Here is a 277234-nt window from a genome sequence, read left to right as displayed (position 1 = left end):
TTTTTTTTGTCACATTTCGAATTCATGTGCTGTGAGACACGTTAATAACCTGGGGAATTTGCAATAACTTTTAAAGTTTTCAAGCAATTTTTGTGTTTTATATCTTTCCGAAATGCTTACTCTCTGCACATTCCTTTACAATAAAAATTTATTACTAAATGGCCAAATTTGAGCAAAAGCTGAAAAAAAATCGATATTTTCCCCTTGTAAATGCACTTGAAAACTTCAGAGCCGTTGCGGTATCTGTTAACGTTATCTAATCAGCCTAATTTTTTGTATGACATAGTTTTACAACCCATAGAACAATTCTAGAGGGGGGGGGGGCCTGTCAAACAAAATTTTTGTTCCTTCATACAAGCTTGAATCACTCTAATGTACATATGTATATATATATGCCTTTGGCTTTGTGTTATTATTGCTAAAGTAATGTTAGAGTCATGAAAAAAATCAAACGTATGTATGTATAATTAAAATCATTCCATATTAAATATCTTGTAATTTCACCGTTCCAGTAAATATTTTATTTTAATTTTTCAAAACTTATATTCTACCCGATCTTAGTCATTACTGCAATAAAATTTTATGCGATTGGTGATATATTATATTTCAGTTCATTACAATAAAAAGATGTATGTATGTAAAATTTTAAAAAATTTTAAAGTTTTTCAAAAAAACGATAAATTGTTTAATATTTTTGATCTAACGCAAAAATTTATGATACTCCTATCGAAACGCCTCTCAAAGACCTTTCACATGATATCAATATTTCATAATATTCCTTTGCGTGAACTGTGAAAAACATAGGATAAACTGTAAAAAGGACCTTTTTATTCTTTGACATAGCTCACGAAATATTGGCCCCAAGACAAACAAATTGAGAAATGTTATATTAGAATGAATCAAGCTCACATGATATCAATATTTCATAATATTCCTTTGCGTGAAATATAAAAAATGGGAAAACCTTAAAAAGGACCTTTTTATCCTTGGACATAGCTCACCAAATTTTGACCATAGGACAAAGAAAATTAAAAATGGTATCTTAGAATGAATCAAGCTTACACTTTCGGTGGGAACTTCAGTACCTTACTTTTTTGAATACAAACGGGCCTACCCTAATGTACTTTTGCACTTTAAAGTGCTCAAAGCTTGTATGAAAAAAATGACAGACAGGCGGCCCTTCTAGAATTATTCCTTGGGTTGTAAAGCCAGGTCATGCCAAAAATTTGACTGAAGTTTTGATGTACATTCATTTGGGGAAAATCGATTTTTGCAAAAAAATTTAGCATTTTATTGAAAAAATAAAGTTTATCCATCTAATTGTACTTGAATCACATAATATTTATGTATGTGCATATTGAAATAAGCCAGACCTGATTTAAAGGAATGCTGAGAGTGTGAGAGAATAAGAAATTTTGAATTTAAAGTATTCCATTTATATGAAAGATTAACAATGAAATCTTAAGCGCTGTTATTCACAGCTTGAAACCAATTATTTGTTATATTTTGATTTTGATGAAAACATAGAATGATTGCGATCTCCACATATGCACAGAGTTAAGCTATGCGAGTGTAAAAAGAGAAAAAATAACAAAGTTTTATTACAAGTAAAAGTTCAATCAATCTTAAATCATTAATATTTATTCTCTTATTTTTCTTTACGTCTGTTATTGCTCTGGATAAAATTTGTTTTACAATTTACTTAGGTATTTATTTTATTGTGTGGCACACAATTTAGGGGATGTAAATAACTCAATATTCTTATAATTCACAACTTTGGTATAAAAGAACAATATTTAAAACAATGCAACTATGGGAAAATATACACATAGAGAAAGGAAACAAAAAAGGAAAAAACAATAAAAAAGAATAACAACACAGCTTGATGATTTTACAAGTTAAGAGCATTCTATTGGACATTTCAAAGTCACTTAACGAAACCTCGCCTTTTTTCGGAGCCAACAATACTCACTAAAAAAACTTCAACTTATAGTCATTCATTCATTGTACTTTTGATTATTTTTTGTGAATGTACAGAAATAAGAAATTTATACTTGTTTTTGTGCTCCGTTCAACAATATCGGTTGTTTAAGTACAAGTACATAATAGCAGGAAAAATAAAAGTCAATGTAGGAATGCAAATCCGCCAGTGGTAAGTTCTCCAAAGGAGGTCTGAATCAACTATGAACAGAATAAAAAATCACAATAACAGTGTGATCATGAACATATACTTACATTACATTACAAACATTCTGATATATTTTTTTACAGTGTTTGTTTTGACGATTTAGAAGTTTTTGAGTCTTTTACAGAATTTCGGTAATTTAATAATACATTAAAAGGCATCTTTTGGCAAAAAAAAAATTATTTTTATTTTTCGGGAAATAGTGACTTGTTTCTGCATTTTCGCTGTAGCTTTAAAACGGAAAGCGAATACTAAAACCAAAAATAATCCAATTTACTAAAAAAATAACATTTTTGCACTTTTGTCACTTTTTTAAAATTCCTTGAATTTGAGCCTGATTGGCCAAATTGATACAACTTTGAGTTAAAAAACCATAAATTTATAAATAGAATTTGAAATTACACAAATTAATAATTTACATGACTTTTAATATACATAAAAGTAACGAATATAAGTGTATATGTATACTGCATAATTAACTTGAAAGTAGATTTTAGCTACTATTGTAAACATTGAACAAATGACCACAGCAAAACAAAAAAAAAAAAAAACACAAATGTTTTTATTGTATTCTCAAGTTGAAATCTCATACTATTTGAAGATCGTTGTTTCGAAATTCAACTGTAACTAACTTAGAAGTTTTGGTCCATCAAACCTAAAACTAGGTCTGTTTTGGACTTATTTTAAAAAAAATTGTTAAAATTAGTTCTACTAAATAATTTTTATACATTTAAATATTTGAATTTAAATATTCCAAACTAAAAGTATGATTTATTTAATGTTTAATTTTAAAAAGATGCACTCCATTTTTATTAAATGTAAATTTTTACTACTTTATATAAAAATATAAATATGTATGTATCTCACTACGGAGACACTACGGATATTTGAAATTTCACATTCTGATGTAGAATTTTATCTAGTTTTAGTAGATAGGAAATACTAGTATAAAAATCTAATTCTAAAATTCAATTAAGCGTCAGTTTTGACCCGTTTCAACGCAATGTGCACTGGTTTAAACTTGGTATTGGTACGTTTTGGAAGTCATCCTAATTGTTGAATAACTTTCGTAGAAATTATTGTTAAATTAACAATAAATTGGAAGTTGTAGATATTAAAATATTGCAACAGTGACTAATGGTGACTGTAACTGAATCCTGATATAATACACATTTTGTACTATATACAAATTACTTATATACTTTCTTCAATAAAACCACTTTTTTAAACAAAATAAAAGTTAAATTAAAATATAATCAAATATTGTTTTACATAAAATCAATAGGTTAAAAAAATCCTTTTCATATTATTATTTTTTATTGTAAATCAAATGCTTTAAAAGCTTATTGTAATTAAAGGATCAGAAAGTAGAATCTAAAATATTTAAAAGTTTATATAAAAACAGTAACAAAAACTGAACAAAAACTTAAAAAATTTTAAGAATTGTTTTCTTTTCTTCTTTCTGAATTCGGGCATAAGTCTTTAGATGACTAAATCAATCACAAGATAGATATCAATTTCTATATGAAATATAAATTACGAATTGTCCAACATTTAAAAGAATTCCGTAATCTTAGATTATTGCTTTGTTAAAGAATTTATATTAAATGATTATATCTTTTCAAACAATAATTTTGCCAGTTTATTTAAAAAAAAAGTATGGACTATATGAAAATTTTTTCTATACAATATTAGTTATGTATGCAAAGTAAATTTGGCCTTTATACGAAAATGGCCTACAGGCGAAATGGACTTAAGAAAAATAATTTGCATGAAATTCGAAAAAAAACTGCAAGTGAATAGGATTGTTTTGTCTTACATCCGTGTTTGGCCTTTAAACGGATTTTAATGCTAAAGTGTGTTTTAACTATTGTGTGCATTAAAAACAAAATAAGATTTTTTTATAAATACAAGCGTAAGTGTTTTTATTTTCCCGGACTATTTAATTTCCGGGGAAGTATGGATTCATTTTGAAATTTACCGGAGTCCCGGGAAGTCCCGCCTGGAATAAATTATTGAATTTTCAGAATATAGTCGCATTTTAAATACAATTTCGTATTATTTTTAAGATATTTAAATAAAACGTGGTTTAGGGACACGACTTTTAATGTTTAGGGACACGACTTTTAATTTTATAAAATTAATCTTTTTTAAACACACTATGGTGAAGGGTATATAAGAATCGGCAAAGGCGAATATATACTTGTTACTTGTTTATTTAGGAATATTACTATTAAAAAAAAAAATACCTGCTCCGGAACTTACTTCCTATATATTTAACAAATGATCCCTGTATTAAAAACGCTATTGGATTATTCATTAAAACTCAACAACAAATGTATACAATAATGTCATGTTTATTTATTTCTTGTAGGTAGATATAGATTTTCATCAATTATGGATATACAAAAGCAAAATGCAATTTTGAAACTTCGTGCTTAAAAATTGACTCCGTGTTAGCAGATTACATAAAGGGCCAATTTTGTAAACATATATTCCAAAATATGAAGCAAATGGATAATAGCGCTGTTAAAGTATCGAGTATTTGAACTAGTTTTTGTGTACTTAATACTAAAAAGTAGTTACTCAATACTTTCAGACTTGTATTTTGATTTAATTTGTTTAAATTTAACTGCTATCTATAAGATCATTTGAAATGCAAATCTTAGCAAAATCAAATCAAAGTAAAAAATAATTTAAAAGCTGTAATAATAAAGATACAATCTTAAAAAATATTATCAAAATAGAGTGATGCCTGGTCTTACTTTACTGACAAAAAAGAAAAATTCCTCGTTTTTGATTTAAAATAAACCCTTAAATGTGTCGAGTAGTATTGAGTACTCAAACGAAAAGTATTGCGTAATATATTTTAATCAAAAGTAGTAGAATATATAACACTAAAGGATAACATAAGTGAAAGTGAGTGTTTAAATAGTTTATTCATAAATAATGTTAGGAAATTGTATTTGTATTTAAATTAAAAGGGTTTTAACGGACAGTTCTAGAAATTTCGTATCGACTAACATTTGGTTGGCAATACTAAAACGTATAGTCGATCATTATTGAGGTGTGTGTCTCCACTAAATGAACCAGAAGATGTATGCCAGAAATATCCGGAAGGTGCCGCTAGAATATCCGAGAAATATTTAGAAGATGATGAATTAATATAAAAAGAATATGCAAAAAACTAAATGGGTCAGTCTATGGTAAAACGGTTTGGAGTAAAGATATTAAAGTTAAGTGCAGTGTTGTCAGAAAAATTTTGACTCATGCCACCAATCTTAGGCTGGAAGTCCCCAAAAATCCCCATAATTTTCCCCAAAAAACGTCATCATGTCTCAGCGAGACATGTCTCACAAACTGCTTCATCTGGTAGTCAGTGTAAAATTAAATCAATAAAAAGTGTCTTTGATAAGTATATATTTAATTTTTGTCATGAATCATAGATGGCGCAATATAACATATTGCTTATTTGCTGCAATTTTATTCAATATGTAGTACAATTTACCATATAATTTTGTAGCCTGTGCAAGTTTTGTGGTGTTCAACACACAAACACGTACATTCCTTAAGGAAGATTTTTGGTCACGGACCCCCCCCCCCCCTCTAACTTATTGAAAAACTTCATATAAAAAAGTGAATTTTTGTTTCAGTTTGTTGAAATGGTAGAGATGTATTTTTTGAAAGATGGTATGAATAAACAAGTTAGAGTGCTATATTCGGCTGAGTCGAATCTTGAATAACCTTCACCAGCTTTTATATTTCTAATTGATCAAATATTTGTAGAAATAAGTTTTCTCATACCTATTAAGAAAACAAACTTTTTTCACTTTTGGCAAACTTTTTTTCAGAGTTGCAAAAAGGTACTTTTTTTGCATGCGCGTGTTAAAACTACATAAAAAATGTAAACAACAGAAAACAAACCATAACAAAAGCCAATGTTGGAAAAAATTTAAAAAAACAAATTGTGCAACAAAATGGACAATAGTGATATATTCCGTGAATCGATTAAGCAACCGATCGCTATATTGATTTTTTTCCTGGGTATTTTCCATTGGATGCAGTGACGCAACAAACTTTGATAAATCTAACGAAAAAGAGGAAAAAGTTGTTATACTACAAAATTTTAATTGTATTTTGTGTGCACCAAAACAGCAAACAGTGATCGATAAGGAATCGAGTAAGGAATCGATACCTATATTGATTTTTTTCCTTGGTGCTTAAATAATATTTAAAAATTTTTAAACAAAGTTTTTTTAAATATGCAAATTATTTAATGTTTGTTACTTCTCAGCATCCGTTAGCAAGTACCCAGAAATGAAAACAAAATGGGAATCGATTCCTTTATCGATACCTTATCGAACAGTATTGACCATTTTTGTGGACACAGAATATTTAATTTTTATACCCACCATCAAAAAAGATGGGGGTATATTGTTTTTGTCATTCCGTTTGTAACACATCGAAATATTCATCTAAGACCCATAAAAGTATATATATTCTGGATCCTTATTAAATTCTAAGACGATCTAGCCATGTCCGTCCGTCTGTCCGTCTGTTGAAAACACGATAGAGTCCAAATGGAAGTAGCTAGCGGGCTGAAATTTTGCACAAACGTTTTGTATTGATGCAGTTTGTTTGGTATTGAAAATGGGCAATATCGGTCCACGATTTCTTATTACTTTAACGCTCATAACTGACTAAAAGAAGCAGCTATAGTGATGAAATTCGACATAAACATATTTTTTAGGAACCTTAATATCTTAATACCTACCTACCTACCTAATATCTTTGTAAAATTTTATAAGGATCGGTCATAATAGACCTTAGCCCTCATATAAGATCTCCTTCAGAAAGTGACTTTAGCGCTCATAACAGTCTATTAGAAGCATCTATATGAAATTCGACATGAACATATTTTATAAAAACCTTAATATCATTGTAAAATTTTATAAGGATCGGTCCATAATTGACCCTATCCCCCATATAAGGTCCCCTTCAGAAAATGGCTTTAATGCTCATTACTAGCCTAAACTAAAATCGTTTTAGAAAATTTGACGAGGATCGGTCCATAATTGACCAAACCTTCCCCCCAAATAAGGTCCCTCTAAGAAAATGACTTTAACGCTTTTTACTACCTTAAAAATACAAGTACAGCGATAAAATTCGACAAAAATTTCTCTACCAAATTTTAGGAGGATCAGTCTATAATTGATCCTATCGATATACATATATGATGGTAAAATTGTACATAGATGTAATAAATGAGAAAATTGTTTTGATAATAACAAAAGCATCGATTCTTAAATACCAAAGTTTATTTATAAGGAAGCATTCCTTTTCGGCAATGATTTGATGGTGGGTATACAAGATTCGGCACAGCTAAATATAACACTCTTACTTTTTTTTTTTCATATAAAAACTTTTTCCTTAAATTTGTGATTTTTATAAAATTTACACATACACAGAAAAAAAGGAATTTTGTGATCGATTCTTCATCGATCACTATTGGCTGATTTGGTGCACACAAAATATTTCAAAATTTTTTCAGTATAAAAACTTTTTTTTAACTTTGTGAATTTGTCAAGGTTTGTTACGTCATAGCAAGTATCCCGGAAAAAAATTAATATGGGGATCAATTCGTCCATTGATTCTCTATCGATCACTATTGACTCTTTTGTTGCACACAGGATATTTTAAAATTATTTTGTATTAAAACTTTTTCGCCTTTTTAGTTAGATTTGCGATTTGTCAAAGTTTGCTACGTCACAACATTCGATAGAAAGTACCCCGGAAAAAACCGACTATTTAAAATTTTTTTGTGTAAATACTTTTTCACTTTTTGTCAGATTTGTGAATGTGCCGAAGTTTTTTGCGCCACAGCATCCGATAGAAAGTACACCGCAAAAAATCAATATTGGGATAGATTCCTTAATCGATTCCCTATCGATCACTATTGGCTGTTTTGGTGCACACGGAATATTTTAAAATTTTTTATATAAAAACATTTTCCTTAACTTTATAAAATTGTCAACGTTACGTCACAGCATCCGATAGAAAGCACCCCGAAAAAAATCAATATAGGGAACGATTGCTTATTCGATTCCATATCGATCACTATGGGCAGTTTTGGTGCACCCGGAATACTTTAGAATTTTTTTGTATAAAGACTTTTTTAACTTTTTCGTTAGATTTATAAAGTTGTCAATGTTTGTTGCGTCACAGCATCCAATACAAAGTACCCCACAAAAAAATTTATATAGAGATCGTTTCCTTAATCGATTCCCTATCGATCACTATTGGCCGCTTTGGTGCACACGGAATATTTAAAAATTTTTTAGTATAAAAACTTTTTCTTCTTTTTCGTTAGATTTGTAAAGTTGTCAAAGTTTGTTGCGTCACAGCGTCCAATAGAAAGTACTCCAGAAAAAAACAAGTAAGAAATTATAGTCGGGCGTGGCCGACCATATGATACCCTACACCAATTGCGAATATTAAATGTGATTAATTTCAATAATGAAGCATTCCTGTTAATCTTATATAGGTTCCAAATAATGTCTGTTCATGTACGGTTGTATGCTGACTAGGAGAAATAAAAGACCGAATTCAATCATTTTCAACAGCCTTCGTCATTGGGTCCAGAGAATAGTATGTGACCCGCTTTAACAAATTATATTTAAAATTGTGATCTGTTGCGTACACACAAGGATTACACGGTCACAAAGACGCACATAGCTTAATAAGGACAAATATTTTTGAGTGTTACAAACATCACCACATTGTACCGACTTTTGGATAGACAGTAGTATATTAGAAGTAGTTAAAAGATAAAAGGCCGTAATCGGAAGGTGCCTTATAAAATGTATTATTGGGAATTATCTATATGCATATATAAAAATGAATGTGTGTTTGTTTGTATGTTTATATGTTTGTGTGTTTATACGTTTTCTACAAATTTTCACAGCGTATTCCTCTATATCTGGCAATAGGCAATAGGGAAGATAGTTGTATATTTGTCGTACTTATGAGATAAAAGGCCCAAATCGGTAGATCCGGTTGTATGGGGGCTAGGGCAAAAATTGGTCCGATCCTTATAAAATTTAATGTCGACATTTATGTTTATATAAAATCTATTTGGCAAATTTCATCGTGATACTAGTGTTTATAAGTGAATTGTGGACATTCAAGTCATTTTCTGAGGGGGACTTTGTATTGGGGCTAGGGTCAAATAATGTCCGATCTTTACGAAAATCACTAGAATTATTAAGACATATATAAAACTAAATTTTTCCAATTTTTTTAGAGATAGTAGATCATTTAACATAATTATGAGGTCAAAAGCCCTATTCGGGGGGTCCGGTTGTATGGGGGCTAGGTGAAATAATGGACCGATTTCAACCATTTTCAATAGCGTTCGTCCTTGGACCAAGCGAAGTGCAAGTTCCAAATTTCATCAAATTATCTCAAAAATTGCGACCTGTAGAGTGCGCACAAGGTTTACATGGACACACAGACAGACGGACGGACGGACGGACATAGCTTAATCGACACAGGAAGTGATTCTGAACCGATTGGTATACTTTAAGGTGGGTGTAGGACCAATATTTTTGGGTGTTACAAACATCAGCACAAACGCATAATACCCTCCCCACTATAGTGGTGTAGGGTATAATTAGTATAGGGATCGATTCCTTAATCGATTCTCTATCGATCACTATTGGCTGTTTTGGTGCACACGGAATATTTAAAAATTTTTTTTGGATAAAAACTTTTTTCTCTTTTTTGTCAGATTTTGTGAAGTTACCGAAGTTTGTTGCGTCACAGCGTCCAATAGAAAGTACTCCGGAAAAAATTAATATAGTGATCAATTTCTTAATAGATTCTCCATTGATCACTGTGAACTGTTTTGGTGCACACGGAATATTTTAAAATTTTTTGTATAAAAACTTTTTTCTCTTTTTTGTTAGATATTGTGAAGTTGCCGAAGTTTGTTGCGTCTTAGCGTCCAATAGAAAGTACTCCGGAAAAAAATTAATATAGGGATCGATTCTTTAATCGATCACTATTGGTTGTTTTGGTGCACACAAAATATTATCTATTTTTTTATACCCTTCACCTTCGTGAGAAGGGTATATATAAGTTTGTCATTCCGTTTGTAAATTCTATAATATAATTTTCTGACCCTATAAAGTATATATATTCTGGATCCTTATAGATAGCGGAGTCGATTAAGCCATGTCCGTCTGTCTGTCTGTCTGTTGAAATCAGTTTTTAGAGGACCCCAGATATCGGCGAGATCCGAATCTTCAATAATTCTGTTAGACATGCTTTCGAGAAGATCGCTATTTAAAATCAGCAAAATCAGTCCATAAATGACGGAGATATAAGTAAAAATCCGAGACAACCTCTGAAAATTTCATTAAAAAAGACAATTTTTTCATGCTTTGATTAATAAGCAACAACAACAACACTGCTTATTCATTGAGTATTTCGTTTCACATGTTTGGATGGCTGTGTGTTTCATTGGCATGTGTATATTGTTTTTGTTTCTTGGTGTATTCAGTTTTGTATGTTTGGATGGCTGTGTGTTTCATTGCCTTGTGTATATTGTTTTTGTTTGTTGGTGTACAGTTTCATTTGTTGGTTTTACTGCCTTGTGTATTTTGTTTTTTGAGTGTTTATTTCGTTTAGCGTTGTTGTTGTTCATTTTGTTTTGCTATTGCTATAATAATGATATAATCGGGAAAATTAAATAGGTACATAAATTTAAATTTTATAAAATTTATATTTTTTAAATACACTATGGTGAAGGGTATATACGATTCGGCGCAGCCGAATATAGCACTCTTACTTGTTAAGTATAAAAACTTTTTAATCTGTTACTCAAAGTTTGTTGCATCACAACAGCCGATATCAAGTACGAAGAAAAATAATCAATACAGAGGTCGATTCATTTTTCGATTTTCTATCGATTAAATATTTCTGTTTTATTGCACAAAGCATATTTAATTTTTTTTAACAAAAAACTTTTTGTTTGTTTGCTGCTTCATAACATATAATAGCAAGTACCCATAAATGTAAGAAATACTGGAATCCATTCATTTTCCGATTCCCTATCGATCGGTATAGTTTATTTTGGTGAACAGTCAATATATTTCATCTTATATCAATAATTCAATATTTTAGAAATAAATCAGTTAGTTTGTTATTGTTTGTTTTCTCTTTGTTTACGTTTTTTACGTATTTTTTGCTTTGTTAACATTTTTATGTACTTTTCCACGTGTATACACAAAAAAGTACCTTTTTATGCAACTCTGAAAATAGTTTGCCAAAAATCCCCCTGTTTGTTTTCTTCTTGTAGGTAGTTTTCTCATGTCTTAAATAGAAAAATCCCAAGATTTAAACAGCTTAAATCTATTACAATTCCAAGATTTATGGAACATTACAAACGCCATTTTCTTCCATATTTTTATAGCGCCCTAAGATATGATATGATATATATATATATATATATATATATATATATATATATATATATATATATATATATATATATATATATATATATATAATTTGTTCTACACAAATTGATAATGCAACTAGTTAAATGCGGTTAAAGCGGTTTTAGAGGCAGGACCTAGTATTGGAGATATGACCAATTATAGACCGATCGTAAAAATTCTTTAAGCAAAATTTCTGTACATAAAAGCTATATTTTAGTCAAATTTTGTATCTATATCGTAATTTAGGAATAAATAATGTGTGTTTAAGTGATTTTTTGAAGGGAACCTTGTATGGGACCGACCGTACCCATGTTATGAACCGATCGTGAAAAAATCTTGAAATATAATTTTTGTATACAAAACTAATATTTGTGCCAAATTTTGTATCAATAGCTTTATTTGGTAATGAGTAATGTGCGTTTAAGAGAATTTCGTAAAAGGACCGTGTATGGGAGCTATGACCAATTATGTATATAAAGACAAAATTTCAAAATTTTGTATCTATATCATTATTAGGTAATGAATATTAGGCATTTAAGTGATTTTCTGGAGGGGACGTAGTATGAGAGCTATGACCAAATATGGACCGATCGTAAAACAATTTTATAGTGTAATTTATGTATATAAGAGCAATATTTGTGCTAAATGTATGGATATCAATATTTTGTAATGAGTTATGTGCGTTGAAGTGATTTTCGGGACGGAACCTTGTATGGGAGCTAAGACCAAGGATGGACCGATCGTGAAAAAATTTTGAAATAACATTTCTGTGTACAAAAATGGTATTTATGCCAAATATTTTATGGGTATCACTATTTGTTAATGAGTTATGTGCCTTTAAGTGTTTTTCTGAAAGGGAACTTGTATGGAAGCTATGATCAATTATGAACCGATAGGAAAAAAATTTCACAGTAATATTTCTCTGTATGTGAGCAATACTTGTACCAAATTTTATATAGATACCTTCATTTACTAATGAGTTATGTGGTTTTAAGTGATTTTCGGGAGGGAATATCTTAATTTAGTAATGAGTTATGCGCGTTTAAATGATTTTCGGGAGGGGACCTTGAATGGGAGCTATGACAAATTATGGACCGATCCGAAAAAAAATTTCATAGTAATATTTTTGTGCATATAAGCAATACTTGTATATAAGAGCAATACATGTACCAAATTTTATATGGATATATTAATTTAGTAATGAGTTATGTGCGTTCAAGTGATTTTCGTCAGGGGACTTTGCATGGGAGCTATGACCAATTATGGATCGATCCGAAAAACCTTTCATAGTAATATTTCTTGCATATGAGTAATACTTGTACCAAATTTTATATGGATATCTTAAGTTAGTAATGAGTTATGCGTGTTTAAGAGATTTTCGGGAGGGGACTTTGTATGGGAGCTATGACCAATTATGGACCGATCAAAAAAAACTTTTACAGTAATATTTCTATGCATATGAGCAATACTTATATTTTATATGGATATCTTAATTTAGTAATGAGTTATGACCAATTATGGACCGATCTGAAAAAAAATTTCAAAGTAATATTTCTGTATGCGAGAGCAATATTTGTACCAAATTTTATATGGATATCTTAATTTAATAACGAATTATATGCGTTTAATTGATTTTCGGGAGGGGACCTTGTATGGGAGCTATGTCCAATTATGGACCGACCAAAAAAATTTTTCTCAGAATGAATTCTATTGACATTAGATTTTAAATTTTGTGAAGATATCGACATTCTGACGGTAGTTATTAACAAAACACCCATTTTCCGGGAATATGTACTTTTGTATGGGAGGTACATGAAATTGTGAACCGATTCTGGCAATTTTTAGCAGGAATCAAACTCTTATGTAGAAACGAAAGTATGGTGATTTTCATGGAATTATCTTGCATAGTTTTCGAGAAAATTACATCAGAATGTGTAAAAAATGCTTATTTTTTGAGGTTGAATTAAATTTTGATTAACAACATTTCCCGTTGTGAACTGATTTTGCTCATTTTCAATAACAAACAACTTAGGAAAATGAAGAACCCACCATCAAAAAAGATGGGGGTATATTGATTTTGTCATTCCATGTGTAACACATCGAAATACTGTTCACAGACCCCATAAAGTATATATATATTCTGGAACCTCGTAAGATTCTAAAACGATCTATCTATGTCCGTCCGTCTGTCTGTTGTTGGCACGATAGCGTCCACAAAAAAAGAGATATTGAGATGAAATTTTCCCAAAATATTTCTTATTGATCAGAAATGTTTGGTATTGAAAATGGGCAAAAATTTTTATGTGGATCGGTTCATAATTGACCTACCCCCATATAAGGTCCCCTTCAGAAAATGAGCGTTAACATTATTGGCGTAAAAATACGAGTATAGCAAAGAAATTTGGCATAAGTTAGTATCTTAGAAGTCAAAACCTTTTCTCCTTATTTTATGTGAATCGGTCCATAATTAACACTCATTACTGGATTAAAAATACGATTATGGCGGTGAAATTTAATAGAAGTAAGTTTTATATGAGCCAAAATCTCTCTACCAAATTTTATGTGGATCGACCCTACCCCCCATATAGGGTCCCCTTCAGAAAATTACTTTAACGCTCATTATTGGCGTAAAAATACGAGTATAGCGAAGAAATATGACATAAGTAAGTATCTTAAGAGCCAAAATCTCTCCACCAAATTTTATGTGGATCGTTCCATAATTGACCCTACCCCCATATAAGGTCCCCTCCATAAAATTACTTTAACGCTCATTACTGGCTTAAAAATTCGAGTACAGCGATAAGTTGTACAGATGTAAGTTTTATACGAGCCAAAAAAAAGTTACTTTAAGGCCCATTACTGACTTAAAAATACGAGTATAGCAATGAAATTCGACTCAAGTAAATTCCTAGCGAGCCAAAATATGGCAGTGATTTTATGGTGGGTATATAAGATTCGGCATAGCCGGATATAACACTCTTACTTGTTTTAAATTGACATTTGTCAGAGTAAGTTGTAAAATAAGAATGAAACGAAAAATTTAAAAAATTAATCAATCAAAAAAATTATATATTTTTGAAGAATTATGTTTAATATCGCATATTTTCTAAACTACTAACCTAACCTAACCTACACCGTGATACAATTTTAGATTTTTTGTTGGAATTGAAGGAGACCATATACATATGATAGTAGAGGTCATTTAAAGTGAAACTGCTCAGTTTTTATTTTCTGATCTTTTCTCCTTCAAAGTTTTAAGGACATACAAATTTATTAAAATATATTTACTGAATAGTTTTAGTCAATATGGGTATCAAATGAAAGAGGACAATCTTTGGAAATCAAATACATTTTTTGTATTTTTTAGGACGAACAATTTTAAATAATATCCTTTGAAAATGTCATCCTTTCATATCCTTGGGAATTCCCATTATATTTTTCTTAAATAAATATAGGTTAAAATTTGTTTCTATAGCTTTATTATTTTAGCCGTAAAAAATTATATTATTAGCAGGGTTTAATATTTAGTTTTTAGTTTTATTTTTTTAAATGTCGACTGAACTGAAGAAAGTTCAAGTATTTATTTTTCCCTCACAAACTAACTGAAGTCGGTCAACTGTGTCAACGCACTGCTGCAATAACTTGCAAGTGGATTTGTTTTTCTTCAGCAGCCACACACACAAGCAGCGGCCATGTTAAGTTTTTCAACTCAGCCGAACTGAACACAACGACTGAACAGTAAAAACAGATTTGCGTGTGCTGCTTACGTATTGCTTAGTTCTTGGTTTCGTTTTCTTACTAAGGGACGTAAAAACACTGATAGTTTGACTGGTTAGTACAAATCAAGCCGACTGAACAATAAAACTTGATGGGTTGTTTGTTCAGTAAGACTTTGTTATTGTATGCAATTTGTTTTAGTATATTGTATGTTTTTGTGTTTGAATTTGACAAAAGTAAATAAAGTAATTGATAATTATTGCTAATAGAAATTGTTAATTAATTTACAATTTATAAAATTATAAATTACTATACTTACAAATTTAGATATTTTCTTTAATTAAAAATTGATTTAAATTTAAGCATTTTGATGATTTTTTAGTGAGATTTTGTTATTGTATGTATGTATGTATATTAGGGTGGGTCGAAAATAGGCTTTTCGCTCGGATCAACATCTAATAGTGAAATTATGTTGTATTTTAACGTCAAATGGAAGACTGTAAAATATTATTCAAATATTTTGAGGTATTAAGAGGTATTAAGCTCATTCTTTCTGTGTTTAATTCTTATATATATCCTTTATAATATCCAGTATAGAAAACTTTAATTTTTAATAATCCATTTAACAAAATTTTTTAATGTTTGAAAATGGAGTTTTGGAGATGCTGTTAAAATAATGGCTCTTTTTTGACCACAGACTAAACCGAGTAAGCGTTATCCAATTTGAACAAAAATTCGTACTAGCACATTTATGAACCTTATAAAGATAAACATAATATTTTTTTAAAAATTTTTCAAAACTAACAAAAATTTCCTCATATTTACTTTTACATGTCTTCAGAATAACAAAATTCTCGTTGGAAATTTTAATAACTCAAAATTTTTTAACCAATTTTGAGTTTTTCCATCTTTTTGGAAAGACAATTTTGTAGACATTACGATTTTGCTATAAAATGGTGCAATAATTAATACTTCAAGCCTCATTTTGTGAAAAAACTCCAAAAAGTGCCATTTTTCTTTCCCATGTAAACGCATTTACAAACTTTGGCGGCGATGCGCGGGCTTTTACCCTCAAAATAATTGAATAAAATTTTACAGTCTTCCATTTGACGTTAAAATACAACATAATTTCACTATTAGATGTTGATCCGAGCGAAAAGCCTATTTTCGACCCACCCTAATATACATACATACAATAACAAAATCTCACTAAAAAATCATCAAAATGCTTAAATTTAAATAAATTTTTATTTAAAGAAAATATCTAAATTTATAAGTATAGTAACTTATAATTTTATAAATTTTAAATTAATTAACAATTTCTATTAGCAATAATTATCAATTACTTTGTTTACTTTTGTCAAATTTAAACACAAAAACATACAATATACTAAAGCAAATTGCATGCAATAACATAGTCTTACGCTTGTATTTATAAAAAAATCTTATTTTGCTTTTAATGCACTCAATAGTTAAAGCACACTTTAGCCTTAAAAACCATTAATAAAATTGTGATATTCATAAACAAATAATAAACGTATATTAACTATTGTGCTGATTTATGTTTAAGTTGGCAGCACTGTACAATATGGCTGTCATTTTATGTGTTAGTGTTGCGTACAATTAGGATAAAATATTCGTTGATTCGGTTTTCTTAATTTCATATTTTTGTTTATAATAGATTTTTGACAATAAAAACAAACTTTTAAGAAAAATAAATATATATATGGCTTTAATAAATGTCTATTTAGTTCAGATGTATAAATATAACATATAATTTCTAATTATTATTAAAAGTATCCGAATAACGGATATTTTGCGACAAAATATACATCACTATGACACATTTTCTTATTTTTACTTATTTTCCTTGTAATTTTTGATAAATTTTTGCAAATATTGATAAATTTCTTTGATATTTGACTAATTTTAATGCCGGCGAATATATTTTGCATTAGTATAACACTAATCAATATAATTTACATGGTTAATTACTTTATGGCATTATATTTAACCAACAAACTTTGAAAAAGCCAAATCAAATGATTTTGTCCATCATTTGGTTGACAGACGGGCATTTCCAAATTGCCTAAAAATAGTGCTGGACAATTGGAATATTGTCAAATATTCATGCATTAATCCAATAATGCCTAGATTTGAGTTTTTTCCTCAAAATATAATCGTTTAAAAATTTTCTGGGATTTTATTTACAAATTTGTAAACGTTAAAATTAGAATTTTTAGATTTTATTTTAAAAGAAACCATAATTAGTTTTCGCAATCAACCTAAAATTACCGGAAAAATCTTTATCTGAGAAAAAAATTGTTAAAAATCAACTTATTGTTGGCTTAAAGAAGGGTCGAGCCTACAATAAAATTCTTCTAATTGTCAATGGTTTATTGATGGTGTTTTAAGCTATTTCACGTTTATAAATACGATTTTCCTGAATTTTGCCTAAAATTGTTTAATAAACCTAAAATAAGTTTTTATAAATACAGCCGTTAATGAACAAACAACCCATCAAGTTTTATTGTTCAGTCGGCTTGATTTGTACTAACCAGTCAAACTATCAGTTTTTTTTACGTCCCTTAGTAAGAAATCGAAACCAAGAACTAAGCAATACGTAAGCAGCACACGCAAAACTGTTTTTACTGTTCAGTCGTTGTGTTCAGTTCGGCTGAGTTGAAAAACTTAACATGGCCGATGCTTGTGTGTGTGGCTGCTGAAGAAAAACAAAACCACTTGGAAGTTATTGCAGCAATGTGTTGACACAATTGACTGACTTCAGTTAGCTTGTAAGGGGAAATTTTAACGAGTTACTATTTTTTAAGCATGGTACTAAATTTAGTCAAATATTTAGTAATTTGCGACTGCAATTAGCAGTTTTTTGAGACCCTGCTTGAAATATACTAAGAAAAATATCCAGTTTTTTAATAAAACAATTTTTCATTAATAAAAAAAATAATTTAAAAAAATAAATAAATAAAAAAAATAATAATTAAAAATTACATAGTTGTGTTTTGTTGCTAATAAATTTAAAATTTATACACGTTAGGAGTTAACGTGTAAAATTATACAAGTTCATTTTAACTTCGATAAAAGTGCTGCCAATTCAAAAATAAAAACACAAATATGAATGTGTGGATATCAAATAATTAAATTACAAAAAATTAACAAACGAACAAATATTTTCAAGATATTGTAAATAATTTCAAGATTTTGCTGATTTTTTCTGTGAGGGGATGCCAAGTCAGGTAATGTTCGTTTTGTTGCTAACTTTGAGCGTTAACATTCAATAATAGCAACAAAACACAGCAAATGGTAAAAATTGTATGTGTAACAGTATAGACACATAACGCATAAAATTTATTCATACATTTTCTTATCACTATGCGGTAAAAAAATGATGTTGCCGTCGCAAAATCTAAATAAAAATGAAATTTATGCTTCTTCTTCCACAATGATTGCTAGAATAAATTACTAACACATAAACAACCTTTAGTGTACTGTACCGTACATCTTTGAACAAGTACTTTATACACATATGTCTGTGGACATGTACACGGTACATTATATTTGTTCATGATGTGCATAAACATTAAAAATAAGGTACAGTACACTTTCCATGTGCGCTAAGTTTAAGGCATTTTTAGTGCACTTTTTATTGAAATATGACAATGAAATATAAGTTAGAAAATTTAATTGATTTTTTAAGCATTTTGGACCTTTTCTAAATCTGTTTGGATGTATTTTTTTGTAATATTTTATAAAATGCATTTTTTGCATCGATGTAGAAAAGATTATAATAAGAATATAAAATAATATGAGGGAAATGTGATTTTTATTATTACAAAGTCACAGGTATCAAGAACTATTTTTAAAAAATGTATATGCCATTGAATCGTAAGCGAAGTTTTTATTAGGACCATAAAAATTCATTGCAGTTTTTTTCAACGGGAAACAGGTGGGTAAAATATATGTTTATACGTCCGAAATTTTAGACAATCAGTTGTATTCATAAAAAATGCTTATTTTACATTTAAATCACACAATAGTTAAAGTACACTTTAGACTTAAAAGCCATTAATAAAATTGTGGTATTCATAAACAAATAATAAACCTACATTAACTATTGTGCTGTTTATTGTTTAACTTGGCAGCACTGTACAATTTGGCTGTCATTTTCTGTGTTAGTGTTGCGAACAATTAGGATAAAATATGCGTTAAGTCGGTTTTCTTAATTTTATATTTTTGGTTATAACACATTTTTGAAAATAAGAACGAACTTTTAAGAAAAATAAATGTATACATGGCTACAATAAACATATATTTAGTTCAGATGAATGAATATAACATATATATTTTTAATTATAATTAAAAGTATTCGAATAACGAATATTTTGTGACAAAATAAACATCACTATGCACATTTTGTTATTTTTACTTATTTTTATAGCAATTTTTAATAAATTTTTGCAAATACTGATAAATTTCTTTGATAAAAGACTACATTTTATCGCCGGAGAAGATATTTTGCATTGATAGAACACTAATCAATATAATTTACACTCTTAATTACTTCATGGCTTTATATTTAGCGAATAAACTATGAAAAAGACAAATAAAATGATTGTGGCCATGATTTGATTGACAGGCGGGCATTTCCAAATTGCCAAAAATAGTATTAACCAACTGGAATACTGTCAAATATTCATCTATTAATCCAATAATGCCTAGATTTTAGTTTTTTCACCAAAATAGAAACTTTTAAAATTTGTCTGGAATTTTATTTACAAATTTGTAAACGTTAAAATTACAATTTTTAGATTTCATTTCAGAATAAAACATGATTAGTTTTCGTCTTCAACCTAAAATTAATGAAAAAAGCTTAATCAGAGACAAAATTTGTAAGAATTCAACTTATTGTTGGCTTAAAGTAGGATCGAGCGTACAATAAATTTTGTATATTTGTCATTGGTTTATTGAAGGTATTTTAAGCTATTTGACGTTTATGAATACCATTTTCGTGGATTTTGCTTAATAATGTTTAATAAACCTAAATTATGAATACAACCGAATGTCTTTAATGTTAGCAAAAGACAAATAGTACTTAATTGACATCCGATCGAATAAGAAATAAAATGCCGCGTCCAAAAATATTTTTTTGCATATATTGTTTGAAATAGTGTTGGTGAAATAGTATGTAATAATGGGAGTTGTGATAACAAAATTCTACGTGAACATTCATTAAATCTAGAAAGACATTTGAAACTAGTGCATCCCGATTTGTATTCAGATTATGTGAAAAAAGTGTGATAACATAAATAAACCATCAAATTTAAAAACGAAAATTGTTGTGAATGATTTAAATCGAGCAAACGTTGAGTTACCAATTCTCGAACTGTTTACAAAAAATGAACGCCCACATGGTAGAGGATCGAGCTTATAAAATATTGGTGCAACCTGTTTTGGAAGCTTTGAACATAACCCTCAATGAGCATAATGCTGGTGAAAGGATAATAGCTTTCTCACAAAACCTAAAAACTGAAATTAGTAAGGATTTAAAATTATAAATGAATAACGTTATAAATTAATAACGGAAGGTATGTATGTATGTATGTATGTATGTATGTATGTATGTATGTATGTATGTATGTATGTATGTATGTATGTATGTATGTATGTATGTATGTATGTATGTATGTATGTATGTATGTATGTATGTATGTATGTATGTATGTATGTATGTATGTATGTATGTATGTATGTATGTATGTATGTATGTATGTATGTATGTATGTATGTATGTATGTATGTATGTATGTATGTATGTATGTATGTATGTATGTATGTATGGTATGTATGTATGTATGTATGTATGTATGTATGTATGTATGTATGTATGTATGTATGTATGTATGTATGTATGTATGTATGTATGGTCAGCTAATTGGAAACGCTCTCTTTATATTACAGCTTGACATGATTTGTATAATATTATGAAAATATTATGTTAGATTTTCAGTTCGAAACTCATGTATTTTATAAATTGATGTTGTTATAATGAAATGAAATGCATTTTGTTGTGGAACATTTCTTAATTCCTTTTCAATTTTGAATTTGGTGAAAATCGCCCAAAGATACATCAAAGAAATTGCGACAACTAATTGGAAACGACCATTTTTTATTAAAATTTTTTTAAGTTAAATCTAATTTTGATAAAAAATTTAATTGTACTTTGGTAAATATTATTATTAATTTAATTTATAAGAAATTTTACATCATTATTTTTAGGACTAATAATGAAAATAGAACAAAGAAATATTCCTTCCCTGGGTAGATCCATTTTTGAACTTCATAAAGCTTGTAAATCGTAAAAAGATATAGGAGAACGGCCCTTTTGTTCAAAAACATATATTTTTGATCGTTTATAGCATTTTAAGAAATATGACACTGATACTAACGCTCTACGTCAAAAATTTTCCAGAAAAACATCAGCCCACCCCCAAACCGGATGATAATACGAATCTCTAAAGCTGGCCCAAAGGAATCATCCACGGGCATCCAGCGGTAAATTTGAGAAAAATTAGATATAACGTTATCTTAGCCAACTATTTCACGATGTTTGGTGGAATCGGGGCATATTGGAAGAGAATCGCGAAGGAAACCTTTAGCAGCTAAAGTTTAAAGAATTTGCCATATCTCATTCGAAAATCTGCCACACCTTTTACCATTTATTGTACCTTATATATTGAGGTATAATACGATTGATCTCTGTTTCAAAGCTCCGAAGTAAATAATTCCACTGATTAACCGTCTAATTTTGATAAGATCAGGTCAATTCAACACGATATTTCATATACAAGAGATATTGCAAATTCTTTGAATTTTAGTTGGAAAAGGTTTCTTCCGCCCTTTCTCAAGATGCCCCGATTCCGTCAAAAATCGCGAAATAGTTGGCTTAGATAACGTTATATCTAATTTTTCTCAAATTTACCGCTGGATGCCCGTGGATGATTCCTTTGGGCCAGCTTTAGAGATTTGTCTTATTATCCGGTTTGGGATGGGCTGATATTTTTTCGGAAAATTTTTCACGTGGAGCGTTAGTATCAGTGTCATATTTCTTAAAATGCTATAAACGATTAAAAATATATTTTTTTGAACAATAGGGCTCTTCTCCTATATCCTTTTAAGATTTACAAGCTTTATGATGTTCAAAAATAGATCTACCCAAGGAAAGAGAATTTCTTTGGCCTATTTTCATTCTTAGCCTAAAAATAATGATGTAAAATTTCTTATAAATTAGAAACAATATATACCCAAATGCAATTACATTTTTTATCAAAATTAGATTTAACTTAAAAAAAAATTTAATAAAATATGGCCGTTTCCAATTAGTTGTCGCAATTTCTTTGATTTAGCTTTGGGCGATTTTCACCAAATTTAAAATTGAAAAGTAAATAAGAAATGTTCCACAACAAAATGCATTCCATTTTATTATAACAACATCAATTTATAAAATACATGTGTTTCGAACAAAAAATCTAACGTAATATTTTCATAATTTTATACAAATCACGTCAAGCAGTAATATAACGAGAGCGTTTCCAATTAGCTGACCACAGCTGTATGTATGTATGTATGTATGTATGTATGTATGTATGTATGTATGTATGTATGTATGTATGTATGTATGTATGTATGTATGTATGTATGTATGTATGTATGTATGTATGTATGTATGTATGTATGTATGTATGTATGTATGTATGTATGTATGTATGTATAATTATAAATAATTATATGTCTAATACATCTTTCTATAAAAAGTATTCATACATTCATTTGTAGTGGCTTTTGAAAATATTTCTGTGTTTCATTTCATAAACAGTGCAACTAAATTAAATTGTTTTTGTTTTGTACATAGTTTGTTTTGTTGCAGAGAATATTTGTATTGCGTGTGTATAAGTGAGAATAACACAATGCCCGCAGGGGCATGTTTGGCCACCATTGATTTAAAAGGAAAATTGTTATCATTAAAAATCGATGCAGCAACCAAACAGGAAACTTGGCTGTAAAAGAACTGAAGGCAAGTCACACTAGTGAATATTTAAAATGTGTGATACTCGATGTCCTAAAGGAGTATGACATTGATTTTAACAATAATAACCGATAATGGAGCGAATATGATTAAAACAGTGAAAGATTTAAATGCAGAACTACAATATTCCCAGGAGGAAGATGATTTTGATCATGTTAATGAAGAACACTGTGATACAATGGAATTAATTCAAACGCATTTTTCATCCTTCAATATAACTTGTATTCGCTGCGTAGCACATACACTCCAACTTTGTGTGCAAGATGTCTTAAAAACTGGAAACCTGCAGATCTGTAATAAAAAGATTGAGAAGTCCAACGTATGCCAATATTTTAAAAAATATGAACAGCACAAAACCAATAATAGACTGCATAACGAGATGGAATTCAACATTTGGTATGATTAAAATTCTGTTGGAAATTAAAGATGTCATAGATCCACTAAGCATTGAAAATTTGAGTATACATATGAGTCCTGATGAATGGAATTTTGCGAAAGAATTTACACAAGTGTTTCAACCCATTTATAATGCTACAATTAAACTACAAACTGTGCAGTTATATTTCAGCGAATCATACATTATTATAGTGGATATATTATTCGATCTTGAAAATTTAAAAATCGGGTCAAATGCCGGAATCACTTTTAAATTCTATAAATAAAAGAAGAAGTAAACTGTTTGACGTCGACCTATTTAATGCAGCTATATATTTGGATCCCCGAATTAAAATTTGCTTGGATTCAGAGCGCAAAGAAAATACAAAGAGATACATATATAACCAGTTTATATAAAAGAATAAATTCAATTAAAGGTAAATAATTATTATGTATGGATAAATGCACAATCAAACTTAATTAATTTGATGAAAATATATTAATTACTGTTTATTTTTTCTATATTTTTTATAGAAATTGCGTCTGAAGTTGTTAACCAGTGTGTGATAGATGAAGAATCGCAATCAACAAGTACCAAAGCGAAATCTTTGACAGAGTTTATAAAGAACTGGATCGAGATATATACCTCTGAAACCAACTTGCCTTTATTAACGGAATTAGAAGTCAGTTTTATGGCGTATGAACGAGAACAAAGGTTACCCCTGAATGGCAATATTCTAGATTATTGGTGTACTAAAAAAGTCCATTAACAACTTTAGCCGAAATAATATTGGGAGTTCCATCTACGCAGTGTAGAACGACTTTTTTCTGCTTTAAAATTCATATTATCAGATCAGCGTAATCGATTGACACATCATTTAATGTAAAAAACATTTTGATGGTAAAAGTAAATGGTGTATTTAATTATGAAAAAGTAAATTAATTTACCGTCATACATAGTTTATAATATTTTTATAATGTGAAATGAATTTATGTATATTGTATCTTAAGAAAGTATTTTAATAATTTTAAATAAAAAAAATTGTATTACTGTTATTTTAAAACTATTGTAGAAAGAAATATTCTATATAGTATAAGGTTACATTACAGGCAAAAAACTTTATTATTATTCTATAGTAAATGGCAAACAAACCGTTAATTTTGAAAGTGGTATAAGTCCTATTTCTAAAAAAAATTGTCGAGGATGGGATCGTTTTATATACAAAATAATAATTTTAAAATTCGCTAAAATTTACAAATTCTGTAAAATATGATTTTCCTATACTATAAATTAGTATATTTACATAGAAACATAAATGTTTGGTAACTAACTATTAAATATTATAATATTAAAATGAGTTTATTTTGAATAAAAATAATAAATTAGAAAATAAAATTGTAAAATATTTGCTTTTGAAGATAGTATGAGGCCATTCAACTAAGAAAATGACGTGCATTTTCGCAATATGCATATTGAATTTTTTTCATATTTTACATAAATATGTAAAGTACCTTTATCAGTGCCATAAGGTACTCTTAAGCTTCGATAACTAAATATTGCACAATTTCCAAAAAAAATCCAAAGATGCGCGAAATAGTTATTTAACATTTACACATATTTTTCTCGGAAGATAAAAATATTTTAAATATGATTATAAACATCATTATTTCCATTCAAGTTGGACATTTCCTACCTGTATTCTTTATGAATTAGTTTTCTTAAAAAATCCAAAAAACTGGTTAATTAAAATTTTCCAATTGAAAATTTGCAGTGTGTAATAATGTTTAATAAGAAATAATAAAAATATTAATTATTTCCATGAATTTATAATTTTTATAAAAGAACATGTGTTACATTTTTTGAATGTAATATGTAAGTTACTGTTCTGATTATTTTGTTCTAAATATTAAGTAGATAATCCAGATTTAGACATGTGATAGTTTTATTAGCAGTATTCCTAGCTTTATTCCCTTCCCAGAAGGAAGATGTTTCCGTAATACAATTTATATCAATAAATAAATTCAAGAAACGGCATATTTCATAAAAATTAAATATTTAAAAATTGTTTAAAATAAATTTAAATATAATATTTTATAACTTATATTGAATAAAAAGTTAATATCTTTTTTAATAAAATCAAATATTATAAAAATAAATATATGTATAAATATTAATCAAAACAAATAAAGGAACATGTACATACAGTGTCTCTCTTAAGTATTCGAATTTAATGGTTTATGAAAACAGACATCATTTTATAATAGATTTTGTGGAAAAAATAAATAAATAAATTTATTATGTAGTCCAGACAGTCTTAAATTTTATACTACATTTTAAAAAATGTAAAAAAATAGTTTACTTAAACTAATTTATTTTTTTTTTTTTGTGCAAAAAATTACTTCACAAAAGTATTCGAACTTTTTGTATACATCATATTTAGATTAGCATTATGAAGTAAAAATAAATGATTAAAATGAAATTAATATTTTGTATAGTAGCCTTTGTTTTTAAAAACAACTTCCAAGCGACGTGGGACCGTTTCAACCAATTTATGGAATAGTTCTGGCGTTACTATGTCCCATTCTTCAAGACAATCGATTCAAAATTTCTCATAGCCCCAATACAAAGGTACATATTCTCGGAAATAGATTTATCGTTAATAACTTCGGCAAAAATATCGGTATAACCACTAAATACGCACATACTATGTATATAATAAGAACAGAAATCATATTACCAACGTAGATCTGTATAGGTCGATTATTGGTCACAGCTCCCATATATGGTCCACTTTTGAAAAATACTTACATACAAATAACTAATTAAGAAATAAAGATATTGGAATAATATTCAACATAAATATGTTTTGTGTATACATATATCACTTTGCAAAATATTTTTCGGATTGGTCCATAATTGGGCATAGCTCCCATATAAGGCCCATTTCCGATAACCACGTAATCGGACATATAATTCATCATGAATGTGTTTAAAGTAGATATAAAACACCCAGCGAAATTTTTTCCGGCTCGGCCCATAATTGGTCACAGCTGCTATGTAAGGTCGACTTCAGAAAATTACTTAAATGCACATAACTAATTTAGAAATAAATATATTGAAATAATATTCAACAGAAATAATATTCAATATAAATATATCACTCTGCAAAATGTATTTTTGATAGGTCCATAATTGGGCATAGATCCCATATAAGGCCCATTTCCGATAACCACGTAAACACACATATTTCATAACTGAATGAAGATATCGGTATAATATTAGTCATGAATGTGTTTATAGTAGATATGAAACACCCTGCGGAATGTTTTCCGAATTGTACCTTACCTTAGATATACTTAAGCGGTTTATTGTTGAATAAAATTGTGGACATTTAAATCAAATTTTGAAGGAGGTTTTGTATAGGGGCTATAGTCAAATGAGACCCTATGAATGACTCTCGTGAATTATAAAATTCATGAGAGTCATCGAGCCTAGTATAGAACTTGGCTTTGCAGCTTTTTGTCGAGATACGAGTATATTAAACATAATTATGAACTTAAAAGCCCTACTCGTCGGGTTCAGTTTTAAGGGGGCTAGGTGAAATAATGAACCAATGTTAATAATTTTCAATAGGCTTCGTCTCCGTTACCATAGAAGATGATGTGCCAAATTTCATTGAATTATCTTCAAAATTAAGACCTGAAGTTTGATTACAAGCTTTACAAGCCATATTCAGGGGTTCAGTTGTATGGGGGCTAGGTGAAATAATGGACCGATCTTAACCATTTTCAATAAGCTTCGTCTCAGGTACCATAGAAGAATTTCATTGAATTATCTTCAAAATTGAGACCTGAAGTTTGATTATAAGTTTTGCAAGCCTTATTCAGGGGTTCAGTTGTATGGGGGCTAGGTTAAATAATGGAAACAATAGAAAGATCATGTACCAAATTTCATTGAATTATCTTCAAAATTGCGACCTATAGTTTGGTTACAAGGTTTACACGGACGGACGGACATAGCCAAATCGACTCAGAAAATGATTCTAAGCCGATTGGTATACTTTAAAGTGGTGTATAATTAGGCTATAAAAATAAGTTTTTTACGGATCGGTCCATAATTGTTCATATCTGCCACTTCAGAAAATCGCACATTTCATTGATAAATAAAGATATCGGAATAAGAATATTTTGTGTATATAAGAAGTCTTTTTTTAAAATTAGGATCAATGCATAAATGGTCTTAGTTCTCATATAAGGTCCATTTCCATAAGTCACTTTTTCCAATATATTTCATTCAATTATAAATATAAACGGATAAAATCCGACACAGTGAGTTTTTTATCGAAAATCATTCTGTTAAATTTTGTTCGGATTGGCCATATCTCCATAAAAAGTAAATATAATTTCTAAATGTTAGCACCCTTATCACGGAAGCACAATTTACACTTCCACAATTTATTATATACGTGTTTAGTAATATTTATAAGGGTTTTCATAAAAAGTAACTTACAGGTGGAGGGTATTTAAGATTCGGCATAGCCGAATATAGCACTCTGACTTGTTTAATTTGAATTGATCAACTCTTTTTCTTTGAACATTTTAAGCGCTTACACAGGAAGGATTTAGAACATAATTATGCAATTTTCCAAAAAAAAATATAATGTTAGATATTCCATATAACCACTACCTGCATAATGGGTTAATTAATGGGCAATAAAACACGTGTTTAAGGATTCTAAAAAGAGTTCTTAGAAAAAATTCGAATATTTTTGTGCAGTACCTGAAATGGCCCTTTTTGGGTTTTTTCCATTTTCTTGGAAACCATTGGAAACCAAGAATTGATAAAATTTCATTAAAAAATTTTAAATACTATTATTATTTTTAAAGTTGTATCATAAAATAACACAGTAATTCATAAAAAATAATAAATTCAAATATTTATGTGAGACGCTGTATGTACATATTTCTAAACATGCAAATAAAACTAAATCAGTTTGTATGAGTACACTATAAATGTACAAAACAAATAAAATACTTCACACATTTCCCACATAATAACGCACATGATCGCTAAAAATGTCCTCTACGTGTGCGGTAAAAGAGTATACACTACGTGAACGGTAAAAGAGTGTACACTTTGTGTACGGTAAAAGAGCACTAAAATGTACGCTAAAATCCTCTAAAACCTCCGCTAAAAGTTACAAGCACAAAAGCGTAGGATGCCTTGAAGCGTAGAATGCTTAATGTAGATCTACTTTCTACTTTTATAAGTGTCATAAGCGGCGCACGAATATGTCAGCTGATTTTGACAATTTATATTCTGTTTTTAATGTGTATTTATCAATTTTAATAACTAAAACAAGTAAGAAATTATAGTCGGGCGAGGCCGACCATATAATACCCTACACCTTTGACAAAAATATAATGTGATTTAGTTGCCATAATAAAGCATTTAAGTTAAATTGTACCTTGCCTTAGATATACATACTTAAGCCGTTTATTGTTGAATAAAATTGTGGATATTTAAGTGAAATTTTGATGGGGGCTTTTCATAGGGGCTAGGGTCATATGAGAACCTATTATTATGGAATTCGTGCGGGTCATCAAGTCTTGTATACAACTTGGTTTTTGCAGCTTTTTGTCGAGATATAAGTATATTAAATATAATTATGAACTTAAAAGCCCTATTCGGCGGGTTCAGTTGTATGGGGGCTAGGTGAAATAATGGACCGATGTATACTATTTTCAACAGGCTTCATCTACGGTACCATAAAAGATCATGTGCCAAATTTCATTGAATTATCTTCAAAATTGCGACCTGTAATTTGATTAAAAGTTTTAAAAGCCCTATTCGGGGGTTCAGTTGTATGGGGGCCAGGTGAAATAATGGACCGATGGTAACCATTTTCAATAGGCTTCGTCTACGGTACCATAAAAGATCATGTGCCAAATTTCATTGTATTATCTTCAAAATTGCGACCTGTAGTTTGATTACAATTTTTAAAAGCCCTATTCGGGGGTTCAGTTGTATGGGGGCTAGGTGAAATAATGGACCGATCTTAACCATTTTCAATAGGCTTAGTCTACGATACCATAAAAGATCATGTGCCAAATTTCATTGAATTATCTCCAAAATTGCGACCTGTAGTTTGATTACAAGTTTTAAAAGCCCTATTCGAGGGATTCATTTGTATGGGGGCTAGGTGAAATAATGGACCGATGTAAACCATTTTCAACAGGCTTCATCTTCGGTACCATAAAAGATCATGTGCTAAATTTTATTGAATTATCTCCAAAATTGCGACCTGTAGTTTAATTACAAGTTTTAAAAGCCCTATTCGAGGGGTTCAGTTGTATGGGGGCTAGGTGAAATAATGGACCAATGTTAACCATTTTCAATAGGCTTTGTCCCTGGGACAATAGAAGATCATGTACCAAATTTCATTGAATTATCTTCAAAATTGCGACCTGTAGTTTGATTACAAGGATTACAAGCCCTATTGGGGGGTTCAGTTGTATGGGGGCTAGGTGAAATAATGGACCGATCTTAACCATTATCAATAGGCTTCGTCTCTGGGACAATAGAAGATCATGTACCAAATTTCATTGAATTATCTTCAAAATTGCGACCTGTAGTTTGATTACAAGGTTTACATGGACGGACGGACGGACGGACGGACATAGCTAAACCGACTCAGAAAATGATTCTGAGCCGATTGGTATACTTTAAGGTGGGTATAGGACCAATATTATTGTGCGTTACAAACATCAGCACAAACCCAATATACCCTCCCCACTAAAGTGGTGTAGGGTATAACGAGTTAAATGGTGAAAATATAAACAAAAAACTTAAAAAAACGCGAAGTTCTTTGCAAATAAAGCAAACATTTGACGCTTAAGAAGCGTAACATGTAACTTGATGCGTAGGATGCAAAGAATGTATGATAAGCACGAAATGCTTTGGCGCGAAGGCGCGTAGTGTGGACCTCCAGCTTAATGCGACTTGCTTGTTTTTTGAATAATTTAAAAAAATCGGCAGAGTCATACGACTGTAAAATTTTAAATCCGTATTTTCTCTCAATGGGTGATGGTTTTATTACATATTGCGTTTAGTTGTTCTACGTTGTTCTACGTAATAAATATCACTTATAAGGTTTTCGGGGATGCTTGTTAGGATTTTGCATTTCATTTATAATACATACAGTTTTTAATATAATTTTTTTTAATTTTTGTATTAAATAGATCGAGAAACACTTTTATAAACCTTTGTAATTTTGTCATTTCCAATTTAGAACATTTTTGTCAACTTTTTGTCAAAGACAGATTCCTAAAAGAAATATCCACAAAATATGTATCATCGAACTGAGAATCGCTGAGGATATATTTGGCGCAACCCCAACATCAAAAAATATACAAAAAACTACCAAAATTATTATAATGTCAATAAAAACAAGTTATTTTATTAATGCAATTGTAATGAGTAATAAATTGGCAAAAGAAAACGGTAAATTTTTTCTAGTAAAATTATTAAAAAATACAAAATTACATGAACCAATATACATTTTAGATATTCGTTTTTATACCCTCCACCACCATCAGTGGTGATAGAGGGTATATATAACTTTGTCATTCCGTGTGTAACACCAAGAAATATTCATCGGAGACCCAACAAAATATATATATATATATATATATATATATATATATATATATATATATATATATATATATATATATATATTCTTGATCCTTATGAAATTCTGAGTCGATTTAAGTATGTCCGTCTGTCTGTGTAAAACACGCTCACGTTAAAATGAAGCAATAGAAATTCACGAAATTCACCCAAGACATTCTCTATTATCCGGTAGAGTTTGGTATTGAAAATCAGAAAACTAAATCGAAAAAACACATTATTTTTTGTGCCAGGGATCAAGTGTATTCAAACTCTTTACAATTGATCCAATATTTCCCATAGCCCCCATTTAAAGATGTATATTCCAGGAATTAGTTTATCGTTAATAACTCCCTCAAATATATCGGTATCAGCACAAAATTCTGTACATACAAATATAAAATGAATAGAAATCATACTACCAACGCACGATGGGGTAAATCTCGCAAAAGTGGCGATTAATTGGTTTTTGAAAAATGATTTTTTTGTATAAAATTGGGTACCGAATAAAACTAGACAAAATTATGTATCACTAACATTAAAAATATTTTTTTTTAAACTTTACTGATTTTTTGTACTGCGCTTTCGAAGTTGAACATTTTTTTTTAATTTTTTAAAAAACCAAAAAAATTAAATTTAAGAATTTTTCAGATTTAATTTGAACAAGAAAAAAATTCAAAAATAAATATTTCAAAATGGAACCATCAACTTCAGGTACTTGGGAATATATTTTGATAGATTTTATTAAACTCTTAGTTTTCTTAATATTTTTTGCATTTTTTTTTAAATAGTCTGAAATTAACCTGTTTTTTATTGTTATTGTTTTAAATGTAGCCATAAAATATTTACATTAACATTAGTTTTCTTAGTTTTTTATTTATTTATTTATTTTATTATTATTATTATTAAAATTGTTGTTTTTTAAATTTTAAAAAATATTTAATGGGGTGCAATTTGTTGTACTAAAAAAAATTGAGAATTTCAGAAACTACGCGAATAATACAGCTAGATATTATGTTGAGAAGTATCCATGGTATTACATGTCCCCCACTCTGTATACATTTTTTATTCATGGCCCTGAAATAATTGATCATGCTCTTTTGCCAATTGGCCAACTTTCTGAATAAGCTCAAAGGCAAGAAACAAGGATTTCAAAAACTACAGAGAACATTTTTCACGAAGATGTAGTAGAGAAAAAACTAATAAAGACATATTTAATATACTTTTGTTATGCTCCGATCCTATAGTTTCAAGTATGGCAAAAAATAGGAAAAGAAAAAAACTGTTCTACCAAAAGCGGCATTGGATCTCCTTATTCTTTCAAATGACTCGAATAATAAGAATCACTCTGCAGAATGTAGTGATGATAGTTTCGATGATGATAGTGAGAATGAAAATTTCATTGAATAAGAAAATAACAGAAATAATTTACTACCCATTTTCAATTAATAAAAAATAAATTTTAGTTAAAATAATCTAAATTAATATAAAAATTGCTTAAGATATTTTATTTCTTTTGTTAAATATTGGTATATTTTTTAAGTTATTAATGTTGTGGGTCTATTTCGGTTGTAATTTCTATGTGAACTAGGAGAAATAATGGACCAATTCAAACTAAACAATGCGCGACAGATACTTTATATGGGAACTATGATTAAATATGGACATACCACTTAATTCATTATTAAATGTTTATATTCAGATAAAACTCGACGTGTTTGTGTATAGATAAATCATTATATTAAAACGTTTGAAACTGGTCTATTAATATAAAATTTTATGAACCTAACCAAAATTAGTTCCACATATGCATAAATGTTAGTACCCTCACTACGGAAACAAAAATTTTGTCAAGTTATCTAAAAATTAGATAGTTAAATGGGTTTTAATAAAAAGTAGCTTGCTGGTGAAGGATATTTAAGATTCGGCATAGCCGAATATAACTTGTTTAACTTTAAAGAGGTACCTATGAAAATTGAAATAAAATTTTCACGAAACCTGCTTCAAAGTGTGTTCAACATATTGGTGTGAATGGTTTATGCGAATTTTCTAAAGCAACTTTTGGCCAAAAATCATTTTCTCTGGCCCTGTGTGCGTATCACTCGACTCTTATTATCTTTTTTAAAATACGGATGCAATATCATTTTATTTTCTATAAGTAAAGTCGTACGTAATAACTCATAGTCTAAACCCACTTTTTATAAACTAAGTTTTTATGAATACAGCTCCAATTTTTTTATTATGTTCATGTTATTCAAAATGATTGATACCTTTTATTTGAATATTAAAAATAAAGAAGTTTTAATCAGTAAAGTGGTTTTAATGGTGAAATGTTATTCGTCTTTTATTTTCAGTTTGAACTTCTTTATTAAATATTTATAAAAAACTCAAATATGAACGAGTGACTAAAACATAGCAAGTCATGTACTATCAATAAAATGTGCAAAAGTATGCATTGGTAGAAATTATTTTTGATCTGAAATACAAACGAACTGGCCCTATGTATTTTTAATTCACAGAACGATTTTAAATTTAGAATTTTGAGTGGCAACATTGAAGATAAATCTGATTTTTTATTAACAGAAAGTAACATTGTGTCATTGAGCTGTGCAAAATTTCTCTTAAGAGTCGATTAAGAAACTTAATGTGTTGTGCTTATACATATATTATAAATATACCTATATAGTATAATAACAAAGAATAAACAAAATAATCGTTTATAAAAATAATTTTTATCTCAATTGAAATCTTAAAGAGATAATTCAGCGCTTGGAAATTTTTCAAGATTCATTTGTTTACTGTAAGCAATATAATATATATGTATGGAGTGTATGTGAATTAATATTATACAAATAATATTAATAAAATAAAAATAATAATAAAGTGTATAGATAGACTGGCTTTTAATATTCTTCTTAGTTTCTTGAGTTTGCATGATTAATGTAAGCATGCCAATTTAAATACATACATACATACATATGTACATAGTACACAAAGCTCATTTACTACAAGACTAGCATAATCCAAAATTTGGGTTTTTAATATCAGTACTATTTTGAAAAATGTCTATTATTTTCGGTGTGCGAGTGATTTTTTGTTATAAATGTCAAAACTAAAGCCATAGTTTTCACCTATTTTATATTTATACCAGTCTTGTAGTAAATGTTCCCAGAAAAGAACTACTTGACTTACCTTAACAATTACCAATGCTCTATTACAATTACTTTAAATTAAAAAATAATGCCTGAAATGTGGAACTAAATATTTTATATTAATTTTAAATGAAAATTTATTTCATTTAGTACATTCGAAAACCTAGAAATTTTAATTAAATTAACATTTCAATTAAAGTAAAATTTCAATTAATATTAAAAAATTTTAAATTTCTTTTATTAAATTAAAACTAAAACTTATTAATTAAATTAAAATTTTGAATTTTTGTATATATCGTACATTTTTTAATTTCTTTTTTTTTCACCACTGATTAATTATTATAATTTTGTTGTTTTATGTACATTTTGGTGCCGGAAATCAATTGAAAAGTATAATATTGGGTAAATAATAGGACTTTTTCTGATTTCTTCAAAAATTGTGTCATTAAAATTATATGTATTATCTTAACATTTCGACCAAATCTTATCTTTTAGAGAAAATTATCTTTCAAACAAGGTATAAACTATAAGTATCAAGCTACAAATGAAAAAGTTATACGCAAAAACTTCTAATTAATCAGTATTTTACTCGATTTTTTGGGTAGACATTTTTGTTTACATCACTTCTGCATGGAAAACAAGTAAGAATGTATAGTCGGACATGGGCGACCATATGATACCCGGCGTCATGAAATAACTCCCCAAGAAATAATGGAAATGAAATGGAACTACAAATATGTACATTTGGGAATTTAATTCGTTTTTGGGGCATTATTTCACATTTAAAATGGGGAGTTATTTTATTATGAAATAATTCCTCAAAATTCAAAAATGAAATAAATCCCTAAAAATATTTTTGGGGAGTTATTTCATTATATTACTTTTGTCACACGAAATAAAAAATATATGTCTGATAGCCAGCCTTCGGCCGGCGCAAGGGTTTTATCCTTTGGGTACATTGGACAACGGCTTCGCTAAGAATACACCCTCCTTGTATCAGGAGTGTTCGGCCTTAGGCCGGCTATTTAGGAAATCTTAACTAAGCGAAGCCGGTGTTGCTCATATTATAGAGTGGTAAATCCTTGCGTCCGACCGTAGGCTTGCTATTTAGGAAATATTTACTAAGCGAAGCCTTTGTTGGACATACCATAGAGTAGAAAGTCCTTGCGCCCGGCCGCAGGCCGGCTATTAAGGGAATCTTTATTAAGCGATTAAACTGAAATGTATTAAACTTTGAAGCCCCACTCGAAAGTATGAGCGACCTACTTTTTTAGAAATGTCACTAAAACCGACTTGTTCCATAATTTGTTATTTTTAAATGGGAACTTATTTCATTCATTTTAATTTAGGAAGTTATTTCATTTCGTTGGGGCTCACCTCTCACCTTCGTGAGAAGGGTATATAAAAGTTTGTCATTCCGTTTGTAATTTCTATAATATAATTTTCCGACCCCATAAAGTATATATATTCTGGATCCCTATAGGTAGCGGAGTTGATTAAGCTGTGTCCGTCTGTCTGTGTGTCTGTCTGTCCGTCTGTCCGTCTGTGTGTTTGTTGAAATAAGTTTTTAGAGGACCCCAGATATCGGCGAGATCCGAATCATCAATAATTCTGTTAGACATGCTTTCGAAGATCAGCAAAATCGGTCCATAAATACCGGAGATATGGGCAAAAATCCGAGACAACCTCTGAAAATTTCATAAAAAAGACAATTTTTTAATGCTTTGATATACGCAACAACAACAACACTGCTTATTCATTTAGTATTTCGTTTCATGTGTTTGGATGGCTGTGTGTTTAATTACCTTGTTATACCCACCATCAAAAAAGATGGGGGGTATATTGATTTTGTCATTCCGTTTGTAACACATCGAAATATTGGTCATAGACCCATAAAAGTATATATATTCCGGGTCCTTATTAAATTCTAAGACGATCTAGCCATGTCCGTCCGTCCGTCTGTCTGTTGAAATCACGATAGGGACCACACGAGAGGAGCTAGACAGTTGAAATTTTGCATAAGTATTTTCTATTGCTAAGGTTTGTTTGGTATTGAAAATGGGTAATATCGGTCCACTTTTTCGGATAGCCCCCATACAAATGGACCTCCAAAAAACAGCTTTAACGGGCATAACTGTTTTATAAGTAGGAGTATAGCGATGAAATTCAGTATAAGTAAGTTTCTTGCGAACCAAAACCTTTTAACCAATTTTTTTTAGGATCGGCCCATAAATGACCCTACCCCCCATATAAGGTCCCCTTTAGAAAATTACTTTAACACTTATTACTGGTCCAAAAATGCGAGTATAGCGATGAAATTCGACATAAATAAGTTTCATGTGAGCCAAAATTTTTCTACCAAATTTTTTGAGGATCGGTCCATAATTAAGCCTACCCCCCATATAAGGTCCCCTTTAGAAAATTACTTTAACACTCATTACTGGTCCAAAAATGCGAGTATAGCGATGAAATTCGGTATAAGTAAGTTTCTTACGAAACAAAATCGCTCTACGAATTTTTTTTAAGATCGGCCCATAAATGACCCTATCCCCCATATAAGGTCCCCTTCTGAAAATTACTTTAACGCTCATTACTGGTTAAAAAATATGAATATAGTAATAAAATTTTACACAATTAAGTTCCTCGTGAGCCAAAATCTTTTTAATAACTTTTATGTGGATAGGTCCATAATTGGCCCTACTCCCCCTATTGGGTACACTTCAGGAAATAGCTTAAACGCTCATTACACTCTTAAAAATACGAGTAAAGCGATGAAATGCTACACACGTAAGTTTCTTACGAGCCAAAACCTCTGTACCATTTTTTTTGGATCGGCCCATAAATGACCCTTCCCCCATATAAGGCAAATAACTACAATGCTCATTACTGGCTTAAAAATATGAGTGTGACGAAAATTGACGCACATAAGTTTAATGCGTGCCAAAATCTCTCCACCAAATTAAGGGAGGATCGGTCCATAATTTACCCTACCGCCCATATAAGGTCCCCTTCAGAAAATTACTTAAACGATCATTACTGGCTTAAAAATATGAGTTATGAAATACGGTTATGAAATTCGCTCCGAATTTCATGGGGAATGTGTTGCTAATACACAAAAGGTTCCCTTCAGGAAAGAGTTTTTGTTAATAACTACGAGTGTTCCTTATTTAAAATACGAGTATAGCGCTGAAATTTGTACAAATTTTTTGAGTATCGGTTCATAATCGACGCTCACGGTTTAAGAATTGAAATAAAATATTTGTTTTTTTTAAATTAATATTTTGTTAGTTCAAAAGAGCTTGGGCCATAATTTACTTAAGCCATATTCCAAATATCACGCTGATGTTTATAGGGGAGCATTCCTTTTACGGCATACTGTTTGATGGTGGGTATATGAGATTCGGCACAGCCGAATATAACACTCTTACTTGTGTATATTATTTTTGTTTCTTGGTGCATTCAGTTTCGTATGTTTGGATGTCTGTTGGTTTCATTCCGTTGTGTATTTTGTTTTTGCTTTTTTGTTTTGGAGTATTTCGTTTCGTATGTTTCATTGCCTTATGTAAGTTAAGCAAGACGATATTCGTGCTTTAAAAAAATAACGGTTGGGCCACCCATGGGGCCCAACTCACCTTTTAAAATAATACACAATTAAAATTTTATATTTTTTAATTTATTTCCGTTAAACTATCCCGATGTCAGCCTAGAATTGAACTGATATTAATTGTCAGTTCAATTAAAAATGAAACTTAATTCTAGTTTACAAAAGTGCTAAATATAATTAATAAAAATGCTTGTATATTGTTTTTGTTTTTTGGTGTATTCAGTTTCGTATGTTTGGATGTCTGTTGGTTTCATTGCGTTGTCTATTTTGTTTTTGTTTTTTGTGTATTTCGTTTCGTATGTTTGGATGTCAGTTGGTTTTACTGCCTTGTGTATTTTGTTTTTTTGTGTGTTTATTTCGTAATAATGATATAAACGGTAAAATTAAATAAATTAAAATTTTATAGAATTTATATTTTTAAATACACTGTGGTGAAGGGTATATAAGATTCGGCACAGTCGAATATAGCACTCTTACTTGTTTTTTGAGTATTTCGTTTTGTATGTTTGGATGGCTGTGTGTTTCATTGCCTTCTGTATATTGTTTTTGTTTCTTGGTGCATTCAGTTTCGTATGTTTGGATGTGAGTTGGTTTCATTGCCTTGTGTATTTTGTTTTTGTTTGTTTTTATACCCTACACCACTTTAGTGGGGAGGGTATATTGGATTTGTGCTGATGTTTGTAACATACAAAAATATTCGTCCTAGACCCACCTTAAAGTATACCAATCGGCTTAGAATCGTTTTCTGAGTCAATTAAGCTATGTCCGTCCGTCCGTCTGGCTGGCTGGCTGTCCATGTAAACCTTGTGCGCAAGGTACAGGTCGCAATTTTCAAGGTAATTGGATGAAATTTGGCACGCACGTTTTATTTGACCCAAGGACGAAGCCTTGAAAATGGTTACAATCGGTCCATTATTTCACCTAGCCCCCATAGAACAGAACCCCCCGAAAAGGGCTTCTGAGCTCATAATTATGTTAAATATACAGATATATCGATAAAATACGGCACAACTAAGTTTTATAGAAGTCTGGATGACCCTGCCTAATTTCATAAAGATCGGGCCCCATTTGACCCTAGCTCCCATACAAAGTCCCCTTCAGAAAATTACTTGAATGTCCCAAATTAACTTATAAACACAAATATCGCGATGAAATTCAGCACAATAAAATATTATGTAAATATAAATATATTCACAAAATTTTATCGGGCTTGGTCCATATTTGCCCCTAGCCCCCATATAAAGCCTCTTTCAGAAAATTAGTTTTTCATCCATAAATTGCTTAAATGTATCGGAACAAGGGAATATTGAAGATAAATGCTTCATTATGAAAAATAAATCACATTTAATATTCATAACTGGTGTAGGGTATCATATGGTCGGCCACGCCCGACTATACTTTCTTACTTGTTTAATATTTCGTTTTGTATGTTTGGATGGCTTAGTGTATTCAGTTTCGTATGTTTGGATGTCTGTTGGTTTCATTGCATTGTGTATTTTGTTTTTGTTATACCCTACACCACTATAGTGGGGAGGGTATTATACGTTTGTGCTGATTTTTGTAACACACAAAAATATTGGTCCTACACCTTTAAGTATACCGATCGACTCAGAATCACATTTTGAGTCGATTAAGACATGTCCGTCCGTCTGTCCGGCTGGCTGGCTGTCCATGTAAACCTTGTGCGCAAGGTACAGGCCGCAATTTTCAAGATAATTTGATGAAATTTGGACCAAGCATGTTTTTTTGGCACAAGGCCTATTGAAAATGGTTGAAATCGGTCCATTATTTCACCTAGCCCCCATACAACCGTACCTCCCGATTTGGGCTTTTTATGCCATAATTACGTCAAATATGCTATTATCTCTCTACCCTAGCCCCCATACAAACCCCCCTTCAAAAAATGTCTTAAACGTCTAAAATTGACTTGTAAACCTTGTGCGCAAGGTACAGGTCGCAATTTTCAAGGTAATTGGATGAAATTTGGCACGCACGTTTTATTTGACCCAAGGACGAAGCCTTGAAAATGGTTACAATCGGTCCATTATTTCACCTAGCCCCCATAGAACAGAACCCCCCGAAAAGGGCTTCTGAGCTCATAATTATGTTAAATATACAGATATATCGATAAAATACGGCACAACTAAGTTTTATAGAAGTCTGGATGACCCTGCCTAATTTCATAAAGATCGGGCCCCATTTGACCCTAGCTCCCATACAAAGTCCCCTTCAGAAAATTACTTGAATGTCCCAAATTAACTTATAAACACAAATATCGCGATGAAATTCAGCACAATAAAATATTATGTAAATATAAATATATTCACAAAATTTTATCGGGCTTGGTCCATATTTGCCCCTAGCCCCCATATAAAGCCTCTTTCAGAAAATTAGTTTTTCATCCATAAATTGCTTAAATGTATCGGAACAAGGGAATATTGAAGATAAATGCTTCATTATGAAAAATAAATCACATTTAATATTCATAACTGGTGTAGGGTATCATATGGTCGGCCACGCCCGACTATACTTTCTTACTTGTTTAATATTTCGTTTTGTATGTTTGGATGGCTTAGTGTATTCAGTTTCGTATGTTTGGATGTCTGTTGGTTTCATTGCATTGTGTATTTTGTTTTTGTTATACCCTACACCACTATAGTGGGGAGGGTATTATACGTTTGTGCTGATTTTTGTAACACACAAAAATATTGGTCCTACACCTTTAAGTATACCGATCGACTCAGAATCACATTTTGAGTCGATTAAGACATGTCCGTCCGTCTGTCCGGCTGGCTGGCTGTCCATGTAAACCTTGTGCGCAAGGTACAGGCCGCAATTTTTAAGATAATTTGATGAAATTTGGACCAAGCATGTTTTTTGGCACAAGGCCTATTGAAAATGGTTGAAATCGGTCCATTATTTCACCTAGCCCCCATACAACCGTACCTCCCGATTTGGGCTTTTTATGCCATAATTACGTCAAATATGCTATTATCTCTCTACCCTAGCCCCCATACAAACCCCCCTTCAAAAAATGTCTTAAACGTCTAAAATTGACTTGTAAACCTTGTGCGCAAGGTACAGGTCGCAATTTTCAAGGTAATTGGATGAAATTTGGCACGCACGTTTTATTTGACCCAAGGACGAAGCCTTGAAAATGGTTACAATCGGTCCATTATTTCACCTAGCCCCCATAGAACAGAACCCCCCGAAAAGGGCTTCTGAGCTCATAATTATGTTAAATATACAGATATATCGATAAAATACGGCACAACTAAGTTTTATAGAAGTCTGGATGACCCTGCCTAGTTTCATAAAGATCGGGCCCCATTTGACCCTAGCTCCCATACAAAGTCCCCTTCAGAAAATTACTTGAATGTCCCAAATTAACTTATAAACACAAATATCGCGATGAAATTCAGCACAATAAAATATTATGTAAATATAAATATATTCACAAAATTTTATCGGGCTTGGTCCATATTTGCCCCTAGCCCCCATATAAAGCCTCTTTCAGAAAATTAGTTTTTCATCCATAAATTGCTTAAATGTATCGGAACAAGGGAATATTGAAGATAAATGCTTTATTATGAAAAATAAATCACATTTAATATTCATAACTGGTGTAGGGTATCATATGGTCGGCCACGCCCGACTATACTTTCTTACTTGTTTAATATTTCGTTTTGTATGTTTGGATGGCTTAGTGTATTCAGTTTCGTATGTTTGGATGTCTGTTGGTTTCACTGCATTGTGTATTTTGTTTTTGTTATACCCTACACCACTAAAGTGGGGAGGGTATTATACGTTTGTGCTGATTTTTGTAACACACAAAAATATTGGTCCTACACCTTTAAGTATACCGATCGACTCAGAATCACATTTTGAGTCGATTAAGACATGTCCGTCCGTCTGTCCGGCTGGCTGGCTGTCCATGTAAACCTTGTGCGCAAGGTACAGGCCGCAATTTTCAAGATAATTTGATGAAATTTGGACCAAGCATGTTTTTTGGCACAAGGCCTATTGAAAATGGTTGAAATCGGTCCATTATTTCACCTAGCCCCCATACAACCGTACCTCCCGATTTGGGCTTTTTATGCCATAATTACGTCAAATATGCTATTATCTCTCTACCCTAGCCCCCATACAAACCCCCCTTCAAAAAATGTCTTAAACGTCTAAAATTGACTTGTAACCATTTGTATCGCAATGAAACTCAACATAATTAACTATTATTTAACAATATATCCTTTTCCCAAATTTAATGGCCCATGTTTGACCTGTACTCCTATATAAAGCCTCATTTAGAAAATTTGTTTTTTATCAATAAATTGCTTAAATACTTTGGAATTAAGGTAAAATTCAACATAAAAATTTCTTTGTGAAAAATTAAAATTTTTAAAATATACTCATGGTGTAGGGTATTATATGGTCGGCCATGCCCGACTATACTTTCCTACTTGTTTTTTTATGTACTTCGTTTCTTATGTTTGGATGCTGTTGGTTTTACTGCCTTTTATTTCGTTTAGCGTTGTTGTTGTTCGTTTTGCTATAATAATGATATAGTCGGGAAAATGAAATACATTTAAATTTTATGAAATTGATATTTATTAAATACACTATGGTGAAGGGTATATAAGATTCGGCAAAGCCGAATATAGCACTCTTACTTGTTTCATTTTTAAATTGGGGAATTATTTCATAATGAAATAAGTCTCCAAATTTAAGGACTTATTTCATTTTTGTTTTGGGGAGGTATTTCATGACGCCGTCGACATAAGTTCTCAAGATCTTAAAAATGAAGATCTTTAAAATGAAGGAATGAGAGTATAATTTAAAAATTTAAATAAAAGAAATGGAACTACAAATATGTAAAAAGAAGTGGGAAAAAATAAATTTGAATCACCCCTATGGTCATTCATAGTAGTTCATTTTGTATGCAAAATTCCATCAATAAATTTCACAACAGGGAATTTTTTTCACCACCAAAAAATTTAGTGAACGAAATTGGCGATAGGTGTAATATCTTAATTGATTAAAATATTTAATTCTTATATTTTGTTCTGTTGATCTTATTAATTTGATTTTTTTGTCAAAACATTTACATATTTTTCTGTTGGATTAAATTTAATAACAAAAATAGAAAAAATCGTTTAATTCTAGGAACATAAGTTAAATTTAATGTTGTCTCTAATCTTTCCCCCACATTGGTTATTTGTGTTTCTGTTCCCGTATCTATTTCAGGTATTCCCGTGTCCAATGGCGTTTGTTGTATGTCTTCGTAATTGGGCTCTTTAAAATGCATGCAAATATTGTGTAGAGCTGCACGTACATTAGAGAAATGTGCAATGTGCGGCACTATAACGACTTCGCTTGTCTCGACATTAGACTTTCAAGCAGGTCTTCAAAATTCCAATTGTCTTTTCGGCAATACACCTTTCTTTGGAATGAATATCGTTAAACTTCGTTTCTATTGAATTTTCTTGGGGATTTCTGTAGGGTGTCAACAATTAAGGTTCAAATGGATATCTCGAATCACCTACATATAAATAATATTTATGTGACATACATATTGAAATACACAAAATTTATCCAAAAATATACCTATACCAATTAGCTCAGAATCGATTTAGCAATGTCTGGCTGTCATTTCTGTTGTGTGTCCATATGGGTCTATCTATAAGTCGATAGGGTTTGACAGGATTGACAAATTTATGGTCAGAACTGCAATAGCTTTCCTGGAAAAGGCTCGTTCTCTAGGGAACAGTCTGGTGCAGGAATGTTTTGCACGGGCGGTAGATATTGAGATGATTCGATCGTCTCGATATATGTCCCCAGTTGATCTCCTGTCCTTGAGAGAGGCCAGACTACTCTATGAGGGTGCGAACCTTATGTTTTACCACAGGAGGATTAATACTTTGGATATCGATGACACAGTATATAATACTGCGCAATAGGCTATAAGCCTAATATTTTGTAAATATATACATATATTCCTTTCTCCTTATCGTTTGTAAATAATTTCCCTATCTTTGTACATATTTTCTATTTTAGTTTTAAGAGATTATTTAATATTTAGTTAATAAGTTATCTATCTCCTTTTTCTTCCCTTTTTTCGGAGAATATTTTATTTAATGACATATTTGAAATGTAATTAATTTTTGAATGATGGATTTTGTGGTGAGACTACAAATACTTTTATTTATTTAGTTGACAAGTCCCACTAAAATACTTAGTATGTAGGAAAAAATATATAATATAAAATAGTTTTAAGCGAACATGTAAAGAATGATACTTTGAAAATAAACTTGAACTTCAAGATAATTTGATGAAAGTGGTTGAAATTGGTCCATTATTTCGGAATTAAGATAAAAATCAAATTAAATGTTTTTATTTAACATACTCACTGGTGTTGGGTATCATATGGTCGGCCGTGCCCGACTTTACATTCATATTTGTTATTTTTTTAAATTACTTACATAAGAGCAGTGTTGCCACTTTGGTTATTATTAACCAAAAATTGGTTATTTTTATTTTGCATGTGTACATGTGAATTACTTTTTCGTTTTGGTTATTTTTTGCAAAGAATTGAACTAAATGCTGTTTGCTTTTATTCTAAAAATAAAATTAAAAAAAACTTCTTTTATCTCTAGTTTTAAATCAACTATGTAAATATACATATCGTCCTGTTTTGAATTTTGGTAATATGTGGAATTTTTTTTTTTTTACTATTCGCAATTTTTTATTACTGCAATTCGTACATCTACTGGTTATACTTATGTGCATAAGGGTATTTTTCGAACAATAATCGCGATATATGCAAAGATTTGATACTCATGATATTTGACTTCTACCAAATTTTGGTCAATTTGTCGAATAATTTGGATAGATTATGTTTACAAATATTGCTGAAGTTATGAATGTAATGCTAACATCTGCTACATGGTATTATAATTTGGTCAAATATACCCCTTAAACCCAAATTTCGAACGAAATCTCCAAATCTGTAGATAAAATGGGAAGAATTTTATAATTTAAAATTGTTTTCCAAAAAGTCATATGTGGAGTATTTTTGAATTGCGCTAAAACGCGTTAAAAACTCAGTTGTTTTTTAAAATAAATATTAATTACATTTGTTAACGAATCCGCGAAGAGACATATATTTATTGTTGAAAACACGATAGAGTCGAAAAGAAACAAGATAGAAAACTGAAATATTTTGCCAAAATATTTTTAATTGACCCAGTTTGATTGGTATTGAAAATGCGAAATATCGGTCAACGATTTCCTATTCAGAAAATTACTATATTGCTTAAAAAAGCATCTATAGCGATGAAATTCAATATAAAAAAGTTTTATTGGAAATGTATTTGTCAAAGTTTATGAGGATCGGTACATAATTGACTCTATCCCTCATAAAAAGTCTCCTCAGAAAATGACTTTAAAGCTCATAATGTACTGCAACATAGCAACAAAATTCGAAATAATCAAGTTTTAAAGGAACTAAAATATCTCTGTCAGATTTTATGAGAATTGGTCCATAATTGACCATACGTCTCATATAAGATTCCGTACAGAAAATTACATTAACGCTCATAACTGTCTTCATAATACCAGTTTAGCGACGAAATTTAACATAGTTACAAGTTCCACTTCAGAAAATGAATTTGTTATTTTAATGTCCAAATGTAAACATGAAACAAATAAAAATGATTTTGTTTACTTTTTTCTTAATTTGGTTATTTTTTATTCGAATTTTGGTTAGAAAAAAATTTTGTTGTGGCAACACTGCATAAGAGCCAAAAAATTCTTAAATTATTATTATATTCTTGTGCGAGATGTATTCTTTTTTCTAGAAATATTTAGGTTACAAACATACACAGTAGCGTTATTAATGTCTACTATTAGTACTATTGGATAGTAGGCCAGACAGCTCGATCGGTCAAGAACTGCGGGAATTAGAGGGAGTCAAAGTTGGACATTTTGGTCATACAGGGTTTTATTAAAATGAGTGTAACTTTCCTAGCAAAAATTGTCCAAAGGAGTTCAGATAGCTCAAAAATGAGCGTCAAAAATGAGTGACTTATTCTGTTTTATTATTATAATGCAGAACATAAAAGCGATTAGTAAAAGTAAAATCCTTAAATATTAAATAATAATGAAAGAGAATTTTAATTGGAAAAATTAAAATTTTTCTGATTTAATGTGAAAAACTCCAAAATTTTCGAGCCAAAAGTGAGTATAATTTTTCAAGGAATATAATTTTTTAAATTTTTATACATTTTTTATCACACTTAATACATAATATTATAAATTTCACCGACATATCCGGGAATTTTCGAGAATGTTTCGAGAATGTTTTTTTATTGCTTCTAACGTTCCATTCTCTGATCTGGCGGTTAAAATAATGACTTATATTAATGCTAGAATTAAGATGTGACGGTTGTTGCTGCTATTGAACTGACTAGGTCATCAATATTCCAGATTTCGCTTCCAAAACAGCAAAGAACTCATGCGGTCATTGACATATTATAAAGTCTAATGTCCTAAAATGTCCAATTTTGACACAATTTCTTGAAAACACTTTACACCAACGTCTTACTCAATTTTTGTATGAATAAATTTTAAAAATCTAAACCCTATAAAAAAGTTGCAAATCATACAAAATCCTCAACTACACTTGACGATATTTAGAACGGTTTGTTTTGTCGGTTACTTAGCCATTTAAGTTCTCAAGATCTTAAAAATGAAGATCTTTAAAATGAAGGAATGAGAGTATAATTTAAAAATTTAAGTAAAAGAAATGGAACTACAAATATGTAAAAAGAAGTGGGAAAAAATAAATTTTAATCACCCCTATGGTCATTCATAGTAGTTCATTTTGTATGCAAAATTCCATCAATAAATTTCACAACAGGGAATTTTTTTCACCACCAAAAAATTTAGTGAACGAAATTGGCGATAGGTGTAATATCTTAATTGATTAAAATATTTAATTCTTATATTTTGTTCTGTTGATCTTATTAATTTGATTTTTTTGTCAAAACATTTACATATTTTTCTGTTGGATTAAATTTAATAACAAAAATAGAAAAAATCGTTTAATTCTAGGAACATAAGTTAAATTTAATGTTGTCTCTAATCTTTCCCCCACATTGGTTATTTGTGTTTCTGTTCCCGTATCTATTTCAGGTATTCCCGTGTCCAATGGCGTTTGTTGTATGTCTTCGTAATTGGGCTCTTTAAAATGCATGCAAATATTGTGTAGAGCTGCACGTACATTAGAGAAATGTGCAATGTGCGGCACTATAACGACATCGCTTGTCTCGACATTAGACTTTCAAGCAGGTCTTCAAAATTCCAATTGTCTTTTCGGCAATACACCTTTCTTTGGAATGAATATCGTTAAACTTCGTTTCTATTGAATTTTCTTGGGGATTTCTGTAGGGTGTTAACAACCAAGGTTCAAATGGATATCTCGAATCACCTACATATAAATAATATTTATGTGACATACATATTGAAATACACAAAATTTATCCAAAAATATACCTATACCAATTAGCTCAGAATCGATTTAGCAATGTCTGGCTGTCATTTCTGTTGTGTGTCCATATGGGTCTATCTATAAGTCGATAGGGTTTGACAGGATTGACAAATTTATGGTCAGAACTGCAATAGCTTTCCTGGAAAAGGCTCGTTCTCTAGGGAACAGTCTGGTGCAGGAATGTTTTGCACGGGCGGTAGATATTGAGATGATTCGATCGTCTCGATATATGTCCCCAGTTGATCTCCTGTCCTTGAGAGAGGCCAGACTACTCTATGAGGGTGCGAACCTTATGTTTTACCACAGGAGGATTAATACTTTGGATATCGATGACACAGTATATAATACTGCGCAATAGGCTATAAGCCTAATATTTTGTAAATATATACATATATTCCTTTCTCCTTATCGTTTGTAAATAATTTCCCTATCTTTGTACATATTTTCTATTTTAGTTTTAAGAGATTATTTAATATTTAGTTAATAAGTTATCTATCTCCTTTTTCTTCCCTTTTTTCGGAGAATATTTTATTTAATGACATATTTGAAATGTAATTAATTTTTGAATGATGGATTTTGTGGTGAGACTACAAATACTTTTATTTATTTAGTTGACAAGTCCCACTAAAATACTTAGTATGTAGGAAAAAATATATAATATAAAATAGTTTTAAGCGAACATGTAAAGAATGATACTTTGAAAATAAACTTGAACTTCAAGATAATTTGATGAAAGTGGTTGAAATTGGACCATTATTTCGGAATTAAGATAAAAATCAAATTAAATGTTTTTATTTAACATACTCACTTGTGTTGGGTATCATATGGTCGGCCGTGCCCGACTTTACATTCATATTTGTTATTTTTTTAAATTACTTACATAAGAGCAGTGTTGCCACTTTGGTTATTATTAACCAAAAATTGGTTATTTTTATTTTGCATGTGTACATGTGAATTACTTTTTCGTTTTGGTTATTTTTTGCAAAGAATTGAACTAAATGCTGTTTGCTTTTATTCTAAAAATAAAATTAAAAAAAACTTCTTTTATCTCTAGTTTTAAATCAACTATGTAAATATACATATCGTCCTGTTTTGAATTTTGGTAATATGTGGAATTTTTTTTTTTTACTATTCGAAATTTTTTATTACTGCAATTCGTACATCTACTGGTTATACTTATGTGCATAAGGGTATTTTTCGAACAATAATCGCGATATATGCAAAGATTTGATACTCATGATATTTGACTTCTACCAAATTTTGGTCAATTTGTCGAATAATTTGGATAGATTATGTTTACAAATATTGCTGAAGTTATGAATGTAATGCTAACATCTGCTACATGGTATTATAATTTGGTCAAATATACCCCTTAAACCCAAATTTCGAACGAAATCTCCAAATCTGTAGATAAAATGGGAAGAATTTTATAATTTAAAATTGTTTTCCAAAAAGTCATATGTGGAGTATTTTTGAATTGCGCTAAAACGCGTTAAAAACTCAGTTGTTTTTTTAAATAAATATTAATTACATTTGTTAACGAATCCGCGAAGAGACATATATTTATTGTTGAAAACACGATAGAGTCGAAAAGAAACAAGATAGAAAACTGAAATATTTTGCCAAAATATTTTTAATTGACCCAGTTTGATTGGTATTGAAAATGCGAAATATCGGTCAACGATTTCCTATTCAGAAAATTACTATATTGCTTAAAAAAGCATCTATAGCGATGAAATTCAATATAAAAAAGTTTTATTGGAAATGTATTTGTCAAAGTTTATGAGGATCGGTACATAATTGACTCTATCCCTCATAAAAAGTCTCCTCAGAAAATGACTTTAAAGCTCATAATGTACTGCAACATAGCAACAAAATTCGAAATAATCAAGTTTTAAAGGAACTAAAATATCTCTGTCAGATTTTATGAGAATTGGTCCATAATTGACCATACGTCTCATATAAGATTCCGTACAGAAAATTACATTAACGCTCATAACTGTCTTCATAATACCAGTTTAGCGACGAAATTTAACATAGTTACAAGTTCCACTTCAGAAAATGAATTTGTTATTTTAATGTCCAAATGTAAACATGAAACAAATAAAAATGATTTTGTTTACTTTTTTCTTAATTTGGTTATTTTTTATTCGAATTTTGGTTAGAAAAAAATTTTGTTGTGGCAACACTGCATAAGAGCCAAAAAATTCTTAAATTATTATTATATTCTTGTGCGAGATGTATTCTTTTTTCTAGAAATATTTAGGTTACAAACATACACAGTAGCGTTATTAATGTCTACTATTAGTACTATTGGATAGTAGGCCAGACAGCTCGATCGGTCAAGAACTGCGGGAATTAGAGGGAGTCAAAGTTGGACATTTTGGTCATACAGGGTTTTATTAAAATGAGTGTAACTTTCCTAGCAAAAATTGTCCAAAGGAGTTCAGATAGCTCAAAAATGAGCGTCAAAAATGAGTGACTTATTCTGTTTTATTATTATAATGCAGAACATAAAAGCGATTAGTAAAAGTAAAATCCTTAAATATTAAATAATAATGAAAGAGAATTTTAATTGGAAAAATTAAAATTTTTCTGATTTAAAGTGAAAAACTCCAAAATTTTCGAGCCAAAAGTGAGTATAATTTTTCAAGGAATATAATTTTTTAAATTTTTATACATTTTTTATCACACTTAATACATAATATTATAAATTTCACCGACATATCCGGGAATTTTCGAGAATGTTTCGAGAATGTTTTTTTATTGCTTCTAACGTTCCATTCTCTGATCTGGCGGTTAAAATAATGACTTATATTAATGCTAGAATTAAGATGTGACGGTTGTTGCTGCTATTGAACTGACTAGGTCATCAATATTCCAGATTTCGCTTCCAAAACAGCAAAGAACTCATGCGGTCATTGACATATTATAAAGTCTAATGTCCTAAAATGTCCAATTTTGACACAATTTCTTGAAAACACTTTACACCAACGTCTTACTCAATTTTTGTATGAATAAATTTTAAAAATCTAAACCCTATTAAAAAGTTGCAAATCATACAAAATCCTCAACTATACTTGACGATATTTAGAACGGTTTGTTTTGTCGGTTACTTAGCCATTTTTTTCGAAAAAATTTAATTAATGAATCATCATATGCAATATGAGAGCAACGAATTTTTAAGGTTTTTGTCATTACGTCATTTTAGTGAAAATTGTTTAAAATTGTTAACTGCATCGTTATTTTTAAAATTTCCGGGGTAGTCGGTGAAATTTATGATATTTTTTATTAAATGTGATAAAAAAATTATAAAAATCTAAAAAAATGATATTCCATGAAAAAATTGGTGACATTCGCCATTTGTAACAAAAATTAATGAGCCTGTATTCTCACTTTCGGGTCGAAAATTTTGGAGTTTTTCACTTCAAATAGGAAAAAATAAAATATTTCCAATTAAAATGAAAATAATCTCTTTCATTATTAATTAATATTTAATGATTTTACTTTTACAAATTTTATCCACAAATCGCATTTATATTCTGCATTATAATAATAAAACAAAATATACTCACTTTTGACGTTCAGTGTATTTCTGCATTGTCTCCAAAAAAAATTTTATACCCTGTACAACCATCAGTGGTGATAGAAGTTTGTAAGACTACCTCAAAAAAAATTTAATTTTTTTGTAATTCTTAAGCAGTTTTCTCAGCCACTACAAAAGATAATCCGAATAATTTTGTCACACGTAATTTTTTTATCCAGGGATCAATTATGTTCAAAATCATAACAATCGATCAAAAATTTCACATAGCCCCCATACAAAGGTACATATTTCCGGAAATGGATTTATCGTTAATAACTTCCTCAAATATATCGGTATCAACTCAAAAAAATAAATATATAATATGAACAGAAATCATACCACTAACGAAGATTCTTATCGGTTCACAATTGGTCATGGCTCTCATATAAGGCCCAATTCAGGAACATAACTTAAACAAGCATATATCATTGATAAAAAAGCTATCGAGATAAAATTTGATATAAAAATGTTTTGGGTATGTATAAATCACTCTACCAATTTTTTTTCCGCATCTGTCCATAATTGGTCATAGCTCCCATATAAGATCCACTTCCGAAAATCACTTAATCGTTCATATTTCACTAACTAATAAAGCTAACGGGCTAAAATTCGACACGAATATGTTTTGTGTATATATAAATCATTCAGTGATTTTTTTCACTCTACCCACATATTTCATTAACTAATAAATATATATAAATGATTATGCGAAATTTTTCCCGAATCGCTCGATATTTAATCACAATTCCCATATAAGGATCATTTCCGAAAATAACTTAAATGCACAATATCATTGAGAATAAAAGTTATCGGAATAAAATTCAACTTGAATATGTTTATGAATATGTATACGGAATTTTTTTCAGATCGGTCCATAATTAGTCATAGCTCCCATATTATGTTCACTTCTGAAAATCACTTAATACCACATAATTCATTATTAAATGATTATATCCGGAAAAAATCAACATGAGCATGTTCTGTGTATAGATAAATCATTTTGCTAAAATGATTTCTAATGGATCCATTATAAGTCGTAGCCCATAATAAGTCATACCACCCGTAAAAAGTCCATATCCAAAAATCACTTAATATACATTTTTCGACCTAATCAAAATAAGTTCTATAAAGAAATTACTATATTACGAAAACAAAACCTAGGAATAGTTATCTAAAAACTAAATACATTGTTAAATGGGTTTTAATAAAAAGTAGGGTTTTAATAAGATTCGGCATAGCCGAATATAGCACTCTAACTTGTTTTAATTTTATAAAAATTTGAAAAATATTAAAAAAATTAGAAAACAAAATTTAAATTAAAAAAATTTTTGTGGAAACAATGTAACTCCTTTGGATAATTTTTGTTAGGACCAATAGGTGAAAAGTTACACTCATTTGAATAAAACCTGTATGACCAAAATGTCCAACTTTGACCCCTTCTAACTAAGGCATTCTTGACCGATCGAGTTGTCTGGCCTACTATCCAATAGTACTAACCTTGGTGCAAATTTCATCCAAATCGTAAGATATCGATTTTAAAAGTTGGGTCACTTGACACGAAATTGCCCGTATAAAAATGAAATGCTTTTGAAATTACACGATTTTTGATAAACATATTATTTAAGGCGTTATTAAATAGCTGACACAAGATCGGGGTGAAAACGGGTTTGGAAAACAAAAAAATAAATCTGTGAAACAGACTGTTTGTTTGTTTGTTTGTTACGCTTTCACGGCAAAACTACTCAACCGATTTACATGACATTTGGACCGTAAATAGGTATAACCCCAAAAGGAACAATAGGCTATATAAGATCTTGATAGGATACCACGCCCCTTTTTACACCCACTTTTTGTAAAACTATTATTAGACCAATTTTGCAATCACAATATGCAAAAACTACTAAACCGATTAACCTGAAATTTTGCACACCGATAGGTATAAGCTTGGAAAGAACTATAGGTTATATATAAGAACTTGATCCAATGCCACGCCCCTTTCTACGCCCACTTTTTATAAAACTATCATAACCTATATCTTATCCTATAATTATATGAAAGAAAAAGTCTGTTTGTTACGCTTTCACGGACAAACTACTGAACCGAATTACATGAAATGTAGAACTCTAATAGTTCTATTCTAAAGTGGAGTAAGAGGCTATATAAAATCTTGATTTGACGTCACAATTCTACTTATGCTCACTTTTTTCTATATAATTGTTATACAAAATTTTCATTCGAGACTTACAGAAAACTACTGAACCGATTTACATGAAATTTGGTATACCGATAGTTCTGATCTCAGGATCAGTATCGGACGCCACGCCCCTTTTTACAGCAACTTTTTGTAAAACAATTATTAAACCAAATTTACGTTCATGCACACAAAAAACTACTGATCCGATTTTCATGAAATCTGTTATAATGAATGTTGTGGAATAAACAGTACGACACATTACATGATCAAAACCTATAATATATAATAATAAATATATATGAGACTCTTTTTTTACTCTTTTACTACATAACTAATAAACTTATTTACATAAAATTTGGCATTTAATAGGTCTAACCTCAGAAGCTAAAAAAACTCTACATGATATTGATTGGATGCTACGCACATTCTCATGTTCACTTTTTGAATAACAGCTATAACACCAAATTTCTAGGCTAAATATAAAAAACATAAACCGATTTTCAAGAAATTTGGCAGCATACAGAGTATTTTTGGAATCAACTTTTTGATCTGGATTTTCTGCTTCATGAAATTTTGCATGATAATAGTTCTATCCTGGAAGGTTAGGTTAGTTTGGGGAAGAGAATGTTTAATACACCAAATCCGAATAAATACACCTATAGCACTGATTTCGGGCCTGTTGTGATCTTAATGAAATGCAATAACCTTTTTCCGTCCACTTTTTGTTACATTAATAATGCTAAAGATCATGATATATAATTCTCATAGTATATGAGAATTATTATATAGTTAAATTTTTAATCAAAAATTAATTTTCATATGAAAACTCTAAAATGTTTGTAGATCCTTAACTAACTTTACGATTAGGTAAAATTAAAATCAGTATTCAATTTAATTTATTATCAAAAATCGATTTTCATCTAAAGTGTTTTCCACCAGAAAACTGTTTTTATTTCGAAACCTGTAATCTGCAGTATATTCTCAGAAAATAACTATTTTAAAACAGAATCTTTATTAGATCTTGAATGAATGTCTACAATGCCACATTTGTATGCAAAATAGAAACTACTGAACAAAAACCGCTAAAAGAGGGAAAATAATATATTCATATCACATTTTCACTAAAAGTCGAATTCTAAATCGGCTGTGGTTCCTTTTATAACACCTAAATCTATCATTCATATCTCCCCTTAAAATTTCTATTTATATAACTCTTTAAAAATTTACTTTATATAACTCTCAATTTGAGAAAACAATAAAGATCCGTAATCGCTCATATTTTCCATACAAATCGAGTTTTATATCAAAAATATAAAATTTAAATTTAAAATCTATGATCAGGTAAATATGCCATCAAAAAATTATCTTGATATAAATTTGGTTTCCATTTTTTAAATGCAGCCCAAATCTAAACCATGAAGATATGAATTTGACTACTCATTAGAGTGTTCCGAAAGACAGCACTTTTGCAAATCTTATATAGGTAGACCTCTCAAACGATGCATAGAAAGCATTGTTCATATAAAATTTGGATAAATTGATCTTTCGATATCTTTTTATACTTTTAGAAAATTATCCACCAAAAATTCTGCACAACTTTTTCCGTATGTAGCGCCGTATTTATTCCAAGCTTTTCAAATTAAATAATGATTTTGAATAACTCCAGCACATATTTTCCAATTACAAATTCCGAAATTAAAGCCTTTTGCCTCTATACACCAGGGCCACTACAATTCAAAGTACACTGTGACCGAATTTAAACTGAACAGTTCTTTAAATCTACTGCACATGGGAAAAATAAAACAACTAATTTGAAAGTGTCCTTAGTTCCCTACCAGTGATTGAGAATGATGATTTCAGTTTAATTTCTCAAAAAAAGTTTCCTAAATGTTTCTAAAAATTAGTCAAAATCTCCTAATTAAGGTTTATTTTCAATTTGTAAATTTTTAAGGGACATTTTGGTCCAGAAAATGACTTTAAGTATTAAACAAAATGCAGAAAAATATAATAACTATTTTATCGTTATAAGCTAAATTTTGACATCTATTACAAAAGGTGTAGTCATTACAGATAGAAAAATATTCTCTTTACTTTTAGAAGAAACCCGGGCAACGGCGGGTACGCGCAGCTAGTTTATTATATAACAATTTCAATTAAAAATTTTCGCATATAATTGATATAACAATGAAATATCTTTTCAAGACCTTTAATATGAAACCAAAATTTGCGTATATCTTCTTATCTTTATTTGATCTAGTTCACCAAATATTTCTTCGGATATGATGTAAATACATCCTCCTTTCACACTAACAAAGTATTTATAGTCGAGGCGTGGTCGACCAAAGATATCCTACCATAGTTATAAATACATACTAAATCTGATTTATTTTTCATAATAAAGCAATTTTACCTTGGTTTCGAGTAAGGGCCAGGGGGATTTGCAATAACTTTTGAATTATTCAAGCAATGATTGTGGAATTAACTGAAAAAAATCGATCTCGCACCAAAAATAATAGACATATTTCAAATTTTATGAAACTATATAAAAGACTTTAGTATGACGCATGATTTGTACTAAAAAAAACGCGAATTTCGTATTATGCCAGTTTTGCAGTAAATGAGCGATAACATAAATTTGTAAATAAATTTGTGATAAACGAAGTTTATTTTTAAAATAGTTTTTCAATAATTATTTTATATTTCTAGATTTATAACATCATCCAAATAATAATAATAAGATCCAAATAAATCCATGGAACCAAGAAAAAGGGTTTATTTTCTAAAATTATTTATCAAATCAAGAAGTGCCCATAATGTTTCAAGCAAATATTCTCTTGGGTCAATCTTACTCATATTTACTATAATTTTGAATGTGATATCAACAACAACAGTAGAGGAATTATTTAGTAATGATGAAAGCAATTTTCAATTAGAAGAAGGCTTAAGTAATCGCATCAAGGATTACACTTCAAAAATATTCAACATAACTACATCCGCAACCTATGATTTTCCAAAAAATGAACGAAAAGTGTATTTATCAAATAATTTATTTTCATCGTCATTTATATTTTACACCGATGAAAGCAGTTCAAATTTAATCAATCATGACGATATACTGCAAAAGCACCATATTTTTAAAATCGCTCGCAATACAAACGTCACTAGGGCTCAAATAAATCATGCCAAACATAAACATCTCTACAACTTAGACGACGAAACATCTGCATTTGATGAGGATTATGTTTTTGAATACGATGACGATAATTCCACATTGAAATCGGCGAATAACTCCACAAAATTTACAAGAGATCCTGGTTGCTCTTCGTGCCAACACCATGAAAATACTAAAAAAGAAACATTGGAATCGATAAAGAAAAATATCTTGATGCGTTTGCAAATAACACAACCACCCAATATAACAGATCCACCACTAGTAGTGCCTCAAAAAATACTGGATAATTTCTACAAAAATTTTAATTATTCAAGGATATCGACCCAATCATCCGTCTACAAACATCCACATTATAACAATAAAATTCATAAACCAAAAACTAAAGCGAGCGCGAAAAATGTCCAGGACGAGTTAGTAGACGAGGAGGATGATGCTGATGATTCAAGCAGAACTCTAAAAAGAACACATAATGATGACATTATGTTAAGTGACAATAGATATGAATTTTTCGATGAGGAATTTTCAACATTTGCCTCACAAGCAGACGAATTCTATTCGCGTCTTCATAGCATTTATGTGTTTCCAACAAGTAAGTAAAGGATTTTCCATTAGGGACTTTAAAAATTTCTCGTTAAATAAAAGGCAGAATATATTTTTTAACATATAAGACAGAAATGAAGGGTTCCCAGATCTAAAAATTAGGTTCTTGAATTAAATATGTACATATAAGAGAATGGAAGACTTTGGCGCTCACCGCCAAAGTTCGTAAATGCGTTTATATGGAAAAAATTTAACATTTTCGAGTATACAAAATTGTTCTTGTAGACAAATTTTAAATCGGTTAAAAAAATGTTTGAAGTATTACAATTTATTATTAAAATGTTTTTAAAAGTAAATATAAGATTTTTTTAGTTTTGAAAAATTTTTTAAAGGAGTATATTGTTTAACTTTATTAGTTTTATAACGAATTTTTCATTCTTACGAATGGGTCTGACATATATAATTATTATATAATTGTTCAATTCACAATCAAGTTGTATATTGTACCTACTAAAGTGTAGTAACAGTGATTGTGAACAGATCTTTGCAGCAAGTCATAAGTTTATGTTTTCAATGAAAAAAAAAAAAAAAAAACAATCAAAACAAATATACATAACAATGTCAAAAGATAAAAAAATCAAAAAAATATTAAATTAATTAAACATGCGAAATAAACCAAATTAATTTCTTTGAATTTTCAATGCTTTTATATTCTTTATTCCACATTTTAAACTAATAAATAAACAGTTTTTAATAAAATTTTAGTTTTTTTGTTTTGGTAAACAGCTGTTTGTTTTTGATTTCAGTGTTACCACTTTATCGTTTTTTATGCTAAAATCGTTTGAATTTTTTGTTTATATGTCGAAATAAACAATTGGCAACACTAAACTTTCTTACAACATTCGAAAAACATATGAAAAATTTTAGTAGGAGTTGTATAGTGCTTTTGCATAGAAAATACCAACAACATTGTTATGACTATTGTAGCAGCTGCTGACATACAACGCATACAACGCTACAACATCGATTGTGAATTGAACAAATGTATTATGAATACATTTTGACTGATCATCGCTTGCTCACACACTTTTTCTATTGTTGTTGATCAACTTCTTTTTTCTTCTCAATTCTACTTTCTTCTCTTTACTTGATGCCGTTGAAGTTGGCTGCAGTTTGTTATACCATTGATGGGCGATGATAGAACATTTGGGTCAGAATTGGGCAAGTCTGGTATCTTTTGTTCACCGCGTGAACAGTTGTAAAAAATTTTTATTAAGCGATTAAACTGAAATGTATTAAACTTTGGGGCCCCACTCGGAAGTATGCGCTACCAACTTCTTTTATATATTATAAATCTCTTTGTAAGTCTGTTCGTTTGTTTGTTTGTTCGTCAACCACGCCTCAACGGCTGGACCGATTTGCTTCAAATTTGGAACACAGTTAGATCTATACTTGGAGAGTGTTATAGGCTATATTTTTTTCAGAACTTGGACTAGGAGGGGGTAAAATGGTTGAAAAACGGGCAAAATTAGTACTTTAGTAGTAAATACTGATTTTGTCTACCCTTAAAGCATTTTCGATTAAACTATTTAATTTGTTAGAAATATATATTAGCAAAGTGCCGTTGCGAAAATTGGACCGGAAGGGGACAAAAATTAGGCCAAATGGCGAAAATCTGACAAAATTAGAACTTAGGGGAAACAAGTAAGAGTGCTATATTCGGCTGTGCCGAATCTTCTATACCCTTCACCATAGGGTATTTAATAAATATCAATTTCATAAAATTTAAATTTATTTAATTTTCCCGACTATATCATTATTATAGCAATAGCAAAACAAAATGAACAACAACGCTAGATGAAATAACCACACAAAAAAACAAAATACATAAGCATAGCTGCCAGATTTGATGATTTATCGTCATTTTGACGATTCTTTGTTTCAAAAATAGCAAAGTGACGATTTTTTCTTTGAAACTGACGATTTTTTAAAAATTAAAAAAATTAAAGATTATTTTATTTTACAGTGAAAAAAGGAAATTAATATTAAAGTTGGTATTCAGTGAAAATATAATATATATTATAATAAAAACTAGAAATTAAATTCTAGAAGAGCTATTATAAAACATTGTAAGTCAAAAGGGTGTTTTGAGTTTTAAGCTCTCAAAGCTTAAACATATTTTAAATCTAAATGTGTATGCTATGTACATTATTTCTTATAACTTTTGAATTATATTATAAATTTTTTAATATATTTCATCTTACAATATTTTTAATTTTTTATAAAAATTTTAAGCTTTCATATTCTCCGATTTTTTTTGACGATTTCTTAAAACCAAAATGACGATCATTTAAAAATTTATCGTGAAATTGACGATTTTTTCAAAAATTCATCTGGCAGCCCTGTACATAAGGCAGTAAAACCAACAGCATCCAAATATACGAAAAGAAATACTCAAAAAAAAAAGAAAACAAAATACACAACGTAATGAATCCAACAGACATCCAAACATACGAAACTGAATGCACCAAGAATCAAAAACAATATACAGAAGGCAATGAAACACACAGGCATCCAAACATACGAAACGAAATACTCAATGAATAAGCAGTGTTGATGTTGTTGCTTACACTGTTGCCAACTTTTTTCCAAAAATATCGCTAAAGTCGACTGAAAAATAGCTAGAAAATAGCTAAATTCAAGACATTTTGAAAAATTTAGCGATAAATCGTCAAAATAATATTTATTATATGATTCTAAAAAGAAATAGCTAAAAAAAACTAGCTAAATTTTTCAGATTTTTTATATTATTCTTAAAAGTCAGCGATTTATCACTAAAATCTATATACATACGTAGGAATGGGATAGTGATACAAACACATCTTATAACAAACACATAAAAGAATCTTTTTTTATGTTAAATATTTTCACTTTGGGTTAGGAAAAATGTTGAGGTTAATTTCGATATGCGACCAGAGATACAAGCCGAGACGGCTCAAATCGGCGGCGGCTGGCCGCCGGTAATATTTTGCAAGCCGCGCCGCCGCCGACTTCTTTCGGCTCAAAAGCTAAGCCGGCTTAAACGTAGCCGCTGATAAAGATTAGAATCACACATGTATTTCAGAACATAATTTCACCAGATTGAACGGAGTTGCCACTATTTTAAATTCTTATGGAAAATTGAAAAGAGTTGCCACACAATATTGTGCTAATATTAAAATAGTGAAAACTACTATAAATGTCCATTTTCTGCAGAAAAAAACTTATATAGAGACAGGTTTCTATGTAACAGACTATTATACAAAGATTTTTCAATATAATAAACCTTATAAGGTCAATTTCTAAAGAAAAAGTTAAATTGAGCCGACAATTTAGCCGCCGCCGATATTTTCTGTAATAAGCCGCCGCCGCCGATCAAAAATGGTTGCGCCGCCGCCGCCGATCATTCCCCATCGGCTTGTATCTCTGTATGCGACCCTATACAGATTGCTTTAGAAATGTTGTAAAGATAAATTGAATTTCGAAATGCTGGCCTTTATGGATCGATCCTTTATTTTCGGCATAAGAGTATTATTTATTTTTCCATTACAATACAATTACAAATTATATTCTAACCTAATTTAGCGAGCAGGGTGACGATAACCATACGACCGTTGTAGTGCAGCAGACCAGGATCTCTGCTGGGAATCGAACCCACAACCCCCAGACTGACAGGCTAGCACACTACCAACTAGCCTACCGGGGCACCCAAGATTATTATTATACACTCCTTTGGTGGGAAGTTTATCTGCAATATTGATATGCGGCCCAATACGCTTTAGAAATGTTGTAAATTTTTAGGACTTTATGGATCGATCCTTTCGTCACTTATTTCCAATGTTCACTAATTTTTAGAATTATGGTAAATTTTATTATCATATCACTCATTTACTAAAAGACTAGAATAATTAAATATTCGTTTTTTAATTGAGTACAACAAAATATACCCCTTTTAAAGTTTTTCGTATAACTTTACCTGTACGCACAAATATTTGCTCCTAATTATGTTCTTCAGAACATTCAAAATAAGTATAATACACACAGCTAAAACTCAAATAATTTACATTGAATGCATATTTTTATATACATACATATATGTAAATATCGTCATTCGTAGCAACTTTTAAGCGATATTATCAAAATATAAATGAATAAAAAATGCCTTAAATTCTAAAGAAAAATCGCTAGATTTCCCGCTAATAGCTAAATCATATTTTTCCCCGCAAAATGGGCTTAAAAATCGCTAGATTTGACGAGAAAATAGCTAAATTGGCAACAGTGGTTGCTTATATCAAAGCATGAAAAAAAATTCCCAGCAAAAAAGTGCGGAAAAAGATGTAGAATTTTCATCACAGGTGAAAAACCTATGAATTTTACATTAGCGTGTCATTGGAGGGATGTCGTTCATTTTTGACAACTTTGAACTACATCTAATTCTATCTTTAGAAGCTGTAAAAATCCGATATTTGTATGTCAAAAATAAACCACATTCTTTTAATGAAGCACTTGTGTAAATTTCATTGGTTTTTCATCAAAATTTTAAGTACTTCGAATATGTTGTTTGTAGTGATTTTTCTACATCTCTTTCCCCATTTTTAACTGTGTTTTCATTTGTAAGGATATGTTTGGTTTATAAAAGCGAAAAGTATGCAATCGCATTTTTAGATTTGATTAACATGTCGTTTGTAACGTATGACATCAATTATTTTTTGCTGGGCTGTCTTTTTTATGAAATTTTTATTTGTATGTTTGGTTTATAAAAGCGAAAAGTATACAATCGCATTTTTGGATGTGATTAACATGTCGTTTGTAAAGTATGACATCAATTATTTTTTGTTGGGTTGTCTTTTTTATGAAATTTTCAGAGGTTGCCTCGGATTTTTGCTCATATCTCCGGTATTTATGGACCAATTTTGCTGATTTTAAATAGCGAAAGCATGTCTAACAGAATTATTGAAGATTCGGATCTCGCCGATATCTGGGATCCTCTAAATACTGATTTCAACAAACACACAGACGGACATAGCTTAATCAACTCCGCTACCTATAAGGATCCAGAATATATATACTTTATGGGGTCGGAAAATTATATTATAGAAATTACAAACGGAATAACAAACTTATATATACCCTTCTAACGAAGGTGAAGATACTCAATAAATGCATATTTTCATACAGGAACATTTAACATATTTATGCATCTTTTGTTACAGGAGCATTTAACATATTTATGACCTCAAAAGCCATATTCAGGGGTGCGATTGTATAGGGGCTGTGCGAAATAATGGTCAATAGGATTCGTCCTTGCAAGAGTATGTGCCAAATTTCATTAAATTATCTTGCAAATTGCGACCTGTTGCGTGCGCATAATGTTTTTAATTACACTTTAACGGCTGCAACGATTTTCGTTAAATTTGAAACATAGTTAGACACAGTGAATCAATTAAGTAATTTGCCTACGTAAAATTTTATAAATTTTAAGAAAAAACTTTATATGAACGATTATTTTTAGCAAAATTAAGCATTTTATTTGTTGTATTTTTTAAAGAATATCTAATATTTTAATTTTCTACCATAAAAAGTAAAATCGTGATATTAATTAACGAGATTTTTGATAAAATGTGAACGTATTGTTAATTTTTTAGGTCAATAAAGTATTTTGCTTTTTTTGGGTTTTTATTAATTTTTTAGTATTGCTGTATTATTTAATAAAATTTTATATTTTTATTACTCTATAGATTAAAATAACAATTCTTAGATATATTACTAGTGGTACGACTAAAATTCGACATATCTTTACGGATATATACCTATAAGAATTTGGCGTCATGAAATAACTCCCCACGAAATAACTCCCCAAAACAAAAATGAAATAACTTCCTAAAAATTTGTTCATAAAGCAACAACAACGAAATTTGGGGATTTAATTCGCTTTTTGGGGCATTATTTCACATTTAAAATGGGGAGTTATTTCATTATGAAATAATTCCTCAAAATTCCAAAATGAAATAAATCCCTAAAAATATTTTTGGGGAGTTATTTCATTACATTACTTTATCACACGAAATAAAAAAATATAGTATGTTTGATAGCCGGCCTTCGGCCGGGCGCAAGTGTTTTATCCTCTGGGTCATATTGGACACCGGCTTCGCTAAGAACACACTCTCCCTGTATTAAGAGCGTTCGGCCTAAGGCCGGCTATTTAGGAAATGTTTATTAAGCGAAGCCGTTGCTGGACATACCATAGAATAGAAAGTCCTTACGCCCGGCCACAGGCCGGCTATTTAGGATATCTTTATTAAGCGATTAAATTGAAATGTATTAAACTTTGAAACCCCTACTCGAAAGTATGAGCAACCTACTTTTTTTTAGAAATGTCACTAAAACCGACTTGTTCCATAATTTGTTATTTTTATCTTCAGATGTCGAATTTTTAAATGGGAACTTATTTCATTTTAAAATTAGGGATTTGTTTCATATGAAATAAATCCCCAAAAATGGGGTGTTATTTCATTTTAATTTAGGGAGTTATTTCATTTCGTTGGGGCTTTTTTTCATTTTTAAATTGAGGAATTATTTCATAATGAAATAAGTCCCCAAATTTGAGGAGTTATTTCATTTTTGTTTTGGGGAGTTATTTCGTGGGGAGTTATTTCATGACGCCTAAGAATTTATCAATATTTGACTTAACATAAAATCTATCGTTTCGTTGATTTTATTTCGAAAATGGCGCTGCGAATTATGGCCCCAGGTAAAATGGCCCCAAAATATAAAACGAAATATGACCCCAACAAAGATACAGGAAACAAAAACACGAAATTTTTGTTTTTTTTTGTATTTTTTTTTTTTTTTTGGGTATTTCAACATTTTTACATTTGGGGTAATACTGCATTTTGCAAAAAAATAAAAATGACCCAAATGTTGTGAAAGGAAGGAATACCCCAAAACAAAACTTTTTCCTTTGGGGCTAATTTTCATTCTTAAATTTTGTAAAATACGTAAATATTAAAAAATTAAAAAGGGACCTAAAAAACCATATAATAATTAGGGGTGATCTTTCATTATTACTATTTACTAATATTATATAAAAATTCAGAACATTATCGCGCAATATTTTATACATAAAATACAACAAATAATATTACATAAAATATTTTATGTAATATTTGTTGTATTTTCATACAATGTTTGTTAATTTTGAATATTCTTGAATAATTGTTTGTAAAATAGCGCGATTTTACAAAAAATATTTCAAGAATGTTCAAAATTAACAGACATTTTATGAAAATACAACAAATATCATTAAATATGAAATATTATTAATATATTAGCATATATTTGAGGTGGGGTGTCATAATGTCCATTGACGTTATGACACACCAAAAAGTTTTATAGTGTCCATGGACGTTATGACAATTTTTAAAAGTGTTATAATGTCCATTGACATTTTATCACTTTTAAAACAGAACTGTATTTGGAAATTTGTAAAGAATTTAGAAAGGGACACTCTCACCCCCAAAAGAATTTATCCTAAATTTGGTGTATGTTGCATTTTGGATTCTTTTTAAAAAGTGTTCTGGATAGCCGGCCTAAGGCCGGGCGCAGGGGTATTAACTCTGGGGTATTTCGAAAACCGGCTTCGCTAAATTAAGCCTTCTTTTGATAAATGGACTCTTTGAAATCCATGGACTTTATATTACATTGCTCATATGCATTGTGACACTTTTGAAATTGTTATAACGTCCATGGACACTTTGGGGGTGATTTTTCATCAAAAATGTAAGGGTTATACTTCATAATGAATTTTAACCCCAACATTGGGGAAATTTTTCGTTTTATATTTTGGGGCCATTTTACCTGGGATCATAATTCGCAGCGCCTTCGAAAATAATAAGTAATTTTGAATTGGATACATGATATACTAGAAAATCTATGGATTTGGACCTAGAAAAAATGTTTAGTGGGGTATAAAACTACATATTATAACAAAATAATCTGGGTTTTTGGTCATTTTGTATTGATAAACAACAACTACATTACGGAACCCCCATCTATTTGGGGAGTACTGTCTGAATTTTATTTAGAATTGTATAACATTCTTATTCAATAAAGCTAACACTAAGTACCATCCTAGCCACGCTAAGTATGGGGATATCACCGTATACCACATGCTAAATTCTTGATTTTCTACCTCATATTTTAAATGCTTTATTTTATGAATAAAATACCGCGTGTTTGGATCTGGATGGTTTTTCTTGATTTGGGTTCTAAATAAATATAAGTGTATGTATTAGCTAAAAAATATTGCTTTTGTGGACCTTAGGTGATGATAACCACCTCTATTTGTAAATATATAAATTAAGTATTTTTCCTGAACTACACGACAGTTCACTTTATATTGGTTCCAAGCAACTTAATGTCTGTTTAGAGGTCTAAATTTAAACATAGTGTTCTTCCAAGTTCGTATATGGACTTTGGAGAAGATAAATGAAGAGTTAAATGGTTTTCCTTGGATACAAGCCGCTCCCATTTGGCAGTCAAAGATTTTGAAAGACCATTCAGTAAGTTTTGTTGGGTCATTTCATCAATTGCTCTATTTCATATTTGTTAATGATATTGGTTAAACATCTCACAATTGCATTTCATTGATTTACGGAGTAAATACTAATTATTGTCTATACTCAAGCAAAACATTTCTGATTAAGCTTTTCGGGATTTGAAAGTACCGGGATTTTAAAAAATGAAATCCCGGGAAATTTCGGGATTTTAAAATCCCGAATTTTTAAGTATTTTTCCGCTATTTTATACATTATAAAGTACTAAATAAGAGAATTTTAACAATTTTTGGACTTAAGATGACTCTACTAACTTACAAGCTGAAATATAAAAAAAAAACAAGTAAGAGTGCTATATTATATGACGAATCTAATATACCCACCATCAAACCGTATGCTTTCCTATAAACATCAGGGTGATATTACTCATCAAATTTACTGATAGGACCTTATATGAGAGATAGGGTGAATTATTGACCGATTTTATAAATAATTTTTAGACCAATTTTGGTTCATATAAAACATGTTTACATCGAATATCAGTTCCCGACACTTTCCGGTAGGAAGATTTATACGTTCCTATTAAAGTTTCTTAGCTTTTGGCGAGTAAGAAACTTACTTATGTTAAATTTCATCGCTATACTCGTATTTTTAAGCCAGTAATGAGCGTTAAAGTCATTTTTTGAACGGGACCTTATATGGGGTAGGGTCAATTATGAACCGATCCACATAAAATTTGGTAGAAAGGTTTTGGCTCGCCAGGGATTTACTTATATCAAATTTCATTTCTATACTAAATAGGCATAGATACTATCGGATATATAAAAATAACAAGTACGAAATTATAAATTATAGGCGGGCAAGGCCGACCATATAACCCCATACACTAGTTATGAGAGTAAAATGTAATTTAGTTTTCATAATAAATTTATACCTCGCCTCCGATATATTTTAGCAGTTTATTGTTAAAAAACGTTTTTTTCACTTCTCTTTATAAGCGAATTGTGGACAATAAATTTTTTTTTAAAGCTGTTCTTTGTATAGGGGCTCGGATCAAAAGCCCGATCATTTCAAATTTCATCTGGGTATTTAAGGACAGTATAAAACAAAAGCACTACTGCGGAGAAACCCAATATACCATCCCCACTAAGGGTATAAAAAGGGCAATAAATAGGCATTGATACTATCGGATATCTAATGGGTGTATTATAATCTATAATAGAAGTCAACCTGTCAAGAGAAGATAATTCCCTTCTTTGGGTTAGGGAACACGGGATATAAGGTGTAGGAGATATAGGTGCAGTACAGGTGCTCTATATAACCTCGTATGGATCCCCATTACACATACTATTTAAATATTAGGTTTCATCAAATTGTAAATTTGGAAACCATTGTAAATTTGGATATCATGGGTATTATTTTATATTTATAAGATACTAGCTATACCCAGTGTGCTTTGCTACCCTAAAAGCAATATAAATAAAAAATCTTCTTATTAATTTTGAAGATTCTAACTGTAATGTTTTCCCGAGATACATTTTTTCCGAACGTTAATTAAGATTTTAATGTAATCGATTAGAAATTAAAAAAAATCTAATATTTTCCCAGATATACGAAATTTTGTATTTAATTCATATAGGCAGTGCCAAGACACCATTGAAAGTCCGCCCGTTATTCTCTAAATGTTCACATTAATGTCAAAGATCTTCATGTAGAGTTTGAAGATTCTAGCTCTAATAGTTTCTCAGATATACGAATTTTTCTATTTAATTCATATGGGAACTCACAGCCCCCAGATGAAAGTCCGCCCTTTTTTCTCCAAAATGTTCATATGTATAATAAAGTTCTTCTTGCAATATTTGAAGAATCTTGTTCTATTAGTTTCCCAGATAAGCGAAATTTTGTATTTAATTCATATGTCAGGTGCCAAGCCCCCCATTGAAAGTCCGCACGTTATTCTCTGACTGTTCACATGAATGTCAAAGTTCATCAATTAAAATTTGAAGATTCTAGCTCTAATAGTTTCTCAGATATAATAATTTTCCTATTTAATTTATATGGGGGCTCCAAGCCCTCCACAGTGGGGCAGAATGGAAATTTTTTGGAAATAAATCTGGCATTTCTAAACGGCTGATCCGATCGGGATAAAATTTGGCGTGAGCGTAGCCAAGGAGTTTAAGTTTTGAAGATGAACCCTGCAGATGCCCCAGGGACGGCGCTGTGGCGGCTCAAAGTAGGGTACCTACGACATGTAAAATTTTTAAACTCTTGCCATTTTTTTGTTTTTCACCCAAATACAAAGATTTTTATATTTTGTGAAAGCGCTCGACGAGATCTTGAAAAAACATGCTTGGACATACTACTTATCTCTTATAATATCCGAGTTATAGGCATTTAAAAATTTAGTGATACAAAATTTACCATACCTTGGTCCGCCTTTTTTTTGAATACCGGGCGTAATTTTGGACCAAATGGACTCAACAAAATTTCCAATAATATACAAAAAAATTCAGATCAATATCGTTTACAGATCCAAAAATATACGTTTTTTAATTTAAAAATTCAAAAAATTTTAGATTTTTGGCGTTTTTTTGCCAAAAATGTGTCTTAACTCTTTTATTAATAAAATAAAATTTTTATTAAGAACATATAACAATTTTATAGTTTTCTAAAAGGTATCTTTACGCAGAACGCTTTGGCGTAAAAAACTTGTCCTATTTTTTGAAAATGTTGCCACTGCGTCCTTCCGAATATGACCTATTTTTTATCAAAACTTCAACTTTGGGCGACATGTTCTAAAATCCCAAAGCTGGGATCAGAAAACTGAAAGCAGTTTTGGAAACCTCAATATGTTTTCTATTTACTCCAAAAGTATTTTCCCAGCCCTGAAAGAAATGTGGACCCTATAGGCAAAAAAGTAAAAAATCCCATTTTTGGGATTTTTATTCCTATTTTTGGGAATTGCGGGATGCCCTTTGACCTTTTCAATTTTTTTTTTGCATATTCTTATTTGAAATGACAAATTTAACAAGCGTTGAAAATTTCATTGAGTTTTGTTCATAAATAAAGATTTTGTCATATATTACATATTTGTTTAATTTCTAAAACTATGATTTATATCAAAATTTTAATAGGATCGCAGATAGCTACAACAATTTAGTCCATATTTATCCCTTAATATCATTTTTTAGTTAGATATGGAAATTCTCGACCCTTTACAAAAAATTTCAAGCCAATATCTCAATTACATTCAAAAATATGTTCATTTAAACCTGTGTCCTTTAATTTCATCTTTTTCATATTTTAGTATTAAGTATGACAGAACATACATTTGGTGTTGAATAAAATATTTGGACAATTTTTAAAAATTATTTAGTTAATTATTTTATTATAATATTGTATATAAAATAAAAAAAATTATAATTTTATTATGAGCCACGCACAACAACACCTAAATCACCCCACACAAATTACCTTTCCCGCCCACCGAAATATAAAACACAATTTAATACAATATCATCAGTTAGTATAATAGCTTTTTTTATTTGAACTGTTTATCTTAAACATAATACAATTAATTCTTACAACCTACTTATATAGTTAATTCCTAACACTACTTATTTTCTATAAAATAATCTGTCATATCGGTATACATATCCAGAAGGTAATATAAGTCCTTTAAATCTTCCTTGTTTTGAGATGATAGAGTTTCATAACAAATCCATCTTTTTCGCATAGTTGAAAGAACAGGATCAGAAGATAGAAGTAAACTATTAAAAATATCTTCATTCTGTGATTGCCTGGAGCATTTTCTTGAGCTGAATAGTTGAACATGCTTAAAATCTCGATTCCTCGCTTCCTGGGCTTCTTCTGTTAACTCTCCAAGTGGAAGAATATTCGATTCAATTATTATTTGACCATGACACAATACTTTGTGTACTGTTGGTGTTAGTTCCCTCCATGGATACAGAGATACAAGTAATTTAGAAATTTCAGACGTGTATTCCCCAAATCGATTTTCATTAATTTTATGTTTACTATTCAGTGCCATTAAAATAGTGTTAACTCTTCGAAGCAACTCCTTGTCGATTCCAGTTATTTTTGAAGTAATTTCAAAATCACGAAAAAACCTTCTCGACGTATTACCGTCATTTGTACTACCGCAACTTGAAAGTGGTTTGTCGATGTTTAATCGCATCTGAACTTTAAATTCTTCTTGGATTCTGCTTTTTTCCGCAGCTCTCAGTTCTTTCAATTCTTCATTATTTTTTGTTGATTTAGTAGGATAGTTTGTTTTTTTTTCCTGGATCGCCTTGTATGATGGTAATATATTGTGTCCTTTTTCATGCAGAGCTTTCCTTAATATTTGGTACTTATTTCGACTGAGACCCAGTTCCAACATAAGCGCTATTGCTTCCTCTTCAGTAAAATTTGATTATGATGTTGGAGTTGGTATACTTTCCACAATTCGCTTAAGTCGTTTTGGTGATGCATTAGGAAGAATAGTTGCAATATGTACGACATCCATATGTTGGTTTTCCTTTTTCAGCATTTCGTTAAATGTATCAGCAATTTCCTCATTTGAGATTGAAAAAAGTTTTTGTGTGACCCTCTTTTTTTTTACCTTGAACATAAGTCTTCGTATGACTTGCAAGGCGCTCCTGTTGATGTGTTGTAAGTTGAGATTTCCGTAGTAGTTTCCATCCAACTACAAAATTTTAATCGAAATTTCTTTTGATTTCCATCCACAGACTTACTTTTTACATCAAAAAGTTTTAAAAAGTTTTCAATTTTTGATATGCCTGTTTTGTCTACTTTTCTACTATATGTAGTTTTTATATAATTTGAAATGTCTTCAATTCTTTCTGGCCCTTTTGAAGATATACTCCATAAAACGGAACACAACTCTTCGTACTTTAATGTAATCTTCATTGTAGATTTATTAAATATGGTACTTAAAATCTGAGAAGTTTACTTATATACCAATTCTTGTCATTTCCGATACAGGTATTCCAAAGTAAAAAATTACGAATTGTCTACCTATTAACATTTAGGACTATATTACTATAACCTGTAATTCAGTCATTGATATTTCTTATTAGTGAATGAATCGAAATTATCATTACCTGTATATTTTTACCTACATGATCATAAACGAAACAGAACGAAATGATCTGTCGAAAAAATTTAGGTAAAAAATAGTTATAAATTTTTGAAAATTTAAGCATAATAGGACCTTTCAATTATAAGGATAAGCAAACAAATAGAAAATAGGTAAATATAAGATTTAAATATGTGCTGTCATACTTAATACTAAAATATGAAAAAGATGAAATTAAAGGACACAGGTTTAAATGAACATATTTTTGAATGTAATTGAGATATTGGCTTGAAATTTTTTGTAAAGGGTCGAGAATTTCCATATCTAACTAAAAAATGATATTAAGGGATAAATATGGACTAAATTGTTGTAGCTATCTGCGATCCTATTAAAATTTTGATATAAATCATAGTTTTAGAAATTAAACAAATATGTAATATATGACAAAATCTTTATTTATGAACAAAACTCAATGAAATTTTCAACGCTTGTTAAATTTGTCATTTCAAATAAGAATATGCAAAAAAAAATTGAAAAGGTCAAAGGGCATCCCGCAATTCCCAAAAATAGGAATAAAAATCCCAAAAATGGGATTTTTTACTTTTTTGCCTATAGGGTCCACATTTCTTTCAGGGCTGGGAAAATACTTTTGGAGTAAATAGAAAACATATTGAGGTTTCCAAAACTGCTTTCAGTTTTCTGATCCCAGCTTTGGGATTTTAGAACATGTCGCCCAAAGTTGAAGTTTTGATAAAAAATAGGTCATATTCGGAAGGACGCAGTGGCAACATTTTCAAAAAATAGGACAAGTTTTTTACGCCAAAGCGTTCTGCGTAAAGATACCTTTTAGAAAACTATAAAATTGTTATATGTTCTTAATAAAAATTTTATTTTATTAATAAAAGAGTTAAGACACATTTTTGGCAAAAAAACGCCAAAAATCTAAAATTTTTTGAATTTTTAAATTAAAAAACGTATATTTTTGGATCTGTAAACGATATTGATCTGAATTTGTATATTATTGGAAATTTTGTTGTGTAACTAACAAGAAAAAATTGAGTCCATTTGGTCCAAAATTACGCCCGGTATTCAAAAAAAGGCGGACCAAGGTATGGTAAATTTTGTATCACTAAATTTTTAAATGCCTATAACTCGGATATTATAAGAGATAAGTAGTATGTCCAAGCATGTTTTTTCAAGATCTCGTCGAGCTCTTTCACAAAATATAAAAATCTTTGTATTTGGGTGAAAAACAAAAAAATGGCAAGAGTTAAAAAATTTTACATGTCGTAGGTACCCTACTTTGAGCCGCCACAGCGCCGTCCCTGGGGCATCTGCAGGGTTCATCTTCAAAACTTAAACTCGAATACTCCTTGGCTACGCTCACGCCAAATTTTATCCCGATCGGATCAGCCGTTTAGAAATGCCAGATTTATTTCCAAAAAAATTCCATTCTGCCCCACTGTGCCCTCCCTGACGAAAGTCCGCTCTTTTTTCTCCAAAATGTTCAGATGAATATTTAAGTTCTTAGTGCAAAATTTGAAGAATTTAGTTCTATTAGTTTCCCAGATAAACCAATTTTTGTATTTTATTAATTTAGGAGGTGCTGCTCCCCTCATGGGTAGTCCGCCAATTTATTTCCCAAAATGTTTACATGGATATTAAAGTTACTCGTGCAAATTTTTAATATTCTAACTGTAATAGTTTCCAAGATAAACGAATTTTTGTATTTAATTTATATGGGAGGTGCCACGCCCCCTAATGCTAATCCGCCTACTTTATGCCTTAAATAATTATATTGATACTAAAGTGGCTCCGACAAAATTTGAAGACTCTAACTATTATATTATCTCAGATATACTAATTTAATATTTTCTTAATATGGGCGTGGCACGTCGCCCACATGAAATTTCAACATAAAAATTAGCCTACAGTACCTTCCAGACATACAGGAAGAAACTGTGAAAATTTCAGGAAAATCGGTCCAGCCGTTTAGCAGTCTATAAAGCACAAACAAACATACATACAAACACACATTCATTTTTATATATATAGATTCATATGGGAGGTGCCTCGCCCCCTATTGCTAGTCCGCCTATTTTTTGTCCTAAATATTCATGTTGTTAATAAAGTAGCTCCCAAAAATTTGAGAACTCTAACTGTTATATTTTCTCAGATATACTAATTTAAGATTTTATTATATGGGAGGTGTCACGCACACTATACGAACATTTTTCCACATATGTTCGTATGGATGTCAAAGTTGTCCATACAAAATCTGAGGACTCTAGCTGTTGCAGTTTCTGAGATATGCAACTTTTAATTATTATTTGGGATGTAGGCGTGGCACCTCGCCCACTTAAAATTTCTAAACAAAAAGTTGCCTATAGTTTCTTCCAGACATACAGGAAGGCACTGTGAAAATTTCAAGAAAATCGGTCCAGCAGTTTAGCCGTCTATAGACTTCAAACAAACAAACAAACAAACCCACAAACAAATAAACACACATTCATTTTTATATATATAGATAAGAAGCTTTTTCTCAGAAGTAGGTTTTTATTCTACTATTCAGTACCTGTGATGCAAAGATTTTTATTCTAAGTATGTACTTTGAATTAATTTGTTTTTCTTCTCACAAAATGCTAAGAGTATTCATATTGCAATATGAAATAGAAAATTTTATTTTTGTCGGTAAATTATTAAGATTAAGAATCCCGAGATCCCGATATCGGGATTTCGGGATTTATTTAAAAATCCCGAATACCGGGATTTCTAAAAATGCGTATTCTAAAGTCCACCCCTATAGGGAAAAATAAGCTAATTGTGTGTTCCTTTGCTACATTTTTTGTACTTTTATGAAATTTGAATTTTTTTTATTTATATTTTTTATTCATATTTTTCCGTAATCGGTCAAAAAATGTGTTTTTCAAAAATGTTTTTGCAAAACATCATTAAAGAGGGAAAGGTTCCTCTCTGACGTGATTTTCTTAATAAATGTTTTATCCTCTGGGGTACATTGGATACCGGCTTCGCTAAGAATACACTCTCCTGGCTTTAGGCCGGCTATTTAGGAAATATTTACTAAGCGAAGCCGGTGTTGGTCATATTATAGAGATGAAACAGAATTGTTTTAAACTTTGAAGACCCACTCGATAGAAAGAATGAGCGACTTACTTTTTTAGAAATGTCACTAAAACCGACTTGTTCCATAATTTGTTATTTTTAAATGGAAACTTATTTCATTTTAAAATTGGGGATTTGTTTCATATGAAATAAATCCCCAAAAGTAGGGTGTTATTTCATTTTAATTTATGAAGTTATTTCATTTCGTTGGGTTTTTTTTATACCCACCATCAAAAAAGATGGGGGGTATATTGTTTTTGTCATTCCGTTTGTAACACATTGAAATATTCGTCTAAGACCCATAAAAGTATATATATTCTGGGTCCTTATTAGATTCTAAGACGATCTAGCCATGTCCGTCCGTCTGTCCGTCTGTCTGTCTGTTGAAAACACGATAGAGTCCAAATGGAAGTAGCTAGCGAGCTGAAATTTTGCACAGATACTTTTAGTTGATGCAGTTTGTTTGGTATTGAAAATGGGCAATATCGGTCCACAATTTCGACTAGCCCCCATATAAGGCCCCCTTCAGAAAATGACTTTATCGCTCATAACTTGCTAAGGGAAGAACCAATAGCAGTGAAATTTGGCACAAACATGTTTCATGGGAATCTAAATATCTTTGTTATATTTTATAAGGATCGGTCCATAATTGACCCTACCCCCCATATAAAGTCCCCTTCAGAAAATGACTTTATCGCCCATAACTGCCTAAGAAAAGCATCAATAGCGGTGAAATTCGGCACAAACATGTTTTATGGGAACCTAAATCTCTCTGTAAAATTTTATAAGGATCGGTCCATAATTGACCCTACCCCCCATATAAAGTCCCCTTCAGAAAATGACTTTATCGCCCATAACTGCCTAAGAGAAGCCTCAATAGCGGTGAAATTCGGCACAAACATGTTTTATGGGAGCTTAAATCTCTCTGTAAAATTTTATAAGGATCGGTCCATAATTGACCCTACCCCCCATATAAAGTCCCCTTCAGAAAATGACTTTATCGCCCATAACTGCCTAAGAGAAGCCTCAATAGCGATGAAATTCGGCACAAACATGTTTTATGGGAACTTAAATCTCTTTGTAAAATTTTATAAGGATCGGTCCATAATTGACCCTACCCCCCATATAAAATCCCCTTCAAAAAATGACTTTATCGCCCATAACTGGCTAAGAGAAGCATCAATAGCGGTGAAATTCGGCACAAACATGTTCTATGGGAACTAAAATCTCACTGTACAATTTTATAAGGATCGGTCCATAATTGACCCTACCCCCATATAAAGTCCCCTTCAGAAAATGACTTTATCGCCCATAACTGCCTAAGAGAAGCATCAATAGCTGTGAAATTCGGCACAGACATGTTTTATGGGAACATAAATCTCTTCGTAGAATTTTATAAGGATCGGTCCATAATTGACCCTACCTCCTATAAGGTCCCCTTCAGAAAAGGACTTTAATGCTCATATCTACCTTAAGAAGCATATGCATAACAATAAAATTCGACATAAAAAAGTTTTATAGGAACTAAAATCATTTTCTTAAATTTTATGAGGATGTGTCCATAATTGACCCTAACCCCCTAATAAGGTCTCCTTTATACAATGACTTTAACGCTCATTACTGACTCAAAAATGTGAGTACAGCGGTAAAATTATACATAAACAAATTTCGTGCGAGCCAAAACCTCTCTATCAAATTTTATAAGGATCGGTCCTTATTTAAATCGGTCTATAATTGATTCGCTCCAGAAAATCACTTAAACGCTCATGTGTGACTCAAAAGTTCTTCCAAATTACGGTAGTTTTATAGGAACTGAAATTTTTCAACTGAATTTGATGAAGATCGGTCGATAACTATCAAACCCCCATTTTCGGCTTTCTTCAGAAAATTACTTTAAACCTCATGACTGAATTAAAAATACGAGTACAGCGACATTAGATACAAACAATTATTGTATAAACCGACAAGGAAAGGTCCATAATTGACTCTACCCTCCATATAACCACTTTTACAAAAAAACAGTTTTTGGTTATAAATATTGGGTCAAAGAAAATTAATATTTTTAATTCGGAATAGCACGGTCCACGCTTAAGCCCTTGGCCCTCTTCCAAATATGTCCCTGATGTTCATATTAATATCAACATATGATTCAAACTAGATCGATAATATCAAAATTTATTAATAAGGATGATTTGATGGTGGGTATATAAGATTCGGCATGGCCGAATATAACACTCTTACTTGTTCATTTTTAAATTAGGGAATTATTTCATAATGAAATAAGTCCCCAAATTTGAGGTCTTATTTCATTTTTGTTTTGGGAAGTTATTTCGTGGGGAGTTATTTATTGACGCCCAAACTTTTAGAGAGTTATTTCATTTTTTCTTTGGGAAGTTATTTCACGCCGACAATGTCAACTCAATCTTTTGGCAATTTGAAACTGCAACAGTTACGCTACTATGGCGTTATTTCCACTTTGGTTATTAAACGATTATGGTGATTTCTCATTCCATTGAGAAATAAGACCATATGGCTTTATTGCCTATGGCTTTATGACACTGAACCCAACACCTCAGATGTTCACGTAAAGCACTTCGACATTAATTTTTTAAGAATGAAAATGTACCCAAAGTTCCCCTTTTATATGTTTTCCGGCCTTTACGCGCTTAATTTTTAAAGATTCAATTTTCCACAGAAGCTAAATAAATGTACTTAGTGCTACTTTTAAAGTGGTGATATATGCAATTCTTTTGGAAGTACTTCATTTATTTTTTGCTGGGATCTTCGTTCTTAAAAATAACGAACGAAATTGGCTTTACGTTTTTGTAACGATAAATAAAAAATAAATTTTCATGTGATTGACAACGAAAGAGCTTTATTTTTCCATACATTTTTATACCCTCCACCACCATCAGTGGTGATAGAGGGTATATATAACTTTGTCATTCCGTGTGTAACACCAAGAAATATTCATCTGAGACCCAACAAAGTATATATATTCTGGGTCCTTATCAAATTCTGAGTCGATTTAGCTATGTCCGTCTGTCCGTCTGTCTGTGTAAAACACGCTCACGATAAAACGAAGCAATAGAGCTTAACCAAATTCACCCAAAATGTTCTTCATTTTCCTAAGTTGTTTGGTATTGCAAATGGGCAAAATCGGTTCACACCGGGAAAAGTTATGAATCAAAATTTAAAACAACCTCGGAAAAAAATAAGCATTTTTTACACATTCTGATGTAATTTTCTCGAAAACTGTGCAAGATAATAACATGGAAATCACCACACATTCGTTTCTGCACAAGATCTTGATCCCTGCTGAAAATTTTCTGAATCGGTCCACAATTTCATATACCTCCCATACAAAAGTACATATTCCCGGAAAATGGGTTTTTTGTTAATAACATCCGCCACAATGTCGATATCTTCACAAAATTTTACAAATTAAAATCTTATGTTAATAGAATTCTTTCAGAGGAAAAATTTTATGGATCGGTCCATAATTGGACATAGCTCCCATACAAGGTCCCCTCCCGAAAATCACTTAAACGCGCATAACTCATTACTAAATTCAGATATCCATATAAAATTTGGTACAAGTATTGCCCATATGCATAGAAATATTACTGTGAAATTTTTTTCCGATCGGTCCATAATTGGTCATAGCTCCCATACAAGGTCCCCTCCCGAAAATCACTTAAACGCGCATAACTCAGTACTAAATTAAGATATCCATATAAAATTTGGTATAAGTATTGTTCATATGCATAGAAATATTACTGTGAAATTTTTTTCCGATCGGTCCATAATTGGTCATAGCTCCCATACAAGGTCCCCTCCCGAAAATCACTTAAACGCGCATAACTCATTACTAAATTAAGATATCCAAATAAAATTTGGTATAAGTATTGCCCATATGCATAGAAATATTATTGTGAAAGTTTTTTCCGATCGGTCCATAATTGGTCATAGCTCCCATACAAGGTCCCCTCCCGAAAATCACTTAAACGCGCATAACTCAGTACTAAATTAAGATATCCATATAAAATTTGGTATAAGTATTGCCCATATGCATGGAAATATTACTGTGAAATTTTTTTCCGATCGGTCCATAATTGGTCATAGCTCCCATACAAGGTCCCCTCCCGAAAATCACTTAAACGCGCTTAACTCATAACTAAATTAAGATATCCATATAAAATTTGGTACAAATATTACTCATATGCACAGAAATATTGTTGTGAAATTTTTTTCCGATCGGTCCATAATTGATCATAGCTCCCATACAAGGTCCCCTCCCGAAAATCACTTAAATGCGCATAACTCATTACTAAATTCAGATATCCATATAAAATTTGGTACAAGTATTGCCCATATGCATAGAAATATTACTGTGAAATTTTTTTCCGATCGGTCCATAATTGGTCATAGCTCCCATACAAGGTCCCCTCTCGAAAATCACTTAAACGCGATCGGTCCATAATTGGTCATAGCTCCCATACAAGGTCCCCTCCCGAAAATCACTTAAACGCGCATAACTCATTACTTAATTAAGATACCCATATGGTACAAATATTACTCATATGCACAGAAATATTACAGATAATTTTTTTTCCGATCGGTCCATAACTGGTCATAGCTCCCATACAAGGTCCCCTCCCGAAAATCACTTAAACGCACATAACTCACTACTAAATTAAGATATCCATATAAAGTTTGGCAGAAATATTGCTCATATACAGAGAAATATTACTGTGAAATTGTTTTCCTATCGATCAATAATTGATCATAGCTCCCATACAAGGTCCCTTTCAGAAAAACACTTAAAGGCACATAACTCATTACCAAATAATGATATAAATAAATACTATTTTTGTTCATAAATACTATTTTGTAATGCAAAAAGCACTTAACGCTATTTCAAAAATTTTTCACGATCGGTCTATATTTGGTCATATCTCTCCTACTAGGTCCTGCCCCTAAAAGCGCTTTAACCGTATTTAACTATTTGCATTATCAATTTGTGTAGAACAAAATTATATATATGTATGTATTTTTAAAATCCTTAAATCTTTCACACACATGCATACATGCAAATACGAGATATCGCTAAAGCATATCTTAGGGCGCTATAAAAATTTAAATGAAAGTGGCGTTTCTAATGTTCAATAAATCTTGGAATTGTAGTAGATTTAAGCCGTTTAAATCTTGGGATTTTTCTATTTAAGACATGAGAAAACTTATTTCTACAAATATTTTATTAATTAGAAATGTATTAATACAAAAGTTGCTGGTGGAGGGTATTTAAGATTCGGCTCAGCCGAATATAGCACTCTAACTTGTTTGTAAATTATTTTATGTTTGTTTATTTTTTAGGGTTAACACCAAACACCTTATTACATTTTTATTTTTTTATACCCACCATCAAAAAAGTTGGGGGTATATTGATTTTGTCATTCCGTTTGTAACACATCGAAATATTGGTCATTAGACTTTAGGAAGCTAAAAAGGGAAGTAACTGCATCTGTATTCGCTTACTATTAAGCCTTACTGAGAAGCAGGAAATAAGGGAATACCAATAATAGGAGTAATTTTATAATGTAAGCTGAAAAAAATTAAAAGCTTACTACTATCCCTTACAGAGAAGCAGATTGTAAGTGAAATATTTAAATAATATTTAAGCTTACTAGTGGGAATGCTTCCAAGTGGGAATTCGCTATATAAAAATCATGCCTTATCGAAGCAGGTTTGTAAGGGAGAAAATAACTTCGTTCCCTTACAAACCTGCTTGCATGTAAGCTCCAATTTTTACTGGGAATCTAGCCATGTATGTCCGTCTGTCTGTCTGTCTGTTGAAAGCACGATAGAGTCCCAATGGTAAGAGCTAGAGGGTTGAAATTTCACATAAATATTTCTTATAGGTAAGGTTTGTTTGTTATTGAAAATGGACATTATCGGTCCACGTTTTCGGATAGCCCCCGTACAAGTGGCCCCTAGAAAAGCAGCTTTAACAGCCATATCTTGTTTAAAAAAACGAATATAGCGATGAAATTCGACATAAGTAAGTTTCATACAAGTCAAAATCTATCTAAAAAATTTTATGAGGATCGGTCCATGATTGACCCTACCCCCCATATAAGGTCCCCTTCAGAAAATGACTGCAACGCTCATAATGGCTTAAAAATACGAGTGTAGCGATGAAATTCGCTCATTAATGGCTTAAAAATACTAGTATATAGATGAAATTCGACATAAGTAAGATTCATTCGAGTCAAACAAGGTTTGATGGTGGGTATATAAAATTCGGCATGGCCGAATATAACACTCTTTCTTGTTTTATTTTTTAATTTTATTACGACTGAGTTTTATTATATACATATGTACTCATCTAGTAATTTAATTATCAAGATAAACAAAACTCTACATTAATTGTTAGTTCAAAGTTTTGAGATAACCCATTAGTTATTTCTAAGAGACATCCTTGTATTGGTCATCAAATCATGGCAACGTTCTTCTAAGTCTTCTATATTCTATTGGGTTGTGGATAATGTCCTGTAGTTCTTCGTTACAGTGTAAATGCAACCTGGCGTGGTGTTTAGCTGCATACATGGCAATAGCTTGTTCAACTGTTGGAAGTTTTAAGTCTCTGTGTATGTCTTCATTTCTAACATACCAAGGACTATTAGTTATACATCTAATAGCTTTATTCTGGAAAGTTTGTAATTTTTTTAGGTGACATTTTTTCGTGCATCCCGAAATTTGAATGCCATACGTCCAGACAGGTTTTATTATTTGACGATAAAGTAATAATTTATTTGCCAGTGTAACTGCTGATCGAGGACTAAATAACCAGTACATCTTTTTAAACTTCAAGTTTAATTCAGTTATTTTCTTTTTCACATGTTCTTTCCATTTTAATTTAGCGTCAAGAGTAAAACCTAAGTATTTAGCTGTGTTGGAGTATGGGACTATATTGTTATTCATATAAATTGGTAGATTCTGTGACCGTTTTAGGGTAAAATTAATATGAGTAGATTTAGTTTCATTTAGTTTTATTCTCCATTTCTTGGTCCATCTTATAATTTCGTTAGTTGCAAACTGTAGTTTTTTTGTAGCTTCCGTTATTTGTTTATGAGTAACTAGGATTACCGTATCATCCGCAAATGTTGCGATTTTGGTTTGTTGTGGTATTTTCAGGTCTCTGGTGTAGAGAATATATAAGATTGGACCCAGTACACTACCCTGAGGCACTCCTGCTTTAATATTTTTTAGCATTGAATATTCACCTTCATGTTTAATTCTAAAGCATCTTCCAGTAATATAGGAGTTTAGAATAGAACTATATTCATCTGGCAGATCGCGTTTTAGTTTATAAATTAAGCCTTTGTGTCAAACCTTGTCGAAGGCCTCAGCAACATCTATGAAGAGTCCAGCAGAAATTTGGTTTGTGTTGAATGCATTTTCTATTGTGTTAGTAACTCTATGTACTTGTTCAATTGTTAAATGACTGCTTCGAAAAGCAAACTGGTGATGTGGTATCAATGAACGCTCCACTAGAATTGGTAGCAACCTTTTAAGTAGAAGCTTTTCAAAAACCTTTGCCATTGATGTTAATAAGGAAATTGGCCTGTATGAGCTAACAAAGTTCGGATTTTTTCCAGGTTTAGGTATCATTAGAACTTCTGCGACTTTCCATTGGTTAAGTACAAATTTCAATCGAAATGAAGAATTTATTATATACAAAAGAACACGTAGACATTTATCTGGTAGTTCCTGCAAAATTTTTTCCGTTATAAGTTCATATCCTGGTGATTTTCGTGGTTTCAACATGTTTATAACTGATTTAAGCTCTCTAATTGTAACTTTCTTTATAGTTTTATGATCGTTTCGTTATTACTACATGAAAAAATATTTAAAATTTCAGAAATGAAATACGTAGGCAATAATGTTATGTTACGGTAGAAAATGCTCATTTCATTTTAGATATTTTTAAACGAAAACTTTCAAATGTTTTATAAAAATCTAATTTTAAACTTGATCGTAATAAAATGAAATGTTCGTGTGAGAACTAAATTGTTTTAGAAAAACCGGCTGTTAGTGTTTTAATATTGTTTGAACATCAACTCAGGGACATGTAAAATAAATTATAATATAACTTGCCGACATTAGGCTTTGGACCGGTCCTTATAAAACTTAGTAGCCTTTAGACATAGGAGTATTAAGCCCAATACAGTTTAAAAATTATTGGGATATGTTTTCGAAAAAAATAAAATAACTTTAAATTTATAAAATTTTTTTGTTATTAATTTAAAATTACAAATTTTCCATTCAATAGAATCGCGCATTCATCATAATCGTAAACCCGAGATTTTTAATTTTAAATTCAATAGTGATCCATCTCGCATATCGAGCACTATATTACACATATATATCAAAGGGCTAAATTGGATTTATGAATATCAACCAGATTTGATGGAGAAAAAGAATATGGAAATTTCAATTAAAAAGAAACCGGAGATAACCATTTTTATATATAGAGTACTTAGACGACCTAATTCGATGAATTATACACATACAGTAAAGTTACTTGAAAGTCGGCAGAAAATACCGCCGGGTAAAGGACAGTGGGTGGAGATTGAAATTAAGGAATTATCCACATATTGGACTAAAACACCAAATTCTACTCAAAGCATTGTTATACGTGGTATGGAATCTTGGATGCGTACTTTTATAGTAACTGAGGATGAAAGCAATGATAAATCATTAGTAAGTAAAATATTTATTATCCTATAATTATCTATCTATCTTCTATCTATTTTCTATATACATCCTAATATATATTATAAATTTCTTTGTAAGTTTGTTTATTAGTTTGTGCGTCAATCACGCCTAAACGGATGAACCGATTTTCTTCAAATTTGGAACATAGAAAGATATATTACTATATTACTTTCCGAAAATTGGACTAGAAGGGAGTAAAAAAATGGGTAAAAACGACAAAAATCGGGCAAAATTGATACTTTTGTGCATAAAATTTTTTTTGTCTATTTTAATGCGAAAATATTTTCGATTTAGCATTCTAAAGTGTCAGAAATATGTATTAGAAAAGTTGCGTTGCGAAAGTTGGAACAAAACGGGTACCAATAATTGGAAAAAGGGCGAAAAACTGAGAAAATCGGTACTTTTGTGCTTGAAAACTGATTTTTGTATATTCTGACGCGAAGTTATTTATCGATTTAGCTATCTAAAGTGTAAGAAATTTTTATTAGCAAAGAACCGTTGCGAAAGTTTGACCAAAACTGGTAAAAAATGCGGGAAATGATGAAAAACTGGCAAAATTACTATTATGTCCTTTAAAAGTGATTTTTGTCTGTTCTAAAGCTAAATACTTTCGATTTAGATATTAAAGTTCCAGAAATATATATTATGAAAGATTTGTTGTGTAGTTTAGGTACTTTTTCGGAAATATGCAAATACTTGAGAAGTATTTTGCTGTAATCAGTCAAAAGGTATATTTTAGAAAAATTAAATTAAATTGGGTAAAAAGTGTTTTTCATAAGGTCCACACCTAAATGGCTGAGCCGACTTTAAGAAATTTTAAACAGTGTTTCAATTGGTTATATCTTTATTCCATAAAATCTGAAAGGGACAAAATACGGAACGCGGTAAAATTATTATTTTTTTTTAATGAAGAAACAGAAGTAATTTCTACTTATATATTTACCCCCTTATTCACAAACAAAATTTTTATTTTATAGACGGTTTATAAATTAGATTTTATATGAAAATTTTGTTTTATAAACCTTTTATAAAATAAAAATTTTGTGAATAAGGGGGTTAAAATTTTAAATATTAATATTTTAATAAACTAAAAATTTACAGATAAAAGGATCGAATTTTGTTTTGTAATTTTAAAATGATATGAAGTTTTTGAATTTGTGGAAAGTTATATTCAATATTTGAAATTTATAAATATCAATATTCTTTGACAAATTGAACTGCAAAGGAAATATTTTAATTTTTGCTACTTTTTGTAATGCAGTTACATCATATTATGACAACGACTGAACCGAATTTAAAGAAATTTGAACCACACACTTCAAGATTATTTTGGGAAGAAAAAATGCCTATTAACATTTTTCGAAACATGAATCAGAAAGGGGAAAAATTAGTATGTACTAATTTTTTCTAAGTCAATGAATATTATTTATTCTAAAGCCCCTTCACACGAGCACACAAGTAATATGAACTGTCAAAATTTTGTTTAGAAGGATACGGATGGGATGGGATCGTCTAAACACAATATGTAATGAAACATTCACACATTTAAAGAAAATACATTCGTATGGCTTTCTTCGTCGCATTAGATCAGGGATGTGTTTTTATGTAAACTCAAAAGTTAAACAGCTGTTTTCATCTTACTTTGTTATTGTTTTATACCAATTGTGCAAACACAAAAAGTATAAATCATACGACTTTTATTCTCTTTTCTTAAATACGGATGAAATTTCATCTTACGTGTACGCACGTAATGTGTGAAATATATTTTGGTTTTAGCTTTCTCAATTTTTAGTAAAGTAGCTTTTCAAATGCTTTGAAGAGTTTAAATCATGCTTTAAAAGAGCTAATGATTAGAAATCCGAAATTTTAAGTATTAATATTTTTATAGCTTTATGAAATTAAAAATTTTAAAGATAATTTTTTACCATTCAAGCCTAAAGAATTGAAAAGAAGGAAAATGTGTGTTTTTGGTAAATTTTGTGAAAGTTGTTCTGAATTATATATTTTGAATGTATATTTTAATTTCGCCATATTAATTTCAGGGGTAAAAAGCAAAGTCAATGTTAATTTGCATACATTGATCTATAGACTTAATATTATAAATCACTTAAAATCCCGGGCAACGCCGGGTACAAAACGTTTGAATATAAAAATCAATGTATGTGTGTTTATTTCTTTCTACCTTATAGGAGGCTAAACCACTAAAGCGATCTTCTTGAAATTTTCAGTGTATGTTCCCCTTTATCTGGAAGGGACTATAAGCTAATTTTTATTTTGAAATTGCAAGTGGGAAGGGTGCCACGCCCACTTCTTTAAAAGTCGAATATCTTGGAACATTGACCAATTTGAGGACCAGAGTCCTCAAATTTTTTTATGGGCAATTTTGACATCCATATGATTATTTGGTGGAAAAAGTGGTGGACTAGCAATAGGGGCGTGGTACCCCCCATATGAATTAAATACAAACATTTTTATATCTATATCTATATCTACATATATGAAACGCTTCAAGCTAAAATCCTCAAATTTTGCACAAACAAATATGTTATTCATGTGAATATTTGGGTAATAAATTGGCGGATTAAAAATAGGGGTGTTGCACATCGCATGTGAATAAAATAATAAATTTCGTATAACTGGAAATGTTTTAGAGCTAAAATTCCAAAAGTTTGTATGGGTTATTGAAATATTGAAATCAATATAAACAATTTGAAGGAAAAATGGGAGGACTAGAAATAGGGGGTGTGGCACTTCTCATACAATTTAATAACATAAATTCGTATATCTAGGAAAGTATTGAAGCTAGAATTCTTATACGAGCATTTGGAAAAATAGTTGAACTAGCAATAACGAGCGTTGCACATATATTAAATACTAAATTAAATGTTACTAAAATACTAAAATTAAAAAAAAAAATTTCCCACATAAAATTTAAATTTTACATCCTTATAAATATTTTTAAAAATGAATGGACGAACCTTAAATAATGCTCATGATACCTTTCATACAAAGTGAAAAATGTGTATAATGATAGTTTTTTTTTATACAATCCACCACCATCTGTGGTGATAGTTTGTCATTATATGTGTAACACCAAGAAATATTCATCTGAGACCCAACAAAGTATATATTCAGGGTCCTTATGAAATTCTGAGTCGACTTAGCTATGTGCGTCTGTCTGTCTGGTTAAAACACGCTCAAGTTAAAACTAAGCAAAAAAATAAACCAAATTCACTGAAAATATTCATTGTTGTTCCAAGCAGTTTGGTGTTGAAAATCAGCAAAATCGGTTCACGATATAAAAAGTTATGAGTTAAAGTTTCAGACTATCTCGATCCACAATTTTCCATAGCCCCCATTCGACATGAATATGTTTTGTGTATGTATTAATCACTTTACGAAATGTTTTCCGAATTGGTCCATAATAGGCCATAGTTCCAATATAAGGTATACTTCCGAAAATCACTTAAACTCTCATATTTCATTAACTAATAGAACTATCGGGGTAAAATTCGACATGAATATGTTTTGTATATGCTAATCCTAATATACATATATTATAAATCTCTTTGTTTGTCTGTTGGTCAATCACTCCTAAACGGCTGGACCGATTTCTTCAAATTTCGAAGGTACTATAGTAGAAGGCAAAGGGCGCAAAATTGGTAATTTTGTGCTTTAAGACTGATTATTTCTGTTCTAAAGCCAAAATATTATAGACTATGATATTTATAGTCTCAGAAATATGTATATTTTGAAGACCCACCCTTAGGGGGGAACCGGGTAAACAATTTTAAATAGTTATACTTTTTAATGGAACAAAGGAAAAAAGGACTGAAATGAAGGTAGGACCTACCTACCTACCTACCTATTAAACAACATCAATTAGGGAAAATCAATGGAGAAGGAGACCTTCAGAGAAAATGTAACATTTTTCGAAACATTAAACAGAAAAGGAAAAAAACCTTTCATACAAAGTGAAAAATGTTTATAATGATAGTTTTTTCTCTCATGAAATGTAAATATGAAAGCAAGAGAAATTTTTACTTATATTAGGGGCTTTTTTTAATCACTGGATTTATTTTATTTCAAGAAAAAAACCATCTTTGGGGGCTGAAATTTAGTTTTGGTCATCATTATCTGAAAATACACTGTAGGGTAGAAGGGAGATCATATGCCATAGGGGCACATCTGCCAATAGCGAATAACTTGAAAACTGAGTAATCGATTTTATCGCATTATCAAATTTTGTTTTCGTTTATCGATTATCTATCATCCCTGAAAATTTGAAACATTAACTTTACATATGATGGGAGGCAGACATGATTAATTGTTTTTCAAAGGGCTGTGAACTTTGTGAACTTTTTGTGCTAACTTTTTTAGTTTTTGTGATAGAAAAAATATATTCGTCAGTATTAGAACGTCAATAATAGTGAACAATAAGACATAATAATATTTTCGATAATATAATTTGAAGCCCGAAAAAAATTGAAACTAAACCCCAGAACTGCCCGTGGGGCACATGCGCCAAATATATGTAATGCAACAAAATTTGGTTAAAATATAGAAAAAATCAGTAATGTAATAAATAATTTAATTTTTTTGTTAAGTTTTGTGAAATAAACAATAAATATCTGGTTTATTATACTTTGTTTAATGAATTAAAATAAAACAGCAAAATAAGTTTTTATTTTTGTAATTTTTTCTTTTATTTTACTAATGACAAATCTGCCCCATCCCCTTGGTGAATTTACCCCATGGATGGGGCGGTATCGCCGTTTTTGGTCAGTGCGGAAAAGTTAAAAAAATATGTACATGAGGATGATTTAGGAAAGATTGAAAGGAATAAAACTAAAGCCAACATATCTAAGTATCCGAACCAAGAAAAAATTAAGAATATGTATTGTGGTTTTAATTTGAGGCCGCCTCAAAAAAAAGTGGCGTATGGTCCCCCTTCTACCCTATATGCTAATAGAAGGTCAAAAAATTAATTTTAGTGTAAAAATGGCGGTTATTCAGCTAAAAGAAGTAAATCCAAATTGGATTTATTAAATCCAAAAAAATAGTTGGATTTAGCAAATTTCAATATGGCAATGCTTTGTACATAGAACAAAACCAAAATATTTTTATAATAAATTAATTTGTTTTATTTTGCTATTCACTAATAGATGGCAAAAATTTTTTAAAATGTGTAAAAATAGGAAAATAAACAAAATTCATGTAACTAAAATATTTCACACATGATATTTCAGTGCAAATACCAGTTTTTGCAACAAATTGTTACAAATTTTATGGAAAATTTACAATTTTAATATAAAATTTTGAAATAACTCCATCTGTCGGCCGCTGCTGACATTATGATTTGAAATTTGTTTAGCCTCGGTTAAAACCTTTTGCCTTATCCACCTGGTGTGCAAGAACTAAAATTTGGTTTTAATAAATCCAATTGTTTAAAAAATGCTGCTATTGATATTAGGGTATCAAAGTATTATAGTAGCTAGTGTATTATAAGTCTCTTTGTAAGTCTGTTCGTTTGTTTGTTTGTTCATCAATCACGCCTAAACGGCTGAACCGATTCTTTTCAAATTTAGAATAAAGATCTATACTTGCAGGGTGTTATAGGCAATTTTTTCAAAACTTGGACTAGGGGGGGGGGGATGTCAAATAGCAAAGACATTTTTGATTAAGCTTTTAAATTTGTCAGAAATATGTACTAGCAAAGTGTCGTTGAGAATGTTTGATCAGAAGGGGACAAAAAATAGGCCAAATGGCGAAAAACTATCAAAATTATTACTTTTCTGCTTTAAGACCGATAAATCCAAAATATTATAGACTATGATTTTTATAATCTCAGAAATATGTATATTAAGGGAAAACGGTAAAAAGAGAAATCTGTATTTGCTGCGTAAAAGAACTCAAAAAATGCATATCTTCAGACAACTCGAACTACCCCAGCAAAAATTTTCATTACCTAGTAATCTAGAAAGTAATATTGGAATCACGTGGAAACTAATTACTTTTGGGGTGAATAACTAATTATTTTTGTTCGACGAGGTTCAAATAATATGTACCTACCTTAAACAAATTAATAAATGGTTACTAATTTGATTGCAAAAACTTTGCGAAATAACTAGTTACAAATAAACCTACAAATATGTTATGTGATAGCTAGTTATTTTGGACCGACTTTGTATGTATGTTTTCTATGTTTCTCACTCCAGCCGCTTACTCGATGCTCCATTAACATGTTGCTTTTTGTAATTTTGAGAACGGCATTTTACAAAAATATATAAATGAATGTCATTTTGAAAAAAAATAAACAGTATCCAGCGGGGCTCGAACCACGAACCCCCTGTTTGTTAAATAAACGACCTAGACAATTGACCCATAACAAATCCAAATTGTTTTGTTGTTTACCAGTAATTACCTATTCAGCTAAATGAAATAATGTGGATGATAATGAACATTCATTACCAAGTAATGTATGAAATAACTACTGGCTATTACCAAAAATTTCAGATTTTTTGCTGGGACATCAATGAATAAATAAATAATCCGGTTAATTATGTATTCTTTTTAGCTTTTTTTGTACTTTTAAAACAATGCTATCTTTTTTTAAACGGCTGGAACTATTTCTTTAAATTTGGAACATAGTTATATCAAATTGGATAGTGTATAGGCTATATATTCAAAACTTGGATTAGAAGGGGACGAGATGTGGTATATGGATGAAAAATGGACAAAATTAGTACTTTTGAGCGTAATTGATTATTGTCTATACTTAAGCAAAAACATTTTCAATTAAAACGAGTTCCTATGGTAGATTTATTTGTACTTTTATGAAATATGAGAAATATGTATATATTTTTTCTTTCTTTTCAATGAAGTAGTATTTTTGGTACTTTGTTGGAATCTTTTAAATCCAATGAAATTTCATTTGTAGCTTTATAAGATCGCAAAAAAATGTATAAGAAATTTCTTCATAAGGAGAATTTCAGGGGAAAATGTGATTTTTTTAAACATGAAGAAAGGGAAAAATTATCACTTTATGCTCTAAGTCAACGAATATTCTTTATCCTAATTAAATACATATATGGGAAAAAAGTGCTATTGGATAGTAGGTCAGACACAAATTTTCAGCTCAAAGTTGGACATTTTGGTCATACATGGTTTAATTCAAATGAGTGCAACTTTTCACCTATTGGTCCTAGCAAAAATTGTCCAAAGGAGTTCAGATAGGTATTTCTCCATTCTTTCCAAAAAAGAAATTTTTTTTATTTTTTTTTTAATTTTTATTCAAAATGGGCCCTTTTTTTATTATACCCTCCACTTAATTATTGAAATTTGGCCAGAATATTGCATATTGTCCTAGACAGTTTGGTATTGAAAATGAGCAAAATCGGTGCACATCGGGAAAAGTTATGAATCAAAATTTAAAACAACTCCGAAAAAAAATAAGCATTTTTCACACATTCTGATGTAATTTAAACCAAAACTGTGCAATGAAAATCATCATACATTTGTTTTACACGAGAACTTTATTCCTGTTGAAAATTGGCGGAATTGGCCCACAATTGGACATAGCTCCCAAACAAGGTCCCCTCCCAAAAATCACTTAAACGCACATAACTCATAACTAAATTAAAATATCCATATAAAATTTGGTACAAGTATTGATTGCTCTTATATACAGAAATGTTACTGTGAAATTTTTTTCCGATCGGTCCTTAATTGTCCATAGCTCCCATTCAAGATCCCCTGTAGAAAATAACTTAAACACACATAACACATTACTAAATTAAGATAACACAAGACCAAATTAAGATACATGTGTTGCTCTTATACTTTACTTTGAAATTTTTTTCCGATCGGTCCTTAATTGGTCATAGCTCCCATACAAGGTCCACTTCAGAAAAACCCTTAAAAGCACACAACTCATTACCAAAGAGTGATATTCATAAAAAATTTTGTCATAAATACTAATTTTATATACACAAATGTTATTTCAAAATGTTTTCATGATCGTTTCATATTTGGTCAAAGCTCCCATACAAGGTTCCCTTCCGAAAATCACTTAAACGGACATAACTCATTACTACCCAGCAAAATCTTTACTTACCGGTAAGTAATATTGGATCAAATTGTAAGTACTTTCTTTTTGGGTGAAGAACTACTTATTTTGGTTTGACGATGACATTTAGCACAAATATTGCTCTTATATACATACATAAATCACACTATAAAATTTTTTCACGATCGGTCCATATTTGGTTATAGCTCCCATACAATGTCACCTCCAGAAAATCACTTGAATGCACAATATTCATTACCAAATAATGATATAGATACAGATATTAGCCAAAATTTTGTCATTATATACATTAATGCTACTGTGGAATTTTTTACGACCGGACCATAATTAGTCATAGCTCCCATACAAGGTCCTCGTACTAAAATCTCTTAAAAGAAAGCCTATACAATTTCCTTAAAGGGCTTTATAGTCCCATAATGGGATGCGAGTGGGATATGCATCAAAAAAATTATTTTTTAACTCAAGAATAATTTTTTTTTCAATATTTGGCACTTAATTTTCACCTATTTTTTCATATTGGACGTTTTTGTTGTATTTTTTTGCTCAAAGTTAGCATTGTTTGATCAGTAGAAGTATTTTAAAGTTTTTTTTAAATGCTCTTTTTATTAAAACCTTAAATTCCTTTAAAAAGGACACAAGATCGCGAAATGAAAAACAAAAAATGCAGTTTTTCTCCATTAAATTTATAGGTTTGTTTTTTATACCCTAGACCACTTTATTGGGGACGGTATATTGGGTTTGTGATTAAAGTCGTTTCCGGCTTAGAATCATTTTCTGAGTCGATTAAGCTATGTCCGTCCTTCCGACTGGCTGGCTGTCCATGTAAACCTTGTGCGCAAGGTACAGGTCGAGCATTTTTTTTGGCACAAAGACGAAGTCTAAAGGTCCATCGGTCCATTATTTTACCTAGCCCCCATGCAAAAGAACACACTCCGAAAAAGGCTTCTGAGCTCATAATTATGTTAAATGTTTATAAAACTATCCACACCTATATCTTATCCCATAATTATATGAAAGAGAATGTCTGTTTGTTACGCTTTCACGGACAATATATATATAAATATATATAATATATACAATATAATAATAAATATATATGAGACTGTTTTTTTATTCTTTCACTACATAACTACTAAACTTATTTACATAAAATTTGGCATATTAATAGGTCTAACCACAGAAGTTAAAAAAAACTCTACATGATATTGATTGGATGCTATGCACATTTTTATGTTCACCTTTAGAATAACAGTTATAACACCAAATTTCTAGGCTAAATATAAAAAACATGAAACGATTTTCAAGAAATTTGTCAATACACAGTGTATGTTTTGGTCTCTATGAAATTTTGCATGACAATTGTTCTATCGTGGAAGGTTAAGTTAGTTTGAAGTTTAGTTAATGAAATGCAATGACCTTTTTCCGTCTACTTTTTGTTACATTTATAATGCTAAAGATCAAGATAGTATTATTATTTAAATACATTTTCAATCAAACATTTGTTTTTATTTTAAAATTCTAAAATCTTTGTAGATCCTTAACTAACTTTACGTTTAGGTAACATAAAAATCTGTAATCAATTTAATTTATTTTCAAAAATCTACTTTTATTTAAAATCGGTTGTAGATCCGTATATAATACACCCATCACTTATATTTAATCGGCTGTATATACTCAAAAAATAACTATTTTAAAACAGAATCGGGTGTAGTTTACTACGTTCGAGAAAATAGCATATGGACATTTTTTATCGAAATTATATTATTGTAGATCCGTATATACATAATACTCCCATCACTTATATTTTCCACCGGAAAACTATTTTTATTTCAAAACCTGTAATCGGCTGTATATCCTTTAGAAAATAACTGTTTTAAAGCACAATCGGATGTAGTTTTCTACGATCGAGAAAACTATATATAAGCTATATTAGATCTTGAATGAATGTCTACGATGCCACATTTGTATTCAGAATAAAAACTACTGAACAAAAACCGCTCCTAAAATATTACATTTTTAACAAAAATTGGAATTTTAAATCGGCTGTGGTTCCTTATATAACACTTAAATCTACGAATACATATATCTAGAAAATCATTCATATCTCCACTTAAAATTTCTATTTATATAACCATTTAAAAATTGACTTTAAATACCTCTCAATTCGAGAAAACAATAAAAATTTATCCACCAAAAATTTTGCACAACTTATTCTGTATGTAGCGCCGTATTTATTCCAAGCTTTTTAAATTAAATATTCCATTTACCATTAACAAATTCCGAATTTTTTTTAGGAAGATGTGGATATTTTAAAAGTAAAATTATTTGGGTATTATTTGTGTATATCTAACGATATTTGACCTTTAAACCTTTATTTCTTCGGATTTAATAAGTGGTGACTAAATCCAGCCAAAACTTTAGTGTGGATGCATAAAAGCTAATAAATAAAAATTATATTTTTAAACATACTTTTATATAAATGGAGAAACAATGACGAGACACATTAAAAATTAGTATTAAAAGTTACATATCTCAGAAACTGCAAGAGTTGGAGTCCTCAAATTTTGTATGGGCAACTTTGACATCCATAAGAATAGTTTTGGACAAAATGGGCGGAATGCCTATAGTGGGCGTGGCACCTTCCATATGAAGAAAATATTAAATCAGTATATCTGAGAAAATATAATATTGCTCCTCCCATATGAATATAATATACAAAAATTCGTTTAACTGGGAACGATTTAACGATGTCCGTCCGTCCGTGTAAACGCTGTTATCAATGTACAGGTCGCAATTTTCAAGATAATTTGATGAAATTCGGAATACACATTTGTTTTGGCCCAAGGACGAAGTCTATTGAAAATAGGCTTCGTATATGTATAATATAAATGAGTCTCAATATAAATGTATATAAATGTATCTCATTGAAAGTTCGCCGAATTTCGAAATTATCGGCCTTGCCGAATTTCGAAATTATCGGACTTCATTTGACCCTAGTCCCCATATAAAGCCCCCTTCAGAAAGTTACTTGAGTATCCGCAATTCATTTATTAACACTGTTATTGCAATGAAATTTAGCACAGACAAATATTATATAAATACAAATCTATCCAGTCTATCGGTCCCCCATATAAGTCCTCTTTTATAAAATAAGTTTTTCGTCAATAAATTGCTTAAATAAATCGTAATAAATGTAATATTCAAGATAAATGCTTTGTTATGAAAAATAAATCACATTTTATATTCATAACTGGTGTTGGGTAGCATATGGTCGGCCAAGCCCGACTATACTTTCTTACTTGTTTTATTTATATTGCTTTTAGGGTAGCAAAGCACACTGGGTATAGCTAGTATTATATAAATATATTCACAAAATTTTATCGGGCTTGGTCTATATTTGCCCCTAGCACCCACATAAAGCTCTTTCAGAAAATTACTTTTTCATCCATAAACAGCTAAAATGTATCGGAACAAGGTAATATTATAGACAAATGCTTTATTATGAAAAATAAATCATTTAATATTCATAACTGGTGTAGGGTATCATATGGTCATTATATTCAGGAAAGATTATTTTTTCTGTAATCTCATAAAGTTTGTTGTTTTAACTCATCTTAAATGAATTCAGTCTTCCAAATTGTAAATATTTCTTATTTAAATTTGACTATTTTTTAATTAAATTAAAAAACACTTTCTTATTTTAAAATTCACATAACAAAATTTTTCGCGAGAACTGTTTTAAACAACTTATTAAAGTTAACTAACATAAAAATAAAATAACTTAAAAATTGATGAAGTAGTATAACTGTTCATTGTCTTTGCACTCATCCCCCCGGGGGCAATCCCGGGGTATAAAGAGGTGGCCAATACCTCCAGTCTGACCGGGACTGAAAAATTGGTTACAGTCTACTGCCTGGCTTAGTCCTTGCATAGATTGCCAGAGGTCAGACCAGAGCACCGCATAATCTGGTACTACGGGTGGCCAGTTGCCCGCAGGACTATGTCTTGGCTGGTCAGTTGGCTGTGGTTTAAACCCAAATTCGCGGGGAGAGTAAGTTGCGGTTAAAAGACTGATGCATGATAATAGTCAATATTTCGGGATAAGTTCGGTGCTATTGCCGACAACAACAGATACCCCACAGAGGAGTGACTGTGGGACTAAGCGTTGGAAATGGGTTGGTGTCAATTGTATATGATACGGGATGAATGTAGAGGTATGCTGGCCTCGTCCACCCGTATATCTAAATGAGTGTGTCGTATGTTTTGCTCTTATGAATGTGTCGGATAAATGAGAAGTGTGCTGGGTTGAATGATGATGGATGAAAGGTATCATATACAAGTGATACCATTAAATTTTTTTTTTGTTGTCGAAGATGTTGTAAATTTTCGTATGGTATATTTAAAAAAAAATATTGTTTCAATATTGCAGATTAAAAAGCAAACAGACGTTTTTCTAAAATAATTTTATAGATAAATAATGTTGCAAAATATTTTGAGAAATCCTCTAGAACATACATTTCATTGTAATATTTTTATACCCTCCACCACTATCAGTGGTGATAGAAGGTATATATAACTTTGTCATTCCATGTGTAACACTAAGAAATTTTCATCTTAGACTAAAGTATATATGTTCTTGGTCCTTATGAAATTCTGAGTCCATTTAGCTATTCATCCAAAACATTCTTTATTATCCGGTACAGTTTGGTATTGAAAATCAGCAAAATCAGTTCACGAAGTAAAAAGTTATGAGTAAAAAATTCAGACTACCTCGAAAAAAATTACGTTTTTTTCCCAATTCTTAAGTAGTTTTTTTCAGAAATTACCAAAGATATTTCGATGAATTTTGTCACACATTATTTTTTTCTGCCATGGATCAAGTATGTTCAAACTCATAACAATTGATACAATATTTTCCATAGCCCCCATACAAAGGTGTATATTCCCGGAAATTAGTTTATCGTTAATAACTCCCTCAAATATATCGGTATCAACACAAAATTTTGTACATCCAAATATAATATGAACAGAAATCAGGTCGGTCCATAATTGGTCGTAGCTCCCATATAAGGCCCACTTCCGAAAATCACCTAAATTCACATATTTCATTGATAAATAAAGCTATTGTGATAAAATTCGAGGTGAATATGTTTTGTGTACATACAAATTATTCTATAAAATTTTTTTCGGATCGGTCCATTATTGGTCATAGCTCCCACATAAGGCCCACATATTTAATTGTCAAAAAAAATTTCACGAAAATATGTTTAGTCTACATGTGGATCACTCTACTAAATTTTTTCCGGATAGGATTATAATTGGTCATAGCTCCCATAAAAGGTTTACTTTCGAAAATCACTTAAACGCATATATTTCATTGAATTCTTAAGCTATCGGTATAAAATGCAGCTTGAATATGTTTTGTGAACATATAAATCATTCTACCATTTTTTTCATTAGTCATAGCTCCACTTCCGAAAATCATTTAAACTCACATATTTCATTGTCAAATAAAGCTATCTTGATAAAATTCGACACAAATATGTTTTGTCTATATATGAATCACTCTACTCACATATATTTCTTTGAATAATAAAGGTATCGGGATAAAGTACGACTTGAATATGTTTTCTGTGCATATAAATCATTTTACCAATTTTTTTCCGGATCGGTCTATAATTGGTAATAGCTCCCATATAAGGTCAACTTCAAAAAATCACTTAAACGCACAAACATATTTCATTATTAAATAAAGCTATCTTGATAAAATTGGACACAAATATGTTTTGTGTACATACATATGAATTACTCTACGAAAATTTTCCGGAGAGTCCCGTAATTGGTCATAGCTCTTATATAAAGTCCACTTCCGAAAATCACTTAAACCCACATATTTCATTATACCCTACACCACTTTAGTGGGGAGAGTATATTGGGTTTGTGCTGATGTTTGTAACGCACAATAATATTGGTCTTATACCCACATTAAAGTATACCAATCGGCTCAAAATCATTTTCTGAGTCGATTCAATGAAATTTGGTACATGATCTTCTATTGTCGCAGACACGAAGCCTATTGAAAATGGTTAAGATCGGTCCATTATTTCACCTAGCCCCCATACAACTGAACCCGCCGAATAGGGCTTTTAAGTTCATAATTATGTTCAATATACTCATATCTCGACAAAAAGCTGCAAAAACCAAGTTGTATACAAGAGTTGATGACCCTCACGAATTCCATAATAATGGGTTCTCATATGACCCTAGCTCCTATGAAAAGCCCCCATCAAAATTTCACTTAAATGTCCACAATTTTATTCAACAATAAACGTCTAAGTATGTATATCTAATGCAAGGTACAATTCAACTTAAATGCTTTATTATGGCAACTAAATCACATTATATTTTTGTCAAAGGTGTAGGGTATTATATGGTCGGCCTCGTCCGACTATAATTTCTTACTTGTTAATTAATAAATCTATTGCAGTAAAATTCGACATGACTTTTTTTTGCATATAAATCGTTATATGCCATTTTTTCGTGATCGGTCCATAATTGGTAACAACTTCTATATAAGGACCATTTCCGAAAATTACTTAAACGCATATTGACAATCAAAGTTATCGGTTCATAAAATTTTTTTACTTCAACGATAGTTTAATTTTATAAAATGAGAGGGTTAGAGTTAGGTACCGACTGACAGTACTCTTAGGTACTATTTGACAGCGTTTCACTTCTTATTTATTATTTGTTTTCCAACAAAAAAGGAAAAATAAATTCTGAAACTGGGGTTGAACTTGGTGTCTATCGATTTGTAGTTAGAAGCTCTCACCACTGTGCTACTTGTTCTTACAAAGCTCTAATTATACCCACCATCAAAAAAGATGGGGGGTATATTGATTTTGTCATTCCATTTGTAACACATCGAAATATAGACCCACAAAAGTATATATATTCTGGGTCCTCATTAAATTCTAAGACGATCTAGCCATGTCTGTCCGTCCGTCTGTCTGTTGAAAGCACGATAGAGTCCGAATGGAAAGAGCTAGAGGGTTGAAATTTCACATAAATATTTCTTATAGGTAAAGTTTGTTTGGTATTGAAAATGGGCAATATCCGTCCACGTTTTCGGATAGCCCCCATACAAGTGGCCCCTCGAAAGGCAGATTTAACAGCCATAACTTTATAACGATGAAATTAGACATAAGTATGTTTCTTATGATCCAAAATCACTATGCACAATTTTATGAGGATCGGTCCATAATTGACCCTACCATCCATATAAGGTCCCCTTCAGAAAATAACTTTAACGCTCATTACTGACTTCAAAATAGTAGTATATAAATGAAATTCGACATAAGTAAGTTTCATACGAGTCAAAATCTATCTACAAAATTTTATGAGGATCGGTCCATGATTGACCTACCCCCCATATAATGTCCCCTTCAGAAAATGACTGCAACGCTCATTAATGGTTTAAAAATACGAGTGTAGCGATGAAATTCGACACAAATAAATTTAATACGAACCAAATTCTGTCTATCAAATTTTATGAGGATCGACCCATAATTGACCCTACTGAAAGTAGGGTCAATTATGAAAGTGTCCGTTTGCATTTAATGGAGCAGAAAATACAAAAATTACATGCTATTCATAACAACAACAAGTAAGAGTGTTATATTTGACAATGCCGAATCTTATATACCCACCATCAAACCGTATGCCGTAAGTGGAATGCTCCTACATATATAAACATTGATATTTTAAATAGGGCTTAAGTCAATTATACACATCCCTTTCGTATTTAGATAGACTTTGGCTTGTAAGAAACTTACTTCTGTATATCGAATTTCATAGCTATACTGTCATTTTCAGGCCAGTAAGCGTTAAAAGTCATTTTCTGAATGAGGGGGGTGGGGTCAATTATGGACCGATTCTTATAAAATTCGGTAGAGAGATTTGTGTCTTAATATATATACTCGTATTTTCAAGGCAGTAGTGAGCATAAAAGTAATTTTCTAAGGGGAACCTTATATAGGGGGTAGAGTAAATTATAGACCGATCCTCATAAAATTCGGTAGAAAGATTTTTGCTCGTAAGAAACTTACTTATATCGAACTTCAGTTCTGGACTCGTATTTTTAAGCCAGTAATGGGCGTTAATAAAATAAATAAAATAAATAAAATTTGGTATAGAGAATTTAGCTCATATAAAACTTATTTATGTCGAATTTCATCGCTATACTCGCATTTTTATAATAGTTATGACTGGTAAAGCAGTTTTTCGGGGGCCACTTGTATGGGGGCTATGCGAAAACGTGGACCGATATTGCCCATTTTCAATACCAAACAAACCAAAACAAATTTCAACTCTTTAGATCTTTCCGTTCGGATTCTATCGTGCTTTCAACAGACGGAATGACAAACAGACAGACATGGCTAGATCGGCTTAGAATTTAATAAGGACACAGAATTTGTAAGCAGTAAAGATATATCTATCTTAACCGCTTTCTGCAATTTTTGCTAGGACCTATACGTGAAAAGTTACACTCATTAAAAAAAATTCTGTGTGACCAAAATGTCCAACTTTGACCCCATATAACTCATGCAGTACTTGGCGGTATCTCTGTCATCAAGAACCTATATATGTATATGTTGTCAAAAACTAAAGTTCTAAATATCTATACAAATTTACTCAAATATGATAAAAGAAAAATTAGTGATAATAAATAAATTTCATAAGGAAATAGTATTTTTGGTGCATATTTTCCCATTTTATAGTGCATGTTATAAGCGCATATTTTTAATTTTTTAGTGCATGGGAATCCTTGCCTTGCTCATAACATCCCACTAAACAATTTTTGCCGAATTCGTACCGACAGTCTGCACAAGTTGCCGATTTCGTATCCGAATTCCGTCAGAATTCGTTACGAAAATCGTATCAAAGGTTGCTCGGAATTCGGAACTCTTTGTCTGAGGAAATTCGGAAAAATGTGCAGAGTTGTCGGTCAGAATTCGGTACGAAATCTGATGTAACTTCCTGGGGAAATTCTGTAGGAATTTTCGACAAATCTTATTGAAGTCGGACAAATGTCTGATACCATGTCTGACATTCTTTCGACATCTCGTACGAAAGTCTAATCAAATATAAGAAAGTCTGATAGATGTCTGATAAAATTTCCGACAGTTCGTACAAAAGTCTGATCAAGTATAAGAAAGTCTGATAGATGTCGGATGATGAAATGTCCGACAGTTCGTACAAAAGTCTGATCAAGTATAAGAAAATGGGCTGACTATTCTGATCAACGTCTGATGAAAACTATTTGCATATATATAATTTATTATGGTTTAATTTTATTAATTTTAATAATAATTTATAAGCTTCCATTATTCATGATTTCTTAAGGGTACATAAAAAGATAATAGAAACTTATAGATTAATTTTAAAATTAATAAAATAGTATGGTTTACTATTTACATATTATATACGAAAATAGAGTTCATTACATACATCTATTTGAAATTATAAAATGAAAACATAAAAAATTATGTAATTTTTTGCTAATTTTTGTATATTAACAAAGTTTAATGAAATTTAAACAATAATTATCACATATGCAGATGTTGTTTACTTGATTTACAAAGACCAACTGAGAAAATAAAAGAAAAGAAACATAAATTCCCTTTTAAAGTACAGATGACGAATTTCAAAATATAAACAAGTTTGTGCATGATTTTTATTAAAAACAAAACAAAATTTCCTTCAGATAAATTGCAGAGTTGTCGCAAAGTTTTCTTACAAAAGCACTGAAAATGGGAACAAAATGACCGAGCTAAAAATATCAGAAAATGTGCAGACTATTCTGTTAAATATCTAAAGGAAATGTATATTATTCGCTTAATTGTCTGACGAAGTTACAAAAACAATTCTCTTCAGATTATGTGCAGATTTATCAGATATAATTCTTAAGCCATTTTATATTTTACTTCAGAAAATGTACAGACTATTCTCCTTTATGTCTAAAAAATAATATAGGAATAAAAATACAAATTGTCCTCCGCCAATGTGCAGATTAGTCTCATAATTGTCGTAACACTGAAATTCCCTTTCGACAATATGCAGACAAGTCTGATGTTAATCGTTTAATACTTCAGAAAATGTGCAGAAAAGTCTAAGGCGCAATTTACATGAAGACTTTTCAGACGTCTGTTTTTTCCAATTCTCTTTTGAGAATCTTCCAAAAAATCATGAACATATATACGGTGATTTTTTACATGCAACTATGCATGTCTTTTTTTGATGTTTAATTGTATAATACTTTTTAATTACTTATTAGTAATAAAAATAAAATGAAATTTTTAACATAAAAACCATTTAATTTGATTTCAAAAAATTTAATTACACGCTTTTTTTAATGCAAATTTTAAGGTTTTCATGTAAAAAAAAGACATAATTATTTTTTTACATGAGCATAATATCAAGAGTACGAATGAATTTAAAGAGGAATGTCAAAAACAATCATGAAAATCCCAAATCATGTTTGTTTTCTTACCCCCCATTCTTCTCTACCCCGCTCACCACAAATCATCGACAAACATGAAAACAGACGTCTGGGCAAACATGAAAAAAAATCATCGTGTAAATTGGGTGTAACAAACAGTTTGCCGATTATTCTGTAAAATGTCTAAAAGAAAATTTAGAAATTCGTTAAAAATTCTGATAAAGTATAAGAATTATTTCAGAAAATTTCTGACATCAGACATGACTGAAAAAATTGTTTACTGGGATTGTAGAACAAATTTAGATTTCGATACAAAGAATAAACAAAAAGTGAATCGCTGTCATTTTTTACAACAATAACATTACGCTCTTCTCACAGACGAGTGCTGAGTAAATCCAACACATATGTAAAAATTTTATGCTCTCCCCAAACTTCAAAACTTTTTCGCGAAAATTTTAGGATAATAGCACTTTGAAATATTTTTTATCACTTAACATTATATTTTATAATTTTTTTGCACAATTTAAACACATTTAATAGCCCGAAAATAATATATTTTTTACAAACGAAAAAAAATATTTTTAATTTTTTGACATTGAATTTTTGTTGGTTGAAATTAAAACTAAAAAAACAATGTTGTAAATTTTCGTATGGTAAACGAAAAAGATATTTCAAATAAATAATTTATTTTTTCAATATTATAGATTAAAAAACAAATAGACGTGTTTATAAAATGTTTGTAGATAAAATATGTGGAAAATATCTTAGGAAACCTTTCAAAGTATAAATTGAAATGTAATAATTTTTTTTCAATATTTTTCAATACGATTTTTTGCAAATATGTTGACTTGAGAATTCTACTAATACATTCTTAGAGTTAGGTACCGGATGACAGTAGACTTAGGTACTTTTGACAACAGTTTCATTTCTTATTTATTCTTTGTTTCGATATTTCACAAAGTTATTAAAAGAACAACCAAGAAACTGATGAACAAAAGCTGATATGTGATTTTGACGCTTAACATTGTAAACAAATCTTACAATCATATTAACAGTACCAGGGTGCACTTATAAGGTGAAGTCAATTCTACAAAAACAACAAAAGTAGATACTTCTGTCAAAAAATGTACATGTTGCCAACGTGTTTTTTAATTTACCTTACAAAAAGACAATCCAAAAAGACATGCCCAAAAATCTCTTCACGTAAAGTAAATATGTATTATAAGATAAAATTTTTTAAAAATTATACATGAATTGAAAAATAAGGGTAAGCCCCCTTATTCACAAACAAAATTTTTATTTTATAAACGGTATTTTGTATGGAAATTTTGTTTTATAAACCTTTAATAAAATAAAAATGTTGTTTGTGAATAAGGGGGTTAGAATATTATTTATTATTTACTTAATAAAAAAGTAAATAAATTATCAATTAAAATAACAAAAAATTAGTATTAGATTACAAAATTGTAAGTATGTAGTAGCAAAAATACAAATTATATACATATTATTTTTTATCAGTCAATATTGGAAACTTGTAATACCGTGTATTACATGATCCAAATGTGACCAAACCACTACCATGGAAAGTTGTTAAAAATTACGCTATCTATGATAAAATCAAGTTTTAATAATTTTATTTACAATTGTGGGATGTTTGTACTCTCAATTGATTAGTAAAAAGTTCCCGATAATTGATAAAATAGATGCATATTTAAGACAAATAGTTTGTGCAATTTTTGAGTATTTCGCATAAATTTACTACGGATTAAAATTTATTAATTTTTTGTCCTAAAAATATAATGAATCCCTAGATAGATGTACATATTTTTTCGAATTGTGGCAACTCTAAATGGTGTACTTTGACAGTTGTATCTACCTCAAATAAAAAAAAATGAGTGATCAGCTGTTGAATTGACTTCACCTTATGAGTGCACCCTGAACAGTACGTTTCAATTTAGCAAACACATTCACACATTCACAGACACACCAGAAATAACCTCAAGGCCAGGATGCACTTATAAGGTGATGTCAATTCTACAAAAACAACAAAAGTAGATACTTCTGTCAAAAAATTGACATGTTGCCACCGTGCTTTTTTTAATTTGCCTTACAAAAAGACAATCCCACATGCCCAAAAATCTCTTCAAGTAAAGTAAATATGTATTATAAGATAAAATTTATTAAAAATTATACATGAATTGAAAAATTATTCACAAACAAAATTTTTATTTTATAAACGGTATTTTGTATGGAAACCTTTTATAAAATACAAATGTTGTTTGTGAATAAGGGGGTAGAATATTATTTACTTATTAAAAAGTAAATAAATTATCAATTAAAATAACAAAAAATTAGTATTAGATTACAAAATTGTAAGTAGTAGCAAAAATACAAATTACATACATATTATTTTTTATCAGTCAATATTGGGAACTTATAATACCGTGTAGGTCTCTACTATTGTCGTATAAGAAATATATAATGATCTTTATAGAAATGTGACCAAACCACTACCATGGAAAGTTGTTAAAAATTAAGATATCTATGATAAAATCGAGTTTTAATAATGTTATTTACAATTTGTACTCTCAATTGAATAGTAAAAAGTTCCCTATAATTGATAAAATAGATGCATATTTAAGACAAATAGTTTGTGCAATTTTTGAGTATTTCGCATAAATTTACTACGGATTAAAATGAATATAAAATTTATTTATTCATTTTTTGTCCTAAAAATATAATGCATCCCCAGATAGATGTACATATTTTTTCGGATTGTGACAACTCTAAATGGTGTACTTTGACAGTTGTATCTACCTCAAATAAAAAAAATTTGTGATCAGCTGTTGAATTGACTTCACCTTATAAGTGCACCCTGTTCAAGGCAATAAATAACCTGAGGCATCAGAAGAACACGAGCAAGTGTTAATCTAACATGAAACGGTAAGTAAATATTAGTAGAAAATATTCTTCGAAGAATACCACATACTTTTCCAGATATACAGTCAACATGATTACCAAAAGACAGGTTATTGTCAAGAATCACACCCAAACACCTAATCATACTAACATTATCAATCAACACATTACCAAGATAAAAGTTCACATCAGATAAAGATTCAATACCAAACATTATGGCCTTAGTTTTAGCGGTATTAATGAGAAGTGAATTATTAACAAATGACTCCAAATTAGTGCAATCACCTTTGAACAATAGGAAAACATCATACAAACAAACAGCATACAAAAATGTCTCACAGGACAATGAATTAGAATACAAAGAAAGGTCATTAACATATATAATAAATAACAAAGGTCCTAACACAGAGCCCTGTGGAACACCAGAATGAAGATAACATAGGTTAGAGTAAACACCATTTAAATCAACATATTGCGACCTACCAAACAAATATGACACAATAAGTTTGCAGGCAGATAAAGAAAAATTTAACTGACATTTAAGTTTACTAATCAACGTAGAATAACACACAGAGTTAAAAGCTTTAGATAAATCTAGAGATGCTAAAACACTAAATTTTTATACCCTCCACCACCATCAGTGGTGATAGAGGGTATATATAAGTTTGTCGTTCCGTGTGTAACACCAAGAAATATTCATCTAAGACCCAACAAAGTATATATATTCTGGGTCCTTATCAAATTCTGAGTCGATTTAGCTATGTCCGTCTGTCCGTCTGTCCGTCTGTCTGTCTGTGTAAAACACGCTCACGTTAAAACTAAGCAAAGGAAATAAACCAAATTCACCCAAAATATTTATTATTATCCTAAGCAGTTTGGTATTGAAAATCAGCAAAATCGGTTCACAACGTAAAAAGTTATGAGTAAAAATTTCAGACTACCTCGAAAAAAATTACGTTTTTTTCCTAATTCTTTTGAAGTTTTCTCAGAAACTACCAAAGATATTTCGATGAATTTTGTCGTACGTTATTTTTTCAGAGCAGTGATCAATTATATTCAAAATCTTTACAATCGATCCAATATTTCCCATAGCCCCCATACAAAGGTATATATTCCCGGAAATTAGTTTATCGTTAATAACCCTCTCAAATATATAGGTATCAACACGAAATTTTGTACATGTAAATATAATATGAACAGAAATCATACTCTCAACGTAGATCTCAGTCGGTCCACAATTGGTCATAGCTCCCATATAAGGTCCTATTCCGAAAATCACCTAAACGCACATATTTCATTGATGAATAAAGCTATTGTGATAAAATTCGAGATGGATATGTTTTGTGTACATACAAATCATTCTACAAAATTTTTTACGGATCGGTCCATAATTGGTCATAGATCCCATATAGGGCCCACTTCCGAAAATCACTTAAAAGCACATATTTCAATGCCAAGTAGAGCTATATTGATAAAATTCGACACAAATATGTTTTACCTAAACATGAATCATTTTACGAATTTTTTTCCGGATAGGTACATAATTGGTCATAGCTCCCATATAAGGTCCACTTCCCCAAATCACTTAAACGCATATATTTCATTGAATTCTAAAGATATCGGGATAAAATTTGACAGAAATATGTTTTGTGTGCATTCAAATCATTTCACTATTTTTTTTACGGATCGGTCCCTTCTTGGTCATAGCTCCCATATAAGGCCCTCTTGCGAAAATAACTTAAAAGCACATATTTCACTGTAAGGTAGAGCTATCTTGACAAAATTCGACACAAATATGTTTTGCCTAAACATAAATAACTCTACGAAATTTTTTCCGGATAGGCCTATAATTGGTCATAGCTCCCATATAAGGTCCACTTCCGAAAATCACTTAAACGCATATATTTCATTGAATTCTAAAGCTATTGGGATAATATTCGACTTGAATATGTTTTGTGTACGTACAAATCATTTTATAAATTTTTTACCTGTCGGTCCATTATTGGTCATAACTCCCATATAAGGTCCACTTACGAAAATCACTTAAAAGCACATATTTCATTATCAAATAAAGCCATCTTGATAAAATTCGACACAAACATGTTTTGTCCAAATATGAATCACTCTGCGAAATGTTTCCCGAATAGGCCCATAATTGGTCATAGTTCCCATATAAGGTCCACTTCCGAAAATCAGTTACACGCATATATTTCATTGAATTCTAAAGCTATAGGGGTAAAATTCGACTTGAATAAGTTTTGTGTACATATGGGCAGTGTCACACGTTCAATATATATCGTGATATTTGCTGTATTGTGATATGTATTGAACGTGTAGCATGTAATATTGATGGATCGTATTCCATATCACAGAAAACCCCAATTTTGTGAAATCCATAATTATTATCAATATTTATAATGGATCACGTGATAAATATTGAAGGTGTAGCATGTTTTGTGATATCAATCACAATACTTTTGTAAAATTTGGAAAAATAAATAAAATAAAACAAATAACAATGAAATATTGTTTTAAAAGTTGTTAAAAAATATAACAGAAAATTACTTTTTTCTCATGATACAACCATTTGTGTTAATTCCGGATTTTCGAGGCATTCGTTTAATCATCTGCTGACCCGTATACCATAAAATATTGCAAATACTGACGTAAAAAATATTGAACGTGTAGCATACCCGAGGTATTCATCAATCCATTAAAATGGGTCGTGATCCAAATTGATCAATATATATTGAACGTGTGCCAGTGCCCTATGAATCATTCTACCACTTTTTTCTCGGATCGGGCCATTATTGGTCATAGCTTCTATATAAGGTCACTTTCATTGTCAAATAAAGTTAGTTTGAGAAAATTCGACACATATATGTTTTGTCTTTACATAAATCACTCTACGAAATTTTTTGCGGATAGGTATATAAAACATTGTACCAAATTTTTTCTGGATCGGTCCATATTTGGTAATAGGTCCACTTCAAAAAATCGCTTAAATGCACATATAGTTATCTAAAAATTAAATAGCTAGATGGGTTTCAATAAAAAGTAGTTTGCTGGTGGAGGGTATTTAAGATTCGGCATAGCCGAATATAGCACTCTAACTTGTTTATTATTAATATTATTTCTAATTGAATCAGTAAGAAAAAGTAACAATATAGTTATACTAAAACCACGAAGGAAAGCAAATTGAGATTCATCGATCTTGTAGAACATAGTATATGATCATTAACCAGATGTTCAACAACTTTAGATAAGAGGGCAAAATAGAGATAGGTCTTAGGTCATCAACGTTATTCATAGTTTTCGATTTAGGAATGGGTACAACACGCGCAGTCTTCCAAGAGACCGGGAATTCAGACGTTATAAAAATATGATTAATAATATTCAGTAAAAGGCTAGAAACATGTGGAAAAATTAGTTTTAGACATCTTATCGGAATGAAGTCAGGACCTATAGAACCAGAGTTAACTTTCATTAGGGCCTCAGTAATGTCAATTTCATCCATACAGCGAAAAGAAAAAGTACCCGCCAAGTCATTAAAGTCCTCAAATACACATTGGTTAACATAATTCTGATCACCGGAAAAAAATTGATTGAACTCATTAGTATCAACATCATGACCCCCAAACAACATCATGACCCTCACCACCACATACAGAATTTCTTAAAACTTTCCATAAACCAGCTACATATATCTAAACTACTAAGAGGTTTGAATAATATTTTCTTTTTCCTCTCCTAATTACATTTTTAGCCTTATTACGAAGCTTGCAGTAAATCGTCCAATTTTTAATAGTACGTACTGAACGATAATTCATATAAGCCATATCTCTTAAAGATATAGCAAAAATTATGTCACTAGACTTCATCCAAGGATCACCGTCAGTAAAAATCACCTTCTTAACTATTACAACATACGAATAAAGATTAGAAAAGTTATCACACTTAGTGTTAATACAAGACGTATTAAGAATTAGTCCAACATTAAAATCATTAAGACACGAAAATAATCCATACCAATCAATATTATTGTAGTCCCTAAATTCAATATATGTATTTTTTTACCAAGGTAGTACTAAAGTTAAAACAAGAAAAAACAAGTAAGAAAGTATAGTCGGGCGTGGCCGACCATATGATACCATACACCAGTTATGAATATTAAATGTGATTTATTTTTCATAATAAAGCATTTATCTTCAATATTCCCTTGTTCCGATACATTTAAGCAATTTATGGATGAAAAACTAATTTTCTGAAAGAGGCTTTATATGGGGGCTAGGGGCAAATATGGACCAAGTCCGATAAAATTTTGTGAATATATTTATATTTACATAATATTTTATTGTGCTGAATTTCATTGTGTTTATAAGTTAATTTGGGACATTCAAGTAATTTTCTGAAGGGGACTTTGTATGGGAGCTAGGGTCAAATGGGGCCCGATCATTATGAAATTTGGCAGGGTCATCAAGACTTCTATAAAACTTAGTTGTGCCGTATTTTATCGATATATCTGTATATTTAACATAATTATGAGCTCAGAAGCCCTTTTCGGGGGGTTCTGTTCTATGGGGGCTAGGTGAAATAATGGACCGATTTTAACCATTTTCAATAGGCTTCGTCCTTGAGTCAAATAAAACGTGCGTGCCAAATTTCATCCAATTATCTTGAAAATTGCGACCTGTACCTTGCGCACAAGGTTTACATGGACAGCCAGCCAGCCAGCCGGCCAGACGGACGGACGGACATAGCTTAATCGACTCAGAAAACGATTCTAAGCCGATTGGTATACTTTAAGGTGGGTCTAGGACGAATATTTTTGTATGTTACAAACATCAGCACAAATCCAATACACCCTCCCCACTAAAGTGGTGTAGGGTATAATTAAAGCATGATCTGTTAATGACGGACATTGAACTCCGAATAGATATAACTAGAAGCATTACTAAACAAGAAATAGTCTTACAAAGAAGTGGTGTTATTGGCTAAATCATAATGAGTAGGTCTAAAATTAAGTAAAATTGATAAACTGGATCGAACACAAAATGACCCAGGAAAAACTTACATTGAAAAGTAAAGAGTTTAAAAGCTAATAAAAGTAAAAGCTAAGTAAAAGGCAAGTACTTCCACGCTCGCATACAAATAGGGTGTTAAAGAAGTACTTTCAATTTCTCTTACAAAGAATAATAATAATAAGAGCCAGCTAGAACACGAACCAGGGACTTCGGTTTGTTAGTCAACTGTTCTACTCACTGCACCACTATTTAGCTATTCTATTGCGCGTCAAATAATGGTTTTCACATACAAATTTTATTTTGTTTTCTTTTTTGTAAAACACAATTCAATTAAATAAAATGTGAAAACAAACTGATAAAGCCAAAAATAAAGTACTTCTAAATCAGATTATAAGAAAGTCATTACTAGAGTACTTCTGAGTAATGCAGACGATAAGTTTTAGTTATTGAAGAGTAAGTGGTTATGGAAGTACAACCCATTACCGAGTTTTTGCTGGGGATCTCATCACATTAGCTGTTGGAAAGTTGAATAAATTACAATTGAAATCACCTGCCACAATAATATTTGAATATATGGAAAAGAGATAGTGATGACAATCATCAAAAACATTAATATCCCCACCTGGTAAATAAACAACCCCAAATAATATGTTAATATTACCAACAAATAATTCTATAAGAAGTTATTTACAATTCTCAGAAACAAAACCTTTAAAAACATTTTTGAATTTTAATAGATTATATATTTGTATATATAACACGATCATTCCTACAGAAAGTATAACCCGGAAAAGTAACAGCTCAATTAGACACACTTTCATTAAGTCACGTCTCAGAAACTGCAAATAGATCAAACGAATTACCTAACTCATGAAACTTAATGGAGTTAGAAAGGTCTCATACTCCTACAGTTCAAATGAGCAATTTTAAGTTTGTTACGGTAGTCTTGGACGATATTATATAGATAAGTATTACAGCTTACAACAGAACCAATATTTTCATTAAGAGACATCAAAAATAAAGATAAGTGTCATAGCGGGGAACCAAAATATATAGAATGAATGTACAAAAATATGTATATTACCAAAAAACTTAATAATATAAATATAAAAAATATACGTTCAGCTGATATTAAGAAAATGAGATCAAAAAAAGGAAAATAAAAGTATATAATAAAAGTATTTTCATATTTTATAGAATTTTTTAATTAAATTATATATTGATTTGAATTTTATTACATACTTATATGAATTGTTATACTTTTTTATACTTTACTAGCTTCTAAAATAAAGAGTATTCTTTCTCTTATTCTGTCTGTAATGACTATACTTTTTTTAATAGATGTCAAAATTTAGGTTATAACGATAAAATAGTTATTATATTTTTCTGCATTTTGTTTAATACTTAAAGTCAGTTTCTGGACAAAAATGTCCCTTAAAAATGTACAAATTGAAAATGAGCTTTAATTAGGAAATTTTGACCAATTTGTAGAAACATTTATACTGAAATCAGCATTCTCAATCACTGGTAGGGAACTAAGGACACTTTCAAATTAGTTGTTTTATTTTTTTCCATGTGCAATTGATTTAAAGAACTGTTCATTTTAAATTCGGTCATACTGCACTTTGAATTGTAGTGCCCCTGGTGTATAGAGACAAAAGGCTTCGGGGCATTTTATTAACTACAAAAATACGTACCATTAACCGTACAAAATTTCAACCGATTTTCTTTCTATTTGAAAAATTACAAGCAATTGAAGAAACTGAAGCGATTAAGAAATATTCTACACAAAATTATGAAAAATTTGGAAGATTACAAATTCCTTTAAAAATAACAAAATTAATTTTTTTTCTGTTCTAAAAAATATGAAGAATCCTTGAATCTTGACAGAGACAACAAAACAACTTTTAATTTGACAAACAATTTTGAATAGTTCATTAAAGAGTAAAACCACCGTTTTTGTCTCATCATTGTTTCTCAAAAATACATCCATTTATACAAAAGTATGTTTAAACATATTATTTTTATTCGTCAGCTTTTATACATCCACACTAAAGTTTTGTCTGAATTTAGACACCACTTATTAAATCCCAAGAAATAAAGGTCAAATATCGTTAGATGTACAAAGCAGATACCCAAATAATTTAACTTATTAAAATATCCACGTCTTCCTCTAATTAAAAAAAATTTCGGAATTTGTAAATGGTAAATGGAAAATGTGTGCTGGAGTTATTCAAAATTGTTATTTAATTTGAAAAGCTTAGAATAAATACGGCGCTACATACAGAAAAAGTTGTGCAGAATTTTTGGTGGATAATTTTCTAAAAGTATAAAAAGATATCGAAAGATCAATTTATCAAAATTTTATTGAGAAGTCTACCTATATAAGATTTGCAAATGTGCTGTCTTTCGGGACACTCTAATGAGTAGTCAAATACATATCTTCATGGTTTTTTAGATTTGAGCTGCATTTGAAAAATGGAAACCGAATTTATATCAAGATAATTTTTTGATGGCATATTTACCTGATCATAGATTTTTATTGTTATCTCGATTAACAATAAATTTAATTTTTTATTTTTGATATAAAAATCGATTTGTATAGAAAATATGAGTGAGTTATATAAATAAAAATTTTAAGGGGAGAATTTTCTAGCCGATTTAAAATTCGAATTTAAGTGAAAATGTAATATGAATATATTATTTTCCTTATTTTAGAAGCGGTTTTTGTTCAGTAGTTTTTATTCTGCATACAAATGTGGCATCGTAGACATTCATTCGAGATCTAATAAAGATTGTGTTTTAAAATAGTTATTTTCTGAGAATATACAGCAGATTACAGGTTTTTAAATAAAAACTGTTTTCCGGTGGAAAACGCTTTAGATGAAAATCGATTTTTGATAATAAATTAAATTGAATACAAATTTTTGTTTACCTAATCGTAAAGTTAGTTAAGGATCTACAAACATTTTAGAGTTTTCATATAAAAATAAATGTTTGATTAAAAATTTAACTAAATAATAATTCTCATATACTATGAGGTATATATAACTTTGTCATTCCGTGTGTAACACCAAGATATATTCATCTGAGACCCAACAAAGTGTATATATTCTTGATCCTTATGAAATTCTGAGTCAATTTAGCTATGTATGTCCTTCTGTCCGTCCGTCTGTCTGTGTAAAACACGCTCACGTTAAAACGAAGCAATAAAAATTCACGAAATTCACCCAAAACATTCCTTATTATCTGGTCCAGTTTGGTATTACAAACCGGTTCACGACGTAAAAAGTTATGATTAAAAATTTCAGACTACCTCGAAAAAAATAAAGCTTTTTTCCCAATTCTTAAGTAGTTTTCTCAGAAACTACCAAAGATATTTTGATGAATTTTGTCAGACATAATTTTTTTGTGCCAGAGATCAAGTGTGTTCAAACTCATAACAATTGATCCAGTATTTCCCATAGCCTCCATAGGTTAGGTTAGCAGGCTGTCCCTTTCTGTTCGCATTAGGGGCACACTTGGTTCCATGTTGTGATACCTGAAAAGAGAAAGAAAACGGTCGGCGTATTATTACACTTCGACCCATCTACTCTGGTTTCCTATCCAAACCATTTTGTCGCACGAATAAAGGAGTCTATCTTTCGGATGTCAGCCTCAGATAGATCCGTTAAGTCGTGCATGACATTGGCTCCTAGCAGATAGCAGATAGCCCCCATACAAAGGTGTATATTCCCGGATATAAGTTTATCGTTAATAACTCCCTTAAATATATCGGTATCAACACAAAATTTTTTACGTACAAATATAAATAGAAATCATACTACCAACGTAGATCTCAGTCGGTCCGCAATTGGTCATAGCTCCCATGTACGGTCCACTTCCAAAAATCACTTAAACGCACATATTTATTGTCAAATAAAGGTATATTGATAAAATTTGACGCAAATATGTTTCGTCTGTATATGAATCACTCTACGAAATTTTTTTCGGATAAGACCATAATTGGTCATAGCTCCCATATGGGGTCCACTTCCAAAAATCATTGAAGCGCATATGTTTCATTTATAAATAAAGCTATTAGTATAAAATTCAACTTGAATATGTTTTGTATACGTATAAATCATTCTTACAATTTTTCCCCGGATCGGTCCATTATTGGTCATTGCTCCCATATAAGGCTCTCTTCCGAAATCATTTAAACTCACATATTTCATTGTTAAATAAAGCTATCTTGATAAAATTCGACACAAAATGTTTTGTGTACATACATATGAATCACTCTATGAAATTTTTCTGGAGAGTCCCGTAATTGGTCGTAGCTCCTATATAGGCTTGCCAGACGTACTGTTTTCAGCAGTACGCGTACTTCTTTTTAGTAATTGTACTTTTAACTGCATAACGCCTAAAGAAGTACGCAAATGTACTTCTTTTTAGTATTTGTACTTCTTTTTGTACTTCTTTTTTGAATTTTACCATAATTTTATAGATGTAATCATGACCATATACAAATATTCTATAGAATCGCTATTTAAGGACTTCAGAGATACATAGTTTGAAAGTGGATTTACTAAGCTCAGAAAGGCAAATTCAAATATAAGAGGTTTCGATGCATTTGTCATGCATAAATGGAATTTTACACTTTTTAAAGAAAATATATAAATTAATAGCACACTAATATTAAAAAAATGATTTGTAATTGGATTAATTTTATTGTCATAAATTAGTTTTATATAAGTTTTTTTGTGAAAAATCATAGCAACCAATGTCAATATAGCGTTTTTAGAACAATTAAATTAAATTTTTTTTGAAAATAAACAATTGTACTTTTTTTATTCAATTGCACTGCTTTTTTAACTACGATGTACGTTTTTTGTTGATTTCAAATCTGGCAAGCCTGCTCCTTTATGAAGTCAAGTTATCTAAAAATTAGATGTTAAATGGATTTAAATAAAAAGTAGCTTGCTGGTGGAGGATATTTAAGATTCGTCATAGCCGAATATAGCACTCTAACTTGTTAACTTCTGAGGTTAGACCTATTAAACGCCAAATTTTATGTAAATAAATTTATTAGTTATGTAGTGAAAGAATAAAAAAAAGAGTTTCATATATATTTATTATTATATATTATAGGTTTTGAAGATGTGATGTGTCGTACTGTTCATTCCACAACATTAATTATAACAGATTTCATGAAAATCGGATCAGTAGTTTTTTGTATGCCTGAACGTAAATTTGGTTTAATTATTGTTTTACAAAAAGTTGGTGTAAAAATGGGCGTGGCGTCCGATCCTGAAATCAGACCTATCGGTTCAGTAGTTTTCTGTAAGTCTCGAATTAAAATTTTGTATAACAATTACATACTGACGTCAAATCATTATTTTATTTAGCCTATTATTTTACTTTAGAATAGAACTATTAGTGATCTAAATTTCATGTAAATCGGTTCAGTAGTTTGTCCGTGAAAGCATAACAAACAGACTTTCTCTTTCATATAATTATAGGATAAGATATAGGTTAGGGTGGTTTTATAAAAAGTGGGCGTAGAAAGGGCGTGGCATCGGATCAAGTTCTTATATATAGCCTATAGTTCTTTCCAAGCTTATACCTATCGGTATGCTAAATTTTAGGTTAATCGGTTTAGTAGTTTTTGCATATTATGATTGCAAAATTGGTGTAATAATAGTTTCACAAAAAGTGGGCGTAAAAAGGGGCGCGGCATCCGATCAAGATCTTATATAGCCTATTGTTCCTTTTGGGGTTAGACCTATTAGCGCTCCAAATTTCATGTAAATCGGTTCAGTAGTTTTGCCGTGAAAGCGTAACAAACAAACACACAAACAAACAAAGAAACAGTCTGTTTTATATATATGTATATAGGATTTGAATTTATTTATAGAATTATTAACAATTCTGAAGTTATTGTAAATTATTTGCATTTCTCAACAAATGAATTTTGTATTATGTAGGTATGAGCTTTTGGGTCAAGAGCCATTTTTACTTTAAAATTATCTCATTTGAAGAAGGCCGGATCTCAACAGCTCATATCCTCCCCAGCAGGTTAAGTATTAAGTTTTTGAACTTCTATAACTCCATAACTATAAAAGAGCAAACCAAAAAAATTTAGAACTTTCAAGGGAAAAAATTAAAAAAATTATAGCCGTTTAGAATCGGTAAGGAGTACCGACTTGGAAAATAAAATTTAAAAATAAACCTTTTTATTTATTTATTGTAAAGTCTTCTAAAGTTTAACCCAAACTTATTTCTTGTGTCATAATACAACTTCCAAAAAGAAACATGAATCTCATTAGGTTGAAATAAAACTAGCTATTTCTACAGCTTATATTAATAAATTATAAAGAAATAGGTATTCTTAATTCAACCAGGTTTTTGGCCAGGGCAGTTTTATCCATCTTTTTGAATGTCTATTATTTTCGGTGTGTGAGTGATTATATCCTACACCAGGCATGGAATATTCAGTACTTTAGTACTTTTTTCAGTACTTTTAGATACCCAAAAATACCGTAGTACCCCTGTCTCATTTTTAGTACTAATTTCCTACTAATAATACTGATCGAAAAAATTTAAGTTTTTCGTGTCACATGAACGTCTTTTATATTTTTCGTAAATCAAAACATGCATATTTTTGTGTAATACTCTATAACACCGGGCAACAGTCATTTTAAAACATGAAAAAATCTGCGTGTACAGATACTCAATTTTTCTTATGCCCCTGTAAAAGGACCATAAAGTTTAAAGGACATACGATTTCAAAAGATGGAATTCCAAATTTATATAACAAATTTGTTATTAATATCAAATGAAGCTGAGAACCTCTGCTTCAAATTAATATTATTTATTTCAATTCATCAGGATTAAAAAAGAAATGGAAGCTTAAAGAAAATTTGTCACAAAAAAGTAGTTAAAAATTTTTGTTTCGAAAATGAGACCTTTTTTAAATTTAATTTATTTTTCGAATGAGTCAAATATATAATATAGATACATTTCCCCAGCTTTAATTTGATACTAATATTAGCATCATACAAGACATATAAATATTTCAAATATTCGTTTAAAACTGTAAGTCCTTTAAACTTTGAAGTCCTTTTGCAAGGACATTTCTATGTGTTAAATCTTTTTTCAAAATTGTTACATTATAAAAATTATATATGATTTAAAAACCTATACATATTTTTTAGATGCCCTTAAAATGTCCCAAAGAAACCATTATCCATTCCTATCGCATGTAGCTTACAAATTCTTCCGAAAATGTTAAATTTTGAATAAATCTGGTCCACATATTGAGGGCAAAGAATAAACAAGATCACTAGATTTCGTTTAGTGTTAGTGATATTATGTCTCAAATTTTAGTCATTCAAAGAAGAACTTAATATTTCAGATGTGGGACCTGGTAAATTGGTTTGAATATGTTAAGAAATATGTTCTTGGTCTTATTTAAAATTGGAAGTATACACGTATTCAGTTGGTGTATAATGGGGAATTTAGAAAAGAGTGTTTTTTAATTTAACCATTTTATTGGAAAAGGACATTATCATCTGAACAATTTCATTTAGTTCAGTACATATCATTGAAATATAAACGGCCCGTGAGGTAAAACTTTATTCTAATTTATTAATTTTTTTTAAAGATGTAATGCAAGAGGCGTAGGTTGTGTCCAAGTTTTGTTTTGATATGCAATACAAAAAAGAAACAAAATCCTTACGGCCAGCAAAAGTTTTACATTTAACGGAGGTCAATTTAGAGTAAATATAAAAAAAATCATTAGGATTTGTCACTTCACTTTCGTGACGTTCCCATAAAAATTAAAATAAATAAGAAATTATTTTGTTTATTTTTTTAATAAAAATGTTTTTGGAAAAAATACTTTTTTGCTTTGAGTTCAGTACCATTTCAAAATTTCCATTTTCCATGCCTGCCCTACACTATAGTGGAGAGGGTATTATGCGTTTGTGCTGATGCTTGTAACACCCAAAAATATTGCTCCTGCACCCACCTTAAGGTATACCAATCGGCACTGAATCACTTTCTGAATCGATTTAGCTATGCCGGTCCTTCTGTCCATGTAAACCTTTAAGACAATTTGATGAAATTTGACACATGCTCTTCTTTTGACCCAAGGACAAGCCTATTGAAACAAGTGAGAGTGTTATATTCGGCTATGCCGAATCTCATATACCCACCATCAAACCGCATGCCGTAAAAGGAATGCTCCCCTATAAACATCAGGGGTTAATTATTAACTGTTTTTCATAAATTTTTTCACAATTTTTTAGACCGATTTTGATTCATATAAAACATCTTCACATCGAATATCTCTTCCCGACACTTTCTGCATGAAATTCGGTATCAAATTTCATAATTGTTCACGTATTTTTAAGTCAGCAATGATCGTTAAAGTAATTTTCTTATGGACCGATCCTCAATAAATTTGGTAGAGAGATTTGAACTCGTATAAAACATACATATGTATGTATGTCGAATTTCATAGCTTTTCTCGTATTTTTAAGCCAGTAATGAGCTCTAAAGGCATTTCCTGAAGGGAAGCTTATATGGGGTCAATCCTATGCAGATTCTTATAAAAGTCAGTAGAGAGGTTCGGTCTCGTAAGAAACTTACTTATGTCGAATTTCATCTCTATACTCGTACTTTTAAGCCAGTAATGAGCATTAAATTAATTATCTGAAGGGGATCTTATAGTGGGGTAAGGTCAATTATGGACCGATCCACATTAAATTTGGTTAAGAGATTTTGGTTCGCAAGGAACTTACTTGGGTCGAATTTTATCGCATTATGGGCCGATCCACACAAAATTTGGTAGATAGGCTTTGGATCATAAGAGACTTACTTATGTCTAATTTCATAGCTATACTAGTATTTTTAAGCCAGCAATGATCGTTAAAGTCATTTTTTGAAGGGGACCTTATATGGGGGAATTATTAACCAAACCACATAAAGTTTTTGGCTCGCATGAAACTTATGTGATTCGAATTGCATCGCTATACTCGCACTTTTAAGCAAGTAATGATCGTTATAGTCATTTTCTGAAGGGGACCTTATAGGGAGGTAGGATCAATTATGGGCCGATCTTAAAAAGTGGTAGAAAGGTTTTGGATCATAAGAGCCTTACTTATGTTAAATTTCATTGCTATAATAAGGACCCAGAATATATATATTTTTGTGGGTCTATGACCAATATTTCAAAGTGTTACAAGCGGAATGACAAAACCAATATACCCCCCCATCTTTTTTGATGGTGGACATAGAAAACAATTGGTCCATTAATCGTATAGCCCCCGTACAAAAGTACCCACCGAATAGGGCTTTTGAGCTCATAAATATTTTGAATGTTCTTGTATTACTCAAAAAATCGTCCAAACTCATATTACCATTCTTTTAAAAAATCGCTTTCTTGTCAACAAAATGTTAAAATATTTATGAATTAAGGGAAAAATTAAAATGCTTTATTATAATAATTATTAAAGAAGTAATCAAAATTTGTAACATAATCACTGGTGTAGGGTATCATATGGTCGGCCTGGCCCGACTATAAATTCTTGCTTGTTTTGTAAACGTTAAAACCCAATTTTTCTCGTATATTTGATAAGTAAAAATTTAATTTAAGTTCAGATGAGAAACATACTAACACCTACATTATCGATAAGTTTTCATTTCTCAAATCCGGCGATCTATTTGAAAGTTATTTAAAAAATTATTCAAAAATATTATTTTTTTATTTGTGTCGGTCTTGTAGTAAATGAGCGATACGATTGGATGTTATGTATATTTTTACATTCACTTTATTATAACAACAAATTTCTAGGCAACACAGCCAAAAAAAACATGAACCATACAATTTGGAAACATAATACAAATCTGAAGAAATACTCCTAGACCACACTTAAAGTACATATGTGTCCCTTTTAAGCTACAATGATAGAGTACTCCACCCTGGAGTGAATTTAAACGATATAGTAAAATTTAAAATATTGTTGATAAAAAGAAACGGATACAATTTGCTAGAGTACTCTCATTATGAACGTAGCTTAAAGAACACACAAAATTAAGGGTACAAATATACAAAATTCAAAGATTAGATTCAGAGTTTCTAAATACATATTTCTAAATTAAAATTATTTTCACTCCACACAAGATTCTCCACAAACTTTTTCCATGAAAAGGAGCAGGAAATAAGTTTATTTTTTTAATGTTATCACTTATTAGAAATGCTCTACGTAGTACATACTTACTTCACTTTCTTGTAAATTAGTGTTTTTCACGGGCATTCCACAAAATTTTAAAATCCCGATTTCCCGGGAAATTGTGCGGAAATTCCCGCACACAATATTTTCCTCAGTTTTATGTAATATTTTTGACAAAAAATGCTATTTACAATAAATATATCGTGTCCATTAATTTCTTTTTATTTAATTTGTTTCCCCTTTTTATTTGTATCTAGCTATAAATATCTTAAAAATAATACCAAATTGTATTTAAATGGCTGCTATATTCTTAAAATTCTTTCTTGGCGGGAATTCCCGGGATCGTGGGAAATTTGAAAATATAGTAACTTATAATACAAAATTATTTATAACCACTCTTAAATATAAATAAGTACCTCTTTACTAAAAAAAATAAAATGTATGTGTAATTGCCAATTATAAAATAATTAATATTTATTTTCCAGACAATGCACATAGAAATTGTGACAAAAGTAAAAAATCGTTACAAACGAAATGCTGCGCTGGACTGTCGCGAAAGCGATAATGAAGTGCGCTGTTGTCGCTACCCCCTGAAAGTTAACTTCACAAATTTCGGATGGAATTTTATTGTTGCACCTCAACATTTTGACGCATACTTCTGTAATGGAGAGTGTAATGTCGGCTATTTGGAGAAGTATACACACACTCACATAACATCGCTTACGACATCGGCTAAGCCGTGCTGTTCACCACAAAAGTTGAGTCCTCTTGCACTTTTGTATTTTGATAACAATAACAAACTTATGTACAGCACTATACCAAACATGTCCGTTGAAAAATGCAGTTGTTCCTGATGGGTAATACAGATAAGGGGCAAATTAAAATTAATTCTGTTTTCGGATATGGCTGTAATTTTTGTATTAAAAAGTCCTTGTTGTGTTCTATGGATAGTTTGAATCAAAACAATAATAGTACAGTATGTACATATGTATGTCATTTATTAAATAAAATTTAAATAAAAAAAATATCTAATTTTCAGCCATTAGTCTATGTATTTTTAAACCACATCATACACATGAGCCATATACCATATATATAACAAGATTGAAATAGATGCTGCCAAAACGTTATCTATATATATATAAAATTCTAACGTTACTGACTGACTGACTGACTGACTGACTGATTCACTGACTGATTCATCATCGCACAGCCTAAACGGTTGAAGCTAAAGAGCTGAAATTTGGACAGGAGGTTGGTCTCCCGCCAAATAGATCCACTAAGACGGGATTTTTGGAAATTCGAATGTTTAGGGGGTAAAAAAGGGTAAAAACGGGTAAATTCGGTAACCTTATATCTCCTAAACTAGAAAAGATACAAAAACAGTTTAAAGCTTATCGCCGTTCATTTAAAAAATAAACGGACAGGTGTCTGGTCCTTTTTTAAAATTTGGCCCCTTTAGGGAATAAACGGGTAAAAACTGTATTTGGTACTTTTTTCGCACCCCATGTATCTTTTAAACCAGTGCACATTCAAAAAATATTTTTGACTCCTTCATAACTTAACGAAAAAATAAAAATATGAATTTAGTACTTTTTGGATATTCGGACGTTTAAGGGGTTAAAATTGTACCTATTTTTGGTACTTTTTTAATAAAACATTGTTTTTGGTTTATTAACTTATACATATGAATACATAATAACGGGCTCCCACTACGATGTTGCAACTTTTTGGAATAGAATTTTTATTTCGTTAATGGGGAGCAAAAAAGTACCAAAAGGGGTAAAAACGGGAAATTTGATTTTATTCATATAGATAAAATTTTTAAATTTAGAAACACTAAATATCCTAATGGTGTTATGTAACCCCGGTACCAAGTGATATTTTTTGGTACTTTTCATTCTCCAACTGGTCCTTTTTGAGTTTTCTATGATATTGAAATAGAAACATGAAATTAATAATAAAGGGACTTTTCGCTACTTTTTCGTTCTACACAGGTACTTTTTTGAGTTTTCTTTAAAATTAAAGCTAGAAACATGAAATTAAGCATGTAAAGCTCGGAGTAAATGAGAATCTATAAAATGGGACTTTTTGGTACTTTTTCGTTCTTCAAAAGGTACTTTTTGAATTTTCTATAATATGGAACGTAGAAACATGAAATTAAATATGTAGAGACCGGAGTAAATGAGAATCTATAAAAGGGGACTTTTTGGTACTTTTTCGTCCTTCGACTGGTACTTTTTGAGTTTTCTATAAAATTTAACCTAGAAACATGAAATTAAGCATGCGGAGGCCTTAGCTAATGAGAATCTATAAAAGGGGACTTTTTGGTACTTTTTCGTCCTTCGACTGGTACTTTTTGAGTTTTCTATAAAATTTAACCTAGAAACATAAAATTAAGCATGTAGAGCCCTTAGTAAATGAGAATCTATAAAAGGGGACTATTTGGTACTTTTTCGTCCTTCGACTGGTACTTTTTGAGTTTTCTATAAAATATAACCTAGAAACATGAAATTAAGCATGTAGAGCCCTTATTAAATGAAAATCTATAAAAGGGGACTATTTGGTACTTTTTCGTCTTTCGACTGGTACTTTTTGAGTTTTCTATAAAATTTAACCTAGAAACATGAAATTAAGCATGTAGAGTCCTTAGTAAATGAGAATCTATAAAAGGGGACTTTTTGGTACTTTTTCGTCTTTCGACTGGTACTTTTTGAGTTTTCTATAAAATTTAACCTAGAAACATGAAATTAAGCATGTAGAGCCCAGAGTAAATGAGAATCTATAATAGGGGACTTTTTGGTACTTTTTCGTCCTTCGACTGGTACTTTTTGAGTTTTCTATAAAATTTAACCTAGAAACATGAAATTAAGCATGTAGAGCCCTTAGTAAATGAGAATCTGTAAAAGGGGACTTTTTGGTACTTTTTCGTCCTTCGACTGGTACTTTTTGAGTTTTCTATAAAATTTAACCTAGAAACATGAAATTAAGCATGTAGAGCCCTTAGTAAATGAGAATCTATAAAAGGGGACTTTTTGGTACTTTTTCGTCCTTCGACTGGTACTTTTTGAGTTTTCTATCAAATTAAACCTAGAAACATGAAATTAAGCACGCGGAGGCCTTAGTTAATGAGAATATATAAAAGGGGACTTTTTGGTACTTTTTCGTTCTTCGACTGGTACTTTTTAATTTTTCTATAAAATTGAACCTAAAAACATGAAATTAAGCATATAGAGCCCGGAGTAAATTGGAAACTATAAAAGAGGACCTTTTTGGTACTTTTTTGTTCTTCGATTGGTACTTTTTGATTTTTCTATAAAATTTAACATAGAAACATGAAATTAAGCATGTAGAGTCCTTAGTAAATGAGAATCTATAAAAGGGGACTTTTTGGTACTTTTTCGTCTTTCGACTGGTACTTTTTGAGTTTTCTATAAAATTTAACCTAGAAACATGAAATTAAGCATGTAGAGCCCAGAGTAAATAAGAATCTATAAAAGGGGACTTTTTGGTACTTTTTCGTTCTTCAAAAGGTACTTTTTGAATTTTCTATAATATTGAACCTAGAAACATGAAATTAAACATGTAGAGACCGGAGTAAATGAGAATCTATAAAAGGGGACTTTTTGGTACTTTTTCGTTCTTCGACTGGTACTTTTTGAGTTTTTTATAAAATTTAACCTAGAAACATGAAATTAAGCATGTAGAGCCCGGAGTAAATGAGAATCTATAAAAGGGGACTTTTCGTTCATCAAAAGGTACTTTTTGAATTTTTTATATATTGAACCTAGAAACATGAAATTAAGTATGTAGAGCCTGGATTAAGTGAGAACATATAAAAGGGGACTTTTTGGAACTTTTTCGTTCTTTAAAAGGTACTTTTTGGATTTTTGTATAATATTGAACCTAGAAACGTGAAATTAAGCATGTAGAGCCCGGATTAAGTGGAGACCTATAAAAGGGGACTTTTTGGTACTTTTTCGTTCTTTAAAAGGTACATTTTGAATTTTCTATAATATTGAACCTAGAAACATGAAATTAAGCGTTTAGAGCCTGGATTAAGTGAGAACCTATAAAATGGCACTTTTTGGTACTTTTTCGTACTTCAAAAGGTACTTTTTGTGTTTTTTATAATATTGATCCTAGAAACATGAAATTAAGCATGTGGAGCCGGAGTTAATTAGAATCTATAAAAGCAATCAGGGACTTGAGTGAATGAAAATTTAAACTGGAATATTTTCTGGTACTTTTTGAATTTTCTATAATATTGAACTTAGGAACATGAAATTAAATAAAATAGGTTTTTTGGTACTTTTTCGTACTTCACTGGTATTGGTACTTTTAGAGCTTTCTAAAATATTTAATATAAACATAAAATTAAACACGCAGTATCCCAATTGAACGAAAATTTAAAAAGGATACTCTGGTACTTTTTTATTCTTTTACTAATACTTTTTGAATTTTCTATAATATTGAACCTAAAAACATAAAATTGGACATGTAGCTTCCTGATTGTATAAAAATCTTTATGCGTCATCCTGATTTAATGAAAATATATAAAAAGCCACTGTCTGGTACTTTTTCGTTCTTCAACTGTTTTTTTTAATTTTCTGTAATATTGAGACTAGAATCATAAAATCAAACTTAAAGAGTTCTCTCAAAGGGGAATTTTTGATATTGCAGATATATATACATTTACAATAATGATATTTATTTTATTCCATTACGATGAGGGTAGCGAAGCACACTGGGTATAGCTAGTTCAGTATAATCGAATAGTCCGTTAATTTTTTCACGAATTCTAAAAAAAATCTTGCATATACTGGTGTAAAATTGTGAATTTATAGTAAATTGAGTTTTTTTGTCATTCCGTTTTTAACATTCATGGATCAGTCTGTCTGTCTGTCCATCTGTTGAAATCAATTTTCTGAAGACCCCAGATATCTTTGGGATCTAAATCTTCAATAATTCTATCTGATACGCTTTCGAGAAGTCTTCTAATTAAAAATAGCAAAATCAGTCCATAAATAACGGAGATATAAGCAAAAATCTGAGACAACATCTAAAAATTTCGTTTTATTGGTATTTTTGCATGCAGCCACCAGAAAACAGCAACATCGTACAGATTATATTTGCTTGTTTACAGAATGACCAGGTCTCTAAAAAATTTTGCAGCTAAATCCCATCCAAAAAAAGCAAAAAAAAATGCTAAATTTATTTTAAAATGCAAAATTATACCTTTTTCACTTATATTTATTTAAACAAATTTTCTGAAAGAGAATATACATATTTCGTGTCAAGTGACCCAACTTTAAAAATCGATGTATTCCGATTTTGATGAAATTGGATAGTAGACCAGATACAAATTTTCACCGCTATCGTTCCAGAACTGCCGGACATAGTGGGGGTCAAAGTTTTACATTTTTGTTATACAGGGTTTTATTCAAATGAGTGTAACTTTTCAGCTATTAGACCTTGCAAAACGCATCCACAAAGCTTTCGAAGGATGTGAGGAAGAAAATCTTCTGAAGATTTTCCCCTACATACATACTTATATATGTATATGTAAATAAAATTAATATAAAAACATAAATAATATAATAAAAACAAAACAAACAAAAAAATTAAATTTGTTAAGGTCTTGATTATTTTTGGTGGTGAATTACATTCAAAAGTATTTGAGGTACGATGGATTACATCCATCGAAAAGGTTGTGAATTACATTCCCCACAATAACTCTAATGACAAACACTACTGTTGAATTACATTTGTCAGTAGTTCAAGTTTTTTTACAGGAAAGACAAGGAAGAGCGAGAGTATACGGGAAGGGGAAACTAGGAGCAAACAATAGGGAAAAATTAATGGAGAACTTATGGGATGGAAGCGATGGAGAAAACGTACTGAGAGAAATAGAACAGAATGGAAAATAAAGGCGACGTAAACATGGATGAAAGTAAAAGATAAGAGCGAGTTGGATGCAGCATGAGTTGCGGCGTATTGTGATAAGAGAGGCCGCATAAAATGAAATAAAAAAAGCAGAGAGAATGCTACAAAGCGACACTGTTGCCAACTTTTTTCCAAAAATATCGCTAAAGTCGACTGAAAAATAGCTAGAAAATAGCTAAATTCAAGACATTTTGAAAAATTTAGCGATAAATCGTCAAAATAATATTTATTATATGATTCTGAAAAGAAATAGCTAAAAAAAACTAGCTAAATTTTTCAGATTTCTTATATTATTCTAAAAAGTCAGCGATTTATCACTAAAATCTATATACATACGTAGGAATGGGATAGTGATACAAACACATAAAAGAATCTTTTTTTATGTTAAATATTTTCACTTTGGGTTAGGAAAAATGTCAAGTTGAGGTTAATTTCGATATGCGACCCTATACAGATTGCTTTAGAAATGTTGTAAAGATAAATTGAATTTCGAAATGCTGGCCTTTATGGATCGATCCTTTATTTTCGGCATAAGAGTATTATTTATTTTTCCATTACAATACAATTACAAATTATATTCTAACCTAATTTAGCGAGCAGGGTGACGATAACCATACGACCGTTGTAGTGCAGCAGACCAGGATCTCTGCTGGGAATCGAACCCACAACCCCCAGACTGACAGGCTAGCACACTACCAACTAGCCTACCGGGGCACCCAAGATTATTATTATACACTCCTTTATTATAAGGAGAAGTCATTTCATTTTGCGGCGAATTCATTCAATTTTTTATATATGGAGTTTGACAGCGTCGGTTTTGAGAGAGAATTTTTTTATATGGAGATTGACAGCGTCGGGCTAAATTTCTATGGACAAAAAACAATCAACTGTTGAAATGACTTCACCTTATTAGTTTCGCCATGATCGAGGTTGTAAGACTCGGCGAAGTTTAAACAATCAGAACAGTACACTTAGGGAAACCGATTCTGTTGGATTACATACAATAGAAACACAGTGAGGAGAAAACTATTAGGAATTTCTCAGTTAACATCCAATAAATTTAGGTGTTTGGAGTTACACTGCCTGATGAATTACATTCGATTTGGTATACAAGAGTCAGTTGTAGGATTATTCGTAAGAGCATTAGCAAATTCCTGGATAACATCTAATAATTTAGGCAACTTGGACTTACATACAAAAAGAGATTTTGTTAACCAAAACGAATCACATTCGATTGGTGGATAGGAGTTAGAGGTGAATGTTGGCCACAGTAGAGGAAGTAAAATATTCTATTGTAAAAAAAAGAATAGACATAGCCGAGACATAGCCGAAGTGCAACACCAACTACTCTAGAGTTTCCAACTGTTTCCTTTGACGGAAGGTCTCCTCACCAACCTATATTATCACCTTCGACGGCATACAAGCATTCGATTCCCTGAAGAAGCCCTTTACGGAAGCAACCATTTTGGCATGCCCAGACTTCTCGAAAGAATTTACGCTGCAGACAGATGCTTGTGATTATGGTATAGGTGCATTTCTTATTATTCGGTCACGGAGGAGAAATGTCTGGCAATAGTGTGGGCTGTGAGGAAAATGAGGCCGTATCTCGAAGGATACCACTTTAACATAATCACAGACCATTTCGCCCTTAAATAGCTAAACTCCATTGAAAGCCCTTCCGGGAGAATTTCTAGGTGGGATCTCGAGTTGCAGCAATATGATTTCGAAATACGATTGCGGAAAGGAAAATTAAACGTGGTTGCAGATGCACTTTCCCGAGATCCGATTGATGTTTGCCAAGTCGTTGAGGAATAAGATAACGTGTGTGAGTGGTGGCAACGAAGAAGAAAGGAAAACCAAGCAAACCCGGATAAATTCCCAGATTTCTTAAAGATGAACGGCAATATTTAGCCAAAAGAAGGTCAAGAAACAAAATACCCGAAATAAAGATAGTTTTTGAATGAAGAGAATACCTTAAAGGGATAGAACTAAAAAGGTAGATCCAGCGAACAAGGTAAGAGATCAGTGGAAGCGATCAGTAAACCAAGTTGTGACGTATCAATATAAAATAATTGCATTAGCTATTAGTACTAAACAAGCCGACGTGTAAGACACGACTAAGTGGATAAAAAAACCTTGTGAAAAATTAAAGGTAAAACAAGTAAGAGTGTTATATTCGGCTATGCCGAATCTTATATACCCACCATCAAACCTCGTTTAACTCGAATGAAACTTACTTATGTCGAATTTCATCTATATACTCGTATATTTAGGCCAGTAATAAGCGTTAAAGTAATTTTCTGAAGGGGACCTTATATAGGGGGGTAGGGTCAATTATGGGTCGATCCTCATAAAATTTGGTAGACAGAATTTGGTTCGTATTAAATTTATTTGTGTCGAATTTCATCTATATACTTGTATTTTTAAGCCAGTAATGAGCGTTAAAGTCATTTTCTGAAGGGGACCTTATATGGAGGTAGGGTCAATTATGGACCGATCCTCATAAAATTTAGCATAGTGATTTTTAATCATAAGGAACTTACTTATGTCGAATTTCATCGCTATATTCGTATTTTTAAACAAGTTATGGCTGTTAAAGCTGCTTTTCGAGGCCACTTGTATGGGGGCTATCAGAAAACGTAGATCGATATTGCCCATTTTCAATACCAAACAAACCTAACCTATAAGAAATATTTATGTGAAATTTCAACCCTCTAGCTTTTTCCATTCGGGCTCTATCGTGCTTTCAACAGACAGACGGACAGACATGGCTAGATCGTCTTGATGAGGATCCAGAATATATATATTTTTGTGGGTCTATGGCCAATATTTCGATGTGTTACAAACGTAATGACAAAATCAATATACCCCCCATCTTTTTTGATGGTGGGTATAAAAACAAACAAAGGGAGAAGAAGAAACCAAATAAATTAAAAAAAAAAACAATACATAGAAAATAATAAAATAAAGTAAAATATATACAAAAAAGACAAAGTGAAAATAAAGCAATAAATAAAATTAAAAACTTAAAAAAAGAGAATTAAAAAAACAATTTAATAGTGATAATGTTTAACGGGGACATTAACGAGCTCACGGACAGTGAGGACGAGGAGCGCTATGAGGAAGAGGAGCAAGCGCTTATGTTTTTTGGCGAGAGGTCGATGGTATTTCCTACCGCGATACGCATTTCGGCTAGTGGAAATGTTAGCGGCCGCGTGTTCACTAAATGAAAGGGGAAAATGTGAGGAAGAAAATCTTCTGAAGATTTTCCCCTACATACATACTTACATATATGTAAATAAAATTAAAAAAAAAACATAAAATTTGTCTACAAGATATAAACATAAATAATATAATAAAAACAAAACAAACAAAAAAAGTGAAATTTGTTAAGTTCATGATTTCTTTTGGTGGTGAATTACATTCACCAGTATTGAAGTCACAATGACTCACATCCATCGAAAGGTGAATTACATTCCCCACAATATCTCTAATGCAGAGCCAGGCAACGCCTGCTATTGGTCGGTTTTTGCAAGAGCGAAAAATAAGAAAAGAGATCGATTCGTACTCTCATATAGAATTCAACACAGGCATGGAAAATGTTAATTTTGAAATGGTGGTGTTTTAAATAAAAGTATTAGTTTTTTAGATTAAAATTTGTAAATGTCATTAGACTTCTTTGCTTGCATCTATTTAAGAAAGCATTTTAGATTAAAATTAGTTTATTTTGGAAAATGTACCTATTTAATTTTTAATTTTTAAAACAAAACGTTCTGAGATATTTACACGCTGTACTCCCACAATGAATAAAAATAAACAAAACGACTTAGGGCCAATCTTTAAGTGAAAGATTAGCGATTAAATTAAAATTAATCCTCAAAAGATGTTTTTGAGTACTCAATTAGTTAATTTTGTTTGCAAGTTTAAGCGCCCAATGGAGGTGGTTTTAACTTAAGCACGAAATGCAAAAGTGTAAACAGCTGATGCAAAAAAATTAATACAATTTTTTAAATATAAACATTAAAATGTTCTATTTATTGATTAGTATAAATTATGAACACTTCAAAATACATTTTTTTGTTTTTACTTTAAGTTTTCATTAATTTTCATATTAAATTTACAATTGTCTTCTTCTTTTTTATAACATATGCATTGTTTTGATAACAAACAGAGACGTTTTCTGTTGTTTTGTATGGCAACACTGCGAAGTTTAATCTTGTACTTAAAAACATCAAAGGGTATTAACATAAGATTAAATTTATTTTTAAATTAACTAATCTGATTATTAATTGGTATTTGATTGCCTTCTCAAAAACCCACTCTTAGTCTCGCTTGTGCTTTCATGCAGTGAGGTTGGATGTACGCATGATGCTAGAGAAACAAATAAAGAAATGTTTAATTTAGAATGGGAAAATGATTTGTTTTTATTAAGCTAGTTTTTTATAGATGTTTTTTTAAATAATTCACCATTCTTTAGAATATTTTTAAAAAATTCTCTTTTTTTTATACAGTTCACTATGAATAGTGAAAATATACGTTGTTTTTGTTTTACTTAATTAATTTTTTCATAAATAAGATTTATTTGTTTTAATTGGTTTGTTTTTATAATAATTTTGATAAATTTTTTAAGTAATAAAATATGAATACAAATCAAACACTGTTTTTTAGATTCGGGTGAAATTTTGAAAAATAAAGTATTTTCAAACACATAAAAATGCTTCTGATAACCCATTCGGGCATATTTGCAAAAAAAATAAATTTTGAAATATTAAAAACAGCTAAAGAGATTAAAAAAATCATTAAAAATACATTTATTTTGCATAATTCTAAAAACATACATAGTTGTCCATCCCTGCATTAGCAGATTTTCATGTACAAAAGAATGAAACAAGCGACAACACAACCACTTTCAATGAACGCTCAAACGAGACTGAATGTGTTTTTAATATATGTGAGTATGTTGTTGTAAATTTAGTAACGATCGAAAAGCACGCGTGCACAGAAAATGTTTTGCTCTGCTCTAATGATAAACACTACTGGTGAATTACATTTGTCAGTAGTTCAAGTTTTTTTTTACAGGAAAGACAAGGAAGAGCGAGAGTATACGGGAAACTAGGAGCAAACAAGAGAGAAAAAAGTTTGAGTGATATATTCGGCTATGCCGAATCTTAAATACCCTACACCAGCACGCTACATTTTATTAAAACTCATATAACAATCTAGTTTTTGATAACTCGGCATAAGTTTTGTTGTCGTAGTGAAGGTACTATCATTTTGTAATTTCTTTATGCTTATATGGAACTTATTTTGATTACGTCGTTATTTTAAGTGATTTTCGAATATGGACTTTTTAAACGATGTTGTTGGCCTTATATGGGGGCTACGACCACATAATTCAGAAGTGAGCCTTATATGAGAGCTATGACTATTTTTGGACCGACTGATTTATACACTTCCGCTCACTTAAATAGGTTCACTGTTTTGATTACATTCAAATTAATTTTTTGCAAAAACTAATGGACTAATTAGTAATATTAAAATTTTAAATAATAACATGATGTTGACAAAAATTAGCGCAATACCTAATAGCGGATTTTTAATAATTTTTTTTCTAACATACTACGTTTTTTAGCCATATTTTTTGGCTCGATTGATTAGGTTCAATCAGAATAAAATCAGTTTACTGCTGGCAGTGAGTAAAATCCATTCATATTCTAGTGTCTGTGAATATAGACAATATATTTTTTTAAAAAAATAGGTTGCGGTAAGGCATAAACTAAAGAATAAAATGACAAAATTCAAGCATTTTTGGAAACTGTCCAAAATCACAGGAATTTGGCAAAAAAAAAAAAAAAAGGGCAAATTCAGAATGTTATTCGCAATTGTATAAGAAAACTGTTTGAATATTAAGAAAGCATAAATGGAACTACATAAAGAGTCAAAACAAAAGCGGACAGAAGAGATTTCATAAAATTTGCCTCCAAGTCAAGTGATTCTGTAGCAAAAATTAGAGAAAAAGTGGATGTTACAGCAAGCTACAGTAAAACGAATTGTAAGAAGGGCCAAGGCTTTATAAATATTAAAAAATTAGTAAAAGCCACTCCAATTGCCACTCGTAAAGAGAAAACCTCTTCAGTTTGCACGTGAACACATGGTTATAAAAAGCCATATAAACATCTTGTTTTTTCGGACGAAAAAATGTTTAATTTAGAAGGTCCAGATCGATATAATCATTATTTTTATGATTTTTGAAAGGAAGAGCTCTACCTGAGTCGTCTGCATAGCTGTTGAAGATATGGGATGTAGTGGGGGGCAATTTCGTATTATGAAACATGTGAGCTTAAATTTCATCTAGTATTGAATAATTGTAATGCCATACTGGAAACAGTTTTTTTACATTTTCGGATATCTTTGAAACATTGCCGTGGATATTTCAAAAATATAATGCCCCGATCCATACCGCCAGGGCTGTAAAAGGGTGGATTTGAAGCCAGAATGTAAAAATTTTGGAGTGGCCTCCATAATCTTTTCACCTATTTATTATTGAAAAGGTTTCGGATATTCTTTCTCGTAATGTGTATAGGTCGGGCAGACAGTATGACATAAAAGAATCCTAAATTGAAGGAACTAAAAAGGCTTGGACCGAAATTTCCTTGCCATTACTTAAGAATCTTTATAACTCTTTATCATCTCGAATTTTCGGAGTTATATCAAGTAACGGTATTCTCCTTAGTAAATCTTTTCTAAAACCTTGTAAAAATGTTTATAAAATAAAAAAGTTTCATGAAAAATGCAATTTGTTGTTGTTTTTATCAATTAAAGATGACGAACCTATTCAAATGAGCCAAAAATTATTGTTCAAAAATGTAGTATTTTAGAAAAAAAAAATTATTAAAAATCGGTTATTAAGTATTGCACTAATGTGTGTCTATCTAGTGATATATAAGACATCATGGTATTAATTAAAATTTTAATATAACCAATTAGTCCATTATTTTTTGCAAAATATTAATTTGAATGTAAACAAAACAGTGAACCCATTTAAGTGAGCGGGAGTGTATATACACAAAACATATTCAAGTTGAATTTTATCTCGATACCTTTTATTGCATATAATTATTTTCGGAAATGATCCTTATATGGGAGTTGTGACCAATTGTGGACCGATCTGGGAAAAATTTTGCATAAATATTTATATATATATACAAAACATATTCATGTCGAATTTTACCCCGATAGCTTTATGAGTTAATAAATTTGTAAATTTGTTTAAGTTATTTTCGGAAGTGGACCTTATATGGGAGCTTTGACCATTTATATACCGATACAAATCTACGTTTGTAGTATGATTTTTGTTCATATTATGTTTATATGTGCAAAATTTTATGTTGATATCGGTATATTGAAGTTATTAACGATAAATCCATTTCCGGAAATATGTACCTTTGTATGGAGGCTATAAGAAATTTTGGATCGATTGTTTTAATTTTCAACATAGTTAATCCCTGGGTAAAAAAATAACGTGTAACAAAATTCATCGAATTATCTTCTGTATTTTCTGAGAAACGACTTAAAAAATACGAAGAAAGCGTAATTTTTTTCGAGGTAGTCTGAAATTTTTACTAAGAACTTTTAACGTTGTTAACCGATTTTGCTGATTTCCAATACCAAACTGCTTAGGACAACAATGAATATTTTTTGTGAATTTGGTTTATTTCATTTGCTTGGTTTTAACGTGAGCGTGTTTTAGGCAGACAGACAGACAGACAGACAGACGGACATAGCTAAATCGACTCTGAATTTGATAAGGACCCGGAATATATATACTTTGTCTCAGATAAATATTTCTTGGTGTTACACATGGAATGACAAACTTATTCATACTCTCTATCACCACTGATGGTGGTGGAGTCTATAATGAATGGAGAGCTTATGGGATGGAAGCGATGGAAAAAACGTACTGAGAGAAAGGGAACAGAATGGAAAATGTTTACATATGTATGAGTGAGAGTAAAGGATGATAGCAAGTTGGATGCAGCATTGTGCGAATTGTGATAAGAGAGGCCGAGTGAAAGGAAATAAGAAAAGCAGAGAGAAGGCGACAAAGCGACATAGAAAAGAATATAAAAAGGCTGGATGGCAGCATATTACTCTCTTCTGGTTTGCAACATCTAGGTGGTAAGACTTGGAGAAATTTAAACACTTTGAGTATTGCTGTGGTTCAAACTAGGGAAACAGATTCTGTTGGATTACATCCAATAGAAACACAGTGAGGAGAAAACTATTAGGAATTTCTCGGATAACATCCAAGAAATTTAGCTCTTTGGATTACATCCAAACAAAGTTACACTACCAGACGAATTACATTCGATTTGGTAAGAAGTGGTAAATCTAAAAATTTAGGGAATTTGGACTTACATTCAAAAAGAGATTTTGTTAACCAAAACGAATCACATTCGATTGGTGGATAGGAGTTAGAGGTGAAAGTTGGCTTCTGTAGAGAAAATATTCTATTGTAAATAAAAGAAATTTAAAAAGAAAAACAAGTTAGAGTGCTATATTCGGCTATGCCGAATCTTAAATACCCTCCACCAGCAAGCTACTTTTTATTGAAACCCATTTAACTATCTAATTTTTAGATAACTTGGCAAAATTTTTGTTTCCTTATTGAGGGTACTAACATTTATGCATATGTCAAACTAATTTTAATTAGGTCGAGAAAAATGTACATATATTAATAGGTCAGTTTGAAAACATTTTAATATAATGATTTATCTGTACACAGAACATTTTAAATTTTATCCGGATATAATCATTCAATTACGAATTAAGTGGTATTAAGTGATTTTCAGAAGTATAACTTATATGGGAGCTAAGACAACCTATGGACGGACCCGGAAGAAAAAATCCGTAGAATGATTTATATATACCAAATACACATTTTTGTCGAACTTTATCCCGATAACTTTGATTGTTAATGTGCATTTGAGTAATTTTCGGAAATGGTCCTTATATGGGAGTTGTGACCAATTATCAAATGATTAGGAAAAAAATTTCGTATAATGATTTATATGCCAAAAAAATTCAAGTCGAATTTTACTACAATAGATTTATTAATTAATGAAATATGTGCGTTTAGGTGATTTTCGGAAGTGGACTTTATATGTATAGGAGCTATGACCTTACACAAAACATATTTGTGTCGAATTTTATCATGATATCTTTACTTGATAATGAAATATGTGCGTTTAAGTGATTTTTTTGAAGGACCTATTACCATATATGGAACAATCCGGAAAAAATTGGTAGAATGATTTATATGCTCACAAAACATATTCAAGTCGTACTTTATCCAGATAGCTTTATTATTCAAAGAAATATGTGCGTTTAAGTGATTTTCGTAAGTGGACCCCCTATGGGAGCCTATCCGGAAAAAATTTCGTAGAGTGATTCATATAAAGACAAAATATATTTGTGTCGAATTTTATCACGATAGCTTTATTTGACAATGAAATATGTGCTTTTAAGTGATTTTCGGAAGTGGGCCTTATATGGTAGCTATGACCAATAATGGACCGATCAGGGGAAAAAGTGGTAGAATGATTTATATGTACACAAAACATATTCAAGTCGAATTTTATCCTTATAGCTTTAGAATTTAATGAAATATATTCGTTTAAGTGATTTTCGGAAGTGGACCTTATATGGAAGCTATGACCAATTATGAGCCTATCCGCAAAAAATTTCGTACAGTGGCTCATATAAAGACAAAACATATTTGTGTCGAATTTTATCACGATAGCTTTATTTGACAATGAAATATGTGCTTTTAAGTGATTTTCGGAAGTGGGCCTTATATGGTAGCTATGACCAATAATGGACCGATCCGTAAAAAATTTGGTGAAATGATTTGAATGTACAGAAAACGTATTTTTGTCGAATTTTATCCCAATAGCTTTAGAATTCAATGAAATATATGTGTGGTTTTCGGAAGTGGACCTTATATGGGAGCTATGACCAATTATGGGTCTATCCGGAAAAAATTTTGTAGAATAATTCATATTTATACGAAATATGTTTATGTCGAATTTTATCATGATAGCTTTATTTGACAATGAAATATGTATTTTTAAGTGATTTTCGGAAGTGGGGTTATATGGGAGCTATGACCAATAATGGACCGATCCGTAACAAAATTTGTAAAATGATTTGTATGTATACAAAACATTTTTGCGTCGAATTTTATCCCGATAGCTTTATAATTCAATGAAATATATGCGTTTAAGTGATTTTCGGAAGGGGACTTTATATGGGAGCTATGACCAATTATGGACCTATCCGGAAAAAATTTCGTGGAGTGATTTATATTTAGACTAAACATATGTGTGTCGAATTTCATCGAGATAGCTTTATATGACAATGAAATATGAGCTTTTAAATGATTTTCGGAAGTGGGCCTTATATGGGAGCTATGACCAATAATGGACCGATCCGTAAAAAATTTGATAGAATGATTTGTATGTACACAAAATATATTTAACTCGAATTTTATCACAATAGCTTTATTCATCAATGAAATATGTGCGTTTAGGTGATTTTCGGAAGTGGACCTTGTATGGGAGCTATGGCCAATTGTGGACCGACTGAGATCTACATTGACAGTATGATTTCTGTTCATATTATATTTGCATGTACAAAATTTAGTGTTGATACCGATATATTTGAGGGAGTTATTAACGATAAACTAATTTCCGGGAATATATACCTTTGTATGGGGGCTATACGAAATATTTGATCGATTCTAAAGATTTTCAACATAATTGATCACTGCCATGAAAAAATAATGTGTGACAAAATTCATCGAAATATCTTTGGTAGTTTCTGAGAAAACTTCAAAAGAATTATGAAAAACACGTAATTTTTTTCGAGGTAGTCTGAAATTTTTACTCATAACTTTTTACGTTGTGAACCGATTTTGCTGATTTTCAATACCAAACTGCTTAGGATAATAATAAATATTTTGGGTCAATTTGGTTGATTTGCTTAGCTTAGTTTTAACGTGAGCGTGTTTTACACAGACAGACAGACAGACGGACATAGCTAAATCGACTCAGAATTTCATAAGGACCCAGAATATATATACTTTGTTGGGTCTTAGATGAATATTTCTTGGTGTTACACACGGAACGACAAACTTATATATACCCTCTATCACCACTGATGGTGGTGGAGGGTATAATAATAAAGAAAAAAATTTAAAAAAATTAAAATTAAATATTGATATGCTACCAAGAACTATGCCCGAACTCTCATGCAGGGTACTCTAAAGATGAACAAGTCGATTAAATATTTCGGAACTGCGCGGTGGCATATCAGTTGTACATTCGGAGAAATGATTTCAAAACCTTGAACGAGTTGATTAAGATGGCCGAGAATTCTGAGATAGGGTGACTGGCGCGGCGATATTTTTGTATTGGGCGGATCACTAGAGGAACACATGAGAAATCTGAAAGAAGTACTGCGAAGACTACGAGAAGCCCGGCTTAAAGTAAACGAAGAAAAGTGCAAATTCTTTCAAAAGGAGATCAGGTATCTAGGACATCTTGTAACACAGAATGGCATTCAAACGTGTTGTACTAACCCTAACTTCGTTGCTCAAAAAAGGGAAACATTTTAGATGGAATTAACCACAACAACAAGCATTCGATTCCCTGAAGAAGCCCCTTACGGAAGCACCCATTTTGGCATGCCCAGACCTCTCGAAAGAATTTACGCTGCAGACAGAAGTAATGTCTGGTAATAGTATGGGCTGTGAGGAAGATGAGGCCGTATATCGAAGGATACCACTTTAACATAATCACAGACCATTTCGCCCTTAAATGGCTAAACTCCATTGAAAGCGCCCCATGCAAATTCTGCGTTCCGTCATCTCAAAGGCAACGACTACTCGAAGAGAACCACGACTCGCCAACTACCGGCCATTTAGGCATACGCTAAACTATCACAAATATCTCCAAGCGGTACGTAAAAACATACGTTCGAAAATTCCTTACGTGTCAATGCCGTGGTCCACTTACGCGGTCAAAGTACGGAAATTCTATGCTTCTTGTATTTACAGATAAGTTCTTCCAATGGTCGGAGCTGGTTCCCTTACGAAGAGCAACTGGTGTCCCAAATATCCTAATAACAGACAACAGAACGTGTCAACAGGACGGTTAAGATAATGATATCCTAATACTTGGGCGCGAACCAAAAAACCTGGGATGAACTTCAGGTATTAGTTCGTCTCTGGTTTTTCAACAAATATTCAGTCTGGTAAAGAACAAATTAGGTAAAGCTGCGAGGGATCAAGGTATTATATTAAGATATCGTAATCTACGTCGCAGACCATGGAAGCCCGAAATTGGTGAGTTTGTAATTTTAAAAGAGTATCATTTGTCTAACGCAGGTGAAAACTTTGTTGCTAAATTGGCCCCGAAATATGAAGTTTCATACCAGGTCTACAAGATGGTATCTCCGGTGATTGTTGATATAAGACGAGAAGGGCAGAAAAGATATCGCACCACGAACATCAGTGAAATAAAGAAATTCCACTCCAGTGAAAATGTTTAAAAGCTAAAGTGAAAAATAAATGAAGAAATTATAAACCCTAAAAAAGGCAGAAAGAAGGTCAAGAAAGAAAATACCTGAAATAGAAATAATTTTTGAATGAAGGTAGATCCAGCGAACAAGATAAGAGATGAGTGGAAGCGATCAGTAAACTAAGTTGTGACGTATCAATATAAAATAATTGCATTAGCAATTAGCACTAAACAAGAAGCCAACGTGTGAGACACGGCTAAGTGCATAAAAAAACCTTGTGAAAAATTAAAGGAAAAAAAAGGGAGAAGAAGAAACTAAATAAATTAAAAAAACAATACATAGAAAAGAATAAAATAAAGTATAAAATAGACAAAGTGAAAATAAAACAATAAATAAAACTTAAAAATACAGAGTGAAAAAAAAACAATTTAATAGTGATAATGTTTAACGGGGACATTAACGAGCTCACGGACAGTGAGGACGAAGAGCGCTATGAGGAAGAGGAGCAAAAGGTGCCAGATGTCCCTTGTCTGGTTGGCCATCAGAGATGGCGTCGTAACTCCTCCACCCATAGCCACAGAGGTAGACCCTTTGCTGCCTGCTGATTTGCCGTGGAGTGTCCTGGATAACGATGTCCTTTCGCTGAGCATCATCATCAGCAGTACAGCCTTCAGCTGATCCAGAAGGCTATCGACAACAAAATGCAATGACGTGCTGCGCCCCGAGATTGAGGAGGCCCGCAAGAAAGGCAAGCGCTTATGTTTCCGGCGAGAGGTCGATGGTATTTCGGCTAGTGGAAATGTTAGCGGCCGTGTGTTAACTGAATGAAAGGAGGAAATGTGAGGAAGAACATCTTCTACATACATACATACATATATGTAAATAAAATAAAAAAAACATAAAATTTGTCGAAAAAATATATATAATACAATAAACACAAACCAAACAAAAAAAGGTGAAATTTGTTAAGGTCATAATATTTTTGTTGGTGAATTATATTCACCACAATAACTCTAATGATAAACAAGTTAGAATGCTATATTCGGCTATGCTGAATCTTAAATACCCTCCACCTGCAAGCTACTTTTTCTTAATACCCAATATAAATATGTATGAATGGTTGAAGTCATAGGGCTGAATTTATAGTTTAGAAATTTTACTTAAGTACTAAAGTACTTTATTTCCCTTATGGAGAACTGTAAAACCCGGAATATGTTTTAATTCCCTAATTACTATTTATCATTTTGTAACTTCTTTATGCATGTATGTATGTAACTAATTTTGATTAGGCCCAGAAACATTTGTATTAAGTGATTTTCAGATACCGACCGATTATTCTATGACCTATAACGTGCTGATCCTGTCGATACTTATATGGGACCAATAATAGTCCAATTCGAAAAAAAAAATAATCAAAATAATTTATCTATATACAGAACATACTCATGTCGAGTTTAATAATAAATTATGTGGTATTAACCCATTAATGCCCACGGCGATCTACGTAAGATAGAAATGTGAAATTTGGATATGACAGTTTACTTGTGTATATAAACCGATTTCAATTAAAAAATTTTTTTCTATCTTGCCTTGTTTGGATTTTAGAAGACGTTACGTATACGTAACAGTGGGCATTACCCACGAATTTTTGTCCCTTAAGTATTTTAAGTAAAAGTTACATATTTTTACCAAAAAATCGTAAAAGAACTGGTTAATTATTAAGTTTAAAGCTTGGATTAGCTAATTTGGTGTATCATACAAAATTTTTTCATATAAAATAAAAATTATTTAAAAGTATAAAATTTTAATTTGTGGAATTTTGTAATTTCTGTAATGTCAATTAATGAATTTAAAGAAATTTGTATATTTTCTTGCAGCAACAGATATATTGACTAACGTTACACATTTTGCATACATTTACCAAAGGTCCTTGGCGCTTGTATCCTTGCAATTTCCCTAATAATCCAAGAAAATGGTCATAATTTTCAACCCATGTTTAAATTTTGATGGATAATTGCAATTATATTCCGTTTGTCTAGTAAAAATATATATTTAATATTCGCCAACTGTGCCTTGAACAAGTTCTAATGCGGTCAAATGGCATATCCTTTACAGAAATTCTTAAAAAATTTAAAATATCCACGAAAGGACGATTTAATAGAAACATTTACATTAAAAATATATTGCTTGTCATCAAATATCAATATTTCAAGAAAATATATTGTTTATTATTACAAAATATATTGTTTATTATTACATTCTTCTGATAAAAAAACTATTTTTGAGGCAGATTTCATAAAAAAGTAAGCAAGTTGTTCATTATTTATATCGTATGTAGAGTGGGACAAAAAGTACTGAATACTGCCCACTGTTACATATACGTAACACCTTTATTATCCTTAAGTCTCCGCAAGGACATGGTATATGTTTATAAACAATTAGGTAATAAACATTAATTACTTCTTTATAAGTTTACGTCAGAAACTTTTTTTTAAAAACAGGTTTGTAAGGGAACGAAGCTATTTTCTCCCTTACAAACCTGCTTCGATAAGGCATGATTTTTATATAGCGAATTCCCACTTGGAAGCATTCCCACTAGTAAGCTTAAATATTATTTAAATACTTCACTTACAATCTGCTTCTCTGTAAGGGATTTTTTTTTAATTTTTTTCAGCTTACATTATAAAATTACTCCTATCATTGGTATTCCCTTATTTCCTGCTTCTCAGTAAGGCTTAATAGTAAGCGAATACAGATGCAGTTACTTCCCTTTTTAGCTTCCTAAAGTCTAAAATTTTTTTACTGGGAACTAACTACATAGAAGTTATTAACATTCAAAGAATTCATTCCTCGAAAAATATGACTTTTTGCAGGTTTACGAAATAGGCACTTTACAAAATAACCCAAAAATACAATTCTATAGGCAAAAATTACTCAAATTCGATTTATAATCGTTAAGAATATGTTAAGTTAACCTATCCATCACAAAAAAGTAACTTTGCATTTTCCATTTCTGTGCATTTCGAGTCCAAATTCGAATTAATTTGCGTTACGTATATGTAACTGTGGGCATTAATGGGTTAAGTGGTTTACAGAAGCTTATATGGGAGCTAGTGAGGGACCGGTACTAAAAAAATCCCTTATATGGGAGCTGTAATAAATAATGGACCGATGTGGAAAATTTTCACGAATATATATATATATATATATATATATATATATATATATATATATAGTTAATCTCAAAAATAATTATACAGAAATACTGACGATTGGTATTACTTACAAAAAGATATTATTTTTTCAAAAAACAAAAAGCAACACATTTATTTATTAAAAACAATTATGATAATTATTATTCACTACTTTTTTTCTTCATATTTTGGTTCTTTGAGTTCTCATTCAAGATGAAGTTTAAAAAGTGCAAAATTTACGTCACAAAAGTAAGTATACAGATCATTTCAGTATATATTTGGTTTAATTATATTAACAAAATTTTTGGAAATTTTAGTTGTATTAATAAATAAAATATTTTTAATAAAATATTTTTACACAATAACATGGAAAAAATCTACTTTTAGTTCCGAAATCTTGAAATTTGGACCGATTGGCTCCGGAATTAATTATTACGACAGTTTTTTTCCCACTTCTACGATTTTTTTTCCACTTTAGACCCCGGATTTTGGATCTGGTGGTCATTGAACCCTCCAAATGATGCATTGGAAATAGAATTTTTAACTTTTGAAAAGAGTTGTTATTTCGAAATTAATGTTATATGCATGGATTTGGCCATTTTGAACAGAGTACGTTCTTAAAAAACCGAAATTTAACTCCGATTTCTTAAGACTTACAACATAAACTTTAAAATTTGGATAATTCTATATATTTCCTTTAATTTAAACAGGTTTTCCAAATACTCCGATTTCCAAAGCATACAATAATGCTACCAATCATATCTTGATATACTTGATACAATAACCATGTTTTATGGATCGGACATTTTATTTGTTCTAGCAACAAATTAAGATGTATCTGTGTTCAAAACTGTTCAATTCGTATTCATACCACCAATTGAGCCTGATTTAATATAAAAATCTTACTATTTTGGACAATAATCAATTTCAGAACCGATATGTAGTGTAAGTTATTGACATGGTCACCATTTGACGATTATTGGTAGTATTTAGAAGTGTGTAATGGATGATTGGAACCAAAAAACTTGTTTTAATTAATGGATACTAGTACAAATATTATTAATATCGCAATTTAAGATATAAATTTTAGGAAATCGTCGTTAAATATCGAATATGAACGCTATACTATGTTAAAAACGGCAATGGATTGCAATTATTGTACAGAAACAATTAATTTAAAAGTTAAAATATCGTCTTCCAATGCATCATAATGAACAAACGAGGGATATTATTGAATACCCGATCCAAAACTCCGGGGGTTTAAATAGTCAGATGTTCTTAAATAGGAAAAAATGCTCCTATAAATAATATTCAGATCAATTACCAAAAACTCAAATTTTTTGGAACAAAAAGTGAATTTTTTCCATGTTATAGTGTACAGAATATTTTATTATAAAATAATTACATTCAAACGGTAAAATTTTCATGAATTTTGTTAATATCATTAAGCCAAATACATATTGAAATTATCTGTATACTTATTTTTGTGACGTAAATTTTGCACCTTCTTAACTTCAGCTTATATATAATGTGTCTAATGTTTCCTTTCTTTTTCATTAGCCGCAAAAGTGTTAAGGATTGTCCAGGAGGGGAGAATCGTGATGATGATTCTACCCTCCGGCAAGGTAAGAGTTTGAATTTTTCAGTGTCCAGTAAAGTCGGAACGTAAATTTTAATTTTAAAATTTCAATGGGAACAATTTCTGAAAATGTAAACTGAAAATTTGGGTTTCCGCCTTTAATTCCAATTGGTTAATATCTTTACCAATTGGAATATTGTGCAAGTCTGCCTTGTAAGAGTGTTTAGTGTATTATTTTATTGACGTCCGGCTATGAAGTATGGTCGCAGCCGGTGGCTATAAAAAATAATTACATAAAACCAGTCGATAAAAAATCATACAACAAAATAAAAACTAGTAATCATTACTGTAATTGTAAGTTTATTAAACAGAACTTTGTTACATATTTGAAAATTATAAATTTGAAAATATTTTTGACTTCCATTTCAGTGTATTCCGTGCATGATTTTCTCCAATTGGTCCATTATCTTCGGGTCAGTAGCCTTGAAAAATTTTTTTAAATTTTTGTCCATAGTGTGTACCCTTAAGCATAGTCCTCTGTTCAAATTTGCAAAAAATTATGTTTTTTTTTTTTTAATACGTATGTTTTTTGAAAGGTGAAAATAAAATAAAACTTAATAATATAAACTATTCAGTGTTTTTTTATTTAAAATAAATAAATTTACTGCTTGTGCAGTAAATTTATTGTTTTGTTTTTCGACAAATAATAATTTTAGGAAAAACATAAAAATGTGATCAGCTGTTTGCTTTAATTTCGTGCGAAAGAAGTGCTGCTTATGTTATTTCGTAAGTTGGAAAACAAGGTTGCCAGATAAATTTCACAATGTTTTTCACAATAAGAACAGAGTACTGCTTTTGCGAAATTATTTCGCAAATATTCACAAAATATTTTATATGTAGTTTGAATTTGAATACCAAATATTTTATATGTAGTTTGACAGCATTTCGCACGAAATTTTGAACAGAGCTTTAAACGAACACAGAAAAACTTTGTTAATAATGTTTTTTGTTTTATTTTCAGGCACTTGAGGGTACTTATCGCTGATTCAGGAGAGATTTGGTCCAATTCGTCCATTAGCTTCAGGTCAGTAGCCAAAAATTAGAAAATTTCCAGATTTTAAAAAAAAATTTTGCAAAAAAACAACGATTTAATGTTATTACAAATAAAACGTATTAAAATGTATTTTTCTTTATTTGCAGATATTACTTACCATTTTTCCACAAGGTACGACTTCGTTGGAGTTCACTTTGTTATTTTTTTTTTTTTTTTATAAATAAACGAAAAAAATGAAAATTTTTCAATAAATTTTGTGTTTATTTATTTATTTATTTTTGAACACACGTTAAAAAGGTAGTATATAGTTGATATTTTTTTCACATGAGTGTGCGTATATGTGATATTTTTTCTTTCTTTCATATTATGGGGGTAAGCTCAGCTGATAATCGCTTTTTACAAACGTCAGTTCTGACAAATCTGGTTATATCTGTGGCTAATACCAAGGCAAATAGATTATAAGGTGAAGTAATTTCATTTTGGGGCGAATTCATGCATTTTTTTATATATGGAGTTTGACAGCATCGGTTTTAAGAGAGAATTTTTATACCCTTCACCTTCGTGAGAAGGGTATATATAAGTTTGTCATCTCAAGCTCAGCTGATAATCGCTTTTTACAAACGTCAGTTCTGACAAATCTGGTTATATCTGTGGCTAATACCAAAGCAAATAGATTATAAGGTGAAGTACTTTCATTTTGGGGCGAATTCATGAATTTTTTTATATATGGAGTTTGACAGCATCGGTTTTAAGAGAGAATTTTTATACCCTTCACCTTCGTGAGAAGGGTATATATAAGTTTGTCATTCCGTTTGTAATTTCTATAATATAATTTTCAGACCCTATAAAGTATATATATTCTGGATCCTTATAGATAGCGGAGTCGATTAAGCCATGTCTGTCTGTCTGTCCGTCTGTCTGTATGTTTGTTGAAATCAGTTTTTAGAGGACCCCAGATATCGGCAAAATCCGAATCTTCAATAATTCTGTTAGAGATGCTTTCGGGAAGATCGCTATTTAAAATAAGGAAAATCGGTCCATAAATACCATAGATATGAGCAAAAATCCGAGATAACCTCTGAAAATTTCATAAAAAAGACTATTTTTTTCATGCTTTGATATAAGCAACAACAACAACACTGCTTATTCATTGAGTATTTCGTTTCATATGTTTGGATGGCTGTGTGTTTCATTGCCTTGTGTATATTGTTTTTGTTTCTTGGTGCATTCAGTTTTGTATGTTTGGATGTCTGTTGTTTTCTTTGCGTTGTGTATTTATTTTTGCTTTTTTGTGAGTATTTCGTTTAGAGATACAAGCCGATGCAAAATGATCGGCGCCGGCGGCGCAACCATTTTAGGTCGGCGGCGGCGGCTAAATTGTCGGCTCAATTTAACTTTTTCTTCAGAAATTGACCTTATAAGCGTTTATTATATTTAAAAATCTCTGTATAATAGTCTGTTATATAGAAACCTATCTCTATATAAGTTTTTTTCTGCAGAAAATGGTCATTATTGTAGTAGTTATCACTATATTAATATTAGCACAATATTGTGTGGCAACTCTTTTCAATTTGCCATAAGAATTTAAAATAGTGGCAGCTCTGTTCAAATTGGTGAAATTATTTTCTGAAAGACATGTGCGATTCCAATCTTTATCAGCGGCTACGTTTAAGCCGGCTTAGCTTCTGAGCGGCGGCCAGCCGCAGCCGATTTGAGCCGTCTCGGCTTGTATCTCTGGTCTGGAAGCGTCAATAGGGTCAAAAGATAGGGTGAAAGGTGGAAAAACGCGCATAATTAGCGTTTTTTCTAAAAAATACTGTTTATTATCTGTTCTAGAGCGAAAATATTTTCTATTTAGCGATTATTACCAAATCCAGTTTTGTATTCAGAGTTTTCGGTTGGAGGTTTTTCGTTATTTAAACTTTTCAAAATAATTAAATTGAAGGACATTTCCGAGGAAACAACGAACTGGGAATATAAAAACATGTGTAAATAATGCTTGGGGACACCTCAAGATATGCCAAACAATATACTGATATTGGTGTTTGACCTGGAAAAATATTGGTAGGACATCAGTAGCGGAATTCAGTAATTTTTTTGATTTTAAGTATTGATATCGTAAAGTAATGACAAATATCGGTTACATTCACGAACTTTCAATTCCCTAACTTTTTAACGATCGTAGAATATTTTAAAAACAAAGATCTGAAAAATATAAGACTGTCAAAAGTTATGTATTTAAATATTTTTAAAATATGTATAAAATTATTAACGTGAACTTTTTATTGGTCGTTACACTGCCGATACTTTTCGATTATGTTTAACGAAAAAATCGGTGAAATAAAATACTGAATTGCGGTACATAATTATTAATTTTGATTGATTTGGAAGATTTAAATGATGGATTAACGAATTGATTCAGTGTCAGTAAGTAATAAAAAAGCCTGTAAAAAAAATAAGTAAAGTTTAGTTGGTCATGCCGGTACATGATACTCAATAAATGGATCGCTTATATGTACATATGTTTTCTTTCAAACAGTATTTAAAAGATATATGCACAATTAAGGCATTAAGGTCTTATTATGCATATACAAAATCAGAGTGTAATTGGAAGCCATTGCATATCGTTATGCGCTTCTATATGAAGGCTAATAGAAGGCCTTAATTCTATTAGAAGACATTAAACCAGTAGAGCATTCCAGCATTGTGAACGTAGCGTAAATATGTAGGGGATAATAAGTCGATAGAAGAAATGTTCGTTATTTTTTATTTTTAACATAGTTGAAATACTTTTGTAAAACAAGTTGTATAACTAATTTTGACAATTGAGGTTTTAAACTTCTGATGGGACTTTTACTAAAAAACATCACATTTTCTAAAAGAAAATATTAATCAAGCGAATTATACACTTTGATAATATCAATAAAGTTAATTTTTTACCACAGATTTGAACTACAAAAATAGGGTTTTATTTTAGCATATTTATGCAATTTTTCCAGCATTGGTTCTGGGCGAACTTTAGTACTTATTATTGTCTGTTCTAGAGTGAAAATATCTTTTCATATCTATCTTTCTTAAGTCTCCGAACTATACATTAGTTAAGTTCAGTTTAGAAAGTAGACCCTTAGGGGGTTAAAACGGTTAAAAAAGGGAATTCTTTGTTTGTAGTACAAAATGTTCTATAGACAAAAAAATATAAAATATGAATATTTCAGTGGTCCAAAGGACACACAAATAACACGTTTTTATGGAATTTAAACTAAATGGGATTATTGTAAGTTATTTTGGTACTATTTCATTCGAAATCAATGAAATTTGATTTGTGGCTTAAGAAAAATCACAAAAATACCATTTTAATGTAATTTATTTGTAAGATAACATTTAGAGGAAAATAACGGTGTGAATAGAACATATTTCTTTTCGGAATAAGCTTTTTAAGCCTCAGAAATATTTATTTTAAGTAAGGCAACCATATGGGTGAAAATGGTTATTCCCTTTCCGTAAACAAAAATTTTACATATTCATATTTAATGAAGCAAATATCTCATAAATATCGTGTTTTTAGGTAATTCAAACTAAACGACTAAAATCTCACTAATATTTGATTTGTAGATTTATAAAATGACAAAAAACAAACCTTTGTTAAGCGATATCTTCATAAGGTGACCTTCACAGGAAAACGGAAAATGGGGGGAAATTACATGTTTTTCTTTTATTTGTTTGTTTATTTATTTGTTCGTCAAACACGGCTAAACGGTTTAATCGATTTTAATGAAATTTTAGACTTTACTTAGATTAATCAATTGTCTATATATTTTTTCTAAACTGGATCAGAGAGACATTTAAAACGATATGAGTTTGGCCTTTTTAGAATTAATTAGTAAGATACATTTTTGAAACATTTAAGGGACATTAGGGTATAAAAAATGTGGGCCTATTCCTACGTGGTAGCCAGTAGCGTTCTAATGTCAAAACCCGTTTGCTCGGGTCATTTTGGTGTAAAAGGCTTCCCCGGCAAATTGATTTTTTAAAACCTTTCATGAACAAATTTTCATGTATTTTTACAGTAAAATCTACATGTTTGGGTACTAAATTTGGAAGGAGGATAAACCGCAGCCCCTATAGTTGCTTTTTTCCGTTAAATGTTGGGAGTTAAACAATGACACTTTATTACATATTTTCGATTTTGTATTAATAAATTTAAAATTTTGTTAAATGTAAATATCGAAAACTTTAAACATTTGCCGCGGGAAAAAAGTAATTTATTTTTTCAACGTAGAATTTTATACTATTGTGGAATGGAATGAAATTTTCAAAAATTGTATAAATGTTACAAGCCTAATGTGCATATTTGTGAAAAGTAATCAGCGTTTAAATATGCAGCAATAGCACAAGATTTCTTTTGAACGACTATGCAATATATATAAAACTTTAAAATTTTTCCATCACTTTACTACTAGAAATATTAGTTCTGTTTGTAATTTTTGTTAGCAGGCGCAAAATATTTCAAAACAATCAAAATATATTTTTCTGTTTTAGCAGCGCACGCACACAACAGTCGAACTACTATTGCCGTAGAAAAATTGTGCAATACATTGTGTTGGTTCTACTACTGCCAGTAGCAAAATGAGCAACTGTCAGTTGCAATTTATCGTACTTTTTACAATATGGCGGCTCCTTATATTTTATATTCAATACATGTTTCAGGTTTTCTTTATGATTTGCTGTACTTTTTTACTTTGTTTGTTTTTATAATAAGCAGAAATTAACCCAATGTTTTGACGCTTGTATTTGTTATTCTAGAATGTAGAAAAATATTCCGTTATTGTGTTTGCTGTCTATTTTTGCTAAACAAATTGTTTTAGGGATGTATGTATGTATGTATGTATGTATGTATGTATGTATGTATGTATGTATGTATGTATGTATGTATGTGTGTATGTATGTATGTATGTATGTATGTATGTATGTATGTATGTATGTATGTATGTATGTATGTATGTATGTATGTATGTATGTATGTATGTATGTATGTATGTATGTATGTATGTATGTATGTATGTATGTATGTATGTATGTATGTATGTATGTATGTATGTATGTATGTATGTATGTATGTATGTATGTATGTATGTATGTATGTATGTATGTATTATAAATATAATACTGTTTACTAACAAGTTTTTACGCTGTATACATTGCATAGAAAATACCTTCAAAAAGTATTACCAATAAGTGTTTATTTTTCATAAAGAAACTTTTATATTAAGATTATTGATTTCTTCGAACTGTGATATTAATATTATTAATTGAATATTCTTCAGGCCCGAGTTCGAGTCCCACTTGGGGATAAGTTATTTTCCAAATTGTAATGATATTTTTAATTATAAGAATACTGAAAATTTCATTTTTCGGACAAAACAGCAGAATGCAGTGCATTTTCGGGCCCGCTACGGCTCCTCATCAGCAATCTTCTTGTGCCATATGCTATGCCACTTGTAAACATCATCTATTTAACTCACAAGTGTTGAAGAAATGGAATATGGGAATTGTAACCAAGTCCCTATTCCAATTTCATTCTTCTTTATTGAGTTCGATCGAAGTTTACGAGCTTTTTCAGTGTTGTATTCTTATTTATCATTTACTCTCTGTCGCTGCTTTAGCCAACTGTCAGCAATTAAGCAACACTTTTTGTTTTTTGTATGTGTTTGTTTATTTCTGTTGATCATATTCAGTCGTGAATCAACAGCATTGCATTAAACACGTACATTTATTCACTGTGCCCAGTGTGTGTTTTTATACTAAGATCAGTGTGACCATTTTGGCATTTTTGCAGCTAGATTTAGGATTTTTTATTTTGATTTAGCTGTAAAATTTTAATTTAGCATTTGGCATTTTATTTAGCATTTTTATAAAATATTTTTAGCTTTTTTTGCAATTTTAGTATATAAACAAAAAAAAAAAGGCAAATTTTTGCAAAAAAGATTTATATTGGAAATAGGTTTAACTGGAAAAAATCAGAAATGTAATAATTTACATAGTAATTCAAAATACTGCAAAAAGATTCATGAAGATAAATAAAATTACGCCAATACAAGTGAATACTTCAAAATGTTCTATTCTAAAATATTTTTCTGGAACCCAATGCTTTTTTAAATTCGTGGTGATAGAAATAATTCAAGAGATTTCATATATTTTTACAAATGCGTTCAATACGCTATTTTACAAACTAATACTTTTTGTTTGCTCATGGAATGAAACATATAATTTTGGAAAAGGCTATGTATGACGGTTAATTAACAAATTTTATTTTTTCCTATACGAAATAAAGAGGTTTTAATTTTTATCATCCTTCAGGAGTTCTTGTTAATTTATTGAAAATAAGTATTGAAAAAAATCAATAATATATAATTAAGACTTTCGCATTAATTTTGTCACGTTTTTTTTTTTAAATTAAAAAAAATACATAAATTTCGAAAAAATTATTGACAATTCATTCCAGAATTCCAAACTTACGGATTTGAATATATCTCTCAATTCATTTCATACATTCTCATAAATATTTTTCCGAAAAAATCTTGGAAGTATGAGTTATAAACCTGACATCTATTCACCGAGATTTAAAATTATTTCAACGGAATTTTCAATATTTTTGCGACATGAAAACAATTTTTAAAGTGTTTTGAGGAAGACAAATAAAATTGTTTATATAAAAAAAGTAAAACTAGAAATATTATACTTTTCCTTCCGAAAACACATATAGGTTTTACACCATGAGCAACTACTAATGTAATTTAATTTTTGCATTGAGAAATATTTTAAAGTTAGAGACATTACATATTGCTAAATTTACAAAAATTTTGAAATAATTTTTAGCATTTCTATTTATCTTAATACCACGGAACTTAATTTTTTACCCTACTCCACTATACTACGTTTGAGTATACTAATCGGTTAAGAATCATTTTCTGAATCGATTAAGCCATGTAAGTCTGACCGTCTGGTAGAGGTTGAAATTTTCAAAACAATAAGCACGTATGCTTTTTGATCCAATGACAAAACCTTTTAAAAATAGTTAAAGTCCGTCCTTTATTTTACCTAGCCCCCATACAAATACAAATGTATAAAGCCTTTCTCAGAAAATTTGTTTAAATATATCGGAACCAAGGTTCAATTCATATATGCTATGCCATATGCTATGTCACTTGTAAACATCATTTATTTAACTCACAAGTGTTGAACAGAAATAAACAAAAACATACAAAAAGTGTTGCTTAATTGCTAACTGACAGTTGGCTAAAGCAGCGACAAAGAGTAATAATAGATAAGAATACAACACTGAAAAAGCTCGTAAACTTCGATCTAACTCAATAAAGTAGAATGTAATTGGAATAAGGACTTGGTTACAATTCCCATATACCATTTCTTCAACACTTGTGAGTTAAATAGATGATGTTTACAAGTGACATAGCATATGGCACAAGAAGATTGCTGATGAGGAGCCGTAGCGGGCCCGAAAATGCATTCCATTCTGCTGTTGTGTCCGAAAAATTAAATTTTCAGTATTCTTATAATTAAAAATATCATTACAATTTGGAAAATAACTTATCCCCAAGTGGGACTCGTACTCGAGCCTGAAGAAGCTTTTATGTTGAATTTTACCTTAATCCCAAGGTATTTAAACAATTTATTGATACAAAAAACTAATTTTCTAAATATAATATATAATTATATAGGAGTATAGGTCAAACATGGGCCGATACTCATTCAATTTGAGAAAAGGATATATTTTTTAAATAACAGTTAGTTATGTTGAGTTTCATTGCGATACAAATGGTTACAAGTCAATTGTAACCATTTGTATCATATGGGGGCTAGGGTCAGATAAGGGCCGATCATTACGAAAATCTGTAGTGTCATTTATTCTTATATAAAACATATTTCTGCCAATTTTTAGAGAGATAATAGTATATTTGACGTAATAATGGCATAAAAATCCCAAATCGGGAGGTACGGTTGTATGGGGGCTAGGTGAAATAATGAACCGATATTTTGGTGTGTTACAAACATCAGCACAAACGTATAATACCCTCTCCACTATAGTGGTGTAGGGTATAAAAACATTTTTGTGTTTTGTACTTTTTTGGTAACTTTAGTGAAAGTTGTTTGAAATTAACGAATTTTGAGTAATTTTATGTAAATACAAAAATATTTATTTGGAATGTATATTTTAGTAAGTTGAAATTCATAATTTCAGGATAAAAAGTAAAATGATGTGCTATAGACTTGAAATTATGAAATCACTTAAAACGCCAGGTACGAATAGCTAGTCAGTCATTAAACATAAACGTTTTCGGTTTATATTTCAAATTTATTAAAATTATATTTTGTTAATGAATGCTCTCACTATTTTGTCACCAATTACGTGGTATTATTTTTATTGTTGAAGGTTTATTAAATAAGAAAGAATACTATAAAACTATTAGAAAATTTTATAAAATTATTAGATAATCTCAGTCTTATGAGATCAAACGTTGAAATTTGTTAATTGATGATGTTCGAAATAATTTGAATGAATAAATAGTTGAATTACTATAATGTCGAGCAGAATTTAAGGTAATGTGTTTTCTAGGCTAAATAATGGATTAGGTTAAGTGATTTCAAGGGGTTCCAAATAATATTTTTTTAGAACACAGGTATTGGGAGGGTACAAAGAACATCTCTTAAATAATATCTAATAGAGTTGACTTTGAGTATAGTGTTTTAAATATGTTTTGTTATTAGATTTGCTCTTTTTTAACTTATGACTATGAACGGGCTTTTGTAGTAATTATTTTATTTTTGTTAAAAAATAATTAAAAATTAGTTTTTAAGTTTTTTTTTATAACCTTAAATATTGGTGTACTCGCTGGGGTACAATGGGGCTACCCATGCCTATTTTTTCATATATCTTAATTATCTTTTATGGATGTTTATGTCCTTTTTGGTAACAATTTTAGAAGGCTTGTAGGTGCTACTGATTATCTTTATGATAAAATCAGTTCACATTTAGTTTTTTCATAATTTTTCCAAATATTGCCAATAAATTGATGAAAAAGGTTTCATAAATACAGTTAATTACTGGAGGATCTACCAGACAACATTTTTTGTGAATGGGAATTGTGTGACAGTAGTGCCAGTGAAGAATACATTCCATTTGATGAATTTAAATTAAATTATTTTAGCAGAAATATCAATAAAGTGTCGAAAAAGTGCACTGAATAACGTAATTCACAGAGAATTTCAATACATTTCACAGTTAATCTAATTCTATTTTCTATTTTTTATGTAGGAAAGTACCAAAATTTAAAAAAAAAATAATGAAAATAGCTTTTAATTTTTTTTTTATTTATTTGTATTTATACCCATATTGTCCCACTGTACCCTCCGAGTACAGCCTAAAAATCGCATTTCCAAAATTTAAAAGTTTTTGGTTTTTAAATTCTATTTTAAATAAACGCATAATAAGATACATTTAGCAACAAATAATTTAAATTTATTGATTTTAAGATGGTTGGCGAGGTTCTTTGTAAATAAAGCAAAATATTGACGCTTAAGAAGCGTAGCATGTAACTTGATTCGTAGGATGCAAAGAAGGTATGAAATGCACGAAATGCTTTGCGCGAAGACGCGTAGTGTGGACCTCCAGCTTTAGTAACTGCCGAAAAGCACCGTGCATAGAAAATGCCCGGCTCTGTTGTAAATTTGTTTATCATTGTGTGTTAAAGATTTTTCAATGTACAATCTTTACGTTTGAAAAATTTCTTTAAAAAAATAACAAAATAAAGTTCCAACTTGTCCTATATATTTTCTAAATTTATTTGATATTTATTACAAGCATAGAGAGTATTGGAATTACCGATTTAAAGACACAATATATTATTTTTATTGCCAATGAGATGTTATAAGTTCGAGCAGTAATTTTATTTAAAATATTTCGGCATAAGGTTTCCATTTTAATTAATATGATGATAATTAAAATCTTTATCCACGACACTTAAAGTTTTTAAACAAAGTAAACTAAACAAATATTAATTAATAATTTAAAAATTAAATAAATAATAAATAAGTATTCGTAATATCTGAAACAATAACAATTATTATAATATAAACAATAAACAATTACTCTCCCTGAAATTAAGTACATATTGTTAATAAGAATGTATTTTATAAAATATATTCAATCATATTTACAAAACACAATTTTTATAATTATTTTTTTTTATTAAACATATGTAGTTGAGCAAGAGAGAGAGAGTGTGTGCAAGTGTTTTTAGAAAGGGAGAGAGAGAGAAATTTCACTGTTACACATTTTTGCCTCGAGTTTAATTTTATCATTAAAAATCGGTGTATGGCATACTAGCAGTGTTTATAATCTGGGGCTTGTTAGCAGATATATGACTCTGTGGATGTTGGTAACCAGTGGATGTACCAGAATTGCATCCCCATCCACGGGCTGAGTTGTTATAGGAGGGTGCATTCAATATTTGATTGCTGGTAACTGTTGGATGTGTTAGATTTGGTGTGTTATGCCCACTGCTGTGTTGCAAGGAAGATAAAGGACGTGGAGATGGACTGGGAGTACCGCTATAGTAGTGGTTGTCGGAGGATGGTGTGTATGGTCTATTGTATGAACCGGCGAAAGGTGCTGGTGAGACATTGCGAACTTTACTGCCGCGAACATTTAAATGAGAACCACGTGAAGGAGGACTGCTGATATAACGACCCTCATCGGCTGGGGGATTTTCGAATTTGGCCAACTTGTCATATGGCAATGGTGACGGGTTAAAGCTAACCTGGGGGGCATTTTGGCTGGTGCTTTGAGGTATAGTTTGATAGCTTTGTGGTGGTAAGTACTGCTGCTTTGGTGGTTGATTGTTGCCACCATATGATGACGAGAATCCTTGCTGATATGGCTTGCTTATTGGGAAACTACTGGTTCCTCCGTAAGGTTTAGAACTGTTCATAGCCGGGGCAGGTTCTGGTACTGAATATGGCGATAAAGGTGAAGCGTTTTGTGGTTTGTAGGTATTGAATTGATTCGATTCGTACATATTCGTGGAGAAAGGTGGTGACACTGATGCGGGCATAGATGCTGCTGGTGGTGGTGCATAACTTTGCAATGGTATTTCCTTGGGCATGTACAAATCTAAAAAAGGAAATATATATGTAATCAAATTTAAAAGTTTTATAAAATAATTGGTTTAGTCAAGATTTACAAATTAAACAACGTTTATCTTTAGTTCACAGAACACTCTCAGCCTATATTACGTTTTCCTTTTCGGAAAAAGTGTTGCATTTTGTATGTAATCTTTTTAAGTAATGGTATGTCATGTTAATACATACACACATACATACATACATACATACATACATACATACATACATACATACATACATACATACATACATACATACATACATACATACATACATACATACATACATACATACATACATACATACATACATACATACATACATACATACATACATACATACATACATACATACATACATACATACATACATACATACATACATACATACATACATACATACATACATACATACATACATACATACATACATACATACATACATACATACATACATACATACATACATACATACATACATACATACATACATACATACATACATACATACATACATACATACATACTTCTAAGGGATTTGGGGAGGCAAAAGGAACAATTAAATATTTTCCTAATACGAATATTAAGAAAGTAACTGGAATTTAATCACAAATAAAAAGGAATGTATGGACTCTTTGGAATTCACAGAGGAATATTTTTATCTTGCCTTCATTGTTATTCTTAGTTATTTCGGTTTTATCAACATATTTTTCCAGCTCCAAGTTTAAATTGTCCTTTAAAGAGGGAGCTGGCTGCGTATTAAGTTTTTCATCTTGCAAGCACTGCTGTTCAAAATTAGTTATTAGTTCTTTTACAGGAATCTTAATATAGTCTTCCTCTTCTTGCTGCTGTTGTTGAGTTATTTGTTGTGAATCTGTTTGGGGCGAGCCATTCGTTACATTGGCACCAATAATACTTTGATTGCTGTTACTGATAGTCAACTTTTTAATATTATTCTGCAATGCTTTCAATTTAGCTGCTTCATGTTTCTTTTGTAGCAGTTCCTCTTGTTCTATTTGTTTTGCAAACTGCCGATGTAAATCTTCGTACTGCTGCAGTTGTTTGCGAACATTAACTTTTTCTTCCTTTTCATCATCATTTTCGTCTTGCTTATCACAGATTTCAATATGTTTATGGGATAATTGTTGCTGTTGCTTCATTTGAAGTTCCAGGACGGCGTTATCGTATATAACTTGAGTACTAATAGGTATGGGAGACACCCTAAGTTCCGGAGATTTGATTAAATGATTTACGAACTGATGCTCTTCCGTGGAGAGAGTATGTTTAGAGACATGTGTGGCATTATGTAGATGATTATCGCAAATTAAATTGACTAACTCAGTTTCATCCGTTGTGCTGAATTCTTCACACGATTTGGTATCTTCGTTTACTTGTCTTATCTCATTTAACATCAGATTTATTTCAATGTTGCTTTGATGTCCATATTCGACTAAATTTTCATAATATACATATGTACAAAATATTAAAAAGCAGTCAGACTTGGACAAAAAGATCAGTATTTTTATAACTGTTCTAAATATAAAAGTGATTGACCAAAAAATCGAATTGTATAATATTTTTTTGTTGAACATTAATACAATATTAGTATCCTGATCTGAGTATTTTCGTAACATACATATGTACAAAATATTTAAAAGCAGTCAGACTTGGACAAAAAGATCAGTATTTTTATAACTGTTCTAAATATAAAAGTGATTGACCAAAAAATCGAATTGTATAATATTTTTTTGTTGGATATTAATACAACATTAATATCAAACAGTACTCATTTCACATTAAACCCGAGACATAGAAATTGATCTTAACTAAAACTCCCTAAGTAAGGAAAATTTTGAAGGAAAGACATTCAAAAACATTCAAATTAATTTTTTGCAAAATATAATGAACTAATTGGTCATATTAAAATTTTAATTAATACCATGATGTCTTATATATCACTAGATAGACAAACATTAGTGCAATACTTAATAACCGATTTTTAATAATTTTTTTTCTAAAATACTACGCTTTTGAACAATATTTTTTTGGCTCATTTGAATAGGTTCATATCTTTAATTGACAAAAACAACAACAAATTGTATTTTTCATGAAACTTTTTATTTTTATAAACATTTTTACAAGGTTTTAGAAAAGATTTAGTAAGGAACAAATCCGCCGTTACGAAAATTCGAGATGATAAAAAGTTATAAAGATTCTTAAGTAATGGCAAGGAAATTTAGGTCCAAGCCTTTTTAGTTCCTTTAATTTAGGCTTATTTTGTGTCATACTGTCTGCCCGACCTATACACATTACGAGAAAGAAAATCCGAAACCTCTTCAATAATAAATAGGTGATAAGATTATGGAGGCCACTCCAAAATTTTTACATTCTGGCTGAGAATTCACCCGACCTATACACATTACGAGAAAGAAAATCCGAAACCTTTTCAATAATAAATAGGTGATAAGATTATGGAGGCCACTCCAAAATTTTTACATTCTGGCTTCGAATTCACCCTTTTACAGTCCTGGCGGTATGGATCGGGCATTATATTTTTGAAATATCCACGGCAAGGGTTCAAAGATATCCGAAAATCTGAAAAAGCTGTTTCCAGTATGGCATTACAATTCTTACTAGATGAAAGAAATTGAAGCTCACATGTTTATAATATGAAATTGCTCCCACTACATCCCACATCCTCCACAGCTATGCAGACGACTCAGGTAGAGCTCTTCCTTTAGAAAATCATAAAAATAATGATTATTATCGATCTGGACCTTTCGAATTTAACTTTTTTACATCCGAAGAAACAAGATGTTGATATTGATTTTTATAACCATGTGTTCACGAGCAAACTGAAGAGGTTTTCTCTTTACGAGTGGCAATTGGAATAGGTTTTAATTATTTTTCAATATTTTTAAAGCCTTGGCCCTTCTTACAATTCGTTTTACTATAGCTAGGCTTGCTGTAATACGCACTTTTTCTTTAATTTTTGCTGCAGAATCACTTGACTTGGAGGCAAATTTTATGAAATCTCTTCTGTCCGCTTTTGTTATGACTTCATATGTAGTTCAATTTATGTTTTCTTAATATTCAGACTGTTTTCTTATAAAATTGCGAATAACATTATGAATTTGACAAATTTCCTTGCCATTACTTAAGAATCTTTACAACTTTTTATCATCTCGAATTTTCGCTGTTATATCAAGTAACGGCGGATATGTTCCTTACTAAATCTTTTCTAAAACATTGTAAAAATGTTTACAAAAATAAAAAAGTTTCATGAAAAATGCATTTTGTTGTAGTTTTGTCAATTAAAGATGATGAACCTATTCAAATGAGCCAAAAAAGTGTTGTTCAAAAACGCAGTATTTTAGAAAATAAATTAATAAAAATCGGTTATTAAGTATTAGTCCATAATGGAAAATTGAAAATCGTATGATTTTTTAAATGAAAAATTTGAAAATTTTCAAAACGATTGGATTTTTTCGTTTTATTTTTATTTAAACAAAGAACCCACAGAACAGAACACTAACCATTAACCAACCGGATGGAAAACATATGTTTGTGAACCCGTTGTTTAGAGAATACAAAAATTTTTTCATAGTTATTATGTCAGAACACTGATATGGGGTTTCCATGAAGAGGGGAACGCCAGGGTGGTATTTATGTCTTTTTTCTTTAAAATATTTAAATCCACGATCGGCAACTCCTAAACATCGTGTATTTTGGCCGTTACTAAATTTACACAGACTACTCACACGCACAATGACAGTCTCATATGAGCTGTCATTGAAGGAGGTTGTGTAGTCGCTCGTTTCTTGCTTTATATATTTTTATTCATAAAAAAAGCTCAAACCATCAGTGATCCACCCCAGTAATGTGTTGTCCATTTTAAGTTATTAAAATTTAATTCCGGATTTTGTTCTTTTCAAATACCGGGATTACATTATTATTGTCAAAATTAAAATACTTAAAATTAAATATTTTTATACCCTTCACCTTCGTGAGAAGGGTATATATAAGTTTGTCATTCCGTTTGTAATTTCCAAAATATAAATTTCCGACCCCATAAAGTATATATATTCTGAATCCTTATAGATAGCGGAGTCGATTAAGCCATGTCCGTCTTTCTGTCTGTCCGTCTGTCTGTCTGTCTTTTGAAATCAGTTTTCTGAAGACCCCAGATATCTTCGGGATCCAAATCTTCAATATTTCTATCAGACATGCTTTCGAGAAGTTTCCTATTGAAAATCAGCAAAATCCGTTCATAAACAACGGAGGTATAAGAAAAATTCCGAGACAAACTCTGAAAATTTCATAAAAAATAAACAACAACAACACTGCTTATTCATTGCCTTTGTATTTTGTTTTTGTTTTTTTGAGTATTTCCTTTCGTATGTTTTCATTCCCTTGTGTATATTGTTTTTGTTTTCTTGATGTATTGAATTTCGTATGTTTGGATGTCTGTTGGTTTCATTGCGTTGTGTATTTTGTTTTTTTTCTGCATTGCGTTTCCTACGTTTGGATGTCTGTTGGTTTTACTGCCTTGTGTATTTATACCCTACACCACTTTAGTGGGGAGGGTATATTGGATTTGTGTTGATGTTTGTAACATACAAAAATATTCGTCCTATACCCACCTTAAAGTATACCAATCGGCTTAGAATCGTTTTCTGTCGATTAAGCTATGTCCGTCCGTCTGGCTGGCTGGCTGGCTGTCCATGTAAACCTTGTGCGCAAGCTACAGGTCGCAATTTTCAAGATAATTGGATGAAATTTGGCCCAAGGACGAAGCCTATTGAAAATGGTTAAAATCGGTCCATTATTTCACCTAGCCCCCATAGAACAGAACCCCCCGAAAAGGGCTTCTGGGCTCATAATTATGTTAAATATACAGATATATCGATAAAATACGGCACAACTAAGTTTTATAGAAGTCCCCTTCAGAAAATTACTTGAATTCCCAAATTAACTTATAAACACAAATATCGCGATGAAATTCAGCACAATAAAATATTATGTAAATATAAATATATTCACAAAATGTTATCGGGCTTGGTCCATATTTGCTCCTAGCCCCCATATAAAGCCTCTTTCAGAAAATTAGTTTTTCATCCATAAATTGCTTAAATGTATCGGAACAAGGGAATATTGAAGATAAATGCTTTATTATGAAAAATAAATCACATTTAATATTCATAACTGGTGTAGGGTCGGCCACGCCCGACTATAGTTTCTTACTTGTTTTTTGTGTGTTTATTTCGTTTAGCGTTGTTGTTGTTCATTATGTTTTGCTATTGCTATAATAATGATATAGTCGGGAAAATGAATTTTTAAATACACTATGGTGAAGGGTATATAAAATTCGGCACAGCCGAATATAGCATTCTTACTTGTTTTAATTACAAAAAGAAAATTAATAAATCTTTGAAGCGGCTCGAGTTTGGCTAGTCTATTTTAAGTTATAAACAATGAAATTCATTAAAGTTCTATGTTTCTAGTTTCTTAATAAATACGCAAATGAAAAACGAGCAACAACCGTTTTTTATTATTCCAATCTCAGAGGATTTGCCATTAAATTTATTTTACTAAAGTGTCCGGAATTGGTTTGGATCGACTGTAGTACATATTTCAGTATTTGTTTTTAGGTGCTCAAAAAAAATATACATACATACATACATATGGGCAATTTCATGTCAAGTGTAAAAAATCGATTTTGATGAAATTTGCACCAAGGATCAGACACAAATTTTTCCTTTCAGAGCTTTGTGATCACTTAGTGGGATGCGGGTGGAATATATATATAAAAAATATTTAATTTTATTCACATACGTATGCCCCTTGCATCTCACTAAGTAACCACAAAGCTCTTAAAGGAAATGGTCTAAATAGAAAAAATAGGGAAAAATTAAGTGCCGAATATTAAAAAAAAATTATTCTTGAGTTAAAAAATAATTTTTTGATAATGTGTATCAAACTCGCATCCCATTATTGGACTATAAAGCCCTTCTAGAAATTGTATAAGATTTCTTTTAAGCAAAAAAATTAAAAAGAATTTTTTTAAATTAAAGAAACTCTTTGGAAAGAATGAAGAAATTGCTATCTGAACTCCTTTGGATAAGTTTTGTTAAGGCCAAAAGTTACACTTATTTCAATAAAACCCTGTATGACCAAAATGATCAACTTTGACCCCCTCTGACTACGGCAGTTATTGACCAATAGAGCTAAAAAGTTGTGCCTGGCCTATTATTTCATTGGTCCAAATTTCATCCAAATCGGAAGACATCGATTTTAAATGTTGGATCACAAGAAATTCTCCATATGTATTTATATGTATATATTTGAGCTTTTCGCAATAATAAACAAAAGTTTTTGAAGAACTTTTGCATTTTTTTAGAAAACTTATTATTTATACTTAAACTTAGCAAATGTAATTTTTATTACCTTTAGGCAAAGACATGCTGGGAGCTTTCCATCCTTGGGGTATGCTGGGTTTATAAGCTAATTCTCTTTGCGAATTAGTTCCAGAATATTGTTGTCGTTCGTTTTGACCCTACATAAAAGTAAAAAAGATAAAGATTACTATTGTAATGATACTTAACTATGTATGTATAAATGTTAGAGTTACAAAGCTCAAATTTCTTTTAAACAAAATTATAAAAAAAATAGTTGAAATCAAAGTCGAAAAGTTATTGAATAATAACAACAGTTTTTGATGTTATTCAAATAATTAAACGGAATAGTTATTTTATAATTAATTGATTTTAATTGTAGTCAGGCAGACAATGCATTCCAACCTTTTAGGCGTCAAATATGAGGTTTCCTAATGTCATTATTGAAAGTATGTATTAATATTATTATTACTTGAAACTAAATAATTAAAACAGTTAATAATTAAATATATCGTTTCGCCTTGTTAATACAGTTTCAAACTGATACAGTACTTGTATAAAACTGGTATAAATCTAAATTTTTATTTTTAAAAAGTATCAAATCTAAACATCACTTTTTAAAAATAAAATGAATGAAAAAAAAACGAATATATATAATGTATCCCCTAAATATATAACTCAATTACCTAAATATATAACTCAAATTTTGAAAAAGAAAAAAATATGGATATGGCTAGATTTATATTTTTCACTTTTTAGATTCAAATATATATGAATACATTGCTTACACATACCTGTTGTCTTGGAGCTGCATATGTTTGATAGTTTTGATAGTCTTCGTTAGAGTATGGTTTGCTATAGCTATCGGAGACGGTAGGTGCACTTTGGAGTGGAGCGCCTCCTTGATTTGCATCATAGAACTGGGGTGTTGGTGAGGGCGTCAGTGTTGTGTTAGGGTAGGACGACAGCTTTTGCTCTTCAACAAAGGCTGCACTAGCTGAACCAGAATTTAGAGCTGCTTCCCAGGGTGTCTGGACGACCTTCAGACCAGGCTTTGCATATTTTTCCAGTAATTGTTCTTGGTGCAAGTTCAATTGTACGCGATGCTTTGCTGCGTCAGTATAAGCTGGCAAAATGCTAGGTGATGTCGATGGTCTTGGTTGCTGTTGATATTGGTGGTAATCTGGAAGACCAGAAGGACTTTGAGCACCGACATTACTTTCGTCGACTACCCACTTCTCAGATACTTTACGACGCTTGGCAAAAAGCTTAGCGCCTGCTCTTCGATTTAATTTTAAGTTTGTTTTGGCGGCAGCAAATATTTGTATTTGTTTTGCAACAATTTAGAGAAAAATAGAGCGTTCAGCAAGCAGTTGATAAAGCGTTCAAGTTTTAACATGATTTGGTTTTAAAGCATAATAAATAAGACAAAAAAATATATGAATGATAACAAATTGGAAGAAAAACAAAATTAGTAATGAAATGACAATATGACAATAACTTTTGCCTAGCTCTTGCGTTTAATAGGTAGGTATTGCAAAACTAATTTTTGTATAAACTAACAACTTCTACATGGCTCAATTGAGAACAAATCATTAATTATTAAATAAAACTTGTCTATATTTAGAAAAAGGAACTTAAAAAAGAATTGATAAACAGCTCATTTTCATATTGTTGGATATTTTACCACTTGGAAACTGGAATACCTATGTATAATTACAATTTTTTTTGTTGAATACTACAAAATATATTTTAAACAGATAAATTAAAAGTGATTTAATTTTTGATATATAGTAAATATCAGAACTAAATACATATGTACATACATACATATGTATATATGAGCAATTATCAAAGTTTTTTAGTTTTAGATTTAAAAAAATCAAAAAATTTTTTTGATGGCACATTCAAAATAGTTTGTTTGAATATAAACATACCCTAACAAGTGATGAATCCGTTCGCGTTAATCATTTTATAGTTATAGTGGTTTTCACTTAAATATTTAAAAAAATTCTTAATTCTTGTTATATTTGAAAAAATTGCACATAATTGTAAAAATATTTGAAATTCAGCGCATTAAATACATACCATAAGATTTATTTTCAAAAATTTTAAAAATACACAGTAAGAAATTTCATTTCAGTATTTTTTTAACTTGTTGCTAATAGTTTTTGAAAAATCGTGAATTATTAAAATCTAAGAAAAAACAGTTAATATCTAAATTCTACGAGCTTGATTTTTAAGGGAATGCAATTAAAAACTTATAGTTTGAAGGAATTAAATATTTATAGAACGATGCTTTTTGGTGCTAGGTACATTTTATTTGGCCCACAAAACCTACAATTATTTTACTTTTTTGATGCGCCCCAGCTTTTCATTAAAGTATTAAGAAAACTTGCAAATGGTAATAATTTTGACGAATTTAGAGCATGGCAAAATGTGTATAGATAAAAGTGACGTCTTTGTAGCTTACAAGGACATTTTATGTACATTTATGATCCCTAACCGTTGTGTTTGCCATTATCTTCATGTCTATGCATTAAATGTTTGTATAAGTCAATAATTGATATAGTATATTTTGCAAAATTTTGAAAAAGTTCATAAAATGTTTGCATTCGAATATTTTTGCATGCTCCTCCGATTTTATATTTCAAAATAACAAAAATCTCAATTTACGCAATAATTCAAGTTATTTCCTATATAAGTGCGAAAGTGCCAAAAAAACTGTAAAAAATTAAAATTGCAAAAAACCTGGTGACAAATTTCAACATCCATGTTCAAGATGTTACACGGATAAGCTTGTAAAGAATTTATCTCCTAGGTGTCCTTAGTTAGTACAATAACGAATAGTGTCCAAAAGTTAAAAGCTATGGACAAAAAAATAAAAAGAAGGTGAAAAAATTTGTTAGTGACACACGTACTTTTTAATTTTGTAATCTTCCAAAACCGATTACGTTTAGAAATAAAGACCTAGAGCTTTGAAATTTTGCAATTTTTAGACTGGAAATCTTGTGTATACAATCCTGTAAAAAATTAATTTGACATTTTTTCTTACCAAAGTTATTAACAATTTAGTTCAATTTCAAAGGAATTAAAAAACTTTGATATTTGCTCATATGTATTTAATTATTATAAAATTTGTTTTATCTGAAATAAAAAACATATTTATATGTGCATATAACACCCTGTAACAATTTTGAAAAAAAAGCTTTCACACATGGAAAAGTTGATATGCATGTGAAACTAGATTTCATTTATAGCAATTCTGCGTACTCCGATTTTTATAATCAGATCTTATGTCCTTATAAAGGACTTCAAAGTTTAAAGGATTTACTATTTCAAACGAATATTTATATGTGTTGTATGATGCTAATATTGGTATCAAATGAAAGCTGGGAATCTGTAGATTCTATCTAAACAAAAAATTTTAATTACTTTTTTGAGACAAATTTTCTTTAAGCTTCCATTTCTTTTTTAATCCTGATGAATTAAAATAAATAATATTATTTTGAAGCAGAGGTTCTCAACTTCATTAGATTTTAATATTAATAATAAATTTTTTATGTAAATTTGGAATTCCATCTTTTGAAATCATATGTCCTATCAACTTTAAAGTCCTTTTACAGGGGCAAAAGAGCTGATTATGAAAAACTGAGTACACAGAGTTAATACTAATGATCCACAGTTTCTTGTACACATAGATTTTTCATGTGTGAAAATGACTGTTGCACGGTGTAATAATACAAACATGTATTTTTCAAATCCTATGATTTGTTTAAAAGTTTTTTTAAAAAATAATAACAATATGACGTAAACAATTATGAAATATATTGTTAAATTGTGTTATGTAAAGGATGTAGCATTATGCTTCAATTACAGAAAACAAATGTTTCGTCAAAAACTCATGAAATAAGTTGTAATTTTACATATGGGCAATTTCATGTCAAGTGACCCAACTCAAAAAATCGATTTTGATGAAATTTGCACCAAGGTTAGTACTATTGGATCTTTTATAATTGTCCAAGGGAGTTAGCTATTTCTTCATTGATTCCCAAAAATTTGTTTAAATTTCTTTTTTAATATTTTTTTTGACTTTAAAGGAAACGGACTAAACTTTCTTTTAAGTAAAAAATAATCCAACAAACACGTCCATTTTGAAAAAATAGGAAAAAATTAAGTGCCTAATATTGAAAAAAATTTTAAGTTCAAAAATATTTTTGATAGATATCCCACTCGCATCCCATTATGGGACTATAAAGCCCTTAAAGAAAATTGTATAAGCTTTCTTTTGAGCAAAAAATAAAAAAGGTCCCATTAAAAATTAAAAGAAATAGCTATCTGAACTCCTTTGGATAATTTTTGCTAGGACCAATTGGTGAAAAGTTGCACTCATTTGAATAAAACCCTGTATGACCAAAATGTCCAACTTTGACCCCATCTACGTCCGACAGTTCTTAACCGATAGAGCTGAAAATTTGTGTCTGGCCTACTATCCAATAGCACTGACCTTGGTGTAAGTCGGAAGACATCGATTATAAAAGTTGGGTCACTTGACACAAAATTAAAAATTAACTTTGTAGATGTCTTTTTCGTATTTCAATTAACCGCTAATATTAAAATAAACATATTTATGTATGTTCTGGCTTTCAGAAAAAATTTTATGTTCCCGTTTTCACTTGGTTTCAAATTTAGTTTTACAACAAGTAAAAATAAACTAAAAATTTAAAAAGTAATAACAAAATCCTAGAGCTTTTTTACCCACCATCAAAAAAGATGGGGGGTATATTGTTTTTGTCATTCCGTTTGTAACACATTGAAATATTCGTCTAAGACCCATAAAAGTATACATATTATGGGTCCTTTTAGATTCTAAGACGATCTAGCCATGTCCGTCCTTCTGTCCGTCTGTGTATTGAAAACACGATAGAGTCCAAATGGAAGTAGCTGGCGAGCGGAAATTTTGCAAAGATACTTTTAGTCGATGCAGTTTGTTTGGTATTGACAATAGGCAATATCGGTCCACGATTTCGCCTAGCCCCAATATAAGGCCCCATTCAGAAAATTACTTTATCGATCATAAATGGCTAAAAGAAGCATCTATATCAGTGAAATTCGGCACAAATATGTTTTATGGGAACTTAAATATCTTTGTAAAATTTTATAAGGATATGCACATAATTGACCTTACCCCCCATACAAAGTCCCCCTCAAAAAATGACTTTAACGCTCATAACTGGCTTAAAGAAACATCTATAGCGGTGAAATTCGACAGGAACATATTTTATTGGAACTTAAATCTCTTCGTAAAATTTTATAAGGATCGGTCCATAATTGACCCTACCCTCCATATAAGGTCTCCTTCAGAAAATTACTTTAATGCTCATATCTGATCTTAAGAAGCATATATAGCAATGAAATTCGACATAAAAAAGTTTTATAAGAAGTACAATAATTTTCTTCAGAAAAGGACTTTAACGTTCATTACTCACTCAATAATGGGAGTACAGCGGTGAAATTCTACACCAAAAAGTTTTGTGCGAGCCAAAAGCTCTCTATAAAATTGTATAAGGATAGGTCCTAAATTGACCCTACCCCCCATATAAGGTTCCCTTCAGAAAATTACTTTAAAGCTCATTACTAGCTTAAAACTGTGAGTACAGCGATGATATTCTACATAAACAAGTATCGTGTGAGCCAAACCTCTCTACTAAATTTTATGAAGATCAGTTTATAATTGACCCTACCCCCCTATAAGGTCCCCTTCAGAAAATGACTTTAATTAACTTTAATTACTTACTCAAAATTCGATTACAGGAGTGAAATTCTACATAAAAAAGTTTTATGCTAGCCAAAAACTCTATAAAATTTTATAAGGGACCGATCACTTTCAGAAAATGACTGTAACGCTCACTACTGGCTCAAACGCTTAAATACGACTACAGTGATGAAATTTCACATAAATATGTTTTGTATGAGCACCTACAACAACCTCTCTAATAAGATCCCCATTAGAAAATGACTTTAATGCTCATTACTGACTCAAAAATTCGACATAAACAATATTTTCATAAACAAAAATCTTTCTAAATTTTAAGAGAATCGGTCCATAATTGACCCAACACCCTGGCATTAAAATACAAGTAGATATATATAGTTTATAGTTATAAACATTGGACCAAAAAAATTAATATTTTAAAATCGAAAAAGGATGGTCCATGAGAAAATTGCTTTGATAATATCAAAGTTTATTAATAAGGATGATTTGGTGGTGGGTATATAAGATTCGACATGGCCGAATATAACATTCTTACTTGTTTCTATTGCATTGATTTTAAATCGAATTTTTACTATTTAAATTGGTTATATTTTTATAAAAATATTGAATTAAAAAAAAATTAATATCTAAAGTGTTAACTTTTGACATTTTATTTTACTTAAAAGCGATATTTCGCAATGAAAAATTAGATTCGTTTTTTTTCAACTAACTTTTTTTATGTGAAAAGTTTTCGAATTGTTTTGTTTGGAAGTGAAAAGGAGAACACCAAGAAAATGTAAAATCGATCGTTTTAACATTTGGTCTTGAGAATTCGGAAGCCAGAACATACACAATTAATCAGTTTATTCGTTAGTTTTGTAAAATTTAATTTTAATACCTGATGTACGACATACGTTCTTACGTAATCAGTGAATAGAAAAAAAAAATCAATTATAATGAACTCTCTAATGAACTTCACTTTTTTAATGTAAATTGTTTACATGCCCTCATTCGTCAACTGCCTTTGAAATAAAGATTTGTTGGTGAAAGACCTCATGTAATGTATTTATACATTTTTTATTTACAATAACTTTTGAATACTTTACCTTTTCCAGTTTGTGCTTGCAATGCAGTCACTACTTCAGCACTTACATCTGGCGAAAGAAGACCAGTCTCAGTATTTATAGATTCACGCAATGAATTTATATCACGCATTTGACCATAGGGATTCATTAAAAACTTCAATGGCACCTTTTCATGATGACTTACATTGTTCTCCTTTTCTTCTTGATTCGTAATTATTACATTTTCAGTTTCATCTTCTTTACGCAGAAATTTGTAGAAAACGACAAATTTATTTTTTGCAAACAATGCACTGGGAGCACGGTTTCAAAAAAGGTGGAAATAGATCGGACATTTTTAAACTAAGTTTGAAAATTTTCAATCAAATTATGTCCAATTAAAGTTACAAAGGTACTCCCTTTTTCATCTAATGTATAAACTGTAGTAGTGATCTATTACAGAAGTATCACTGATCTACTAAAGAACATAATTTATTTTAATTTTTTTTTTTTTTTTACTTAAATGCGATAACAAAATCTATGTACATTTGTACAAAAGGCCAATATTCTAAAAAAGCCAATACATTTATTTCCACTTTTTTGAAATCCCACATTGTGCAATACTTTAAAAAAATATATTTTTTTGTTGTAGGTGTTTTCTTGTGTGTTTCAAGTACAATAGGTAGTATTTATGTATTATATGTTAGTAATAGTATATAGTGTATCTCGGTCGGATTAGAAGTGTATTTTTTAGTAACAAAATCATTTACATTAGACTGGCCCCACAAGAAATAAATAAAAATAGTGTTTCATCGAACATTATTTTTATAAAATATTTCAAAAGTGTAATTTCGCAATAAATATATTTATTTAAATTGCCTAATTTAGTTCAATCTTTTTTATCCTTTATGTATATATGTAAATCCAAGTTTTCTAACGTCGTAATTTTGTTTCAAAAACCTTCCCATGAATTATTTATGCTCATGTATTGATACATAAATTTTATAGAATTTTATGCAAAAAAATCGCAATCGACTTGTGCTCAGTTACTCGCAAATGCAAGTAACCGATTGTGTCTGGTCAGAATATTTGTTGTAGTAACTAATGTACATTTATGTGGTGCGAAAAAATTAGATTCCGTTATTCCACATAAAAACTATCGCTACTTAAAGTTATAATACTATCCAAAAATTTAGGATAGACTGTAGAGTTGTATCTAATGTCATGTTTACTTCTATAAGTTAGATCTATTATAAATAAGGTTGTTATTATTCCGATTAGTGATCTACGGACTATATAATTTAAGAAACATTGAACAATTTGAAACGAATTTGATGTAGAATGTTAACTGAATATTTGAATATCTTAATTTCAAGGAGTTGAGTAAGAGACTACACCCATATGCTGTATAATTCATCCGTATTAAATGAATTCACAAAGAAAAAACAAAGTTGTGGCAAAATTACAAGGTATATTTAAAAAATCTAATTATTGAAGTGTAATGGTAAAGTCCGAGTTATGTCATGTAAAATATATGTGGAGGTATTTCACCAACTAAAACGATTATGTTTATAATTATCAGTAATCATAAGTAGAGAAGGAAATTCGACTTGAAAATCGGATTTACCACGATTTCGCCTAACAAGTTCCTTTAAATTTGAATATTTAGAATATTTTGCATTATACTTTTGAAAGAACAACAGATATAATACTTCAATATGTTTTTGGGTCCTTACACTAATACCAACAATATTATTCATAATAATTCTACCTTATGAAAATAAAAATACGATGAAATATAACTTAACAGTCTCTTTATTAAAAATATCTACAATAATTTTTTCCAAAAACAAATTAATCTTTTTCTTGGATTTTAACAATAAAAATTCTTAATTTTTTACAACGATTTTAACAATATCTTACATTTGGTATTATAATTATTTTGTTCGAATATAAATTTTAAGTACCGTAATTTTTAATGAGGAATAATGGAATCTTATTTATTTCCACAAAAATGTTTGTACATTAGTACAACAACTATACTCGATAATTGCACCAATAACTCCTAATTACGACAAAAATCATTTTGGTCATATAAATATTCCGGGGAGTGTACAATTTAGTGAGGTATTGTATAGATCTGTATAAAGACTTAATCAATATTTTACAGTAATAATATCGTAAAGAAAGCTGTTAATGCTTTCATTTTAAATTAAGGCTTTTTTGCAGTTGGTCACTTTACTGAATCCATATAATTGAAAGGAAAAAGTCCAGTAAATTCCAACTATCCAAGTTTTTTTTTAAAAAAATTCAATTCAACACAAATAGATATTTCTTCAATATTATTGTTTGACTTGTATAATGTCCAGATTTTGTATTTAATGTTGTGTTAATTGTTTGAAATGTGTGTGAATATGTGTTTATTTAGAACATGCTGTTTTTCAAATGTGTGCATTTTCTTTAGGACTGTGTAAAAATAGTGCGCGGCAAACATTATATTTAGTGAGTGAGGAGTATAGTCCCATTATATGTTTACCTTGGCCACAGCCCTCATGTACCCATTTTACCGAACGTTTCTTACGATTCACATACATAGATTGTCCCCTCGATTGATGGTTGCTAATGTCACTCAAGGAATGCGAAATTCTTCGCGCAAGTTCAACTTGATCTTCCACTGTTGGGTGTAATGTTGGGGAATAAAACGCAGAGGAAGCATACAGTTTTCCTAGAAAAGATTTGTAATTTAAAATATTTAGGGCAAAGTTATTTTGCCACTGACCATAAAAAAATAACAATGCTACTGAATAATTGTGTTGGCAGTAAATGTGCATTGCAATTAAGATAAATATTATTAAATTGTTTAAATAAGTATATATTTATATTATACGGACGCTCATAAAGATTAAATGGAATATAAATACAGTTGGTTTATGATGTTACCATTTTGAAAGCCCACGATAATCTTAAATTTAAGTAAGTTTAATTTTGGTTATTGAGAATAATCATTGTTTTCGACATATTTTGGGTCTAATAAAAAACCGATTTTAAGAATATTTCCACATAAAGTTATAACATAATGGTAGGAAAATTAGTTATATTTATTCTAAAAAAATCGAGAATGTCCTCGTTACAATGTGAGATTAATTCTACAAGTGCAACACAAAATATATTAATTATAATTAATACGTTTATCATGGTGCAACATTTACAACATGATAATTGTTGTTTCTTTTTCTGACTTTAGCTGTCAAATTGGCACAGCTGTAGACACCAAGGTTAAGTTACTATCGAAATCCGAAAAGTGGGTATTCTAAAACAAGTACATACAATTATATACATACTGTAAATTTTGCCTGTTTTTACGTTTGTTATATTTTCCAGAAAAAAGGATCAGCTGTTTTATACCCCGTTCACATGATGCAATTATTCGTCATTCACGCTCTCATTCGTCATTCAACCTCCAATTACAAACCGCAGTACATGATTGGCCGAAATTTCAGCTGCGAATTCCACAAGCTGTACGCAATTCAGTTTGAATTACCAACGAATTTCGAATGAATGAGTGCTATCTCTATCGCGTGTTTATCATAATCAGCTGTTTGTTTTCATTTGTTGTAGACGAATAAAAAATAAAATTACAAATTTATTAAAATAATCTAACAAACGTATTTTTGTATCATACACATATATGTATTCCAAAAAATAACAAAATAATGAACGGAAAAAAAGAACATGACAATGAACTTTCAAAACGAATTACGAATGTGTCTTGGAAACGGGTTAATTGGCTATTATATTTCATAGGCTGAATTAAAGAATTCAACTATCCGCGTGAACTTGGTATTATCGATTTGGAGTTTGACGGTATGCCTACACCTAAAATTGCCAGCACGCTACCAAACTACTTGTAAAAAAACAAAAGTGTATAAGCAAAAAACAATTAGCTGTTCTGTTAACACTATCTTATAATTAATATCCCTTGCCAGAAAATTGTCAAACTCCCTGTAAAAAAACAGTGAATTCGCCTACGATACTATCAGAGCTTATACCAAGTTCACACGAACAGTTGAATTACTTTATTCGGACTTTGAATTACAATAGCCAATTAACCCGTTTCTACGATACATTCGTAATTCGTTTTGACTGTTCATCGCCATGTTGTTTTTTTATTCATTATTTTTTGGAATATACATACATATGTAGATACATACATACGTTTGTTACATTATTTTAACAAATTAAGTAAAATATTTTCAATTTTTTTTTGTAATTCTATTTTTTCTCTCCAACCAATGAATACAAACATTATGATAAATATCCGATAAAAATTAGAGATGTCACTCATTCATTCGTAATTCGTAGGTAATTCAAACTGAATTACGAACAGCTTTTGTATTTCGCAGCAGAAATTTTGTATGGCCAATTATGTAATTCAGTTTGTAATTTGGGGTTGAATAACGAATAAGAGTGTGATCGACGAATAATTGCATCGTCTGAACGGGGTATTACTAAATACAAAGTGAGGTAGATAACGATGCAGCAAACTTTACTTACAACTTTTTTTTTTTAAATTTACAGTTCTATGAATTGCAATCAAATCAGAAAAGTAATTTTTATCACTTAAAAATTTTTTAGACCAACATTTTTTAAGCCGACATTAAAATTAATTAATTATTTACTATTTATTTAATTTAATAACACATTTACAGCCAACATTATTCCTAAGAGGTGGTATTAATAAAATAATATAAAAATGTGATACATAATTAGTCTTTTTTATTTAATTTATTTAGGAAATATTGAAGAAACTAACTTTGTGCAAACAATTGTTATTTTACAGGCAGTTGTAATTATTTTATTTAAATTAAAAATGTGTTTAATTTATCCATTGCCATTTACATGTACAAAGTCCAATATAACAATAGAAACAAGTTTATATCAAAAATTACAATCTATTGATTCAAAACAAGAAAGAATTCGGTCATGACCGAATATATGGCATCCTGTACCTGTTAAAGAAGGTGGTCAATTAATAATAATTCTTACAGAATGTAGCGATTTTCTCATGCGCAGCAATTATTGGACTTGAGGGAGACCATATACACATTATACTAGTGGTCTTACTTATATAATAAAACTGCGTTTTCATTTTCAGAACATAGTTCTGGTCAATATAGGTTTTGAACGAATTATTACTCTAATATAAAAAATATTTATATGTAAAATTATTCAATCAAAGCGATTAACAGATCTAACAATATTGTTAGAACAAGCATCATCATCTGACAATAAAAAATGTTTACCACAATGTAGATTGTCATGTCACACGGTTGCAAGATATTTACCATTTTCAATTTTAATACAATTACAAATTATATTCAAACCAAATTTACCGAACACACAAATTCAGACTTATAATCTGAAACAGGACCAGAAAGCCTACCGGAGCATCCGGTTACAAGATATTTGAAAGAAAATTGTAGGACAATTATCTGACAATCATTTTATTTGACAATATTGTCATACAAAAAATTGTTAGTTCACATGGTCAGAATTGTCCAAATTTATTTTTGGAGCGGGATTCCTTGATCCAAAGGTACAAACACGAAACGGCTTTTCTTTATCATGTTGTCCAAATATAATTTCTATTTCGTGAAAGTCCGGTAATAAAAAATTAAATCTGTCGTGTATTTCCAACACCCCCCTATTGAAAAAAGTTGTTGTTGAAAAAACGTGGATCCGCATTGTTGTATACGTAATCAAGTTAAATTGATTGTAATTTTCTTTTTTTGGTTATAGCATTCGATATCGAACAAGAAATCTAGTACATTCTAGCTAAATTTCATTTCCGGTAGGAAGGCTTATTCAATCTCGTATAAGGTAATTTGGTCCCTGTATTTGGAACAAATATTTTTCGTATTTAACATTTGAAAATGTAAATAAACAATTTATATTAATTTTTCAGGTGAGGTAGTTTATTTTTCTACTATGTACTTCGTTTGAAACTTTTTTGACAAAACTTTTTATATTACAGTAATATTTTCAAAATGCATTAATGATAAGCTTTAAATTACATTTGTTCAATTCACAATCGATGTTGTAGCGTTGTATGTCAGCCGCTGCTACAATAGTCATAACAATGTTGTTGGTATTTTCTATGCACTTTTCGCCCCCTTTTTGAATAAAACACATTTTTATATTTCTATTTTTTTTTTAATAATCCTACCAAACCAGACTTCAACATTAAAAATCTTATAGCCACTTTTAAATTTTCAAAGAAGTGAAAACTCTGAATATTTTCCAAATAATATTCATGACTATGACCTGCGAATCTTTCGAAAATTTCGGATAGACGAACATATGAAGCATTATAGGTCATATTGTGATGCTGAAATAAAGGGTATAATAAAAATTTCGTGTATATGTTTAGCAAAGATAAAAATTGTCCGCGGTAAAATTATTACGACTTGAAAACATCACTGAAAGAAATAACAAGTAAGAATGTATAGTCGGGAATGGCCTAACATATAATAAAATATATTAGTTCTTATAACAAAGCATCGAAGTTGCTTTTACCTTAATTCCGATTATAAATAAATAAAAAAACTGAAAGAGGGATTATATAGTAACAAGGGTTTAATATGGTCCTAACTTCATTTTTGAAAGATCCTTTCTCATTACAATTGCACGTAATTGGAATCATTTACCGAATGAATTACGAGTGTTTTCTCTTTCACATCACATTTATCGAAAAAGATTAACAGAATATTTTAATCGGAACCAAAATTGATTTAATATTTGATGATCCATTATTGACATAGACCTATGTTCACTTAAAATTTTTTTTTTAATAAGTTTTTTGTTGCAAATTTGAAGCTGTTTAGTAATAAAACATTAGTTTTAAGAAATTATTGCTTATATTCATATGTATTAATATAGAATTTATATATATGTATGTAACTATGTACATAGAAATTTAAGGGTTACTATTAAAGTCACTCATATGTTATCAATTGTAATATTTTATTGACCATGAAGGCTTTTCTATTACAGAATTGTTTAATAAATAAATAAATAAAATAAATAATTTTTGGTAGATGGTTTTACGCAATTTTCTGCAACAGGCTAGGGTCAAATAAGGCGAAAATCGGCACTATCATTTAGACTTAGCATATAAAATTATGATGAGCCGATTTTGTAGAGATACTCATTATGAGTTCCACGGTTATATGTAGGATATGTGAAATAATGGATCTGTTTCAATAGGCTTCGTATTTGGACCGAGATGTGCCAAATTCTATAAAAAGATCTTAGAAGTTGCGGTTAAGCCATGAGCGCATACATTTTATAGAAATAATATGTTTACAAATAGAAAATTGATAAAATCAACGATTTTATTTAGGTTTTTATAGAAATATATTAGTTTAGTGAGCATGGGAGATGCAATGACGTTAATTATTTTGATTTACATATTTATCAATATAATACACATTTAATGATTTTAAATACGTTGACACTTTTTGCTTTCAAAATCCCCTTTTTGTGCAACTTTTTTCCGAAAAATTCTCTTTTTGTGCGGCTTTTCAAAATGTTCCAACGGCAACGCTGTATACAACTCCTACGACAATTTTCCATATATTTTTTGAATGTTGTAAGAAATTTTTGTGCTGTGAATTGTTTATTTCAGCATATAAACAAAAAATTCAATCGATTTTGGCACAAAAAAAGGGTAAACTGAAATCACAAACAGACAGCTGTTTACCAAAACTAAAATTTTATTAAAAACTGTTCATTTATTAGTGTAAAATGTGGAGTAACGAAAATAAAAGAATTTTAAATTCAAAGAAATTAATTTGCTTTATTTCGCTTGTTTAATTAATTTAATATTATCTGATTTTTTATCTTTTGGCATTGTTATGTACTTTTGTTTTGATTGTTTTTTTCATTGAGAATATAAACTTACGGCTCGCTGCAAAGATCCGTTCACAATCACTGTTAATACACTTTAGTAGGTACAATATACAACTTGATTGTGAATTGAACAATTGTTTTATACCAGTTTTGAATGATTTATGTCGGTTTAATTTTCTTGAAACAACATTTAAAAAAATAATAGAATTTGAAAAATATATTTATACCAGCTGTACCCATGATGCTTTGCTACCTTGAAAGCAATATAAAAAACCCCACTTAACTATTTTAATAAAATTAAAATTTTATTATATTTTTAATTTAATAAAATTTGAATAATCTAAAAGTGTCTCACATATTTAAATTTGCATTTAATGCATATGGTAGGTGCCCATTGAAAGTCCGCCAGTTATTCTGTAAATGTCAACATGAATGTCAATGTACTTCATGTTAAATTTTAAGATTCAACCTCTAATAGATGAAAGTCCGCCCTTTTTCTCCCAAATGTTCAGATGAATATTACAGTTCTCCATGCAAAATTTTAAGAATTTAGTTATATTAGTTTATTGACACTAAAATGGCTCCGACAAAGTTTGAGGATTCTAACTGTTATGATATCTCAGATATACTTTATTATTTTCTTATAAGAAAATATAATCTCTTCCAGACATACGGGAATACACTCAAGAAAATCGGTTGAGGCGGTTAGTATATATATATATATACTATTTGTTACTTTGGGTAACAAATTGCCGGACTACCAATGGAGAACGTTGCTCCTCCCATATGAATAAAATATACAACAAATTCTTTTATCTGACTAATAGAGCTAGCTTCTTCAAATTTTGCACCAAGAACATTAATATTTATCTGAACATTTTGGGGAAAAAGGGGCGAACTTTCATTAGGTGAGCTTGGAACCCCTCATATGAATTACATAGAAAATTCCGTATATCTGAGAAACTATTAGGGCTAAAATCCTCAAATTTTGCAAGAACATTCATGTAAACATTTGGGTAATAAATTGGAGTTATCGTTTGTCTGGCAAACAAATAGACCTTAAATCTTAAAATTTTGCACGAAGAAATTTAACATTTATTTCAACATTTTGGGGAAAATGGGTGGACTTTCATTAGGGGTGGTTTGAACCTCCTATATGAATTAAATAGAATAAATCGTATGTCTGGGAAACTATTAGAGCAAATGACATTAATGTCAACATTTGGGTAATAAATGGACGGACTAGCAAATTGGAACCTCCCATTTGAATTTAATATAAAAATTCGTATGTCTGAGAAACTATTAGAGCTAGAAAATTCAAATTTTACATGAACAACTTTGACATTCATGCCAACATTTAGAGAAAAATGGGCGGACTTTCAATGGGACCTTGGCATCTCCCATATCAATTAAATACAAAATTTCGTATATCTGGGAAATTATTACATTATTCAAATTTTTCATAGGTTACATTAAAATCTAAATTAACATTTGGATAAATTGGCGAACTAAGTGGCAAAACTATTATAGTTAGAATTTTCAAAATCGTAAAGTGTTTTTTATTTACATTGCTTTTAGGGTAGCAAAGCACACTGGGTATAGCTAGTTTATTATATATGGGGAATTTCATGTCGTTACAGTATTATGGGATACCAGGCCAGACACAAATTTTGAGCTATATCGGTCAAGAACTGCTGGCGTTAGAAAGGGTTAAAGTTGGATATTTTCGTCATACAGGGTTTTATTCAAATGAGTGTAACTTTTCTCTAGTCCTAGCAAAAATTGTCCAAAGGAGCTCAGATAGGTATTTTTTATTGTTTCAAAAAAAAAAAATAATAATAATTATTTTTAATATTTTTTAAAAATGGGACTTTTTTTGCTTAAAAGAAAGCTTATACAATTTTCTTTACGTCCATTTTGGAAAAACAGGGGAATATTAAGTGTCAAATATTATATTGAGTTAAAAAATATTTTTTTTATAAATATCCCACTAGCATCCCATTATGGGATATAAAGCCCTTAAAGGAAATTTTATAAGCTATCTTTTAAAAAAAAGGGCCCATTTTGAAAAAAAATAAGAAATAAAAATTAATAAAAAATAAATAAAAAAAGTTGTTTCTGGCCTACTATCCAATAGTACTAACCCAGGTACAAATTTCGTCAAAATTTTGAGTTGGGTCGCTTGACATGAAATTATCCATATTCTTATTCAAAATAAATTTTTAACAAGTGTCCAACTCAAAAAACCGATTTGAGTGAAATTTGCACCAAGGTTAGTACTATTGGATGGTAGGCCAGACACAAACTTTTAGCTCTGTCGGAGGTAGAGGGGGTCAAAGTTGGAAATTTTAAGCATACAGGGTTTTTTCAAATGAGTGTAACTTTACACCTATTGGTCCTAGCAAAAATTGTCCAAAGGAGTTCAGATAGCTATTTCTTTCATTTACAATTACAAGTAATTGTAATTGGCAAAACTTCAATTACAATTACAAGTAATTGTAATTGGTCTTTACCCCCCGGCACGGGTTATCATTGTTCGATTTGATTAAAGCTTAAAACCAGTTATAGACACTCATAAACAAAATAAGACCCATCTAACCAAAATCGATATTTTTTGGACACCTCTAGTGTACACACAGAATTTGTGTATAGTCCAGATTATAAAACTGTTTATACCCATCTAAAAAGATTCCAAAGCGAAAAAGAACTACCAAAAAAGCTGAAAAGGACCTTTAGGGCACTAAGAATCATTTTATTTTCGTGACAATTAAATTTTACATTATTGATTGTTTTCTGTGTTGAAAAATCAATAATAATTTTTAAAATTATTAAATTATATTAAATTATAAATTTTCCATAAAATTTGCAACAATTTGTTGCAAAATTGGTATTTGCACTGAAATATCATGAAGTGCACTATTTAAGTTACAGAAATTTTGTTTATTTTACTATTTTTATACATTTTAAAACATATTTGCCATCTATTGGTGAATAGCAATATAAAACAAATTAATTTCTATTGAAATTGTTTTGGTTTTGTTCTATGAATACAAAGCATTGCCATATTGAAATTAGCTAAATCCAACAATTTTTTTGGATTTAATAAATTTAATTTGGATTTACTTCTTTTAGCTGCAGAACCGCCATTTTTGCACTAAAATAAATTTTTCTTTGACCTTATGTTAGCTTATACAGTGTATTTTCAGATAATGATGACCAAAGCTAAATTTCCGCCTCCAAAGAAAGATTTTTTCTTGAAATAAAATAAATCCAAAAATGTATCCAGTGTTTAAAAAAAGCCCCTATTAATTAAAAATCCTAAAATACATATATTATAAATATAGTTTGTTCCGCAATCACGTTTGTCTGGAAGCGTCAATAGCAATAGGGATATGGTGGAAAAGGGAGAAAAACTGGGGAGAAATATTTATTTATTGTCTTATATTGTTTGTTCAAGAGCGATAATTTATTATTTATGTAGCTTTTTAAAATTTAAGAAACACTTATTACATTTACCCTTATTACGTTAACCCTTAGGGCTAAAACGGGTAAAAAAGAAATCGTGAATATGTTCAAAAAGTTTAAATATGAATTAATATTTTAATGTAACATAGAACAATAAATGTCATGTTTTGGGTAATTAAAAATAAACGGTAAAAGGGGTAATTATTTGTTGTTTTATACTATTTTAGAAACTTTTGTGAATGTTGCTCCAACTCAATGCAAGAATGGACAATTCTAATAATTACTTATTCTTCATCGACTGCATCACTAGTCTAGGCCTAGGACTTAGGAAGGATTATAAGAGTAGGGAATAACCCGCTCATAGAAACTTGTCCAATACTACTGTATTTTTACCACTAAACAGTATTAATGAATACAGTTCCTTCTATAACTGATATTAATGCCTGATTCTGTTAGATTAAGAGTTGTCAAATCGAGATGTGATTTTTAAACATTTCTATCTACATATGTTTTAACGCTGTTCCTTTTTTTACTTCTTGGTCCTTAAGTGAACTACTGGTATTAGGGTGATCGACTCGATTTTTCAACCGGTTTTAAAACCGGTTTTTTCTGCTTTACCAGTGTCGGTTTTTTCTTAATGTTGATTTTTCGAATATCGAATAACCCGGTTTTTTCACTTTTTAAAAACCGGTTTCGAATACTTTCATTTGCTTTGTATTCAAAGATTATTTAAATATAATTTTTAAGTAAATAATAATACAGCCCGTCTAAATTTTAAAAATATTCGAGTCGAGGAACTAGCGTATATTTTTCTACAGCTCCTTTGGTTAAACTTTTTTGATTTTCCTAATTAATTAAAAAAAAATATTTGTAAAATTGATAACTGTTTGATAAAATTTTATCAATCTTAAGATTATATTCCAATTACAATAATTAATTTACGGCTGAAATTTTATGGAAGTGTTGGAATGCCTATGCAAATTTCCTAAACAGGGCTTTTAAAATAAGCTAGGATTACATAGTACCTTATGTTTAACAGAAGTGTCCCACTTTTTTCCTAATTTTTTTATATTAATGAAATAATGTAAATCAGACGACTAGATCTAAACAACATTTTTATTTTATAAAAGGTTTATAAAACAAAATTTCCATATAAAATCTTATTTTTAAACTGTTTATAAAATAAAAATTTTGTTTGTGAATAAGGGGGATAATCTTTTAAACTGTTAAAAATCATTTCACATTAATCACATTAAGTTTTTCAAATTAAAATATATTTTTTTATTTATAATGAAAAACCGGTTAACCGGTTTTTTCTGAATTTGAAAAATATCAACCGGTTTTTTTAAATGTCATCTATTCGAAAACCGGTTTTTGGAAAATGTCGAATAATCGATCACCCTAACTGGTATACATATGTATATATTTTGTAAAAATCATGTTTGCAATCAAAATGTTTTATTTTTATTAACTCATTTAATTACGTCTTTATTGAACGACTTCTTCAAAATATTCAATTATGATGAAAATGGATGACATTTATGTTAACGAATTAAATAAAATAATATTAGTTTATGATGATAATTATATAAATATGTTGCTTCATTGTTACAAAAAAAAGAGGTGTTAAAAGAAAATATTAAGTAGAATTAGTAGATATGTGAACGAAATATTGGCAAGCATTTAATAATATATTATAATAGAAAAAGCTTAATATAAGTTCTTGAATTGCTGCAGTTTTTTAATAATAGCAAAATGAATTTTAAAATTAGTATTACTTATTCTAGTTTTTGTTTGCATAAAGTTCTGTTTCATGTTTTTGAAATGGGTAGTAGACTAATACTTTATATTTATTTCATATACTTAAATTTTTTATAAATTAACTACTTAATTATGTATCACATACTTATTTTATTTTCCTAAATTAATAAAGGAAGCGTTTATAAATGCAATAATATTTATCAGAGTATCTCGATTCAAGTTTGGATTACATTTATACATCACTGCATTTACAAACGAACCTTATGTGAACCAGTCATAAGCAAATGAATTTTTTCTGTAATACTTATGTATGTACATACTTATGTATGTCTAAATTGAAACTTTAAACACATAAAATACATTTTAAAGATTTCTAAAAATTCTTCATTTACTTGCTGGTTTCACAAGATTTTATAATATTTACTATATAATAAGTATTATTTATTAAAAATACAGTGGTTTCAGTTGTTTGATTTTTTTAATATAACGAAATTTTGAAAACGAAAATTGTTATAAACTTTTTTATTATAAATGTTGCTAGAATTGAAATAACGCGTTTGGACAAAGTTGGTAAATATCGTTTTTTATGATATTCTGCTAAAGGAATAGTTATGTTTTTGTGGACAAATCTTTTATTGTGTTAATGTCATCATAATTTCTCAATAATTGTGGTTTTGTGGAAAAATATCAATTGTTGACACAATTACTTATTATTTAACAATTATATTGTAAATTTGAAATTTCACAAAGCAGAAAAATTATCTTAGATATTATAAAATATTTTCTTTACATTTATTGTAATTATAAAGTTATAGCTAAAAATATAGATGCTAACATGAAAATTAGTTATTTCTAATTAACATTATCATAATGCTAAAGATAATACCAAATATTTTATATGTACATTGGAGGTGTCTAAAAAAATCTATATTGTTATATGAGTCTTATTTTGTTCATTAGTGTCTAAAACTAACTGGTGGTAAATTTTAGTCCAATCGGATAACGGGAACCCGTGCCGAAAATGATCGCAAAGTGTAAAATTGGGTAAATAATAAGACTTTTTTTTAATTTCTTAAAAAATTGGTTGTAATGTTAAAAGTATATGGTAATTTTTTTTTTTATTTTCAGAAATTAAAAAAGTCCTATTATTTACCCAATTTTCAACATTTCAATAGATTTCCGGCACGTTCGCTTTATCCGATTGGACTAAAATTTAACACTAGTTAAAGGTACATATTAAGCGAATACGGTATGTAAGAAGGCAAAGTAGTCAGTTCTGTCTACTGCGTGATCAGTAGACCTGGCTTACATAATTTATTACTGAGTCCAATTTTATCTGAATAATTGAAACAGAAAACTTTTAAAATTTCGTCTCAAATGTAAATAAATAGTAAAACAATAACAACAACATAATAACCACTGCATTTTTCGGTAATGGTTTTAAAGTACTTACGATTTTTAGGCAAAATTTCCTCAGCATCTGTGGCTGGCGTAAAGATTTTATGTAAATCAATTTTCTTCGTTACATTGGTAGATTCCTAACATTTATAAATAAAATTATTTTTAATTATGGCAAACTTAAGTTTTAGATTTACTAATTAAAAATAAAAGTCATAATACTATATACGGTTTTACCGATTTTTGATACTCTACAAATTACGAAAATTCTCATTTAAATGAATGTGAAAGTGTTTTTCCACTCCCAAATTGTTAATTGTTTAGTTTTAACCATATGTATTCTAAAAAAACTAAACATTTTTAAGAATATCTTAAGAAAATTACAAATTCTAGCTTACAATTGGAAATAAGGATACCTTGAATACGTTTTCATAAAAATTTAAAATCAGACTCCATACTACAATTTAAAATTTTTAAGAGAATATTAACAAAATCACTTTTATTGGTCGATCTAATCTAATAAGGGGTTATAGTACCTTATCATTTCATCCTGCAGTGGACAATAAATACTTTTGCTTATACACAATAGACGAGTTCATACCAGTATGTAGTAATTTGTGTGTTTTTATGTTAGAAAATAATGTTGTTGATAAAGTGCATACAAATTTTGTACGTTGGCAGATATTGCACTAGGTACCATACTCTGGTTCAATATCTTCATTTATTTAACGGGTGCAAGGATTGAAATTAAAGATTACATTTCACAATATTAACGTCGGAATCAGATTGGGAAATTTACTGATTATTTCTCATTTATGGATATTTCTTTTAGAAGAGTTATTCAAAAATTTAAATTATTAAATTACGAGCTTTTATATTTGTTTTAGAAAACTGGATTACTTTAAGTGAAATTTATCTGTGAGCATTGCTTGGATATTGTTTAAAATTGACATTACCTCTCAAACATTTGTATTGAAATTAAATCTAATGTTAATGAATTGAAAGACGATGCTTTAAGTTTATAAAATTAGAAAATAATTTTTATAAAAGTATGAACATAATTTATAAGTTATACAAAATTTTAATATTGATATCAAAAGTCGATATCTGTTATACATATGTATCAGATCCATTCATATTATTCAATTCAATTTCGTTCTTATTATTCCCATTGAGTTTGTTTAACCTTCTTCGGACTTTCTGTCAAAGTTTTGTACATACATAAATAAACAAAAAACAGGTTTTTAGTAAAAATTTTAATTAAAACTTTACAAAAAGTCAAAAATATGCATTTCCAAATGTTTGGGAAGAAGCTAAATACGTGTATAATTCCGATTTTTTAATTTAAAATGCAGTGAAACGTTTTGATTTGGCAAAATTCGAGCTGCCAAAACTTACAGTATTGTTATTTTTCTGCCATATTTGTTGACTTAATTCAGTCAAGAATTGTTTTTTGTTGGGATCGTGACGATCACTAGGTTTAAAACCACGCTTTTTTTCCACAACACAATTGGCAGTGGTTTGGGATTTTTTAACACTGCCGCTCATATTGCCACTGCTTTCATCTGTTACATTTAAACTCGAGGTACTTGCACTTTTAAACATTTCTATGTTTTATTATTGTTATCATTCGTTATTCAAATTGTTTTTCCTCCATTCGATTTTTTGTTTGTTTTATTTGATTTTCATTAATTATTTATAATTTTACAGATACATAAGCTGTTCCCCGAGTGTTTTATTTCAAAATATATAGAATTATTTTCCGCTCGTTTCTAAATTAAAATGCGATCTAACTAACCCCCACAGCATATTAACATGCGCTGGTCCATCCCCACGAAACAAATTTGCCTGACAGCAAAAAAATCAGTTGCGAGCGCCATAATTGTGCCAACAAACATTTGAGTCTGACAATTTCTCTTATGAGTATGTAAATATCGTAGAGATTAAAGAGAGATATAAAAACATGCTGATTGACAAACACACACTTGTTCTTAATTTATATATTAATACAATATTCTAAAATAATTTTAACGCTAACATTAACAACAACATTTTTATGCATGTTCTATTAGTCAACAAATAATAAATATAATTTTGTATATAATTTATTGTTTAAAGCAAACAAATATGTATAAATACATACATACATATATTTTAACACTTAAAATGGGTCAAAACATAACACAGGGCGACAAAGAATTTTATTAACATTTTAAAGGAAATTAATATGCAGCCTGGACTGAACGAATTTTGCTGGAACTTTGAAGTAAGAAAGGTATTTTGATTATAAGGTAGTGTTAAGAGAACACCTAATTGTTTTTTGTTAATGCAGCTTGTTTTGTTATACATATATGGAATTTGACAGCGTGCTTTAGAGCTCATAATTTTGTTAATTATTATGGTATCCCTTAAAAAATTGACATGTTCTAAAATTTATATACCTGTCTGTTCTGTAAACCGAATCCGAGTAAAATTCTCGCTTAAAAACGAATTCTCTCGAGTACACAAATCTAGTCGAAAATAAATCTATTTTAATTTTATTCAAATAAATTAAACAAATATTTTTTGGTTTTTTTAATATAATTCTAATTTAATACACCCTGTAACAATTTAAAAAAAAAAAAGTTGATATGCACGTGAAACTAGAGACCATTTATAGCAATTCTGCATACTTTGATTTTTATAATCAGCTCTTATATCCTTATAACAGTGCTTCAAAAATTAAAGGACTAACAGTTTCAAAGGAATATTTAAAATATTTATATATTTGCTGCTTTTATATATACTGCTCAACCGATTTACATGAAATTTGGACCACTAATAGGTCTAATCCCAAAAGGAACAATAGGCTATATAAGATCATGATCGGATGCCACGCCCTTTTTTACGCCCACTGTTTGTAAAACTATTATTACACTAATTTTGCAATCACATTATGCAAAAACTACTAAACAGATTTACATGAAATTTTGCATACCGATAGGTATAAGCTCGGAAAGAACTATAGGCTATATATAAGATATTCATCCAATGCCACGCCCCCTTCTATGCCTACTTTTTATATCCTATCCTACAATTATATAAAAGAGACTGTCAGTTTGTTACGCTTACACGGCCAAACTATTGAACCGATTTACATTTTATAACACTAACAATTCTATTCTAATGTGGAACAATAGGCTATATAAAATCATGATTGGACGTCACGATTCTTCTTATGCTCACTTATTTCTATATAATTGCTATAAAAAAATTTTCATTCGAGACTTACTGAAAACTACTGAACCGATTTACATTAAATTTTGTATACCGATAGGTCTGACCTGAGGGGAACTAGAAACTATATAAGGGAACTAGAAACTATATAAGATCTGGATCGGACGCCACGCCCTTTTTTAAGAAAACTTTTTGTAAAACAATTATTGTACCAAATTTACGTTCAAGCTTACAAAAAAGTACTAATACGATTTTCATGAAGTCTGTTATAATGAATGTTGTGCAATGAACAGTACGACACATTACATCTTCAAAACGTACAGTATTGTTCGAAACCTAAGCAACTTTTTTTGGCACTGTATACAAAGCGCTATATTTTCTATATTAATAGATTTATTCAAAATTATATAATTGATAATAATAATATTATGTGTGTACATTATAATAACAACAACCAAATTTTAATTCCATTTCGATGTGAGTTACAAGAAAATAATAACTGAATTAACTTAAGCAACTTTTTGATCTTCTTATGAAAATATTTGTTCCAAACACTTTATGGAATAGATTAGTTACTAGTAGGGATGCCAAACGGGACTGGCTTTTACAAATCCCGGGATTCGGGATTTTGAAAATTGCAATCCCGGGATCCCGGGATTTTTCGGGATCCCGGGATTTTTCGGGATTTCGGGATTTTACGGGATTTCGGGATTACATGAATTTATTTATTTTATATATGAAAATCTTTAAATCATCATATTTGTAAAGAAAATTGTTTAATTTTGTGGAAATTTAGAAGACAGAAGATATATTTAAATTAAAACAATCCAATTAATTCCAATTTTTAAATAAAAACTTTCAAAATTGCATAATTTCTGAAACTTTTTAAATACATACTTACTTCCTAAATAAATATCAAGTTCCGAAATTAGACATAAGCACTTTTTAAAACCTCATACTGTTCCATGTGAACTAATAATTATAACAGATACCAATTCAATTATCCGTACATCAATTTAGAACCTATTCTTTGAAAAATATTTGGAACTTTACACAAAATACATGTTAGTTTTGGAACATGTTATTATATTCGTAGTATTAATTTAAAATTTTATGTGCATTCAGAACAAGGTAATTTACCTTTACCGGTATCACTCAGATTTGTAGAAAGTTAGAAATGTAAAATCCTCTAGTATTGAAAAATAAAGTTTGTATTCGACTTTGCCGAAATTAAATACCCACCATCAAAATATTGTAATGTATTGATATTAATATCAGCATCAATGTGATTTTCAGAGGAGGTCCAATTAGGTTTTCTTGTGTCAATTTTGGTCCAAATTTGCATCACAAATGGAATGAGTCTTCTAACTCGTGTTTTTAGCTTACAGACACAGAATGTGTATACTTTTTGGGTCGGTCTACGACCAACATTTCGATGTGTTAACAAGTAAGAAGTTATAGTTGGGCGAAGCCTACCATATAATACCCTACACCAGTTATAAAATAAAATGTGATTTATTGTTCATAATAAAGCATCTAAGTTGAATTGTACCTTGCCTTATTTTTTGTTGAATAAAATTGTGTACATTTAAGTCATATTTCGAAGGGGGCTTTGTATAGGAGCTAGGGTCAAATGAGGCCGTATCATCAAAAAATACATCAGGGTCATGAAGGCTAGTATAGAACTTGGCTTTGCAGCTTTTTGTCGAGATACGAGTATATTAAACATAATTATGAACTTAAAAGCCCTATTCGGCGGGTTCAGTTGTATGGGGGCTAGGTCAAGTATTGGACCGATGTTACACATTTTCAATAGGATCCGTCTCTAGTACAATAGAAGATCATGCAAAATTTTATAGAATTATCTTCAAAATTGCTGTAGTTTGATTACAAGGTTTACACGGACGGACGGACAGACGGACGGACATAGCTTAATCGACTCAGAAAATGATTCTGAGCCGATTGGTATACTTTAAGGTGGGTATAGGACCAATATTATTGTGCATAACAAAAATCAGCACAAACCCAATATACCCTCCCCACTAAAATGGTGTAGGGTATAAAAACGAAGTGAATAAATAAATTTATATGTGCTATGTGTATGGAATCATACCACTTTAAAAAATAAAAGGTTTAAATATGTATAAAATTAGCTCTGCGGAATTTAGTTTTGCATGAGTCGAAAATAAAATAAGATCGTAATTTTCAAGTTAATGAAAATTATGGCTCAAAAAAAGAAAATAAAAACAGTTTTTGAAACAAATCCCGGGATTTATTTTGAAAAATCCCGGGTTTCGGGATATTCTAATCCCGAAAAAATCCCGGGATTTATTTTCCAAATCCCGGGATTCGGGATTTGCCAATCCCGAAAAATCCCGGGATTTTCGGGATCGGGATTTCGGGATTGGCATCCCTAGTTACTAGAGTAGTTCGTAATGAATCCCAATCGGATTTTAAGCTATTCGCCCCTGCAATGTTTTCTAAAACGGCGAGTTCCGAAACAGCACTTCAAAACGCCGAACAGCAACTCTAAGGGCTTTGAGTCAGGAAATTTTGATGAGCAATCAAAGAGTTTGGGTCCTATTACCCGATAACAACTATTAGATCAACTTTGCCAAAGGTTTTGGTTCATTATCATGCTGAAAATCGAAATAAAGTAAGTTGTTCTGTTCGGTGTACCTAATGGCGAAAAACGTCCCAAAAGGAAAAACAAATATCATCGTAGATTAAAGACTTAAAAAAGCATGGAAGTCAAACAATTAAGGTTGTGGGCAAGATTTTTAGTGAGTAGAGTAAGTCCTGATGTTGAAATAAAAATAAAATTGAATTGTTTTACTTTCTGGGACATTTTTGGCCAACAAAATGAACCATAGGATTAAGTACATTGAACAGAACAACTTACTTTATTGCGATTTTCAGCATGATAATGAACCAAAACCTTTGGCAAAGTTGATCTAAGAGTTAGTTATCGTATAATGGGACCCAAATTCTTTGATTGTCCATCAAAATCTCCAGAGTCAAGCCCCTTAAAGATGCTGTTTGGCATTCTTAAGCGCTGGGTCGAAACTCGCAGTTTTAGAAAACATTACAGCTGGCGAATGGCTTAAAATCCGATTGGGATTCATTACGAACTATACTAGTAACTAATTTATTCCATAAAGGTGTTTGGAACTCAAAAGGACCAAAGATTTTCATAAGAAGATCAAAAAGTTGCTTAAGTTTCGAACAGCTATTTATGGAGTTAATTCAGTTATTATTTTCTTGTAACTCACACCGAAATGGAATTAAACTTTTGTTGTTGTTATTATAATGTATAATATAAATATAAATATTATTATTATCAATTATATAATTTTGAATAAATCAATTAAAAAAGAAAATATAGCACTTTGCATACAATGCCAAAAAAAGTTGCTTAGGTTTCGAACAATACTGTATATATATTTATTATTATATAATAAATATAAATGAGACTCTTTTATTATTATATTGATTGGATACAACGTACATTTTTATGTTCGCACCAAATTTCTACGCTAAATATAAAAAACATGAACCAATTTTCAAGAAATTTGGCAACAGACAGTGTATTTCTGGAATCAACTTTTTGATCTGGATTTTATGCTTCATGAAATTTTGCATTACAACAGTTCTATCGTAGAAGGTTAGGTTAGTTTGAGGAAGAAAATGTTTAATACATCAAATCCGAATAAATACACCTATACCACTAATTTTGGGCCTGTTACGATCTTAATGAAATGCAATGACCTTTTTCCGTTCATTTTTTGTTACATTTATTATGCTCATGATTTATACTTCTTATAGTATATGAGAATTATTATTTAGCTAGTTAAAATTTTAATAAAAAATTTATTTTTATTTGAAAACTCTAAAATGTTTGTAGGTCCTTAACTTACTTTACGATTAGGTAAAATAAAAATCTGTAATCAATTTAATTTATAATCAAAAATCGGTTTTCATCTAAAGCGTAAAATCGGTTGTGGATTCCTAAATCCCATCACTTATATTTTCCACGCGAAAACTATTCTTATTTCAAAACCTGTAATCCCCTGTATATCCTATAAGAAAACTATTTTAAAACATGCCTACGATGCCACTTTTGTATGCAGTACTGTACAAAAAAACTATAACTATATTAGATCTTGAATGAATGTCTACGATGTCCTTTTGTATGCAGTACTGAATAAAAACCGCTCCTAAAATAGGGTAAATAATATTTTCATATTACATTTTTCACAAAAATTCGAATTCTAAACTTAAATCTACAAATACATCTAGAAAATCATATCTCCCCTTAAAATTTCTATTTATATAAATCTTTAAAAATTTACTTTAAATAACTCTCAATTCCATACAAATCGAGTTTTATATAAAAAATATAAAATTTAAATTGAGATAACAATAAAAATCAGCAATAAGTTAAATAAACCATCAAAAAATTTTTTTATATAAATTCGGTTGCCATTTTTTAAATGCAGCTCAAATCTAAAAAACCTGATATGTATTTGACTACTCATTAGAGTGTCCTGAAAGACAGCACTTTTGCAAATCTTATATAGGTATACCTTCTGCACGTATGTAGCGCCGAAATTCCGAAATTCTTTAATTAGAGGAAGATGTGGATATTTTAATAAGTAAAATTATTTGGGTAACTTTTTTGTATATCTAACGATATTTGAAATTTAAACCTTTATTTCTTCGGATTTAATAAGTGGTGTCTAAATTCATCCAAAACTTTACATACTTTTTATAAATTTTTTTTTTTTTTTTTTTTTTTAAATAAAGTCGAAAAACTGGTGGTTGTACTCTTTAATAAACAACTCAACATCGTTTGTCAAATTAAAAGCAGTTTTGTTTTCTCTGTCAATATTCCGGGATTCTTCATATTTTCCTAGGACAGAAAAAAAACGTAATTTTGTTCTTTTTAAAGGAATCTGAAATCAATGAGCCCACATTTTTCATGATTTTGTGAAGAATTTCTCATAATCGTTTCAGAGTTTTTTCAAGCATGTACTTTTTCAAACAGCAAGAAATCGTTTGAAATTTTATACGGTTAATGGTACATATTTTTGAAATTAATAAAATGCCCCGAAGACTTTTGTCTCTTTACACCAGGGGCATTACAATTCAAAGTACGGTGCGACCTTATTTAAACTGAGCAGTGCTTTAAATCTACTGCACATGGAAAAAATAAAACAAATCATTTGAAAGTGTTCTTGGTTTCCTACCAGTGATTGAAAATGTTGATTTCAGCATAATTTCTCAAAAAAAGTTTTTTTAATTTTTCTACAAATTAGTCAAAATATCCTAATTTAAGCTCATTTTCAATTTCTAAACTTTCAAGGTACTTTTTGGTCCAGAAACTGACTTTAAGAAAGGCAGAAAAATAATATAACTACTTTATCGTTATAAGATAAATGTTGATATCGATTAAAAAAATAGAAAAATATTCTCTTTACTTTTGGAAGAAACCCGGGCAACGCCGGGTACACGCAGCTAGTTGTTTATATAAATTTGAAATTCCATCTTTTGGAATCGAATGTCCTTTAAACTTTAAGGTCCTTTTACAGGGGCATAAGAGCTGATTATGAAAAACTGAGTACACAGAGTTAATAGTAATAGTCCACATTTTCCTGTACACATAGAATTTTTCATGTGTGAAAATGACTGTTGCACGGTGATATAAATGCTATGGGCATTTTATACTCTTTTCCATTTAAATTTTGATTATTTTTCAGAATTTCACGTTCAAATAAAAATTCAATTTGCAGAACACCAAATTCGGTTTAAAAAGCTTCTTGAAACTAAATCGATTTACAGAACAGACATGATCAACTTAAAACATACTGCCAATTTTAATAATGGTAGGGTCATATTTGACTCTCGGTCCCAAAGTTTAATGCCAGATAATTTTGGTCCAATTGAACCGAAATTTTTAGTTTAAAATCTTTTAAAGGGCCTTTCAGACGATCACACTTTACGTACGACAAGTCTATTGAAAAAGTAAAATGAAATTCCATCCGTATATATGTGTTTAAATAAAAATCTTCTCTTCTACACAAAATTTTGACAGATCGTATTACTTGTGTGCTCGTGTGAAGGGGGCTTAAATGACATTTGGTAGTTTGGTTGGTTGGTTGGTCTCAATTTAGTAGGAATTTTTCACTTAGCTTCCATGCAATCAAACCACCCGAATAGGGCGTTTGGGCTTATGGTTAAAGTAATTACACTAGCATCTGGACAGAAATCGGCACATATACATAGTTGTATATACAAGGCATGTTTTTTATCTCCGAAAGAGCAAATAATGTCGAAACTAATTACTTTCAATATATTAATACATATTTGTTCAATTCACAATCGATGTTGTAGCATTGTATGAGTAGTAGGGTGATCGACTCGATTTTTCAACCGGTTTTAAAACCGGTTCTTTCTGCTTTGCCAGTGTCGGTTTTTTTTTATTGATTTGTTGGTTTTTCGAATATCGAATAACCCGGTTTTTTCACTTTTTAAAAACCGGTTTCGAATACTTTTATTTGCTTTGTATTCAAAGATTATTTAAATGAAATTTTTAAGTAAATAATAATACAGCCCGTCTAAATTTTAAAAATATTCGAGTCGAGGAACTAGCGTATATTTTTAACTTTAAACTTTTGATTTTAAACTTTTTTGATTTTCCTAATTAATTAAAAAAATTTATTTGTAAAATTGATAACTGTTTGATAAAATTTTATCAATCTTAAGATTATATTCCAATTACAATAATTAATTTACGGCTGAAATTTTATGGAAGTGTTGGAATGCCTATGCAAATTTCCTAAACAGGGCTTTTAAAATAAGCTAGGATTACATAGTACCTTATGTTTAAAAGAAGTGTCCCACTTTTTTCCTAATTTTTTTATATTAATGAAATAATGTAAATCAGACGACTAGATCTAAAGATATACCCCCTTATTCACAAACAACATTTTTATTTTATAAAAGGTTTATAAAACAAAATTTCCCTACAAAATCTAATTTATGAACTGTTTATAAAATAAAAATTTTGTTTGTGAATAAGGGGGATAGTCTTTTAAACTTTTAAACATTTCGGGCCATGTTTTATTAATCAAATTTAAACATAAACATTAAGTTTTTCAAACTAAAATATATTTTTTTATTTATAATGAAAAACCGGTTAACCGGGTTTTTCTGAAATTGAAAAATATCAACCTGTTTTTCTTAAATGTCAACTATTCGAAAACCGGTTTTTGGAAAATGTCGAATAATCGATCACCCTAATGAGTAGTATGTCATAGGGTTCTATAGTTGAAACGAAAAGTCGACTTTTCGACTTTTTGCATTTAGTTAAAAGTCGACTTTTCGACCTTTCGACTTTTTCTATTTTATGAAAAGTCGATTTTTCGACTTTTCGACCTTTTTCATTTATTTAAAAGTCGACTTTTAGACTTTTCGACTTTTAGTATTTTATAAATGGTCGACTTTTCGACTTTTTCCTACTTCTTTCGACTTTTTCCGACTTTTCGACTTTTTCCGACTTTTTGACTATTTTCGATTTATTTCGACTTTTTTTCGACTATTTTCGACTATTTTTTTACTTTTTTCGAGGTTTTCCGACTATTTTAAAGTTTTTGACCTCTTTTCCACTTTTTTAAAATTTTCGACTCTTTTCGAATTTTCGACTTTTTCCGACTTTTTCCGACTTTTCGACTTTTTCGACTTATCGACTTTTTTCGACTTTTCAACTTTTTTCGACTTTCCGATTTTTTGACTTTTCGACTTTTATTTACAAAGTCGACTTTTCGACTTTTTTCATAGACGATAGTCGAGTTATCGACTTTTTTGGAACAAAATAGTCGACTTCGACTTTTTTCGACAAAAAGTCGATTGTTCGATTATTCGAAAGTCGATTTATAGAACCCTAGTATGTCAGCAGCTGCTACAATAGTCATAACATATGTTTTTCGAATGTTGTAAGAAAGTTTAGTGTTGTCAATTGTTTATTTCAGCAAAAAAACAAAAAAATGCAATCGATTTTGGCATAAAAAACGATAAAGTGGTAACAATGAAATCACATACAGACCGGTGTTTACCAAAACAAACAAAAATATTAAAAACAGTTTATGTGGAATAACGAAAATAAAAAAATTTAAAATTCAAATATTATATATTTGTTATGTTATGTACGTTTGTTTGCATTGATTTTTTTTTCATTGAAAACATAAACTTATGACTTGCTGCAAAAAGATCTGTTCACAATCACTGTTACTACACTTTAGAAGGTACAATATACAACTTGATTGTGAATTGAACAATTATGTTTGTGTAAATAAACATATCGCACACCCAGGACAAAAGTTATACTACTCAATTCTTGAACAGTTAACAACAACAAAATACACTAATATTTTTTGGAGATAAAGAAGTATATTGTGCATAGTTTAAGGTTTAAGAATATAAAAACGCAAAAATAAAATTTATAGTTGAGTCACTTTCGTACTGGCTGTGCGATATGTATATTTAAAGAAAATTTAAATGTCGATTTTTAGCAGTCACGTAATTTAGTCAAATATTTGATAGGTGTGAACGTAGCTTTATAAATAATGTACCAAGGCGAATTCACATAAGGTGACGATAACAAAAAAAATTTTCATGTATTTTTTTTTTTTTTTTGTATTTCGTTCACACAGATGTCAGAAACAGAAAGTACAGTGTCATTCATTTATGGAAAAATTTTTGTGCAATTTTTATATATATTTTTTTATACATACATATTTTGTTCACACAAATGTCAGAAACAGGTGAATTCATTTAATGAAAAATGTTTTTGAAATTTTTCTATTTTTTTTAAATATAAACATAAAAATATCAAAATTTTTGGAGAAAATATATCCTGAATATGCAAATAATGTGGAACAATTGCCAAAATTGGGCCATAACTTATAAGTCAGCTGCCGCCGCCCGGGTAAATACTTCATATTTCAAATAAATATAAAATAATATTGTTTAATATATTAACATTTATAACATAAAATTATGCCATTATGTAATTAAAATAATATTTGTTCTCCAAATGCTTGGTATATTCAAATGTTTTGCAAAAATAATTCAAAATTCTTTGTTTTTACAGAACTTTTTATATATAAAAATGTAAACAATAACAAACTTTGACAGCTACGTAAACCAGGTGAACTTAAAATAACTTATCAGCAGATTGAATAACACTACCACTAATAAGGTATGACTTCACAACAGCTGATTGTTCTTTTGTTCATGGAAATTTAACCCGAAGCTGTCAAACTCCATATAAAAAATTATTCTCTCAAAAGCGTTGACAGCGCCGCTGTCATGTATTCGCAGCAAAATGAAATGACTTCACCCGAGGCGAATTCAGATAAGGTGGTGTTATTTAATCAGATTATAATTTTTTTCTTAATTCGCCTGGTTTACGTAGCTGTCCAAGTTTGTTATTGTTTACATTTTTATATTTAAAAATTTCCGTTAAACGAAGAAAAACTTCGTTAAAATTTTGAATTATTTATGTAAAAAATCTAAAAATCCAAGCATTTCGTAAACAAATATTATTTTATTTAAAGAATGACATAATTGGTATGTATGCAAATATTTTATTTAAGAAAAATATTTTTTTCTATTAAATGTTAACATAACATAACAGTTTATATAAAGTACACTTATGAAAAATTTAGCCGAACAGCGGCAGCTTACTTTTACATTATGGCTTAATTTTGAAATCTATTAAATGTTAACAAATTAAACAATATTGTTTTATATATACACTATGTAGATAAAGTGATTAACTAAATAAAGTCTGTTCCGCGACGCTTTTTATAACAAAACCCATATGAGGTATTTACCCGACCGACGGCTGTTACATTATGGCCAAATATTGAAAATTACTTCGCCGGATTAGAATTATCCATTCGCAACAAAGATTCATTCATTCGTAATATATATTTTTATGAATATGAACTTTTTTATGCTTATTTTTCACAAAAAAATTGAGTTTTACTTAACTTCAGGCACTCACTTAAATTTTGCAAATAAATCTGCCGGATTAGAATTTTTTGTTTGAAACAAACATTATTCAATTCAGAATATATTTTCTTTACAAATTTTAATATATTTATCTTTATTTTTAATAAAATATAAAAATTTAAAAAAAAATTCATGAAATGAATTCGCCGTACTTATGGTCTTTGACATCTACGTAAACCAAATGCAAAAACAAAATACATGTAAAATGTTGTTGTTGCAGAACTGTCACCACCAAGGCGGAATAGACTATAAAGTCATTTCATTTTGCGGCGAGTTCATGAGTTTTTATTTATGTATGTAGTTTGACAGCGTCGGGTTTGAGAGAGAATTTTTTTATATGGAGTTTGACAACTTCAGGCTAAATTTCCATGGACAAAAAAACAATCAGCTGTTGAAATGACTTTACCTTATTAGTTTCGCCATTGCCACCACCTTATCTGAATTCGCCTTGACACAAATTTATGTGTATTCGCCTTGCAATAAACCTTGTTGTTATAGAAGCGAATCGAAGTTTAATTTACATAAGGTGATGTTATTCAATCAGCTGATAATTTTGTTCAAGTTCGTCTCGTACGCACTGCAGTTAAAGTATATTATTGTTTACGTTTTTATTTTTAAAAATTTCCGTTAAAACAGAGAAAAACTTCGTTAGCATTTTGAATTATTTATGTAAAAAATCTGAAAATTCCAAGCATTTTGTAAACAATATATTTGTATGTATTTAAAAATTTTATTTAAGAAAAATATATATTTTTATTAAACATTATCGAATTAAACAATATTGTTTCATATTTTATATTTACATTGTCTAGATAACGTGATTAACTGAAAAATTCTGTTCCGGAAGACATTATATAACAAAACCAATGAGGTACATATCCGCGGATGCTGACTTCTAAAAATTGTCAGATTTTTAGAATTACTCCACCGGAGTAAAATTTTCTATTTGCAGTGTTTCAAATCAACTTCTAATATCATTTCAGTTACAGTTTCAAAACTGTAAAATATCATTATTTATTTTAGAAATATATTAAGTAAAACACCGTGTAACAGTCATTTTCACACATCAAAAAATCTATGTGTACAGGAACTGTGGACCTTTAGTATTAACTCTCTGTACTCAGTTTATCATAATAAGCTCTTATGTCCCTGTAAAAGGACCTTAATGTTTAAAGGACATACGATTTCAAAAGATGGAATTCCAAGTTTATATAAAAAATTTGTTATTAATAATAATATCAAAAGAAGCTGAGAACCTCTGTTTCAAAATAATATGATTTATTTCATTTCATCAGTGTTAAGAAAGAAATGGAAGTTTTAAGAAAACTTGTCACAAAAAAGTAGTTGAAAATTTTTGTTTCGAAAATGAGACCTTTTTAAATTTAATTTGTTTTTCGATTTTTTCTCTAAGTGAGTCAAATAAATAATTCATATAGAATGTACGGATTAATAGCTTTCATTTGATACCAATATTAGCATAATACATAACGTGACCAGACATGCCGCCAAAAGCGGGATTATCCCGATTTTTAAAAGTTGACCCCGTCTTAGATTTCAATCACGCTTTTTTACACAACAGTTCAATCATCCTTAATTTTATTGTAATCAATTTGTAATAAACTTTAAATTTAGGAATTTTGGTAGAAAATAGAGATTCAAAAGAGATATTCTAAATGTGGGTAAATATAGACATACATTTTTAAATAAAAGGGTTTCAGTTCAATTTGTAAAGTGAATGTGAAATTTTTTGACCCGTCACTTTTAACTTATAAAGCTATGCTTTTTGGCCGAGTAAGTTACAAGAAAGATGTCAATCTAAGTTTATGGCCAGTATTTAAGTCCCCGGCCTAATAGAGAATTTAATTTAACCTTAATTTACCCACTTATATTTAACAATCAGGAGAACTAACTATTTCCGTTTGCGTCTTCTTTTTGATTTCTTTTATTTTTTAACTGATATTTCAGAGTTCATTATTCATTATTCTGATTTTATTCGGAATTCTCGAGGCACATACGAAATATGCTGTAGAAAAAGTATTATTTATATAGATTCTTAATAACACAGGCCAAAAAAATTTTAATATGAGCATCTGGTGGATTTTCCGAAGATGCTCTATTAGGGAAGAAACAATTTTATATTTAGAGTTTTAGTTTTTTTTGTGTGAAAAATTTTATTGGTGTTACAACACTCAAACAATGGTTTTCTTGTTACAAAAATATTGAAAATTCCGTTGAAATATTCTTAATAAATCTTTATGGGTATTACATAATGAGAATGATATACTGAGATCCATAAGTTTGTAATTCTGGAATAAAATCTCAATATTTTTTATTTTTTAAAAAACTTTATATAAATATTCCAAAAGATCTAGTAAAAACAAGAAGAACTGGTAAAAAGTGATATAAGAAAGTCCTATTATTATTTTTGTATTATTATTTTTGTTTTCAGAGTTTATTGTTATGTTCCCAAAAAGGTACAAGCACCCCAAAATCAATACTCATTTTCAATATTTTGGAACCACTACTGAAGGATGATGATTAATTAAAACTCTTTATTTTAAAATTTTGACGTATAGGAAAAAATAAAAATCGGCAGGGAACCACCGAACATAGATAGCCCCTTTTTAAAAATATAAATATATTCAATCCATGAGCAAACAAAAAATTTTAATTTTTAAACTATTCAAATGTATTAACATGGTAAATCGCAAAATGTTTTGAATGATTATAATATAGGAAAATGGAACAAAATGTCCGTTCGAAATTTGGAAAACTATGTATGTGATTAAAAATAACCGAAATACATAGCTTGAACTTTATTCCGGGAGAATTTCATGAAATAACATTCGCGTATTGATAAACGTCTATGAAAAATAAGACAAACATGAAACGAAAACCTGATGTGAGAGAAAAATTCTAAAGCCAGATTCGAATTTTAGGTAGATATCCTTCTTTTCGACTTTTTATATTGATATATTTACATGTGTATTTAAATCCGTCTTAGTCGAATACCTATAACACTTTTACTTGTTCTGATATTAAGTTTTATTATATCCTGATTTAATGAATGGAAATTTTTAAAATCCCGCTTATTCAAAATATTTTCCTCCAAATCCCGCTTTTTAATCACTCGGATCCCGCTTTTATTCAAAATCAATCTGGTCACGTTAATCATACAACACACATAAACAATTAAAATATCCGTTTGAAATTGTAAGTCCTTTCAACCTTGAATTCCTTTTATGAGAACATAAGAGCTGATTATAAATATAGGAGTACTCAGAATTGCTCTAAATGGACTCTAGTTTCATATGTGAAAGATTTTTTTCAAATTGTTACAGGGTAAAATAATTGTATATTAACTAAATGAATCAAAAATAATTCTCTACAATAAAAAAAATTTAATAGTTTTCTTCACTAAAAATTTTAATTTTTAAAAATCAGTTTAACAACAAATTTTTGAGTTAGAAAATGGAGTTTTGAAATAACTTTTTGACCACATACTAAACCAAGTTGGCGTTATCCAATTGGAAAAAAATCGTATTAGCTCAATTTTAAGTTTTTCTATGTGTTTGGAAATACAATTTTACATGTATTAGGATTTTTATATAACATAGTGCTAAAGTGTTCACTTAATACCTCATTTAAAAAAAAACTCGAAAAAGTGCCATTTTTTCTAAAGAAATGCATTGATAAATTGTGGTGGCGATGCGCGGACTCTTACCCTCAAAATAATTGAATAATATTTTACAGTATTCCATTTGACGTTAAAATACAACATAATTTCACTATTAGAAGTTGATCCGAGAGAAATGCTTATTTTCGACCCACCCTAGAGTACATATGAGCAAAATCAAAATCGGCATTAAAAAAAATTTGTAAATGATAATTTTAAATTTTTGAAAACTGAAATTTTTTCTTTATATTTTTAACTAAAGACATGATGCCAAATTTTTTAGGTTTTTTGCAGTACATTATATTGATGGATTAAATAGATATTGCGAAAGGAAAATAAAATTCCTTGTTTCGTAGCGGTCCTAGTAGCGTTTACAGTTCATTTTGCAATGCATTGAAAATCATCTCTAATCTTAGGACAATTTTTTTACGGGTTTTGAAATAAATTGCAAAGAAAAAAAATTTTTCGAAATATGAATTTCTGAAATATGAAATTTGCGATAACTATTTTAACATGCGCTGATAGTCTTTATAAATGTTTACGAATAGGCACCATTATTTGAAAATAGCTTACCCTGTATTTTTAACGATTTTTTAAATTTTATTGTTCTAAACTGCTATAACTTTTGCGCGCATCAATCAAAATAATTAACTTTTTCGTATTTATCATGTGTAATATTTATCCTATTCAACCACTAAATGTGGTTCTAGTCAGAAGAAAAACAATTTCGAAAAATTTTGCTCATATATATCATACAGTTTTGAATTTGCGGCAATTTTTGCATTAGACACGATTATATTTTACTTCAGATTATAGCTGAGGACCAATGCTTTTCGCAAATCCTCTTTTCACACAGCCAGTTTTACTTAATTCACGCTCTGTATTGCTAATGCTAATTAGTCCGTTCTCACGACACAATTGTAACTAATTTACCAGATCATATCCATATTGTTTTTTCTATATTTGTTTTGTTATCTATATTTAATAAGGTGAAGTAATTTTTGATTTATCAAATTTTTCCCGAAGCTGTCAAACTACATACAGTGTTACCATATCTTTTTTGAAGAAAACTTTATATTTTTAATAAAAAAAAACTTTCGATGTACTAAAATTACAAAATTCTCCAGGAAAATTAGTTAGAAAAATTAGGAAATTAAGGAATATAAATCGCTTAATGAAAATTGATACAAAATCTAATTAATAGTAATCAACACTGACAATTATTTAAAGTTTTTAGGAATATCTCGCATATTAATAAAATATTTTTTTGTATTTTAAACTTATTTATTGAATAAATAAAATAAATAATTGAAAACTGTATACTGTATTTTCCAAAAAATTTTTTTATTGGAATAAAACTTCAAAATTTTTTGGATCCCAAAAAACTTGCAAAAAGAGATAAAACTTGATATATGGTAACACTGACTACATATAAAAACAATTTTCAAAAATGCATACATAAATGTAATATTATTTTAATATATGTATGGGCAATTTCATGTGACCCAACTCAAAAAATCGATTTTGTCGAAATTTGCACCAAGGTTAGTACTGATGGTCAGACACAATTTTCAGCTATTAGTCCTAGCAAAAATTGCCCAAAGGAGTTCAGATAGATATTTCTTCATTGTTTCTAAAAAATATTTTTTTTTTAATTTTTTTTTTTTTTTGATGTGCTTAAAAGAAAGCTTATACTATTTCCTTTAAGGGCTTTATAGTCCCATAATGGGATGCGAGTGGGATACCTATCAAAAAAATAAATATTTTTTACTCAAGAATAACATATTTTTAAATATTTGGCAGTTAATTTCCCCCTATTTTTTCAAAATGGATTTTTGTTGTATATTTTTTTACTCAACAGAAAGCTTAAACCATTTCTTTTAAGAGCTTTGTGATTCCTTGGTAGGATGCGAGTGTGTATATATTATATGTTAACTCAAAAACTTTGCTTTTGGAGTTAAAATATTATATATACCTATATATAATTATATGTTACATTTTTTTCCACATATCCCCCTTGCATCCAACTCACTGACCACAAAGCTCTTAAAGGAAGTGGTCTAAGCTTTATTTTGAATAAAAAAATACAAGAAAAACCACCATTTTGAAAAAATAGGGGAAAAGTAAGTGCCAAATATTGAAAAAAATTATTGGGTTAAAAATAACTCACATCCCATTATGGGACTATAAAAAGGGCCCATTAAAAAAAAAATAAAATAATTTTTTTTTATTTTTTTGGAAAAAATGAAGAACAATCTGAACTCTTTTGGATAATTTTTGCTAGGGCCAATAGTTGAAAAGTTACACTCATTTTAATAAAACCCTGTATGACCAAAATGCAGAAATTTGACCCCCTCTAAGTCCGGCACTTCTTGACCGATAGAGCTGAAAATGTGTGTCTGGCCTACTACCCCATAGTACTAATCGGAAGACATCGATGTAAAAAGTTGGTGGAAGCATCTAATTCAGTTCTTAATTGGGGGTTGAATTACGAATGATAGCGCGAATGACGAATAATTGCATCGTGAGAACGGGGTGCTATTTAGAAGTAACAAATTAACAAAACACATATTTAAATTGTAATAAATATAAAATATGATTTCTACTATCAGTACGAATTATGATTTAAGATATGGTCACCGTTTAGTTACATACATACATTAGGTATTAATAATAACGCTAATAATACATATAAATTTTAAAATCAGTACTAATCAAACTTTTACAAATACGAAATCAGACATAGACATTAAATATTTAAGTAGAAATAATTTAATAAGACATAACTTAAATTTAATCTTACTTATATTAAGATCAGACGTGGCAAATATTTAGCATCCAATTTTAGTTAATTTTTTAGGAAAACCACACAGTTATTTTAACTAAAGCTGGAGGTCCACACTACGCGTTTTTCATACGTTCTTCGCATTCAAGTTACAAGTCAAGTTTTTAACCATAAATTGTTGCTTTACCCGGCAAAAAAAGATCTTCCAAGGAAGCGAAAATTAAGCAAAATTTACTCCATGGAAGTACTGAAAAAGAACTCAAGAAGTGGGGATTTTAATACAGGCTTGTCATAGGAGGGATGTCCTTTTAATTGGATTTCAAATTCACTAATTCTGAAGTCATTCCCAAGAAGTATTTTTTATGTTCTTTTTTTTGGAAGTTATTTGGAAGTGATATTGTAGTATTATAGAATATAAATAATTTGACTTAAATGAATTAAGGAATTACACACATTTAACATAAAACGTATTTTGGGGTTTTATGTTAATTTTTTAACTAAAAAAATGTTAGTACAAAAAAATATACATTCAGCTTTGAAAATGTATATTTTCTTCTTTGGAAGTCATTACTTCCTTAGATGCAAAAAAATTCACTTTTATTATTTATTTTATTCACTTGGTGCTACTTTTGGTGATAAATGTAATTCTTTTGGAAGTACTTCAATATATTTTGCTGGGTATTTATAAATATCTTTGCATTTTCCTACAGCTTTTATTTATTTTTTTCATCATTAAATTTAAGAAATGTATTTAAATTGACGCGTGGTGTAGACCTTCAACTTGATATTTTGAAGTTTGTAAACACCGGTGTTTAGAAATTTGCGATTGTGTTTTTATGCGCATTTAGAAGATAACATACTGAATTTACAATATAAAGGAATCAAGTATAAAGTTAAAAAATATGAAAATATTTACAACGCAAAATCTCTAAAATGATGAAGTAAAAAATGCTTTGAAGTAATCAGTTTGATACCCATTGATGTTTACTTTGAAATTGTAAAACTTTACCTCAGAATTTTCATTAATTTTTGTTCGTTATTTAATTTGGATGGAGTTGGATAATCTTTAAGAAACCTAAAGCTGGAGGTCCACACTACGCGTTTTCGCGTCAAAGCATTGCATGCTTTCCATACCTTCTTTGCATCCTACGAATCAATGTAACGCCTTTTAAGCGTGAATTTCTTGCTTTATTTCTAAAGAACGTTTATAAAGAGCGTTTTTTTTAATTTTTTATTTATATTTTCACAATTTAACTCGTTTTAGTTTATTAAAATTGATAGTACACAATCAAAATAGAATATAAATAGTCAAAATCAGATGACATGTTCTTGCGCCGCTTATGACGCTTAAAAAAGTAGAAAGTAGATATACTTTACGCATTCTTCGCGTCAAGGCATCCTGCGCTTTTGTGCTTGTAAAGCCCCCTTCACACGAGCACACAAGTAATATGATCTGTCAAAATTTTGTGTAGAAGAGAACGGATAGGATCGTCTAAACGCAATATGTAATGAAACAATCACACATTGAGAGGAAATACGGATGGAAAATTTGACAGTCGTATGGCTCTCTTCATTTTTTGAAATGATTAAAAAAAACAAGCAAGTCGCATTAGATCAGGGATGTATTTTTATGTAAACACATACAAAAAAAATTGAAACAGCTGTTCCATCTTACTTTGATATTGTTTTATACCAATCGTGTAAACACAAAAAATATAAATCATACGACTTTTATTCTCTTTTTTGCCATACGGATGGAATTTCATTTTACTTTTTCATTAGACTTGTCGTACGTAAAGTGTGACCGTGTGAAGGGCCCTTAACTGGTAGCACACAACAACATTGATTCCACTTTTTGACAGCCGCGTAGAATGCGAAGAAACGTATAACGGGTGGTGTGGACCTCCAGCTTTAGTTCCTTAATATTACTATAAAAATTTATAATTAAAAGAGCATCAATTAAAACGTCCTGTGAAACATAATTTTTTGGAATCTGTTGTAAGAATTAATTTCGAAAATTTATGTTTTACGTTACATTAATAAAGAGTCTGTGGCTCATAAAATTTTGTTTAATTATATAAGTTATATAATAGAAAAACATAATATTGAAGCTAAAAACATTTTAAATAAAAAAAATTAAGCACATAAAGAGTAAAAAATGCTCTAAAAAGTGCTTTAAAAATAAATATTTTCATATCCATAAGAAATTTTTTTTAATATCTTCTTAGAGATAAGATATGCAAATCGATCTATAAATATGAAATTCCTTTAATATGTGTAAATATCTTATCCATATCACGCACATGACAATACATTAATTTGCATATTTCTGACTTTCCCGATAATAACCAACTTTTAAGTTTATATTCGCCATGTCAAATCTTAAATTTATTAGGTATGCTGCTGAAAAAAGTTAAGTGCCTTAATGAAAAATTTAGTAATGTAGCTGTTAAAATATTAATGGGTTATATGTATGACACACAGAGTGTCGAATGGTTAATAAAAAATATACATACATATATACAGTTGTCAAATTAATGAATCGTGAATGTATTTTATTAATTAGGGAATTTCGAGGATCAAGAGCCGGATTATTCTGACAATTAAAATAAAATTGCAAAGCTTAATTAATTTTAAAAATTGATACGATTTTTTCAACCTTTTCAGGATAAGAAAATGTTTCCTTTTTAGCCACCATTATATTAGGCCAACAAATTTTTAAACCAGAGATCAAAGTATACTTTTCTAAAGTACTGAGCGTAATACATACATATGTACATATATATACTTTGGTCTTTGGATTTCGACTTTTTTAATTTTTTTGTTATTCAATAGTTTTAAAAAGGTGAAAAAAGTCTGACGTGGTTATATTTCTTCAGCAAATAAATTGTTTTCTCGTATTAATTAAGTGCTCTGTTTCCTAACCGGTTGTAATATGAAACATTTTATATTTTAATTTCAGAATTTGACAATTGTGTCGTGCTATCCGTCCCCGTCGAAACTCCCAAAATAACTAATATTATACATAATATGTATTTGTTATTACGAAAAAGGTATATATATTCACAAAAATAATTAAATAATAATTTTTTATTAATGTAAATTCGCTGTCATCTGTAAAATGTGCCGATTAAAAATGACATACATACATATACATTCATTCGAAAAATTTGCTTAAGTGCAGTGCAAGTGTCAAAATATTTATACTGCATTATTTGCAATTTTTCAAATTCATTATATACAATTTTCACATTCAATATTTAGTATCCTATTCAGTCTAATAAATATGTATTGACTGCTTTATTACAATTGAACGTTTCTTTATACATATACTTCATTCGGATATTTCCATAACTTCTCTCGAAACATTTACTCACCCTGGTTTCAATTTTTTCTGATTTTCGTGTGTAAACATTTTCATCTTGTTTTTCCTCAAATGTCTCATATTTTGACACATTTGTAGTGGGTTGGTAGGTTTCCTGTTGTGCAAGGTTTTTATTAAGTTGTTGTTTTATTTGATTTTCATTAGCTAATTTTTGGGCCAACAATTTCTGCTGTTCAATTTCTTTTGCTAATTCCTGTTGCTTTTTAAGTAATTCCAATTCCATTTCTTTAAGATGGGCAAAATTTTCTTCGGCTTGGATATTACTATCAATACTTGATATAATGTCCTTAATTGTATTATTTAAATTGTCCTAAAAGTTAAAATGAAAATGTAAAATTAGTCAACTGAAAATAAATGAATTTGATAGCTCATAATTCTTTAGCTATTTTCTTCAGCATTTCCACTTTCGGAGAATTTTTTTTACTCATTTGGAGGTATACATTTTTCCAATGTAGGAAACTCTCGTTCTATTTCCTGCTTAAGAAATGATTTTATTAACGCACTTTAATACAGCACCGAGTTAACTTTCCTCGTGAATTGTATGTATGTCATGTCAGAACAATTGTTATTACAATACTCAACATTTGAAAGTATGAATACATACATCTATATATGTAATATAATTTCCTTAATTTTTTTGCCTATCCAGAGATTTTTGAAGCCCACAGGTGGGCTAGAAAGCTGAAAGGCATAGATATGTATAGTAAAATAACTAGGTCAAATCCTAACGTAGCCGGATTTTTTATTTTTAAAGCTGAAAAATACCAAATATACATTCCAAAAAATGGAGCATAGACTGAAGTAGTCGGATCTTAGATTTTTGGACTACGGACGAAGTATTGAGAGGAAAAATTTTGTATTTTTGTAAATTGTATTTTTTATTACTTTTCAGTTAACTTCAGATATTAACTAATTTGAAAGACCCTCAATAACCTAGAAAGATGTGAATTGTTATGCATGTTGCACGGACTAAGGAGAAGATAAACACTGAACTAGATTTTTTAAGTCCGGCGTTAGGGAGGAGAGGAAAAAATGGTCTGGTAAGTGAAAGCAGGTTGAACTTATCACTCTCTCTTTAAACTTCCAGTGCCTTTAATCGAAACTTCTAACTTGATTATGCAGACAAACTCAATTGAGGCAATTCTGTTTAAAAAGCAAAACTCATTATTTTGGACCAGATAAATTATTAGATAACTTTTTGCAAAATGATAAAACATTTGCAGGTAAGTTATTACTGCCAAAAGGAGATTTTCCTATGGGTTACATATTTAAAATATTCAGGTCCCTGGTCATGTTTTAAAATTTTAGCTTTAACATTAAACATTCGATCTATAAGGTTATCATACAGAGATTGGCAATTTGACGTTAAACATAGAGATTGGAAAGTATGAAATTGGACTCAAATACCAAATGATATGATTTTTGCAAACGAGGGAGCATTAAACGTTTTGGAAGGATTGTGTTCTACATACTTAGGTATTGATTGCTGAATCAGAAAACTGCCGGGTCGTATTTTTAAACAGCATTTCGCCATCAGGAATGCCGCCACAAGGTAGGAGCTGTTGTTACTCTTCTTTCGCTCATTCAACACTTAGAAAGGACTATGGGATGGCATAAGATTACAAGTCATAAAGCTATCGTAATCGTATTTGCGCAACTAACTTCCTACGCACTGCCGATGGAAGCACGTCTAGCGCAGAGTTAGACATTAGGAGAAGTGTTGAATTTTTAAGGTTCCCAGATGACATCAAAATAAATGTTATTCATGCAGATGTAAAGCAGGGAATGTTTCGTAAGGGCAGTTTTATATTGTACTTATATAAAAAAATGTTTAAAGTTTGTTCTTTTGATAATTGTTTGTTGAATTCATTAAAAGAAAAAAATATTAAAAAATAATGAACTAAAAATTGTTTGTACAATTTCGTTAATTAATTATTAAGTTCATTTATATTGTATTTTAATTAATTATCCTTAATTTTGTAAATAAATTTTTTTGGTTATTTTTTTTTTTTGCCAACCAGATTTAATTTTTCTTGCCTGGCAGGGACAGGCTTAAAAACTAGTATATTGATAACAGCCCTTTTTTGTAACAGAGAGATGACTATGCTTCCTTAGTTATGAATTTCATTATAAATTATCTGTTTTTCATGGTAAAGTGAATCAAAAATACAATATTTATAATTAATTACCTGTTTAACATTTTCTTGTTGATTAGTTTTAGTTTCGGCTGAAGGAGCATCTGTGACTGTTTGTTCCTTAACAAGTGGTGTGGCAATTGATGGTTGTGATTCAGCTTCTGATGATATCTACAGTATTGAAATATAAACTTAAATAATTACACAATATAATACTCAGTGAATGGGTTTTTATATGAGGGTAGTCCCAGATCAAAAATATTACACTTAATTTCTGCTTTAACCTCAGTATGTATGTACATAGAAACGTGTATATATGAATGGAAGGTGTATATTTATGAATGTATGTAAATAGTTAATGATTGGGAACAATTAGTGAGAGAATGTGAAAATGTATATTAAATAAATGACATACATACATCTATCATACACTATATACATTACATGTATTTATTTGATAACATTAAATTTTAGTTATGACCAAGAATTGCATGTTGCTTTTTATTCGTGTCGTCAACTACCTGATCGTGCTGTTCTTGTTGCTGGGAACTTTCGTCAGATTTTTTCGTTTCCTCAACCGGCTTTCTACTCTCTTCTTCATTTACTATTTCAGCTTCTTCTTCTTCTTCCTCATCCTCTTCTTCCTCTTCCTCTTCTATCTCCTCTTCCTCCTCTTCTTCGTGTTCGTTATGTTCTACTTTCTTTTCTTCTGAAACTTGTTTCTTAACGGTTTTTTCGATCGGTGCTTCAGTGGTTGTTTCAGTTTTTACTTCTTCTGTTGTGGGTGTCGGTGGTGTCGTTGTTATAATTGTTGGTGTTTCCTTAGTTGAGCTTGTAGTGGTTACAACAGTTTTAGTGCCATCAGGAGTTACTTTCTTTACAGTTGTCACGGTAATAGTTTTTGTTTGACCGCCATCCGGATTATCGATTACCTTCTCAGTTATCTTTTGAGTAACACCTTCCTCAACTTCTTCGTCATTATTTTCAACTTCTTCTTCGACAATTTCCTCGATTTCCTCTTCATCGTCTTCTTCTTTCAACTTTTCCGTCACAGTCTCCTCAACAATTTTGGTTTTGTCGTTTTCGCCAACAACATGTTCCTTAATGGTAATTGTAACTTCAGCTTCCTCCACTGTCTTGGTATTTTCTGGAAGGTCTTCAACACATACAGATTTGTCAGCAACACTGTTAGGCTGTGTTAATTTAAGATCACGAAAAAGGTGGAATAGGATTGTTTGTTTGATTGGTTGGTTGATGGTTTAATTGATTGGAAGTGTCGGGTAAACAAAGGGGATGATGTATATTTAGTGTTGTAGCCACGTAACAAAAAAATGGAATGCAACAATGAAAAAAATAATATTATAATAAAGAGTTCACATATCTTAGAAAATAATTTTCAATCTGAATTATATGCTATATCAAAGCAAATTATCTTGAGATAATTAAAATAATACTAACCGGATTATTAAGAGCCAAGCCTTAAATATTTTTCCACACCAAATGCACCAACATTAATATATAAATTATTACAATCTAATTATTCAAATTCAAATGTTTTTCATTTTTTTGCCTTTCTCTTATACTTTATTAAATTACCCCCCGAATTTAGAATTTTTTTTGAAAACCTATATGAAAAGCACAAAACCAAATATTGAATGGGTTTTAAGTCGGTTTTAAGAGTGTTTTATTTATATGATGTTGGATAGACTCTGGATAAATTTCACGAACAATTAGGTGTTGAAACGACTTCATCAAAGCGAATCGATTATAATACCACTTTTAGCTGAGGGGACACCAACGTGCGACACGAGTCATGTGACACGAGTTTGTTGGCAAAGGGGGTAAAGAAGAAAGAGAAGTAGCAAAAGACGCACGAATCGTAATTTGAGGGGTTTTTTTGCTATCTCTTTTGTTACGCGTTCGTATTTTTGGCAGTTGCTTTATTTTTATTCTCCACTCAAGGAGTGAAGATCGCGTGCGATCCCACTAATGCATGAATCAGTGTTGCCACTTGCAATATTTTGAATTTTATTTACATTTCATTTAATCCAAAAACAATAAACATTTTAAATATTTTTGTTAAATTTTAGTTATTTTTATAAAAAATATAAATAATTAAATAAATAACTATAAAACAAGCAATATTTCTCAGCTAAACTCATATTTTAATAATCAATTGGGTGTTATTTCGCCAAATTTGTATATATTATTAAAGTATATTTGTTAAACATATTTATTATAACATTTAATTAACAAATATTTTAAAAATAAACATATTTAATGTTAAACAATATAATAGAAATAACATTTAAGAATCATAAATATGGCAACACTAACAGAAAAAAGAAGGGCATTTAAAAATGAATGGAGAAAAAACCCTGCGACATATCCCCTCAGCTAAAAGTGGTCTAAGTTTAATACCAAGTTCACATGAGCAGCTGAATTACTTAATTCGGCATCTGAGTGATAATAGCCAAATAATACCTCGTTCACATGATGCAATTATTCGTCATTCACGCTCTCATTCATCATTCAACCCCCAATTACATACTGAGTGACATGATTGGCCATACAAAATTTCAGCTGCTAATTACACAAGCTGTACGTAATTCAGTTTGAATTGCGTACGAATGAGTGGCATCTCTAATTTTAATCGGATATTTTTTTTGGGTTTAATTAGATTGGCGTTGCATTAAGCACTCATATTGCCAGTTATCACACGTTTGTCCGGAGAAACTCCACCAAACGACCTATACCTTCATATAAGAAGTTGGAGCACCGAACTTAATTTCATCCAAAGTATTATTATCTCCACCAGAAATAAGTTTTAGAGTTTTAATGGTCTCCACCAGTATATATTTGAGTTTAAATGGTCTCCACCAGTTAAAAACATAACCTCACTCTGAGGTAAAACGAAAGCACGCGTTAAATGAATACATCGCATAACTTAGAAACAGTTATACGAAGTAGATCATTAAATTAGTGCGGGGTGAGAAGTAATTCTGTCGAAAGCTCGGCAACAAGCACAAGCCTGACCGTCCTTAAGAAATAATAAAAACGATGACGCGAGAGTTGTTCCCCAACTCAGACCTGAATTACTACTCGATTTATCATAATCAATTGTTTGTTTTCATTGGATAGAGACAAATAAAAAATAAAATTATAAAAAATGCAAATAAATAGAAAATATATAACTTAATTTGTTAAAATTATGTAACAAACGTATTTTTGTATCATACATGTATCATATTCCAAAAAATGGCAAAATAATTAATAAAAAAAAAAAACAACATGGCGATGAACTGTCAAAACGAATGTGCCGTAGAAACGGATTAATTGGCAACCGTTATTCAGACTACACATTCGTAATTCGCTTTGAAAGTTCATCGTCTTGTTTTTTATTCATTATTTTGTTATTTTTTTAGGAATATATACATATGTAAGTGTATTATACAAAAATACGTTTGTTACATTGTTTTAACAAATTAAGTAATATATTTTCTATTTTTTTTTTGTAATTGTAGTTTTTATTTATCTCTAACCAATGAAAATAAAGAACTGATTTTATAAATACCCGATAAAAATTAGAGATGACAATCAGTCATTCTTAATTCGTAGGTAATTCAAACAGAATTGATTGTGTTATTCGCAGCAGAGCTTTTGTATGGCCAATAATGTAATTCAGTTTGTAATTGGGGGAATGACGAATGATAGCGTGAATGTTGAATAATTACATCGTTTAAACGGTGTATAATAATGGTACGTTGACTCCTATCAAACATTTGACGAAAAAGACGTATCCACTATTTTTTTGTAAATGTTTTATTTTATATGATTTTTGTAGTTACAATTAATGTCGATCTAAAATGGTATTTTCAAAGATATTGCGTAATAAAATTAAAGGAATTAAAAATATAAATTTTTATGGGATCACGCACCTTAAGTCATTTCAAAAAAGTTTTTTTATTCATCCTTTAGTTATAAAATTATATATAAAACAAAACTTAACCGACACTGTCAAATAGAACTTCAACTAAAAAAGAAAAACAACTTAAAAAATTTTAATAAAGCAATAAAATACACATTTAATACTTTTATTTATTATGTTTCCTAGTTCCAACACAATGCACTGTATGAGTACGGGTCATTCTAAAACATATAATTTTTATTTTTATGGACATATTCTTAGAATATTCTAAATATGTTTCGATTTTCTTTTAAATAATAGATAAAATAATGATAAAATTTATGAAAATTTGTACAAAAATCCTTTAAAAAAAAATCGTCAAATTTAGGATAAAATTTTTAGATATCTGAGAGATTTTCGTAAGTTGATCTTCAATTATGGACTGAATTTGTTATAGCCATTAGTTTCTGAAATAAATAATTAATGTTAAATTGTATCGTAAATGAAAACATGTTTTTGATAGAGGCCTAATAGTCACAGTGTTCTAAATATACTATACTCGATTTATTGTAATTTCTATAATTTTCCCAAGAGGTGTTTTGTAGTATACCGTCTCAAAATGTTTTAAGCTAACCTTTAATAATTGTCTATTTTGACGATATAAAAATAAAATTCGGCATAAAAGTCTTTCTGATTGCAACAATAATTTTATTAATATTATTATTACTACAATACTTGTAACAGATGTAGGATATAAGATCGTCTGTCAGGTTGACAGGATACGTGATAATAAATACTCTCTTATTTTTGTACGGTTCTGTTTGATGTGAAGTTAAGTTAACAAATAAATCATTCAAATATTAAATAGACTATTTTATAATAATATATGCTGCTGAAAAGATTTCAAGTGCATATTTCAATGGCATTTTAGTATGTAAAATAAAACAGAAAAAATATTGAAACATGTCTTTTTTGGTACTCTTAACATTATTATATTTCAAAATTCTTGGTCCTCAACGACAACGGCTGATGCGGAAGACTTCATAACTTTTTCAATGGACTGTGAAGACTTAATGGACGTCAACGATCTGGTACTGGATGATACAATTTCTTGTTTCTTTGTTGATGTATATGATGAGGAACTCACCGAAGATGAAGTTTCTTGGGCTTTAGCAACTAGCGATGTAGCTGATTGTTGTTGTTGTACAACAGACGATGATGTAGTTGAAGAAACTTGTTTTACAGACGATGCACCTAAAGACGTTACAGCTGAGGAAGTTTGCGAAGATTGCTGTTCCTGTTTTTGTTGCACAATTTCGCCAATTTCATTACCCTGCTCATCCTTGAGTTTCATGGCGGAAAATTCACTTTGAAGGCTAGTAGTATTGATGCCTCTTCCATCGTCTGGTGATAGAGGGCTAGTGATTATTGGAGAAGGTGATGACGACGGTGGCGCCATCACCGTGCCATCGATGGTCATCTGATCATCATTAGAGTCTAAAATCGACAACACACTCTGTTCCCCAACCAAAGAAGATGATGACAATTTTTGGACTGATGTCGCTGACATTTCTTGAACACATTTTTTTGTAACGGATGATTTTGTTTGTTCCTTCCACTGTTAAAACACATTATTATACACATACACAATGGATTAGATACGAATCACTGAATCAAGAACAAAACATACATATAAAAATATGAACAAACAATTTTAATGACAACTTGGTTAGAAAAAATATAACAGTGTGATATGGCAATACTAGTAATAACTTGTGTTGGGTTGCCTTGTTGATAGGGGTCAGTGAATAAGGGGACTCTGTTTAATAAAGAAAAAGCACTTAGTCCAGAATTTTATTAAAATATAATACCTACAAAATGTTTCGAATAATTGATTAAACAATTATAATGCATTATATTCCAATGAAAAATTCAATGTTTTGGTTGTAATTCCAAAAATGTATTTTAATATGATAAACATTTTGTATTGGACAATTTTAAATGTCAGGAATAATACTTTCAACTTGCCATTTTTCAAACTCTATGACAAGGCGAACTCACCTTACGTGAACTCGAGCTAAACAGAAGATTGTCAAATTCCCCATGTAGAAAATAGCTCTAAAACTGATGTTTTCAATAATTGTGTGTGTATGTCTTTATTTACATGTATTTGTAGGTTTTTATATAGTATTTATAGGGATTTACTAAATGTTTCTACATACAATGTACGGATATTACTTAGCACAGAGTAGTGGCAATGAGGTGTATGAGAAAACAAATTTTCAATATGAATGATACTCGTATAGATTATTGTGCCACTTGATTAAAAACTCACATGGAATATTCAAATTATATTTTGTAGCAAAATTTCTAAAAATGAGTAATTTTTTCTTAGCGTACACAATCTTGAGTGGAAATTTAAATAACTGAAAAAAATTACAACCGATTTTTAACTTTGAACTGAAATAAATAAGTTTCCCTTTTAAAGCGTTACTTAACATACAAAACAGAGAGGAGCGGCTTAAATTTTACCAATTCAGCATGTAATTTTAGTGGATTTGATTCCCACCAGAGACAATGAAAAGGAGAGCACAATAAGACCGATAGTGGTCCAAGTTTACATGTATTTCTTCGTATCTGATGTAACATAGTATGTATGTATACCCTCCTTTCAAACTAACTAAATTAGTATTTAAGAAAAAAATGTATAAACAATTTAACTATTTGATTTGTACTAAATGGTTGATTTTGATTTGAAAATATAATAAAAAATAAACCTAAAGGCATACATATGCAATAATATTTGCATATATTTAGTATATAAGTATGTATGTTTTTATTTACATTTTCATTTCACATTATTTACAAAAACAACAAAAAGTAAATGTATATATGTACACATGTATATATATGTTTAACAAATAAAAAATAAATAAATGAGCTTAACATAATTTAAGGAAATAATATAATTTAAATATATAAAATGGATTGTTTTTTACAAGTTACAAACATTAAACACAATACATTGTTTTAATTAGATCTTTAATTAATTAGAATTTTTAAAAATTCAATTCTCGTCTTATTCGTTAACCACCAAAATTTTATCTACCGCACAATAAATAACTCTTACTGGTGATAATCGTCTAAATTATTCATACCATAAAGCAAGTAAGGCGGAAATTTTTACTGAATTTATTTTATTCAGAACTGCCTTAAGATCTTTTCCATTTCATCACTAGTATTACGAGTTTTAAAACTTTTATAATCTGCAAGTTACATTGTTGACGAAATTATTTTTTCGGATGCATTGACTCTGTCGAACTACAGGGATTTTATGGCCACACATCAAAGCACTTTAAATGAAAATACACTATTTCAACTTTTTTTGTCGAAGTTTATAACAAATATAATTTTTTTATTTTATTCATTAATGTTAGAAATCATTAGAATTTTTTGAGGACCGTAGTCCTATGAAAACTTTGTAGGGTTTATTCGAGTGATATATGTATGTATGTATGCATGCATTGTACATACATACATATGTATTTATGTAAAATACAATTTTTTGTTTTAGAATACCCATTATCTAATATCAAGAAAACTGTACAAATGACAGTCTCAGATACTTTGAAGATTTTTTATTACTCTATTAGCAACTATAAGATCTACGGACCATAATTTGGGAACAGTTGGTGTAGAATCTCTTCATCCTTTAATTTGTTATAATTTTATTAATAGTTTAAGAATACAGAAATAATTTATTGTTAATGTTGTTCTGTTGTTCATGCGTTGGATCAAAATAACATTGATATAGACTGTTTTTACAAATTACAGAATCGGTAATTTAATATTTTAAATATGAAAATTATATAAAAACCTTTTAGAAAAAATTAATTTCAATATAAACTGAAACACTTTACTAAAAATTTCGAGCATTTTCCTTTTAATTTGACCAAAAGTTAAGATTTTTAGTCAGTTAAAATAATGTTTAAAAATTATATCCTTAAAAAAATCACTGTGACAAATTATCTGTGAAATAACTTGAAAAACATTTTGAAAGTAGCTAACATTTTTGAAAAACTAAAAATTTCTATATATTTTTTTAAAATAATATGGTGGAATTTTTAAGTTTGTGCATTTATGTGAAAATAGTTTTTAATTATTTTTAAAGCAAGCATTATAGTTAGTAGCGCACAGTTTTTTGGATTGTTATCAAAATATATAAAGAAAAATAAATAATAAATTTCCAAAAAAAAAATGTATGTGTTTTGGTACAAAAAAAAAAAAAAAAAAAAAATAATATTTACATTAACTTATTTTATTTTAATACAGCTTTTTGTGATTTTAAAGAAGTGCTCAGAGAATTAGGCGACAATTAAAAAACACTAACAGTTGTATTCATAAAAACTTTTTTATACATACATATGTATGTATTTATTGACCAACGTCAAATAACTTAAAAAATCTTCAATAAACCGATGACACGTATAATTTTTTTAGGCTCGACTTTAAAAAAAATTTGTTTCTGATAAGGTCGAAAACAAAATCAAATCATGTTTATTTTCAAAATAAAATATAAAAATTATAATTTTCACATTAAACATTTTTAAGAAAAAATCCAGATAAATTTAAATTTTAAAAGTTTCCATATTTTTTGCATCAGCTGTTTACAATTTTGCATTTCCGGCTCAAGTCCGTTTTTATGTGTTAAGGTATGGAAAAATTTACAAAATCACTGAATAGTTCCTATTATTAAAATTTGTTATTAAATTTTTATTTTTCAGCTTTCTAAAACATATGGTTTTTGTTTACGCATTTAAAGTAATGATGCATACTTTCAAACAATAAAAGCGACAAACTTTCCAAATCGCGACATAGACTACATTTGTTGCGCATAAAATTTTTTGCAAATATGAACAGAGTACTTAGCTTTATGAACCACAATGCAAAATTATGAAAATCAAATACACGAATATTTTTCTAATTGGGTAGTGCTGCCAAGTTAAACAAAATAAACATAATAGCTAAAGTATATTTATTAATTGTTTATAAGTACCACAATTGTATATTTGGTTTTAAATCTAAAAAATAATTTTTTTACGAATACAACCTTAACAAGTCGGTAAAATTAATCGGAATTCGGGTCTATGATTAATCCGCCAAACAGTCTACAAGCACGTTTATTAAAGTTATTTTTTTTAATTTTCAAATTTAATTGAAAATAGTTTTTGAAATTACTATAACTTGATGTTCTGATAAACGTTCCTTAAGTCATTGAAACTTGAAAAGGTTTGGTCAGCCCTGTGCCAGCGAATAAAATGTTAAATACTAACGCTTCACAGTGGTATAGGAAAAAAAAAAGAGGGAAATAATTCGGTAACTTCTAAACGGTTAATCCGATTTTAATGAAATTTGGTATGCACAAAGAGGAGGTGTTGTCGAGTTTAGGTTTTGAATTTGGACCTTATAGGCCAACCAGGGGCCCGGCGGGGGGTCCTCAAATTAGGACACCTCGGCTATGTTAAATTTTTAAAACGATCCTATTTCTTCATTTGTGTTCCGATTTAAAAAAAATTTCGTATATAGAATCTCCTCATCGAGCACTATAAAAAATGTCGTCGTAGCAGTAAATTATCTCTTATAGTTTAGGAGATATTCGCATTTGAATATTAAAATTTTAAAATTTTTACCGTCCTTACTTTAGTTTTTTTGATAATAGCAGGTCCAAATATTTCCGATTTTCGCCATTTTTTTTTATTTGCTTAACAACAAGTTTATATACCAAGCAGTGAAAGAATTATGTAAAAATCATGACTGAGTCCAAAGTTATAGGCATTTAAATTTAAAAAATTAAAAAAAAGGCGATTTTTTGTCATTTTTTTGGGAAAAAAGTATCTTTTTCTTTTTAAGTTATCTAAAAAGTTTCTAAGAAGATGTATATAGAATTTATACTTTTTGGAAATCTGACTTTACATAAAATACGATAAATGAAACAAAACCTAAAAATTTTTGATACCGAGGGGACCAGGTCCATCCAAAAAAACCCTATTTTTTATGGAAAATTAAATTTTGAGCAAAAATTCTCAAATCGCATAGTCGATATCAAATTATAGTGACCTGTTTTATATGACCCAATAAGTTCTTAATCATTTTGTAACGGGTTTCGATAACCCCGCCCCTGGTATGGATATAATAGGCAAAAAACCAAAAAATCCCATTTTTGGGATTTTTTAAAACTTTTTTGGGAATTCCGGGATTTCTAATAAGAAAATTCGAAATTTTTATTTAATTTTGGATTTTGAGTAAAAAAATCTACCTAACTGTAAAATTTCATCAAAAAATATTCATAAATAAAATTTTTATTGCAATTTGAAAAATTTGTATCTTCGCAAAAACTGAATAAAAAACATTTTTTAATTTTTTTAAAAAAAGTATTCCGCGAATTTTTTAATTTTCAAAAATTATATACAGTTTTGAAAAATAGACAAAATTACCTTTCCATTGATATATAACATGCCTACCTAATGTTTTTTAAGTGACAAATTAATTAGGGAAAACTCAACATCTTTTAGAAAATTTACCTAGCACTATTATTTTCATCCATATATGTAACAAATTTAAGAGTTAACCTTATGGATGAAAATAATAGTGCTAGGCAAATTTTCTAAAAGATGTTGAGTTTTCCCTAATTAATTTGTCACTTAAAAACATTAGGTAGGCATGTTATATATCAATGGAAAGGTAATTTTGTCTATTTTTCAAAACTGTATATAATTTTTGAAAATTAAAAAATTCGCGGAATACTTTTTTTAAAAAAAATTAAAAAAAGTTTTTTATTCAGTTTTTGCGAAGATACAAATTTTTCTAATTGCAATAAAAATTTTATTTATGAATATTTTTTGATGAAATTTTACAGTTAGGTAGATTTTTTTACTTAAAATCCAAAATTAAATCAAAATTTCGAATTTTCTTATTAGAAATCCCGGAATTCCCAAAAAAGTTTTAAAAAATCCCAAAAATGGGATTTTTTAGTTTTTTGCCTATTATATCCATACCAGGGGCGGGGTTATCGAAACCCGTTACAAAATGATTAAGAACATATTGGGTCATATAAAACAGGTCACTATAATTTGATATCGACTATGCGATTTGAGAATTTTTGCTCAAAATTTAATTTTCCATAAAAAATAGGGTTTTTTTGGATGGACCTGGTCCCCTCGGTATCAAAAATTTTTAGGTTTTGTTTCATTTATCGTATTTTATGTAAAGTCAGCTTTCCAAAAAGTATAAATTCTATATACATCTTCTTAGAAACTTTTTAGATAACTTAAAAAGAAAAAGATACTTTTTTCCCAAAAAAATGACAAAAAATCGCCTTTTTTTAATTTTTTAAATTTAAATGCCTATAACTTTGGACTCAGTCATGATTTTTACATAATTCTTTCACTGCTTGGTATATAAACTTGTTGTTAAGCAAATAAAAAAAAATGGCGAAAATCGGAAATATTTGGACCTGCTATTATCAAAAAAACTAAAGTAAGGACGGTAAAAATTTTAAAATTTTAATATTCAAATGCGAATATCTCCTAAACTATAAGAGATAATTTACTGCTACGACGACATTTTTTATAGTGCTCGATGAGGAGATTCTATATACGAAATTTTTTTTAAATCGGAACTCAAATGAAGAGATTCCGAGGTGTCCTAATTTGAGGACCCCCCGCCGGGCCCCTGGTTGGCCTATAAGGTCCAAATTCAAAACCTAAACTCGACAACACCTCCTCTTTGTGCATACCAAATTTCATTAAAATCGGATTAACCGTTTAGAAGTTACCGAATTATTTCCCTCTTTTTTTTTTCCTATACCACTGTGCGCTTGTATTTATAAAAAAAATCTTATTTTGCTTTTAATGCACTCAATAGTTAAAGCACACTTTAGCCTTAAAAACCATTAATAAAATTGTGATATTCATAAACAAATAATAAACGTATATTAACTATTGTGCTGATTTATGTTTAAGTTGGCAGCACTGTACAATATGGCTGTCATTTTATGTGTTAGTGTTGCGTACAATTAGGATAAAATATTCGTTGATTCGGTTTTCTTAATTTCATATTTTTGTTTATAATAGATTTTTGACAATAAAAACAAACTTTTAAGAAAAATAAATATATATATGGCTTTAATAAATGTCTATTTAGTTCAGATGTATAAATATAACATATAATTTCTAATTATTATTAAAAGTATCCGAATAACGGATATTTTGCGACAAAATATACATCACTATGACACATTTTCTTATTTTTACTTATTTTCCTTGTAATTTTTGATAAATTTTTGCAAATATTGATAAATTTCTTTGATATTTGACTAATTTTAATGCCGGCGAATATATTTTGCATTAGTATAACACTAATCAATATAATTTACATGGTTAATTACTTTATGGCATTATATTTAACCAACAAACTTTGAAAAAGCCAAATCAAATGATTTTGTCCATCATTTGGTTGACAGACGGGCATTTCCAAATTGCCTAAAAATAGTGCTGGACAATTGGAATATTGTCAAATATTCATGCATTAATCCAATAATGCCTAGATTTGAGTTTTTTCCTCAAAATATAATCGTTTAAAAATTTTCTGGGCTTTTATTTACAAATGTGTAAACGTTAAAATTAGAATTTTTAGATTTTATTTTAAAAGAAACCATAATTACTTTTCGCAATCAACCTAAAATTACCGGAAAAATCTTTATCTGAGAAAAAAATTGTTAAAAATCAAGTTATTGTTGGCTTAAAGAAGGGTCGAGCCTACAATAAAATTCTTCTAATTGTCAATGGTTTATTGAAGGTGTTTTAAGCTATTTCACGTTTATAAATACGATTTTCCTGAATTTTGCCTAAAATTGTTTAATAAACCTAAAATAAGTTTTTATAAATACAGCCGTAAATCATGGCGGTGCGGATATTCCGACTTGTCACATTTTTCCCGCGCACTAATTTAAATTCTAAAAACAATATACGCCCTTATATTTGTATGTACATATACATATGTATGTAATATTTTTTTAAAACGAAATTAATTTTTTTGTGTGATAAAAACATATAAGTAGTATTTTAAGTACTTTTAATATTCACACATTAAGTAAAATTTATCATAAAATAAATTACTTGCTAGAAAAACAGCATTTAGATTTCATTATCTGAAAGCGATTGAAGACAGTTCTCAACAAATCCGTTGAATATGAATATTTTAAAATGTTACCCTTTTATTAATTTGAAAATCATATTTATGAAAAATTTAATAAATACAGATGATGTTTTTATATGAATTTAAATAACTCGTAAATCACTTAAAGATTTACAAGAATGACATAATACATATATGTATATACAAATATTCTTGGTGAAACGTCTAATGTCTATACAAAATATACATGTTTGTGTGTTAAAACAAATAAAGCAAACTTATATATAAAATGTTTATGAATTTATTATTAAACTCACCACAACTTCGGATGTTGATTCCATTATGTACAAATATATATATACAAGTTACTTATTTTCGAATACACAAACAAAAACTGAAAAAGATGAACAAAATTTAAGTATATTTTAATAAAAAAATAATTGATATTATAAGTATTTGCACTTGCTTACATTTCCACTTTTCAAACAAATTAGAAAATAAATATTAACATTCTATAATTGATAACACCGTTTTCAAACATGAAAAAATCTATATGTATGTACAAGAAACTGCGAACCATTTGCATTAACTCTGTGTACTTAGTTTTTCATAATCAGTTTTTATGCCCCTGTAAAAGGACCTTAAAGTTTAAAGGACATACTATTTCAAAAGAAGAAATTACAAATTTATATGAAAGAATTGATAATAATAATAAATTAAGCTCAGAATCTCGGCATCAGAATAATATTATTTATTTGAATTCATCGGGATTAAAAAAGAAATGGAAAGAAAGAAAATTTGTCACAAAAAAGAAGTTAAAAATGTTTCTTTTGAAAATGAAATTTTTTTAATTTAATTTCTTTTTAGATTTATTGTCTAAGTGAGTTAAATGATATAGATATAATGCACAGATTCCCAGCAATATTAACATCGTACAGTACATATACATAAATATATAATACATTCGTTTGAAATTGTGAGTCTGCAGTATGCAGAATTGCTATAAATGGACTCCAGTTTCCCATGCATATCAATTTTTATATAAAAGTGAATTTATGAATATTTGTTGGAAATTAAAGAAGGATAATCAGCCGATATTCCATAAAATAGAAAATATGAAAACTTTGTAAGGATTATTTGAGAATACCCATTAGTTAGTACAAATGAACAGGATCGGAGCACGATATTTCCCATAATAAATCATAACCAATATCAACAAATATGGATATCTGTTAAGGTATTTTCAGACTACAATACTGAGTATTAACACACTTCAAATTAAAAATATTATGAAAATAATTCGCATTTTCAAAAAATCAATCCGAAAAATACATTTTATGTTTACACTATAATATTTGTAATATTTTTTATCCAATTTTCAATTATTTATGCACTTTTCGTTCTTATTTTTAATGTATTTTACACTTTTTGTTTGTTTTTTATTGTATTTATAAAATACATACCAAATACGTTTAAAAATAAAAAGTTTTTGAATTGTTTTAAAAAATTTATGAATACCGACCGTATGCCAAAAAAATCAGTAATATTTTTGAAAATCAAATTACAAATTATATTTAGACTAGTAAATTGTATTATGATACAAACATTTTTGACAAGTATTAATACTCAGTATTGTAGTCTGAAAATACCTTTAAAAATATTAGTTATTTTATTATTTTACTACATCATAGATATGCCACTCTTATAAACATATAGTCATTTTAAAATTTGTTAACATTTAAATACATATTTTTTCAATTGCAGTTTATTTAATTTGTTGGTCAATAAACATGTACCTTCTACATAAAAAAATTAATTAAGATAAAAATATTAAACAATTGGCGCCAAATATATTACATATATACATTCATATAAGTATCCACATACGTACACGTCTACATATTTAACAATATTTAGTTATTAAAGAAAAACAAATTAAAAACTTCAATTATGTGTGAAGCGTCGGGAATTGATAAAATCAAAAACATTAGGATTCTTACTAATGCTTTGAAAATTTTCAAGTCAATTTTTTTTATTTTAGAAGTAATCGGACTATAATTATTTTCATAGATCACTAATAGTATTTTTTGTATCTGTTGTGTGATTCCTAAGCCAAAGTCAATCAGGAAGAAAAATGCTTTAAATCAGTTGAAAATTAAGTCAAGTATATATTGGTCCTAGTAAGCAACTAATTGTTCCCTTTTAATATTTGCACTTGTACATTGCCTTTTTTGTTCCTTTTGACGCAATAATTGTGTGTACATTAAGATTCTGTAACATTCAAATACAAAAAACATATTTAAATTCAAAGAGGACTAACAACCTAACTGATTATATTAAATATTAAAAATGTTTACAAAAATTATTTCGGTATGACATCACGAAGATGTTATGTTTATAAGTTCGAAATGGGAAAAAATCTAAACAAACAAATAAAATCCTGTATAGTCTATGTATGTACCTATATGTGTATATATTTGAAACTATTAACCATTATAGTCGTAAATGAGCCATATTTATTTTGTTTGTTACATCAAATCCGATGATATACACTTGGCCTCCTATTGTGCTCTTGTTTACCAATGTCTCTGGTGGGAATCAAACAGACAACCTCCGGTCTAACAGACTAGGACTATCACTACTAACATTCGGGAGGCACACAAGTGAGCAATATAAGTTTTGCCAAAAAATTGGCTTAATTTTTAGCCTGTTTACAATTAGAACTACATTGTGGTTACTACGTACAAACAAAAAAATCATCTAGTGAATGACATCGGATTTTCATGTAGCCGTAAAAAGATGTTCTCTGGGGTCTCTCTGGGGCTACTCTCAACTGTCAATGTATTCTTTCGTAAACGCAATGCTACGGATCAACCTAATAAAAAAGAATTTATGTATTTATATTTAAAAGTAAATACATACATACATGTATGTACATATGCATGTATGTATTTACGTGACTATTGTTAAATTCAATTATAAAAATATGAAAATGTACAAATCTTCTACAGAATAAAACAAGTCGAAAAAATCTTAAAGCAATAAATAAAGCAAATTGTATAAAACAAGTCAAATATGAAACATCAGATTGCATTTACGTAACATTACATTTTCTTTTTAATAACGGGTTTGAGCTTTAACAAATTCATGAATATTATTCCGAATAATATCGAGAAATTACCATTATTTCACTTTAAAAATTTCAATTTTGATGAGTTATATTTATTTTGAAATTGTAATAACACTTCATTATAAAACAATTTAAGTCCAAAATATTTTATATACAAGTTTTTTGCCAATACTAAGGCAAACAAAATCTACTGGAAATAGGAAAACTGGGGAATTTTGAACCAACCATTTCTTTAGTTCACATTTATCATACATTAATTTCATTAAATAATAAAGTTTCTTGACTAAAGTATACCAGTTTTAAATATTTTCTAATTTGTTTGAATTTGTAAATGTTATACCTATTATATATATATGTATATATTCAAAGATCGTACCTGAAATCGTGGTTGAAAATGACACTTAAAAAGTAAGTCGTAGCGTTATATTTATTACGTTTCGTTTATTATTAATAACTTTTCAACACCAAAATTTTTGTGTATTACAGTTTTCAAATATATTATAAATATGTTCTTAGCACTTTTTATTTTCTGTAGATTTCAAATATATTTCAAACAGTTGGGGAGGGCACTAATTTCAACTGTGCAATATATATGTATATCAATCTATATATATTATTATTTATATTTATTTTTTGTGTAAAATGATCACAACTCTTACTATTTTGGACTGCGCCGGCAAGCGAAAAGTTTGTGGAGCACGTCTGCGAACACACTGTGGTACAAGCACAAACAATCTAATTTTTACTGGTGTCTATTATTGGCTCAACAATCTGCTTCCGTACGAAAATGTATATGCTTAATAATAAATATATATATTTTCTGTGGTGCGTCCGTCGTATAAGAAATGTATGATATATGTATATATTAAAAATATACAAAATACACTAAATATCAATCATAAACGCACGATTTATGAACGTGACGAGTTATGGCACAGTTGGCCTAACTGACTACCATCAAATTTTGAATATTTCTTATTTATACACATTAGACCGACTCCAGGGAAAACCTGATGTTGTCACCCCTTTCATAAGATATCTTTTTTTGTTTTAAATATTTTCCAAACTTTTTTGGTTCTAGCGATGAACGTAAGTTAACCGGACACTTAAAAACACTGCTATTTTGTATTGGAAAGGCTTCTTGATACCGAATCCAATAATATATAACACATAAATATATGAAATAGATATGCCAGACTATTCGAGATAAAAACAAAAAAATTTGTACCTAAGTCTTAAATTATATCATTTTTATATTCGAATACTAGACACTGAATTGGAAACTTTGAAGTATGTACGAAAGTTCTAACAATAATCATAAAATCCCGATTCATAAAGCTATAATTTATCATTTTAAATCCTGTGCACACTATATTTATTTATATAAAAAAATATTTTAAGAGGCGAAAATTAAAAATAGTTATTAATAAATATTGGTTAGATGAGTTCAAGTGGAGCTGGATCGGACGAACGCCAATAGATATAGGTAGACAACGGGATGAAAGGTTTGTCAAGGACAACAATATCCAACACAATGCAAATACTACTATGAAGTGGCAAAGAAAATTTTGATTTATATTATATTCTAACAAATATTCGGTCTAATGTTAAACCTAAGATATTCCCCACTTACATATTTGATTTGTTTAAAAATCAAGATTGTGGAAAGTATATCGATTTTTTTAGTTCCTGTGGAAGACATCAAACTTAGTATTTTGTGGTGGTGGAAAATTCACTAGTTGTAGTCGAACTAGTTCATTGTACTGCAGGGTACATACATACATACATACATACATACAAACATACATACATACATACATACATACATACATACATACATAAATACATACATACATACATACATACATACATACATACATACATACATACATACATACATACATACATACATACATACATACATACATACATACATACATACATACATACATACATACATACATACATACATACATACATACATACATACATACATACATACATACATACATACATACATACATACATACATACATACATACATACATACATACATACATACATACATACATACATACATACATACATACATACATACATACATACATACATATGTATATTTCTTTCAAAAAATTTAAAACTTACAACATTTTCGTTTTCTTTGATTTGTTTACATATTCATTAATCAACCATATGTTGTGAACATATGTTTGATATTTTTTACTGGGGAAAAAATATTCAGTTAAATTTAAAAATTCTCCATCAACGAACTGTCATTTCTATCGCTCTCTTACTCTCTCTTTGCAAGTTTTCAAAAGTACGCGAACGGAATCCAGTAACAATTGTTACAAATTATTACAAATTATCGAGTACGCGAACAGACCTAATTTTTGTATTTTCTGCGCCATTAAATGCAAAGGTATACTTTCAGCATTACATTTCGTCAGAAATGTGCCATGTGGTTATTTTAAGCACTACATTGTGGTTATCTAAGAGACATTTTTAAACCATTTAATTTATTTAGAATTTATTTTCTACTACTGATTAGAATGGTGAAATGTAGTGACCGTTTAGACAAAATATCGACCACTTTATTTACCACAGGTAACTAGTTAGTTGGAAATGCGGTAATATAACTAGTGAAAGGTGCAAATTAGCACTTTTCGTATTGTAGGGTACATATGTACGTACATACAGAAAATTTTTCAACATTCAACAATAACAAATCCAAAACACATTCAGCACTTTGTATAAAGTAAAATACCGCAGCGAAGAAGTACAGCAAAAGCACAAAGAAAAATATAAGTGCTGAATGTTGCAAGCAGTAATGATTGTTTGAAATTAATCGCTGTGACTGACTACGTTAGCAGAAAACATTTCCCTGTACCACTGCAGCTAATGAGTTTGTTTTCGTTTTTTTGGCTTTACTTTCTGCTTTGGATACAATTGCTGAAAAACTTTAAGCAAATCTGATATGTTGTGCTTTTGCTAATTTTAAGCAAGCAATACAAACCTTGGTCAAAAGTCCGATAAATATATCGCAATATTCGAAATATAACAGAACGAAGTCATCTTTTTTTAAATTGTTAGTCATATGGAAGTAATAAATACTGACTTAAAAATTTAGTTTTTACCTCTGTTAAATCTTGTTCCTTATTATGACAAATTGTGATTTAAAATTTAGCCGTGAAATATATGTGAAAGGTCGTGAGTAAGCTATTTTTTGAATTCATAGTTTTTTACGAAATTAAGGTTACGATACCTCATAAAAGGAATAAGATGTGTACATATGTATATCAGAGGTCTGATTTTTCTAATTTATTGGGGCATTTCAAGTGACCTAACATTTGAGTTTCATCCCGATCGGATGTTCAATGTTTGTTAATTTTTCAACAAGATCGGCCGAGAACCCTTAGAGTTACAGTGGGTCAAAGTTTGACATTTTTGCCGTACATGTGTCCTCTCGTCTATGTAACTTATTACCTATTCCCAGAAGAAATCTGGCAATGACTTACATATAAGGAGTCTAATAATGACTTTCTTTTAATTAAATATAGACGTACTTTATATTTGCTTATGTGAAGCAGTGGCGCAAGAAGTAGAACAATTTACTGATATACACGAAGTCTCTGGTTCGTATACGCAGAGAAAAATTATGGTTGTGGTTAGAATTATGGTTAAAGTTAAAACATATTATGATATATCAAAAAATATCAAGATAATTAAACTTTTTTTTAATTATTAATTTTTTTAACCATATTTTATGTATTTTTTTTATTTCTTTTAAATGTTATAATGTTGTCTACGATTATATTTTTAGATATTATTTTTTTTCACAATTATTTTAACACTTCGTTCGTTCAACACTTTATTTAATCCGATCTATTACAGATAAAACATACAACTGATATAAAAATGGCGATACCAAAATATTTTTAATAATAAACGTATTTTGCTTATATCTCATACCATTTAATGGTTGCTTGAAAGTTTAAATGGTTCTAAATTATATAATATGTTTACATAGTTATCATTATTTATTTGTTGTAAAAATAATTATTTTTCAGAGAATCATTCTCAAGTTTATAATTGTCATAAATATATAAATGTTTACAGTAACTAAAATATTGATGAAATTCAATAAAAATAACAATTGTTTGGTTATGACAACAAAATATTGTTGGAAAAAACATAGAATAGTTGTCCTAACCATGCCGAACCATGTTTTTTCTACGTGTATTCGCGCTGGCTTTTTATAATTTAAAAAAACAAAACTTTTTTCCTCTTGGAAAAAAGGGCTCTTTTTATTTATTTTTTTGTCATCTTGGATCTTTTCCTTGAATAGATTTTTAGTCGCTTATTGAGATGTGAGTGGGATATCTATCAAAATCTATGTTTTGTAATTTAAGACAGATTTTTTCAGTTTTTTGCATATGCCCTGTTTTTTTAACGGTGATGCCATTGGAGGAGTACTTACCACACTCGCTTACAAATAGGGAGTAAGTACTTACTACTATCGTGTGCAAAGAAGGAGTTAAGTAATTTTGATTTTAAGTAAGTGTCTACTATTAGTTTTCACAAAAACAATTTTCTTGTAAAAACAAAATTTTAAAACAATATGTCAAGTAAGTAAAGAGTAAGTACTTACATATTATATTATTTGTAAGTCTTTACTAGACTAGGTGTTATTACACGACATGCATTTTACATATGTACTGTAAAATTTTCCATCTGTAAAAGTTGTACACATCGTCTGATACATAAAAAACATTGCATGTGTAAAATACATGTGGAAATACTTATGTACATTAGAGGGATCCAAAAAATATAGATTTTGCTCAGATGGGTCCTATGTTGTTCATTAGTATCTAAAACTAACTGGTGTAATATTTTTTTATATCACTTCTGCATGCAAAACGAAGACCAAACAATGCAAAAAAATGCATAATTTTTTGAATAAATGGCTTGGGAAATTGTCAATAACTTAATGTTTTATACCTCGTTGGATAGGTAAATTTCTCTAGATGATAAGATTTGGACGAAATGTTAAGAAAAGTTAATTTTAATGGCACAATTTTTGAACAATCGCTTCAATCAATCGATTTCCGGCACCAGTAAGTTTTATGCAAAATGAGGCCCATTTGAACAAAATCTATATTTTTTGGACACCTCTAATGTTTACTTTTTCGATTAGAGCGTGCTCTATTTTGTTCTGACAAACATAAACAAAACAGCTATTTTGTGTTGAAATAAAATTGTTAAAAAAAAATAAATTAAAGAAAATTAATAAAGAACATGAACAAGTAAGTATTTTTCGATTTTTAATAAACTAATTTATAATTTTTAACCTTTACACATTAAAAAGTCAGCTGTTCTTTACATGAATGGGTTATGTCTTACGGAAAAAATAGGCAGATGTGATAGAAAGAATTTCGAATTACATATGGATGAAGAAAGTAACAGTAAACAAGTAAGAGTGTTATATTCGCCTATGCTGAATCTTATATACCCACTATCAAATCACTGCCATATACATAAATAAATTTAGATATTTTGATTATTTTATTATTATATATCGATATTAATGAGAACATCAGGGTAATATTTGAAATATGTCTATTAATGGGGGTTTAACTATTGACAGTGCTCTTTCGAATTAAATATATTCATTTATATAGGGAGTATGGTTATTTATACATATATGTACCAATTCTCATAAAAGTCGGTAGGAAGATTTCAATTCCTTATTTATTTCACTAGGTCCACATTAGGCGTTTTCGCGTCAAAGCATTTCGTGCTTTTCATACCTTCTTTGCATCCTAAGCATCAAGTTACATGCTACGCTTCTTAAGCGTAAATTTTTTGCTTTATTTATAAAGAACGTCGCGTTTTTTTTTATTTTTTATTTATATTTTCACATTTTAACTCGTTTTAGTATATTAAAATTGATAAATACATATTAAAAAATAATATTAATTGTCAAAATCAGCTGACATATTCGTGCGCCGCTTATGACACTTGCAAAAGTAGAAAGTAGATCTAATTTAAGCATTCTACGCGTCAAGGCATCCTACGCTTTTGTGTTTGTAACTAGTAGCACACAACAACATTGATTCTATTTTTTTGACAGCCGCGTAGAATGCGAAGAAGTGTAGTACCTACGCGTGGTGTGGACCTCCAGCTTTAACTCAAATGTACGCAGCAAAAAAAAAATGGGAGCAAAACTGAAAAGTTTCGTGCAAAACATTTTCGCAAACGTTTCCTGATTGTTTTGCTCATGACAAAAGCATTTTTGAGTAGTATTAAAAGAAGACTTGTAAAGTTTTTAGTTTTTTCTAGAGGCGTATGTATGTGAAATACAGTTGTAATAAAAACAAAAACTAAATAAAAACCATAAAAAATGAGATGAAATCAAACATAAAGTACGTTTTCTTCATAAGTGAGTGCAATGAAAATTTGTGTTAAAAAAGAATTCGTTAAAAAAAGTGAAAACATTAGTGCAAAAAAGAAATATGCATTAAAAAAAGCAAATATACAAAAGTTGAATATTATTTTTATGAAAAAATACTTTGTTGATAAGAAAAAATATAAATATATTTGCAATAAGCTTTTTTGTTGGCTACAACTTTATGCAGGAAAATGGGTAAACCAACCTATAGTCAAAAATTTAGAAAAGAGTGGAAGACAAACCCCCAATTGAGGGATTGGATTAGTGAATCTGACAATGCATCAAAGGCTTTTTGTCGCTATTGCAATTGTAATTTGCAATGTAAATTCTCGGATTTAATTGCTCGTGCATATACAAATAAGCATAAGACAGCTAAAGGTGGCTTTGTACAACAAAATAAAATTCCCTTTCAATTATCAAACCATAAAGTTCAAATGAATGAAGCTGCATTATCAATGTATTTTTGTCAACACGGACCTATAGCTCCTGTAGATCATTTGACGTCGCTTTTAAAGAACCAGTTTGGCCAGTACGTCTGTCAACAAATTCGATTACATAGAACCAAGTGTTCCAAAATTGTTAAAAATGTTTTGTCAATACACTTTAAGGAAGCTGTAAGTGGTGACTTACATTTTAGTCTCCTTTTAGTCGAATCGACTCATATTGAAATAGTTAAATTACTAAGTAAGTTTATTGTTGAATTTTTAGGAAAGGCTTTATTTTATCTAACATGTATTTTTACAGGTATTGCAATTATATAATATATATAGTGTGAATCGTCAAAAAATTGTGTCAACTTTAGAGCTTGTTGAACTCCCTGGGTCGGACTCAGAATCGGACTTTCAATGTTTGAGAAATGTTCTGAAAATGTTTCACCTAGATATGAAGAAATTGCTTGGAATTGGCACAGATAATGCGAACGTGATGGTTGGGCGTAATAAAAGTGTATATGCAGAACTCAAAAACGAGAATCCTCATTTAATATAAATATGATGCGTATGTCATTCTGTACAACTTGCCATAAACCACGCTTGTGCAACTCTTCCCAGAAACCTTGAGTTTTTAGTTCAGGAAATCTACAACTGGTTTTCCAAAAGTTCTGCTAGAAAGATGCCATACAAAAACTTATTCAACGCTATTAACGACGACAAGATAAGTTCTAAGTAAACATTTTTTTTATATTCTTAAAACTATTTATATATTTATGTATATAGGAACCATTAAATATAACCCGTATATGTGATACCCGATGGCTCTCTATAAATGTCGCAGTCAAAAGAATTCTTAACCAATGGTTAGAGTTTGAAACACATTTTGGTATTGCTCTTCTCTCAAAAAGATGTTATTCAGCTGAAACACTTCATAAAATGTATAAGGATCCTGTAAATTTGATATACCTTTCATTTTTGAATCCAATTCATTCCGACATAAATGTTGTTAACATGAGTTTCCAAAGTAATAATTCGGACCCAACTAAGCGCATTAATGACTTAAACATAGCAATAAATTCATTAAAAAACAAGTAAGAGTGCTATATTCGGCTGTGCCGAATCTTATATACCCTTCACCATAGTGTATTTAAAAATTAATTTTCCCGACTATATCATTATTATAGCAATAGCAAAACATAATGAACAACAACAACGCTAAACGAAACAAGTTAGAGTGCTATATTCGGCTGAGCCGAATTTTAATACCCTCCACCAGCTACATTTATATTAATACTTTTTTAATTGATCAAATATTTGTAGAAATAAGTTTTCTCATGTCTTAAATAGAAAAAACCCCAAGATTTAATTAGCTTAAATCTGTTACAATTTCAAAATTCTGTATCTATATCATTATTTAGTAATGAATATTGTGCATTAAGGTGCATGGACCGATCGGAAAAAAATTTCATAGTAATATTTCTGTATGTGAGAGCAATACTTGTACCAAATTTTATATGGATGTCTTAATTTAGCAATGAGTTATGTGAGTTTAAGTGTTTTCGGGAGGGGACTTTGTATGGGAGCTATGACCAATTATGGACCGATCGGAAAAAACATTCACAGTAATATTTCTGTGCATATGAGCAATACTTATTCCAAATTTTATATGGATATCTTAATTTAGTAATGAGTTATGCGCGTTTAAGTGATTTTCGGGAAGGGACCTTGTATGGGAGCTATGAAATGATCCAGAAAATTTTTTCTCTCAATGAATTCTATTGACATAAAATTTTAAGATGTAAAATTTTGTGAAGATATCAGCATTCTGACGGAAGTTATTAACAAAAAACTCATTTTCCGGGAATATATACTTTTGTATGGGAGGTATATGAAATTATGGACCAATTCTGGCAATTTTCAGCAGGAATCAAGATCTTGTGTAGAAACGAATGTATGATGACTTTTATGAAATTATCTTGCATAGTTTTCGAGAAAATTACATCAGAATGTATAAAAAATGCTTATTTTTTTGGAGTTGTTTTAAAATTTGATTCATAACTTTTCCCGATGTGAACCGATTTGGCGCATTTTCAATACCAAACTATACCTGATAATAGTTAAAATTTTTTTGCCGAATTTTGTTAATTTCCATTGCTTCGTTTTAACGTGAGCGTGTTTTACACAGACGGACGGACATAGCTAAATCGACTCAGAATTTCATAAGGACCCAGAATATATATACTTTGTTGGGTCTCAGATGAATATTTCTTGGTGTTACACACGGAATGACAAACTTATATATACCCTCTATCACCACTGATGGTGGTGGAGGGTATAATAAACACACAAAAAACAAAATACACAAGGCAGTAAAATTAACGGACATCCAAACATACGAAACGAAATACACAAAAAAACAAAAACAATCCTGCCAGCAATTTTGTAGTCGACTACGAGAAAAATTCACTTCTAGTTTACTTTTACAGACTGACTACAAGCTAACTATAATGTAATGCAGAAGTGCCTCAAAATTATCTGGAGAGAATTAATTGTATTTCAACATGTTTTCTCTTGTTTCTCTATTATTATGATTTTATTTTTTAACTTTAGTAGACTGACTATAAACGAACAACAATGTTATGCAGAAATGTTCCAAAATTTGGTATTTATTAACGTAAACAACCGACTTTTAAAGACTAGCTACAATCTAACTATCATATAATGCGGGAGTACCCCAAATGTATCTGGAGAGCATTTTGTTTCGACATGTTTTCTCATGTTTCTTTATTATTTGGAATTTTGTTTTACATTTTTGTCATTTTCTTGTATACGTTGTGAAATTAGAGTCAGTAAATTGGAAAAATTAATGATAAAAGGTTAAATATTTCAAAACTCGGTCCCTAAATTCTGCTGATTAATACTGCAAATATAATATACTAACAGTTAACATTACACATAAAATTTTAAAATTTATTTTAGATTTGGATCAATGAGAATCATGGAAATAATGAACAAATCATTCATAATTTTATGGATACCGGTGTTATTATTAGTTCCCCTGCAGAAAACTGATGTCTATTAATTTTAACGAACTAATATCATAACTTGTATTAAAGCGAAATGTAATTTAGATAACTAGTAGTTAAATTTTAAATATATTTAATTGAAATGTAATTAATAAATACAGTAGGGAATACAAAAGAAAACTATTACTTGACTTTTCTGCAACTAACTTTAAGTTAGTTAATAAAGAGTTACCTTTAAGCTAATTTTTTAGTAACTAACTTTAAGCTAGTTGAAAAGTCATGCAGAGTCGGACAATTGACTACTGCGTAGGACATCGCCATGTTAAAATAGTCAGTTGGCTCCATTAAAAATAATCTAAGAATCAACCATAACTAGTTGATGAAAAAGTCGGCTTTTAATGCATTTAAAGTTAGATGAGTTGCTGGCAGGGATAATACATAACGCACTGAACCCAACAGACATCCAAACATACGAAATTGAATGCACCAAGAAACAAAAACAATATACACAAGGCAATGAAACACACAGCCATCCAAACATACGAAACGAAATACTCAAAGAAAAACAAAATACACAACGCAATGGAACCAACAGACATCCAAACATACGAAACTGAATACACTAAGAAACAAAAACAATATACACAAGGCAAGGAAACACACAGCCATCCAAACATACTAAACGAAATACTCAAAAAAAAAAAAAAAAAAAAATACACAACGCAATGAAATACACAGCCATCCAAACATACGAAACTGAATACACCAAAAAACAGCGTTTAAATATGCAGCACTAGCACCACCTCTCTTGTATATGACTATAAAATATCACTTTGCTACTAAAAATTGCAGTCATATATATTCGTATTAATATAAAAATTGCAACTCGTGTTTGCAATTTCTAGTAGCAGGCAGACATAATTGCAGGTCAACACAAATATATTTTTGTGCTTTAGCAGCGCACACTCAAATTTGTTAAACTAATATGGCGAGTATTGATGTTATTTTTGTTTGCGTTTAGTTTTTCCTAGCAGCAATGTAACTTTATTTTGGTTTTGCTACTGCCAGTTGTAGTTTTATTTATTATTTTTTGGCAATATTGATGCTGGAATTTGTAAATAAACATATGTAGGTATGTATGTAAGTACACTCACAGTTTTATGACATTTCATGAGCTTAAATTCAATATTACACTTCACATTTGTACGCATGTATGTATGTATGTATGTATGTATGTATGTATGTATGTATGTATGTATGTATGTATGTATGTATGTATGTATGTATGTATGTATGTATGTATGTATGTATGTATGTATGTATGTATGTATGTATGTATGTATGTATGTATGTATGTATGTATGTATGTATGTATGTATGTATGTATGTATGTATGTATGTATATATGTATATATGTATATTTATTATCATCCATATATCGATGATATTCGACCTATAATATCCTGTACTGATTGACATATTAATTATTAAAATATAGTTTAAAAATTCTCATAGTTTCTGTATATATAATACAGAAAATACTACCTTGATATTTGTTTGTTTTTTTTCCTTAATGTTTTACAAAATAATATTAACTACATTTCTTAAAAAAAATATATAATAATCTTCCACATTTTAGCAGTGTGATTTGAATAATTTGTAAAGTAAGCTCATTAGAATTCAACAAAAACAAGTAAGAAATTATAGTCGGGCGGGGCCGACCATATGATACCCTACACCAGTTATGAATATTAAATGTGATTTATTTTTCATAATAAAGCATTTATCTTCAATATTCCCTTGTTCCGATACATTTATTTATTTATTTATTTATTTATTTATTTATTTTATTTATTTATTTTATTAAACAATTCTGTAATAGAAAAGCCTTCATGGCCAATAAAATATTACAATTGATAACATATGAGTAACTTTAATAGTAACCCTTAAATTTCTATGTACATAGTTACATATATATATATAAATTCTATATTAATACATATGAATATAAACAATAAATTCTTAAAACTAATGTTTTATTACTAAACAGCCTCAAATTTGCAACAAAAAACTTATTAAAAAAAAAAAAAAAAATTAAGTGAACATAGGTCTATGTCAATAATGGATCATCAAATATCAAATCAATTTTGGTTCCGATTAAAATATTCTGTTAATCTTTTTCGATAAATGTTATGTGAAAGAGAAAACACTCGTAATTCATTCGGTAAATGATTCCAATTACGTGCAATTGTAATGAGAAAGGATCTTTCAAAAATCGAGTTATTTATTCTAGGAATAAAAATCTGCACATTCCTAGTTGAATTTATAAAATTAAATATCTCACGTAAAAATTTTGGCGTAGCATTTTTAATAATTCTATAAAATGTTAATAAATATCTCAAAGTTACAAAATTCTTAAAGGAACACATTAGAAAACGCTCGACATATGGTGATATATGATTGTAATTTTGCTGATCATTCCGAAACTGATTAATATTCAGATTATAGAGTCTAATACCAAAAACAAAACGTACTATTTTGTGTATTAAAAGTCTAACTTTTGCAATATTTCTAGAGGTTGTACTTAAAAATATTACTAATCCATATGAAATTTGTGACATCAGTAAAGCATGAGCTACCCTATTTCTGACGTGAAACGGCATGTAAATATTAAGACTATACAGTCGGCGGAGAGTAAAACAAACCTTTTTATATACACAATCTATATGATATGAAAAGTCAAGTCTATCATCCAATATAATTCCCAATATCTTAAGTTTATCAACAATTTCAATTTCTCTTTGGCCCATATGTATCATTGAACTATCAAGATTCAAAGAACCAAATTTCATTATCCTCGTCTTATTTACATTTAGTATAAAGAAATTGGAAATCATCCACGAATTAACCGTATCCAACACCACATTAACCCTACTTTGCAAAATCTGCCCTGAACTATTACCATGAATAAGTAATTGAATATCGTCAGCAAAAGCATATACACAACAAGTCTCAGATTCAATCACATTAAACAAACTATTCAAATACATAGAAAACAATAACGGTCCCAACACGGATCCTTGAGCAACGCCTGATTTTACTTCCCTTTGATGTGACTTACGACCACCGAAAGATACAAATTGACTTCTATCAGTCAAGTAGGAGTAGATAAGTAAACACGATGTCCTAGAAAATCCAAATTCATTTTTCAGTTTCCTAACAAGATTTATGTGATTAATGCGGTCAAATGCTTTGGAGAGATCCAGCGATACTAATATGCTTGTCATTCCCTTATTCAAATTCTCTCTAACAGACTCAGTTATTCCCAATAAAGCAGATGAAGTATTACAATTACGACGGTAACCTGTTTGCCGATCATTTAATAAAGAGTTTTCCACAACATGATCCATAATTTGGCTCTTTATTACATGCTCAAATACTTTTGATAGTATAGGCAATAGACTAATTGGTCTCAGATTCTCCTTTTCATATGATGTACCAGTTTTTGGTATAGGGATGACTTTCGCCAGTTTCCAATTCTTAGGAAATGTTGAACTTGTCAGTATGGAATTAAATAAATGCAAGATGTAATCACCTATTAAGGGAAAAATTATTCTTAAAAATTTTAGTTGTAAATCATCTACACCACAAGCATTAGACTTGATTTTATTGAATGCCACATGCATTTCAAATGAATCAATACATCTAAATGAAAATCCATGAATGCTGTCAAAGTTTATGTCATCAAATAATTCTTCCGAATTATGGTTTAAGCCCTCTAAGAAGTAGTTATTTGCCTCATCAACATCCAATTCCCCACCTACCGAGTCAACATTATCACAATTTGCCACCCTTAAATAATTCCACATTTCCTTAGTATTTGCATTTTCAAACAATCTATGAAAATAGCCTTTTTTTATTCTGCGAATTGTCCTTTTGGCCCTATTTCTATATTTACAGAATATCCTCCATTTTGAAGGAGTGGGATCTGCAATATAACCTTTGTATGCTATATCTCTAAGTGATCGTGAATATATTATGTCTCGAGACGTTATCCATTCTACTTATTTTGAACCGTGATATAGGTACAAAGGATAACATCTTTGAGATCAGAGAATCAAGCATACACGTCTTTAGATCAATATCAGTCGTAGTATAGAAATTAGAAAAGTCTTCCTCTAATACACACAAAGCCAAATCGTTGACATTAACCAAAGAGAAATTCCGATATTCAATAAATTTACTTAAATTGTTATCAGAAGATACTTGTAACCTAAATGAGGCATAAATAAAGGCGTGGTGAGATGATAGAAACGGACATTGCATTTGGCCTTTCGTGTTCAGATGAAGTTGGCCATTAAAAAGAAAATAATCTAAAAGAGTCGTAGTGTTGTGTCGTACATCAATATGTGTTGGAACTGAATTGTGTAGAATAGAAAGATTCATGCGATTGCATACAGATCGAAATCTTCCAGCTTTTAAAGGATCAAACAGATCATTATTGAAATCTCCAACTATAATTATATTATTGTATCTTTCAAATAGGTCACTGACAGTAGATTCAAATATATCTGTATTCCCGTTTGGCAAGTAGACAACCCCTACTAGAATTACACTTGTATCTACAGATATCTCAATAAAAAGAATCTCACATTCTTTATAGTGTGAATGTGTAAAAACTTTCCTATATACAATAGACTTCGAAATATAAAGTCCAACTCCCCCAGCTCCACCATCATCCCGAGGTCTATCATTTCGGCAGAAAGTATAACCATCAATAGCAACCGCGCCATTTGGTACTTCCGGCTTGAGCCAGGTCTCCGATACACCGACAATATCAAAGGATGTACCCTGTATCAAATCTCTGAATTCATCATATTTAGTAGAATATGGTGCCGGCTTAATACTTTGGCAATTACAGTGGCCTATTTTTAAGCCAGACTTACCAACAATAGGACCCAAATTCAAATTACCGGATGTCATAAGTTAACGTTACAAATTGAGGCAGTAGTACTAAAACAAATCTTACAACTAAAATATTTAACATAATTTCTAATTTATTAATTACAAACTCAAACTTCAACTTTTTAACAATAATTAACTAAATAAGTTCAGTCAATAATTAATATTTCATATAAAACCAAAATTAACACAAAAAATGTTTAAGGCAGTTCTAAAAAATTTAGTTTTTCTATTCTAAAATGTATAATGCATTTAAGTGTATTATTCCCTAAAATGACTGCAGTAGGTATAAAAAGGGTTAAAATTTATTTTGTTTACTCAAATTGGTTGATAAAAGAAATACAAAATAAAATTACCCTTTTTCTTTGCATTTTACATTAATTATTTATATTAAACATATATTTTTTGTTTTTAGTTATTTATACATATTAAAAAAAAATGCAGTCAAAGTGTATTAATTTTTTTTCAAACGCAAAAGCAACGTATCAAACAGGGAATTTTTAACAGCAAATTTGCTTTTAAGAAAGAACAACATGCAATTTGACAGATCAGATGCTGTATAACAAAAGCCATTGGCTGTGGTTGTTGTAGATGTTTGTTGTACAAAAAGTACTTTCGCCAATTTATAAATACACTTTGAATGCAGCAATTTACAGAATATCAAGAACACGTGGTAAAATGAAATTAAAATGAGAATCAGAAATAACATAAAATATTAATGATAATACATAATTGAGAAATTTAAGAATAGAAAACATAAAGAAATTAAGATTAAGTAAACAAGGTATTAGTAGCTCTATTACAACAATACAATTTTTATAAATGTGATATGTTATTGTCAATGTTTACCAGTTGCTTTAATATTATTTTCGCCTTAGGTTAGCTTTTGCAACAACAAACAAAAACAACATAGATAAAATTAACAGCTGTTTTTCATTATTACCTTGCTTAATGTGTTTTATATTTTAATAAAAGAAGAAGAACACAATTTTATATAATAGGATAAAAATAAGACAATAAAAAATTTATGGAAATTATATTTTTAAGAAATTTTGGAATTTCTCCGTTATGTTAAATATATCCAATGTCTCTTCGGATTCATCATTAGTTTTTATTACTGCTCGCGGGACATCACCATTTCGAAACCTGAATCCAGAAATTTGTTTATTTCTTTTTAAACGACGGCATAAATAACACAGCTTGTTGGCCATGGGTGTGAGATGGTCGTTTAAGTAAACTCTTTCCTCAAGATCAGCACCTTCTTCATTTTCCCCTTGTTGTAATAGGTCTTTTAACATTAAGTTTCGAGTACTATAGTATTTTTTCATTAAGCTATCTCGGGTAGAAATAGAATTGAACTTTATTAGCACTTCTGAATTATTCTTAATGGGTGCATACTGTATATCATTTTCAGCGAAGGGGATGGCGTACACCTTCGCTAAAGACAGAATCATTATTTTTAGGTTGGGCGAAGCAGCTGGCAGTCCTGAAACTATAATGTCTGGGCGGTTGAAGCGTTTCATTAATAAATTTTGCGACTTTTCAAGTTCCATAAATCTGCTTGTGCTGGACTTGTCAATCTGCTTCACAAACTCATAGCAGTGGTTGATGTCAGATTTAACTTTATTCATTTCTGCTACAAAATCTTCTTTTATCTTAGACACTAGCTCACCAAACTTAATTTCCAGATCTTTAGCAGCTTGATATACATATGCGATCCTCGGTTGACTTACAATGGGCTTCTAGTTTTTTATCGATGTTCTCATTAATTTCTTCAATACCTTTGCAAAGTTGTGCAGCAAAAGTGTCCGGATTTGCTTTAGGTGGCATTTTAATTATTATTTACTTTTTGAGTATTTTTGGTTTTCTTTTTTTTTTTAATTTGCTTTTTACTTCTTTTCTTTTTTGACAGTTTTAAAGACACAAATTAGCACGTGTTGAAAGTAAATTTAAAAATTAATTTTTCTTAACAAAATTTATGTGCAAACACTTTCCTTTAAATTTTTATTGATATTTTTAGGATTTAAAACATATTTTTAACACTTTTGGAGTTAATATCAATTTTAGTTTTATATTTATTCAATTATTGACCGACACGATTTTTTCTTTTACTTCTCCATGGCAGGGTTACCAGGTTCTGCCAAGCAATTTATGGATGAAAAACTAATTTTCTGAAAGAGGCTTTATATGGGGGCTAGGGGCAAATATGGACCAAGCCCGATAAAATTTTGTGAATATATTTATATTGACATAATATTTTATTGTGCTGAATTTCATCGCGATATTTGTGTTTATAAGCTAATTTGGGACATTCAAGTAATTTTCTGAAGGGGACTTGTATGGGAGCTAGGGTCAAATGTGGCCCGATCTTATGAATTTAGATAGATAGATAGATAGATAGATAGATAGATAGATAGATAGATAGATAGATTAGATTAGATAGAAGATAGCTAGCCCGTAGATCGCCGCTAGATCGATCGCTCGCTGATGATAGATAGCTGATCGATCGATAGATAGATCGTAGCTAGTTCGCTATCGCTCGATGATCGCTTAGTGATAGCTAGCTAGATAGCTCGATAGATCGCTCGTGCTCGTCCTCGCTCGCTCGCTAGCTAGCTCGCTCGCTCGCTCGCTCGCTCGATCGCTCGTCGCTGCTCGCTCGCTCGCTCGCTCGTAGCTCGCTCGCTCGCTCGCTAGCTCGCTCGCTCGCTCGATGCTCGCTCGCTCGTCGATCTAGCTCTGCCGCTGCTAGCTCGCTCGCTCGCTCGCTAGCTGCTCGCTCGTCGCTTCTCTCCTTAGCTAGCTCGCTCGATCGCTAGCTGCTCGTCTCGCTAGATCGTCGTATCGCTCGCTCGCTCTCTCTCTCTCTCTCGCTCGCTCCTCGCTCGCTCGCTCGCTCGCTCGCTCTCTCTCGCTCCTCTCGCTCGCTCGCTCGCTCGCTCGCTCGCTCGCTCGCTCGCTCGCTCGCTCGCTCGCTGCTCGCTCGCTCGCTCGCTGCTCGCTCGCTCGCTCGCTCGCTCGCTCGCTCGCTCGCTCGCTCGCTCGCTCGCTCCTCGCTCGCTCGCTCGCTCGCTCGCTCGCTCGCTCGCTCGCTCTCTCGCTCGCTCGCTCGCTCGCTCGCTCGCTCGCTCGCTCGCTCGCTCCTCGCTCGCTCGCTCGCTCGCTCGCTCGCTCGCTCGCTCGCTCGCTCGCTCGCTCGCTCGCTCGCCGCTCGCTATCTCGCTCGCTCGCTCGCTCTCGCTCGCTCGCTCGCTCGCTCTCTCGCTTCGCTCGCTCGCCGCCCCCCCGTCGCCTCTTCCTCCCCTCGCTTTCTCTCTCTCTCTCCCCCGTTCGCCTGCTCTCTTTGGTTCTGCCGAATCTTAAATACCCTCCACCCGCAAACTACTTTATATTATACCCTCCACCACCATCAGTGGTGATAGAGGATATATATAACTTTGTCATTCCGTGTGTACCACCAAGAAATATTCATCTGAGACCCAACAAAGTATATATATTCTGGGTTCTTATGAAATTCTGAGTCGATTTAGCTATGTCCGTCTGTCCGTCCGTCCGTCTGTCTGTCTGTGTAAAACACGCTCACGTTAAAACGAAGCAATATAATTTAACCAAATTCCCCCAAAATATTCACTATTATCCGGTACAGTTTGGAATTGAAAATGAGCAAAATCGGTTCACATCGGGAAAAGTTATGAATCAAAATTTAAAACAACTCCGAAAAAAATAAGCATTTTTTACACATTCTGATGTAATTTTCTCGAAAACTATGCAAGATAATTTCATGAAAGTCATCATACGTTCGTTTCTACACAAGATATTGATTCCTGCTGAAAATTGCCAGAATCGCTCGATAATTTCATATACCTCCCATACAAAAGTACATATTCCCGGAAAATGAGTTTTTTGTTAATAACTTCCGTTAGAATGTTGATATCTTCACAAAATTTTACAAATTAAAATCTTATGTCAATAGAATTCATTGGGAGAAAACATTTTTTGGATCGGTCCATAATTGGTCATAGCTCCCATACAGGGTCCCCTCCCGAAAATCACTTAAAAGCACATAACTCATTACTAAATTAAGATATCCATATAAAATTTGGAATAAGTATTGCTCTCATATACAGAAATATTTGTATGCAATTTTTTTGCGATCGGTCCATAACTGGTCATAGCTCCCATACAAGGACCCTTAACGAAGCTCACTTAAACGCGCATAACTCATTACTAAATTAAGATATCCATATAAAATATTGAATAGGTATTGCTAATATGCACAGAAATATTACTATGAAAATCACTTAAACGCACATAACTCATTACTAAATTAAGATATGCATATAAAGTTTGGTACAAGTATCGCTCATATGCACAGAAATATTACTATGAAATTTTTTTCCAATCGGTCCATAATTGGTCATCCCCTCCTGAAAATCACTTAAACACACATAACTTATTACTAAATCAAGATATCCATATAAAATTTGGTATAATTATTGCTTACATATACAGAAATACTACTACGAAATTTTTTTCCGATCGGTTCATAATTGGTCATAGCTCCCATACAAGGTCCCCTCCCGAAAATCACTTAAACACACATAACTCATTACTAAATTAATATATCCATATAAAGTTTGGTACAAGTATAGCTCTCACATATAGAAATATTACTACGAATTTTTTTTCCGATCGGTCCATAATTGGTCACAGCTCCCATACAAGGTCACCTCTCGAAAATCACTTAAATGCACAATATTCATTGCCAAATAATGATATAGATACAGAATTTTGAAATTTTTTCTTTATATACATAATTGGTCCTAGGTCCTTTTACGAAAATCTCTTAAACGCACATTACTCATTACCAAATAAAGCTATTGATACAAAATTTGGCACAAATATAAGTTTGTTATACAAAAATTCTATTTCAAGATTTTTTCATGATCGGTCTATAACATGGGTGCGGTCGGTCCCATGCAAGTGTCCCTTCAGAAAATCACTTGAACACACATTACTTATTACTAAATTACGATATAGATACAAAATTTGAGTGAAATATAGTTTTTATGTGCAGAAATTTTGCTTAAAGAATATTTTACGATCGGTCTATAATTGGTCATATCTCCCATACTAGGTCCTGCCCCTAAAAACAATTTGTGTAGAACAAAATTATATATATGTATTTTGAAAATCCTTAAATCTTTCACACACATGCATACATGCACATTATTAAATATCGTTAAAGCATATCGAAGGGCGCTATACAAATATAAAAGAAAATGGGGTTTGTAATGTTCAACAAATCTAGGAATTGTAACAGATTTAAGCTGTTTAAATCTTGATGTTTTTCTATTTAAGACATGAGAAAACTTATTTCTAAAAATATTTGATCAATTAAAAAACTATTAATATAAAAGTAGCTGGTGGAGGGTATTTAAGATTCGGCTAAGCCGAATATAGCACTCTAACTTGTTAAAACCCAATATAAATATGTTATAAATGGTTAAAGTTATAGGGCCGAATTAATAATTTATACCAAAGAAATAAATTTTACTTAAGTATAAAAATACTAAAGTACTTTATTTCCCTTATGGAGAACTGTAAAACTCGGCAAATGTTTTGTTTCCTGTAATTAAGATACTATTTATCATTTTGTAACTTCTTTATGCATGTATGTATGTAACTAATTTTGATTAGGCCCAGAAACATTTGTATGAAGTGATTTTCAGATAACGACCGATTATTCTTCGACCTATTATGTGCCGATCCTGCCGATAATTTATATGGGAACTATGACCCATAATGGACCAATTCGAATAAAAATAATCAAAATGATTTATCTGTACACAGAACGTATATATATATATATATATATATATATATATATATATATATATATATATATATATATATATATATATATATATATATATATATATATATATATATATATATATATATATATATATATATACTACCTATATTCAGTGTGCTTTGCTACCCTGAAAGGAATATGTATAAATAAATACCAGATTTATTATATGATACATATGAAAGATGTCAAGCAAATTATTGCAAGTTCGCCAGTTTCCATCTATCGCCAATTTCTATCTATCTACAAAAAATTTGAATAATATAAAAGTTTCCAAGATGAACGAAATTTTGTATTTAATTCATATATGTTATGCCAAGCCACCCATTGAAAGTCCGCCCGTTATGCTCTAAAGGTTAACATGAATTTCAAAGTTCTCTATGTAAAATTTGAAGATTCTAGCTCTAATAGTTTCTCAGATATACCAATTTTTCTATTTGATTCATGTGGGGGCTTCAAGGCCCCCCAGATGAAAGCCCGCTTTTTTTTCCTCCAAAAAGTTCAGATGAATATTTAAGTTCTTCGTGCGAAATTTGAAGAATTTAGTTCCATTAGTTTTCCAGATAAACGAATTTTTGTCTTTAATTAATATGGGAGGTTTTTCGTTGTTCGTGCAAAATTTGAAGATTCTAACTGTAATAGTTTCCAAGATAAGCGTATTTTTGTATTTAATTTATATGGGGGGTGCCACGCCCCCTAATGAAAGTCCGCCTACTTTTTGTCCTAAATAATTATTGTTGTTGCTCCGACAAAATTTGAGGACTCTAACTGTTATATTATCTAAAATATACGGATTTAATATTTTCTTAATATTGGCGTGGCTCCTCGCCCACTTGGAATTTCAAAATAAAAAGTACCCTATTACCTATTCCAGAGATACAGGAATACCCTGTGAAAATTTGAATAAAATCGGTTCAGCCGTTTAGTAGCCTATAACGTTCAAACATACAAACAAACACACATTCATTTTTATATATAGATAAGAATATACCATTTTTTGTAATTACTTCACGTGAGAGGCACCAAAATTGGGGACTCTAGCTCTTGTTTTCTAGATATACAGATTTTAATAATTAGATTTTTGTATTTACTTCATATGGGAGGTGGCACGCCCGCTTTTGCTGAACTCCCTATTTTTGTCCAAAATATTTGTATTTAAACAAAAGTTACTTGTACAAAATTTGGGGACTCTATACGTGGGACCTCGCTCATTTGAAATTTCAACATAAAAAGCAACTATAACTCCTTCCAGACATACAGGAAGATATTGTGAAAATTTCAAGAAAATCAGTTTAGCCGTTTAAACTGATTAAATAAAAAACCCACTTAACGATTTTGAAAATTCTAACTATAATAGTTTTCCAGATTAACAATATGTTAGATATGAGAGATGCCAAGCAAATTATTGCCAGTTCGCCAATTTCTATATATCTATGAAAAATTTGTATTTAATTCATATATGTGGTGCCAAGCCCCCCATTGAAAGTCCGCCCGTTATTCTCTAAATGTTCACATGAATGTCAAAGTTCTTCATGTAAAATTTGAAGATTCTAGCTCTAATAGTTTCTCAGATATACCAATTTAATTCATGTGGGGGCTTCAAGCTCCCCGGATGAAAGTCCGCCTTTTTCCTCCAAAATATTCAGATGAATATTAAAATAATTTGTTCAAAATTTGAAGAATCTAGTTCTATTAGTTTCCCAGTTAAACGAAATTTTGTATTTAATTCATATGGGAGGTACCAAGTACCCCATTGGAAGTCCGCCCGTTATACTCTAAATGTTCAGATGAATGTCAAAGTTCTTCAAGTAAAATTTAAAGATTCTAGCTCTAATAGTTTCTCAGATATATGAATTTTTCTATTTTATTCATATGAGGGCTCCAAGCTCCCCCCAAATGAAAGTCCGCTCTTTTTTCCTTAAAAATGTTCAGATGAATATTAAAGTTCTTCGTGCAAAATTTTAAGAATTTAGTTCTATTAGTTTCCCAGATAAACGAATTTTTGTTTTTAATTAATATGGGAGGTGCCGCTCCCCTCGTGGGTAGTCCGCCAATTTATTACCCAAAATGTTTATATGGATGTTAAAGTTCTTCGTGCTAAATTTTAAGAATTGAGTTCTATTTATATGGGAGGTACCACGCCCCCTAATGCTAGTCCGCCTACTTTTTGTCCTAAATGATCATATTGACACTAACGTGGATCCGACAAAATTTGAGGACTCTAACTGTTATATTATCTAAAATATACGGATTTTATATTTTCTTAATGTGGGCGTGGCTCATCGCCCACTTGAAATTTCGAAATAAAAAGTAGCCTATTACCTATTCCATTAGTAGTCTATAACGTTCAAACATACAAACATACCAACAAACACACATTCATTTTTATGTTTTGTTTCCTGTAATTAAGATACTATTTATCATTTTGTAACTTCTTTATGTATGTATGTATGTAACTAATTTAGATTAAGCCCAGAAACATTTGTATTAAGTGATTTTCAGATAACGACCGATTATTCTTCGACCTATTATGTGCGGACCCTGCCGATAATTTATATGGGAACTATGACCAATAATGGACCAATTCGAAAAAAGTAACTATACACAGAACATACTCATGTCGAGTTTAATAATAAATTATGTGGCATTAAGTGGTTTTCAGAAGTGAACCTTATATGGGAGCTAGTTATGGACCGATGCTGAAAAAATTCCTTATATGGAATGTAAGCAATTATGGACCAATATGGAAAATTTTCCAATTGTGGACTGATCCGAATGATTTATATCTATATACAAAACATTTTCATCTCGAGTTCTACCATGCTAGCTTTATTAATAAATGAATTATGCGCATTTCAGTGATTTTCGGATGTGGACCTTATATGGAAGCTATGACCGATTATGGACCGATCCGGAACAAATTTCGTAGAGTAATTCATATACACACAAAACACATTCATGTCGAATTTTATCCCGATAGCTTTATTGAACTATGAATTATGCTCGTTTAAGTGATTTTCTGATGTGAACCTTATATGGGAGCTATAACCAATTATGGACCGATCCGGAAAATAATTCCGTAGAACGATTTATGTATATGCAAAACATATTCATGTCGAATTTTATCCCAATAGCTTTATTTATCAATAAAATATGTTCGTCTTAGTGATTTTCGAAAGTGGACCTTATATGAGAAAACTACTCAAGAATTAGGGAAAAAACTTAATTTTTTTAGGTATTCTGAAATTTTTACTGATTTTCAATACCAAACTGCTTAGGAAAACAATGAATATTCTCAGTGAATTTGGTTGATGTCATTTGCTTAGTGGGCAAAGTGCCACGCCCGCAGACATAATAAGTATTTAAAATCACATGTCTCATAAACTGCAACAGCTAGAGTCCTCAAATTTTGTATGGACAACTCTGACATCCACATGATATGGGGACAATATGGGCGGACTAGCTATAGTGGGCATGGCCCCTCCCATATGAAGAAAATCTTAAATTAATATATCTGAGTCCTCTAATTTTTGGAGCCACTTTAGTATCAACATGAATACCTAGGACAAAAAGTTAACGTTTGCACGAAGAATTTTCACATTCATGTGAACCATACCCCTGTTGTGGACTATCAAAAGGGGCTCCCATATGCATTAAAATATAAATTCGTACAACTGGGAAACTAATAGAACTAGAATCTTCTAAAATCGTAAATCGGGCATAGCTAGTATCCAAATAAAATTCGACATAAGTATGTTTGTGTATAGATAAATCATTATCTATACCCAACAAAGTATATATATACCCAACAAAGTATATATATTATTGAACCTTATGAAATTCTGAGTCGATTTAGCTATGTAGAGAGCTATTGTGATCTTACCGTAACATCCTTATGTGTTTTACACTCCTTACGATTATCATTAGAGGACAGTATGAGATGAATGTCGACATAATAGATGTTGTCTCAAGCGGCTGCCGCTTTTCATCCATGCTGTTTTGCACATACAGATTCAGACTGAAACTATAAATATAACAACATAAAAAACAAGACTAGGTGTACATTTAGACTGATCCAAGCGTCAATTCTAAGGACTTTCCTCTTCGTGAAGGTATTGGTCGATTATTTTTCTTGGTCGCAAGCAATCAAATAAAAAACGGATATGACTTCACCCTACTAAATTTAATCTCTCACACACAAAAAAATTATTATAATATATTCTCAATTTTAATGGACTATTGTCTAGTATATACTTCATTTACACTACCTAAATTTCCGATTGGGCGCCATTTCAGTTACGAACCTGTTTTCTCGGGAGGCCAGAATTTATCCTGCTAACTCTGCGGCGTCATCTCATAGGAGAAGTTATCAACAATAAAGGAGATCGCAACAAGAAAAAACTGAATACTAAACCTTCACAAAACACTTACAACTTTCTGGTAATACCACTCAATAGGGAGGTAGATGTTGACCTCCAATCGCCCTTTTCCCAACCATAACTGTGACATTTCCTGCGACCATTATCCACAGTCCCATTACCCCGCCATTCGTCGCCCTATCTGTATCAATAATCCCCCTCTATATTAATTACTTAAATTTCTTAATTTCCTTTAAACGTGTAACATAAAAGTTTTATTGATATTTGTTTAATCTTATTTATACATAAATTGTTTCCTAATTTTTCTAAACAATCATATTTAATACTATTCATTAATTCCAATTCGATATTTCTTTCATTTGGCCGTTACTTTTTGTTTTCAAAATTTTGTTTCGTTTCGTTTTCTACATATAATGCATATCTTAAAAAAACTGAATAATTCAGGGATCGTAAATAATAATTATCTCTGAATTTTTAAAGAAAAAAATCTTTAAAAAAACTTAAAAATAAAAACTGAATAATTCAGGGATCGTAATAATAATTATCTTATCAAACATACCATTTTTATTGATTTGAGCTTTATTTTTATAAAACGCTACACTTTTTAAATTTGTTTTTTTTTTTTGCAAAAAGTAATAATTATTTGTATATTTTCATTTTTTCGGGCAGAAATAAAAATCACTTTTTGTTTTTTTTTTGGCAGAAATAATAATTATTTTTGTATTATTGTAATATCAGTTTATGCATACAACATGCATAAACAGATATTACAATAATATACGTGCATACATACATACATAAACAGATATTACAATAAATACGTGCATACATACATACATACATACATATGTACATACATACATACATACATACATACATACATACATACATACATACATACATACATCATACATACATACATACATACATACATACATACATACATACATACATACATACATACACATACATACATACATACATACATACATACATACACATACAACATACATACATATGTACATACATACATACATACATACATACATACATACATACATCATACATACATACATACATACATACATACATACATACATACATACATACATACATACATACATACATACATACATACTACATACATACAGACATACATACATACACATACCATACAGACATACATACATACATACATACATACATACATACATACATACATACATACATACATACATACATACATACATACATACAGACATACATACACATACATACATACATACATACATACATACATACATATACAGTACATACATACATTACATACATACTACATACATACATACATACATACATACTACATACATACATACATACATAATACAGACATACATACATACATACATACATACATACATACATACATACATACATACTACATACATACATCATACATACATACATACATACATACATACATCACATACATACATACATACATACATAAATACATACATACAGACATACATACATACATACATACATACATACATACATACATACATACATACATACATACATACATACATACATACATACATACATACATACATACATACATACATACATACATACATACATACATACATACATACATACTACATACATACATACATACATACATACATACATACATACATACTACATACATACATACATACATACATACATACATACATACATACATACATACTACTACATACATACATACATACATACTACATCATACATACATACATACTACATACATACATACATACATACATACATACATACATACATACATACATACATACATACATACATACATACATACATACATACTACATACATACATACATACATACATACTACATACCTACATACATACATACATACATACATACATACATACATACATACATACATACATACATACATACATACATACACCATCTACAACATACATACATACATACATACATACATACATACATACATACATACATACATACATACATACATACATACATACATACATACATACATACATACATACATACATACATACTACATACATACATCATACATACATACATACATACATACATACATACATACATACATACATACATACATACATACATACATACATACATACATACATACATACATACATACATCCATACTACATACATACATACATACATACATACATACTACATACATACATACATACATACATACATACATACATACATACATACATACATACATACATCAACTACATACATACATACATACATACATACATACATACATACATACATACATACATACATACATACATACATACATACATACATCATATATACATCATACATACATACATACATACATACTACATACATACATACATACATACATACATACACATACATACATACATACATACATACATACATACATACATACATACATACATACATACATACACATCATACATACATACATACATACATACATATACATACATACATACATACATACCTACATACATACATACATACATACATACATACTACATACATACATACATACATACATACATACATACATACATACATACATACATACTACTCATACATACATACTACATACATACATACATACATATACAATACATACATACATACATACATACATACATACATACATACATACATACATACATACATACATACATACATACATACATAACATACATACATACATACATACATACATACATACATACATACACATACATACATACATACATACATACATACATACATACATACATACATAAATACATACATTGTTAGATGGTTTGTGAATTTGAAAAAAAATGGAATTGCCAGATATTAAAATTTTAAAGCAAATTGGAAAAAATATTTGTTTGAATATTCTTGGTTTCTGCTCAAAACTAAACAAAAAACTGAAACAGTTACCAAATTATATAATACTTAAAAGCTTTTCATAAAAGCCTCTTTTTCAATAATCTTGTTATTAAAAATATAAAAAAGTATTAAAATATTTCTGTTAAATAGTTTTCATCAATATCGGTATCCAATTAAAGAGGACAAATCTACGTAAATAAAAATTATATTTAGTTTTTTACTTTTCAGGAGACATTATTTGAAAATTTCATTCTTTTATATCCTTGAGAATTTTCAATATATTTTTCTATTTTTCATATTATTACTCTAATATTAAAAATTAATTTCTTGTTAAATAAGGAAATGTTATATTTTTGAAAGTTTAAAATCCTTAAGATCATTTAGATTAGAAAATTTAAAACTGAAAAAATTAATTTTTTCTCTCCTTTCACTAGTATGGTTTTGCTCCAGTCCAAAAAGTGATGTCAAATATTTTACTCACATTTATTTCCTTATGTTTCAAGAAATTATTTTTTTTTTATACCCTCCACCATTCCGTGTGTAACACCATCACATATTCATCTGAGACCCAACAAAGTATATATGTATGTATATTCTTGATCCTTATGAAATTCTGAGTCGATTTAGCTATGTCCGTCCGTCTATCTGTGTAAAACACACTCACGTTAATACGAAGCAATAGAAATTCACGAAATTCACCCAAAACATTCTTTATTATCCGGTACAGTTTGGTATTGAAAATCAGTAAAATCGGTTCACGACGTAGAAAAACTACCCCGAAAAAAATAACGTTTTTTCCCAATTCTTATCTAGTTTTCTCAGAAACTACCAAAGATATTTCGATGAATTTTGTCACACATTACGTTCAAACTCATAACAATTGATCCAATATTTCCCATAGCCCCCATACAAAGGTGTATATTCCCGGAAATTAGTTTGTCGTTAAAACCTCCCTCAAATATATCGGTATCAACACAAAATTTTGTACATACAAATATAATATGAATAGAAATCATACTCTTAACGTATATCTCAGTCGGTCCACAATTGGTAATAGCTCCCATATAAGGCCCACTTCCGAAAATTAATTAAACGCACATATTTAATTGTCAAATAAAGGTATCTTGATAAAATTCGACACAAATATGTTTCGTCTATATATGAATCACTCCACGAAATTTTTTTCGGATAGGACCATAATTGGTCATAGCTCGCATAAGGATCAAGAATATTTATATACTTTGTTGGGTGTCAGATGAATATTTCTTGGTGTTACACACGGAATGACAAAGTTATATATACCCTCTATCAGCACTGATGGTGGTGGAGGGTATAAAAAGTACCAAAAAGTCTCCTTGTATGTGTTCTCGCCTAATCCGGGCTCTACATACTTAATTTCATGTTTCTAGGTAAAATAATATAGAAAATTCAAAAAGTACCTTTTGTAGAACGAAAAAGTACCAAAAAGTCCTTTTTTATAGGTTCTTGCCTAGTTAAGGCCCTACATGCTAAATTTTATGTTTCTAGGTTCAATATTATAGAAAATTCAAAAAGTACCTTTTATAGAACGAAAAAGTACCAAAAAGTCTCATTTTATAGGTTCTTACCTAGTCAAGGCCCTACATGCTAAATTTGATGTTTCTAGGTTCAATATTATAGAAAATTCAAAACGTACCTTTTGTAGAACGAAAAAGTACCAAAAAGTCCCCTTTAATGTGTTCTTGATTAATTCAGGCTCTACATACTTAATTTCATGTTTCTAGGTTCAATATTATAGAAAATTCAAAAAATTATAGAAAATTCAAAAAGTACCTTTTGTAGAACGAAAAAGTACCAAGAGGTCCCCTGTTTTAGTTTCTCACCTACATGCTAAATTTCATGATTCTATGTTCAATATTATAGAAAATTCAAAAAGTACCTTTTGTAAAACGAATAAGAACCAAAAAGTCCCCTTTTATGTGTTCTGGCCTAATCCGGGCTCGACATACTTAATTTCATGTTTATAGCCAATAATAACATAACGTGATGTTCATTTTGCTTTGTGTTTATAAACAAGAAATTACAATAAAAAAAAGACAAAAACCACTGTTGCCAGATTTGACGATTTATCGTCATTTTGACGATTTTCAGTGTCAAAAATTACCCATTGACGATTTTAACTCTAAATTTGACGATTTTTAAAACAGGATGTTCGCACAAATTTTCATAATTTTTATCATTATTTTATCTAATATTTAAAAGCAAATCGAAGCATATTCAGAATATTCTATAAATATGTTAATAAAATTAAGAATTATCATGACTTACAACAAAAGTATAGGAATATTGGCCTAATATTTGTCGTAAAAGCGAAACCAATTATACTTTTATGACCAGCACTTATGGTACTACTCATGCAGTGTATTGTGGAACTATGAAAATAGGTTGTGGAAGGAGGCTAGAGGAATTAGCTTTTATTGAGTAAAGGGAATTATAATTTCGTTGAAGAAGAAAGAGCTATCTAAACTCCTTTGGACAATTTTTGGTAGGAACAATAGGTGAAAAGTTACACTTATTTAAAAAGGATCCTGTATGACCAAAATGTCCAATTTTGATCCCCCTCTAACTACGGTAGTTCTGGACCGATAGAACTGAAAAACTGTATTTGGCCTACTATCCAATAGTACTAACCGTGGTGAAAATTTCATCCAAATCGATTTTTTGAGTTGGGTCACTTGACACGAAATTGCCCATATATTAAAAAAAATGTTAAAAAAAATCGACCAAAAAGATGGAATACTAAAAACATCCCATACATATTCATATCAAATAGTTTACAAAAATGCAATATCTGTTCTTTCGAAACATATTTGCCAAATTAAACAGATAATAAAACTAAAACTATCAAAATTGATAAAAAGGTCTCGACAGTTAAAAAAAATAATAAAAATAAAGGTAGAAATATAAAATAGTTTTGACGATTTAACGACGATTTGGAAAAATAATTGACGATTTTGACGATTTTCTTCTCGAAATTTGACGTTTTGGCGCCCAAATCATCTGGCAACTATGATCCAAACATACGAAACGAAATACACAAAAAAAAAAACAAAGTACACAACGCAATGAACCCAACAGACATCCAAACCATGGCGAAAATAATAAGGTGAAGTCATTTCAACAGCTTATTGTTTTTTTGTCCATGGAAATTTAGCCCGACGTTGTCAAACTCCATATAAAAAAATTCTCTCTTATAGCCTACGCTACCAATCTCCATATATAAAAAATTTAATGAATTCGCCGCAAAATGAAATGACTTCACCAAGGCGAATTCAGAAAAGGTGGTGTTATTCAATCAGCTGATAATTTTTTTCTTAATTCGCCTGGTTTACGTAGTTTGTTATTGTTTACATTTTTATATTTAAAAATTTCCGTTAAACTGAAAAAAACTTCGTTAATATTTTGAATTATTTATGTAAAAAAATCTAAAAATACCAAGCATCTCGTAAACAAATATCATTTTATTTAAATAATGACATAATTGGTATGTATATAAATATGTTATTTAGGAAAAATATTTTTTTCAATTAAATGTTAACATATTAAACAATATCTTTTTATGTTTTATGTTAACATTGTGTAGATAACGTGATTAACTAAAAAAATCTCTTCCGGAACACTTTATATAAAGAAACACATATGAAGAATTTAGTCGAACAGCGGCAGCTTACTTTTACATATGGCTTAATTTTGAAATCTATTAAATGTTAACAAATTAAACAATATTGTTTTATATATACACTATGTAGATAGAGATTAACTAAAAAAAGTCTGCTCCAGAACGCTTTATATAACAAAACCCATATGAAGTATTTACCCGTCCGGCGGCTGCTACATTATGGCCAAATATTGAAAATTACTCCGCCGGAGTAGAATTATCCATTCGCAACAAATATTCATTCATTCGTAATATAATATTTTCATGAATATGTACTTTTTAATGTTTATTTTTCACAAAAAATTAAGTTTTATTTAACATCAGGCACTCACTTAAATTTTGCAAATTAATCTGCCGGAATAGATTTTCTTGTTTGAAACAAACATTATTCAATTCAGAATATATTTTCTTCACAAATTTAAATATCTTTATCTTTATTTTTAATAAAATATAAAAATTTTACAAAAATTTTTCATGAAATGAATTCGCCGTACTTATGGTTTTTGACATCTACGTAAACCAAATGCAAAAACAAAATACATGTAAAATGTTGTTGTTGCAGAACTGCCACCACCTTATCTGAATTCGCCTTGGACTTCACCTTATAATCTATTCGCCTTGATCCAAACATACGAAATTCAATACACCAAGAAAACAAAAACAATATACACAAGGCAATGAAACACACAGCCATCCAAACATACGAAATTGAATGCACCAAGAAACAAAAACAATATACACAAGGCAAAGAAACACACAGCCATCCAAACATACGAACCGAAATACATACTCAAAAAACAATCCCTGCCACCAATTTTGTAGTCGACTACGAGAAAAATTCACTTCTGGTTTACTTTTACAGTCTGACTATAAGCTAACTACAATGTAATGCAGAGCTGTCCCGAAATTTTGTATTTGGCAACGTAAAGAACCGACTTTTAAATACTAACTACAAGCTAACTATAATGTAATGCAGAAGTGCCTCAAAATTATCTGGAGAGAATTAATTGTATTTCAACATGTTTTCTCTTGTTTCTCTATTATTATGATTTTATTTTTTAACTTTAGTAGACTGACTATAAACGAACAACAAAGTTATACAGAAATGTTCCAAAATTTGTTATTTATTATTACCGTAAACAACCGACTTTTAAAGACTAGCTACAAGCTAACTATCATATCATTTTGTTTCGACATGTTTTCTCATGTTTCTTTATTATTTGGAATTTTGTTTTACGTTTTTGTCATTTACTTGTATACGTTGTGAAATTATAGTCAGTAAATTGGAAAAATTAATTATAAAAGGTTAAATGTAATTCTGTAAATATAATACATTAACAGTTAACATTACACATAACATTTTAAAATTTATTTTAGATTTGGATCAATGGGAATCATGGAAATAATGAACAAATCATTCATAATTTTATGGATACCGGTGTTATTATTAGTTCCCCTGCAGAAAACTGATGTCTATTAATTTTAACGAACTAATATCATAACTTGTATTAAAGCGAAATGTAATTTAGATATCTAGTAGTTAAATTTTAAATACATTTAATTAAAATGTAATTAATTAATACAGTAGGGAATACAAAAGAAAACTATTACTTGACTTTTCTGCAACTAACTTCAAGTTAGTTAATAAAGAGTTACCTTTAAGCTAATTTTTTAGTAACTAACTTTAAGCTAGTTGAAAAGTCATGCAGAGTCGGACAATTGACTACTGCGTAGGACATCGCCATGTTAAAATAGTCAGTTGGCTCCATTAAAAATAATCCAAGAACCAACCATAACTAGTTGATGAAAAAGTCGGCTTTTAATGCATTTAAAGTTAGTTGAGTTGCTGGCAGGGAAAATACCAACGCAAGCCTACAAACATTTTATATTGCGGAAGTTACCCTTGTGAAACTTCAAAACGTGCTAAAAGCTCGCCAGCGATGTTGCGGAACTTTAAGAATTCTTGTCACCAGTCGGGAAGAACTGATGCCGAGCTGGGGAACTTCTAACAGTAACGTGGAAGGTACTTCTGGAAGACCCACAGAAGAAACTTCTAGCTGACTCTTGGAATTAAGTTGAAACTCTGTAGATCGATGTAAATGATGTTGATAGATGTAAATGTAAAAAAAAAATTGTAACAAAAATTGTACTAAGAACATAATATTATTTTGCCTTGTGGATTTCGTTTGAAAAACTGGGGGGAAATTTTATCTTTTACAAAATTCTAACTGTAAGACAAGTTTTGCAATCGACACAATTTGTTTTTGTTTTTTTTTCAATAATACACTTGCACTTTTGTTGTATCAAAAAAAAAAAATTATTGGAAAAACACTTAATTTTGTATTTGGTAAATGATGATAAAGTTGATGTTGATGACGATATAAACTTCACTTTGGCAGGTTAATCCAATAATTTAAACAATTTTTACGGCGATTTTATATAGCGTTGGTTTTATGTGGTAATCCTCGAGGGTTTAATTTTTCAGGATTTTCTGAAAAGAGAATATTTGTCAAAATTTTTTTTTGCTTTCACGATCCGGTTCGATTGGACCAAAAATGTTAATTTGCAGATCAGAACGAACATTTTTTTTGAGATTTTGACAAATACGTTAAATAAATAAACGGGGTTTAGTTTTGGGGGTTGAATATTTTTATTCGCACAAAGTACAAACCTTTTGAGTTGATCTTCAGATGCAACACTAAACTAGTTACAATATTACTTTTCTCTTGTCGTGACAGAACAGATGTTTCATCAAGCTATGAGTAAAATAAAAAACTGTCTATCCTCTCACTACATTCAAGGATATTTATTTAGATGCACTTAATATACATATAAATATTAAATGAAACTTCACATATGAACACTATTTCTTAGAAAACTAAACAAAAATTTTTATTTATACACTTTTAGCGAATAAAAATTAGTATTATTTGTGTTAGTAAGGTATTATGAATTAAAATGTTGTTACAACTCTATTTTTCATCAAAATTTGTAATATCATAATTTTTAATTATCTTTTCAAATTAACTTGAATTATAACAAGTAAGAGTGTTATATTCGGACATGCCGAATCTTCTATACTCACCATAAAATTTTGTGCCGTAAAATTGAAGTAAATTTTGGAAGGTCTTCTTATTTATTTAATTTGATTTGATTAATATAGACAGTGATTTTCGGAGTAGTTCCTTTAGAGATATTTTTGTTGCTATAAAACTTGTTTATGATAAATTTCACCACTACACTGGTATTATTAAGCCAGTTGTGAGCGTTAAAGTAATTTTCTGATCAATTATGAACCGATCTTCATAAAAAGTCTGTTCTTTTACAAACAATTTTTTACTAGTTTTACCATTTTTTGTTACTATTTTTTAAGTTTTCAGTTTTTGTACACAAAAAATTGTATTCTCTTTGAAATAAAATATTTTTCTCTTTTACTCTTTTTGGCTTAAATATTTTTATCGAGTAAAAAGTAGTAAAACAAAATTTGTTCTGTATTGATTTGTTTAGAAAAAAATTTCAAACAATTTTTTAAAAATTTCTTAATATAATGACAATGAAAAAAAATTTACTTGAATCTCGGTCGTTTACTTTTTATATTTAAGAGAATATTTTTTTATTTTTTTCTTGTTTTACTACTTTTACTAGAAATGTATTCAAACAAACCTAAAATTTGGTAGAGAAATTTTGGCTTGTATTAATTTTAGTTATCTCGAATTTCTTCGCTGTACTCGTATTTTTAAGACAGTTATCGTTTACGTAATTTTTTTAAGGGGACCTTATATGGGGGTACGGTCAATTATAAACCGATCCTCATAGAGACACAAAATCTCTCTGCCAAATTTTTTGAATGTCGAATTTCATCGCTATACTAGTTTTTTAAGCCAGTAGAGCGTTAAAGTAAACTAGACAGACCAAAAAAATTATATCTCAAAATTTTCTTACCGATTTAGTATTTTTTTAAATAGTATATACACTTTTATATTTTTTACGGAAATGTGTAAAATATTTAGATCTACATACAAATTTTTATATATTTTTTTAATTTTTTTTTTACAATTCAAGATAATTTTTGACCCACACTTAATTTGAAAACATATTTTTAAAATATTTTTTTATTTTAGCCCATATCCTTATGAATAAAATAAGATATTAAACGTTTAAATCTGATAAAAACTGAAAAAAATTGAATTTTTTTCGTAAAATCAAAAAATTTACCAAAAGCGTGCTAACCACTTAAGCTACGAGTATAGCGAATTTCATCGCTATGCTATGTATTTTTATCCGTACTTTTAAGGCAGTACTGAAAGTTAGTCATTTTCTGAAGGGTGCCTTATAAGGGGGCTAGGGTCAATTATGTACCGATCCTTATAAAATCCAGTTATGAGCTTTAAAGTAATTTTCCCATTTTCAATACCAAAGTACATGCATTAAATAAAAATATCTATTCAAAATTTCAGCTCTTTAGCTCTTCCCGTTTGGACTCTATCGTATTTTCAATAGACAGACGGACAGACATGGCTAGATCGTCTTAGAATCTATAATGGACCCAGAATATATATACATTTATGGGTCTTAGACGAATATTTCGATGTGTTACACGAATATTTTGATGGTGGTATAAAAACTCAATTTTTCATCAAAATATGTAATATCATCACAGTGGGGCAGAATGGAAATTTTTTGGAAATAAATCTGGCATTTCTAAACGGCTGATCCGATCGGGATAAAATTTGGCGTGAGCGTAGCCAAGGAGTATTCGAGTTTAAGTTTTGAAGATGAACCATGCAGATGCCCCAGGGACGGCGCTGTGGCGGCTCAAAGTAGGGTACCTACGACATGTAAAATTTTTAAACTCGTGCCATTTTTTTGTTTTTCACCCAAATACAAAGATTTTTATATTTTGTGAAAGCGCTCGACGAGATCTTGAAAAAACATGCTTGGACATACTACTTATCTCTAGTTATAGGCATTTAAAAATTTAGTGATACAAAATTTACCATACCTTGGTCCGCCTTTTTTTGAATACCGGGCGTAATTTTTTACCAAATGGACTCAATTTTTTCTTGTTAGTTAGACAACAAAATTTCCAATAATATACAAAAAATTTCAGATCAATATTGTTTACAGATCCAAAAATATACGTTTTTTAATCTAAAAATTCAAAAAATTTTAGATTTTTGGCGTTTTTTTGCGAAAAATGTGTCTTAACTCTTTTATTAATAAAATAAAATTTTTATTAAGAACATATAACAATTTTATAGTTTTCTAAAAGGTATCTTTACGCAGAACGCTTTGGCGTAAAAAACTTGTCCTATTTTTTGAAAATGTTGCCACTGCGTCCTTCCGAATATGACCTATTTTTTATCAAAACTTCAACTTTGGGCGACATGTTCTAAAATCCCAAAGCTGGGATCAGAAAACTGAAAGCAGTTTTGGAAACCTCAATATGTTTTCTATTTACTCCAAAAGTATTTTCCCAGCCCTGAAAGAAATGTGGACCCTATGGGCAAAAAAGTAAAAAATCCCATTTTTGGGATTTTCATTCCTATTTTTGGGAATTGCGGGATGCCCTTTGACCTTTTAAATTTTTTTTTTGCATATTCTTATTTGAAATGACAAATTTAACAAGCGTTGAAAATTTCATTGAGTTTTGTTCATAAATAAAGATTTTGTCATATATTACATATTTGTTTAATTTCTAAAACTATGATTTATATCAAAATTTTAATAGGATCGCAGATAGCTACAACAATTTAGTCCATATTTATCCCTTAATATCATTTTTTAGTTAGATATGGAAATTCTCGACCCTTTACAAAAAATTTCAAGCCAATATCTCAATTACATTCAAAAATATGTTCATTTAAACCTGTGTCCTTTAATTTCATCTTTTTCATATTTTAGTATTAAGTATGACAGAACATACATTTGGTGTTGAATAAAATATTTGGACAATTTTTAAAAATTATTTAGTTAATTATTTTATTATAATATTGTATATAAAATAAAAAAAATTATAATTTTATTATGAGCCACGCACAACAACACCTAAATCACCCGACACAAATTACCTTTCCCGCCCACCGAAATATAAAACACAATTTAATACAATATCATCAGTTAGTATAATAGCTTTTTTTATTTGAACTGTTTATCTTAAACATAATACAATTAATTCTTACAACCTACTTATATAGTTAATTCCTAACATTACTTATTTTCTATAAAATAATCTGTCATATCGGTATACATATCCAGAAGGTAATATAAGTCCTTTAAATCATCCTTGTTTTGAGATGATAGAGTTTCATAACAAATCCATCTTTTTCGCATAGTTGAAAGAACAGGATCAGAAGATAGAAGTAAACTATTAAAAATATCTTCATTCTGTGATTGCCTGGAGCATTTTCTTGAGCTGAATAGTTGAACATGCTTAAAATCTCGATTCCTCGCTTCCTGGGCTTCTTCTGTTAACTCTCCAAGTGGAAGAATATTCGATTCAATTATTATTTGACCATGACACAATACTTTGTGTACTGTTGGTGTTAGTTCCCTCTATGGATACAGAGATACAAGTAATTTAGAAATTTCAGATGTGTATTCCCCAAATCGATTTTCATTAATTTTATGTTTACTATTCAGTGCCATTAAAATAGTTTTAACTCTTCGAAGCAACTCCTTGTCGATTCCAGTTATTTTTGAAGTAATTTCAAAATCACGAAAAAACCTTCTCGACGTATTACCGTCATTTGTACTACCGCAAATTGAAAGTGGTTTGTCGATGTTTAATCCCATCTGAACTTTAAATTCTTCTTGGATTCTGCTTTTTTCCGCAGCTCTCAGTTCTTTCAATTCTTCATTATTTTTTGTTGATTTAGTAGGATAGTTTGTTTTTTTTTTTTCCTGGATCGCCTTGTATGATGGTAATATATTGTGTCCTTTTTCATGCAGAGCTTTCCTTAATATTTGGTACTTATTTCGACTGAGACCCAGTTCCAACATAAGCGCTATTGCTTCCTCTTCAGTAAAATTTGATTATGATGTTGGAGTTGGTATACTTTCCACAATTCGCTTAAGTCGTTTTGGTGATGCATTAGGAAGAATAGTTGCAATATGTACGACATCCATATGTTGGTTTTCCTTTTTCAGCATTTCGTTAAATGTATCAGCAATTTCCTCATTTGAGATTGAAAAAAGTTTTTGTGTGACCCTCTTTTTTTTACCTTGAACATAAGTCTTCGTATGACTTGCAAGGCGCTCCTATTGATGTGTTGTTAGTTGAGATTTCCGTAGTAGTTTCCATCCAACTACAAAATTTTAATCGAAATTTCTTTTGATTTCCATCCACAGACTTACTTTTTACATCAAAAAGTTTTAAAAAGTTTTCAATTTTTGATATGCCTGTTTTGTCTACTTTTCTACTATATGTAGTTTTTATATAATTTGAAATGTCTTCAATTCTTTCTGGACCTTTTGAAGATATACTCCATAAAACGGAACACAACTCTTCGTACTTTAATGTAATCTTCATTGTAGATTTATTAAATATGGTACTTAAAATCTGAGAAGTTTACTTATATACCAATTCTTGTCATTTCCGATACAGGTATTCCAAAGTAAAAAATTACGAATTGTCTACCTATTAACATTTAGGACTATATTACTATAACCTGTAATTCAGTCATTGATATTTCTTATTAGTGAATGAATCGAAATTATCATTACCTGTATATTTTTACCTACATGATCATAAACGAAACAGAACGAAATGATCTGTCGAAAAAATTTAGGTAAAAAATAGTTATAAATTTTTGAAAATTTAAGCATAATAGGACCTTTCAATTATAACAAATAGAAAAATAGGTAAATATAAGATTTAAATATGTGCTGTCATACTTAATACTAAAATATGAAAAAGATGAAATTAAAGGACACAGGTTTAAATGAACATATTTTTGAATGTAATTGAGTATTGGCTTGAAATTTTTTGTAAAGGGTCGAGAATTTCCATATCTAACTAAAAAATGATATTAAGGGATAAATATGGACTAAATTGTTGTAGCTATCTGCGATCCTATTAAAATGTTGATATAAATCATAGTTTTAGAAATTAAACAAATATGTAATATATGACAAAATCTTTATTTATGAACAAAACTCAATGAAATTTTCAACGCTTGTTAAATTTGACATTTCAAATAAGAATATGCAAAAAAAAAAATTGAAAAGGTCAAAGGGCATCCCGCAATTCCCAAAAATAGGAATGAAAATCCCAAAAATGGGATTTTTTACTTTTTTGCCCATAGGGTCCACATTTCTTTCAGGGCTGGGAAAATACTTTTGGAGTAAATAGAAAACATATTGAGGTTTCCAAAATTGCTTTCAGTTTTCTGATCCCAGCTTTGGGATTTTAGAACATGTCGCCCAAAGTTGAAGTTTTGATAAAAAATAGGTCATATTCGGAAGGACGCAGTGGCAACATTTTCAAAAAATAGGACAAGTTTTTTACGCCAAAGCCTTCTGCGTAAAGATACCTTTTAGAAAACTTTAAAATTATTATATGTTCTTAATAAAAATTTTATTTTATTAATAAAAGAGTTAAGACACATTTTTGGCAAAAAAACGCCAAAAATCTAAAATTTTTTGAATTTTTAAATTAAAAAACGTATATTTTTGGATCTGTAAACGATATTGATCTGAAATTTTTTGTATATTATTGGAAATTTTGTTGTCTAACTAACAAGAAAAAATTGAGTCCATTTGGTCCAAAATTACGCCCGGTATTCAAAAAAAGGCGGACCAAGGTATGGTAAATTTTGTATCACTAAATTTTTAAATGCCTATAACTCGGATATTATAAGAGATAAGTAGTATGTCCAAGCATGTTTTTTCAAGATCTCGTCGAGCGCTTTCACAAAATATAAAAATCTTTGTATTTGGGTGAAAAACAAAAAAATGGCACGAGTTTAAAAATTTTACATGTCGTAGGTACCCTACTTTGAGCCGCCACAGCGCCGTCCCTGGGGCATCTGCATGGTTCATCTTCAAAACTTAAACTCGAATACTCCTTGGCTACGCTCACGCCAAATTTTATTCCGATCGGATCAGCCGCTTAGAAATGCCAGATTTATTTCCAAAAAATTTCCATTCTGCCCCACTGTGTATCATAATTTTTAATTTTCTTTTCAAATTAACTTGAATTACACCATTTGCATTTGCGTATCGATCGCACAATAAACAAGTTAGAGTGTTATATTCGGCTGAGCCGAATCTTAAATACCCTCCACCAGCTACTTTTATATTAATACTTTTTTAATTGATCAAATATTTGTAGCAATAAGTTTTCTCATGTATTAAATAGAAAAACCCCAAGATTTAAACAGCTTAAATCTGTTACAATTCCAAAATTTATTGAATATTACATTTTCTTTTATATTTTTATAGCGCCCTAAAATATGCTTTAATGATATTTAATAATGTGCATGTATGCATGTGTGTGAAAGATTTAAGGATTTTCAAAATACATATATATAATTTTGTTCTACACAAATTGATAATGCAACTAGTTAAGCACGGTTAAAGTGCTTTAAGGGGCAGGACCTAGTATGGGAGATATGACCAATTATAGACCGATCGTAAAAAAATTCTTTAAGCAAAATTTCTGTAAATAAAAGCTATATTTCAGTCAAATTTTGTATCTATATCATAATTTAGTAATAAGTAATGTGTGTTCAAGTGATTTTCTGAAGGGAACTTTGTATGTTACCGACCCCCCCCCCCCTGTTATGGACCGATCGTGAAAAAATCTTGAAATACAATTTTTGTATACCAAACTAATATTTGTGCCAAACTTTGTATAAATAGCTTTATTTGGTATTGAGTAATGGGTGTTTAAGAGATTTTCGTAAAAGGACCTTGTATGGGAGCTATGACCAATTATGTATATAAAGACAAAATTTCAAAATTCTGTATCTATATCATTATTTAGTAATGAATATTGTGCATTTAAGAGATTTTCTAGAGGGGACCTAGTATGAGAGCTATGACCAAATATAATTTATGTATATAAGAGCAATAGTTGTGCTAAATGTATGGATATCAATATTTTGTAATGAGTTATGTGCGTCTAAATGATTTTCGGGAGGGAACCTTGCATGGGAGCTATGACCAAGGATGGACCGATCGGAAAAAAATTTCACAGTTATATTTCTGTGCATATGTACAATACTCATTCCAAATTCAATATTTATTCAATATATCTTAATTTAGTAATGAGTTATGTGCGTTTAATTGATTTTCGGGAGGGAACCTTGCGTGGGAGCTATGACCAAGGATGGACCGATCGGAAAAAAATTTCACAGTAATATTTCTGTGCATATGAGCAATACTTGTACCAAATTTTATATGTATATCTTAAATTAGTAATGAGTTATGTGCGTTTAAGAGATTTTCGGGAGTCGACCTTGTATGGGAGCTATGTCCAATTATGGACCCATCCAGAAAATTTTTTCTCTTAATGAATTCTATTGATATAAGATTTTAAGTTGTAAAATTTTGTGAAGATATCAGCATTCTGACGGAAGTTATTAACAAAAAACTCATTTTCCGGGAATATGTACTTTTGTATGGGAGGTATATGAAATTATGGCCCGATTTTGGCAATTTTCAGAAAGAATCGAGATACTGTGTAGAAACGAACGTATGATGACTTTAATGAAATTATCTTGCATAGTTTTCGAGAAAATTACATCAGAATGTATAAAAAAATGCTTATTTTTTCGGAGTTGTTTTAAATTTTGATTCACAACTTTTTCCTATGTGAACCGATTTTGGTAATTTTCAATACCAAACCCTACCGGATAATAATGAATATTTCTGCTGAATTTCGTTAATTTCCATTGCTTCGTTTTAACGTGATCGTGTTTTACACAGACAGACGGACGGACGGACATAGCTAAATCGACTCAGAATTTCATAAGGAACCAGAATATATATACTTTGTTGGGTCTCAGATGAATATTTCTTGGTGTTACACACGGAATGAAAAACTTATATATACCCACTATCACCACTGATGGTGGTGGAGGGTATAAAAAGGAACTATAAAAATAAAAGAATAGTGTTGTAGTGTGTTTTATATTAGGGGGCGAAATAGTTTAATAAAAAAGTCATACTTTTCTCAAAAAAAATATATATGATTTCAAAGAATTCGTAGGTTTCGAACGATTTTGGTAGATTTTTGACAAAAATTTGGTAGGATTAAAGTTTGGTCAGTGGGAACGCTGATTACAATGTATGTATGTCCAAACAAGTTTCATTAGCTTTTATTGAGTAAAGGGAATCATAATTACGTTGAAGAAGAAAAAGCTATCTAAACTCCTTTGGACAATTTTTGCTAGGAACAATAGATGAAAAGTTACACTTATTTAAAAAGGATCCTGTATGACCAAAATGTCCAACTTTGATCCCCTCTAACTACGGTAGTTCTGGACCGATAGAACTGTATTTGGCCTACTATCCAATAGTACTAACCGTGGTGCAAATTTCATCCAAATCGATTTTTTGAGTTGGGTCACTTGACACGAAATTGCCCATATTAAAAAAAAAAAATAAAAAAAAATCGACCAAAAAGATGGAATACTAACAAGTAAGAAACTATAGTCGGGCGTGGCCGACCATATGATACCCTACACCAGTTATTTTTCATAATAAAGCAGTTATTTTTCATAATAAAGCATTTATCTTCAATATTCCCTTGTTCCGATACATTTAAGCAATTTATGGATGAAAAACTAATTTTCTGAAAGAGGCTTTATATGGGGGCTAGGAGCAAATATGGACCCAGCCCGATAACATTTTGTGAATATATTTATATTTACATAATATTTTATTGTGCTGAATTTCATCGCGATATTTGTGTTTATAAGTTAATTTGGGACATTCAAGTAATTTTCTGAAGGTGCCAAATTTCATCCAATTATCTTGAAAATTGCGAACTGTAGCTTGCGCACAAGGTTTACATGGACAGCCAGCCAGCCAGCCAACCAGACGGACGGACATAGCTTAATCGACTCAGAAAACGATTCTAAGCCGATTGGTATACTTTAAGGTGGGTATAGGACGAATATTTTTGTATGTTACAAACATCAGCACAAATCCAATATACCCTCCCCACTAAAGTGGTGTAAGGTATAAAAACAATTCATACATAGTCATATAGTTTACAAAAATGCAATATCAGTTCTTTCGAAATATATTTGCCAAATTAAACAGATAATAACAACTAAAACTATCGAAATTGATAAAAATGTCTCGACAGTTAAAATAAATCTTCTATCTATATATATAGAAATGAATGTGTGTTTGTTTGTATGTTTATATGTTTGTATGTTTGAACGTTATAGACTACTAAACGGTTAAACCGATTTTCTTGAAATTTTCACAGCATATTCCTGCATGTCTGGAATATGTAATAGGCTACTATTTATTTCGAAATTTCAAGTGGGCGATGAGCCACGCCCACATTAAGAAAATATAAAATCCGTATATTTTAGATAATATAACAGTTAGAGTCCTCAAATTTTGTCGGAGCCACTTTAGTGTCAATATGATCATTTAGGACAAAAAGTAGGCGGACTAGCATTAGGGGGCGTGGTACCTCCCATATAAATTAAATACAAAAATTCGTTTATCTAGGAAACTAATAGAACTAAATTCTTAAAATTTAGCACGAAGAACTTTAACATCCATATAAACATTTTGGGTAATAACTTGGCGGACTACCCATGAAGGGAGCGGCACCTCCCATATTAATTAAATACAAAAATTCGTTTATCTGGGAAACTAATAGAACTAAATTCTTAAAATTTTGCACAAAGAACTTTAACATCCATGTAAACATTTTGGGTAATAAATTGGCGAACTACCCATGAGGGGAGCGGCACCTCCCATATTAATTAAATACAAAAATTCGTTTATCTGGGAAACTAATAGAACTAAATTCTTAAAATTTTGCACGAAGAACTTTAATATTCATCTGAACATTTTTAAGGAAAAAAGAGCGGACTTTCATATGAATAAAATAGAAAAATTCGTATATCTGAGAAACTATTAGAGCTAGAATCTTTAAATTTTACTTGAAGAACTTTGACATTCATCTGAACATTTAGAGTATAACGGGCGGACTTCCAATGGGGTACTTGGTACCTCCCATATGAATTAAATACAAAATTTCGTTTAACTGGGAAACTAATAGAACTATATTCTTCAAATTTTGAACAAATTATTTTAATATTCATCTGAATATTTTGGAGAAAAAGGGCGGACTTTCATCCGGGGAGCTTGAAGCCTCTACATGAATTAAATTTGTATATCTGAGAAACTATTAGAGCTAGAATCTTCAAATTTTACATGAAGAACTTTGACATTCATGTAAACATTTAGAGAATAACGGGCGGACTTTCAATGGGGGGCTTGGCACCACATATATGAATTAAATACAAATTTTTCATAGATATATAGAAATTGGCGAACTTGCAATAATTTGCTTGGCATCTCTCATGTCTAACATATTGTTAATCTGGAAAACTATTATAGTTAGAATTTTCAAAATCGTTAAGTGGGTTTTTTATTTAATCAGTTTAAACGGCTAAACTGATTTTCTTGAAATTTTCACAATATCTTCCTGTATGTCTAGAAGGAGTTATAATTGCTTTTTATGTTGAAATTTCAAATGAGCGAGGTCCCACGTATAGAGTCCCCAAATTTTGTACAAGTAACTTTTGTTTAAATACAAATATTTTGGACAAAAATAGGGAGTTCAGCAAAAGCGGGCGTGCCACCTCCCATATGAAGTAAATACAAAAATCTAATTATTAAAATCTGTATATCTAGAAAACAACAGCTAGAGTCCCCAATTTTGGTGCCTCTCACGTGAAGTAATTACAAAAAATTGTATATTCTTATATATATATATAAAAATGAATGTGTGTTTGTTTGTATGTTTGAACGTTATAGGCTACTAAACGGCTGAACCGATTTTATTCAAATTTTCACAGGGTATTCCTGTATCTCTGGAATAGGTAATAGGGTACTTTTTATTTTGAAATTCCAAGTGGGCGAGGAGCCACGCCTATATTAAGAAAATATTAAATCCGTATATTTTAGATAATATAACAGTTAGAGTCCTCAAATTTTGTCGGAGCAACTTTAGTGTCAATATAATTATTTAGGACAAAAAGTAGGCGGACTTTCATTAGGGGGCGTGGCACCTCCCATATAAATTAAATACAAAAATACGCTTATCTTGGAAACTATTACAGTTAGAATCTTCAAATTTTGCACGAAAAACTTTAGCATCCATCTAAACATTTTAGGTAATAAATTGGCGGACAACCCATGAGGGGAGCGGCACCTCCCATATTAATTAAAGACAAAAATTCGTTTATTTGGAAAACTAATGGAACTAAATTCTTCAAATTTCGCACGAAGAACTTAAATATTCATCTGAACTTTTTGCAGGAAAAAGCGGGCTTTCATCTGGGAGGCCTTGAAGCCCCCACATGAATCAAATAGAAAAATTCGTATATCTGAGAAACTATTAGAGCTAGAATCTTCAAATTTTACATGGAGAACATTGAAATTCATGTCAACATTTAGAGCATAACGGGCGGACTTTCAATGGGTGGCTTGGCATAACATATATGAATTATATACAAAATTTCTTGCATCTTGGAAACTCTTATATTATTCAAATTTTTTGTAGATAGATAGAAATTGGCGATAGATAGAAACTGGCGAACTTGCAATAATTTGCTTGACATCTTTCATATGTAACATATAATAAATCTGGTATTTATTTATACATATTCCTTTTAGGGTAGCAAAACACACTGGATATAGCTAGTAACAAAAATAAAGGTAGAAATACCATCAAATATGTATATTACGTATGGAAAATAGTTTTGACGATTTAACGACGATTTTGAAAATTAAATGTATTTGTATCCGTACTTTTAATGCATTACTGAAAGTTAGTCATTTTCTGAAGGGTGCCTTATAAGGGGGCTAGGGTCAATTATGTACCGATCCTTATAAAATCCAGTTATGAGCTTTAAAGTAATTTTCTCATTTTCAATACCAAAGAACCTGCATTAACTAAAAATATCTGTTCTAAATTTCAGCTCTCTAGCTCTTCCCGTTTAGACTTTATCGTATTTTCATTAGACAAACGGACGGACATGGCTAGATCGTCTTAGAATCTATAATGGACCCAAAATATATATACATTTATGGGTCTTAGACGAATATTTCGATGTGTTACAAACGGAATGACAAAAACCCCCCATCTTTTTTGATGGTGGTATAAAAACTCAGTTTTTCATCAAAATATGTAATATCATAATTTTTAATTTTCTTTTCAAATTAACTTGAATTATACCATTTGCATTTGCGTATCCATCGCACAATAAAAAAGGAACTATAAAAATAAACAAGTTAGAATGCTGTATTTGGCTCTGCCGAATCTTAAATACCCTCCGCCGGTTAAAGTTATAGGGCCGAATTTATAAGTGATTTTCGGATGTAGACCTTATATGGGAGCTATGACCAATTATGGACCGATCCGAAAAAAAAATCGTAAAGTAATTAATATTTATACACAAAATTAATATTATACACATCATGCCGAATTTTATCCCGATAGCTTTATTTATCAATGAATTATACAAAACAAATTCACGTCGAGTTTTACCCTGTTAACTTTATTTATCAATGAATTATGCGCATTTAAGTGATTTTAGGATGTGGACCTTATATGGGAGCTAGTACCAATTGTGGACTGATCCGGAAAAAATTTCACTGAATGATTTATATCTATATACAAAACATATTGACCTCGAGTTCTACCCTGATAGCTTTATTAATCAATGAATTATGCGCATTTGAGTGATTTTCGGATGTGGACCTTATATGGGAGCTATGACCAATTATGGACCGTAAAGTAATTCATATACACACAAAACACATTCATGTCGAATTTTATCCAGATAGCTTTATTTATCTATGAATTATGCTCGTTTAAGTGATTTTCTGATGTGAACCTTATATGGGAGCTATGACCAATTATGGACCGATCCGGAAAATAATTCCGTAGAATGATTTATGTATATACAAAACATATTCATGTCGAATTTTATCCCGATAGCTTTATTTATCAATAAAATATGTTCATTTAAGTGATATTCGAAAGTGGACCTTATGTGGGAATTGTGGACCTTATATGACCAATTGTGGACCGATACAGATCTAAGTCCATAGTTTTGATTCCTGTTCATATAATGTCAATATGTAAAAAATTTTGTGTTGATACCGATATATTTGAGGAAGTTATTAACGATAAATTAATTTCCGGGAATATGTACCTTTGTATGGAGGCTATGGGAAATTTTGGATCGAGTGTTACAATTTTAAACATAATTAATCTATAGATAAAAAAATAATCTGTGACAAAATTTGTCGAATTATCTTTGGTAGTTTCTGAGAAAACTATTCAAGAATTAGGGGAAAAAATACTTTTCTCAAAAAAAAAAAAAATATACGATTTCAAAAAATTCGTAGGTTTCGAACGATTTTGGTAGATTTTTGACAAAAATTTGGTAGGATTAAAGTTTGGTCAGTGGCAACGCTGATTATAATGTATGTCTATACAAGTTTCATTTTGAGTGTCTTCATGTACGTATTCGCAATGAAATATCAATAGGGGTTTTCATATTGTTTCTTCTCTTGTTCTTTCCTTTTTTCATAAAACGTTATAAATTTATGTGTTTATAGCGGGTAAGTATCTATTATATAGGATTAAGGTAAGTATATATATATATAACAAATTTTAGGTTAAGGTTTACATTCTTTTGAATTAGGGTTTAGTTTGAACACTAGGGTTAGGTTTATATATAAGTAAATTTTAAATATTTTTTATGTTTAAGGGTTTTAATATACGCTTAGGGTTTCACTATGTTTTAATGTTCATAGGTTTAAGTTTTATATATAAGTTTTAACTATTTTATCTGTGATATACTTTAGGAACACTAGTTTTAAGTTTTATTTTTAGGTTTAGGGTTTAAAACTAATTGTAAGTTTTACCACTAGGTTTTTGCTTTAATATTTTTCTTTTAATTTGTTATTTATTTATTTATTTAAAAACTTTATCATTTAATTTGCTGTTGTAGGGTTTGTTGTTTTTGTTTGGGGTTTATTCACACACACTTGTTGTTCTTCACAAATGGGTATTTTTTGTTCATTGAAATGAACATCCTCCCGGGCCTGGCAACCTGTGAAGAAAAAGAACAATTATTTTCATTTGTTCAACATTGGGTTAAAGAGAGTAAGGGTAATTATATAGTAAAATACTTTATTATATTCTTAATTGGTAAGGGATCCCATAACTAGCCAACCCAGGGTTGAATCCTGGGCTATCAGTGAGCCGCCATCAATATGTATTGTATTTGGCTGTAAAATGGTCCTATACAAATCACCACCAATTTCCATGGCTACGGTTGAGTTGGCGTAAAATTCTGGGTCGGCCAGAGAAATTCGGCAGAACTTCCCTTTTATAGCTGGGTCCAAACCATGAGCGTAAGGGGTTCTTGGCAGGTCATTTGACACCTGCATGCACACCTCATATTGTATTGTGGAGGCCATGTTGGGTGATATAATGACCTTCACGTAAACATTTTCATCCACTTTAAACGGGTTTAGTGTTGGTTCTTGCACAAACGCTACGCCTATTTTTGAGGTCGTTAGGCTCGGGTTTAATAGAGCTCTAACGAGTTGTTTCGACTTTTCTGTCACCACCTAAACTACAACCGTGGTACTGTTTGGTTTCGGGATGTTGATAATGTGGTTGCTACAGTTGGCATCACAATCGTTCGTGGCGCAGGAATCAGAGCAATAGTCCTTTTTGCTACGGGCGGTGGAGACTGTTCCTTTGGCAAATCTTTCAGGATCCGATCTGGGCCGTGTAGGGTGGTGTGATGTTTGCCCTTGCACTTTTGGCATCGGGATTTACTGGAACATTTTCCGATTAGATGATTCCTGGCCAGACAATTGACGCATTAGTGAAATTTAACTGCGGTTCTGTACTTCTCCGCCAAGTTCATCTTTTTAAACTTTCTGCAGTTTGTTAAGCTGTGATCAGCTTGACAAATACCGCAACCAAAATGGTTTTGGTTGACGCTTATCATTTTTGCGTTGGTTGGGTTTGGGTCGAGATCCATTGTCGTCGGAACGGTTGGAAAGTCCTTTACGATTGTTGTTGTTGGGTGCCATATTCTGTATAAAAGAAATTATGTGTGAATGAATGAGGTATAATGAGTGTGTTAGTGGGTTAGATTTTGAGGGTGAAGGGTTAGTGATGAACAATAATTACAAGTGGATAAGTTGTTAAATGGGTTAAAAAGGGTAAGTAAACAACTTAATGTTATTTGGGTTATACTAGAAGTATAAAAATAGCTGGTGGGTAAAATTACAACTTTTGTCATTGGTCGAGTTAACGTTCCGGATGATGTCTGTTTCGTCCATCAGAGCCAGTGTATGTTTTAATGACTCGACCGAGTAACCATTCGTTTGGAGGTTAATTGTCATGTCTGATAATAACAATGTCATCTGTTCAACGTTGAGGGTTTTTACACCTGTATCTCTTATGGAGCTCTTTAAGATATTCATCTTTTCGTCTTCTACAAAAGTTATGATGTTGAATCTTTAACTTTTGCCATCTGTTTTCCAGGGTTATATTTTCATTGCTTACATCGAGTTCTGCTGGGGTTAAAATGGGGGATCCAATTAAAAAGTGTCCTGGAGTTAAAGGGTTAAGATCCTGTGGGTTCTCACTTGACGAGCTTAAGGGTCTTGAATTCGGGCATCCTTCTATTCTCGCGAGAAGTGTGGCTAGCTCTTCAAATGTGTACTTTAGGGTATTTTCTTTAGATGAGCCTTAAAGCTTTTTACTCCCGCTTCCCATAAACCACCCATGTGTGGTGCTCCTGGGGGTATGAAATGCCACGCCAAATTTTGGAAATTGCTAGCAGATATAACGGAACCTTTTAATTGCTTGATGAACTCCTGTCGCTCTTTCCTCAACAGCTTGCTAGCTCCAATGAAATTTGTCTCATTGTCAGAGTAAATGGCGACAGGGCATCCCCGCCTCGAAAAAAATCGAGCGAAGGCTGCCATAAAGGCTTGGGTAGACAAATCAGATGTTGGCTCCAAGTGAATAGCTTTTGTTGCAAAGCAAACAAAAACACAAACGTAACCTTTCGTTCTTTTACAAGTTCTGCCACTATATGCTTTGACGTCAAATGGTCCTGCAAAATCAACTCCAACATTTGTAAAAGCTTTATCAATTTGGGTTCTTTCTGGTGGCAACGCCGCCATAAATTGGGTTGTTTGTATATTCCTGTATCTTATACAGGGTGAGCATTTGTTAACAACATTACTAATCAGATTCTTAAGTTTCGGAATCCAATATCCTGATCGGATTATTCTCAACATAAGTTGATTTCCACCATGCAGGGTTACCAGGTGGACGTCTTTGCAGAATCTAAAAATGGCGTTAGGGTAAGCAGGTCACTTTTGTTGGGTACAGGGTATTTTCTCTTCAAACAGTTATATTCGTTGTTGAAATATTCTGTCTGACAAAGAATGATAAGTCTATCACGGGTAGATTTGATCTCTGACGCATCAAGTTCAATACTTGGGTGGGTAGTTAATAAACGTAGTCTATCATTGACTAGTTGTGGGTTATTTCGATCAAGAATAACTCTATCATTTCGAATTGTATTTCTTCGGATATATGATCATTACTTTTAGAGCTTTTGACAATTTCGAAAATCTTGATAATATATCTGGGTTTTCAGTATTCGTATTAACAGTCGTAGTAAACGACTGACTAACTTCAGCTTCAGCTTGAGTAATAAAGTGTTTATTTGTTGTTGGCCACTTCGACGCGACTTCTTTCAACCACGATGGTCCATTCCACCATAAAGTGTCATCTTTTAACTTATCAGCATTACATCCCCGGCTAGCAACATCGGCATGATTATCGTGTGAAGCAACATGGTTCCAATTTTCAACGCCGACAGTCTGGATTATTGTAGAAACTCGGTTTGCTACAAATGTGTTCCACGAGTTAGGATGTTTACTAAGCCACGCCAAAACTACAGATGAGTCGGTCCAGAAATACGTCTGATGTAAGGGTATGTTGAGATGGTTGAGTAAATTATGTGTCATATTTGCCAACAACACTGCACCACAAAGTTCAAGTTTTGGTAACGAGATTACTTTGATTGGCGCAACTTTCGTCTTAGCGAAGAGTAGGGTTACGGAATTAGGTCCGTCTATGGGTGTTACTCGTGCATACAGACATGCAGAGTATGCTTTTTCAGAAGCATCTGAAAAACCATGAGACTCAATTTTTGCTGAAGGTGAAAAGTTAATCCATCTTGGAATACGAATTCTATTAATATTATCGTAGAACTGCAAAAACTTTTGCCATTTTATAAGGGTGAGTGGGTTAAGACATTCATCCCAAGCTGTATTATTTCGCCAAATTTGCTGCATAATAATCTTGGCAGATATAACAATTGGCGCTAACCAACCAGCTGGGTCAAAAAGACGAGCAATGTCTGATAACACAGTTCGCTTTGTGTATGCTGATTTTCTTTCAATTAAGGGTACATTAAAGAAAAACGTATCTTCTTTAGCATTCCAACGAATGCCTAACGCTTTAGCATTATTTGATTCGGGTAGGGTGAATAAATCAACATCGAGTAGATGTTCTTTTGGTAGATTGTGTAATAATTCCTTTGTATTGGAAATCCATTTTCTCAAAGGAAAACCAGCATAGCCGCGATCAATTGGGTTTGAGCTTTTTG

The 277234-nt window shown here is 30.1% G+C and overlaps 3 protein-coding genes and 1 long non-coding RNA gene across 18 annotated transcripts; 3 read left to right on the top strand and 1 right to left on the bottom strand.

The window, feature by feature from the left end:
- Window positions 1–23354: 23354 nt before the first annotated feature.
- LOC119613589 lies at window positions 23355–24775 on the top strand. The gene is made up of 2 exons (XM_037969618.1): window positions 23355–24318; window positions 24416–24775. Exons 1-2 carry the CDS (start codon window positions 24204–24206, stop codon window positions 24649–24651), a joined length of 351 nt encoding a protein of 116 aa, XP_037825546.1. The 5' UTR covers window positions 23355–24203; the 3' UTR covers window positions 24652–24775.
- A 9315-nt stretch (window positions 24776–34090) lies between these two features.
- LOC119613546 (growth/differentiation factor 8) lies at window positions 34091–144307 on the top strand. Of its 6 annotated transcripts, XM_037969607.1 has the most exons (5): window positions 34091–34353; window positions 56343–57397; window positions 82502–82932; window positions 144023–144085; window positions 144202–144307. In XM_037969607.1, the coding sequence occupies exons 2-4, from the start codon at window positions 56389–56391 to the stop codon at window positions 144044–144046; spliced, it is 1464 nt and encodes a 487-aa protein (XP_037825535.1). In that variant the 5' UTR covers window positions 34091–34353; window positions 56343–56388; the 3' UTR covers window positions 144047–144085; window positions 144202–144307. The 6 variants fall into 6 exon arrangements, with proteins under 6 accessions (XP_037825535.1, XP_037825498.1, XP_037825504.1 ...); XM_037969570.1 differs by lacking the exons at window positions 144023–144085; window positions 144202–144307 and adding an exon at window positions 120186–120705 and having other exon boundaries at window positions 34098–34353; XM_037969576.1 differs by lacking the exons at window positions 144023–144085; window positions 144202–144307 and adding an exon at window positions 120186–120738 and having other exon boundaries at window positions 34341–34495.
- A 9575-nt stretch (window positions 144308–153882) lies between these two features.
- On the bottom strand, window positions 153883–225263 carry LOC119613687 (nuclear polyadenylated RNA-binding protein 3). Of its 10 annotated transcripts, none has more exons than XM_037969738.1 (12): window positions 224882–225263; window positions 221693–221769; window positions 213328–213798; window positions 208328–208444; window positions 206131–206448; window positions 183055–183139; window positions 171001–171189; window positions 168510–168725; window positions 162443–162924; window positions 161701–161809; window positions 155921–156703; window positions 153883–155243 (listed from the first exon to the last, which is right to left on the bottom strand). In XM_037969738.1, exons 2-12 carry the CDS (start codon window positions 221714–221716, stop codon window positions 154432–154434), a joined length of 3606 nt encoding a protein of 1201 aa, XP_037825666.1. In that variant the 5' UTR covers window positions 221717–221769; window positions 224882–225263; the 3' UTR covers window positions 153883–154431. The 10 variants fall into 10 exon arrangements, with proteins under 10 accessions (XP_037825666.1, XP_037825641.1, XP_037825658.1 ...); XM_037969713.1 differs by lacking the exon at window positions 213328–213798 and adding an exon at window positions 208795–209466 and having other exon boundaries at window positions 224882–225256; XM_037969730.1 differs by lacking the exon at window positions 213328–213798 and adding an exon at window positions 208795–209466 and having other exon boundaries at window positions 162443–162831; window positions 224882–225256.
- Window positions 207058–207808, top strand: LOC119613742. The gene is made up of 3 exons (XR_005232259.1): window positions 207058–207178; window positions 207261–207361; window positions 207447–207808. It is a non-coding gene; the product is annotated as an uncharacterized LOC119613742 (long non-coding RNA).
- Window positions 225264–277234: the final 51971 nt, after the last annotated feature.

Source organism: Lucilia sericata, unplaced genomic scaffold, assembly GCF_015586225.1.
Source record: "Lucilia sericata isolate MDLA Ls3-8-SP2 unplaced genomic scaffold, ASM1558622v1 Contig000040F_arrow, whole genome shotgun sequence".
Taxonomy (NCBI): domain Eukaryota; kingdom Metazoa; phylum Arthropoda; class Insecta; order Diptera; family Calliphoridae; genus Lucilia; species Lucilia sericata.
Note: the sequence above shows the minus strand (reverse complement) of the source record. Positions and strands in the feature narration are given on the sequence as shown.

What these genes read in the sequence shown, in the direction of transcription:
- LOC119613687 (XM_037969713.1), bottom strand. Translation starts at nt 221,716, where the DNA reads ATGGAATCAACATCCGAAGTTGTG. An exon ending in AATCAACATCCGAAGTTGTG is followed by an intron (nt 209,467 to 221,692) that starts GTGAGTTTAATA and finishes AAATTAACACAG; the next exon opens with CCTAACAGTGTTGCTGACAA. An exon ending in AACTAAGAATAACAATGAAG is followed by an intron (nt 155,244 to 155,920) that starts GCAAGATAAAAA and finishes TTCCTTTTTTAG; the next exon opens with ATTTGTACATGCCCAAGGAA.
- LOC119613546 (XM_037969576.1), top strand. Translation starts at nt 56,389, where the DNA reads ATGGAACCAAGAAAAAGGGTTTATTTTCTAAAATTATTTATCAAATCA. An exon ending in CATTTATGTGTTTCCAACAA is followed by an intron (nt 57,398 to 82,501) that starts GTAAGTAAAGGA and finishes TCCATTCAATAG; the next exon opens with AATCGCGCATTCATCATAAT. An exon ending in AAAGCAATGATAAATCATTA is followed by an intron (nt 82,933 to 120,185) that starts GTAAGTAAAATA and finishes TTTATTTTCCAG; the next exon opens with ACAATGCACATAGAAATTGT.
- LOC119613589 (XM_037969618.1), top strand. Translation starts at nt 24,204, where the DNA reads ATGCAGCTATATATTTGGATCCCCGAATTAAAATTTGCTTGGATTCAG. An exon ending in AAGAATAAATTCAATTAAAG is followed by an intron (nt 24,319 to 24,415) that starts GTAAATAATTAT and finishes TATTTTTTATAG; the next exon opens with AAATTGCGTCTGAAGTTGTT.